The sequence below is a fragment of the Cryptomeria japonica genome, chromosome 11 (assembly GCF_030272615.1).
Source record: "Cryptomeria japonica chromosome 11, Sugi_1.0, whole genome shotgun sequence".
Taxonomy (NCBI): domain Eukaryota; kingdom Viridiplantae; phylum Streptophyta; class Pinopsida; order Cupressales; family Cupressaceae; genus Cryptomeria; species Cryptomeria japonica.
Window position 1 is genome coordinate 720,044,628 of NC_081415.1, and position 288,358 is coordinate 720,332,985.

General features: G+C 38.0%; 1 protein-coding gene across 7 annotated transcripts; it reads right to left on the bottom strand.

Annotated features, from left to right (window-relative positions):
• Positions 1-62,243: 62,243 nt before the first annotated feature.
• On the bottom strand, positions 62,244-193,613 carry LOC131061280 (eukaryotic translation initiation factor 2 subunit beta). 7 transcript variants are annotated; one of them, XM_057994866.2, is made up of 12 exons: positions 193,465-193,613; positions 179,863-179,962; positions 177,915-177,988; positions 177,761-177,805; positions 141,175-141,283; positions 140,970-141,013; positions 140,798-140,852; positions 140,491-140,585; positions 88,864-89,009; positions 74,729-74,871; positions 63,429-63,514; positions 62,244-62,641 (listed from the first exon to the last, which is right to left on the bottom strand). In XM_057994866.2, the coding sequence occupies exons 4-12, from the start codon at positions 177,803-177,805 to the stop codon at positions 62,564-62,566; spliced, it is 801 nt and encodes a 266-aa protein (XP_057850849.2). In that variant the 5' UTR covers positions 177,915-177,988; positions 179,863-179,962; positions 193,465-193,613; the 3' UTR covers positions 62,244-62,563. The 7 variants fall into 7 exon arrangements, with proteins under 7 accessions (XP_057850849.2, XP_057850847.2, XP_057850854.2 ...); XM_057994864.2 differs by having other exon boundaries at positions 177,761-177,809; XM_057994871.2 differs by having other exon boundaries at positions 177,761-177,825.
• Positions 193,614-288,358: the final 94,745 nt, after the last annotated feature.

A 288,358-nucleotide genomic window follows, 5' to 3' on the forward strand; every position in this document is an offset into this window, starting at 1 on the left:
TTGTACATTGGCAACTTTGCCATAGTTTCATGCAATTAAATCCTGAGGTTGGAAATTTTTTCTCCATGCATATGAACAAGCCATGTATGATCTCAAGATATGATGTCTAAATAAAAGCTATATAACAACATTGGATTGATATGTAGCCTGCATCATGGAGAGGAGAGTGCATTTGCTAATCTCACCTTCTATCAATTATGTCCCATAATGGCATATACCTATCCCTATTATTTTCCATCCTACCCCTCATCACTTCCTTGGTCCTATCAATTGTGTCATATAGATATCCCATGGGGGATTTATCCCCATCAACTAGTCTCAAGACTTTTACTAAAGACTCTAACTTTATACAACTTGCTCAACTACATCCCAAAAACTAGTAGATTACATGTACCCTACCACTACTATTCCAGCTACTTGATTTGCAAATTTAGACTCCATCCACCTGTTTGAATCAAATGTTTGTTTCAAATTCATTTTTGTTGGGAAAGAATCTATAATGCAAGGAAGCGTGTTGCAAAGCTTATCAGCCCTAGTCGAACTAGCTCCTTGCCCTCTATGAAAGGGCACATCATACATAAAACACGTGTGATTATAAATAAATTTTCTAACTATGTAATCCTTCTCCAATACCTCCTTAACCCATTCAAGTTTTCCACTTTCCTCCAAGGTTATATCAAGGCAATGTGTTGCACATGGGGTAAAAAAAAATGAAGAGATATTTTTCGTCAAGAGTCTCCCAACAAAAACATAAGCAACAACATTATCTATAATTATAAATTGAACTTCATTTTACGTCCTTACAATCCATGACCACTAGGTCAAACATCTTGAACAATGTAGCTACACATTTGATTGTTTCTAACATGCATTCGAACATTTCAAAAATATTGTGCTAGTATCATGAGATAAGGAATTTGATGAGGTTTGGTTCCTTCTATATGTCCATCCATTTGACACTAGCCTACTCTAATAAATTCTCATTAACAACATCTTTAACATCTTTAAGCATATCAACCTTAAATGTCTTGTAAGATGGGGCTTGAAACTCAATATCTACAGCTACAATAGCATCCACCATACCTTGAAAATACATATGAAAACTTGACAACATGGAATGGAAAGCTAGAGTAGTACCAAAAATTTACCATCACCTTCTTTTCCTATTGATGGACATTCTTCCTCCATCATGTACTCTCCAAAGTGGTATGTGATCCCAGTGTAATACAAGGTGCAAAGAAATAATTAATGTTTCATCCACCTGTGTTTGGGCCATGTGTTGTTAAAGAAGGTGTTTCATCCCCGATTCCCTAAAATACTCATGTGCACCATCTTCCTCATCTAATTAATTACTTCTAGCATCTATAGACTTAGGGCCTATTTCAACCCTAGTTCTTCCCTTTTTTCCTGACCCTCAAAAATTAAGTCAAGAGCTTGTTTTACCTAAAATGTGACATTTTGTAAGTCTAGCTTTGCAAATGGTGATTTTGTTTCCTACTTTTTTTCCAAATGCCATGTGAAGAGATAAATTCCACCACTAGTTTCACCCTGACAATAGTTGCATTTAATCTTCATGCTAGTTGCAATTAGTGTGCAATGTGTTCATATAGAGTCTTTTTGACATGGCATTATGATCATATCTATAAAAGTATTTAATTCAGTCTTTTATGGATAGATTTTTTAGAGCTACCTCATTTAATTGTTTTTACAATATAAAATTTGGCATCAAAGGAAACATGGAAGTTTGAAGGCATGAATACCTTTTTGGGATCATATCTTAATGTTTTGAAGTTTATATTGTACAAAAAACCAAACACGAGCAAATATTTAGTTAAATTTTTCAGAGGACAATCAACAAATAGTTATTTATGTCTGCGATCAAATATCAACTAAGTCAAGCAGTGTCTGAGATCAAAATTTAGCTAAGTATGTGAGGTAACAAATTCTAGGTGTGATTCTAATGTAACACCAAATTTGAAACAAAGTGCTCTCTAAATAGTTTATTGTTCTTAGTAATATATACATTACATCCCTTAAAATTGTCAAAAGACAACAAAATTTTATTTTAATAGGACACAATCTGTTTTATTTTAATTCATAGAACTATTCAAGTAATTATAATTGGATTGCAAGGAATGATAATAATTTTTTAGCCTATTAAAGATAACTATAAAATTATAACAACATAAAAATTATTTCAAAATATCTACCTTAATTTGTACTAACAATTAATGTCAACGCTTATATTAAATAAACATTTGAAAACATGTCATTACCAAAATAGTGACATGTCATTGCTATACATGGATACGCAAGGACATCAAGCCATGCATGTATACAATCACAAACTTAAATGCTATTGTCAATGAGAAGGTTATTTATGTTCAGCCCAACCATTTTTATCAAGCTCGACCCTAGAAATGGATCTATGTGGAAGAATATTTATCTTGAGATCTTAGGGAATAAACTTATATTAAGATTGTCAACCTTGTCCATGCTTAGTAAATACTCTATCTAAACTTGTCAAACACTTATTTCTAGTGCTAGACATTGAAGCATAAAATGAATGATTTCATGTTGGCAAATCCCAAAGTTAATACCCCCTCACATTCCTGCCTTTCATGTACTACTGAGGCTTCTAAACTAGAGGATAAATGGACTACATTTAGCCGCAAGGGAAATAATACCTCTTCTAACAACATGCAAAGTGAACCCCAAGAGACTGCTAGATAGATCTAATACCGGGAGTAAACTGAGAGGGGGTGGGGTGTGAGTCAATTTAATATTAGTAATCAAAACTATTGCAAATTAAAACCTTTAAACTGGAGCACAAAGAAACCAACACAATGAAAGATAAAACATGAAAGCACAGTACACACAACACCAATATTTTGACGTGGAAAACCCGGTAAAGGGAAAAACCACGATGGGGAACCCTACCCACAATTGGATAATACTTCTGCAACAATATGTGAAATAATTACAATGGGGATTGCACTTGTAATCAAGCCAACAACCTAGAGCTCACTACTCATCACAAAAGAGAAGTCTCACTGACTTACAAAAGCATCGAACTACAATCCAGAAAGAATGAACTGTGAAAGTAGCATCTCCTAATGCTTGAGATAGTTTCGGTTAAGCACAAATGTTTGCCCTACAACACCAAAACCTTTCGCTGAATGATATAACAATGTTTGCACATAAATCTTCCTCTGATAATGCAAACATAACTATCGATCCCAAAAACCATATCCAATTACATGAATAAGTCACCTATAAATATAGATCATCAACCTTATCGATAAGGTCGGCTAAACCCTAAACTCATAAACCCATAATTACAAAAATTATATCACACAATATCACCTGACCAATATTATGATTTACATTACATAGCATGGACCTAAAACAAATTCCCAAACAAATATATCTGTCGGAAATCATGCTAAGACCAATCACCAACTGGTAGAAACCCTTAGTGCAATAACACAAAAAGTCTAACCGTATCCAAATAGGACCACCATAACAACACGTCAGCCAATGCAAAGCCACCAAAAAATTAGGACACGATCAAGAAGCACCTTCAACATGCTTGAAACTGTTTACATAAGCCAAACCAAAATCATCTAACCAAATCATAAAATATCGCTAACCGGTACCAGGAAATACCAACTGAGAACATAAGCGATAGCTACCAGAACACCAAATCATGAACCAATAGAATATGGAAAGCATATAACCATCCTTAATAAGTATCCAAAAACCGAAACCAAGGATCTGATCATACCAGATCAGAATCACAACCAAAACCAAGATAAACACCAAGTCTAACTAGGATAGTAGAACCATATCCAACCGAGATACAATGTTGACATCAATGACAACACTTAACCAAATCCAAGATATTGCCAACAATCTCCCCCTTTGGCATTGATGGCAACACTGAATGTGAAAAATATCCAAGTGCCAAGGAATGCCAATAGTCTCCCAAAGAAGATTGATTTGAAGTATATCTCCCCCGAAGATAAACATGAATACCATTTCCTCAAAGATTAGTTGTTTTTCACATGAGCACCATCTCCCCCTTTGACATCAATGACAAAGGACAGATACCAAACCAAAAGGAAAACTGAACCAAACAACTGACTAATCCCCCTGAGCATCAACATCATCTCATCAACCCAGATCAGAAAGTATGTCTGATAGGCTCACCGGATTGATGCATACCTGCATCTCTAAGTCTCTTCCGGAGAGGTGGTAACCCCCAACTGATCTCTGAGATATCCAAAAGTATCTTTAGGCAATGGTTTTGTTAGAATATTTGCAATATGTTCCTTAGTAGGCACATAAACCAATCTGACTTCCTTTTCTTCAACCTTTTCTTTCAAGAAATTATACCTTATAGAAATATGTTTTGATTTGGAATGCAATACCATATTTTTTGACATATCAATAGCAACAGTATTGTAGACACCCAAAATTGTCATGATTAATTAAATAAATATTTTATTTATTTAATTATCTAAGCCTAATTCTTCTATTAATTAAATAAATTTTTATTTATTTAATTAATTCATTTATCCTCTTCTAGCCTTATTTCTCATTTAAATAAATACATTTATTTATTTAAATTACCCTTTCCTAAATTAAATAAATATTTTATTTATTTAATTGTCCTATTTCTTCTATTAATTAAATAAATCTTTATTTATTTAATTAATTCATTATCTTTTTCTACACATGACACATGTCATTCATCTCTTAATTCCTACACTTTCATTATTTTGGTATTTCTTATACCTACCCTCTAATCCTAGCCGACCTCTCTTTTTACACCTCTCAATCTTAACCCTCCATTTCATATTGTGTCTTCTATTTCAGAAGATGCTTTCTTCATTGTCAAACCCTAATGACCTAATCACTCATGCTAATGATCACTTGGCTACACTACGATCCTACTTGCAACCACATTCCGTTCTTTGTTGAGCTCTTGTGCATGCAAAAATCTGAGAGCAAATATATATCAAGCAAGATCAATGGAGATAGGAAGAATGGAGATCAAAACCCTATTGGATATGTGATTGGTATAATCTTTGTGATTTTGAATTATTTGCATTGTCTTAGGCAATCTTCATATGTTATGGTGGATCTTTGTTCATTGTTAGGCTAGGGTTTTGTGGTTGGATTCATTTAGCCTTTCAATATTGTTATTATTGTTATCCATTTTCACCATAAACATTTTGGCACGCCCGGTGGGACTCTTATCCCTTTGCATTTAACATTTTTGTTGCAGATTTTGCATTTTTGAAGTCGCAGATCGGACATTTTCCGACGGCATTTTAGGTATTTCCGCATCTGCGAGCATTCGGATCGCGTCTTTGAGTTTCAGAAGCGTCTGCGTTGTTGGGAATCACGCCTGTGTTTTTGCCAAATTTTTATTTTTGCAGGTTTCCGGAACCACGTCTGTGTATCTGAAACGCGTCTGTGTTGCATCTGATCGCGTCTGCGTCCTGGAAGAGCGTCTGTGTATTTTGGACGCGTTTGTGCATCACCGAACCGCGTCTGTGTCATACAGACGCGTCTGTGTCTGGTATAGCAGCGTCCGTGTTTACTGTTTTGAAAATTTTCAATTTTTCTTTGGTTCCATTTTCGGATTTCGCGCTTAGGGTTTCAGATCTGGTTTATTTTTGCACTAATCCTTGCAGATCTAGCTAATCAAGTTGTGCAGCTTGCTTTGGGGAGCAAAAACGTTTTTGTTGAAGGCCCCTTTTCACAAAGTCTTTTGGGTTTTTCTAAAATTTACCTAACTTGTGTGCTTGCAGGAAGGGGTGATCATTTGAAACAACCCAAACTACTAACAACTCTTTGTTGCAGGTCCTTGGCAAGAGTTTTTGATTTTTATTGTGTGTCTTGTTTTCATAGATTAGCAAACACTTCCATTGGTGCACTAAAATTGAATCATTGTCTTTTGTGTCTTGAGCAATAGGCTCTTTTTGTTTAATCTTTAGAGGGCCTGTCTTCCCGTGTGGTCATTAGGACTACTAGTGAGAAGAGAACGACCCAAGTGGTAGCAAAAGAAAAGCCATCTTCTTCCAAGCCACTATAATCAAATGTATTCATGGTGAAAACTATGAATAACGTGTGCTGATTAGTTCATACCGACACTATGTCTCCCCATAAACCCGTTTGATCAAATTTATTTGATCATTTGTAGGGCGTAACCCCTACCGGCTGGGAGCCTTCTGTATTTACAGAGCTGAAAGTGCCGCATGTATGGCCACACGAGCGGATGCCCTTACTAGCACCATTTTGTTTTAGAGGCCCAAATCCTTCTAGTTGTTGGGGCAGGAGGTCGGACCTCTGGTAGCAGCCCACACACATACGGTTCTTAGTAGAGATACAAAGTTCGCCATGGGGAGTTTTCATGGGGACTGATGCTTGGCTGACCCGAGAAGTGAGTGCCGAGGGTGGAGCCAGTGAGGTCAAGCATCTAAGTATCCGCTCTGAATAGCGTAGCCTCGGGGGTAAAACCCCATGTGGGATCAACAACTATTGTCTTGGCCAGCCATAAGAATTGTGCTTGACTTATGTTAAACATTCAAACAATCAAGACCAAACAACAAAACATTGTGTCTTTTGTGTCTTCAAGTGTATGCAAAACAATTTTACACCAAACAACACACTTTTCTTGGAGTCATTTTTGGAGTCTAAACACTAGCAAACATTGAGTCCTCATCAACATTGTGTCCTCTTGTCTCACAACAAAACAACTTCACAGATTGGCAAAATTGCACGAAGTTTACAGAAATGCGTCTGTGTCTGTTTTAACCGCGTCTGTGTCATCTAAGCGCGTTTGTGAAGGGAAGAATAGCGTTTGTGTTTTTAGAAGCGTCTGTGTCGAACAGAGACACGTCTGTGTCTGGGAATCGCGTCTGTGCAGTATACAGTTGCGTCTGTGTCCAGAATTGCAAAAAACTTTACAGTCCAGCAAACATAAACAAGAAAATCTCAGAATCGCGTCTGTGTTTAACAGAGTAGCGTTTGTGTCAGGAAACCGCGTCTGTGAAGGATACAGTCGCGTATGTGTTCAAAATTGCAAATTTTAGAGTCCAACAAACAAAAGAAATCAGTTTCGGAATACTTGAGCTTCCTAGGTTGTTTCTTCAGGTTTCATCTAGCATTCAACCTGTCTTTGGGTCTCATACAGTCCATCATTGCTTCACATCTCATTTTACATTCATACTTGTCTAAACTTGAGTCAAAAGGTCACTTGCTTGTCCTCATCATACTTTGTCAACACACTACATACAACTACATTTTGCTAAGTGGTCCCTCATCAAGGTTTCTTACCTTTGGGTCTCATTTGGTCTTACTTAGGGTCAAGGTCAGCTTACCTCATCAAGAGAAACTGTCCTCTCTTTGGAAGTCACACCTACTCTACTACTTACATACTTGGTCTTACACTTTGGACATTGCAAGTACACCTCAAGATTCATTTACACTCCATACAACTCTTGGTCTTCCATACTCTTTCCATTTTTCAACTAGTCTTACACATCTTGGTCAATACCTAGTTCATGGTTGAAACCCGCCTTCAAAAATCTAGGAGAATAGCTAAAGAAGCTCAAGAATCCACAAACATGAGTTCTTATGAGTATGACAATGATTTATTTTTCAATCCTGAGCACACTACATTACCAGACATGGAGGTTTATAGAAACAATCCAAATGTGGAAAACACAGACACTACAAACAACAATGCTACACACAATGACAATGTGGACAACTTTTCAATACAATCAGCAGACATAGAAGAATCCATAATGAATCCTCATTTCAATAGATTGGTTGAAGAGATAATGAGGAGAGATTGACAATACTTCTTACACATGATGGCACAAAGTGGAGCTAAAATACCTCATGACTTTGACATGTCTCAACTTATGGAAAGTCGACCCTCACAACAAACTCAATCCAACATGGATCAAAGGAGACCAAATAGTGGAGGAAATAGAGCACCGAATATGATGCCAGAGTCACCATCAGTTTTACTTCAAAAACCAGAAATCCCACATACACAAGCTCAAACATATGATACTTACCTTCGAAGACCATCATGGAAGCCTTATGTGGATAGATATGCTCAATCACATGCTCAAGGTATGGATCAATCAAAACAAGTAGATACTCAAAGACATCGTCAAAATTTTGACACAAGGAGACCTCATGTCAAAATTGGAGGCAACACAATGGAAAATGAAATGCCTATTGAATATGGTATATATGCACAAAATAGATACGGGGTCCCTCAACATGAAGTCATGCCAAGTGCTCCATATATGCCGCAGCAATATAGACCTCCATATGGACATGTCTACGATCAGTATCATCCATACATGCAACAAGCTCCTCCTCAAATGGGTGTTTCAAATACGGGGTATGCTACAAGAAATCAATCTCCTCCCAAAAATAATTTGGAACAACAAATAAGAGATCTACAAAAGAAAATGGAGGACATGAGCACATCAAAACCAACATACACTATGAGAGATATATGTCCTTATCCCTTTGATAAGAGCATTCCAATGCCTTCGTTTCCTGCACATTTTGTGACGCCAAAATTTGACAAGTATAGAGGGAAAGGAGACCCCAAGGCACACATAAGACAATTTTTCACAGCCTGCATAGAGGTAGCAGCAGAAGAAACATACTTGATGAGGTTGTTCCCACAGAGCTTAGGAGATCAAGCTATGGAATGGTTTTCTCAACTACCTCCTGGTATTAAGTCATGGGGTGACTTAGCAGAGGCATTCATTCAGCATTTCTCTTACAATATAGAAACAGATGTCTCAGTTACTACCTTGTGCAATACGAAACAAAAGGAAGGAGAATCTTTCGCAACATTTTTACAAAGATGGAGAAATATAGCTAGCAGATGTTCTTGCGAAATCCCACAGAAACAAATGGTGGAAATGTTCACTCAAAACGTTAACAAGGACATTGGATATGATCTCAGGAAAGCTTGTTTATCTACATTCAAGGATGTTATTGAAAAGGGACTAGCAACAGAAAAGGTCTTAATTGAACAAGGAGTCATCAAGATATTCAAAGAAAACAAAGATGACTTTAAAGGAAAAGACAAGCCAAGATTTTGGAATAAGAACAAGAATACAGTTAATGATGGTGTTGTTGATGCCAATACGGTGCGAGCCAAATTCATCTTTTCAGGATCAAGTTCTACAAACAATCAAGTGAATACTCAAACAACTTCCAGACCACGAAGGAAGTACACTCCATTGGGAGAACCACTTGAATCAGTATTCAAAAAGCTTGTGGCAAACAAAGTAATCACAGTTCCATATTTTCCTCCATATGAACCAAAGGTCAAACCAAATTGGTGGAATGATGATGAGTATTGTGAGTTTCATAAGAGCAAGGGTCACAAGACAGGTAATTGCCATCGACTGAAGAACATTGTGCAAGACCTCATTGATAGAGGTGACATTGAGATTGAGGGACATTCATCTAATCAAGAACATGAGATGTTTAAGGAACCATTCCCAAAGCATGACAAGGGAAAAGGTAAAGTCACAGATGATCAGGCCAACTATACTAGAGCACCTTACAGCTATGACTCAACCATCAATCACATCTCAATGGATAATCATATCTCTACTATTACCATCAAGAACAAAAATCCTGAGAATCCTTCTCAGAGACCCAAGCTTGTTCTAAGAGGTGTTGGATTTTCTTCCGAACCTACCTCTGAATGTCATGTAACAACTCGTAGAGGTAAAATTACTTTTCCAGGTGCCTCCACTAAAAACGCCTCTTCTTCATCTACTAAACCTGAGTATGACCTTGTAGAACAGTTAGGGAAGACACCCGCGCTCATCTCCATCTTTGAGCTCTTACGCATATCCCCTGCTCATAAGGCTATTCTTGACAAAATTTTGAGAGACACTGCCGTCCCTACTGATCTGAACGTGGACCAGTTTCAAGCCATGGTGGGATACCTTTCCATTCCACATTCCCCTACGTTCACAGAAGTCGATGATGCCTCCGTAAGTCAGCCACATAATGCACCATTACATATTGAAGCCTTCATACACAAACATCGAATAAAGCGAGTCCTGATAGATGGAGGAGCTGGTCTAAACATTTGTACCTTGAGCACCATTAAACAATTGGGATATTCTGACAAGGCTGTGAATTCTGCAAATCAAATCACCATCAAGGCCTATGATGATGAGGAGCGCTCGTCCAAGGGCACGGTCACCTTACCTCTAAGAATTGGACCAGTTACAAAGGATGTGGTTTGTCAGGTCCTGGATTTAGATCTCACTTATAATATATTGCTAGGACGTCCTTGGATTCATGAAATGAGGGCAGTCCCATCGACATATCACCAATGCATTAAGTTTCCTCATAATGGAGTCGAGGTAACAGTTAACGGTGATCCTAATCCGTTCATATATTGCAATAACTTGAGATCACACACTGAGACCATCATTCCCAGTAATCGTGAAGCTGTTCCTTCTTCGGCATACATTGACCCTGAGTCATTAAAACCTTCGACATCAAAACAAGGTGAACTCAAAGGCAAATTTCAAGAGAAAGGCATGGGAGAATACACTTTAAATCAGACCATGTATTTACGACAAGTCATGAGCTCTCCAAAAGAATTTGGAAGGCCACATCCTAACAAGCAAACATTCATCATGACGCTCAAATGGGATCCTACTACCTTTCAAAGATGGGGCGAACTGGAAGAGGAAGATTTATACAAAATGCTCTATAAAGACATTGAAGATGACACACATGATCAGATTAATATACCCTGTGAGAACTATGGCAAAGGCTTCAAAATTCTACAAAAATTCGGGTATGATGGAAAAAGCCCTCTTGGGTTACGCAAAGAAGGCGTCATGGAACCCCTACAACCTGAATTGACCATAAGAAGAGAACGCTCAAAGGGACTTGGTTTTCTGACTTCCAAAATACACACTAAAAGGACAGAAGAGGCATCGCAAAGCAAAGTTGCCAAAATTCAACAAGAAGATTGCTATTCCACAGACTCCAACGAATGGGAATGGGGTTCAGACAAATCCTCCAGTGACTATGAGCTCACCGAGACATTCAGAGAGCCAGATGAACCCACAGAAGAAGAGGAGTTTTATAACAAATTCAAAGTTGGTCAAGAAACAACCCATGAGGAGCCTACACAGTCCTCGCCTCGAAGTTCTAGGTTGAAATCACATAGGATGAGAACACCTGTTCCGGAATGCGCTACTAGTAATGATAATTTGGATTCGCTTGCGATCGAAACTGACGAGGAGAGTGCCATCGATGACCTCGACGATTGCCTCGATATACCTGAATATAACCATATCTTCACTCTTAGCCCTGCAAACTCTGAAAACATTAAAGGCCTTCCCCTTGTTCATCTCCAACTCATTGACTGGGATTATGAAGGACCAACACAATTTGACACATTTCAAAATGACGAAGCTATTATTGACTATCTTGGCATACGCGATGATCTTCCCCCTGGGGACCACAAAGCAGGATACACCATAGAACTCAACAACATGGCATATTTTGGTGAGGGTGTCGGACCTTCCAGTTGCAAAAATGTGAAAATAAGAACAAATCAAGGGTCTTATGGCGAAAACCACACTGTGGCGCTATCTGACCCCAAAAAAGTAAAAAGAAAGGACGTATCTAAGGGCAAAAACCTCTCTGAGGCACCCGAAGATGGAAGGCTCGACATTCTCCCAGCATCATATGAGGAAAAATCATCCATGTTGGTAGAGGAGACTATCAAAACAAACATTGGTACAGAAGAAGTTCCACACAACATATTCCTGGCTCAATCATTAACAGAGTCCGAAAGATCAAAATTCATAAGTTTCTTCAAAGAACGACAAGTCAACTTTGCATGGTCATACGCTGATATGCCTGGACTAGATCCGGATTTGGTAATGCATCATCTGACAGTCGAACCGGGGGCAAAGCCAGTGAAACATAAATTAAAGAAAATGCATCCACAAGTAGCATTACTAGTCAAAGCAGAGCTGGAGAAATTACTCGATGTCGGATTCATACGCCCAATTGATTATCCCGAATGGATCTCCAATTTGGTACCTGTCAGTAAACCAGATCGCAGCATCAGAATATGTACAGATTTCAGAGACATCAACAAAGCTTGTCCGAAAGATGACTTCCCATTACCAAATATCGACTTGATTGTTGATCTCACAGCAGGTCATGAAATGCTATCCTTAATGGATGGATTCTCTGGCTATAATCAGATAAGAATTGCACCTGAGGATCAACATAAAACATCATTCACTTGTCCGTGGGGAACTTTCTGTTGGAATGTCATGCCCTTTGGGCTGAAAAATGCAGGTGCTACATATCAAAGAGCAATGACCACTATCTTTCATGATCTCATGCACATAACCATGGAAGATTATGTTGACGATCTCTTGGTCAAATCAATAGACAGAAATACACATTTGGACATACTTTCAGTTGCCTTTGATCGGTTGGAAAAGTACAAGGTAAGATTAAACCCCAAGAAATGTGTCTTTGGAGTAACCTCTGGGAAGCTCCTAGGATTCATCGTGTCCAAAAGAGGAATTGAAGCGGATCCAGCAAAAGTCAAGGCTATCTTGGACATGCCGCCACCCAGAAATATCAGTCAACTTCGATCCTTACAAGGGAGACTCCAGTCTATACGAAGATTCATAGCACAACTTGCAGATAAGTGTAATCCTTTCCAACACCTGCTACATAAAAACATCAAATTCAAATGGGATGACAACTGTCAACAGGCTTTCCAGGTACTCAAAGATTATCTTCTAAATCCGCCAGTTCTGATGCCACCAGTTCCAGATCAACCACTATTATTATACATATCAGCTACTCCAACAACACTGGGGGCACTCCTAGCACAACAAATAGCTGACATCAAGGAAAAAGCAGTATACTATATCAGTCGCACCTTGGTGGGATACGAGCTAAACTACACACCAATCGAGCGTGCATGTCTCGCTGTGGTCTTTGCTTCACAGAAATTACGACATTATATGCTCACTCATAAGACTAAGTTGATTGCAAGAATTGATCCATTAAAATACCTTCTCAACAAAGCTACACTTACTGGGCGGCTGGCCAAGTGGGTAATGATCCTGAGTGAATTCGACATTGAGTATGTGGACAGAAAAGCAATAAAAGGACAAGCCATCGCAGATCAATTAGCAGATGCTCCCATGATAGATGATGCTCCTCTAAATTCAGAATTTCCAGATGAATCCATTCTAACAATATCACATGCAAAGCCATGGCAATTATACTTTGACGGCTCGTATACACAGCATGGGGCCGGAGCTGGTATTCTCTTTATAACTCCTCAAGGCGACTCTATACCAAAATCATACCGCTTATCATTTCCTTGCACCAACAATATAGCAGAATATGAGGCATTAACAACAGGATTACGAATTGCAGTTCAATGGAAGATCCAGGAACTTCGTGTTTTTGGAGACTCCCAACTTGTTATCCGTCAAGCAACTGATGATTACCAAACAAAAGATGAAAAATTACTACCTTATAAGCAAATGGTGGATGATCTGAAACAGCACTTTACAAAGATAGATTTTGAGCAGATACCAAGAGAGCAGAATCGTGCTGCAGATGCCATGGCTACAATTGCTTCGCTAATTGATCTACCTCAAAATGAGACCTGCTATGAGTTCCTGGTAGACAACCTGTTGGTTCCGTCATATGAGATCACTCCTACCGAGATGATATGCGTTGTTGGTCCTGAATCCCAGTTATATGGCTCCATCTTCACATACCTTCGCGACAATACCCTACCTCCTGATCTATCAAACAACCAACGCCGCACTTTCATTCGCCAATCCTCTCGATATGTCATTTTAGCTGATATCTTATACCGGCGAGGTCTAGATGGCACTCTTCTTAGATGTCTAGAAAGCGACGAAGCTCAGATTGCGTTACATGAAGTGCATGAAGGGATATGTGGTCCACATGCTAGTGGTCCTACCTTGGCCAAGAAACTCATCAGGACTGGATATTATTGGCCCAATATGGAAAAAGACTCATATCAGTTTGTCAAGAAATGTAAGCAATGTCAAATTCATGGAGACCTCATACATGCACCAGCACAAGAACTACAACCACTGGCGTCTCCTTGGCCCTTTTGTCAGTGGGGACTCGATCTCATAGGCAAGATTCACCCTCCTTCTTCTAATGGTCATAAATTCATTATCACAGCCACAGAGTATTTTACAAAATGGATTGAAGCCGTGCCTCTCACACAAGTCACTGGAAAACAAATTGCTACCTTCATCCTGAACTACATCATTTGCCGATATGGTATTCCTAAGTCCATTATCACTGATAACGGGCGTCCCTTCAAAAATCAGGATGTTCGTGAACTCTGTGACCGCTTCCATATCTCCCATTGTTTCTCCACACCATATTACCCCCAAGGTAATGGCCAAGATGAGGCGTCTAATAAAACAATTCTTAAAATCCTCAAAAAAACAGTCGACGACGCTGGCCGTAACTGGCATATCCAACTCAATCCTGCACTTTGGGCCTACCGCACAAGTGTCCACACACCTACAGGAGCTACACCCTACTCACTTGTCTACGGCGTTGAAGCCATCTTGCCTATTGAGGTTGAGTTACCCTCTTTACGGGTCTCTTTGCAAAACATAATCACTGATGAAGACTACAGGGTCTCTCGCTTACAAGAACTAGAACTGCTGGATGAACGGAGACAAATTGCTTTTAATCATCTCAAGGCTTACCAACAACGAATGAGTCGCAGCTACAATCACAAAGTCAAGCCTCGCACATTTGAGGTAGGTGACTTGGTTCTCAGAGAAAATCCCAAAAATCAGCAAGATAGAGAGAAGAAGGGCAAGTTTGAACCAAATTGGCTGGGTCCTTACATCGTTACATCAGTCTATGGATCTGGGGCATATCAGCTCTCTACTACAGAAGGTGAACCTTTGGAGGATCCTATCAACAGCATGCACCTTCGCAGGTTTTACACATAGCTCTTCAGAGTATCCTAATTCGAAAACACAAAAAAATCAAAAAAATTCAAAAATACAAAAAATAAAAATAAAAAAAATTATAAAACAAAAAAATTGTTACTTGGTGAAAACCTGGCAAACAGGCACCTTGTGACACAAAAAACATTGAAAAATTGAAAAAAGTAAAGAGAAATAATTTCGTCCAACGGTGAAAACCACTTCGGTGGCGCCCTAGGCAAGTACCATGGTGAAAACTAGGTCACCAGCGCCATGCGTAGAGACATTGCTCCTCCCTCCTTCAGGATTCTCTTTCATCCTTTCACTTTGCACACACTCACAACCTATTTATCCATAATAAACTTACCCAGTCCCATCATGGCTTGTTATTGATCTACCCAAGATTGGTTAGCCATTCATAATAAACCTCCCTTTTCACATCCCTTTCCATTCATAATAAATCAGATCCTATCTGTGGCTAAGGCAAAATTCCTACGTCTAGTGATGGGTGTGGAACTAAGAACATCACATGTTTCGAGGAGTACAGTTTCTTCCAGCTTCCTTTGGTCTATTCGTGCACAATCCGCAATAAAGCAACATTTGCATCACAGATCCGCAATAAAATTTCATCTTCTCCGCAATAAAGTATCAGTTTCATGGATTCAGTCAGTTTCAGATGAGACACAGTGGCAACAATGGGCCTCAACAAATCAAATCTTTCAACAGACTCAGACAACATATGGTTCAGTGCTATCTATCCTTTTTGTGAAAGTGAACATTGTGACCACAATCAAACATGACTTATACAAGTGACAAGAGACACTAAACTTGAGGACTATAGTGGATGTTGGTGTCGAGTCTTGGCTTTCTTTTGATTTTATCTTTTTGGTGACATGTCTTTTAGCTTTTCCGGGATGTCTCTGACTAGAGATTCTATCTCCAGGATGTCTTTGACTAGAAAGGCGAGGATGGGGTATCGTCACCTATTTTGTTTGCTGTCTGTGGATTGTCTTTTAGTAATGCTATGACTTGTCCAAGGATATGAGGACACTGTGAGTTTAGTATGAACTGGGGCATTCCTTGTTTGTGACTGTCTTATCTCCATGCAAACAGGTACAATGACTTTCTGGGTCGAACATATGCCTCGATTGTCATAACCTATCTTGCCATAATAACGCTCAATGATGATAACGCACAAGAAGCTCTTTCACGTTCATATCTTCTGTCTTCCATCCCCCTTTCTTGATTGACTTCCATTGTCCTTCTCGAGTCCGCGTAGCCCGCTATCACATGACTGAGTATAATGACACACCAAAAAACACTTGCATTTCATATAGTTACACCTGCTTCACCACATATAAGCATTTCATACATACATATACATATCACAACTACATCACATCCTGCATACAACACATATTAGCACATCTTACATTTCCATCATGTAAATAATCATTTGCATTATCATATTCAGTTGCATTACATACATTCACATTTGCATCATGCATCCCATATAAAACATAAAAGAACAAAAATATTGCATTGCATCATATAAGCATCCATATCATAAAACAAACATCACATAAGAACATCTCGTCACATAAGGTACACATGCATATAGCTGCCGCAAAATGAATCATCTCTCATACATAATCAAATGTGTCATGATACAATGATGTCAAAAGAATCATATGGCTACAAAATCACCCGCAGGTGTCTACAATACAAAAATGGTACATATACTGATACAAAGGGGAGCCCTCTATGGCTATGATGAACTCCCTCCCTCGGAGCCGCCTGGCCTCGACGGACGCTGAGCTATAGAAGGACCCGCTCCAGGATCACCCTGCCTGTCTGGTGGTGGTGGAGGACCCATGACCCCACCACTAGATGCCTGCCTCCTCCAACTCCCTCCCGTAGCCATCGCTGTCCGCGATGGTCTATGGAAGCTCCTCGCCCGCTGATCCGCTGGCACTGCACCATAGTAGAGGTCCCTCCAATAACCAATCTCCTCTCCGGCTCGCAAGACATATGCGTAGCCTGCCCCTACGTCCTCTGCCGCCTGCCTCCCTGCCCTCAGAGCTGTCTCAGCCTCAATATATCGCTGGATAGCCTGGTCCCTCTCCCGCTCAGTGTCCCTGAGCCTGATCCTGAGGCGATCCCTCTCCCTCTCCAACTCCTGGATCTCGTCTGCCTGGCCCTGGCAGATCTCCCTCAGCTCTAGCAGCTCATCCTCCTCAGGATCCCCACCCTTAGCCTCTTCCTGTGGCTCTCCCTCTGCGGGTGCCTGCCCCTGTATCTGCCCCTGTACCTATCTCGGTGCCTGAACAGGTACCTGTCTCTGTGCATGCCTAGGTACCTGCATCTGTCTCTGTCCCTGTGCCTGTACTGGCACCTGTCCCTGTCTAGGTCCCTGTGCTCTAGGACCCTGTGCTGCTGGTACCTGCAGGGGCACTCCACCGCGACCCCTCACCACCACCTGGGCTGGTCCCTCCTGTCCTCCCTCCCTCCGAGGTGCTACCCTCCTCTCCCCCACTACTCCTCTCCGCCTCCGTCGGCCCCTACCTCCATCTCCTCCACCATCATCATCATCCCCTCCAACCTCTCCCTCCAGCAGCTCTCCCGGATCTGTCAACCGTGGAAACGGATGCTCTGCCCAATATGCGGAGTACTCTGCATCCATGCCTGCATCCTCAACCTCTGGCCACATATCCCAGGGTAGGGGTATCATCTCTGTCAGCTGTGTGACGACCTGATCATACGATAACAATGGCCCGAACTATGCCTGATCCCTGACTGTGCGGGCATACATACCCGAGCCTCGTGGCATCCTCTGGATCCTGCCAAACTGCCTGCCAACCCTGTCTACCAGCTGTCTCTCCAAAATGTAGGGCGTCCACCCAATCAGATATCTGCTCTTGAATGTATATGGCAGCTCCACTGCGTCATCCTCCCACTCCTCGCACCCCAGGTACGGCCTCCAGATGACCATATCAATGTCATCTATCACACGCCTCCAGTGCTCTAGCTTGCCAATCCGAGGCTGTGAGGTGATCATATCATATAGATGTACAAAGCTCCGTCCATGCCCTCTACCCCTGAAGTGTATAGGTCGTGTGATCGGTAGATGCTTATATGCCCACACCTGTAGCAGTGTCACTCCGCAACCCAGTCCCACTGATCCATGGTAAACGAACTAGTGTAGCTCATAATACAGATGTGCCAGGACGCATGGACCCCATGCATATCTGGTGTGCTCGGTCACCAATGTCTCCAGTGCTCCTCCCCAGCCCATTGCCAACCCCCGTGTCGCTCTGTCTGGACACAAGAACCCACTGATGGCTCCTCCGATCACAGCTGGCAAAGCTAGTCCTGTCGCGGTCATGGTATCCCATGCCACGTGCCCTGCTCTCATCTCCAGCCCGGGATCCTGAAATACCCGTCTCAGCGCCTCTCTGTCTCCATCGCGATCGTATGGAATCAGCTCTCCATCGATCGGTATATGTAGAATCCTGTAAACATCCTCGAGGGTCACTGTCATCTCCCCCATTGGTAAATGGAATGTGCACGTCTCAGAGTGCCATCTCTCAGCCAATGCAGTCAGCAAACCCATGTTTGCCCGAAACTCAGGCACATACAGTACATGTCTGAGGCCCATCTCCTCAATCGCAGCTCTGTCCTAAAATGACAACTCTGGTCGCAGTCTCTGTGTAGACGGGAATCTCTCCTGTGACTCTAACATCGGCAGATACTCCTGCAGTCAAACAATCAATCATGTCAGTTATCGTGGCATTCACTGTTTATCACAAAATGCTACTTGCTATCTAAATGCATATGGTTATCTATCCTAGTGACACTCACTGTTCATCACAAAGTGTTGCTATCTATCCTAGTAGTGCTCCCTGTTCATCACAAAGTACTACGTGTGTGACATTCCCTGTTCATCACAAAGTGTTACTCACATTTAGCACTCCCTGTTCATCACAAAGTGTTGCTCATCCTTTTGGTACTCCCTGTTCATCACAAAGTACTCTATCTTGGTACTCCCTGTTCATCACAAAGTGCCTTGATCTATCCTAGTCTTCCTAGAGGACCTATTTGAGTGTATCCTCTCAGTAGCTTATCCAATCGACATCGTATGTTCCTCACAGAACTGCCGATTTGACCTAGAAGACTGAAACCATACATTTTAAGACATAAACGCGCTTCTTGACTGCACAAACGCGCTTCTGCAACACAAACGCGCTTTCTGGACATAAACGTGCTTACATCATGCACAAACGCGACTTCGGAACCTAAACGCCCCTGCAGGACACAAACGCGTCTGAAATGCACAGACGCGCCCGCATCAAGCACAAACGCGGTCCCAGACATAAACGCACCTGGAACCGACACAGACGCGCCTGTTGGACACAGACGCGGTTCTACATTTTTGCATTTTTTAAAAGTCCTATTCCTAGCGCATTTATTGCTACCTACTGAGCATTAATGACAAAAATTGAAATGCGTGAAAGTACGAGGAGGTTTGGTGGTACTTACCGGCTCTCCTGCCTCTACTGGCCTCTGAAATCGGCGAACACGATCGTATCTGTGTACGAAGGCCATCGCTGCTGACTGCTGCTGCTCTTTTCTCACTCTGCACTGCGATCTCGTAAGGGTGTAGATGACAATGAGGATGTCTTTTGCCCATGGTCTATCTTATAGCCTACCCTAGCCCTCGCCTTCATTTCCCGAGTCAGTATTCTTCATCCCGTGACTCTGTCACTTTATCCGATCAATCCATTCTAGCCTTTCTTTCTTATCGAGAGATTGTCTGCAATCTTTTCAGACTTTTTCATCCAATCTCTCGAGGGGGCATATTATTCCCATACTGGGGCAACTCTGTATCAGTTCATCTTATCTTCTTTGAAACAACGCGACAAGCCGCATTGTCTCAAAGAGGGGCAAAATGTAGACACCCAAAATTGTCATGATTAATTAAATAAATATTTTATTTATTTAATTATCTAAGCCTAATTCTTCTATTAATTAAATAAATTTTTATTTATTTAATTAATTCATTTATCCTCTTCTAGCCTTATTTCTCATTTAAATAAATACATTTATTTATTTAAATTACCCTTTCCTAAATTAAATAAATATTTTATTTATTTAATTGTCCTATTTCTTCTATTAATTAAATAAATCTTTATTTATTTAATTAATTCATTATCTTTTTCTGCACATGACACATGTCATTCATCTCTTAATTCCTACACTTTCATTATTTTGGTATTTCTTATACCTACCCTCTAATCCTAGCCGACCTCTCTTTTTACACCTCTCAATCTTAACCCTCCATTTCATATTGTGTCTTCTATTTAAGAAGATGCTTTCTTCATTGTCAAACCCTAATGACCTAATCACTCATGCTAATGATCACTTGGCTACACTACGATCCTACTTGCAACCACATTCCGTTCTTTGTTGAGCTCTTGTGCATGCAAAAATCTGAGAGCAAATATATATCAAGCAAGATCAATGGAGATAGGAAGAATGGAGATCAAAACCCTATTGGATATGTGATTGGTATAATCTTTGTGATTTTGAATTATTTGCATTATCTTAGGTAATCTTCATATGTTATGGTGGATCTTTGTTCATTGTTAGGCTAGGGTTTTGTGGTTGGATTCATTTAGCCTTTCAATATTGTTATTATTGTTATCCATTTTCACCATAAACAAGTATTATCATACTGAATAACAATAGGCTCATCATAACTTACCCTTATATTTTTCAACATCTGTTTCATCAATAATATCTGAGTACAGTTAGTTGCAGCAGCTACATATTTCGCTTCAGTAGTAGATAATGAAGTACATGATTGTTTCTTGCTAAGCCATGAAACCAACTTCTTTCCAAGAAAGAATGCACTGCCTATAGTGCTTTTCTAGTCATCCACATCTCCTTCCCAATCAGAGTCTGTATATGTACATAGTCTGAAATCATCATCTTTTGGATACCATAACCCATAGTTTGTTGTACCTGCTAGATATTTGAATATCCTCTTGACAACAATATCATGAGTTTCTCTAGGATCTGACTGAAATATAGAAGCGATACAAATAACATTCATTATATCAGGTCTAGTCTGAGTTAAGTACATCAATCCATCAATCATTGATTTGTATCTTCTTGGATTAATTATAGGAGATTCATCATCTTTAGACAATTTGCAACCGGTTATCATAGGAGTACTGACAGGTTTAGAATTTTCAAGTCCAAATTTCTTAAGCAATTCCTTTACATACTTAGTTTGACAAATTAAAATACCTTTATCAGTCTGAGTGATCTACAAAAATAAGAAAAATTTCATCTCACCAATTATAGACATTTCAAATTCATTCTTCATATCATCAGCAAATTTCATGCATAAAATTTCTTCTCCACCAAAAATGATATCATCCACAAAGACTTCAATGATCAGTATGTCATCATGTTCAATCTTATAATATAGATTACTATTAGCATTACCTTTACTAAAACCAAGCTTTGAAAGATGTTTATCTAATCTAGCATACCATGCTCTAGGGGCTTGTTTCAAACCATATAAAGCTTTCTTCAATCTGCAAACCATGTCCTTGTCCTCTAATAAAGAAAATCCATCAGGTTGCTCAATGTAGACTTCTTCTTCAAGATCTCCATTCAAACATGCACATTTGACATCCATTTGATATACCTTGTAGTTCTTGTGTGCAACATAGACAAGAAATAGTCTTACCGCTTCAATTCTTGCAACCAGAGCATAAGTCTCATCATAATCAACTCCTTCTTCCTATGAATAACCTTTGCAAACCAATCTAGCTTTATTTCTCACAACCTGAACTTCCTCATTTAATTTATTTCTGAAAACCCATTTAATTCCAATAATATTCTTCTCTTTAGGTCTAGGAACTAATTCCCATGTCTTATTATTTTCTATCTAATCCAATTCCTCTTCCATTGCTTTCATCCAATTTTCATCTTTACTTGATTCAATAAAAGATGCTGGTTCAATTTGAGAAATTAAACATACCTCTTCAGTAGCTAACCTTCTTCTAGTCATCACACCTTTTCTTTTATCTCCAATGATATGATCTTCAGAATGATTTAGTTTCACATACCTGGGAGTCTTTGATTTTTCTTGATTTACCGACTCTTTCTGTTGTTCAACAATCACTATTAAATTTTCTGATGTTGTCGGAGTCACTGGTTCAATGCTTTGGATAGGTTCTTGCACTACCGGTTCTGGTCTGACCAATTCATCTTCTGACCCATAGTCATATGATCTGATCTGATTATTTTCTTTCTCATCCACCTTAACATTTATGCTCTCCATTATCATATTTAATATTTTGTTATAACATCTATATGCTTTGCTCTTAGTAGTTCATAACCCCAAAATATTCCTTCATCACTTCTAGGATCAAATTTTCCTAATGCATCATCTCTTCTAATATAGCATTTACTTCCCAGAATTCTAAAATATGTGATTGTAGGAGTATGACCAAACCACAATTCATAAGGAGTCTTACTGATATCACCTTTTATGTGTACTCTGTTGAAAGTGTATACAACGACATTGACAACTTCTCTCCAATAGATATTAGGCATTTTAGCTTCAGTCATCATTGTCCTTGCAACATCCAATATGGTTCTATTATTTCTTTCCACTAATCCATTCTGTTGTGGGGTTCCAGGTGCAGAAAGTTGCCTTCTGATTCCATGCTTCTCACAAAAGTCGTTGAACTCATCGTATGTAAACTCACTGCCTTGATCTGATCTTAAGCATTTTATCTTCAATCCTGTTTCTATCTCAACCATAGCTTTGAAAATTTTGAATTTCTCAAGAGCATCAGATTTTTCTATAAAAAATGCAACCCACATCATCCTAGAATAATCATCAATAAGTAACATAAAATATCTATCACTTTGAAAACTTTTAGTCCTTGTCGGTCCACATAGATCAGTATGAATAAGATCAATAATTTCATTAGATTTATCATGTATGCTTCTGAAAGAAGTTCTAACTTGCTTACCCATTTGACATTCTCTACATATTGTATTATGAGGTTTAACAATCCTGGGCAAATCTCTGACAACTTCTGTTGAACTGATCTTGACTATGCAATCAAAATTTATATGACACATCCTCTTATGCCATAACCAGCTTTCATCAACCTGAGCAATCAAGCAAGCCTTCTCTCCCTCTATCTTCAATCCCTCTCCCTGCACCTCCACCACCTCCTTCACCATCTCCACCTCCCTCTCATACCTCCTCTCCCTCCTCATCTCTCAGTATGGCTCCCCCTCACCTCTATGGCTGCTCATCCTCGTCATCATCAAAAGCAAGCAACAACTTTGTCAGATCAGATATAGGTGTCACTGCATGTGCCATGAAGTAGGATAAAAAGTCCTCTATCATCCCAACATGAACAACCCCAACCCCATAATCCAAGATCTATCCTGCCAGCGACATATACTCCTCAACTGCTGCTATGCTATCTAGAGTAGGTCCCCACTCCAGCACATCCTATCGTTGATGAGCATATAAACAAACTCCCTGTAGCATCCCCTGTTGTCTACCATACTATTGTTGAACATGATTGTGCAAGAATCGCTCAATAATAAAGGGCGTCCACCCAATCAGATACCTCGACATATATACATAGGGCATCTCTAGCCCGTCCTTTGCTCACACCTCACAATCCATATACACTCTCCAAATGACTGTATTGATATCATCTAGTGCCCTCCACCAATGCTCTATTTTTCCCAGCTTACGCTGGACAACTACACCTGTATACCCATAAACATAAGCCCGACCAACTAGCCTATCCTTGTCTGTAAGTGGTCTCGACATGGGAATATGCTCCTAGGCCCACACCTGTATTAAATTCGCCCCAACTGATAAACTAGTATATCCCAGATATACCACCTGGTGAAGCTCTCTGTATAGATGGGCCAACATACATGACCCCCATGCAAACCTGCATCCCTATGTCACCATGTCCTCCAGCACCAATCCCCATCCAACGGCTAGTCCCTTCAACCTACTGTCGAGACACAAAAACCCACGAATAAAACCTGCTAATATTGATGGCAGCGGAGCGTAGCCTAAATCCAAAACTCCTGCTACGGGATCTCATAACCACTAATCTCATCATCTTGGAAGATGCGGCAAAGAGCCTCTGTCCCACCCTCCTCAGTCTGCTCATAAGGAAACAAAGCCCCAACCATAGGAATCTGCATAATCCGATAGCAGTCCTCTAGTGTGATTGTCATCTCACCAGTCGCCAACTGAAAGGTGTTCGTATCACTATGCCACCTCTTTGCCAACGCTATCAATAAACCTCGGTTAATGATATATCAAGGCATGTCTAATAAGGAGGACAACCCACATCTCTCAATAATATCTCTGTCAGCCTATGACAAATGTGGAATCAGTGTCCATGGCCTCAGAAATCGTTCTCGAGACTGGAGCACGCTAAGGTTTGCCTACAAATCAACAAGTATCCATCATTAGTTCCCAAATCCATCCAATATATCAAATCAAAGCAAATCAACTTGAAATAGCAAAGCATCTCAAGAACACATCAAAATTCATATCGAAAATCAATCAGGACCCATATCGAAATCAGAATCAGGACCCATATCGAAATCAAAAATCAAGGACTTGTATCGAAAGCAAATTCAAAGAACCATTTCGAAATCAAAATCCAGACTCATCAAAAATCGCAAATCCATATCAGAAATCAAGGACTCATATTGAAAGAAAAATTAGGACTCATATTGAAAATCAAAATCCATATCGAAAATCCAAACTCATATCGAAATTAGAAATCAAGATCCATATCAATTACCCATATCGAAAATCAGACTCGTATCGAAAGCAACATCAATAACTCATATCGCAAATCAATCAAGGACTCATATCGAAAATCAAATTCAAGGACCCATACGAAAATGAAAATAAATTAAGACTCAAATTGACTCAGTAATCCATATTGAAAGCAATTCATATCAAACATCAATCATGACCCATATCAAAACTCAGATTCAAATTGTAATACAACAACATATCAAAATAAAAAATCATCACAAAGCAGGACTCACATTGGATCATGGAACCATATCAGAGCAATCAATAGACACATATCAACATCTACATAATCTATCTAATCTGTTCGACTCATGACACATTCTTCACAAACACGTTTTTACCAACTTTGAACCCTACGCGCTAAACCCGGGCTCCTGAGCGCTAAGCTGCCAACTATGCACTAGTCTATTCCATCAATGCGCTAGAACACAAACCCTACATGCTAAACTTATCCCATGCGCTAACTGGAACTCCATTTATTCTACCCTCTTTACCCAACACGCTAGATTATCCTATGCGCTACTCAACCTACCCATTGCACTTCTATGCAGACCCCATGCGCTAAAGCGTCCTATGTGCTAACCTACCCCCGACTGGGCTACAATGTGGTCCTCAGACGCTAAAACTCCTAGGATTTTTCTACGTGATAATACTCCTATCGTATGCGCTAGACAACTTACCCGACACGCTAAACCGGCATAATCCGACCCAAAATTTGAAAAACGTGACCAAATAAATAAAATCAATCAAAAACAAAGATGGATTTTGGCCACTTACTAGTGGGCCATAAGCGATGGGTCTCTGGTGTCACTTGACGCGCTCAAATCAGTGCGAGTATGAAATCGACATTGTCGTCAGAGCTCCAAATGTCACAATCACAAAGAAACAAGTGCGCAAATGATTTTTCAAAGTCACTTTTTACCTTTTAATAGGGTAAAATCACAAAGGTTAATAAGTGGGGCATGTATTTTCCTCCCACTTTTCCATTTTTAACCTTATCAACATCATTTTTGGGAGGTGAATCAATCATGTGCATTCAACACAATCAATATTCTCATATTGCAATTAATTCAAAAACACTCATTACCTTGACAATTTTTCACTAAATCCTTGATTCATCTCCCAAGGGGGCATCATCAATAACGTTCATCATATCAACATTTCGACACACAACATCATATCGATCAAACTTTGACAACATATCCGACAAAATTTTCATTGAATCAACATGTGCACACACATCACTTCAAAGAGGGGCAAAATGTAGACGTATAAATCTGACCACTTTCCTAAATGAATATTTAATATTTATTTTAACCCCATTCCTCTTATTAATTAAATTCTATTTAATTAATTTCTTCATTTTCATCTATTTGATTAAATGAATTACTCAATTTATTTAATTAAATTCACCTAAGCCTTTTCTAGCCTTTAATTAAATAAATCACATTATTTAATTAATTCCCCTTTCTCCCATTTTAATTAAATTTACATTTAATTAAATTAAATTGATTCATGCAAATAAATAAATCTAATTTATTTATTAAATCCCCCCACTTGTATTTATGCAAGTTGCATATATTTTTTTGAAATAAAGTAATTTTCTTTTAATTAAAATCCTCCTCCATCCACTTGCATTTTCCTACATCTCCCACTTGTCTCCTAAAACCCTTCTATATTCTTCTAATCACTTCCAATTTAGCCTAATTCATCTCCTAATTATTGTCACATTCCCAAGCAAAGAGAAGTCACTTCTCAAAACCTCCAAAGTCTTTAAAATGCATTAAAGGCTTTATGCCTTCAACAAGTTAACCCTCAAAGTCTTCCTAACCATTAATGGTTAACTCAACCTTCTTGCATGGTTAGAGAATTTCACTCTAACTTAATCTTCATCTAACCCAAGGGTCTCATCAAGCATTCATGGCTTTAACCTTGGTTATCCTATTAACCCTTGCACAAGAGTTTACCCCTTGGGTAAAAGTTTTATCCATTGGATAACCCTAACCTAACCTTAACCCTTACCTCCCAGGGTAACCTTCATGTCTTCTCAAGCATTTAATGCTTCTTACATCTCCTCTCAAGCAACCTCTTGTTGACAATTGTCACCATTTCATTGGTGATAATTGTAAACATGGATTGATTAACTTTCCATCCTGGCCCTTGTTAAGATTATTCAATCTCGACCATCCATTGCCCTATTTTCCCTATAAATAGAGCTCTCATTCCTCATTTTCATAATCTCCAAGTTTTCATGCATCTACATTATAGCCTAAATTACTAAACATTTAGTCTCTCTTTGTTAAATCATTATAATAGTATTTAGAAGCATTTTAATATATCATAGAATATTCATGCTAGGACAGTATATCATTTGCTAGGATAATTTTCTAATCTTTTATCATATCATCATCTTTATGCTGGCTTCAATATCATACATATTAGAATGCATTCATACATATAAATCAAACATCACTCGTTCTTGGAGCTATCATTTCTAAGTCACTTTGCTCAGTGATCTGAGAGAAAAACTTTGACTTTAGGGATCCTGTGAGATAGAGAACAATGGGACACCCCTTGGGAAGTTGAATTGATTGAATCAGTTCATATACTTGCACCAAGAGTCTCATTGGTGTGTGGGTATTCTGGATTAGAGTTTTTTGTTTTCGTCACCACATCTTCTCGCATACACATACATTGGTTGATTGGCAATGTTCTTTCTTCCTCTCCTCTTATTTGGGTAAAAGAATCATAGTGCTTAGGAGTATACTGATAATGATTAGAAGCATTGGATATTCATTGATAAAGTTAAGTACTGCATATATTAAGTTGGATAAAATGAAATTGTTTGAAGATTGAGATTTGTGCATTGTATCCATGATTTATTTTAAGGAAAGAATTGATTAGATAGAATATATTTTGCATAAATAATTTAGGGAGTTATTATAAAATCACAAGTTAAAAGACAATGTTATAATATGTGTATAGAACAAAGTATAAAATTGGTGCATTGCATATATAGAAAATTTGAGATCATACCATTATATCTTTACTTGGTTTGGAAAGATAAAAGCCTTAGTCTTGAATAGGAGTTGTGTGGTTTGTTGAAAAGTTCTATTTGATCAAATGGATGGATTGAGACTAGATTCTATCTCCTTATCCTATTCAATTTTTAAGAAAGCATTTATTTCATGAATTTTAGTAAGATGAATTGGTAGTGCATTGAGTGAAGTTGTATTGCGTTCTAGATGGCTATGCTTCTTGTTTTCTATGAATGCTTAGTCTACAAATGATTATAAGTAAGTGATGGTAGGAGACAAGATTGAATAAGTAATATATGTTTGTGGTTGAATTTGTGTGTAACATTAAATGGAAATTAAGTGGTGGCAAGTAAGGCTAGGATATCAAGTTTCATGCTTAATCTAGGAAATTGATTGGCTAATGGTATTCAGGAAAATGATCATAGGTGGTTGAAGTGGAAATCTGATATTAAATCTTGCTACAAGTAATGAGATTTATATCAATAAATACATGAATGACCAAATGTTTAAATAACATCATGCAGAGCATTCTAATTATCTTTTACTATTCATTGAGCGTTGATCTAGAAATGGTGTGTGCATGTTAAAGTATTTCATCAAGTGAATAAATGAAGTTCTAATATTTGTTTCTATTATAACTTGGTAAAGGTGATCATTTTATAGATTGAATATCTTGAACATTACTCATGAATGAGAGTATTCCTTGGGTATGTATGAGACACCCTATTTCCTTCTTGTATATTTTATCCTTCATGAAAGATAGTTACCTAGATATTGTAATGGATTATATAGCAAAAGAAAAGATAAAATAAAATTTGGGTATATGAATAAATTTATGATTTTAAATATCTGTCATGCACTCTCTAACACATTCGGAGCATTGTACCCTTGGATGTTGTGTCGCGGTTACTCCCTCTTGGTGTCACTGATATAGGTCATCTCGTGATGTGGATTTGGATGAGTTTGTCCTTTTGTTTGAGTGATTTTGTGATTTTGTGAAGTATCATTGGGGTTAATTATATTTTGGACCTCTTTCTTTGGACTACCACTAATTTCTTCTTTCATTTATTTTGTTCGTGTAGTGGCACTTGTCACACTTTATTTTCTTAATGGATTTCGCCGGCAAATTTTCTTCCTTTTTTGTGATTTAATGGTTGGTTGAAAAATTTCCTTTCGACTTCCTCTTTGTTGTCCATGTTGGTTATTTTGTATGTTGAATTGTGGGCCCTCATTTTTGTGTTGATTGTAGTCTCTATCATGTTCACTTTGAACCTATGGTAGTATGTGTAAGGGAGGACACTATGGAGAAGTGCACTAGCCTTAGTGAACAAATGAATAATGATGATATTAGTAGAATAATAAAATATGTTTGTAGGATGACATGTATTGGAATCTTCTAGAGTTCATTGAATGTTTAATAGAAGTGTAGTGGAATTTGAAGTATTTGTAATATGTGAAGTTGATAAATGCAAAGAAACCGTTGCTTTCATATTTTCATTGAATGTTTATGTATATATCATGCAAACTGAAAGAATTAGAGTGCTTTGTAATAACTGATTGAATGATAGATTTGTAGATGCTTGAATTAGAGTAGTGTAGCGGAAGTGTGGTAGGGACTTTATTCAACTTTCCTCATATAGGAATATTTCATGTGGCTTCTTAAGAATGTTCCTATGTGTGAAGTAATGTGTAAAATGTATACTTATCTTCTTAATTGTGTTCAATTAGACGTTAAAGGAAGTGTTGCCATGCTTGAATTGTGCGAGTTACTGTGATTTTTACTTATAGATATTAGCTCGGATACAAGAAATACAATTTAGTCTTTCAAAATGTGATTAAATAAAGTCCTCTTGAAGATATTTCAATGATTTATCATGCTCGTTGTAGCTAGTAAGAGTTTTCCAACTTGTTTTTATCTCTTATCTAACATATTTTCTTGGATAATTAAAGCGTAGAAAGGAAACTTTTTGTAATCATTATCTTACTTAAGTTAGAAGTTGTTTGGTTTAAGAAGTTTTGTGTTGATGAGTTTATGTTTTCAACTTAACCCTTGGCAACTTCCAAGAGTAAGTCGAGCCTAAGGGGGGGAGGATGTAGTGCCCCTCCTAGGCTTGCATTTCGATTTGCATCCCGATAGACTTATTTAGACGTATGATGACTGCTTGGATGGTTATTTATTACTCTTCTACTATATTAGATGGTATCATTGATACTAGGACTTTATGTGGATTCATATTATCTGTTATGACTCTTTATGATTGCAGACTTTTATGATTGATGATGCGAGACTTATTATATGACATGATATTTGATGGATCTTATGGATGTTGATATACAATATCACCTTGATGGATTGGCTTTATTGCATGATTGGATTATTTATTTTTAATTAAGTAATTAATCTATTTAATTTAGTTTATTGAGATTTAAATGAGCTTTATTTATTGTTTAATTATTTAGTTTGTTTTATTTATTGTTGAAGATGACTTGCATTTACTTATTCTTTTTAATTTAATTATTTATTTTCAAGATCTATTTATTTTATTTTATTTATTTATTGGTTTTGATATTAATAATGATAATTAATTATAAATCATAACATAAGAAATTATTTAATTAAAATATGGAATATTATTTGCAAATAATATTATTTTTACATACCCTCTAATTTCGAGGAAATATTTGTATTTCTCAATTAATTGTCACATTTGTACTAAAGTAATTGAATTTGATTTATTTATGCCTGCCTTATTTTGATTGGTTGGCGTGATTGAGTAGGTAAGAAATATATATTTATATTATGCCTTCTTCAAACTTTGTAAAGGTAAGTAAGATATATGTTTTTTTTGGAATTTTTCTATTGGTCAGTTGAACTATAGTTTATGAGTTTAATTTTTTGTATTTATTGGACTTCCTGGACTGTTGTCGGGTTAATCATCCGATAGATTCTGGATATTTGATGGATCTTATGGATGTTGATATACAATATCACCTTGATGGATTGGCTTTATTGCATGATTGGATTATTTATTTTTAATCAAGTAATTAATCTATTTAATTTAGTTTATTGAGATTTAATTGAGCTTTATTTATTGTTTAATTATTTAATTTGTTTGATCTATTGTTGAAGATGACTTTCATTTACTTATTGTTTTTAATTTAATTATTTATTTGAGATCTATTTATTTTATTTTATTTATTTATTGGTTTTGAATAAAAGGGTAAAAACTTTATTGAAAAATAGAATCAAGAATTACAAAGAGGCCCAGAGCCCCAAGGCCCCAGAAGAGAACCACCCAACCAACCCCAGATTAACCTACTTCATAACCATCCATGTCCTCAGTAAATATCTTCTGCAGATCCTGATAGTAATCCCCAGAAAGATGCTCCCAACCTTCAACTTTCGAGTCCCTACCCTGTTCTAAGGCCCACTTGGCCAAACAATCAGCTGCTCTATTCCATTCCCGAGGTATGTGGACAAAAGACACTTGCTCCATTAAAGAGCTAATTTGGAGAATCTGTTGAACCACCCCTGCCAATTGCCACTGAATCCCACTCACCCTCTACTCAGTCAATAAGTTAACCACAATTTGTGAGTTTGATTCACAAATCGCCTTCCTTCGTCCCAACTCCCAAGCACGCTCAAGGGCATAGAGAATCACCAGTCCCTCCATAAAGTTGTTAGACTGCCACCCTTTATGCACTGAAAAGAGGAAAACAACCTCCCCCCTGCTATTCCTGCCAACACCGCCGACTCCAGCAGGGCCTGGGTTACCCCTAGACGAGCCATCAGTGTTAATCTTTATAAATTCATCCTAAGGGGGTATCCACCTTCCCCCCCTTTGCACCTTCTTCATGGCCCGTCTACCTCCCCTGACACAAGCTGAGGCTAGAGACAACTCCTGCAAACTAAGCCTACTCACAATGTCAGCCTCCTCTCTACCCAAAGGAAAATTCACCTCACATTTCGCTTCCACAGTCTCCCTGATCATTGCAATGATCCTATTCCAAACTTGTTGAACAAACAATCTGACCTCACGAAAAATCCTCCCGTTCCTCTCGAACCAGATCTGCCACAGAATGAAGATGGGTCCAATATACCAGACAATCTGAAGGAAGGAGGACAAAATAGGAGGTCTACCCAAACTTCTCCAGAACTCCACCAAAGAATCCGCGTGGATACAAGGATGCTTCCAAACCACCCACCAATAATGCCAAATAAGCAGAGAGAAGGGGCATCTGAAGAATGGGTGTTAGGAATCTTCCTCCCCATTGCCACACAAAACATAGATAGAGGGCCCCAGAACTCCACGCTTGCGGATATTGTCCTAGGTAAGACATCTATTCAAAGCCAAAGTCCAAACAAAGCAATTACACTTTGGCCAATACACATTACTCCATACCTGCTTCCACCAATTTACCTCTCTTCCCTCAAATCTTCGGTATAACAATTCCCAGTATCCACTAGCCACCGTGGAGACTCCCTTAGGATTTGGAGACCAAGCCAGCCCATCCCTACCCTTAAGGGAGCTACAATGTCTACTCGCCAAAATTCCCTGCAGCTCCGCACATTCTTCCTCCGTCCCAACAACCGACCACTCGTCAGGAGTCTTCCACCTCTCCAAATCTAGCCGCCCACACCTATAAACAGCCTTGAAGTCACTCACCCTTGACCATCCAGCCTCCAAAAACCTCTGGCCCAAGTTCCCAAGGTTGGGGAACTGATCAAGAATGGGAGGATATCCATCCCAAGAGTCATTCTAGAAGAGTACCTCTTCCCCCCTCCTACAAATCCAGAAGAGACCTGCCTTAATGAGAGAAGCCCCTTTCTTGAGAGTATACCAGATCGAAGAGCCCTTTCCCTCAAGAGGATATCTAGGGATTTCCTCCATCGGAACCCTCTGCATATATTTGTTGGCTAGAATTCTAGCCCAGTTCCGATCTTGCTCCACACACCACCTCCAATATAACTTAGCCGCCAGCACCTCCCCAAAAAGAACAGACTGTCTTAAGCCAAGCCCCCCCGATTGCTTCGGGCTACAAACCAAGTCCCAATTGAAAAGGCTCCATTTTGAAGAGGAGAGATTGCCTAGCTATAGAATCCAAACCCTTCAAAACCACTTAGGAGCCACTTGAAGCATACATCGATAGATCGGAAGCGCCTGAACCACCGACTAAATCAACTGAGCCCTCCTAGCAAAGGATAACCATCTATGAGTCCAGTGTTCAACCTTTGAGCGGAATTTATCCAAGATACCCTGCCAAGAATCCTTAGGAGGGTTACCAGGGGATATAGGAATACCCAAATAGTTCAAGGGTAGGGAGCCAACTTGGAATCTCAGGATAAGAGCAATCATCCTTTGAATAACTTCAGGAGTGTTGAAGAAGATGATAGAAGATTTGTCCTCATTGATCAGTCAGCCCGAAGTCGCAAGATAAACATCAAGGACCATACACCGATTATTAGCTTCTTTGATTCGAGCGAGCCCCATAAGAGCCGTATCATCCACAAACTGCAAATGGGACTGTGGCTGCAAGTCATTACCCCATCTCCAACCCTGAATAATACCCTGACCCACATTATGTTTAATCAGCCTCCCCAGACCCTCAGCCATGAGAATGAATAAATAAGGGTAGAGGGGGTCTCCCTGACGAAGACCCCTAGATGCACCAAATAGCTCAATATGATCTCCATTGATAAGCACCGAGAAAGAAGTAGTTGTAACACAACTCATAACCCACTGGATCCACTCGTCCGCGAAACCAAACGCCTTTAGGATCTTCTGAAGGAAGGACCATCGAACTATGTCGCACACCTTAGCCATATCCAGCTTGATAAACATAGCTTTTTCCTTGGAATTTTCCATAGAGTGAATGGTCTCCGTCGCAATGGCCACCCCATCCAAGATTTGACGCCCTTCCACAAACCCACTCTGTTCCTCAGAGATAACCTTTCCCAAGCACTTCTTCAATCTATCCGCTATTAGCTTAGAGATGATTTTATAAATCACATTGCATAGAGAGATGGGGCAGAACTGGCCTAACCAGTCAGCCTCCTCACACTTGGGGATAAGAGAAATAAAGGTCACATTCAACGCCCTAAGCATCTATTTGTTCCTCTGTGATTCCTGCACCACCTCTAGCAAATCCAGCTTGATAATATCCCAGAATTCTTGAAAGAATTCAACTAGGAACCCATCCGGTCCTAGAGCTTTTCCTTTTCTCATCTAAAAGACAATCCTCTCAAGTTCTTCCAACAAAATAGGACACAAAAGCTGCTCATTCATCTCCCCCGAGACAAGAGAAGGAATGCAAGCAGGAACCCGATTCTCCTCCCCCATTTCCCCCTGGGGATCTTCCCTGAAGAGGGACCGAAAAAACTGAGATGCCTCCCTAGATATCTCTAGCAAGGATAAGCACTACTTTCCTCTATCATTAACCAGAGTAGGGATGGAGTTTCCATGCCTTCTAGCTTTCACTGAGTTGAAGAAGAAAGCCGTTTTCTTGTCCCCCTCTTTTAGCCAGTCAATACGAGCTCTTTGCTTTTAGTAAATTTCTTCCCTAAGCTCCCATTCCTCAACCACCTTGACTGCCCTGTCTTCCTCCTTGAGCAATTACTTCGACAAACCTTGCTCTCTGATTATGCTGGTGATCCCATTCAGCACCATGTGAGCAACTTTTTTGGCATGAAAGATGTTCCCGAAGCCCTGTCGGTTCCACTGTTTGAGCTAAAACTTAACAAATTGCAGCTGCTTGGCAAAGGAGTACATGGCAGTGCCAAAGGCCGGCCTCCCTTTCCTCCACCACTTTGCTATAAGAGCTTGCAAAGAAGGATCTCGAAGCCACATAAGTTGGAATTTGAATGAAGGTGAGCGAGCAACCCGAGTCAAAGAAGAAACCAGCTTGATGGGCTAGTGATCCGACCCTCTCCAGTCAAGAATCTCCGAGCTGGTGGACCACCCCTCACCAATCCAAAAACTAGAAACTAGGAAACGATCCAATCTCTCTGCAATCCAATCCTCTCCCACCCTCCTATTGTTCCAGGTGAAAAAACCATTACCAGGCTTAATGTCAACAAGTTGCAGCATAGAAATATTATCCTAAAAGAGGAAGGAAGAAGGCTCCAACCTCATCACCCCCCCTTCTTCTCACTCAGCTCAAGGATGGCATTGAAATCTCCTACCATAATCCAAGGATGAAAAGGGGTCAGCCTTCGCATATCGGAAATATGAGTCCATAAGTTTTGCTTACCTAGAAGATCAGTGGGGGCATAAATGTTAGTGAGAAAACAAAATGAGTTCCCCAGTCTCAAGACTGGAGAACACCTCGGATAATGACGATCGGGAGGCAACCCACCAGATAGGGCAAAACCTTAAGGAGTTTCAAAGACAGGCCACCCCTCCAGAGGATCCTGCTACCCCAACACACTGACATTCTCCTCGATTCCACATCTTCAGCACCAGGCCCATCATACTGTCAACTGTAAGTTTAGTTTCTTGCAAGAAAATGACATCAAGCGAATGATTCCTAATCAAGTCCCAAACAAATTTTTGTCTAGGGCCACTGTTCAAGTCCCTCACATTCCAAGAGATCACAATCATTTCAGAGGATTGGAAAAGTGAGAATCCAAAGTTTTTACCGACCCTGACTCAACCAAATTCTCCCCCATCAATTTAATCTTGTCCAAATCCTTCTTTCTGCCTACCTTTGAGCTCCTCTCTGATACAATTTTCTTAATGTATTTCTGATGTAAACCCAGATGAGCAACAAACTTATTGCTTTTGACCCCAGCCGGTTCCAACTTCAACGCTATCGGAGAGCCCTCCCCTTCAGCCACAATCACCTTAGACCCAGGAGTGAGTCCCAAATGAACCCCTACTTGCTGATCCATCTCCATCTGCTAGCTTCCAACCCCTAGCAGGGCCTGGGTAGGGACCTCCGCTACTCTTTCTAGGGCCCCTCCTGACACTCCTTGATCCAAAGGGGTTAGCCCTGGATTAACTTCCTAATGGCCAAGGTCATCCAAAACATCAAATCTGTTGAAGGTGTCCTCCTCCCGTCTCTCCTACAAATGCCTCTTTTGTCCTCGGTTCCTGTTCTTTGTCCTAGCTAGGACAAAACCATCAGTACCCCTAGCCTCGATAGACATAGGAGCTTTCCCTTTTTCAGCCCTATCTTGGCTCAGTTCCGACTGCTGAGGTTGGCACATCACCGGTTTATATCTATGGCACTTGCGCTGTAAATGACCATACTCATGACACACCTGGCAGCAAAAAGGTAAAGTTTCATAATCTAATTGCTGAACCCAAGAGTAAGATCCTGCACACATATCTATAGCATCTGGCAAGGGTTTACTAAGATCAATTTCAACACAGATACGCGCAAAGGTCATTACCTTTCTCCCCAGGGTTTGCATAGAGGATCCCACTGGCTTCCCAAGCAGAGCGGCAAGCATCTGGAGCACATCTTCTCGACAACATTCCACCGGGAAACATGGTAAACGAACCCACACAGGCACCTTATTTGGGAGCTCCTCTGAAGGGTTAAACCCCGCATGCCAAGGTTTGATAAACAACCCCACCTGGTTGTAAAAATATGGCCTGCCTTCGAAGACCCTATTGCGATCCTCCATACAGTTGAATGTAACCATGAAATAGTTGTTTTCCAGAAGCATGATCTCCATTTCCCCCTCTGGGTCCCAAGTCCTTTGCACCCAATTTTCCAAGAACTGCAAAGAAACCCTCATTCCCAAAAAATTGCAATATAGCAAGTGTTTTGAAAAATATTCAACGCCCTCCGCTATCATCTCAGGAGGAATTATCAACTTTGGTCTCTCGCTGCATCTCTCCAAGCAGCCATTAATCTTTAAAATGTGCGACCTCCCCGCACTACCAGATCCCCCGTCTGAGGAATAAAGGGTATTATTGAATGTCTTCATGCCCTGTGGTGGGGGTTTTGATCCCACCGCAGCCCAAAAATCCAAGGCTGGCTGGTCCTTCGAAACATCCCCGCCAATACTCATTGTAAGACACACAAGGACAAAGTCCTTAAACCCCAAAGGGGCCCTAAAGAGAAACCCCCCCCCCCCCCCAAAAAAAAAACCCCACCCCTCCCCAACACTCTCAGGATGGAGGTCCCCTCGTGGTCCCCAACCCCACGGGAAGCTCGCTATTTGTTTGGAACGATGACCGAGCCGCTCAGCCTACACCCAAATGCAAACCGCCGCGCTCCTCCCCTCCGCCCTTCGCTGTTCCCCGCTCCACCCAGACTCCCCCGCCTTGCACACCCTTCGCCTCTCACCTTGGACACCCTGCGGAAGCCCCCGATCACAAGCTAGGGCTTCAGAACCCTAGCTCGACCCTCTGCAAAAATCCGCCCGCGCAACATCCTCTATCCAATTTTTGGACCATTGATTTCTTGCTAATTGTTCATTTATTTATTGGTTTTGATATTAATAATGATAATTAATTATAAATCATAGTGTGGGAAATTATTTAATTAAAATATGGAATATTATTTGCAAATAATATTATTTTTACCTACCGTCTAATTTTGAGGAAATATTTGTATTTCTCAATTAATTGTCATATTTGTACTAAAGTAATTGAATTTGATTTATTTATGCCTGTCTTATTTTGATTGGTCAGCATGATTGAATAGGTAAGAAATATATATTTATATTATGCCTTCTTTGAACTTTGTAAAGGTAAGTAAGATATATGTTTTTTTGGGAATTTTTCTATTGGTCAGTTGAACTATAGTTTATGAGTTTAATTTTTTGTATATATTGGCCTTCCTCGACTATTGTCGGGTTAATCATCTAACAGATTCTGGAAGTATTTTTTGGGGAATTCGATTGAAGATTTGGCTTGAGGATTTTGGATTGTTTGAAGATTATTCTACTTCAAATTTCTACACCATTTTGGATTGCGATTACAGGTTGGTGGATTTTTCTCTTTGAAGTTTTGTTTTTCGAAAAGATTGTCTTCCCCGTGACTGTGCAAATTGGATTCCTAGATGATGCTTGGGGATTGAAATGAGTAATTTTAATTGTGTTGGTATATTTTTAATTGGTTTTGATAATGAATTTGGGAAAAGGGAAATGCATATCACTATTTGCAAGTTTTGGAATGATAATCTGTCAGATATGCTTTCTTGTTCATCCCTATGAATGTTTGTTTTATTTTTCCTCTGAATAGAGATGATGATATTTATGTTTTGGAGTTTTATGGCTTCCTTTGTTGAGCCCTTTGTATCTCCTTTGTCTCAGAATTCCTATTGTGAGTTTTGGGCTTCCTGTATTTCAGGAGCCTTTTTCCAACTCTCTGTGTTATTTGGATATGACCCATTGCGAAGAGTTTACTCTCATTATTGTCTGGCCCTTTGTCTTGCAATTTTTGTTGCATATCTAATCGTGGTGTTTCCAACATTATTATTAGTCTCTGTGATTTTCTAGCCTTGTCACAAGTTTTGTCGTCTACCGTCATCTGGTACCGTACTAGTATCGTACTACCTTACCATCTGGTACCGCACTAGTCTACCATAGTAATGTCATACTAGTTTACCGTACTAATGTCGTACTAGACTACCGTAGTAGTACTGTACTATCTTACCATATGGTACTATACTTTTCTGCCATCGTACCACCTAGTATGTCCAAAATGTTTGTCATCAGACAAGACAATTTTTAGCTTGTTTGAGTGTATTCTTGGTCCGTGTGAGAACTCCAGAGGCTTGTGCATTATGTATTGGCATTTTCTGATGTGATTATGATGTATTTTGATCTCTTATGGTGTTTCATGTTCTTGGGTAAGAGGGTTCATGCCTTATCGTTGAGGTGTTCCTATGCGATTTGACACTCCAGCGAGAGGAAGAATGTCTCGTTGTTGAGGGATTGGTTATGTGACTCCAGTGGGATGTGTTATACCTCATTTTTGATGATATGATGCTATTTGTATCTCTTTTATTGTTTTTCATCCATGATTGGCTTATGTTGATGTTGCATTTGTGAAGGTCTCCTTCTTTGAGTTGACCCTTGAGTCCTTGTTGTTCAGTTTGTATTCAGTTGTTGTTGTGGCTAATGTACCTTCTTGAGATTTCATGATGGTGTTATTTGTTCATTTTATTTGTATCTTTACCCTATGTCCTTGGTTCATGGATGGGGGAGTGGTCTCTTGCATGTGTTGGTTCTAGGTTATGAGTAGTAGACCTCTAGGAGGGGGGTCCAAACCTAGGATACCACATGAAGATTTGATGGTATAATTGCAAGTGATAACATAATAATAATTGATTAGAGGGTTGGGTATTAGGAATACATCTAATGAAGATAAAGAATATGATTTTGTATGCGCCAATTGGACGGACACAGGGAGATATTTTTGGGATCCTAGATTGGGAATACCATTCGAGCGATATACCCGATCTCCCTTGAGTTACTCCAAGGTGGACATGGATGCCGCGAGAGGTTAGCATGTGATGAAAATCTACCCCACATTTATCCATTGTCCATATGCCTTGTTTTATTGGTTTTCCTCTGGAGGATGATTGCATTGATTTAGCTACTTGTTGTACTTTGGTATTGTATCCTTGTGTTTTAATCTCATGGAGTCATGTTGTATCCTTTGGTTGACAGGTGTCAGCTTAGGTCTCGAGTGTGAGTTGTAACCTTTGTCATCTCCTAGAACGAGGGGTGGTTCCTTGATTGGTTCCACATGGTTAGGTGGTTGATTTCCTTCTTCCATTTGGATACTCTCCTTGATGTTGCGTGTGTGGATTGAATTCTTCATGAGATTGTACTTTGGAATTGATTTTCTATGTTCATAAAAAGAAGACATTGTATCATAATAAAATGTATATGTAAAAGAAATGATGTATTCTTACATATTGTACCATTATGTATTTGAGAAGGAAGTTGTAATAGGACTTGATGTTGGAATTAGGTATATATCTATGGTTATTTCATGATGTAGTAGATGCTTGTATGAGTTCAAAATTAATCATGTAAATGGATCAGTTTATTTGTATTTGAGTTGTATTACATTCATGTGACGAATAGTATTATATTATGCTACATAATGAATGATAGTAAAATGGAATGGGTAGCATTGATCTATACTTGAGTAACTAGGTGATCATTGACACTAAAGGATTAAATGATTTGTATAATGTTCTAATAAAGTATTATATGTGTTGGTACTTTGCATAGTAGATATTGATGATTTGACTATGTAAGAGATTATGTCTATTTGTATTAGGTATCTTTATGTAACTATAGATAAAATTGTAACAGAATTTAATGAAGAGAGTAGGTGAAACGTTCTTTGAATATTCCTTGATGTGTCAATTGTTCGTAATGTAATATGAATATATGAGTTCTATGTGGAAGTGGAATGAAATAGCTTTACACATTTGTGTTGCATTTGCATTGAAAGTTGGTATCATGCTATGTTGTCCTATGGAGTGAATGATAGAAAGGATAGTGGTGGTTGCTTGAATCCTAGGTGAATTGGTTAAGTAAATCTATGATGCATTATGATAAAGGAAATAAGATTATGTACTTATGTTACTTGTAATATTAAGCCTTTAGGATGTGATGTAGCAATAGAGACTATGTGCTTGTTCTATGTACTCCTATGTATTAGGTCTTGATGAAAAAGAAACAATGATCTTGTAATAAGATAAGGTATTGTTATTCGATTCATATCGAAGAAATGTTCATGATGATAGGATTGAGATACTATATTTAAATGATCAGATTATGTTCATAATATTAAATACTATTCTTAAAATTGTTTAGTAGTATGGTATCCTATTTGAAGGATAATTGGTGCTTATTATTATAAACTTGCATATGAATATGGATAGTATTCTTGATGAGATGTATAATGGTTGCAATTAAGGAAATAAACAAGTCCGGTATGAAGAAGAAGGATAAATGCATTTAGGTTCATGATGCATTAAGTGATTGTTGAATCAAGATGCTACGTAGACACATTTGATTAGTGTTTTAAAAATAACTTAAGGAAATGCAATGTGATGGGTTATGCATATGTATTAATGTTAATCTAGTTTCATGGAAAGTAATTGGTTATATGTATGGTATCTTATGATCTTTTAGATAAGTTTTATGTTTAGATGTTGTGAAGTAGTGACGTTAATATACCCTAGGGAATAATTGTATTGAAAGAATGTATTTTGTTATGTGCTTATGCTAGAAGATTTAATTTTGCTTGCGTAGAATGGATTTATGATGTTTCTATTCGATGTTCATGTGTTCTTGCAATTGATAATGTTGTTTCGATATATGTTAATGATGGAATAATGTAATGGATGTTTTAAAAAAAATGTTAGTAGTTTTTTTTAGGTTATTTCTCTAGGGTATTTTGGTGGGCATTACACTTTTGAGATAATAAATAGATAACAATCCAAAAACTCTCATAAATATCAAAACAAGATGGTCAGGAGTTTTATTATTGACATGCTTGAAACATTGAAAGATATGGAAAATTCCATCACCAGTATTGTTGGAATTACATTGTTTTCATTTGGTTCTTTAGTGGTGTTTCTAGTTGCCAGACTTACAATAGTAATATGGTGGAAGCCTCTGCAAATAGCTGAGCATTTTCAGTCTCAAGGCATTACATGGCTTCCTTGCAAGCTACTACTTGGAAATTCTCTTGAATTCACCATTTTTATGCATGAGGCCACAACCAATCCTATATAACTCTCCCATGACATTGTGTGAAGAGTTCAACCTTGGTACCCTTACTGGTCCAAAATATATGGTAATTTTTATTCAATATGGTAAGTTTATTATGTAACCTAATGATATTAATATATATTAATACATTCTTTGTCATCTAACTATCAGGTTCAACTTTCCTATTTTGGTTGGGGCCAATACCAACACTAGTAATTAGTAGCTCTGAAATGGCAAAGGAAATTTTAGGTGATAAGGAAGGGAATTATGGAAAACCAAAATGGAATCCTATCAATGAAGAGATATTTGGAGAAGGTCTGGTGGTGCTCAATGGTGATAAATGGGCGCATCAGTGGCAGATTATCAATCCACGTTTTCATACTCATAAGCTCAAGGTTAGAATGGATTCATATTAGTGTGTGGAAGATAGACTTGGTTTGAACTTTTTCTCTTGTCAATTGGATATTGTTGTCTAAGTGGATAAGTTATTTTATATTTGATTATTTGATGAGAAAATTTTGAAAAAGATATAAAATATATATTGAGCTAAGACTCATATAGACCGGGACTCAAACATAGGACCTGTTACTTATTGTTGGAGGGCTCCACCTTTCATATATTATTAGAGTATTCTACCAAGCCTTTTGTAGCCAGTTATCCAGGTAGACTTATTTATTTTTAATGTTATATTTATGTATTACTCACTATCATCTGTAACATTTATGTATAATTTTTTTCTAAATGATGAAAATCTTTTGTTCTAAATGACTAATCAGAAAATATTGGATTAGGATATGGCTTCTTGTATGCTGGAGAGCACTACCATTTATTAAAATATTTTAATGGTATATTAATGTATTACTCACTGTGATTTGAAACATTTATGTATAACATTTTTCTAAATGTTGGAAATATTATATTCTTAACAAGTAATCAAAAAATATTAGACTAGCATATGGATTCTTGCATGATGGAGAGCACTGCCCATATGTTGAGCAAGAGACAACAAGTAGTTACTTAACATATGCCATTGTTATCTTGGCCATGTATCCCGACTGGCAAGAAAAAGCACGCTCAGAAATACGAGAAATAAGTGGAAATTCTCATCCACAATTTGAGACAGTAAACAAACTTAAAACTGTAAGAAATGGCGAAGCTATTTATAACATAAACTAAGATACTTTACTCTTGGTATATTTCTAATTGAATTTCGTATGTTGTAGATTACCATTAGGAATGATTCTGAATGAGGTTATCCGGCTCTACCCACCAGCTGTTGGGTTTCTTATAGAAGTCCATAAGGATACAACACTAGGAGGAATTGCACTCCCTGAAGGAATGCAGGTCTTCATTCCTACACTTTCACTGAATCACGATGTATCTCTGTGGGGAAAGGATGCAAATGAATTTAATTTAGTGAGGGAATAAGTAAGGCTGCTAAGGATGACTCTATAGTATTTATCCCTTTTGGATGTGGGTTGCAGTCTTGTGTGGGAAAAAATTAAGCTATGCTTGAGACCAAGCTGGCCCTTGCCATGATTTTGCAACGTTTCTCCTTTGTTCTTTCTCCGGCTTCCGGCTTATGGCTATGCCCCAACATCACTTGTGACAATCTTTCCTCAGCATGGAGCTTGAAACATTCTTCATGACTTGCATTTCGATGAAAACACAGCTTTAAAACTACTTTTTTTGTAAAATTATATTGCCAGCTGGAAAATGTAGTGCTAATAACCTAGCTATAATGTAAACAGTAAGGTATATCGTATAAAATGGCTTTTGGTCATAAATGGGCTAGAATATCAACTCCACCATGCTTTTAAAATAAAATATCGTCTAGGGATATACTTTCTAAGTGTTCAATTTTTTTCTTTTTAATTTTACATTTTATTATCATGAGAGTTTAAGTTGCTTAATTTGATTTTCATAATAGCTTTTAAATATAGTTTAAAAATTGTGCATTTATACGTATAAAGTGTTTGAACAGATTTATGATTTGGAATTTAGTTGAAACATTAAATATTAATTGACCGAGCTTGCGAATGGAGAGAGAAATTTTAGTTTTAAAGCAGAAAAAATAGAGAATGGAACGTTAAATATTAATGAGAGCGAGAGCAAAGGCGATTCGATTATAGAGAGTGTATTCAACTCAATGGGAGAGAAAGAATATCAAAATCAATTGTCGATGCCGGATCTCCCAAATGATATCGGCCTCCAATACCTGTATCCTGATGAAGTCATGTCAGCCTCCAATGTCGGTAACCAAAGAATTCCTTCCAACCGGTGAAGATACCTGTCGGTGTCGATGCCGGTGAAGTGTCTGTCGATACACTACTAAAACCAAAATATGAAGTCGGAACATGTTGCCATGAATGACAACATATTAAAACCAACCAATTGAGTGTCAATTGCCAATAATCTCCCCCTTTGGCATTGATGGCAACACTCATGTGAAAAATGATCATGGTTTCCATCTGTCGGTTTCATCCTGAGCCTGCTCCCCTTGAGCTAAAAATCCATCTATGATAAAAAAAATCCATACCTCCATATATCCTTATGCCAAGAATATATTTTTCACCTATACCTCTCCCTTTGACATCAATGCCAAAAATACCAAAAACCACGACGAAAAATGAAAGATTGTACAAGGAATATGTCCCAAAATACCTTACCAGAGTTGACTATACTTGAAATTTTTTGGATAGGCCTTCTCCAAAAGCTCTAGATAGGTATCCCAACCTAATTTGAAAGTGCCGGAAATAGATACAAGTCAATTTAGCATATGGGAAAATGACTCTTTCTCATTAAGCTTTGCCGATGTGGGCTTACCAACCATATCAATACATTCTTTCTTATGTACACTTAATGAATCCAACCGAGGACTCACCCACCCTCTAAGACTTCTATCTCTCCTTATGATTTTAATTTATCTCTCTCAAGAGTAGAAACTTCAGCTTCCAAAACCAAAATCTAACCATCAATAGATGTAGTCAATGAATGTGAACCATCAAAAGAATTGACTATACCTACAATCTTCTCCCGAATATCCTTGATCCCTTTATCTATCTCTGCTGAAAGTAAACCTATGTTACAACATACTCTATAAATATTAGTACACTGCCTCAATGCATTATCAATCAATTTCAACTTATCATTAATCTCCTTCTTCTCTAAATCAATCATCTGATCAAATGTTGCTCTCTTTGTCTATGTAAACCTCTCCAGTGCCTATCGGTTTGATATCTATTGTAAAGACTGAAAGTCCTTTGAAATGTGCTATGTGATTATTTTAAGCTTGTCGGATGGGCTTGCTTCTTTGTCAGATTTGCACTCTGGGACGAGTCTATGCAAAACTGAGATAGGCTGGTCAATAACTCCTTTATCCATAAATGCTTCCTTCATCATTTTTTGTGCAGCCATCATCACGAGATCAGTAGAACTCATATCAGTTATGCTTTTCTTTTCAACCTGCGAGGTGTCAATTGACAACAATGATGGGCTCACTATCGATTCCCTGTCGGATTCCTCTTTCTTCTCCTCTGATGGTTTAAATTTATAGCTTCCTCACTTGCATCGGTGGCTTCACCACTTGGTGCAGTCTCAGTGACTGTCAATTCCTCCATAAGAAATGTGTCCTCAACATGTAGATTCTGATCTGGAGGACTATTATCCTCAACATTAGTAACCTATACACTTGCAACCTTTACACTCTCTGATTCTGTCGGTATCATAACATTTTCATGTACATTTGTTTCTATCGGGGGCTCAATATCCAATATCTTAATATTTTTTTAAAATTGAGGGTGAAGTACCCACAATACCTTTACCTTTCCCTTCAACCGGGATGTTTGTAGTATTTGTCTTAGGTTCTGGTGAAGTATAAAAACCAAGGTTTGTAGCCAAAAACTGAACCCATGCCTTGTGTGTCTTAATGACTATTTCATTGACCCTACCTAACATAAGACTGATTATTCTATGCTTGTTGTGAAAGATTTTCCTATCAGCAACTTCAAGAGTCCTGTCCAACTCCTCTCGAGTAATAGATGCACAAGTATTTAACAACTCTTGAATCTTTATATGCTTGTCCTCTTCCATTGTTGATAATCTTCTAGCATCTAAAATTTCATATAACTGTGTCGTTATTTGATTTTCAATTTCTAACAAGGATTTCTTATAAATATCCAAATACAGTAAAACTGCTTCCTCAACTTCTCTCTGTTCATTAGCATCCAAATGCTCATAATAAAATTGTACATTCTTCAACATACCATCTTTAGTTATTTCATCAACCAATTCTACACAAGTCTTGGGTGGAATAATAACTACATTACTAGATACAAGTGCAAGACCGGTGTCATCCTTCTTCTTTCTTCTTCCAGTACCAGATGGGGCAGAAGGTGTTTCTTTAGGAGCTCTCTTTTATGTCTGTACCCTGATTGTAACCTTCCTAATCGGTTGCTTCTTTGCTTCCACCTTAGTCTCTTCACTTTTCTTCCTCAATACCCTTTTGAATGCCAAAGGCGTGTCATCATCAGATCCAAATTTTGATGGAATAGACTCAATAAATATTTCTGGTTCTTTTATCTTTCTTCCTTTTTCTAGAACAACATCAATTAATGCTTTGACGTCCTAAGATACCTGATCCACAAACTTGCTTGCCTTGCCCTGTTGCTTCTCCCTCTTCTTTTGGTTTAACTCAGTTTCAGCCTCTTGTTTCTTTTGCTTAGTAGTACCAAAGGTTTTTACAGTTTCATCAATTAGCAACTGTGCATAAGCATCAAGAATTTGTGCATCAACTTCATAACACATTTCTTCAATCCAAATATTTCGGGGCCTGACTGCCTCCATCAAAGTTTCATCTTTCTTAACCATGAAGCATATCTCGATTGATTACTTATCAACAATGTACTTTGGAACCCTCTCCCTTGAATTCATAGCCTTTTGGAATGCTTTAAAGTAACCCAAAACTTTGTCATCTCATTGACTACCCAATGTAGCAATAGATTGTTCTAGTTGCCTTCCTACTGGGATATCAAATGCCCATTGTCTATTCCCAAAATTGGGAGTTTGTTTAATGAAAACAACATCAAACAGACAATAAGATTACCATGTCGGAATTTTCTCTTCTTCTCTCTTTTGATCTTCCCTATGCTAATTAACAGTTCATCTAACATCCATCCACAGAGATCTAACCTCTCATTTTCTCTCATCATCTTAAGTGTTGCATAAATGCAGGAGCTAGAAACAGAATTCAAACAGTTTGATTGAGTTGCCTTGTAACCAATGACCATGCTTTTGAATCTGATATCTCTGTCAGTGATAGTGTTAATCCTCATTGATCATTGGTTTGATGTTATGTCGGTGATCTTATTGACTTGATCATTAGAAACCTTCTTCTCGGGACGTTGGCCAGCCCGTAGTAAACCAGTGATTGCCCCGATGGCCTCCTTCGAGATCTTATACGGTCTGTCCAACCAGATAAATTCTCCATGCACTCTACTCAAAAACATATCTAATAATCTCATCTTCAAATTCTGGAATATCCAGAATGTCAGTAAACCCTAGATCCTCAATATGCTGGTACTCAGGCTTAATCTTTCTAGAATCTCCCATTAACTCGCTCATGTGCATGCTCTTAATATCACTCATTCCCCAATCCTCAATATGACAGTGAATGTAAGCTCTGACATCTTCAACATATACAACTCCTTCCAGGACACGGGAAAATGTGCCAACCAAATCATCCAAAGTGGCTATATGCAGATATCGCTTGAACATCGGCCTAGGACGGTTCTTGACCTCAACAAAAGTAGGATTTGCAATAAATGTAGGTACAGATGATGATCCCGCTTCCATGATGAAAGATAAATTCCTGAAAGATAGTTGTCGGGGAAAAACCCTAAAGAACTCTTCCAATGGTTGGTGAAATCGCTCAAAAAGATATTGATCACACTGAATCGTCGTAGACTCACTATGAATCACTTTGAATGCAAAGTGATCAGAAATGAAGTGAATTCAACCTTTTAACCTCCAAGAAACCCTAATATGTCTTTGATATGAATGACTCTCGGTGAAAGATAGTGTATCTCGATCAAACATCTCCATGATGTATAAGCATCTGCAATGTCTGGAACATCTTCCAGAACCTCTTCACGATGCATAAGCAGTGTCTTCATGAATTTTTCCTACCCCTAAGGCACTACCTCAGTTACCAGATTAGCTTCCTGTTGATGCAACAACAACCTCCTCTATCGGTTGAGTAACCAGAGCATTTCCGTCTATTGATTGATCTTTTGACTTCCTGACCCATCTCTAGGTATGATCTTGCCAAATTTCATTCACCTTCTCTTTTATTTTATCATTTGATCCATCATAGTTAACCAGTGGATTTTTGCTTCTACAGAACTTAGCAATATGTCCAACCTCATTACATGCATAACATGTAACATTGTTCTTCTGAATTGTTTTGCTAAAACCGATATAATTGCTTGACCTGCACTGACTAGCCATATGTCCAAATTTTCCACATGCATAACATTTAACATTCATTCTACAATCTTTTTTCTTATGACCATACTTATTGCATTTAGAACATTGACCGAGAGCAGAATTGTAGTTATGATTTTCTCTATTTCTACATTGCCTAGCCATGTGACTAAATTTATTACAAACAAAGCATATACCATTAAAGTTGTGTTGAACTAATCTTGATTTTTTCTTTATACTCACTTTCAATAGTCAAATCATCTCTCAAAATTATCACTTGTCTCTCAAGTTCTTGTTCATTACTCTAGGATTGTACTAAATCAGTTCTTAACATATCATTTTTATGAACCAACCTACCACATTCTTCAAATTTGTTTTTCAGAGATACAGTAAGATTTTCTTCCTTTTTCTTTTGGTCCTCAATCTCTTTAGACATCCTCATAGTTAAATCTTGCATTTCATTCCTCATGACCATGTTCTCCTGACTCAACTTCTGGCATCTCTCATTAAGGGCATCTTTTTCTTCATTATCCTTATTCAACAAAAGTTCCTTCCTCCTAGCTTGAACAAATGACAGCCTCTCCTGTAGGACAAGAATGAATTCCTGAGCAAAATTCAATTCATCTTGTAACTTCAAGATCTTCATCCTTTCAACATCATAATCTTCAAGTGCTACCTCAAGTTTCTTCTCCAAACTCATATCCACGGATTTTGGATTCATGATCTCCCTCAAGTTTGTAAACTTCCTCCGAGGCACAAGGCTCTAATACTAATTGCTGGAATCCAAGAACACTGAGAGGGGGGGTGAATCAGTGTTCTACCAGAATAATCACTTTTAACCTTATTTAAACATGCATTCACCAACCGATATACCAGTACATATAGAATTGAAAGAAGTAAAGCAACCAATAAGCCAATCACACAAATTAATACCATAACATAGAGAATTATATGTGGAAAACCTCAAAGAGAAAAAACCATGGTGGGATTTGTGACCCACAATATCAATCCACTGGCCATATGAAGAGATATTACAAAATATAGGGGCCTGCACTTGCAGGAAGGCTTACAACCTAGAGCACACTGCTCAATCACAAAAGGAGTCTCACTGACTACATACAAATCCAAACTACAATCTGGAGAAATGATTGAACTGCAATGATAGCATCTTCTATGCCTGAATACAGTTCCGATTAAGCTCTGTCTGTTCCGGTCTGAAACCCTAAACCCTTACCGAAATACCCTCTTACATAAATATCCTCACATACATGATCTCTCTCATATATTTCGCAACTCCATTACATTCTATAACCTTACATATTCCTATATCACAAAATGATCTAATCAACTGACCTATATACCCTTTACAAACTATCATGCCTTATGTCGACTTACAAAGATAATTACAATATGAATATACATATCGGCTAAATAACATAAATACATGAATATCAAAATCAATTATCGGTGCTGGATCTCACAAATGATGTCGGCCTCCAATACCTATACCCTGATGAAGACATGTCGGCCTACAATGTCGATAACCAAAGAATTCCTTCCAACTGGTGAAGATACCTGTCGGTGTTGATGCCAATGCCAGTGAAGTGTTTGTCGGTACACTACTGAAACCAAAATATGAAGCCAGAACATGTTTCCATCAAGGACAACATATTGAAACCAACCAATTGAGTGTCAATTGCCAACAAGAATTACTCTTAGGTGATGAGTGGGGGTATTTATACTTTACACCCTCTTTTGTAGGCAAATATAAAGTCCCCCCAAGAGAACCTAAGACTAAAAAGGAGAATGACATGGACGAAATTAAAAAAAACCCACTTTGTCTAAACAACTCAATAATAACTTTGTGTTTGCTTCAAAATCTAAAACTTACTCTACTTCAACTAATTATGACATTCAGACATATGAGGCCCCACCTTCCCTTATAGAAATGGCTTCTCTTTATGGTCCTGGTTTTCACATCTTGGCTAAGAGTGGATATAATGGCAATGGTTTGGTGCATATGAACAAGGGATAAAAGTTACTCTTGAGAATCATGTCAGTGAAACATCTTTTGGACTTGGATACAATCCCTTCAAACCCACCAAGGCCTCTAAGAGACCATCCCTTAATGTTAATGTCATCTTCTCATCTAATTCATTTTCATTAATACACCCTAAATACATTGATTCTAATTCTCATGCACCTTCCTTGGATATCTTTTCTATTGATGATTCCTTAGCTAAGTTTTTAGAATTTTATGGCAATCTTCCTCGCTATCATCATAATCATGGATTTCCCTATTGTTTAAATGTTGAAGCATACATTGGACAAGACACTGAACTAGATAATGATGACGAAAAGATAATACATGAGTTTCCTCAACCAATGGATGTTCCCCAACAAGCTAATCTTCTTGTGAGCAATACCATTGATATTAAAATGGATCCTTATAATGAAAAAAAGATCATAAAGATCAAGAAGTGTTTAGATGATGAGGAACAAAAAGAATATTTTAACTTATTACATGAATTCCCCGAGATCTTTTCTTGGATCTATTCTGATATGCCTAGCATTGATCCTAAAATTGCAACTCATAATATTGTATTGATTCCCAACACTAAACTCGTGAAGCAAAAGATTAGAAAAATGAATCCCAAAATAGCTTTGTTTGTTAAAGCTGAAATTGAGAAATTTCTAGAAGCTTCCTTTATTCACTCTATTGATTATTCCCATTGGATTTCAAACATATTTTTCATTGCTAAACCTAATAAAATATTAGAATGTGCACTAATTTTTGAGATCTCAATAAAGCTTCTTTTAAATATGATTTTTTGCTTCCAAACATTGATATGATAGTAGATTCTATTGTTGGTCATGCTTTGTTATCCTTTATGGATGGTTTCTCTGGATACAATCAAATATTTATTAATCCTCAAGACCAATTCAAAACAACTTTTACCACTCCTTAAGGTACGTTTTGTTGGGTTATTAGGTAGTTTGGGTTGAAAAATATTGGTGTTGCCTACTAATGTGCTAAGACTCTCATCTTTCATGATTACATGCATAAAATCTTAGAAGATTATGTTGATGGCATCTTAGCTAAGTCTATCTCTCATCAAGACCATTTTAAGATCCTTCAACAAATCTTCAAAAGAATTCATAAATACAACATATGCTTGAACCCTCGAAAATGTGTTTTCTGTGTAGATAGTGGAAAATTATTAGGGTTTATAGTATCACATCATGGTATTGAGATGGAAATGAAGAAAATAGATGCCATAGTTAGTATGCCACCTCCTCGAAATATCTCTCAATTGTGAAGCTTAAAAGGAAAGATTCAAGCCATTCATTGGTTTGCTTCACAACTTGCAGATCAGACTTTCCCTTTTACTCAATTGCTTAAGAAAGACACCACCTTTCAATGGAATGTCGATTGTCAACAAGCATTTGAGGACCTAAAAATTTATTTGTCTAATCCTCTTATCTTGCAACCTGCTATTTCTAACCAACATTTCCTTCTTTACACTGTCACTTCTTCTCATGCTCTCACAACTTTATTAGCACAACATAATAGTCTTACTTTACTTGATTATGAGGTCTGATATACTGCGATAGAAGGACAATGTCTTGATCTTGTTTTTGCAACTTAGAAGTTGACACATTATATTTTAAATTATAAGTCTCATGTTATCATCATGTTTGATCCTTTAAAATATCTCTTTTCTAAAACTGATCTTTCAGGACGCTTAGCAAAATGGGTTATGATGTTAATTGAATTTGACCTCAAATTTGTCTCTCAAAAAGCAATTAAAGGACAAGCTTTAATCAACCATTTGGTTGATGTTCCTTCTCCTCCTACCTCACCTAATCAAGATTCATTTCCTGATGACTTTGTCCTTCCTATTGATATTGATAGGACTTGGGAATTGTACTTTGATGGATCTAAGAGTTGAACTGGTTCAGGAGGTGGGTAAGTGCAAGAAGTTGAGTCCACTTAGTGTGGAAGTTTTACACTTATAAAAAAAATGGCAAATCATGCAGAGCACATGGGAAACAAATCGAGATCTTGTTGGGAAAAAGGTGTCTCATTGCATTTATATGAGGTTACTATATATGAGGTTACTATTTATACTAAGTTTTCATTTTAGCACGAAATGGTGTGAAATTCTCCCTGAAGCTTCTGGTTGGATAGATAAGCATGCCGGTAAATTTTCGTTGCAAGATCATAGCTAGTTTTGAAGATATTAAAGTTTCTATTTTTGGAGGGTGTGATGAAAGGATTAAATTTAATTTTGAGGACTTTAGAGGCTCTAAAACACCCTAAAAATTAGGCATAAAGGGTGTAGCGGTTTACAAGGTAATAGAGCACTTCGCGAGCTTTTTGACACTTCAAACGGTTCATCAATCGGACACACGATTCACTTGCTACGGCCTCCGAAAGTTTGGACTCCTAAAATAAGAAATATAAAATGCATCAGACACATAAATGAGCTATCAATTGTACTTTATTGGGTGGTTTTAGCCCATGGTTTTGTAATATTGTTTGACGGTTTCTTGTATTGTATCTCCTATATATGAGGTGTGTGAGATAAAGGTTGTGTGTAAGAGTCTTATGGAAATTGAGTTACCTTTGAGTCTCTGATTAGTGTTACTCATATAAAGAGATTTCTCTGCAAGTATATTGTAATTTGTTATTGATTGCTGAATAATATATTGAGCTAATTTTGGAGTGTGGGGTTTTTCTCCCAAAAGGGTTTCCCCCACATAAATCACTGTGTTGTTGTGTTGTGGTATGCATGGTATTATGTTTTTTATGTTAATTTTTTGTAACTATTGTAACAATCTGTAAAAATTTTGCATTACCCTCCTCTCAAGATTAGTGTAGGTAGTTGTTCCGCTACTTAACTTCCTTACAAGTGGTTTCAGAGCCTGATCACCTTTTGTTTTAGTTGTGGGTTATTGGGCTTTTTTAACTAATTCATATTTGAGTGGAGCTTGTGCAGAAGATACTTTTTGATCTTGTTGCAAAAAATTTCAGATGGCAAGTTCGTCAAGGAGAATATAGATGGAGAAATTTAATGGAAGTAATTTTGAGATGTGGAAGCTAAAGATGGAAGATCTACTAATAGATCGAGATTTGTGGAATGTTGTTGATGCGAATTTCTCAAGACCTATAGATCCTATTGCGACTGCTCAGCATGATGTTATGAGCCGAAAAGCTAAGGGTCTAATCAGATTGTGCCTGGCAGACTCTGTTCTGATAAATGTCCATGAAGAGAACACTACAAATAAGTTATGGACTACGCTTGGTGAGATGTATCAAGCCAAATCTTTATTAAATTAGATTTTCTTGAGGAAGAAATTGTATTCCTTGAAGATGGAAGAGGGTGGACGAATTGCAAACCATTTGGAAGCATTTAATATGTTGGTGGCTCAATTGGTATTTGTTGGTGTTAAGATGGACGAAGAGGAGAAATGTCAGATCTTGTTTTGGTCTTTGTCTGAATCGTGGGATTATCTTGTTATGGCTATGGGTGGTACTTCTATTGTTTTGAAATCTGAAGATGTGGTGAGTGCCCTAATAAGTGAAGAGATGTGGAGGAAGGTATCCATCAACTCGAAGGAATCCCTAACTATTACTGGAAGACCTAAGGAAAAAGGCAAGATGGATGAGAAGCATAATAAGTCCAAATCTAGAGGGAGATCGAAATCTCCTGGAAAGTCCAAAGTCCTTTGCTGGAATTGCAGTAATTCAGGTCACATCCATAAGGACTACAAAGAAGAAAAGAAGAAGAAAAAGAAAAAGTTTGATTCTGATTTTGAATCCAAGAAGGAAGATGATGATACATTCATTGCAACTTTGTCTACTCATGCAGGTAATGATGCATGGTTAATTGACTTAGGTGCATCTTTTCATATGACTTCCAATAAAGATTGGTTTTCTGAATATGAAGAATTTAATGGAGGTAAGGTGTACTTTGATGGTGATTCACATTTAGACATTGTTGGTTGAGGTAAAGTTAGAATCGGGTTAATTGATGGTAGAATAAAAAGGATTAGCAGCGTGTTGAATATCCCTGGTTTAAAATAAAATTTATTATCTATGAGCAAACAAATAGATGCAAGTGTGCAGGTATTCTTTTCTGATGTAGGATGTAAGATGATTAAAGGTGCTATGGTGATTTCTAGAGGTGTCAAGTTTGGAACTTTGTATAAGCTAGAGGCATGCACTATTGAGTCTAATAGCACTTCTATAAAAAGTAAATCTGTGGATACTCTGTTGGAAGATTTGATGGTTTCACCTTCAGCAAATGGACATGGCTTTTGGGTACCTAAGGGTGCCCTTTCTTCTGAAGAAAATTTACCTACAAAGATGACTATGTTATGGCACCAGTGGCTTGGCCACATAGGAGAAAAGGGTCTAAGGACCTTGAAAAATAAAAAACCTTGTTGAAGGTTTGAATGATTGTAATCTTGACTTTGATTTCTGTGAGCATTGCATTCATGGAAAACAAAACCGTGCTCAATTTTACTCAAGTTCTCATAAATCTTGTGGTGTTTTGGATCTTATTCATTCTAATGTGTTTGGTTATGTAGATGTTCCTTCGATTGAAAAATCCAAATATTATGTTTCATTTATTGATGACTTTAGTAGAAGGACATGGGTATAAAGAGTAAATCTGAAGTTTTCAGTCATTTTAAAGAATTTAAAGCAATGGTTGAGTTGCAGACTGGAAAGAAAATTAAATGCTTGAGGACTGATAATGGCAGTGAATTTTTCTCTAATGATTTTGATAGATTCTGTAAAGACTGTGGCATTAACAGACAGAAGATGACTTTGTATTCTCCACGCCAAAATGGAGTTGCAGAAAGAATGAACAAGACACTGATGGAGAAGGCTAGGAGTATGTTGAGTGGAGCTGGTCTAGAACAAAAATTTTGGGCTCAAGCTATTGGCAATGCTTGCTACCTTATTAACAGGTCTCTTACATCAGCTCTTGTTGATAAAACGCATATGGAAGTATGGTCAGGTCACAAGCCTTCATTGAGACATCTTAGAGTTTTTGGTTGCAAGGTATATGCACATATGCCAAACGAGAAGCGAACAAAGTTGGAGAACAAGGCTATGAAATGTATCTTCATCAATTACAGTTATGGTGTGAAAGGATACAAGATTTGGAACCTTGTTGCACAAAAGGTAATTCTTAGTAGAACTGTTATTTTTAGAGAAATTAAGTCTCCTTTTGTTACATTGCAGCTAGAATAAACTAAACAAGAAGATGTGGTTCAATTCCCTTCTATGCCTAAAAGAGTTGAATCAAGGCCACTTGATAGGCAATAAGTTGAGGAGAGCTCATCTAGCCCTGAATCTTCAGAAGAGGAGGAAGAAACTCCAACTCATCTTTTTCAAAGGTCTACTAGACATAGACAACCACCTAAAATGTATTCACCTGATGATTGGAGATGTATTTTTGCTTTGAATACTAATGTAGATGAACCTAGATCTATAGAAGAGGCATTAGGTGTGAATGATGCAAAATCCTGGAAGATTGCTATGGAAGAAGAAATGGCAACTTTGAAAAAGAATGATACATGGGATCTTGTACCATTGCCTAAAGGACAGAAGCCTGTTGGTTGCAAATGGGTGTTCAAGAAAAAGATTGGTTTAGATGGAATCATTGAGAAGTATAAAGCAAGGTTGGTTGCGAAAGGTTATTCTCAGGTTCAGGGTGTTGATTATAGTGAGATATTTTCTCTTGTTGCAAAAATGACATCCATTATATTTTTGCTTTCTATTGTTGTTTCTTATGATTTAGAGGTTGAGCAAATGGATGTGAAAACTGCTTTCCTTAATGGTGATTTGGAGGAGGATATTTATATGACACAGCTAGAGCACTATGTGGTGAAAGGTAAAAGTAATTTGGTCTGTAAATTAAATAAATCTTTGTATGGCCTCAAACAAAGTCTTAGGATGTGGTACAAAAAAATTGATACATATGTGTTGAGTTTGAGATCTGAGCGTTCTAAATCAGATCATTGTGCTTATTATAAATCTGATTGTGATTATTTCTTGTACATTGCATTATATGTTGATGATATGTTATTCATTGGTAAAGGGAAAGGTATGATTTTAGAACTAAAGTCTCAAGTTGTTGCTAGCTAAATTTGAAATGAAAGATCTTGGTGCAACGAAACACATTCTTGGGATAGAAATTAGAAGAGATAGAGTGAACAGAAAGCTATGGCTAGGCCAGAGTAAATATGTGAATTCAATATTTCAAATTTTCAACATGCAAGATTGTAGACCATTATGTGTTCCCTTCACAGTTGGAACGAAATTATCTATTTCAGATTGTCCTACATCTCCATTAGAGATGGAAGACATGAGCAGAGTGCCTTACCAGAGTGCAGTTGGAAGTTTGATGTATGTTATGGTCTATACTAGACCAGACATTGCCTAAGCAGTGGGAGTTCTTTCTAGATATATATCTAATCTTGGTAGAGTTCATTGAGATGCAGTCAAAAGAGTCTTCAAATATTTGAAGAGTGCCTCAGAGTATTCTTTGTGTTATCATGGTAATTTGGTTGGAGATATTTTCCTTGATATTTATGGTTTTGTGGATTCAGACTGGGCAGTTGATATTGATAGTAGAAGATCCACCAATGCTTACGTGTTTACTTTATTTGGCGGTGCATTTAGTTTGATGAGTATGCGACAGGATGTGGTTGCTTTGTCCACTACAGAAGAAGAGTATATGGAAGCTACTGATGCTTGTAAAGAAGTCATTTGGCTTAAGAGACCGTGTTCAGATATTGGAATAAAATAAAGTGTAGTGACAGTTTATTGTGACAGTTAGAGTGCGATCTGCCTAGCAAAGAACCTGACATTTCATGCCTGAACCAAGCACATTGATGTTCAGTATCATTTTTGTTAGAGATATGGTCGAAAATGGCAAGGTGGAGCCAGTTAAGGTGGAGACTTTGATGAATGTTGTAGATTCTTTAACTAAGGTTGTGAGCACAAAGAAGTTCAGATGGTGTTCGGAGTTTATGGGCCTCATGGTCCCTAGCAATCAAGTTATTGTGTTGATATTCCCTTTTCTCTTGCAAGGTGTTTGACAAGTGGGAGAATGTTGGGAAAATGGTGTTTCAACCTTGCATTTATGAGGTTACTATTTATAGTAAGTTTTTATTTAAGAACGAAATGGTGTGAAGTTCTCCCTGAAGCTTCTAGTTGGCTAGATAAGCATGTCGATAAATATTCGTCACAAGATCATAGCTAGTTTTAAAGATATTAAAGTTTATGTTTTTGGAGGGTGCGATGAAAGGTTTAAATTTAATTTTGAGGAATTTAGAGGTTCTAAAATGCCTTGAAAAGTGGGTGTGAACGGTGTAATGGTTTATGAGGTGATAGAGCACTTCACGATCTTTTCGGTGCTTCAAACAATTCATCAATCGGACACACGGTTCACAAGTTATGGCCTCTGGAAGTTTGGACTCCTCAAATAGGAAATATAAAATGCATCGGACACAAATGAGTTGTAAAAGGGAGGAACACATGTTGATGTGTGTTTTAACACATCATAGGGCATATAGATGGAGATAAGGTCGGCTCTACTTTATTGGGTGGTTTTAGCCCATGGTTTTGTAATACCGTTTGGTGGTTTCTTGTATTGTATCTCCTATATATGAGGTGCGTGAGATAGAGGTTGTGTGTAAGAGTCTTGTGGCGATTGAGTTACCTATGAGTCTTTGATTAGTGGTAACCCTGTGAAAAGATTGCTCTGCAAGTATATTGTAATTTATTATTGATTGTTGAATAATCTATTGAGTTGTTTTTGGAGTGTGGGATTTTTCTCCCGAAAGGGTTTTCCCCACGTAAATCAATGTGTTGTGTTATGGTATGCATGGTATTATGTTGTTTCTGAAACTGTTGTAACGATTTGTAAAAATTTTGCATTACCCTCCTCTCAAGATTAGTGTAGGAAGTTGTTCCGCTACTTAACTTCCTTATAGATCCCGAGCCTAAAAACATATTGGGATCCCATAGGCTACAATGTCTCGAACCTAGAATTTAGAAACGGGATCCCATTTTAAAATGAATCAAGATCCCATTTAAAACAAAATGGGATATAAAAATCAAGATCCAGCTCATTTTTCTTACAAGGGATCCCGATTCGAAGACTTCCAACTACCTGCCAAGCCCTCAAGTAGATCTCTTTCTCCTTTTTTTTTTTTTTCCCCTATTCTACCTTTTTATGTATTTTTTTCAATTTATTAAAGAAAAAATATTGTTTCATTTAATTTTTTTTTCAATTTATAAATGAAAAATTATTGTTTCGTTTAAGTGTTTTTTTCAATTTATAAATGCAAAATTATTGTCTCATTTAGGTTTTAATATTTAAGCAATTTTTTTTATAAAATTCTTTGTTCTTGCATAAACAAAAACGAAAAATGAAAATAAAAAATGAAAACGAAACAAAAACAAAAACGAAATAAAAAACAAAAATCAAAATCAAAACGTGTACAAAAACAAAAAAACGAAAATGAAAAAGAAATTCAAACCCAAACCTAAGGTATGCAAATTATCACATGACCCCTTAAGATCCATTAATTATCACATGACCCCTTATACTTTCAATGTACATTTACCTATCATTTAGGATCTCATTAGGACCTCTAGTCAAAATAGGACCCCTTAAAATATTAATTATCACACATGATTGTCCCTTAAAACATTCATTATCACACATGAGCCCTTAAGATGTGTTAATTATCACATGACTCCTTATACAAGTTTCAATGTACACATGTACAAGTGACATTCAAGATCTTAGAAAGATCTCTCTAAGCTAAAATGGGGCCCCTAAAAGACATCCTCAATCACATGACCCCATGTACATATATACTTTCAATGTTTACTTTCAAATCAACATTTAGAAAATTAGGACCTTTTGTTGAAATAAGATCCTTAATCAAATCACACACATGTGAACCCTTGAGACATTCATTATCACATTCAACCCCTTAAGACATTCATTCAAATCATGTATTATGACCCAAGTTACATGTACTTTCAATGTACATATGTACCTAATGTATTCAAGATCTCATTAGGACCTCTACCTTCAATCATTTGTAGGACCCCTTAAGACATTAATTATCACATGTGACCCCATGTTAAAAACATTCATTATCACACATGACCCAAGCTTAAAACATAATTAATTAGATCACACTCGACCCCTTAAGACATTCATTATCTCTTTGTTCATTTCTTCATTCTAACATTCTCAAATAGTGTCATTTTCACAGGTTTTGTAGGCTTCACCATTATTTACATGAGGAGGCTCTTGATTTTAATTTTTCAAGGTCAAAATCACTTGGTAATCGAGATCCTATTAGTAGTGACTCTAAAGATTTTCTCTTGATAAGCTTCAATGAAACTTTTGATAGACTCTATTTTTTTTAAATCAGTTGTGGCAACTTCATATTCATTATAGGGATGAAGACTATTGTTATCATCATCATCATGGTCTTGAAGTGGTATACAAGGGTGCTTAGAATTATTCAGTTTCTTGGCCTTTGCTTGGATGTGTGTGATAACTAGGGATATGCAAAAATTTGGACTATTGTTTGAATGTTCAAAAATGATTTGATTGACAAAATATACCAAGGCAAAAGTTTGGACTCAACTATAAACAATTTGTGACCTATTATGGACTTGAATGTGTGTAAGACGTATCACTATGTTTTGATGTTACCTAGATGTGAGATGACCATGGATAAGCCAAACTCAAGTTAAACTTAGGTTAATTCAACCCGGAGTTTAAGTTTGGTTAAGACATGTATTAAGTGATCTAAGGATAAGTGCATGTTGGGTGATCAATGGGGTTTTTTAAACATCATTATAAATGCCTCCATCTTTTCCAAGTCAAATTAGTGTTATACAATCTAGAGGAGTTCAAAAGCTTGCAAAAATAGAACCCCAAGTCAAATTAGTGTCATACAATCTAGAGGAGTGCAACTGGAAGGTTTTAACATGTAATTTTTTTGCCCCCTTGGAGACCATAGAACTTGTTACCATTATTTAAAATGTGAATGTTGTACCTTAAATAGTATTTTGTCTATCTATCGTATATTTGTAGTTAATTGTATGTATGGATGTACATAAGTAAAAATAAAATATTATTATTTTTAGATTATTTTCAAATACTTTCCTATGTAACATGATTTCTCATTTACATATCAATATATTATATAAGCAATGTTTAGATAAATGTATTTATTTAAGATATGATTAATGTTAAATACATATATATTACTTTATGGCAACAAGGGGTAGAGTGTAATGGTGTGCTAACAAAAGCTTGGTAGAATATTAAATGTATGCTAGCAAAAACTTAATTATTATCTTAAATTTGATATACAATCACACATTAATAAGCAGCACATAAAATATCCCTTTCCCTTTTAGTCAATAAAATAGTTTCAAAGTAAAATAAAATAATTTTTACGTATGTAAAATAGCTTCAAATATATGCTTTTTATAAGGTTTATGTATTTAATATATCTATATCGGTTTACATTATTTTGAAAATATTCTTTTTATATATAGGGGTAGAGTATAATGATACACTAACAAAAACTTACCTTTTATCTTAAATTTAACATCGATTTACACAATACAACACATAAAAAATTTCTCTCCATATATTTAATCAATAAAATAACTTTGAAAAATAGTTTCAAACAAACACATTTTTTCAAATTAAAGTATTTAAAATATCCACAATTTTCATTATTTTGAAAATGTTCTTTTTACTTACTTTTATTTTAATTTATTTGAAACATGTTAATTTTTTTTGAGGAGGGATTCATGTTCTCAAATGGTCCAGATAACACAGATCCCTTCCACATGAAAGGAGTCCACAACGTACAACCCAGAAAGCAAACCATTCATTAAAATAACAATGGAGGATCAAAAACTGAATATTTATCATATTAGTGATTATTAGAAGTTGGAGAAAGGAGGCACTCAAACTGTGATATAAAGAAGGTTAGTAGCTCAACAGTATGCAAATGGGGGTTCCTCAATTTAAATCAATTTAAATCCTAATCAGGATTATGTACAATAGCATAGCATTTGAGACAAATTTAAGAGCCCTCAACACCAAGCATGGTTCTAGTAGTAGTTGGAGAAAAAAGTGAAAAAAACCCTTTAAAAGTAACTCTAATACCAATGGGGCCAGTAGCTCAGAGAGGATGTTGGTAATTCAGTGATAAGATTATTCCAACATACACAGAAGAGTCTTACATTCAAATTTTAGTATCAAAGCTACGCAAATTAAATTTAATATGAAATAAATCAAAAAGTTGTAAATCAATTGGTTAAACACAATTAATGAAGGTGATGATATGTTCTTTGATTATACTATCCACCAAGGTTCAAAAAATGATGACGTAGGAATCATGAACCAAGCGATTTTGGTTCAAAAATTCTCAGACACCATTAAGCAACTAATTGTTTTTATACAACTTTTAGTGATTTTAGTATAAAAGGATAGCCGTTTTTATACAATTAATGAAGGTAATGATATGTTCTTTGATTAGCTATCCATCAAGGTTCAAAAAGTGATGAGGTAGGAATCATGAAGATGAGGTAGGAATCATGACCCAAGTGACTTTGATGAAAGAAATACCCTTTAAAACCTTGACTCTCAACAGAATAAGTATCAGCATATACATGTACTCCCATATCAGCATAGACATGTACTCCCATATATACTATCTGATAAAATTCTATGTACTCCCATATATAATATCTGATAAAATTCTATGTACTCCCATATATACTATCTTGTGGATGATAAAAAAAAAAAATTTAAAAAGGTAATAAACCTCATTTATATCTTTTCACACTGCACTTGTATGATAACACTACTAGAGAAAAAAAAAAAATCTCAGACACCATTAAACAACTAATTTTTTTTATACAACTTTTGGTGATTTTAGTATAAAAGGATTAGCCGTTTTAAGTTTGCAAGTACTAAAAAATTTAACTGTTAATAATATTATCAATGTTAAGCAGTTATACAGGATACACAATTTGGATTTCCAAATATCTAAATTCGCATGGCATTCTTGGTAGCATTACAGTTTTTACTTTTATTTAGTAATTTAACCAAAATGGCCAAGCTTCAGTGACAAGTTCGGTTCATTAGTTGTATAAAAACTGTGATGAACTGAAAAAATGCAGTAGTTTTTAAATAAATTGTTTCACGTCCTTATATTCCCAATTCAAGTATTCTGTAACATTTTGACGAGGAGGAACATAAACAAGGTTCCATTGCGTGTCATTTGAATCTTATGTCCCTGCTTTACGACGTGCAACACGAGCAACAAAACCAGCCTTGATGGGTGCCACAGAACGTGAGCATCCACACTGCAGAGACATAATAAACACAAGAAATCAACAATCAGCATGCCTCCTTTGTCCTGTTCGATATTTTATAAAGTTTGAAGCAATACTGATAAGAAAATCCACTCACAAAAGGCTCTGTAACTACAATACCAGAACTATAGCTACTGGATAACAAGTCACAAATATACTTCAACTGAAATTAGATTGCATTAAAGTGAATAAGATGCATAACCAAATAATCAGAATAAACTCTTTCCCTTTGCATATATCCAAGTAGCATTGGAATGGTGAAAAAGAAGTGTCATGCAATTATTTTGCTATCCGTGAAGTGCAACCTACTCCCCATCCCTCTCGCCCTCTCTTACCCGACAAGATTGTTTACAATGATCAACAGGGAAATAGTAGTGTGATACAAGAAGCATCTTTCGAAGTTGTTTTACAGAACAGCATTCAACTATGAACATGAAGACATAATATAAAGAACATATTCTGAACATTTTAGCTTGCTAAAAACTAAATCAACCCAGCACAACATTCAATTACTAATGTGAAAAGACGTGAGAGGATGGAATACCAACCCCTTCGTGATTCATAACAGCAGAAAGCAGACTCCATTCAAGAAAATTGACACCATGCAAGATATAATTTTCAGAGGCAAAAAAGGACACCATGCAGGATTGACTTTTCACAAAAATATGTAGCCTTGTAACATAAATCACTCAAAAATATAGATCAAAAGCCACATATAATATTCCTCACATCTTGGTGTCTTGAAACTAATTGCCCACAAAAAATGGTATTAAGTTACCTGCTCACAGCGAAGGAAGAAAAGCCGATTTTCCTTTGAAAGGATGGTATCAGGACTCTTACAACCATTGCATATCACATATTCATCTGCATGGAAAAAGATTCAAATAACAATCAGTGCCAGAAATGGAACCCAAACAAATCCCATCAATCTTACCTAATACCGTCCTTCCACTCGCCCTCAAACAAATACAAAATCGTTTGTACATATTTTCTCTAAAATGCTTTGCTCCAATATAGACTTGCTTGTCTTTCAGTAATTATGAGTAGTTTTTCTTAGCATCTGTCCACATTCAGTATCTTTCTTCAGATTAGTGACAGAGATACTAGAATTTACATAACAGCTTCTTATAGATATCAAAGTATAAGAGAAGCAGAAAAGTTGGGATCCAATAGCTAGAACACCCCTCAGAAGTAATATATAAAAAACCCTAATGATTTTTCCACACACAATCCTCCCAAATTATTTTACAACTCATTATGTCAATTATAGGATCAGTCAATAACTGAATTAGAGATGAGACCTTTACCCCTGGATATCTCCAAATATTCTAGTTCATTTTAAGGCTTCGATATACAGCCAGAGATCTCAGATTGAAAAGGCTGATGTATTGATAAATTGATGTAGCATCCATACTTGGCAAAAGAGTATAATGTATCAAGATTTGCTCTCTTTCCCAAGATCCTAACACTTGATACTTCATTCTATTGATGCCCCCAATGAATTCAAAGAAGTTAGTAAGAAACATTATTCTTCCAAGCTGTTTCATCAGGAAGTTTATTATTAATTTAATTTAGGCTTGTTGAAAGGAATTAAGATGTATCATTATAAAAAGAAATGTTGTCTATTGCAATTTGACAGCATGCATTTCTTTTTAGCCAGTAAAATATTATTTAGAAAGATGGTGAACCCACATGATGTCCCATAACTGATCCAACCAAAAAATATAGCTTACAGGGTTCAATAATTTGGGCTCTGAAACTTCTTACACAGTACTTAAAATTTCACACTTAACCATAACAATCTGCTAGTTTTCTCACCATGCAAGTTCAAACCATCTCAGCTCCATCATGTGATCTCTAAAATTTATTGTTTCTTTCTGGATCAAAATATGAATTGTAATTGTAACTTAATTTAATTGATGTTTTAACCTCATTCAATAGCATTGTAAGCCTGTAATCATTATCAGACAGTTAGGGGGGAAACTTAAGATGCTTCACTAGCAAAATCATACGCTTATAGATATAGATGCATCAGCCCTGAAGCAATTACTAAAGTCGTTAAAAATACATCTTTCTTTTCTTGATTATCTCTCTTTAATGTTTTGTGAAAATGGTAATTCATTAACTCTCTTAATTAACTCATTGATAACTTTGTTTTGTCCTCTAGATGGAATGATCACAGTAAAAGACAAGGATCCATTGCATCTTTTAAATTCTTAAATAGTCTTCTGGTATTTGTTGGCCATTTCCAATCATTGCCCTTCACTACGTTCAAAAAGTTCTGCAAACTTCTTTGTCCACACAACAACTTCGTTGACATCATTTGATTTTATGCTTCATAAATCTCCAGCATGTATATTCTCAATAAACAAAGCATATTGAGGAATAAAATTGTACAATATATTTCATCAGACATTAAAAATTCTTCACCATAAATCCAATAAAATATTCTGAAAGTAGTTTAATATCCTTCTCAAATTTTGAATGGCGCCAAATATCTCATCTCACTTATTTGCATATATATAATGTAAAAAATAATATTCATAAGCCACCTCTAAAACAAAATTGCAAAATCGAACTTCAGGTTACCTAAAATCAATTAAATGAAAATCATAACCAATAATCCTACAGTCACTCAAGTACCAAATTGCTAAAAACACCATACTTAAACATTGTTGATCAATATCTTTCACGTGTACTAATTGTTGTTTCAATGTAATAACCAACTCGTCCTCATCATTAACATAATCAATCAACAGGACTTTGCTCATTTCTTCAATATGTGATTACTGATTAAACATTATAATCCATCAAGTTCAGGATATGGTATTTCCTTTTCTAACAGTAAACTAGTTATATTCAGAACTACCATGTCTTTTAGGCACTAACCCACATTGCCCTTAGATGCTCAAAACATTTTAAAAAATGAAGGACTATACTTCCTATTATTACATTACCTCTGGCTATTTCATTATCACATTTATTGCTGGCTTACTCGTTATTCAAAGATTCAAACTACCAGATTTCAATTGGAATCTTATACATCCACTTCACCAAGCAGATTAAATAGATCATTCTACAAATCTAATCTCCGTGGCAAAAAAATTATGTTAAAATTATAAAAACACTTGAGGGCATTGTTGAACTGGTTTTGCCATTGATGTCAAGGTGGTGTGTGTTGATTCAGTCTAGATCTCGCCATGTATGCAGAGGTTGCAGATTCCATTTTCAGTTTAGAATATGCCGAGTGGCCCATAAAGCTGGTAACATGTTTTGTTCTTGTCCGATTTCAATGGATGTCCAGGTGGCTTTTAATTAAGTTTCAGTTCAGATCGACTTTTCTTACTGATTCGCCTTCTTTGGTGTTTGTGCAATGTGTCGTTAGTTTTGCTGTTTGTAGTCAGAAGTGTCTGAGGCGTTTATATTTGCTTCTTGCCCAGTCACTGTTTTGGACTCACTTGTATCGCATGTTGCTTGGCTGGATGTTTAATTAGCCTGAGCATTATTTTATTATATCATGGCCATCTGTGTATCGAGCTGGTAATTCTGGGAGATGTTTCGATGATTACATGCATTCCTTTTAGTTGGCCGTCGCCATGTGTCATTCTCTACTGAGTCTTTTTTGTGACAGTGTATTCTTCTGTGTAGCGCAGAATGAACTGTATGATCTTTGCAGATACCTTGGGCTTTTTTTTTGAGAGCAGTCAGTAGTAACTGCTTGTGGATGATTTCTGGGGTTACCATTCTTGCTCAGTAGAAACCGCATCCTCTCTGACCCTGCAGAAGATAGTTATTTGATTGGACGGCAGAATTTTTGCATTCCATTTTTGAGAGCTACGACTGTCGAGTTGTGACAGAGTTCGAATGCAGTGCATTGGGTGTATGGGGAGAATACAAAGGGTTGTTAGAATTTTTTTTTGAAGAAGCTCAACCAGAAAATTGGAGGAGAACGTGGCTTTAATTTTTTTTAGTGTGTGGTATATGTTCAACTGTTGTGTATCCTGTTTTTTTTTTTAAAATGGGTATGGTTCGGTGTCTGAGGAAGTAAGAGCTGTTCCTACATGGTGTACTGGTCGAATTTTTATAAGTATATGGAATGGGGGAGTCACATCTACTGTGACAGTTCGTAGATTATATTCTTTAGCTGGACAGTGCACTGTAGGATGTTTTGATAAATTCTGAACTTCACGGCTAAGTGTAGATGTCTTTATCTTCAGAATGAAGTCGATCTGAAAGAATTCAACATCTGGTTCTTCGTTCATTAGCTGGACCTTGTTGAAGTTGTTCTTCTATATGTTCAAGTGTAGTTAAGATCAATCCTTCTAAATTGTAAGCTTATCTGTGTACAAGAGTCTTCATGAAAAGAAATGTATTCAGCTGGAGCTGTGGTTCAGTAACAGGATGCAGAGTTATTTGAAGAGTTTACTCATCTCTGAGTAAAACATAGAGCTTATTGTATTTTCAAATCTCTGATTTTCTCTTTGTGTGAAATTAAGTAGGTGCTCATTGAGGTTGCAGCCTCTAATGTTCTGAGTAGGTGCTCACTTGAGAGTTGGAGCTCTCTGCTGTAACTGGGTTGAAGCCCATTTGGATTAGTGAATTCCGTGGTTTTTTACCCTGTTTGGTTTTCCACGTGATAAGAAATTCTGTGTCTTTGTCTCTTTTGTTACATGCTCTTTATCTTTGGTTTAGAGTTTTTTAATCGTGCTAAAACACTGATTCAATCCCCTCCCCTCCCCCCTCTCAGTGTTTTCTATTTGCTTTTCAGGCATCATATTACATAAGTTGACATCAATGCATATGTGACGACTGAATTATAACAACCACTGGATGACAGGACAAGCAGCACCTAACAAGAGACTGGAAACACAAGCCTGGAGGACAGCCAAGCACACAGTATATAAGCTTAATGCAAAGGATAATCTGAACCAAACCTCATTATTTTCCAAGCAGATATTATATAACAAAAAAAATTGCACATGTTTCAGACACCTGTACTGAAACATCAATTCCCTCATAAAATAATGTGTCTCTAGATATCTCTCTACATGGTATAGAGCCACACAAATGCATTGAATGTGCCAGAAATATTAAAATAATATCTTTATTCAGTTAATTAATGGTCAATATTGTAATATATTGTAAATATTAGTAGTTTCTAATTTTGCATTCGCTATCAGTTGTTTCTTATTAGAAACATTGATCTCATGTAATCTATTTAATGATCGTTTGACCATTTGTTTAATACATTGAATTTTTACCAATTACTCTGTAATATGGTATCAGAGCAGGTTAAGAATTTTTACGATTTTTGCTCCCAAAAATCGATTCTGTTTAAAAATTCTTTTTTCATGTCAGTAATTATTTTGGGCGGATTTTTCAACCTATAATTAGTGAAATTTGTTCGCGTGATTGTTTTGAAGGGTTTTTCATGTCATTTTTTTTACGCATTCTTGCAGCAAACCCCGCGTCCATTATTGGAAATCCCAAATCACGCCTGCCTATGTTCGAGGGTTTTTAACATGATTTTTCGCGTTCTATTTCCGTCGCTTGTGTTCAACTCGTGCGATGATTTTCATTTGTGATGCGTGTTTCGGGCGGATTTGCTGTGCCCTCCTGCGACCTTCGTCTTTCTGCAAATCGCGATTTCTGGTGACGCAATTTCTAGGGACTTCGTCGCACAAAAAGGGTTTCGTTTTTTGGCGGATTTCTGGAGATTTTTTCCCACATTCTTCTGCGTCCTGCAGCTCACGATAGTTCCTTCTGTTCATGGCAGTTGTTTTCGGAACCCTCTGTTTTTCGGGTGACTTTCCTACACGCGACTTATTCCTTTGATTTCCGTGGCGATTTGTTCTATTCTCTGCGATTTGTGGCACGACATTCCACGCCTGTGTGTGATCTGCTCAAGGGTTTCTACAAATTACTGTGCAACTGCAGGCCGCCTAGGGTTTATTTTCGAACCCTTGGTAATTTTCTAGGCGGCTTGTCATCTATATTTTCTGGGTCATCACAAATCCGTACATTGAGATCCGTGCCTGGAAATTTTCAATTCTGCCTTGAATTCAGTGCAAGTTTTTGGCCTCAGTTTTGTTCTTTACACATCGTGATCACGCGAATTCACGCATTGGACAACTCTTGCCTCGATATTCGTGTCATCAAACAGTCAACCAACTTTGACCTCAATTTTCGGTGATGGCATCTCTGACGAATATTCTGCTTGAGGGGAGTCAGAAATTCAAAGGCAGAAATTATAATAGTTGGAAGCAACGGATGTGATCACTATTTTTGAGTATCATGTTATTGATCAGTTGGTTCTTGGAATAGCCACCCATCCCATGGCAGTCAGTCCTGATCAGACAAAGTTTGATGAACAAAATCGTGAAGCTATCATGCTCATCAAGCTCTCAGTGACCGACAATCAACTTCCTCAAATACCTTTACCTACCGGAAAAACAGCTATCGAGATATGGGAGCATCTCAAGATGCTGCATGAGACGTCTGATAAGAGCCGAGCCTTCTTTTTGAAAAATGTGCTCTTCTCTATAGTCATGGATGAGCACAAATCCCTTCAGGAGCATCTCAATCGGATCAAGGAAATCCATGACCAGTTAGATGCCATTGGGCGGAAAATGGAGGAAGAGGACATAGTGGTAATCACCTTAAAGAGTTTGCCAAAGTCCTATGAGCATTTTGTCAAAACACTCAACATCACCTCAACCAGTGTTGATCTGAAGTTCACTGATCTTTGCACAAAACTTCTACAACAGGATCGGTGGAAGCACCAATTCCGCAACAGTACCAGCTCATCCTCTACAGAACAAACATTCAAAGCCAAATCCTTTCATAAGGATAAAGGCAAATTTCAGTCTTCTCAATCTTCTCAGCAGAAACCCTCTGCTCCGTCATCAGAAGACTCGAAGAAGAAAAGCGTTCAGTGCAATTACTGCCATAAGTTCGGTCATATGAAACTTGAGTGTCGTAAACGCTTGGCTGCATAGACCAGGCAAAGTGGTTCACAACCTAAAGCAAATGTAGCGGAGCACACTGAGCAGAGCGAGTCTGCCTTTTATGCCTTCATGGCTAAAAGACCTGCAGACCATGTCAAGTCTTCTGCCTGGTATATTGATTCAGGTGCCTCTCGCCACTTCACTCATCGTCGGGATTGGTTCACTAATTTTCAGCCTTACTCAGATTCAATTATTTTTGGAGGGGAAGAGTACACAGTTGTCGGAAAGGGCAATGTGTAGATTAAATCTGGAGGGAGGAAATTGATTTTCCTCGATGTGTACTATGTTCCAGGAATGGAACTCAACCTTCTCTCAGTTAGTCAAATTTTGAGACATTCTCCTCAGCTTGACGTGACCTTCAATTTACATCATTGCAGTATCATTGATCGGGAGACTCAGTCTACAGTTGTCGTAGGTCTTGAGGATCATGCTCTATTCAGACTCGTTGACTCTGGTGATTCTCAGGAGCTTGCCATGGCAACCAAGCGCTCCTCTATTAGTACACTCTGGCATCAGCGTTATGGGCATTTGAATGTGCACTATCTTTCTTAGCTTGTTCGGGAAGATCTTGTCATTGGACTACCAGAGATCCAAACCCAGAACCTCGGAGTTTGCGGAGCATGTCAGGCTGGGAAGCAACATCGGACTCCGTTTTCGGATGGCAACTCTTGGAGAGCTTTTAAGGTACTACAGCTGGTCCATGTTGCTATCTGTGGACCTATGGCTACTCCATCTGTTACTAGGTCCAAGTATTTTCTACTTTTTGTTGATGATTTTAGTAGAAAAATGTGGGTGTATTTTCTTCATCGGAAATTAGGTGTTTGTTTGGTTTCAAAAGTTCAAAACATTAGTAGAAAAAGAGTCTGGTCAACATATTATTACTCTTCGGTCTAATAAAGGGGGAGAATTTTGTTCTTTTTCCTTCTCCCATTTCTGTGAATATGGCATCAAGCGCCAACTCACTACACCTTACACCCCTCAACAAAATGGTGTCATTGAGTGGAGAAACCGCACGATTACCGAAATGGCCCGATCTATGCTCGAACACAAGAGTTTTCCAAAAAAATTTGGGATGAAGCAGTTAACACTGTCGTCTATCTTCTGAATTGATCTCCTACAGTGGCTATGAAGAAGAAGACTCCAGAAGAGGCCTGGTCAAGCCGCAAGCCTAGAATCAGTCACCTGAAGGTTTTTGGCTCCACTACTTTCGTCTAGATCCCTGATGCGAAACGCACCAAATTGGATGCCAAGAGCTAGAAACTCATGCTCACCGGCTACAGTGATAATCACAAAGCCTACTGACTGATTGACATCAAGACAGATCGTCTCATCTTCAGTCGTAATGTGGTTTTTGATGAGGGACGAGGGCCATTTCAGCTCTCTCCTCCAATTGTGGATTTAGAGGATCGGCCTTTCAAGGCTCAAGACTCGGGTGTCCGTCTTCCATTGGGTCCACCTGATGGGAAGGCTCCAGCTGTTCCAGTTCCTGCACCTACACCAATTCCTTCTCCTATAGGATCACCTAGACACACAGCTGCACCACCTTATTTTCCTCAAGATTCATCCGATCTTCTTTTTGATGAACCTGATCCTGTTGCACCTCCTGCATCTGATGTTGGCACTTCTACCCTTCGGCCTAAATGGTGGGCTAAGACACTTGCTGATCTTCATGATGATGAGCTCATTGAGGGTAGAACTGCCCAGAAGTCGGAAGAAGAGCAAGCAACCTAATTATGTTACTTTTTCTCTCATGGCCAACATTCACAATGTGTATGAACCACAAACATACATAGAGGCGAACGGGATACCTCAATGGGAACAAGCTATGGCAACTAAGCACCAGAGCTTGCTGAAAAATAACACTTGGGTTCTATCAGATCTTCCTCCAGGGAAGAAACCCATTGGATGCAAATGGGTCTATAAGGTCAAATACAAGGCTGATGATACTTTGGATAAGTACAAGGCTTGTCTCATTGCCAAAGGCTTCTCTCAGCGTGAAGGAATTAATTACGAGACCTTTGCTCTGATAGCAAAGATGAGCACCATTAGATTAGTCCTAGCCATGGCAGCTCAGTGTGGTTGGAAGGTCCATCAAATGGACGTCAAGACTGCCTTCTTGAATGGTGAGTTACAGGAAGAGGTCTACATGACGCACCCTCCTAGATTCAAGGTTGCCGGAAAAGAACACCAGGTACTCAAATTGGTGAAAGCACTCTGGCCTGAAACAAGCTCCTCGGGCATGGTACATGAAAATTGATAAGTACCTCACAAATCAAGGTTTCCAAAGGATTCCTTCCGACTCAAATCTATATGTCAAGACTACTTGTAGTGATATCATCATTCTGGTTATATATATTGATGATCTAATTATCACTGGCAGTTCGGCATCTTTGTTTCAGGGAATCAAGTAGAATTTACGCCAGTCTTTTGACATGACCAACCTTGGGCTTTTGCACTACTGCCTAGGTGTTGAGGTTTGGCACCAGTCTCATGGCATCTTCATCTCTGAGTCCAAATATGCCAGGGCTTCACTAGACAAGTTCCGAATGCAGGGCTACAAACCTACATCCACACCTATGGAGAAAGGCCTGAAGTTGTCGACCAAATCCAATTCTCCAGTTGAGAATGAATCCGATTTCAGGCAACTAGTGGGCAGTTTAATATATCTCACCTCCACTAGACCTGATCTAAGCTATGCAGTGAGTTACATTTCCCGCTTCATGACAGCTCCTACATCAGATCATTGCGTTGCAACGAGGTGGATCTTGCGCTATGTCAAGGGCACTTTAGACTTTGGTATCCTTTATGGACGGACCAAAGATCCCAGACTCATCAATTTCATAGATTCGGATTGGGCAGGCTCTATTGACTTGATGACGGAAAATCCACATTTGGGTATGTCTTCAATTTGGGCACAGGTGCTATCACTTTGACCGGTAAGAAGCAGCAAGTCGTAGCTCTTTCCTTGACTGAAGCTGAATATCAAGGAACAGTCAAAGCAGCTTGTGAAGCAATTTGGCTTCGAAGGATGCTTTCAGACATCTAGTTGTCTCAAGCAAGTCCTACACCCCTCTTCTATGATAATCAAGGGGTGTTGAAACTCGCCAAAAATCTAGTCTTCCATGAGCGAACCAAGCATGTTGAGCTTCATTGTCACTTCATCCGCAAGCTGGTTGAAGATGGATCTGTGGATTTGTAGTATGTCCCAAATGAGGACCGGACTGCAGATATCCTCACCAAGCCCCTACATCCGGATAAGTTTGTTAAGTTCAAGGGGCAACTTGGTGTAGTAGACAGATTGACCATTAAGGGAAGGTATTAGAATAATATATTTATTCAGTTAATTAATGGTCAATATTGTAATATATTGTAAATATCAGTAGTTTCTAACTTTGCATTCATTATCAGTTGTTACTTGTTAGAAACACCGATCTCATGTAATCTATTTAATGATCATTTGATCATTTGTTTAATACATTGAATTTTTACCAATTACTCTGTAATAAGAAAGAGTACAAGAATATGAGACCAGCAGAAAACTGGTAAGGTCATAGTACATTATTTATAATAACCTATGTTGCCGGTTCCGGTTCAGGCTTGGGTTCGGGTTCAAAATTTGGGTTTGCAGGTTCAGCCAAATTTTTTTGGGGGGTTTTGGGTTCATTAATACAAAACCATATAAAAGTAAAAAATATATACATGTATGCAACAGTAGTTAAGTTCAAAATACACAACTATGCTGATAGTCAAATAACATAGCAAAATACACCACCATATTAATAGTCAAATCTTGATTGTCATGATGTATATACCAAACTGAAGGGTGCTGATGTGTGAACATGGTAGCCTAGTTGCTACCTCTTGGGGATGTTATTCACTTCATCTTGTGGAGCCTTGACTTGGAGGTGGAGCATTGATGGGGTTTGCATGGGGAAACTCAAGAAAAAACCATGTTTTGATGGGCTGTAAAGTTCCAAGCATGTTGTTTCAGCAGCAAATCACAAGCAGACCCATAGGTGGCTGTTTAGTGCAGCAAAGTGAATGTTTTCAATCCTTCAATGAGTCTCCGTATGAGTTGGAGGTAATATTCAAGATGCTGGTACAGGTTGATGCTTTCTAGAGTGTTGTTGATGAATTTGGAAATTAGCTGGGTGAGCTTACTTGCTTTCCTACCTGATACAAAGTGTTCCCTATCCTTTATTGGTCTATAGCTGTCCATTCCTGCATTTGGAGGGGTCTATTCAATGCTGGGTGTGTTCAAAAACTTTTTGCAGACTTGTAACTCACTATTTGCTTCATATTGGAGACTTTGGGAGGTGTACCTTTAAGCATGAATGCCCTGAGGGGGTACCATACAATTCAGAGCATCAACTGAATTTAACATATCAGACCTTTTTGGCAATAAAATCACTTTAAGAAAGAAAACAAAATTGACTTCAGTGCCAAATTCCTCCCAGGTTTCTTGAAATTCTCCAAAATTCTGCCTGGGTTTGTAGGGCCAAATCCACGGGCTGTGGGCAGGACCCTGTCTAAACCCAGAGGGAACCGGACCAGGACCCGGACCCGGGGGAACCAGACCAAGACTCAGGAGGCCCCCCTGCAGAACCCGATAACTTAGGATTAATGACTAAAATTAGGAATTGCTCACTCCTTGAGATTGAATCTATGCAATTATGGTAGTACTCGGCATACCAAGTCCAGCAATTTGCTTAATCCAGTTCACTCAAAAAAAATACCCAGAGTCCAAATATAAATATATATGTTGAAATAAATGTGAAACTTTGATTGTTTTGAATTAAACAATTTGTGGAAATAAATATCAGAGGCTGAGGAATGGTATAAGCAATAATCTCTTATAATCATGAATTTCTCATTTAAAGGAACAAGTAGGTAAACCATAAAAGGCGTTTCCTTTTATTTAAATTTTAGAGAGCCAAAAACTTATGAAGAACTAAGTTTTCAAAGAAAGTGGCCAGCACAATTTATCAATATCTAAAAAAATTGAAGTTCCTCATTTACTTCAGCAGATGGAACGTTTCTTTTTCCTTTATTACAGGAGGGAAACACTTACTGATATATCGTCGCAGAATTCCCTCAAAATTCTTTGGAGCAAATCTTCCCTTGATAACTAGACGCTGCTGTCCATCAAGAGAACCACTTGTCCCCATTTCTGCAAGCAAGAAATTCATAACATGCTCTGGCTGTCTATGCATCCTGTGAAAAAACAAAACAAAAAAGAGAATGAACAGGAAATTGAGTATAGCAACAATGCAATCAAACCAGATAAATATACAAAACACTAGTAACACCATAGAAATAAAACTTCACAGTTTATTCCCAGACCAAGGTATGCATGTACAATATGGTCTCCAAAGAGTACAATGTTAATAACTAGGGAGAATAAACAAAAGAGATCCCTTTCCAATCATAACACACACAGATGTTAACTAAGAGGCTGTGTTGATCGGACAAACATTTGAGAAGTGAAAACAACTTGTACCACCACAACAGTCCCTACCATTGTTAATCTCTTTAATTTAAAAATCCATACAAACACATATTCAGTCTGAAATACAGCATACCAAATTACTTTTCTACTTGAGTATGCCAAGAGAAGACACACAGAACTCTATGTTTATTGACAATATTAAAATCAATCGTCAAAATGAGCACATCAATATTACAAATTATTGTGGATAAAGCATTAGATTAATCAGTGAAATAGGACTTCCAAGTTCTTCAAACACATCAACATTATTAAATTATATCTTTTTTAACATTGCATGCACCTTTAGGTGATAAATAGGTCTCAAAAAATAAGATTGCTAGTTAAGGCCTTAGTGGGATGATATCATTAAAGAATTAAATCTTCCAAGATTTTGAGACACTATGGATACAGGTGTAGTGCATACTCAAATTAGCATGAACTTATGATCTAAAGCCAAATATTAAATGAAATAAACTTGGAATAGATAGCTACGTTCCACGGAGTTTCGGGACAGAGACAATAGGGGATGGTGGGACGTGTTTCTGGTATGGGGGTGCTTTTGGGCCAATTTTTAGGGGACAACAGGGAACTGCTGTCAAAAAATAGGGAAATTTTTTAAAATATACAGAGATTTCAAATATTCATATAATAGCATTGATAAAGCATTCATCATGGACATTATAGAACTTTTGTGAACATAACTAATTGAATAGGAATCATTGGTATTACTATTTTATTATTTTTGCATTATGAAAATGCCATTTCTTGCCAGCTATGACTTAACTTGTATTCAACAATATAATGAACATTGAATATAGCATGCCAAATTTGTCTATGGTAGTCCTCATATACTAAACAAGTTGTCCATTGTATTAAACAAGATAATCCTTGATTGTGGCTTTGACTGTGAAGATGCATAGATTTGCAATAGGGGATATGTATTTTGCAGATTTTGTGATCATAATTCATCATTGGTCTAAAACTTGGTTAGACTTATAGTTTGATAAGGGTTTGGGGGCAACACCCCCAATGTGGTCAAAGGGCAGCGCCCCTCGCGATATCTTAGGCAACACCCCTAGAGCGCTCCCTACAATACATGGCAAGGTCAAGGGGTAGAGCCCTCACCACCAAGCCCAAATTAACACCTTTGAAACCACATAGACTGTCATGTCCCCTCCTAGATCGTTATATATATACGGAGAGAAAGAGAGAGACCCTAAATGAAGAAATTATTATTATTAATTAATATAATAATTACCAATGAATGATTATTTAAAATTCACTAATTAAATATTATTTATGATTTAAACATTATATATTATCAACATAATTTATATATTCAATAATAAATAATAATACAATTAAAATACAAAAGAGGATATAAAAAAAAATATAAAAATCAAATAATACCAATAAAATCAGATTGGAACTGATCTTAAGTTACAAGGAGTAACATTCTTGTTTGGGTGGTATGGATGAGGATGTGCTTATTACGTATGCTTAATATATGAAGCTTGACAATGTTAATATGCAGAATTTAATAGTAATATTAATACATGAATATTAATATAAAATATTAATAGTAATATTTATAGACAGCAATACGTATGACAGTCATATATAATATCATATATAGTGGCAGACCAAATCTGTGTCTAGGCAATGGTAATGTTAATAATTTATATAATAGGTAATATTATTTGATTCATATATATATATATGTGTGTGTGTGTGTGTGTGTGTGTGTGTGTTTTCGCTTATCAATGAATATAACCTAAATGTAGCAATTAAATTATTAATTAATAAATGTTTATTTATTAATTTAATATATTTAATTCGAATATGAAATAAATGTAACAATTATTATTAATTAATTAATCAATGTTTATTTAATATTATTATCAATTAATTAATATTCATTTATTTATTAATATCTGAAACTATGATTAATTGATTAATATTTATTAATGAAATAAATTAATATTAATATAAAACAGTAATTGGCCCCGATCCTCTAAGGTCCCGACTCTAAAGAAAGATACATAATATAATTATCAGGATTGCTTATTATTCAAAAAAAAGGCAACGGTTTCCAAGAACAATTTAGACTAATGTTTAATAGATCTAAGTGATGAATTGTCTAAACAAGAACACACTTAGTAATGATCAGTCCTTCCTAATCAAGAGGTGCGATTCAAATTAGTTTGTAAAGGAAAAGACATGTCTCTCAAATAAAGAAACTATTAGAAAGGGTATGAACCTTATTGGGAAAAGATATATGTAGAAATGGAATTTGAAGACGAAAGAGGGAATAGAGGGCATAAGCTGTAAAATATGAATATCTGAAATCACCGACACTTACAGATGGGATACCTTGTTTCTCATTCCTTTGTGGACTCACTCACCGGAGTAAGTAGACGTGACATCTATATGTATATTTACCAGTAAAACATATCAGCATGCCGCCTATCAGACTTGCTATAAGACACGGAGGATAGGAAGGAGATAGAAACGATAACTGCGTAGAAAGAGGCAAGAACAAAGAGGAAGATCAGCGCATGGTATAAGGGAGGACCCATGGAGTTACAGCTACATAAAAAGAGGAAAGAGTAAAAGAAGAAAACAGCAGAGGGCCACAGGTACGTATATGTGTGTGGATGTGTGTACCACACACACACATATAAATATACGTTTAGTTTTTAATAGTTATATCATTATTATTATAATGTATAGTTACAGAATTATTATAATGTGTTTTTAATAGTTATGACATAGTTATTATAATATGTATGTACAGAATTATGTCATCATTATTACAAGGTTGTATGTTATAGAATTTTAGCATAACGTTGTATGTCACAAGATTATAATTTAAGTAATAATGATAATATGAATTATAATGACATTGATAATATGAATTGTTATGAAATGTTGTATATCAATGAATGGCAATAATATGATTATATGATGGAGGCTATTGGGAAGAAATTCCCGTAGCCTAATTCAAGGATTATGATAATCCCCGGTAGGCAGTATATACTGAATATCTATATGCATATATGTTATGGCTTGGTTGACAAAGTTCATCCAAGAAGAGACGGATCTAGCCGGTCCTCTCTGGTAGACTTGGATGATGAGATGCATCATCCAAGGCAACGAATGGATCGTATATGATGGTCCTCCTTGGTATGGCTTGGGTGTAAGAAATTACATCCAAGACAGGAATCGAATTAGCCTTCGATTTCCTGGATGGCTTGGGTGTGAGAAATTACATCCAAGATAGGAATCGAATTAACATTCGATTTCCTGGATGGCTTGGGTGTAAGAAATTACATCCAAGATAGGAATCGAATTAACCTTCGATTTTCTGGTATGGCTTGGAACCAAGATGGGTTCCAAGACGGCGAGCTTCACAACCGCCTAAGGACATGTCCCAGTGCTGCACTCGTATCCTTTTTAAGAATTGAGATTAGTGTTAATTAAGTAATTGAACTTTAATTGCAAATTAGAGTAGTTATGTATATATTTTGTTGTGTTCTAACAATCTGTTTTGCAGGACAGTGATCTCTAACTAGTAGGGACATTACATCAACCTTCATGGTGAACACAATTTTGATATTTTTTTGTAAATCCTATTGGGCATGTCATAAACCAAACAAGCATTGAAAGGTTGTGAGTTTTTCTTATTTAAATTACATAAATTAAAAATTGTCCCTGTGTATGTTAAAGGACAGCTAGTTGTCTGCAGAATAGATGGAAGACGTTTGGACACCCCATGTCCATCTGTAGGACTTCCCCAAAACGTTTCTAATTTTTGGCTGAAAAGGAGGATGGGGAGGGGACATTTCCTGGCCATCCCCAAGTCCCCAAAATGTTTCTAGTACAAGGACAGGAGCACCAAGACAGGGGTCGCATCCCCTTGGAGCATAGATGGATAGGTCATAAGGACGTGTGGTTCAATGGTATAAGCACATTTCAATCAATTATATATGAGACGAGTGATGTGTCATCTGAATCAATAGATAGATGACACAGTAATATAAGGATGATGCAATGAAGAATTATCTATAGTGGATGAGTGAGACTAATCATCTATCACTTTTGGATAAATTAGTCAAACTAGTCATCAATCATATTATCTGACCTCTATCCTCTATCCTCTATCACATAATGAACATGGGCAGAACACACAGAATGAAGAAATGACGACTTCAGGCAACCATCATGATACAAAATCTATTATATCAGTTGTTCAATTCATTATGTTCTATTATAATCACATATAAAATATCCATATTCATCAATGAAGTAACTAATCCGATTCACCACCCAGGCTTGAGTAGCTAGGAAGCGAATCTACCTGAACAAATACAATCCCCCCCCTACCTTTGTTATGTCATGATGTTTACAAAATTCCCAACTGCCTGGAAATTTTACCAGTGTAGATGAGGCCACCTTATTTCCAACTCCAGTTATGGGTCAATACTTATTTTCGGGAAATAATAATACTCTGGGAAGGTTTCTTGCTTTAAACTCAAAAATTGATGGTTTGGTCAACTCCACTTTTTCTTGGATTTAAGGTGAAATTGAACACTTTGAAAGGCCTATCATATGAAGTATGACTTCCAGTGGAGAATTTTATTTGGAAACAAATTACTGACTATGAAATCCAGCTTTTAGATGTAGATGATGTTTAAAGGTACAGTCATGCAACAGTGGAATGCCCCACAGATAAACCAAAAAGCCTAAAAAGAGGCTACTTGGTTGAAGGGTACCTTCTTATCACACTTAATTGTTAAACAAGCCCCACTCAATTATCCAAATAATGTGGAACATCTCCCTACATCTGAGCCCCTCCAATAATCTTGTATTGCCGATCCTCAACAGGTTCCTATATTGCCACGGGTTTTAGAAATACACCTCCTCCTTTGCCTCCAAGATCTACTCATGTAGTTTGTGCTTCCCCAGGAGCGGGTAACCTACTTGTGTTTACTCCTAGTATGATGTAAAATTCTCTACTAGGATGGACTGTAACAGATGTAATTGCCCAATTTTCATAGGAAGTGCAACGTAATCTTACTGGTTGTCTATGTCTGTAACAAATGTAATTGCCCAGTTTACACAGGAAGTGTAACGTAATCTTACTGGTTGTCTATGAGTTTAATATTAACACACATGTAATTCCACTGCAGAATTCCTCACTGAATTGTATACAAAAAGATATATTTGTAACTTAACCAGCACCTTTTACAATAGGTGAGATGCCTGTTTAACATAGCATTAATTAATCATCATACAACAGGGTATTTCATGATGCACCTAAATATGTAATGGTTGTTTGTCGAAGACTGCACGTTTGTTCGATGAAGATTGCACCTCTGTCTGCCGCTAATACCCCAAGACACACCTCTGTCTGCCGCTAATACCCCAAGACACATGATGTATGCGCTTCTGCGTTACACGCGGTAGTTCCTCGGTCTATAGTTGCCCCATCATTCATTCTGAAGTGTTCACTTTCCCGCACAATGATTCTAATCAACGCGTTCCCTTTGACAGTGTGGAATACCTTTCGCGTGCAGATGGAAATACCGTCGAAGCTCCCGCTATCGGGTTACCCGAGCCCGTGTAGACGCCATAGTGTATTCGGTTCGGAATTGCAGAAGACGCAGAAGACCCAGCGACGTGTTGCCTCCCATGTCCCAAAGGCGTTAATGTATGTCGTGGTTTGAATAATGCATCGTCACGCACTTCAGGTATAAGCCAGAATGCCCTGTGAATGCACTCAGAAATTAACCAAAGAATATTTCTCCTAGTTCGTAAACCAATAGGCCAACCCACAAACTGACGAAAGGTTACCAAATCACCAGGATGTGTGTTAACACGCAGCCTCAGATTTATGCTTTCTTGAATTGTTTTTGTCAACACTCTCATATCCTCTTCGGGTGTCGCCCATCCTTTTATTGTCAACAATTAGTTGAGAATCCCGTAATAGTTAGAATTAATTACGGTTGTAAGCAAATACATGTAAATATTAATTATTTATATAAATGAATGGGGGAATTTATATAAAATAATTAATATATTTTATACTTTCATTATTCATTTATTAGGGGACATGACAGTCTCCCCTGCCTCGTGTTGCTTGCCCTCAAGCAACTCCAAAACTCTTTCATTTTCCCAGGTGGCATCATCCTGAGGCAATTTTTTCCATTTGATGAGATATTCTCTGATAATTCTGTTCCGCAGTTTCCTGTCCCGTGTTTCCAAAATTACTTCTAGTATCATTTCGAGCTTCCCTTCATCATTCAAAGGAGGTAAATCTTTGGACACTGACACTTTCTGTCCCAGAGCCTTCTTGAGACAAGACACATGAAATACATTGTGTATCTTACTATCCATTGGTAAATCAAGTTCATAGGCAACTACACCAACCTTCCGGACTACCTGATAGGGACCATATAACCGAGGTTTTAATTTTTCAAACCCACTACATTTGAGAGAAGACTACCGATAAGGTTGCAACCTGAGAAATACCAAATCTCCCACTTCAAAATGGCGTTCAACTCGCTTTTTATCTGCATAGATTTTCTGTTGATTCTGAGCACATTGCAAGTTCTCCTTAAGAGCTGACAAAATGTCTTGGCTTTCTTGAAGCCAATCACGAGTTTTAGGTACATTGCTCTGTTCAAAAGCAAGGTCAAGAAAAGAGAGGACATCATAGCCATATAATGCTTTGAAAGGAGACATACCAATTGACATATGAAAGGTAGTATTATAACAATATTCACCCAAATATAACCAACGAACCCAAACCTTTTGATGACCGGCTACATAGTTACGAAGATAAACTTCAATCCATTTATTCACTATTTCCGTCTACCCATCGGTTTGCGGATGATAGCTGGTGCTATGATTCAACTCTGTTCCTATCAATTTGAAAAGCTCCCCCAAAAATATGCTCAAAAATCTGCTATCTCTATCATTGATAATATTCTTCGGTAAACCATGTAATCGGAAAACCTCTCTGAAGAATAACTCTGCAATCTGAACTGCTGTAAATTTTGTAGTGATAGAAAAGAAGTGTGCAAATTTAGTTAATCTATCAACCACAACAAATATACAATCTTTACCTTGGGATTTCGATAAACCTGTGATGAAATCCATGGATATACTTTCCCATTTCTGATTTGGTATAGGTAGTGGCTGTAATAAACCGGCAAGATACGTTTGTTCTGCTTTATTTTGCTGACAGGTGGTGCATTCCTTGACATAACGTAGGACATCATTTTTTAAGCCTTTCCAAGTGAACCTTTCTCTTACCTGACGATACGTTTTGAAGTATCCAGGATGCCTTGATAGAGGAATATCATGCATAGATTGGAGAATTTTTTCTTTTAACTTCGATCCTGGAGTTAAATAAATCCTGTCCTTGTAATAAATAACATCATTAACAATTTTATATTTATCATCTTGTATATTACCATCTAGCAAATTACATGCAAAAGAATCCTTTGAATACTCGACCAGCAATAAAGATTTCCAATCAGCTGTTACGACAGATAACGCATTGATTTCAGGCCTTCTAGATAAAGCATCGGCAACAACGTTATTTTTACCTTTTACATATTCAATCTCAAAGTCATAAGCTTGAATTTTACTGATCCACTTATGTTGCCTGTCATTTAAATCTTTTTGTCCCAAGAAATATCTCAGATTGTTATGGTCAGTTTTCACCACAAATCTGCTACCAACCAAATACTGTCTAAATTTTGTCAATGCATGCATGATTGCCAGCATTTCTTTATCATAGATAGAATATAATTTCTCAAGTTTATTAAGTTTCCGGCTTTCATAAACTATAGATGTTTGTTTTGCATTAAAACTGCCCCTATTCCATCACTAGAAATCACATTCCAACACAAAAGGCTGATTAAAATTTGGAAGAGCAAGTACTGGACAAGAACTCATTACCTCTTTAAGTTTCTCAAATACATGTTGAGCTTCCTCAGTCCATCTGAATGGCCCCTTTTTGGTAAGATCTGTCAAGGGTGCCCCAAGCTGTGAAAAACCTTTGACAAACCTCTTGTAATAACTGCATAAACCAAAGAATCCCCTTAATTCTGTAAGGTTTCGTGGTGGTGGCCAATAAAAAATGGCTCTTATCTTTTCTTGATGAACCTGTACCCCTGTTGCACTAATCATATGACCTAAATACAAAATTTCAATCATTCTGAATTCACATTTAGACGCCTTTGCATACAAGGATTGTGATTCCATAATACCAAGGACTATATCAATATGTTTCAAATGCTCTTCCCAAGTTTTGCTATAAATCAATATATCATCAAAGAATACTAGCAAAAATTTCCTTAACTGTTTGTTAAAAATATGATTCATACAGGACTGAAATGTCGTCGGGGCATTTGTTAGACCAAACGGCATAACCAAGAATTCATAATGACCATAATGACAACGGAAAGCAGTTTAATGAATGTCTTGTTCTTTTAACTTAATTTGATGATACCCTGATCTCAAATCAATTTTAGAAAAATAAATAGCACCATGCAATTCATCTAACAATTCATCAATTCGAGGAATTGGATACCTGTTTTTGATTGTTTTCTTGTTAAGAGCTCTGTAATCAATACACGTTCGAAGAGTTCCATCCTTCTTTTTGACCAACACTACAGAAGAAGCAAAAGGACTAGAACTAGGTCTGATATGTCCCATATCCAATAACTCCCTAATTGCCCTTTCTATTTCATCCTTGAATGTTTTAGGGTGTCTATAAGGAGTAGTAATCACTGGTTTAGCACCTTCTTCTAATTCATTAGTATGTTCAAAACCTCTATCAAGTGGGACTCTTGGGGGAATATCATTAAAAACCAAATGATGTGAATCTAATACTGTTAACAAATCAGCTTGATAAGATTTAGATTCAAAACCTGATACCTTGTTGGAGATTAAACATTGTGCCGACCATGCCACATCTCCATGTCTGAAAAATAGCTTCCATTCTTTTCGCACTGACGATCCTGGGACCACTGTTAGACATACCACAAAGGACTACCTTCTTATCATCAATTTTAAAAGAGAATTCCATTCTTTTAAAGCTCTGTGTATATTCATCTAATGTTTCCATCCACTATATGCCCAAGACAACATTAGTATCAGCCAGATCAATCACATAGAAATCATCAGTAACAATGTAATTGCCAAGAATAATATTCAATTTAGGAACTTTATGAGTGCTAGACAAATTAGTTCCACCTACTACTCTAACATCAAATCCCTCATGTTTTTCAGTCTGCAAACCACGTTTTTCCACAAGTGCTGCATCTATAAAATTATGAGTAGAACCACTATCAAGCATACCAATTACACGCTGTCCATTCAAAACTCCTCTAACTCTGAAAATATTATAATGTGGAGTTCCTGTCATGGATGCTATTACTCCTTCTCCTTGTTTAGTACCTGTTTTTAACTCTGTGTTCTGTGATGCTCATTCTATATTGGGGTCAACATTCTCTTCATCCTCATTGTCAAACATAACCTCAATATAATGAATTTTTCCCCTCCCTAAACATCTATGACCAGGCTGCCATGCTTCCCTACAATTGAAACACAGTTTTTTCCTTTGGAGCTCTTCCCTCTCCTCCTTATCTAACCTGATTTTAGGGAAATTATCTTTGTTGAAGGGTTGTTTGTCTTTTTCTGGTTTAGGAGGTGGTCCTTTATTTAAAAATTTTCCTTTTGAAGATGGTTCTAATTCTCTTGCTCTTTTGACAGTTGTTTGTAAGGTAAGGGGGTTTAAGGATTTAACCCAAACTTTAAGGGAATTAGACAATCCATCTATAAATATTACAATCTTATGTCTTTCTGAAATTTCAGTAACTAAGACTGCCAATTTTTCAAATTCAGAAATATATTGTTCAACAATTCCAGTTTGCTTAAGCTGAGTCAAATCTTTAAGATGTAATTCAAGATCCTTAGAATCATATCTATCAATGAGTTTCTTAGTGAACTCAACATAAGTACCAATCAAATTATGACCCAAAGTTATTTGTCCATGATGCCACCATTCATGTGCTACACCGTCAAGATGTAACGCAGCATATTTAATTGCCTCTTCTTCCAACATAGGATTTAATTGGAAGTATGTATCTAATTTTTGCACCCAAGCCCGAGCAGTTGTCTTACCTGAACCATCAAAATAAGGAATGGACATTTTCCCAATTTTTCTTTGTAATTCATTGTTATTTCCTCGCTGTCCTCTTGGCCTATGTTTCATTCTGACATCTAAATATTCTCTAAATGCCATTGAAGATTTGAATTCTTCCCCGGAACCTAACCAGTCCTGATGTATTTCTTCCTATATTTCTCTTATTGTAGGTTCATTTTTAGGTGCCTGGTTTCTAACAGTAAATGTAGGCATAAATGGTCTAGCTGTTCCTGTTCTTTCTAGCTGATTATTAACTGACTGTTCATCTCTACCCCCATTGTTTCCTCCATTATTTTGATGTTGATTATTCTATCTTCCATTATTGTGGTGCTGATTAATATTATTAGCCATAAACTGGGTCATCAAATTGGTCATTCTGTTAACATTATCCTGCATATCTTGCTGACTTCTGATCAATGCAGCCAATAGATCCCTATTGTTTTCCGGGTCTCCCATGTTGGTTTCAAAAATAAATTCCTCGTCTATTTCTGTGTGGCTGTCCTCAATTTCAAATGGAATAGATGAACTATTTTGTGCCAAAGGAGAGTTTGGAAACCTGTTTTGACAAGCCCTAGTACTTCGGAAATTATAATTTCCCGGGTGCATACTCAATTGTGCATTAAGTTTTCATAAAGTTTCAATACCCTACAGGCTGGCAGGATACAAAAAGCTCTAATACCACTGTAAAATTCCCTACTAGGATGGACTATAACAGATGTAATTGCCCAGTTTTCATAGGAAGTGCAACATAATCTTACTGGTTGTCTATGTCTGTAACAGATGTAATTGCCCAGTTTACACAGGAAGTGTAACGTAATCTTACTGGTTGTCTATGAGTTTAATATTAACACATGTAATTCCACTGCAGAATTCCTCACTGAATTGTATACAAAAAGATATATTTGTAACTTAACCAGCACCTTTTACAATATGTGAGATGCTTGTTTAACATAGCATTAATTAATCATCATACAGCAGGGTATTTCATGATGCACCTGAATATGTAATGGCTGTTTGTCGAAGACTGCACGTTTGTTCGATGAAGATTGCACCTTTGTCTACCGCTAATACCCCAAGACACATGATGTATGTGCTTGTGCGTTACACGCGATAGTTTCTCGGTCTGTAGTTGCCCCGTCATTCATTCTGAAGTGTTCACTTTCCCGCACAATGATTCTAATCAACGTGTTCCTTTTGACAGTGCGGAATACCTTCCGCGTGCAGATGGAAATACCGTTGAAGCTCCCACTATCGGGTTACTCGAGCCCACGTAGATGCCGTAGTGTATTCGGTTCGGATTGCAGAAGACGTAGAAGACCCAGCGACGTGTTGTCTCCCGTGTCCCAAAGGCGTTAATGTATGTCGTGGTTTGAATAATGCGCCGTCACGCACTTCAGGTATAAGCCAGAATGCCCTGCGAATGCACTCGGAAATTAACCAATGAATATTTCTCCTAGTTCGTAAACCAATAGGCCAGCCCGCAAACTGACGAAAGGTTACCAAATCACCGGGATGTGTGTTAACACACAGCCTCAGATTTATGCTTTCCTGAATTGTTTTTATCAACACTCTTATATCCTCTTCGGGTGTCGCCCATCCTTTTATTGTCAACAATTAGTTGAGAATCCCGTAATAATTAGAATTAATTACGGTTGTAAGCAAATACATGTAAATATTAATTATTTATATAAATGAATGGGGGAATTTATATAAAATAATTAATATATTTTATACTTTCATTATTCATTTATTAGGGGACATGACATATGACAGCCTCAAAGATAGGTTTGACATCATCTAGTGAAAGATCTGGAGGCTTGATACCACTACTCAGCTTCTCCTTCCTTCCCTTTACAAGTTTGACATGGCAACATGGACTTCAAAGTTGCCCTTCAGCATCATCTCAAGCCGAAGAATGGAAGCATTGGTGCAAACATATCAGACTCTCTTTTTCAGCATGATCAACTATTCTAGTTCTCTGCATTATGAGGGCAAGGAAGATGCAGTGGGATAGACTCTGGTTAAGAATAGAAAAACTGTGCCCTTTCCTGGCCCCAACTTGGCAGTAAGACCAGGGCAAAGAGGTTGGGCGCTGGGCTGGGTGGCAGGGATACCCCTGGCACAACAAAAAACCAGAAAAGCTGCTGCAAAGGAAAAAAATTTGGGACATGCTCCTTCGCTATCATAGGGAAAAAGGTTTAGACTGATTTTTGCCATTTTACATTTTTGGTTGGAGTCCTTGACCTAGTTTTCCCCTGTTGATGTTGTTTTAGTCGGTTACTTTGTTTTTGTTATTCTCTTTTTAGTCATATTTCTTGGGCCTTATAACAGATCTCCAGAATTGCATAAAAAAAAACTCACATTAGCTGGCGTGGTTAAAACAGCATCAAAGGAATCTAGCCATACCACAAAGGTGATTTAAACCTGAATGTAAATAAATGATCTAATTTAGACAACTATTTCAGAATTCTTTGATGCAATCACTTCCAATTCTACTACAGAGTGAATCATGATAACCTAAATATTTTTTAATTTAAGTGTGATTGTGAAGTGATAGAAAAGGGTAAAAAACAGTGGTACAAGTGTTTCAATGATGACATAAACTGCTGCTTTGGAGGCAAATTAGAATGGATATAAAGCTTAATGGGAAAAAAAAATTCTTATATACTTTTAATAAAAAGGAAAGTAGTACAACATACAAATCTGATTCTAAAGAACAGATTCCACTACATATTTCTTAATTCCATATTTTCAACAGTATTCTCCATGTAGTTTAAATTTCCAAGTACATTTCTCTGTACCCTAAATGCTTTAATTGCAGAAAAAACTTCCAGTCAACATGCTCTTAATGAAAATAATATTCCTTATATACCTTAATATAAAGATATAAAGAACAGTAATACAACAAACAACTCTCATTCTCAATTCCATATTTTAACAGTATTCCCAGTGTATTATAAATTTCCAAGTATATTTGTCTGTATCCTCAATGCTTTAAATGCAGAATAAACTATAATTCAAATATTTCTCTATTTCTGCTCTAGAAATGCAAATATGCCTAAGGCAAAATGAGTCATTGGATCTGAAATATTGTTAGCTTTATTGCTGCAATCCTCTGATAAGCATTACGGAAACTCCATATTTCATTTAAAGAGCATTCATTAAAAGTCCTCACTGTTTTATCTTAAAATAATTGTCATATATGAACCAAGGGTATGACAAATCTTTCACTACCTGAAAAACACAAATCATCTGTTTATTTATCTAGATTTGTATTGACAGGTGAGAACTGATGAACTAATCTACGAAAGGGAACATCCAGCCTATCCCCAAAAGAATGTCAAACAATCCTGACTACATAAAGAAGTGTAAAGCAAGAGTTTAAACCATAACTATTAACAATTTAAAGATCCTTACAACAATAACTTTGTGTGCAATTGAACAAAACATTAAGCTCTAGATAAATCAAATTGCATAGGCACAAGACACCCCTTACGTTTTGCACAGATCCATGAAATTCACAAACACAGTCTTTTTTGTACCCTCACGGAGAACCTGAGGTGGCCTCATGACAGTTCTACGCCTATCTCCAGCAAGTTCTGGATTGTTCTCTCGCAAGATATTGAATACTCTTCCAAGAAGCTGTATCAGCAAGACAACAATCAGTAAATTAATATATTAAGAACTGCTTGAGCAAATCATAGAGAATCCCACCATGTCAACAGAAATAACTCTAATTGTTATAATGATAAGTACCGACAGAAAAAATAGAGAATGGACTCATGCAGACATTTAAAGGACATGTAAATGAAAATTTCTTTAGCCATATATGCCTGGATGGATAGAAAGTGGAAACTATAGATACATAGGTTGCAAAAATTAATATGCCACCCCAAAGAATGTATTAGAGCACAATGTAGAAACAGTAGATGACATCATTCTCAATAGAAATTTTTCATCAAAAATGAACTTATGTAAATTGTCATTTATCTTTTAAATTTTAAATGTGCAAGTGCAATATGCTAATATTATGTCCCAGAGGAACTAACTGACACGGCAACAGAAATAGTAGATGGCACCACTCTTGGTGCAAAGTTTTCCTCAAAAAGAAATTATGTAAATTTTAATATGTCTTTCAATGTGCCTGGACGTATAATTAAAAGTGTACTCTAGAAGATGTCTGAAGACCATAACTGAGCAACAAAGACAGATTGTTATACAAAATTTGCCTCCAAAAGAAACTATGTAAATGTCCGTGTAAACATGTTATGCAGAGTTTTACATCATAAGAAACTATGTAACTTCCAGTATATCTTTAAATATCCAGGGTAGCTAACGGATACAACAACAGAAATGGTAGATGAAAACTACTAGGTAAATTCCAATATATCTTTGAAGGTGCTTGGACATTATTACCCTCTAGAAAATGTCTGAAGGCTCAAACTGAGTAATAGAAATGGATTCTTCTACAAAGTTTTTCTTCAAAAGAAACTATGTAAATTCCAGTATATCTTTAAATATGCTTGCATATATAGTAAGACAATACTCCAGAAAATCTCTGGAGGCCATAGTAAATAATTAAGGCACATTGTTACCAATATGAAGACTTGAATTTCAATCCCACTCTAGGAAGCATATTAAAGCAATATTGTAGTATCGCTATAATAGTCATCTTAATCATTTAGTTAGTATTTAGAAACTTCCATTTGTCTTTTGTCTTTAGTTAGTTTTAGGAAGTTTCTTTTCTATCTTTCATGTTTCTATTCTCAATTGTTTTCATTATGGAAAGATCGTCTTGTAACTTTTTATATAAGGAGTATTCCTCTCCTTAATTAATTACAACATTGAATATCAATTATCATTTCATGGTATCATAGCTTAGGTTCTTTTTTGGCAAAAAAAATTAGTAAAACATTCGTGGGTTTTCTGATTTTTTTCCAAAAAAAAATCATGGAGGGTTTTCTGATTTTTTTTCCACCAAAAATCATAGAAGGATTTTGCTTGATTTTTTCAAACAAAATCAACAAGTTTTAATTCTACTTGCTAATCGTGATGGCTGCGAATAAAGTTTTTGAACAAACTGGGGAGTTTTGTACGATTTTCTCCTCAAAAATCGTGGATGGGTTTTCTGATTTTTCTCCACAAAAAATCATGAAAGGTTTTGCATGATTTTCTCTTCAAAAATCCATTTTTTGCACAACTTTTTCACATAAATTGTGGGTTCTTTTTCTATTGGAGGGTTTTCTAAATTTTTTCCAAAAAAAAAATCATGAGGGGTTTTTTGCACGATTTTTTTATACAAAAATCATGGGTTTTGAGAAGCTGATCTCAGTGTCTCTGGAAAAGTGAGGGATGGTTTTGTTACCCAACATCATGTTGGAAGGATTGTGGTAAAAGGATTATAGTAAACTTGGTCATATCCAAAATTTTTGCAGAACCAGGGAGGGTCAAGCTCATGTCACAGAGCATTCTAAGGAGAACAGGGCAGCATTCTATGCATTCGTGACCAAATAACCTACAGATTATGTTGAGTCTTCTATAGAGTAGTTAATAGGATGACTATTAGGGGAGAGTATTAAAGTAATGTTGTAATATTGCTATAATGGTCATCTTAGTCATTTAGTTAGTATTTAGAAAATTCCATTTATGTCTTTCGTCTTTAGTTAGTTTTAGGAAGTTTCCTTTATGTCTTTCATGTTTCTATTCTCAATCATTTCTGTTATGGAAAGATCGTCTTGTAATTTTCTATATAAGGAGTAATCCTCTCCTTAATTAATAACAACATAGAATATCAATTATCACTTCAAGGCACTAGGGTGATCTTGGTAAACATGTGCAAGCATATTAAAAGTGCATACAGTAGTAGCACACCCAAGAAATGTGGCCCCGTTTCTATCCAATGATTGAAGGATCATATACCCCTCATTAACCAACCTACAAAAATATTAAAACTAGAGAACAAATGGCCAAAATATTGATTAGAAGACCTCTATATACATGAAAAGCTAGTACCTATGCTTAACTAGTAAAGATTAGTATAATGAATTGACTATAAAAGCTACAAGTTCAAAATAGGTCTTGACTCTTACACGTGACACCTAATAAAATCTCTTTAAAAATACTAAAAAATATCAAACACACACATACAAAGCACAATTTCTTTACTCACTTTCTATAAATGTATTTGCTCCATGCTAGAGACAAAGCTAACCAAATCCACTGATTTTCATCCTCAAACAGATGAGAAACACAAGTGGTAAATCGAACGAATGGGGAAATGGAAATGGGATGAATGTTTGTCTTTCATAAAATACAGCTACAACAAAGCTTTACACATCTCTATAGGTCATAACATAAGTAGCTAGTTTCCATGCTGTCACTGTACTAAATTGGTCTGAGATCAAGAACAGGAACCAATTTGTGGATGGGAAGATAAGGTGCAGCCATACCACCACAGGTACCATATGGGTACATCTCCACAAGGTACCCAAGGCGGCAAGGTCACGCTTATGGATCTCGCAAGCCAAAAACCCCATTGAAAAAAAGATGTCCAATCCACCATCTTTTAACAATACAATATGCATTTTCAACCCTAAAACATGAGTGAAAATCTAAAAGCACCCCAAAGCACTTGTAAATGATTTATTTCACAAACGCAAGCCCACACAAACATCCAATAGCATTGAAAGCTGTCATGCTAATTTTTAGCTTGCACAAAGGACCTATCAATGATAGGTAAGCGTTTGTAAGAATTCTCAAGCTTTTTTTTTTATTTTAAGTTACAAAAAAAAACATCCAATAGCATTGAAAGCTGTCATGCTAATTTTAGCTTGCACAAAGGACCTATCAATGATAGGTAAGCGTTTGTAAGAATTCTCAAGCTTTTTTTTTATTTTAAGGTATGCTTCAGACAAAAGAGGAGGCATTATCCAGTTAGGCAGATCTCAACAAGATTTCAATGATTGGATAGACAGGAATGGATTATTAGAAATTGACTCAAGGGATTCCTTCACATGGACAAATAGGAGAAAAGGTTTTAGCAATATCTCAGAGAAAATTGATAGATTCTTTTGGCAGGGCGATCTCAGATCCTTTCCTTTTGTCTTTGATTGTTCAGTTCTAGCCTGCTCAGGATCAGACCACTTTCCCATTATGCTATCGCTCCAAGGCACCCTTGATGCCTCTAAACCTCCCTTTAGATTTGAGAATATGTGGATGAAAGACCCAAATTTTCTAACTTTGGTAGAAGACTGGTGGAAGGAAGAACCATTTGAAGGTTCAAAGCTCTATTGCTTCATTTCAAAGTTAAAAACTAGTAAAACAAAAGTTGTTGCAATAGAATGCTCAACATTTTAAAAACATTTTTTCATCCAAAAAATCCTTAGAAGAGCAACTGGCAGTTTTAAATGATAAGATTATCTCTGAGGGAATGGATCAAGAATATTTTGAACAAGAAAAGAACCTGCTCATGGAATATGAGGATATCCTTTTCAAAGAAGAAATTTTCTGGAAGCAGAAGTCCAGAGAGAATTGGCTCAGAATGGGAGACAAAAATACGAAGTTCTTCCATAATGTGACAAAGATTTGCAGGAGTAGGAACTAGATTTCTAAATTGGAGTCGAATCATAATCAAACTATAGAGGATCCTGAAGAGATTAAGAGAGAGATTATTGCATATTACTCTAATCTTCTAAGCAATGTTGAAGGCTCCCACCTGACAGAGCAGGAAAAGTTCTTGGCTTTGATCTTAAAGATCATAACAGATGAACAAAATCAGAAATTAAATGAGAAATTCTCTCTAGAAGAAGTGTCTCAAGCTCTCAACCAGCTTCCCTCTGGTAAGGCTCCTGGTCCGAATGGCTTTCCTTCTGACTTTTTCAAGAAATGTTGGCATATATTGGGTCAAGAACTTACTAAAGCCTTAGAATGTGCAAGAAGATCAGGCAACTTGCTCAGAGAAATCAACAATACGTTTATTGCTCTCATTCCAAAAAAGGAGAAAGCATCTAACTTAGGGGATTTCAGACCTATTTCTCTATGCACTACAGTTTACAAAATCCTTTCAAAAGTCATGACAAACAAAATGAAGCCCCTTATGGACTACATTATATCAGATGAGCAGACTGGATTTGTTCCTGGCCGTTCAATTCTTGATGAGGTCATTGTGGCTCAAGAAGCCATCCACACTCTTCAAAGTACGAATAGACCAGGTATGATAATTAAGTTAGATATCTCAAAAGCTTATGATAATGTAGATTGGCGGTTCCTTTGCAAAATTATACAAGCTTTTAGTTTTGACAAACAATGGATCAACTAGGTCTATGAACGCATTTCTACACCCAAATTTTCTATCTTGATAAATGGAAAGCCAGCAGGTTTCTTCTCTTCTTCAAGGGGCATCCGGCAAGGAGATCCTATATCTCCATTTCTCTACATTATAATGGCGGAAGCTTTAGGGAGGGCAATTAAATCGAGACAATCGAACAACCTTCTAGAGGGAGTCAAAGTAACCACAAATTTTGTTGTCACACACCAGCAATTTGCTGATGATAATCTTTTGTTGGGTGCAGCAAAAGTCAAGGAAGCAACCCAATTAAAATTGCTTCTAGAATCCATTAGAAAGGCCCCAGGACAAATAAGTAACAAAGAAAAATCAAAAGTTTTCTTTTTTTCCACTCCTAGCCTCATACAGGCTAAGATCCTAAGAATTCTCAATTGCAGAGCAGGAACACTTCCATGTATACATCTGGGCATTCCAGTTGATAGAGGACTAAGAAACAATAAACTTTGGGACCCTCTAAAGCTAAAGATGGATCAGAGCACAAACTCCTGGAAGGGGAAGTGCCTTTCATGGGCAGATAGACTAGTTATGCTTCAAGCAATGATTTCGGCCCTACCTATTTACCTATTATCCTTTTTGCTACGTTACCCCAAGTTTCCAAGACGGGGGGACAGGGGGACGAGTTTCCGGGACGGCAAATTTTTTTGCCAAATTTGGGGACGGGGGGGGGACGGCAATATAAAATATAGGGAAAATTTAAAATATATAGGAAAATTCTAAATGTTCATATGAAAACATGGATAAAGCATGCATCTATACATTATATTCATATGAAAACATGGATATAGCATGTGTATGATACTATGAAAACATTTTAGAATGCAAACATCGAACATACAACATTATCAATAGACTCAATACTCAATATGCACTCATAATTCAGAATTTCAATTCATTCACATTGTCAATATGCATATCATAATAGATATTAAAGAAATAACATACAAAATGCCCAAAGGCCACACTGCTGCCATATTGTTTCATTGTCAATTGCGATATGGAAAAGAAAATAGTACTAAGTAAAAACTAAAAAGCAAAGTATAATATTTATTATTTAATTTATTTTCTATTTATAAATTTTAAAATTTATAATTTGAATTAATTTAAAATTATAAATATTTGATATGAATTAATAAATTTAATGTTGCCTTTTAATTTTTGATAGAGGCCCCATGTTAGAAAAATAATAAAATATAGATAGTCGTATTTTGATTTCATAACTATTCAAATTCAATAATAAAAAAATTGATAGTCGTTTTTTAAATTTTTTCAATATAGAGGGCCCATGTGTTAGAAAAATTTAAAAAAAATTGAAAATACGACTTTTTTTTTTTTAATATTTTTCCCTAGCCCTAGATGTGGGGGACGTCTAGCCGTCCTCGGGACATACAGACGTCCCCCACAGCTAGGGAAGTCGTCCCCCCATTTCGGGGACGTCCCCTCAAAATTCTGACAATTTGGGGACGAAGGGGGGGGTGTCCCCTGGCCATCCCCAAGTTCCCGAAACGTCCCCGGGACTGGGATAGGGGTTTTCAGGTAGGGGACGCATCCCCAGGTTTCGTAGCCTTTTTGTCTTTAACAACTAGTGCAAATTCCTTCATCATTAAGAAGATGAGAATTTTTTTCTGGCAAAACACTGAAGAAAAGCATAAAATTGCCTTAATTGCATGGGATAAAATTATCAAACCTAAATCAATGGGGGGTTTAGGAATCAAAGATCTTAAATTGCAAAACGAAGCCCTTGGGGCCAAACTAGCTTGGAATTTTATAAAAAATCCTAAAGTAACATGGGTTAGGATGTTGAAAACAAAATATCTTCCAGATCAGGACCCCCAAAACCTCCTTAGAGCAAACATTCATTTGAAGGGATCTAGAACTTGGAACTTCATTCTCTCTTGTAAAAATCTAATTTCAGATTCCCAGTCCTGGGATATTCATGATAGAACCTCTACCGTTTTTTGGGATGATTCATGGGGAGGATATCCTATCATTGCAAACTCTCTCAACATCCCAACAGTAGAGCGCTGGCTTAAGCAACATTGGGGATCCCAAGTCAGTGACTATATAGCGTTGGAAAGGACCTCTAATGTGCAAGGATGGAGTTGGAAGTCTATGGATGGATTGCCTATTCCAGATGCTGAAGTAGAACAACTTTTAGATCTGATAAAAGTAAGAAACATCAACCCTAGAAGAGGGAAAGATACTCTAATCTGGGCCTCCTCCAAAACAAGTCAATATAATACTAAAGATGGATATAGAGTATTAGTCAACTCCTCAAATCAAGATGAATAGGACATTCCAATTAGGCTCTTTTGGAGTAGTAAGATTATTCCAAAAGTAGGGATTTTTGCATGGCTAGCCTTCCAAAACAGAATTCTAACGACAGAAAAGTTAAAAAAAATGGGCTATGAAGGACCTTCTAGATGCATCATGTGTAAAGCCCATGCAGAGACAGACGACCACCTTCTTTTGAATTGCTCCTTTGCCTCAAAATGCTAGCGATGGCTTTGTGCAAAATTGGGGTGGATTTCAGCTCTGCCAAATGACATAATTTCCCTTTTCCAATGTCGGCCTCTTTCTCTAAAGGAAGGCACTTTGAGTCCGATTATGGAAATTTCCCCATCTTGCCTTGTCTGGGAAATTTGGAAAGAAAGGAATCGAAGGCTCTTTGATAATAAAGCTAGGAGGTTTGAATCAGTCCTAAACTCAATTGAAACGTCAATTGTTGAGACAGTAAACTGCTAATTAGCCTTCTCAACAGATTCGTCTAAAATTTTCTCTTCTTGGGATGAAAGTATAAGGAAAATTTGGCAAGGAATCAAGATTCCTTCTTCCTTTGGGCAAAAATCTAAGACGAGAAAGGAAGCTATTTGGACCCCTCCTAAGCATGGATGGTTAAAATTAAATTTTGATGGAGCTTCCAAAGGTAACCCAGGCCCTTCAGGAATAGGATATGTGATTAGAGACCACTTAGGGTCAATCATTGGGAAAATGGCCAAGCCAATGCCACCGGACACCAATAATATAGCAAAATTTAAAGCTTTACTGTTAGGATTATTGGATTGCATCAATCATGGGTTAAGAAACATTATAGTGGAGGGAGATTCAGAAATAGCAATCAATGCAATCAAATTGCAGAAAAACCCAAACTGGCGGCTTCAGGTAATTCTAGATAGCATATCAAAAAACCTAGCGAAGCTAGAGCAATATGAGGCTAAGCATATCTTCAAAGAAGGGAACACAGAGGCAGATGCTCTCTCAAAACCTGCAGCAGAAAGCATTTCTATTCACTGGTGGAATCAAGGAGGTAACCAACAAGGCTAACCTTTATAGTTTTTAATTATGCAGCAATGATATCTTCTGGTTTGATGCGAGCATGGTAGGGTTTCTCAAAGCAATCAAAAAGGTCCAGTAGAGCCTTTCCTTTCCATAATTTCAAACTTAATCCATGGCGCTAAAGTTTGGAGAACGGCTATTTTTTTGAATTCAAACTTTTCCGCCATCTTCAAGAGATGAATGGACACGACAGCGGTGACGCCAATTATTTTGGTCTTGTTAAAATAGAATTGTCTTAATCGCCTCCCGAAAAGCCATCCTACGGTAGCCGTCATTCCTAGCACGAGGCATGCGTTGTCCACAAGAAAGACATCATCTCAGCAATAGCGAGATTTGACATGATTAGGGACAAATATCCTTTGCAGGCGAATTTAATGCAAGGCATTTCTCATAAATGCGCGTTAAAAAAAGTGTCGCCTAGCCTTTGCTACGCTTTCTATGCAAGCTATTAACTATTCTTTCTCTGCATGTGCTCTCAAAAAAGATTAAACTGCTTCAAACCCTCGACAACCACCAAGGCGACAAAGAATCTGGTAGCCATGTCTAGTGAGGAGACGTTTGGGTTCATAATGAGCGTTTATCCAAGGCCATTTTCATGCTTTAGTGCAGACACTCACATCTCCCTTTTGGCTTCCACCCGACAAGTTTCATTCAAAAAAATTACAGATTTAAGATTGAAGCAACTACTGCTTTATCCGGAACCAACAGTCATCCTGACTGTAAAGTTCATCCTGGGAAGTGGGCATATAAGCAGGGAGGAATACCCCCGTGACAATACTAGTATTTCATCTAGATTTGTTGCCTCCCTTTTGGACTTGAAGTTAGATAAGCAAGCTATTTGGACCCTCACCAAGAGGCTTTTCCCAAACGAAATCCTGTTGGAATTGCAAGAGATCCTTAACAAGGCGCGTCATGATTCGGGAGCTCCTCGGCCGAGTGAAAGAATTTTGTTCAATGTTCCTAGGGAACTTATCAAATACTATCCTTTTCTGCTCGACCTTAAAGGCAAGGACCTCGACAAGCACAGATCATTCGCAGGTATGGGGCTTAGATTTCTCAAATGACACTTCCTTGGAGAGAATTCGGAAGATTTGGGCAAGGAGGAAGAGCTCCTTGAATTTGCTAGGTTGAATGGAGTCTTGCCCCCAAAAGCAAAAGAAGAGGAACCCCATGCAGAGAACAAGGCAAGAGAGATGGTGGCGGAGGTTTGGGTCGCAGTTCTGGCCGGGGCCGAGGACGACCTCCGAGCAAAGGCCATGGAAGAGGCAGAGCTCCAATTACCCCTATTGAACCAGAAGATCTTTAAACAGATAGGTTCCTTATGCTGGGTGGTTTCCTTTGAAGATGTTGCTAAGCCTTTACTTGGCTGTTGGGTTTTTAAGTTTTTAAAAAAAAAAATTAGATAATCTCTATTAAAGTTAAACTCGCAAATACTATGATAAGCTTTTGATTATCGTTGCTATAAACTCTGAAGGTTTTTTGAATTGATGAAGAAACTGTATAGGGTTTAATGCTTTTCAAGATAAACTTGTTTTCATACTCAGCTCAGAATATGTGGGCATTGAAGCTAGATTCCCTCACTGTATATTCAGGGATTGGTTTCAAATATCTAGCTTAGGCTCTCGGGTTTTTTGGAATTCTAGATCTTCATGCTGTAATCTTTTTCAACAATGAATATATAAATCTAGCTCTGCCTTTATTGATCAAAAAACAAATTACAAAAAATAACTTTGAGTTTTTCAAAACATTTTGGATTTTTTTGTAATTATTTTTAACTTTAATTACATTTATACATATTATAAGGTTGTATTTTTTAAACTAAAAATACATACTCTAGGATAATATTGTTGATTTTTATCTTCTTCAGAAATCTATTTAAGCATCTCCTCTCTAGAAATCTATTATGATGATTGAACAACTTCTGGAAGGTGGCACTTTTCTTTGGAGTTGTAGTCAATGTGGGATACAATATAAAGGCTCGTATAATCATGTCAAACCTAACTTATATGCTATGACGGATGACCAACCATAGAATTAGAGTTTGTTAGATGCCAAACAAAAAGACATCGTCAAAGGAACAAATCATGGCATACATTAAAGAACAAGACGCTAATGCAACAAGTGAGACAAAAATTAAAACCTTATTCTTTAGCAACAAGGTCTCCTTCAATTGTTACCCTGCATCCTTTCTTGTAGACACCATCTATCAAAGAAGAATATCCCACTCTTTCTTCCCACGAAAGGCTCGTTGGATAAGGCATTTTAGAATGAAACATTAGACAATGCAGATGAATACATTGCATATTGCACTTATGCCAATGGTTTTCCTTTCAATCAAACAAGATCAACTTAGCAATTAGTCAAACATCCTCCGTTTACTCATGTCCTAGGCATGAGAAGGTGCAAAACACACTGTTGACAAAAGAAAAAAAAATTTTGTTAGATTCAAACATTGAAGCAAGTGGCCTCAAAAGAAAGGTCAAGGGAATGATGAGGATACTTTGAAGAATCTGAAAAATACCACGTCAATATTGTGGTCAATTTGTTCATATGAAGAAGCACTACATGTTGAACGGAAATCCAACAAGAGAGGGCCTCCACAAAAGGCTCATGTCGCAGAGCATTTTGAGCATGAGTCAGGCTTTTATGCTTTCATGGCCAAATGACCAGCAGATCAATCGATGTCTTCTACATGGTACATTGATGTTGGAGCATCTCAACATTTCACTCACAGAAAAGATTGGTTCACAAAACATACAGCTTACTCAGATTCAGTGACCTTAAATGTTGGTGAGTACACAATTGTTGGTGTTGCCGGGAATAATCATTATGTTATGTTGTCGTGTTGTCGTCGGTATTAATGAGTTACGGCAGTCAATTAGTCGTCCCGAAGGGCAGTTGGACGCGACGGTTGGTTGCACCCCTTCGGGTATTATATCTTGCATACCTTTCCTTCTTAGTATCATCATGATAGTCGTATCTGGGTGTGATGCTATAAGCAATTGATGTACATGGACTGTTGAATTAATACAGAGACTGATTCTTTAATATATTTCCATTATGTTCTGTGCATTTGCTTTCTGCATTTAATCGTTTACCCGTATGTGGCAAACATTTGGCGTTGTTGCCTAGACATACTCGGGAAAGGAAGGAGCTGATGGCGTACAGACACGATCTGCCTAACGTCGGTGAGATTAACCCAGAGCCCGACGACGCACAAACGGAACTCTACGATGAAGAGGACACTACAACGAGGGAATTCTCAATCCTGCTTCAGGCGGCCATCGAGACCTACGTCCGAAGAGAAGCCACGTAGGCTAATGTCCCAACAAGTGTCGTGTGGACCGCACTGTGAATCGGTTGATGAACCACCTCCCCCGGTTGCTTGCACAGGCATCACTGGCACAGCAAACCCACCTGGAGGAAATTGCCCGTGAGGAGCGACGCCAACAGGTCCTCCGACAGTACGAAGAAAACAATCATCGTTGGGACGCAGAGCGTGATGGCAAGAGGCGAAGGGGAAATTGAACCCTGTAATAATCCCAGCACAATGTTGACATAAATTGTGGCCGAAAGGGAAAATAATATAAGTTTTTTTTGTGTACATGGTGTGTGCTTGCTATGTACGGAAGTGATTTATGCCCAATATACTAAATAAGGACAAAAATAAAAAGATACAAAGTGACGAATGGGAAGTGGCACAAAGGGCGTTGAATCTCAGACAGCAGATAGAACGAAGGCGTAGACTAAGGCAACTTGCCGAGGGACGACCGGCCAAGGGGTTGCTCGAAGAGAACCTAGGAGGTGTCACGGAGGTTGCGGAGGTAGAGATAGACAGAGAGAATTATACTCTCTACACTGTCCTAGGGTTGCCCAAAGGGAACCTAGAAGGAGTCACGGAGGGTGCCGAAGGAGAACTCTACAGTTCGCCAGAATACCACCGTAGGGTAAGAAGTCATGAAGAGTTGGTGGAACAAACAAGGCGAAGTCTAAACCTGATCGACGCTACCAGTGACCTACTAAAGAACTTGTCCATTTTGGAGGACAACCGGAGGGAGACGACCGAAGGTGACGGTACGGCCGAAGGTGCCAGGGGAGCACAAGGGTACCATACGGGAGGCAATTTGTTCGGTTTGGGGTCAACAACCTTCTCTGGAGGACCCACGACTGGAGGGTCAGGTGCAGGAGGCGGAGATGGAGGATCACCAGGTACAAGCACACAAGGCACCGGAGGAGCGAGACCCAGCGGTGGGATGGCAAGCAGAAGCTGTCGAAGTTCAACGGCGACGGGAAGGAAGATCCCATCCGCCATTGTCACACTTGCGAAACTATATGGTTAGCGAACGGTGTTATCGACCAAGACGAATGGGTAACACAATTTCGAGCAACCGTAAGGGGAGTGGCCATCGACTGGTACTCTGATATGGATAAGGCCAAAGTCGGCACATGGCCCAACCTGAAGAAGGAGTTCGAGATAGAGTTCCGCCTCCTCAGAGACGACAATAAAAGAGTAGCCGAAATCTATGGCACAAAGTAGAACAAGAACGAGACGGTCCGAGCCTATAGTCGGCGGCTCAAGGAATTGTTGGGGAAATGGACAGTCAACCAGCGGATGGATTGAAAAAGAGATGGTTTGTGGAGGGACTGAAACACTCCCTCCGGGAGAAGATGAAAATTGTTCCACCAACCTCATACGAAGATGCATATAATAGAGTGATGGATCTCGAGAGCGAGACCAAGACATCCAAGAAGAAAAAGAAGGATAGCTCGTCCGAGGGTGATGACACTTTTGAGGGAAGCAGCAGCGATGGCGAGTCCGGCAAAAAGGTGCAAGCCCTACAGAAGGACATGCTGAGGATGATGAAAGAGCTGAAGGTTATGAAGGGAGGTCCGAGCACCGACGAAGGGGAGCTTTGGTGCACGGAATGTAAGACGGATGGCCACACAAAAGGCTCCTGCCCAAAGAGGCCTATTGTGATATATGCCAGTTGATGGGGCATCCCACCAGGGAATTCCCCTACAACATGAAAACACGAAACCAACTAGTATTGCTTACGCAGGAACAACCAACTAAATTGGGTGGTACAGGTAGCTCCCAGGCGAACAAAAATGCAACATCGGGAGGCTACCGAGATAACCAATGGGGAAGACGAAACAACAATAACAATACAAGGAGCCGGATCCAATACGACTCCAAAGGCCGACCGATGATACAATGCAGAGTGTGCAGCAAGTGGGGGCACTTCGCCCAAGACTGCCCGAAGGGAGAGGCCACACAATATTTGTGCAAATAGTGCGGACCAAGAGACCACGAAGATGCCACCTGCCCGAAGTCCGACGTCAACTTGCTCAATATCGAGAAAACCAAAGAAGAGGAAGTATTGGCCGTAACCCGTGCCCAAGCCAAACAAGCAACGTGCCCAGACCCGGAGACGGAGAAGCGAAGGGTACGGGAAGCACGGGAAGAAATTGAGAAAGAGATACGAGAGAGGACGAAGGCGAAGGGTACGGTGGGTACTTCCAGCCAACCGGAGGTAGAGGAGGCTATACTAAATCAAATTTTAAAACTGGAGGTGCCTGTGAAGGTACACGATCTCCTCCAGACGATGCCTCAATTACGAACAGTGCTGCTGAATAATCTCTCCCAACCACGCACCAATACCAAACCACCGCACCGATGTTCCTAGGGGGTCTGCAATAGACCCCATGTTGCTGGCAGTTAACACTGGAAGGAACCCGGCCATTGTGGAGATGGGTATCCTTGGCACCATTCTAACCGATACCATCATCAATGGTGGATCGGGAGTGAATGTTCTTCCAGAAGAAACCTGGCGGAAGCTGGGGAAGTCGACGCTGTGGCCACCTACATTCAATCTGCTAGGAGCAGATCAACATGGAATCAAACCCATCGGGACACTGATGGGCCAACAAGTTACCATCAGGGGGCAACCCTTCATACTGGACTTCGTGGTAATCCCACTAAAGAAAAAAGGGTATGATGCGATCTTAGGGAGAGGGTGGCTGGTGGCAGCCAAGGCCACCCACAACTGGAAGAAGAACACTCTGTCTATGGAGAATGGAGGAAGGAACTTTATCATAGACCTTGGGACGCAGTTGGTTAGTGAGGAACTGGCAACATCTTTGGAATCAGAGGGTGAAGGAGAAGGCGACCTGAGGAACGAAGGACAGGGCTGCAAGGAGCCTAACGACGAAGGGATTCTCAAACTAGGAGAGTGCTTCGAGGATGAGACGGGGTCATTGAACGGGCTCTTCCACCGGCAGATGGAGGATCACGAAATGTTCCAAAGCTACAGGCTCGAAGTAGAGGAACCAGAGCAAGTAACAGAGGTGTACCTGCCGAAATACAGAGAATATTGGAAGGGAGACGCCCCAAACCTCGGTGAGGTAGATAATCCTAAGATCATTCGTGTCGGCAACGATTGGAACCCTGTGTGGAAGGCCGCAACCTTCAAAATCTTTATTCTTCTTCTTCTTCTTCTTATGTATGGGAAGGAGACCGTGGTCCCTATAGAATTTATGGTTCCAGGTCTTCAGATGGCCATTGAAAATAGACTTGCCATCAACGGGTCCAAATTGAAACCCTACCACAAGAAGCGCGCAGGGGACCCGAGAGGCCGGAAGGACACCCTAGAGTCTGGAGGGGGACCCGAGAGGATGGAAGGGGGCCCGAGAGGCCGGGCAGGCGACTCGAGAGGCACAGGACCAAAGCGGGAGACTCTCGGGCGAGGCAAACCGAGAAGGATGAAGGGCGATCCCAGAGGCACGAGACTCGAGCCGAAGATTCTCTGGACAATTAGATTAGGAAAAAAAATAATTGAAAAAAAAATAAATGAATAAATATATATTTTTTGCAAGTGGTGGTGGGACCACTGTACGGTGGAACCACCCGGGAGACCACCGTGCGGTGGGACACCGTACGGTGCACCACCGTCGACGAAGGTCACCGGCCTTTGAGGGCAGAACTCAGCGGGTATTCATCCACCGTACGACACCAAGCTTCGGGTGGCCCCAGTTGTACGGCTCAGCCACCGTATGCATTCACTCCATCGTACGACAGATAACCTCTGTAAGGGCTCGGGACATTACAGTCCATAGGCCTGAAGGAGCACGACGGCGGCTGTTTAAAAGAGGGTGAAAGGAAAAATACCACGGCACGGCAGGGATAAACGGTGGTGATGGCACGTGAAAAAAAAAAAAAAAAAAAAACCACGACCAGATTGAAAAATCATTCGATGGAGTCTCGAGCCGGGATGTTGAAAAAATTCGAGTGGAGAAGAAGGTTTTTGGCATCTTAAAATATCACAAAAATGATGTGCGCCATGGACTTCCATGTAGTTCTGAAGGTGGTAAATTGGTGCTGCCCCCTGTTGTGACGTTTTCACACATCGCCCCATTGCAAATGGGGACCCATGTTTTTTTGCTTTTTAGGGTTTGTTCTTTAGGTTTTTTAGGGTTTTGTTAGCTAGCCTTTGCATTTTGAACGTTGCCCAGGGGATCACATGGATAGCAAGTCCGGCTTGAGTGAGGTCCTGATCCTGAAATTTGGCTAAGTCTGGAATGCCCTGATCCTGAAATTTGGCTAAGTCTGGAATGTCCTGATCCTGAATTTGACTAAGTCTGGAAACTGAAAAAAACCTCCAAAAACTAGATTTTGCAATATAACTCCTGGAGGTCTGAAACCACTCTCAAACATCCTGAAAGTATATATGGAATATAACTTAAAGTATAAGAAAGAAGAAACATAGAAGGAAATGTCACTTATACTCCATAAAATTTATCCTGATAGAGAGTTCGAAAAGTCAAATTTCGCTCGTGTCCTTCTCCAAGGGTCCAGAGCGAAAAGCGCTCCTGTCCCTCTCCAAGGGACCAAGGCGAATCGCTCGTGTCCCTCACCAAGGGTCCAAAGCGAAAATGCTTAGTTGAGCCATTCCTGACCTTGTTTGGACGAATCGAGACATCAAAGGCATGGTGAAGGACGAAATGAGCATGATAGAACATCCAGACTTGATCAAAAACAATGAAATGATGAAGTTTTTGCCTAGAGGGTCAAATTCGCTCCTGTCCCTCACTGAAGGACCAGAGCGAAATTCTTCATAAGGTACGATCTGGGCAAAGATCAAGCAAGTTTTATGTTTGAAGGCAAGAAAGGAGATGAATTGAACCCATTGAAGACAAATTGAAGATTATCAAACATCAACAAGGGACTTAAAAATCTAAGTTCGCTCCTGTCCCTCAGGCAGGGACCAGAGCGATTTTTACTTTAGATGATTTTCTTGCCAAGTTACAATCAATCCCAGGGCATGGATGAATGAAAGGAGGTACAACGGATCCGTTGAAGATAATTTGCGAAGGTGATAAAGTGAGATGAAGCCCACAAGAGCAAAATCGCTCCTGTCCCTCTCCAAGGGACCAGGGCGATATGATGATTATATTGCCTCTTCTTCAAATTCAAATCACTCCAAGGCGAAGAACAAGGTGCCAAGGACATTTCGAAGCATCTCCATCAAGCACAAAGTTACAAGGATCGCCACATTGAGGGATTTGCTCTAAAATACCCTAGTTCGCTCTTGTCCCTCAGGAAGGGACCAGAGCGAAATTTGCATAAAGGCATAAATTTTGAAAATTTGTCAAGTATCAAGCGACTAAGAAGGATCAAGGGACTTTATTTTGCACGATGAAAGTAATTGCAAGTTGGCCGAAACAAGGACAAGCTCAAAATGTTGAAGTTCGCTCCTGTCCCTCTCCAAGGGACCAGAGCGATATTGATTATATTGGCCAAATCTCTCAAAAATCACGTTAAGTCAAGACTTCACAAGGTCATACAAGGTTCAAGGCGTCTTTTGAAAGTGATATATCAAAGTTTGGAACGTCCAAATGCTATCAATTAAGCCAAGGAACTCATATCGCTCCTGTCCCTCAGGAAGGGACCAGAGCGATTTGCATAAAATCTTTCATGTTCCATCAAAATCATGACAAGGCAAGGATAGGCAACGTCAATGATGCTATTAGGAAGATGATGAACGTAGAGTTAAGATCAAGAACGAAGTAATTTGAGCCAAGACACATGGATCGCTCCTGTCCCTCTCCAAGGGACAAGGGCGATGATCCTTTCAATGTCTAAACGCCTTGTAGAATTCAAGTGGAACGAAAGGGGAACGAAAGAATAGCATTGTTTGTCCATCACAACAAAGATTAAAGTTCGAAGTCACAAAGATTAAGGAGAAATTATGAAGATCGCTCCTGTCCCTCTCCAAGGGACCAGGGCGATATTACATCCAAAGGCGCTCATTCACACATGCAAGTCAATCTAGCTCGAAGGACTCAACGAACATGGCAAATCCAACGTAGAGATGAAGACCTGGGACGTAAAATTGCAAGAATCAAGACAAAAGGGATGAATCGCTCCTGTCCCTCAGTCAGGGACCAGGGCGATGAGGTTTGAATCTTCCCATTTTTTCAATTTTGGCGCTAAGCAAACATTTTGAATTTATTTAAATGCTAAGAAAATCGATATTTTTTGAAAATTCAATTAAATGGCATTTAAATATTGCACTTAATATTAATTAATTGTTTTTGCCTTCTAAAAAATCGAAATTGTTAAATTAAAAAACGTTGGCAAATAATAATTAATTATTTTAATTAAAATTGAATGGAGCGCTTGGTATTTTAAAGGTCGGCTTTGTTATTTGTTTTAAAATCGTTCAAATTGCCTTATTAATTACCAAGTCGGCCTTAATGAATTGATGGTGTAAGCGCTTATATAAGGAGGGTGAAAGACTTCATTTTCACATCATCATTTATCATCTCTCATATGCGACTTGGAGAAGGCAAAAGAGGAGCGAATTTCATACAAAGGAAGTGCGAAATTATCATTCAAGGGGAGGAGCGAATTTCAAAGGGAAGGTACAAGCATTATCAAAGGAGTTCGAGCTTCCACTTGAGCGAACTTGCCAAGGACATTGAAGAACACATCAAAGATATCCCCAAGGGCGGCGAATTAACAAAGAGGACGTTCCTTATCATTGAAGATCACGTCAAGGACATATCAAAGGTGGCGAAATTGCTATTTTGAAAAAAGAGATCACGTTGAAGAGAGATCTAACGTCAATTTTGCCTAGGCGATTTTCTTCATTTTGCATTTTAGAGTTAGCTCTCTACTGAGGTATGGCGATTTGGTTTTATTGTTTTGAATTTTAGATCGTCATAGCTTAAATTTTGAATTTTGAAATTTTGAATTCATAGCTCAATAGTCGTTTTTAGGAAATGATTAATAAAGGACTTATCATTAAGTTTCCTAAAATTTGCTCTCTAATTTATGTTATGTATTGCAAAATCATGTTACTAATTTTGAAATGTTGTGTAGGCATCAAATGGAGATCTCTTCAAGGAAAATCAAGCCGGATCAAGGACGGTCTTCGCCAGGACGGTCTTAGCCAGGACAGGGGCGACCTCTTTCAATCCAACGTTCCAAGGCGAGGTACATCAATCATCCTGCACATCAAGGACACATGGAGTTAGAACAAGGGCTCGTTGAAGAAGTAAATAGTTCCAGATGAATTAATTAAAGATAGCCTCTCAACGACATCAAATTGAATATCTAGCAAGCTACAAGTGTCAGATGAGGTGGCATCCCAGTCATCACTCCTCCAGTCAGTGTGGTCCACCTCAGCATGTCCAGATTCAATGTACTTAACTCATGGAAGGTGGCACAAACTCCGATGTACCTACCCCGGCTATCCATTGGTCGATTTTTCTAGAAGGGACATGTGTCCAAGCAATACAATTATTTCATTGGTCAAGCATTAAATGTTATGTAATGGTTGTAACAAACCCTAATTAGGGTTTTCATTGTTGAATCTTGGCCATTGATCTTGAATTGATCTAAGCCATCAAATTGTATTGTGGGCACTATATAAGCCCAGGCATTTCATTTGTAAAGGCTAATTAGCAATAGCTAGAGAGTTAGGAGATAGTTGGAATAGTTAGAAGATAGAAATAGAATAAGCAATTAGAGTAGAATAGGAGGACAAGGCAAGAAATTGTTGCCATTGATTGTAAACAAACTCCATTTTCATTAAAGTAATGGTGAAGTGTGTCGTTTCTTGCAATTTGCATGGTTTCTTGTTGAGTCTTCAATCCTAGATGGTAGATGATTAAATGAATGGAGGAAATGTGATTGATTGATGGTGGAATTCGTATATCCATACTACTAGCAATTTGTTGATTGCAGACTTGCCTTGTGTAGTCAACTGGAATCATTCAGCCTAAGCTCAATTTCAATTTGTCGCTTCTTCATTGATATGCATCAACTTGATGGTGTCTATGCCTGTGGTGATGATTTGAACATCATAAAGCTTCCCTTAGAAGATCGCACTAGCCTTGTGTAGATGTTCCATTGATGTCAAAACAAGACCTAGTTGGAGTTTCATCAAAAATCAAATCATTGCTCCTACATTCTTAGTATTAGGAATAGATCCTCTCTTCACCCCCCTTCCTTTTTCCCTTTTTTTTTAATCTAAGTTAGTGAGAGCTTGTGTCCCAGCAAAGCAGATCGGAAGTTCAATCACCAAATGTAAGTCCCCTTGTGATTCCAGCAAATCACATCATACCACGGCGAGCTTATCCACATGTAGAGACCCTACCAAAAGGAACCTTGGAGTCATCCTAACTGATCCTTTATGCGAATCTTCAGCAGTTAGAGACTTTTTCTCAAGAGAGGATAAGATACCCTTAGGTATTTTATTCTGTGTTAGGCTGTGTACAAAATACACGTCAACACCCCCGAACCCCGCGCTGCCCCAAACCCCGCTGGGGGCACTGCCCCAGAGCCCCAATTTATTTTTGAGCTACAATACACTTTTGAGTTGGGCGAAGGGCATCAAAGAAGTCACGGTATGTGTTGTTCCGTATTGTGAGAAAGAGGCCTGAAGCTAAGCATTGGCAGGGAAGCCATAAGCCGTAGAGGGAGACGGATTTGGAGGTTGCGAACAAATAGAGTTTGAAGGCATTGCAAGAACGCAAAGTCGTACGGCACCAAGGAGTTATTTAGTTCAGTTATCAGCCTTTGGGGAGTGTGATGGAGGATTTGAGGCATCTCCTAGCCTTTGTGCCAGAGGGTTGTGGCCACTTCCAGGCATGAATGGTACGCTTTGAGGAACTCGGAGTATGTCTCGACTGGACATGAGGTTGCCTTGGTGGATGCACAGAAGGCTCGGGAGGAACTAACCACCAGGTTGGAGGCAGTAGTAGCGTGAGACTTAGCTCAGCGTACCTAGGAGTTGGATGTTGAGAGGGCAACGCGGGTGGCTATCGAGGATAAATTGGCTAGGGAGACAGTATCATTTGAGTAGCAGTTGGTGGAGGCTGAGACTGAAAAGCGTGTTTTGCAGACAAGTTTGGTTTAGGCACCGGAGGACTATAATGTCAAGGAAAAAAAGAACTCCTTGCAGAAGCAATAATGGTGAAATCCGCACTTGAGCATCGAGTGGTAGCAGAAAAGGGTTTTCAGGGGAGGACGCAGCAGGTGTATGAGTTCCAAGCTCGACTGGCGTCAGCAGTTCCTACAGTTCTATACCTTGATTCTGTTTAATGTATGAACATCATCTCTATTTTGTATTAAGTGGTCCGGAGACGACTTCTTTTCTTGGGGGGGATGATGTTGTTGGGAATAATCATTATGTTATGTTGTCGTGTTGTCGTCGGTAATAATGAGTTACAGCAGTCAGTTAGTCGTCCCGAAGGGCAGTTGGACGCGACGGTTGGTCGCACACCTTCGGGTATTATATCTTGCATACCTTTCCTTCTTAGTATCATCATGGTAGTCGTATCTGGGTGTGATGTTATAAGCACTTAATGTACATGGACTGTTGAATTAATACAGAGACTGGTTCTTTAATATATTTCCATTATGTTCTGTGAATTTACTTTCTGCATTTAATCGTTTACCCGTATGTGGCAAACAGTTGGCAAAGGACAAGTGCAAAACACTTCTAGAAGGAAAATCTCATTTTTCTCAAAGTGTACTGCATGTAAGGAATGCAACTCAATTTGCTTTCTCTGAATCAGATTATGTGCCACTATCCCAATTTGGATGTCATATTTAACAAACACAAATGCTATATAGTTGACAAGGAATCCAAGAAAACCATTGTTGTTGGTATCAAAGCTCATAGTTTGTATGGCTTGTTGATATTGAACAAATTCAGTAGTATGCATTGGCAGCAAGAGTGCATCAAATATTAATACAATATAGCATCAACGTTATGAACACCTCAACCTAACCTACCTCTGCCAATTGGCACAAGAAAATTTTGTAGAAGATGTACCAGGCATAAAAACTTTAGATAAAAGGTGTTTGCAGAGCTTGCCAAGCAGGGAAGTAGTACAAAACTCCCTTTTTCAGATGGGCAAGCTTGGAGAACCTTGAGAGTCCTACAACTGGTTCGTGCAAACATTTGTATATGACATCAGTCACTAATGCCAAGTACTTTCTTTTGTTTCTTGATAATTTTGGTAGGAAAATGTGGGTGTTTTTCTTGAAATCAAAATCAGATGTGTTTATAGAGTTTCAAAAGTTCAATTCAGTAGTAAAAAAAAAGTCAAGACGTGAAATCATAACTCCTAGATCTGATAATAGAGATGAATTCTGTTCAAACGAATTCACTAGATTTTGTAATAAACACTATCGAATATCAATAAACAACACCCCATACTCCACAACAAAATGGAGTAATTAAGAGAGGGAAACATACTATTATGAAGATGGCTCAGTGTAGGTTGGAGAACAAGTGTTTCCAAGAAGTTTTGGGTTAAGGTAGTTTACACTTCAGTTCATCTTCTCAACAAGTCTCTGCCACAAGCAATGAAGGAGAATACCCCAAAGGAAGCTTGGTCTTGGAGGAAACTGAAGGGAAGTCATCTTAAGGTTTTTGATTCTACTACATATGTCTCAGTTTCAAATGTAAAGAGAACCAAGTAGGACCAAAGAGTCAGAAGTTGATGCTTACAAGATATAGTGACAATCATAAAGCCTACAGCTACTTGATGTTGACACTGACCACTTAACTTTCAACAGAGATATTGTGTTCGATGAAGAAGTTGGGCCCTTTCAACTCTCTTCAAAGGTCAAGCATACTGAAGATCAACCTTTCAAAAGTAAAGATTTAGGTGTCTAGCTTCCGTTAGCTCCACTTGAAGGGGGAGACTCTGATGATCTTGTTGTGACCATTTCACACATCGCCCCATCACAAATGGGGACCCCCTCTTTTGCTTTCAATCTTAGGGTTTTGTTCGGACAATTTGCTAGGAGCAATCTTTTGAGTGAGTGAGTTTGAAGTTGATAGTGCATCCAGCAGTTTGAGAGTCAGCGATTCACATCTTTTGTTTGTTTTGATGGTAATCAAATGCAAATTTAACTAAGACATGGCAAGTGCCTAGATCCGATTTCCTTTGATTGCCTAGAAGAGCAACTTAAGACATTTACATCATTGCCTTTGATTGCCTAGGACTCCAACTTAGGACCTTTTCTCCTTTGATGGTCAAGATCAACAAACTAAGGGATTTTATTTTCAATCAAGCTTCAAACGTGTCAGATTTCATTTCCTTTGGGGGTCTAAAATATGCAACTCAAACCATCTTCGACGACTTCCTTTGGCAATGGAAATCAGCGATATAAGGATTTGATCCCTTCCTTTGGCAATGGAAATCAGTGACATAAGGATTTGATCCCTTCCTTTGGCAATAGAAATCAGCGACATAAGGATTTCATTCCTTCCTTTGGCAATGACAATCAATGACTTAAGCTTTGAAAGACTTCCCTAGGCAATGATAATGTGTGACTTAAGCTTTGAAAGACTTCCCTTGGCAATGATAAGGTGAGGCCTAGGGACTGTTACCTCCAATGACACCCAAATAATGTGATTTAATGAATGTGATTTTGCAAGGGGTATGTATTTAATATGAGCACCACCTTGATTGGACCCCACCATGATAAAGGATAGATGTTTTATTTAAAATTTTGAATTGTGGATTCAAGTCAGCTTTGAGTTTCAATTTGCAAAACATTTAATGATGATCAAAAGTCGACCTTGTGATGAGGTTCAATCTCCCTTGCAGTGACTATAAAGGTATGTTGATCATTAAATTTGATCACCAATATGAATCGATTTGAGAGAGATCCCAATTAGCAGCGAATTTGTCATCAAAGGCAGCGATTCCACTTCCAATCAGATATTACTAAGATTGTTATTGCAAACCACAGCAAATCCATTTATTGTTAAGGGCGATTTTGAGTAGGGCAGAGCGAAGTCTTTAGAACATAGCGAATTCATTGATCACAAATAACAAATTGACTTCCCACATCAGCGAATTAGAGGAAGATCACCAAGTCTACATCAGCAACTTGACAAAATCCAAGGATTGACATCAAGGGCGCACTGATCTAAAAGGCCATTTTGTCAAAAGAGCAATCAAATCGAAGTAACCAGTGTTTTAGAGGCAATTTGCAGGTCTGAAATAGGTTTATTTGATCATTTTTATAGAAAATCAGACTTTGTTGAAGTTCTGGTCCAGCTTCTTCCTTATTATTTTTATGTGGTTTTGATCATGGGATGCCTTGTCCATTACATTCTAATCATCTAAGCACATTTCAAGGCGTGATTCATTAGCATTGATGGTCATGATCAAGTAGAACCAAGTTTTGCAAAGCTAGGGTTTTAAACTAGGCACCTAGTGTTTTAAGCAATATTGAAGATTTTAATGAATTATCAGCTCTAGGGCAGGGATTCTTAACCTAGGTGATTAATTTCTACTTGCAAGCATTAATATCATATCATAAAGCTAACTTGGACAACTCTCACAAGTAAAACATGGTAGGAGTACAACAGGCCCTCATCAAGGACTCAAAGGGAGAGACGACGGAGTCCAAGATTACATCATTTTTGGGCAATGTAGGAGATATCAACATCGGCCAACTCAACATGAAGAAGTTCCTGTTATTGTTTTTCAAATTCCAGTTCAATGATCAAGGTATATATATAATGTTGTTGTATTTCAATGTAAATGTTTATCACAATATAATTGTTCTAGTGATTAATTATATTTTGTGTATTGCAGGTGGAGAGAGAGCATTAATAATTTCAATGTCTTCTCCATTTATCATTGATCGGTATATATAAAAAATAGGGACGATCAAGTGACACCTTGATCGGACATGTCTATTAGACATGGCCGATCAAGATGCCACTTGATCGTGCCTTTCCATTTGCAATACGTAACCAATCTAATGCCGATATTAATCGGTGTTGATGCGTAACAATGAGGTCCGATAACTAATTGGTGGCATTAACAATCAAGCCCGATAACTAATCGGTGGCATTAACAATGAAGCCCGATTGCTAATCGGGATATCAAGGTTACTGTTTATTGTTAGATTGCAATGTTTATATATTAATACAGATCGTGAAATACGATCCTAGCATAGTCGTAAATTTAACATCAGTTTGCATGATTATAATCGGTAAAACCGATAACGCACCATATATATAAGGAGAGCAATTATAATAGTAATATCAGATGATAGAACAAAGGAATAATAAGTGAAGTCTATTATAGTCTATCGATGAGATAGATGATTGAATGAGAGACTTCATTTATCTCTCATTCAATCATTTATCTTACCGAAGCTATCATCTATCAACACTCCCTCTTAGCTCGGGAAGATGAATGACAAACAACATATCTAGCATCACATTTCTCATGCTGATCAATATTCCTTATGTAGTTTTATAATCTCACTCTCCAAAGGATCATATCACCTAAAACACGTGACATGAAGTATCACCTAAACACGTGATACAAGAAGTCATATCACCTAAACACGTGACATGAAGTATCACCTAAACACGTGATACAAGAAGTTCACCACATTAACTTGTGAAGACAAGATATCACCTAAGCACGTGATATCAGTATTGCAAAGCAAGCAATACTAAGGATAAATGCATAAGAATAATTAAATCCTCACTTTATCCAAATTGTGGTATGTGCACTGACATTTTCAAATGTCTTTACCACAATATAATCATGGCACATCCATGACATACCAGGAATCACACACGATATCTGGTTTGATCATTATAAGATCGTCACCTTATAATGTCTTCATACAAGTGTTCATTATCTGAGAGATCGTCACCTCTTAGAAATGTACACAGGGGGTGGAGCCCATAAAAGTCATAGCACGACAAAGAAGTTTACACATTAAACATCTTATTAATATATAAGTACAGATTACAAAGCAAATTACCTTTCAATCATACCAAGACCTTTTTTGAAGTGCTCAACCTTCACTCTGGAAAGTGGTTTGGTAAGAATATATGTTGTCTAATCTCCTGTACAAATGTATTCCAACAAGATCACATTCCTGTCTACCATATCTCGCACATAATGGTAAGGAATCTCAATATGCTTGGATCTGTCATGAAACACCGGATTCACTGAAAGTTTTATGCAACTCTGATTGTCACAATGAATAACTATAGGTTTCATTGGTTCACCGAATAATCCCACAAGCAACTTCCTAAGCCATACTGCCTCTCGAGCAGCCATGGAAGCTGCAATGCATTCGGCCTCAGTGGAACTTTGTGCTACTAATGACTGCTTTCTGCTGATCCAGGATATCATGGCTGAACCTAAACTGAAACAACATCCTGAGGTGCTTTTCCTATCAGTTACACTTCCTGGCCAATCTGAATCTGTGAATCTGTGTAAATTCAGATCAACTCTCTCATACTTGAGACCAAGCTTTAGAGTACCTTGTAGGTATCTCATGATATGTTTTACCACTACCAGGTGTATCTCCTTTGGATCACACATAAACTGACTCAAAGCATTAACTGCATAACAGATATCTGGTCTCATATTTACCAAATACATCAGGGACCCAATCATTTGTCTGTATAGAGTAGGACTTGTGGGTTGTGATTCTGTTGGTGCTTCCTTAAGTTTATGAACGTTTGTTTCCATCGGAGAAGTCATAGGTTTGCAGTTCAACATTCCAAATCTCTTCAAAATGTCCAAGGCATACTTACCCTGGTTTAGTATAATGCCATCAAAATTCTGCCATACTTCCAATCCTAGGAAGTAATGAAGGAGTCCCAAGTCCTTCATGTCAAATTCTTTAGCAAGGTCTTTCTTGCACTGATCTATGAGGTGATCTTCTCCTGTGATTAGCAAATCATCAGCATATAGAATCAATATCAACATATCACCTTTGTCTTGCTTATAGTAGAGATTTGGATCTGCATCACTCTTTGAGAAGCCTAGCCCTGTGAGATAAGTGTCAATTCTTTCATACCAAACCCTGGGAGCCTATTTAAGCCCATAAAGAGCTTTCTTGAGTCTACACACATGAGACTCTGCATCATGAATCTCAAACCCTTCAAGTTGCTCTAGATATACTACTTTTGCAATCTTTCCATTAAGGAATGTTGTCTTTACATCCATCTGATGTACTTTCCATCCCTTTGCTGTTGTAAAGACTAAGACTGCTCTTACTGAGGTGTATCTGGCTACAGGTGCAAAGGTTTTTTCATAATCAATTCCTTCCTTTTGTGAGAACCCTCTGGCTACAAATCTGGCCTTGTGTTTCTCAATGCTGCCATCTGCAGCATGTTTGATCTTGAAAAGCCATTTGGAGGAAACCACAAATTTTCCAGCTGGCCTAGGAACAATCTCCCAAACATCATTTTTCATAATGGACTAATATTCCTCAGACATGGCATTCTTCCATACTTGATGTTTAAGTGCATCTGATACATTGGTAGGTTCAACTTTTGAAAGATCATTCATGAGGGCAACATAGTTGGTGAATTTATTAGGCCTTTTGCTTTCTTTGAAGGTTCCTGAAGGGGCAACATACTTCTGAGTCCTATTTTTCCTCTCAACTATCCCATTTTGTTGAGGATTATAAGGTATAGTAAACTCCCTCTTAATCCCAACATTTTTACAAAAATCCTTAAACAGATCTGAGGTGTATTCCCCCCCCCATTGTAAGTTCTTAAGGTTTTAACTTTATTTCCTGAGGAGTTTTTTGTTAGTGATTTAAATTCTTTGAACCTATTAAGGATCTCTTCTGATTCTTTACATTTCAGAAAGTAGATCCAAGTCTTTCTAGAGTAGTCATCCACAAATATTACATAATACAAAAATCCTCCTAAAGAGGGTACAGACATAGGTCCACATACATCAGAGTGGACTAATTCTAAAACATTACTTGTTTTCTTGGTACTATTTTGAAAAGAACCCTTGGTATTTTTACCTAGGGCACATCCCTTGCATTCCCCTGAATGATACTGCTTTAACTTGGGTAAACTTGTGACAAGGTTTTCCATAGATGATAAAGCTCTGAAATTCAATTGCCCTAGTCTTCTATGCCAAACTTCATTAATATTTGCAACTTCATGGATTAGGGCTAGGTTGGGCTCTATGCACAGCTCATACAGGTAGCCTTGTCTTTGACCAATGGTTTTGGCTTTCTTAATGGACGAATTCTTTGGCCAAGCCAACACTTTGTTGTCCATGAAGGTCACCCTATACCCATTATCCTCTAGTGCTGAGATGGAGACTAGGTTCCTCTTGATGCCTGGGACATATAGTACTCCTGTAAGTTGTAATGATAAGCCTGACTTCAGTCTGATGGTGCAAGTTCCAATTCCTCTGACTGGATGTGCAGAGTCATCTCCGATTGTCACTTCCTCATCAGTCTCCTCTATCATGGAGTCTAACACTTCTCTAAACCCTGTAATATGTCTAGATGAGCCAATGTCGATCAACCATGAGTTAGCTTTGTTTGATGCTTGGTTTGAAAGTGCTAAGTAGAGTACATATTTCTCGGAGTCATCTTCTCCCTTTGATTTTCCAGCTTTGGCAAATGTAGCTTGTTGTTTAGCTCTTTCAGGACATTTAGCAACATAGTGCCCGAATTTGTCACACCTATAACATTGAATATGGGAGAGATCCTTCTTGGAGGTATTCTTGCCTTGATGACCTTTCCTCTTCTTAAATTGTTCTTCTTGCTTTTCTTATTGGAGTTCGTATTTAGGACTTGGAGATCTTCATCTATATTCTTTTGTTTGATCCCTTTCTTATTTAACCTTGACTCTTCTTGAAGACAATCTACTCTTAGCCTCTCAAATTTTGGATAATTAGCCCTTGCACTGATACCTTGGACGAACGTTTCCCATGTACTAGGCAACCCATCTAGGGCAATGAGTTTAACTCTTTGCTTTGGATCTCATATCCAAGTGTTCCTAGTTCATCCCTTAGGGCTGATATCCGCATGAAGTAGGCATTGACTGACTCCCCTTTGATCATACTTATATGATTTATTTCTCTTTTTAAGGCCAAGGTTCTACTTGCATTGGATATCTCAAATGCATTTTCAAGTGCTTTGAACATATGGTAGGCCGTCTCATGTTTCTTTATGATAGGCATGATATTATTCCTCACCCCATCAACTATGATTTTTATGGCCTTTTCATTGCCTTTGATCCATGTCGTTATGTCAGGTTCGTTCTCAGGTTCTTTAGATTCAACTTTTAAAAATGATTCTACTTTATTCTCTCTTAGAATCATCTTAATTTTGAACTTCCATGCTGAGAAATTGTCACCTCCTTCGAGCCTATCCTCAAATCTGATAGTGCTGGCCATTTGGAGAAATGCGATGTTAGATATATTCTTGACTTGAATTTTTCACAAATTTGAAAGCCGCAAGTTCGATCTACCGGCGTTCTGATACCATGTTAATGTTTTTCAAATTCCAATTCAATGATCAAGGTATATATATAATGTTGTTGTATTTCAACGTAAATGTTTATCACAATATAATTGTTCTGGTGATTAATTATATTATGTGTATTGCAAGTGGAGATAGAGCATTAATGATTTCGATGTCTTCTCCATTTATCATTGATCGGTATATATAAAAAATAAGGACGATCAAGTGACACCTTGATTGGACATGTCTATTAGACATGGCCGATCAAGATGCCACTTGATCGTGCCTTTTCATTTGCAATACGTAACCAATCTAATGCCGATATTAATCGGTGTTAATGCGTAACAATGAGGTCCGATAACTAATCAGTGGCATTAACAATCAAGCCCGATAACTAATCAGTGGCATTAACAATGAAGCCCGATAACTAATCGGGATATCAAGGTTACTATTTATTGTTCGATTGCAATGTTTATATATTAACACTAATCGTGAAATACAATCCTAGCATGATCGTAAATTTAACATCAGTTTGCATGATTATAATCGGTAAAATCGATAATGCACCATATATATAAGGAGAGCAATTATAATAGTAATATCAGATGATAGAACAAAGGAATAATAATTGAAGTCTATTAAAGTCTGTCGATGAGATAGATGATTGAATGAGAAACTTCATTTATCTCTCATTCAATCATTTATCTTACAGAAGCTAGCATGTATCAACAGTTCCAAGGATCCCTGTATACTACCAAGCCTTCCAGATACTCCAAGATGATGATCGAGAGCGGCATAGTGAAAGAAGAAGTGCAATTAGTGAAGCCTACCTCTCCGAAGAGGCTATTAGTGAAGCCTTCCATATACCTAAATTCAACAACATGATCTACAAGAGCAAGGAAGCGACACAGGTTGTCTATGATGATGATCCTGACAAATGCCTTGGCATAATCAACAAATATTGGCTATTAAAGAGCAGGCCTAGCTTATCCAAGATACTCGACAAGCTCCACAGGATTGACTTCAAGGAGCAATTTGATGACTTGATCACCCTACTCAACCGAATTGTAGGGGCTCCTCAAGCTTCTCAATTCAAGTATTGGATGATCTAACTGGAAAGGAAAGAATCAAATGGGCAAGGATTATTAGCAATAATATTGATATACAACCCAAGAGACTTGTGCAAACGTAAACATTCTACATGAGTTCATACATTATATATTCACTTGCCAAAGCTCATGAATATGCAAGATTAATCTATAGAGGTCCAGTTGGTACAAGAGCTGGAAATTGAGAGCATGTGAATTATACACACAACCGCATTACGCTAGCAAGACACGTTACAGAAGAGTGAAAGATGCCTTCACTATGCACATAACAAGGACTTTGCAAGGTGGCATTCATCAAAGAATATCCCCACAGGCGAAAGAGCTAATAGAAAAGTTCGGCGCTTGGTTTATCTAGTTTCCCAAGTTCACCTATAAGAGTACAGCAATGCTCTTGTCCACCTTACATGCTATCGAGATATCCTACCAACAAGCTAGTGTTGCTTGAGCTAGTGAGGCAATTGATGGCATACAACAAAGTATAGAAGAACAAACACAAGTCAAGAATTCCATTTCCCATTTCAGTTGGACGGTCATTGGAAGTGTGCCCATCCTTGCAAGCAGCAGAGAAGGTGGATGAGGAATTGAAGTCTCTCCTTCTAATTCCTTACTTTTCCAGAGATAGCTTTGATCCCTACTGCAGTATCAAGAGATCTAGTGGAAGAAGACATAAGCATAAGTAACAATTAGAAAATCATTTCATGAATGCTAAAGATGAACTAGACATAAGGACAAGAATGTGTTTGAGGCTACCTATTGACATCGTCAGAGCATGCAAGGTCTTCAACGTTCCTGATCAAGCACAAGACAGTGGAAGACGTCGCTTACCAATATATGAGCAAGAGAAAGAGAAAGAAGTGAAGGTCAATTGGATTGAGGTGGAGAACACTGACTTGAAAGACTTAATGAAGCCAGTTTTATCATACATGAGGCGATGGGTAGATGCTCAAACCCATGTATTGAAGAGTCAAGGCACTTAGCTGACATTTGAATTGATGGGAGAGGTACAATCTTAAGATGATGAGACAGCAAGCGAAAGCCAGAGTGGAAGTGCCACCAAGTTAGCTCATTCCAAAGGATCCAAGAGGAAAGAAATTGGCAAAGAAGAGCCTCCAAAGAAGAAGCATAAGTTAACTTCAGGACACCGCCCTTCTACCAATACCTCTTCCATGCATGAGATGGAAATGAATCAAACAGTTGCCCAAGAAAATCACCCACCTAGGGAGAGCATTGATCGTGGAATGAATTGAGTCCATGGAATCTACAATTTAGAACAGCAGGTGTGAAAGGAAGAACAAAGGGAAGCAACCATTGGGTCAAGACAAGGAAATCTCACTTAAGCCAGTCAATGACAAGGCAAGCAGTGATGCATACATGAGCATTGAAGATGAAGATCAAGAAGTTACATCTCCACCCCAAGAAGATCAGCAATTGAATGAAGTGCAAGTTGGAGAAGAGAGATCAGCTATCACTGCATGCTAAGCGAGAGATTGGCAAAGGAAGTGATAATGGAAGAAAAAGAAGATCCCAATGAGTTAGACAGCCTACTAGATAGAACTCGAGAGACTAAGAAGAAGAAAGCAGTAAAGATGTCAAAGATGACAAGAGATGGTGAAGGATCTTGAATAATACAAATTGCCACTCCAAGAGAAGATAAGCCCGAAGATGAGATCACAACAAAAGAGTGTGACTTGGAGACTATTGATTTATGTCCTCCCACTACTGATCAAGCATTAGAAGATATGAATGGCACAGTAAAGACAATTCACGACATGCTAAAGATGGAAGTAGAGAAGAATAAGAAGTTGGAGAAAGAAAACACTATATTGAGAGGTCATCTCCAACAACTCAAGCAACTGCTGAGGTAGCATGATCCTTTAGCTACGCCACCACCATTGCCTCCTCTAGACACAGTTGATGACTTTGAAAAGATGAAAGCTTCCGCGCAACTAATGGATACTTGGATTAATAAGACTTTCGAAAGGGCGAATACGTTCGTAGAAGGACTAGTGAAGATATTTGACAGATCTATGAGCATTCTTGAAATAACTCAAGCACTCATGACAGCATATGATACTTTTGTTTACACTAGAGACTTTACCATACCTATAATGAATGTAGATAAGATGATCCTGAAGCAAACTTTGGTGAACGAAGGAGTATGGAAAGATGGAGAATCACCGATTTCCAACAGCGGTGTAATTTGCTTCACATGAGGAAGGTCATATTCGAAGATATCAGTGGAGGATGCACTCAAGTTGATCAAGCAATTAACCTGATACATGACAAGATCTTGGAAGTAGCCGAGATTATTCTTAAGGAGAGGAATGAAGGAATTGTTATTGATGCCAATCAGTTAGCTGAGAGAGTGAAGATCATCTTCTTTGGAACAGATGGATCACCTTTCGAGAGGCAATTGGATGATATCCACTCATTCACCGTACTTGCCAATAAAACGAGAGATTTTGGACCAAGATGGGAGACCACTTTTGCCTCAAGCTTAGATGAAGTCGGTTACTTGGAAGAACAATTGAAGAACCTACCAACAATTCTAATAATTGACATTGAATCAATGATGTCCACATTCGTCGAATTTGCAAAAAGAGAAAAGGATAAGGGAAACAATATTCTACAAGATAGTTTGTTATGATCCTATGTGGCATCATTTTTCCTATTGGAGGATTTTTCTTCATATTTTGTGCCAAATGGATGTCATATTCCCATTGGCTGATATTAAATAATTTGCAATAAGTTAGGTATTTTGTTGTAACAAACCCTTATTAGGGTTTGGATGGCAAATCTGGGCCCTCGATTCCAATTTAATCTTAGCCATTTATTGTAATTGAGAGCTCTATATAAGCTCAACTCATTTCATTTGTAAGGGATCGATTAGAAGAGTTTTGAAGAATTGTTGCTCGATGCTACAGAAATTAATAAAATCATTGAAGTGTTGGTGACTTACTGAGTTTTGGAGCATTTAATTATTTCTTCATTCCTTTTATGAAAGAAGTTAATATTTGAAAAGACAAAATTAGAGTAGAATTTGCTTAAGTGTTTTAGATGAATGAAACATACATGTGCATGATTGAAAGTGAATCTCGTTGTTCATACTACTAGTACTCCATCAATGGTGAAGAGTCTTGCATAGTCGACTGAACTTATCTTAGCCAAAGCTTAACTTCAATTGCTATTCCATCATTGATATGCTTCATCTTGAAGGTATCCATGTTTGTGATAGTGATTTGAAAATCACCAAGCTATCCCTAGAAGATTGCACTAATGTTGTGGAGATGTTTATAACATGTCAAAGCAAAGCTTAGTTGAGCTCATTTGAAATTGTCCATTGTCTTGCATTCCTAGTTCTAGCGTAGCATTCCTAAACTTTGCTCCTATTTTCATTTTTTTTTATCAAAGATCATTAGTAGTAGGAAAGAGTGATATTGCAACATCATTAGAAGAACGTCATTTCATAGAACTTGAATTGAATTGAAGTCAAACGAACAACTACATAAGTCCCCTCGCATGTACAACAAGAAATATCATACCATTGAAGCTATCCAACACATCAAGATCTGACATCAAGAACCTTGGAGTCATCTCAAGTGATCCTTTTTGCTAATCTTCAACATTTGAGAAGTCTTTGTTCAAGAGAGGATAGAGTATTCAATACTTTATTCTGTGTTTGATTGTGCATAAAAACACCATCAATAGATGTTGAACATGAGGAATCTCATTCAGAGCATGTGGAATCTCCCAGGCAGGTACAAGATCCAAAAGATTTTCTTGACAACCTAGATCAATCTCCAAATGACACAGAAACATGCAGCCCAAGTCATGATGGCAACACTGATTTGGATGAAGATGCACCTAAAAAGTGACCAAAGTGGGGAAACACGTCATTAGTGATGTCTAGGATGATGTAATAATCGAGGGTATATCATCCAAAGGCAAGAGCAAGAACACAGTTAACTTCGCTCTTATGGCCAAACCTCTGGGAGCTTATGAGCCCCAAGAATTTGCAGAGGCAAAATGAAAAATATAAATGGGAATAGGTCATGGAAACCAAACATCAGAGTCTTATGAAAAAAATAAGGCTTAGGTTCTTTCAAATCTTCCACCAAGGAAGAAACCTATTGGTTACAAATGGGTGTACAAAGTCAAGTACAAAATTGATGGTACACTTGACAAGTACAAAGAACGATTGGTTGCAAAAGGGTTCTCAAGAAAGAGAAGGTATTGACTATGAGGAGACCTTTGCTCTTATAGCCAAGTTGAGCACCATCCATTTAGTTCTAGCCATCGCAATCAGTTTGGCTAGAAAGTCCATCAAATGAACGTACAAAGTGCCTTACTCAATGGTGATTTGGAGAAGTGTACATGACTTAGCCTCAAGGTTTTCAGGTTGACAAAAAGGAGCATCAAGTGTGAAAACTAACAAAAGCTCTACATGGTCTAAAGCAAACATCTAGAGCATGTTATATTAAAATTGGCACGTATTTGGATCAAACTATGGATTTCAAAGAGATCCTTCAGATCCAAATTTATACATCAAAAGCATTGGCAATTAGATCATTCTACAGTTCTACTAGACTACTAGTCATTTATGTAGATGATATCATCATTACAAGTAGTGAGGCGCATTTGGATGGACAAAAAGTTTGACAAATAGATGGAAGTATATTTATTTCTCAATCTAAATTTGCCAAGAGTTTGCTTGACAAGTTCACAATAACAAGTTGCAAAATCTCATCTACATCTATGGAGAAAGGGCTGAAGCTTTCAGCCAAAACAAACTAAAAGGTAATAAATGAGTCAACGTTTAGGCAACTAGTGGGAACCCCTTATTTATCTTACAGCCACTAAACCTGATTTTAGCTATGTTGTGAATTACATTTCTAGATATGTGACAACACCAAAGGCAGAATATTGGGTTGCAATGAAACGAGTGTTGAGATGTGAAAAGGACACTCGATTTGGTATTCTATACAACAAAAGAAAAGATCCTAAGCTGGTTGGGTTCACAAATTCAGATTGGTCAGGTTCTCTTGATGACAGAAAATCCACTTCTGGATGTGTTTTCGCTCTTAGCATGGGTGCAGTCACATGGACGAGCAAGAAGCAGCAGGCAGTAGCACTTTCCTCAACAAAAGTAGAGCATTGAGAAACAGGTAGAGCAGCATGTAAACAGTATCACTCAGAAGGATGCCTTAGACATGAAAATGTCTCAAACAAGACCTTCACCGTTGTTTTGTGACAATCAAGGACTGCTAAAGCTTGTCAAGAATCTAGTCTTCCACAAGCGTACCAAACATGTGGAGCTTCATTGTAAGTCATCACACAACTTGTAGAAGATGGATCAGTGATGTTGCCGTATTGTCCATTTGAGGCTCTCAGATTATAGACATTGTTACCAAGTCGTTAAGTCTTTTCGAGATAAACTTGATGTAGTTAGAAGATTGACTTAAGGGATGTTATTATAGTAATATTGTAATATTTCATTAGGATAGACTTTAGAAATATTATTTTAGTTAATTTCTTATCATGTTGCTTTATTAGTTGTCAATCTTATCCTTTACAGATAGATCCTTTGTAATTCTTATATAAGGAGACTTTCGCTCTTTAGTTTATATCAAATATCTTGGTAATCATTCTCTATGTTCAACTTTTCGTAATAGAGTTGTCAGACATAATAATTGACCAATCACTAGGCAGAATGGGGCCTAAGAGCATAGCAGAGCATGTAGTTTTGAATGTGACTGCCAGCTAAGCATACAGGGAATTCTGTCTACTCTTCTATAAGAGCACAAAGAGTCCAAGAGATGGTAAGTGCAAGGTCTATCCCAGTTCATAAATACCTTGGGCTTACCAACACAGGGTCAGACATTTGAACCAGTATCCTTGTTATGTGTTGCTTTGTTAGACTTGTGAATCAGCGATGTTAACATGGCACATAGCCGCAGATCCATAGGAACACATTATATAGGGCATCCTATAGTTGGGGATTGTACAGATGTGAAACAAATATGTGCGACATTTTAGAATACTGCTGGTGGGAATAGGTAGCCATACAAAAGTGGTGCAGTGACATACAACAGGCTTGAGAATGCCATGCCCCTGAGCTCTCAACCCTTATATCTAATAAATCCTTGAAAGACCAATTGGTGCTTGGGACTTGACCGACCCCAAATAAGTTAGAACATTACGATATTCAATAAAGGCATCGATGCACAACGGCAATGCTTATTAACTAGGATAATGTGATGTCCCCATCCAAATCCTAATTCTAGAACCAAACAAGGCCCCATCAAGTATTGTTGATATTGAGAAAGCTCCTTCTGTTATTTTTATATGTGATTATAAGTCTGCAAGACTTAAGCAACGGGTCAGCCTTACACAGCAATTGACTGGAGACAATAGCAAGACAACTCTATTGACAATGTATATATTGAAATATAAATTAAAGATATAAATTTATTTGGTTGCGTTAGACTTGTTTGAGCCTTCTATGTTAGAGAGGCTGAATGAAAAAAGAGTACAGTGATTAAGCAACAGTTTGAAGATACATAATGATTGAGAGTATTGGAGAAACACGGGTCAAATTTCCTTTCATATAATATGCAATAGTCATAAACAACAGGGAATAAATCATTGTTCGATGGTACATAACAGCAGTTATGATCGGCAGATTAAATATAAATTGCTAGCAAAAAGATGACGGGTTAATGATAAATGATTCTCTAAAGAATCAATAATTAATGGTAAATGAATTGTTAGTTACCAATATTTAAGGATCGATTCATAATAATAAGGGATGTGATTAAAAGTCTCGTTTGTTTTTAAAAGACGCAACTTTCTTATAAGAGTTGCTTCCATTCCTGAATGGTCACATAAGGAAGACATACATAAGGAGGTTGGAGATCATCCATTAAGATCATCATAGCCAGACAATAGAGGAGTCACCACTGACCAGATCAGATCAGAACTGTTATTAAGTTACAGGCAGTACCATCGTTGTTCTTTGGGTACAGACAATTGAATCTGGGAAGAACACTGCAAGAGCAAAGAGGCAAGCTGCATCCCATCGATCGTTTGATAAAATATTTAGACAACAGTTCGAAGGCCAGGTCTGCACATATTCATTACGGATGTAAAGGTTATCAAAGGAAAATAAAACATGTTAGGAGACGTGGCCATGACAGGTAATATAATGAGCAATGATTCAGAACAGCGACTATGTAGCTGGGAACGATAATGATGTTGATGCCTCAGTAAAGTGCTAAAGGGATTAATAATCAATAAACAAGGAAAGGGAGCCAACCAACATCCAATGATTAAGGACAACAATCACTATACACATAGCAGCAATTTCCATAAAGAATTAACATCATTGCAGGAATAAAGAGATAGATTAATAATCAATTTGAAATAAAATGAAGATAAATGTTAAAAGGGCTCCGATTAAGAATAAAGGCATGGTTTGTATAAGTAACCAATGTCCTTGAATAACAGAAAGGTGCAATTATTTAAGGATAAAGATGTGTCTCTTCCCAAAGGGGTGTAACTATTCAATGCCCAAGCTATTAAATATGGATCGATACTCATTGCCAAGATATCATCAGATTTGATCATTCTTATTTGACTAAAGCAGAATTGAAGGAAGCCAGATGAAGGGGGTATATCCACTCTCAGGCAAGGTCATAGACACATGAGACTAAGGTACTAAATAAGCAGAGACAGCGTCCACTCTTCTCTCATGAACATAAGGATTGTGATCAGACACTGAGAACAGATTGAAGCATAACCTTTCATCCTTCCATCGTGTGACATAGGGGAAACAATTCAGGCACTGTGATCTTGAGATTTAAGGGTGTTCAAGACAATCTACAAATCTTAGTATAACTATATGACCAAGATTGAGGAAAGCATAAAAGGGGGCATTACATGGCTTGAGCGGTGTTAAGAAACTGAGAACAGAGTTACAATATAGGAGCACATATCACAAGTATATAAATTAGAGGAAGCTATGAAGATAAGTTCTATCTTTCGACTATTCCTAAAATTTTAAGTTAAATATCATAATGAAATGTCTTCAGTTTGGGTAAATTTTATATTGTAGTCTCACCTTAAGCTGGTATTGTTGTCTCAGGATTAAATTAAGGAAAATCCCCAAAAGGGGGACATTACAGATAAACTAAAACCCATGATCTGCAATTATTAATTATTAGTAAGCAGCGATTACTACAATGCTAAGTCAGTGATCCCTACCACGGTGCAGTGTGTATACAGCAACAGACTTTACTTAATACCATCAATAGGCAAAAAATAGGGTTATGATTAGCAGCGCTAAAATAATGAGCCACCGATTGTAATGAAGAGGTATGGATTAATCAGAGGTGATTAAAAATAAAGGAGCTGGTGTTATTAACAAAGGGTGTGACTCCTAAATAATGCATCCCTCTTAAAAGGGATGTCTCCCTTCATAAGGAACATAAAGCTATAAAAGGGGAAAAAGAAATAAAATAAGAGGGAAGATCAATAAGTAAGTATATATACAGAAAACTGTCTTATTTATAAGACTTAACAGTTTTCTGTGGCATAAGAAGTATGTATCGGACTGGAAATAAGATATATATCAGTCCCTCTAAGAATCATCAAACATCAGCAATTATCACCATAAACAAGAATTACATTCATAGAATAGGAGAGCAGCATTCAAAGGTGGAAGATAACTACCAGACCAAGCACACAGTTATAGCAGACTTTGATTATCTCGGACTGTAATACAAGCACTTCATAATCCTAATAATTACTCTGTGATATAAATATTGTATATATTATTTGCCAATCAATATCTTTATATATATATATATATATGGATAGATATTAAAGTGCTTATGTCTGGAATCAATCTGCTTGGAACCCCCATCTTGTATGGAAGGCAGGTGGTGTAAGAGGGGAGTTATAAGATGGCTATCTAAGTAGGCCACCCTAGGGATGTCCATGATTGGTCACATTGACATTCATTTCCACCATCACATTTCTATTTTCAAGAACCCTTAAGAAATGTGGGAGAAGCTTCAAGTACTTTCTGGGAATAAAGTTTTGCCTTCCAATAAGATTGATGGTGTCAGGTTCATCAGAGGAATTTGATAAATGAAATCCCTTAATCAAAGGTTTTTGGAGTAAATTGTTGAATTGAAAAAGAATAAGGTTAAGAATGCAAACGAAAGCCATGATGTTGATACTTCTACTTCTATTAGTGAAAATTCTAATGTTGTTGATAATTCTAAAGAGTTTGATATTGATGATGATACTCATGATGTTGTCAGAAGTGTTTCTAATATTGATGTTACTTCTCATGTTATTGATGATGCAGCCAACGAGGGTAATCATATTATTGATAATAACTCTAGGTAATGCCTTTCCTATCTCTACTACTATTGGAGTATTTGAGAAACACACTTGAGGCATTAGTTCCAAGTTGCTTCAACAAATGGGTTATACAAGTTGTGGACTTGTCAATGTTGATTTGATGATCAGAGATGTAAGTAATCAGATATGTTAATTGGGTGCTCACCTGCATATTGTCTATTCATTTTTGTATGTGTTCATTAATTCAATTATATATATGTTGGTGGTGTCCCTTCACTAAGGGTCACCACTTTTGGCCCAATAATTATATTGTTATTATATAACATAATTATATTATTATATTATTGTATCATAATAATATAATATAATTTTCAATAATAAAACATAATTATATTATATAATCTCAATAATAATAATAATAATAATAATATTAATATAATTATTATGTCATAATAATTATATTATCCCAATATAATAATTAAAATGCCTATCAATATAATTATTATATCACAATAATTATCACAACCTTTAGTTTGTCTATGTCAGCCTGTAGGAATCTGATCAACACTTCATCTTCCTCAGAATGGAAGTGATAACCCATGCTGCCAATCTTCAACACTCCCTCTCAGCTAGGGAGGATACTTCCAGCTGCACAAAACATATCACCTCAAAGTGATGTTGACCACAATGGCTACATCCATATGTGGAAAGGAAAGATATCACCTTACTGTGATATCAACCATCATGACTCATCCATAGACATCACCTCACGTGATATCAACCATTATGGCTTATCCACGGATATCACCTCATGTGACATCCACCATAGATATTTCCTCATGTAATATCCACCATTATGGCTTATCCATAGATATCACTTCACATGATATCCACCATTATGGTATATCTAAAGATATTACTACATAGCATGTCCACGGATTTCACGTCACATGAAATCCACCATGAATATCTCTTTATGTTATATCCACCATTATGGCTTATCCATGGATATCACGTCTCATGATATCCACCATTATGGCATATCCATAGATATTACTACTAGAGATATAAACCATTATGACATATCCATAGATATCACGTCCCATGATATCCATCATAATGGTATGATCAATCAATATCGTAAGATCGTCACCTTACGATAATGATAAAATGTACAAGTGTTCACTATTGAGAGATCGTCACCTCACAATAATGTTCACAGGAGCTCATCAAGCACTGAACCAAAATTGTCATGGAGTCACACACATGACATCCACCATGAACCATATCAGAGAGTGTAGATAAGAGCTTTCTCCTTAAGTCTCTCTCAAAGAGAAATGCAATCACAAGAGTTTACACTTTATAACATCTTTTGAAAAGAAGAATACATTAGTGAATAGCATACCTTTCCATCATAGCATACCTTTCCACCATGTCTCTAGAGAGCCTTTCACATAGTATCTTAAGTGAATAGCATACCTTTCCACCATATCTCTAACATAGTGATACTTGATTTCCACATGCTTTGACCTATTATGAAATACAAGGTTGGAGTCTACATCACACTTGGTGAGTCCCAAGCTCACCAAGTATCCATCTATTCAGGAATATCATGACCTAGGAGTCAGCATAAAGACCTTCCAGCCTACATACATGGGACTCCATCTCATGAATCATAATCCTCTGACTGATCACTAGATAAACCATCTCGACATGGTCCACTCCCTCTGAACCAATATGACCAAGATCCTTGGATGTCAACCGAAGCACATCCTCTTAGCTACTCCCTCTAAAGTTGAAATGTCAAGCTCCCTCTTAATGTTGATTCTTCCTCTTCGAAGAAACGTCTTCAGTCATCAACTCAATCTCATGGCAACCATTATCAAGGTCTTCCTTCCTTGAATGCAATCTCTTGTGCTCTTTTTTTTTTTTGATCCGTCCTGAAATATCAACTAGTTCATAGAACTAACTTATCCGAAGGGAAATATTAATGCTAGAAGCATACAAAGTTCACTATCCCAATGTTAAGGCATGAATTAACAACTGCATAATGATTTAAGAACATTATTTAGCCATGAAAAACTTATCTCTTAATTTGTTAGTCTTCCACCAATGTTCTTCCCTAATCTTGCTCTGCATTGGAATTTCTTTCCATACCGAGCTTTATCTATACTGGGTTCCTTCTTGTCTTCAAAGAACTAGACTTCTTTAAAATGCACAAAAAGCAAATTCTTCACTGTTGTCAGTATACAAATGGTCTTCAAAATGGTGAGGAAGTATGACATTAGAATAATGGAACTGCAGCTAGGTTTTATAGAGCTTAAGATAATTCTTCACGTGCCAAATAACAGATTCCAATGGCGTCCCTCCTGAGAAAATCAACGCCCCAAACAGGAGCAAACAAACACCCAAACACACTTTTTCTTCCCACAATCCTTCTTCTAAGGTTGGCAGCTACCAATACGTCCTCCTTCAGTAATAAACCTCATGCTAAATATACACGTGTCTGGCAACCTCACGATATAACAGAGGAAAGAACACGCAAACTTACGCACTCTTCACTATTGGCTAAGATTTAGAAGATAGCAAATACAACATAACCTCAATCACTTAAATTTAAGGCTTAGCTTTCAATACATTCAACTTCAACACTTAATATAATTTCACAAAGTTGACACCATAGCAGATATTAATATTCTATGTTTCTGAAATATTTAACAAGCTGGTGGCTCAAATCATTATCTCTATATTTATTAATACATTTGACCTGATGTCTTTAAATAACAGGGTCCCCAAATGAATATGGAAGCGGCTTCCTTTTCTTCTCTAAACACCCCCGATAAATGTAGCGATGCCAGTAAATGTGAACTGTTCTCCAAATACGAACAGCATATAAAGTCTTCTAAAAATCTTTTGATGATCATCGGCCATATTAATCATTGCATGAAGTCGGCAGTATTTATTTTAATATCTATTTCTGACTTTTGACTTAATTGATTGCACCTTGTTCTCAAACCCGTCCAAGGTAGTGACTCTGTCTCTTGCCACTTCTATCACTGTTCCATTGTCCTTAGTAATATGTAATCGCTGTCTTTTGAAGGATACAAAAAATCTTTGTAAGGTTTGAATCGCTGCATTGTATGTTATAACGCAGATTGTTGGGCAGTTAAATTATAAGTATTATACACGATTTATATTTGTTGACTTAGTCAATATAAATCGTAACCTTTCTCCCTTTATTTTTAATGTTACCAAGTCGATGATAGAATTATCGACTCCCTCCAAATTGATAGATTTTACCAGTCAATAAATACAACTTAGATATACTCGATTTTAACTTGGACATGGGTAATTATCTTGGACGAGTTTTGACTTTCCATTATATACGTGGCATAGTCACCATATTACTGTGTATATATTTCGGTATGTTCTTCACGTGCAGGTAGAATGACAAGAATGGTCACCATAGCTTCTTCTGTTAGATATTTCTCCACATACACATAGTTTGCTGTATATGTATGTTACACCAAATAAATGTATACATATCACTGCATCTTTTATGTTGGACTGTATCTTTATTGGATTGATATGAATTGCTTTCTACCGTTACTGTGAAGGAAACTTACAAATCTGATCAAATTTCGGAACCCACTCTGATACCATGTTGATTTGATGATCAGCTAGGACTCGAACCTAGGACCTTCCATACGCTGCTGGAGTGCTCTACCACTGAGCTACTGGCCCCTCTTGGACCAGTCCATCATTGGTCCGGGTGTGGATGATACATTTGGCTCTCATGTTGATAATTTTCTATTACATTTAATGGACAGGTGTACTTGCCAACATGCTTCATTCCATGGAGCCAACATTTACCATGTGGATCCATCTGTGCTCCCTTTTAACGGAAGGATGTTAGGAGGTCTTGTCCCTTGTAAGGCCAAGGACCCATTACAAGGGTGTTTGTGGCTAGTTCAGTGGCATTTTAATGTTTGGTTTCAATTTTTGTGAGCTTATTCATAACAGATTTGGTTTTACTATTACGACTGGACTCTGTATTTTAGATATCGGTGCCATATTCTTGGTGCTATACTTTGAAAATGGGCCTATATGTCTATATTGTTAGGTTTGAGAGCTTATGCACATAGCTAGGGACATTTTATGATTGACTATTGGACCAAACATACAAGGATTCAGAATGTTTGTAAGCATCTGACAATTGTCTACTGATCAGAACAGAATCATAGCAAGGCTGTTGACTTCAACATGGCTAGGAGCATTTGGTGATTAACTATTGTTGGACTCATGGTTGGCTTCAGAATGACTGGGAGCTTTTGGTGATAATTCATTCATTGGACTGTAGTTATTTTCAACATGCTTGGGAAGGTTTGATGATTTACCATGGGTCAAACCATGGTTAGTCTCAACTTCAAGAAAGCTAGGAAATTTTGGCTATCTACCATCAATAGGATCGTAGTTCTTCAGTATCTTTTGCCATCACTCATTTGGAGATCTACTTGAACATATCATTAGAGGAGTGTAATGCTGCAAACTGGTTCTTCAAGTAGTTCAAGCATTTCCTAGCATGGAGCATCTGACCAACATGTTAGGGTCGTCTTTGGCTTCTGCATTTCAACCCTTCATTCTCTTAAAAGCTTGCTTTGACAAGCAATTTGAGGGTTGTGACTTTGAAGACCCATTGTTGGAGTTGTTTGACTTTGGTTCATTCTTGACTTCAACACTTTGACTCATCACTCTAAGAGAGACTGCCTTGCGTGGGTAGTTCATAAATTGTGACACTGACAAGCACTTGTTGGAGTGGTTCAAGCATTTCCTGCTCTGGAACACCTAATCAACATCCATTCAGATCATGGTTGGATAGAGCACTTAAACTCGTCATTCTCTTGGAGACTTGCTCGGATGGGAAGTACACTTGCTTGAATGGGAAGTTTGAAGATTGTCAGGTTGTTTCTCCATTATTAGAGTGGTGCAAGGATGTGTAGTATCTAATCAACATGTGTTCAGAATTATGTTTGACTCGAGAATTTTTTGTTTCGTCATAATTTGAATTAAGATGTCATTAAGGGAGAATATGCTGGCATTACACCACTTTCCTATCAGAAAAAATTTTAATATAGCACCTCCTTTTGGGATTAGTATTAACTAATGTGAATGCTATTTTCCTCAATCCCCCTCTAATGAGTGATTTAGGGAGGATTTGCCTATCATCCATTTTTCATAAATTTCACATTCTGTTATTTTCCACCCCAATGTTTTTTCACTTTGTGTATGATTATCTGCATGTTTATGGGTGTTTCACTTTGTTCATCAAGAAATGTTGCATTTACACACTTATAAATCCAAGCGAAATGTATCAGAAAAATGAGATGAATATAATCATTCACACCCATACAAGTGAATAACCCTAAGTCTATTAGAATATTTAATTCTATGTTAATCACCTATTTTTATTTCTTTGGTTAATGGTCATTTACTTTTTTTTTATGTAATTAGCTTTTAAGCTTAATTTAGTTTTCACGCTTAATTTAGCGTTTAGCTCTTTAGTCTTTTACTTTAACATTATGTTCTAATTATAGAACATCGTCTTGTAACCTCTATATATACGTGTGTATATCGTTCAATGTAATTATCATTCAATTTATTTTTCATGGTATAAGATCATGGAAATTAAAAATTTTGAAAGTTTTTGTTATTAAAAATTTTCGAAGTTTTTATTGAAGAGATTTTTTTTAAAACTGTTTTTTTTTTTTTTTAAAAAAAGAGCAAGTTTTTTTCTCTTCTTGGGTGGATTTTTTTTTTTTTTTGTAGGTTGAAAATTTTCCTAGGGTTTCTGCAATTTTCGACTAGGGTTTTGATCCTTCAGTTCAAGTCGAAATTATATTCTGGTTGCATATTCTTGGTGGGTTTTTCGAGACCTCAACTGGGTCGTCGTCATATTTTTCTGGGTGCATCGTTTTCCATGCCTCAATTTATGAGCTGTCAAATTTGCATTTTGTTTTCAGATTCTTGGTGGGTTTTTCGAGAGTTTTTCTGGATTGGTCTCAGGTTTTTCTGGGTGCCTTGTTTTTTGTGCCTCGAATTTGGTGCTAGCGAATTTACCTTGGAATTTAAAAACAGTCCGCAATTTCTGCTAATTTTGTGGACACCGAGAATTTTGGGGTCTTCTAGGCACTGTTTATGCTATACATCCAACCTAGGGTTTCTGCCCCGATTTTTTCTTGCGTTCGTCTATATTTTTCTATTTTTTTTACAAAAAAAAATCAAAGGTATTTTTTTATTTTTTGCAAATTATTATTTTTTCCGATTATTTTTAGGAAAAAATTCAGATTTTAAGTTTGCAGAAAATTTTAATTTTTGGGTTTCTCCCAAACCTCGGAATTCGTGCCAAAACTCTCCTCCAGGGTTTCAGTTTTTTCAGCAACTGCTTCTATTCTGGTTTTTTTTTTTAAATCAAATTCTTTTGTCTATTGCTTTCACTCAGTTGACCTCGATCAACCTCGATTTCCGTGATGGCATCATTAACCAACCTCATGTTGGAACACAGTCAGAAGTTCAACGGCCACAACTACAACACCTGGAAACAGCATATGCTTACCATCTTTGAGTATCGTTGCCTTGATTAGCTTGTTTTGGGCAAGGAATCTCATCCTACAACAGCAGGTGATGATCAAGACAAACATGATGTGAAGCATCGAGAGGCTGTCATGCTTATCAAACTCTCCGTCACAAATGATCAACTCCCACAGGTCCCGTCAGGTAAAACAACAAAAGAGATCTGGGATCTTTTGAAGGATCTTCATGAAACGTTTGACAAGAGCCAAGCTTTCTTTCTGAAGAATACGTTGTTTTCTTTCGTGATGGATGAGAAGTCATCTATCCAGGCACATCTTACGAAGATCAAGGACATCCGTAATCAATTGGAAGTTATAGGCCGAAACATGGTGGAAGAGGATATGATAGTGATCATGCTGAAAAGCCTTCCCAGATCCTACGAGCATTTTATTGATAAGCTCAATATCTCCTCTACTAGTGTTGATTTGAAGTTTCCTGATCTCTGCAACAAGCTGCTACAATAGGATCGACGGAAGCAGTAGTTTGAAAGCAATGCTAGTTCATCCATTGAACAGGCTTTCACAGCATCAGCTTTGCATAAGTACAAGGGTAAAGCTCCGTCCTTCCAGCAGAAAGGTCAAGGTCAACCTCAATAGTCTTCCAAAAAGAAGAGCTTACAGTGTTCCTACTGTCATATATATGGCCATTTGGTGAAAGATTGTCGGAAATTGATAGCATCCCAGCAATCCAAACAGGGAGGGTCCAAGCAGAAAGCCAATTCTGCCACACATCGTGATCAGAAGGAATTTGCCTTCTATGCGTTCATGGCCAAAACCTCCTCTGATGATGTTCAATCATCAGCCTGGTACATTGACTCTGGAAACTCTCGGTATTTCACACATCGTCGAGATTGGTTTACAGAGTACATGCCTTTCACTAATTCAGTGATCTTTGGTGGAGGTGAAGAGTATACTGTTGTCAGCAAGGGCAACGTACAAATTTCATTTGGTGGGAGGGATTTAATATTCCTCAATGTATACTTTGTACCTGGTATGAAGCTCAATCTATTGTCAGTCAATTAGATTATACAGCATTCACCACAGCTGGATGTCGTCTTCAGGTTGCACAAGTGCAACATTGTTGACAGGGAGACTCGCACTACAGTTGCAGTTGGTATTGAGGATCATGGTCTTTATAGACTTGTTGATTCTACTGGTTCTCAGGAGCTCGCCATGGCAGCTAGGAGTACTTCCATCAACACTCTTTTGGCATCAGCGATATGGGCATCTCAATTTACACTATCTCTCTCAGTTGGTTCGAGAGGATCTAGTCGTAGGATTACCTGAGATTCAAACTCAGAATCATGGAGTTTGTGGAGCGTGTCAAGTTGGAAAGCAGCATAGGACTCCATTTTCAGATGGAGACGCTTGGAGAGCATCCAAGGTCTTGCAGCTCGTTCATGCAGACATCTGTGGTCCCATGAACACTCCATCAGTCACTAGATGCAGGTATTTTCTATTATTTGTTGATGATTTCAGTAGACGCATGTCGGTTTATTTTCTTAAGCAGAAATCAAAGGTGTTCACCATGTTTCAAACGTTTAAGGCCTTAGTGGAAAAAGAGTCTAGTTGTCAGATAGTCACTCTTCAGTCCGACAATGGAGGGGAACTTTGTTCTACAGAGTTCACCAATTTTCGTGCATCACATGGCATTAAGAATCAACTTACCACACCTTACACCCCACATCAGAACAGTGTTGTTGAGCGCAGGAACCGTACAATCACTGAGATGGCTCGGTCTATGTTGGAGCATAGAAATGTTCCAAAACACTTTTGGGCGGAAGCGGTCTTCACTGCAGTCTACCTTTTGAACCAGTCTCCCACAAAGGTCATCAAGAAGATGACTCCAGAGGAAGCTTGGTCTGGCTAGAAGCCCAAAATCAGTCATTTGAAAGTTTTTGGCTCTACAGCTTATGTTTGGATTTCAGATGCCAAGCGCACCAAACTGGATCCAAAGAGTCAGAAATTGATGTTCACCGGCTACAGTGACAACCACAAGGCATATCAGCTGATTGATATAGACACTAATCACCTCATATTCAGTCAAGATGTAGTATTTGATGAAGAAAGAGGGCCTTTTCAGCCTTCCTCTCCTAATTTGAGCACTGAGGATCACCCTCCAAAGGCTGCAAGTATGGGTGTTCGTCTACCCTTAGCTCCACCTGATGGGAGGGATTCAGTTGACTCTAAAGTTGTGGGGTCTCGCAGGCATGACATTGCACCCCCTAACGTTCCTCAAGATCTTCTAGATCCACATCCAGAGGAGCTTGCTCCAGATATTCCAGGTAATCTTCATCCTACAACAGATGTTGGTACTTCTACTCTCCGGCCTAAGTGGTGGGCCAAAACCATTGGTGATCTTCATGATGATGAGCTCATTGAGGTTAGATCAATTAGAGGTAAGAGCAAGCAACATGGTTAATTTTTCTCTTATGGCCAACATTGTCATGTCCCCTAATAAATGATTGCCGAAAGCATAAAAATATATTAATTATTTTATATAAATCTCCCCATTCATCTATATAAATAATTAATATTTACAAGAATGTCTTTTAATTACATGTATTTGTTTAACACCGTAATTAATTCTAACTATTACGGGACTCTCAACCAATTGATGATAGTAAAAGGATGGGCAAAACCCAAGATGGAGATAGGAGTTTGAATAAAACAATTCGTGGAAGAGTTTATTGGAAGTTTGTGTGTATTAAATACACATCCCAAAATTTCTTAGCCTTTCGCCAGTCTCTTAGACTGGCCTATTGGTCATACGCTATTGGAGGAGAAACTACAAGTTATTTCAGAATGAAGTCCCAATAAAACCTGGAGCCTGTTTGGAGAATGTTTAATTACAAATTCAAATCGCATCATCGTGGAATGCTTAAAGGATAAAATCGCAGTGGGTGGTGTTCAAGGTTTGTCCACACAAAGCAACGGGAACACGTGAACTCTTCACATCGTCAGTCCCCCAACAACCCCGAGCACAAGGCTAACCGGAGCATAGCGGGAAAGCATCAGCAAATATCTCTTTCAACGTCCTCCCAGGAACTCGATATCGAGTGAACAGTTGAATACGAACCTTTTCCGTTTATACCAGACCAAGACCCGATATCGGGTGTTCATCCGTCTTACCCCTGCAGTCACGTTGGCAGCGTTACCAAGGGTGTAGGGAAGGTGACGTGTTTCAGTGTAGCGGAAGGATTATTTCCGTGGAATCGCAGGAAGTGAATACCGGTGTAGCAGAAGTGTCATCACCGTGGAATAGCATATCGGGAGTATTGAGATCGTGGTAGGGACTGTTGTAGGCGGCACACGGCTAAGAAGGCCCGTCTTCTCATGTGCACAGCGAACCCTTCTTCGATGATCAACAGCAAGTGCATAGCATCAACCATTACAGAGCAGATAACAGATGCTCTACGTATATATATATATATATATATATATATATATATTTGAATAAGTGCACTACGTATATATATATTTGAATAATGAATGCCTAAGTTCTGTCAATTACTGAAATAACAGCAGGTAGGAAGAGAATTGAATTTATGTGAATGAGAAATATCACTGCCTGTATGTTATTCCTTGTTTCGTCATGTCTCACTGGCTATATTGGGAAAGATTTTGCTAATGAACTGGACAGAAATTTAATAAATAATTAAGGAATTTTACAAACATTCACAGTATTTATGAGCCTCAAACATATACAGTGGCTAAAGGTGTACCTGAATGGGAAAAGGCTATGGCAGCTGAGCAACATAGTCTTCTGAAAAACAACACTTGGGTATTGTCCGATCTTCCTCCAGGAAAGAAGCCCATTGGCTGCAAATGGGTGTTTAAAGTCAAGTATAAAGTTGATGGAAGCCTTGATAAGTACAAGGCTCGGTTGGTGGCAAAAGGGTTTTCACAGAAGGAGGGCATCGACTATGAGGAGACATTTGCTCCCACAGCCAAGATGAGTACCATTAGGCTTGTCCTCACTCTCTCAGCTCAATTTGGATGGAAAGTTAATCAAATGGACGTCAAGAGTGTCTTTCTCAATGGTGGTTTGCAAGAATAAGTCTACATGACGCAGCCTCCAAGTTTCAAGGTTGCCGGTAAGGAACACCAAGTATGTAGACTAGTCAAAGCACTCTATGGCCTCAAACAAGCTCCTCATGCATGGTACATCAAAATTGATAAGTACTTGATTGATCAAGGCTTTCAGAGGAGTCCTTCAGATCCCAATTTGTATGTCAAACATACTAGTGATGATATTCTATTTCTAGTAGTCTATGTTGATGATCGCATCATTACTAGCAATGCAGCACATCTAATCATGTAGGTCAAACAGAATTGTGTCAGCATTTTGATATGACAGATTTGGGACTTCTCCATTATTGTCTCGGTGTAGAGGTTTGGCAGACTGATAGCCACATATTCATTTCTCAGTCAAAGTATGCCAAGAGCCTATTGGATAAGTTTTGAATGCAAGATTGTAAACTTGCATCTACACCTATGGAGATAGGGCTCAAATTATCAGCCAAATAAGATTCACCTGTAGTGGATAAGTCTTCATTCAGGCAACTAGTGGGCAGCCTCATCTATCTCACCGCCACTAGACCTGACATCAGTTATGTTGTAAGCTATATTTCTCGCTTCATGTCAGCCCCAAAAGTTGAACATTGGGTTGCAACGAAGCATGTGCTTAGATATGTGAAGAGCACTCCTGATTTTGCATTTTGTACAGCAGAAACAAAGATCCTAGGCTGGTTGGTTTCACAGACTCAGATTGGGCAAGTTGTGTTGATGACAGAAAGTCAACTTCTGGGTATGTTTTCAGCTTGGGTATAGGAGCAGTCACATGGACCAGCAAGAAGCAACAGGCAATAGCTCTTTCCTCAACCGAAGCAGAGTATTGGGGAACTGTTAAGGCAGCATGTGAGGCAATTTGGCTACGTAGGATGCTTGCAGACATGCAAATGTCTCAACCAAGACCTACTCCCTTGTTTTGTGATGGTCAAGGGGTTCTAAAATTAGCCAAAAATTTAGTCTTCCATGAGCGAACAAAGCATGTGGAGCTTCATTGTCATTTCATCCGCCGGCATGTTGAAGATGGATCAATGATATTGCAGTACATTCCTACAGAAGATCAGACTGCAGATATCCTCACCAAGTCCTTGAGCCCGGCAAAGTTTCTCAAATTTAGAGGGCAGCTTGGTGTGATAGATAGCATGACCATTAAGGGAGGGTATTAGAATATTTAATTCTATGTTAGTCACCTATTTTTAGTTCCTTGGTTAATGGTCATTTACTTTTTTTATGTAATTAGCTTTTAAGCTTAATTTAGCTTTCACGCTTAATTTAGCTTTCACGCTTAATTTAGCGTTTAGCTCTTTAGTCTTTTACTTTAACGTTATGTTCTAATTATATAACATCGTCTTGTAACCTCTATATATACATGTGTATATCGTTCAATGTAATTATCCGATTATTTAATCATTCATTCAATTTATTTTTCAAAGTCAAGCAAAATAGTGAACTAATAAATTTTCCAAAGCACCTCTTCATATTTGTAATCACGATCACTTCCCTCCCACGGATATCGAATTTGAAGAGAAGTTTCTTCTCCTCCTACATCCTCATCCTCATGGTTACCTGTGAATACATAAGAAGCAAAAAGATGGTAGTCAAAAAGAATAGAACTCAAAAGTCAGATGTCCTGATTTCAGATTCTAACAAAGAAACCAAATGGAAAAACTAAAATGATCAACCAATTAGAGTTTCATCGAAAGTCCAAGTTAGTAGTCATTCCTTTACAAAGAGGCAACTACCAATTAAAACATCTAGTTAATCTTAGCACTTCTCACCATTAGCATCCTCTATGGGCTCTACATTCTCCTCTTCTTGAAAACTGCCTTCCACCTGGAGAAACATCGATACACATAATACAAGTTTCAGATGTGATGCAGAAAAGTTCCATGCATCACTTAAAATCATAACAAATCCAAAATACCACAGAGAAGAGAATATATTACATACAGGTTTCTTTTTCTTTTTCTTCAGTCCAGTCAATGTATCAGAAACTGTAGATGCATATGAAAACTTGAACTGTTAATGTTCCTTACACACATTATGTATTATGTTGCAGATTACATTCTTTTCAGATTGAAACGTAGGATGGATTTCATACAAAGACTACAATGCCATACACTAATTTTCTTTAATAGTTGTATATTCATCCTACCTGAAAGGCTTTCCATTTTCTCTGTCGCCTTCTCTGCTCCTTCATCTGTTGCATCTTGTATCACAACCTTCTTCTTCTTTTTCTTCTTGGTAGGATCAAATGGAGCAAGCTGCAAAGCATAACATACCATTAAATATATAAGCAAAATGGAGAAACAGCAATCCCAACTTGGTTTAAATAAAATAATATTGTATCACAAAATCATGAGGTAGGTGGCAAGTAAATTGCAATAATAGTATGGAATCTGGATTATCAAAAGAGATTAGATCATATTTAAATATTTGAAAGATGGTCATGAAGCCATAATACCAAAGGAAGATTTATTAAAGAATGAAAAGCTTGGAAAAAAAGATGTGAATGCAATTGTTAGCAAAGCTTTTAGATAATGGTCAGGCTTCCAGCAAGAAACATAGACTTCTGCATATAGAGTCAATAAAGCTGTAAAATTATATTAGATGGCTATACCTACTAGATAAGGGCATACAAGGCTTTAAATATGCTCAACTACTTTCAAAAAGAATAGCCCATCCTCAACTTTCTGACAAAAGACTGGGTACCTGTTGTGACCTATTTCACATATCGCCGCCCCATTGCAAATGGGGACCCCCAGTTGTTTCCTTTTTAGGGTTTTGTCTTAGCATTGCAATTTCATAAGTCCATTTCTTTGAGACTCTAGATTTAGAGTTTTTGAGAGGTCATCCACGTCAAATAGGGAAATCATGCTCATAACAGTATCTGGACATCATCAAAGTACTCAGAAGGCCCGAAGGACAAAAAACGCAATTGCTTAGGGTCAATTCTGACACCTTCCTATTTTTGTGGGATTCTGTTTTTTTGCTTTTTTTTATTTTTGGCACTTTGGGACCAATTCAGGAAGCAACTTTTTCACCTGCTTTTTGCTTTTTGCTTTTTGCTTTTTTCAACTTTTTTGAAAGTTAACCTAGGATTGGGTTGCTCAAGTCATGGCAGTAGGGTTCATATATTCGAAATCAAAAATTTGTCTCTCCAATTACAAAAAGCAAGTGAAAATCTCCAAATAGGGTGTTGGTCCAGATTTTCCAAACAAACATGAATTATTGAGCAAGAAAATTCATCCAAGGTTCATGGCAAAGATAGAGAAGACCATGTCTCAGGCAGGTTCAAAGTTTGCATCAATGGAGTTGGTTGTGTCCAAGAAAATGTCCAACCTATGAACAACTCTGCCTAGGGTCAAAGCAAAAATGGCACAAGAATGGCAAAGTCCGCATTGAAGGAATGAAAGAAATGTCTTGCCAAAGCCAAGGTCCGCCATAAACAATGTCCAGCCAGCTAGCACCCAAGGTAAAGTGTAGAGTTGGCTTGCCAAGCATGAAGTCCGCCCTCCCAAGCAAGGATTGTCCAAAGGCTCATGAAGTTCGCCTAGGTAAGGAAAACATTGTCCAAGCGATTGTCAAGTCCGCCAAGGCTAAGATGGCAAGATGGCTTGCCAAGCTTAAAGTCCGCCCAAGGTAGAATATCAAAATGGCTTGACAAACATGAAGTCCGCCCTCCTAAGCAAGGAATGTCCAGTGACTCTTGAACTCTGCCCTAGCATGAAAGAAAATGGCACAAAACTAAGTCAAGTCCACCTAGGAGGGATGACGAACATGGCCAAACAAGTGCCAAGTCCGCCTTGGTCAAAAGTGGCTAATGATGTGCAAAGTCCGCCAAGGAAATAATAAAGGGGAGACGGCCAACCAAGTGCCAAGTCCACCCAACATTTGGCTTGCAGGGTTGAAGTCCGCCTAGGCATGAAAGGCAATGTTCAAACACTCACAAAGATCGCCATGGTTTGAAGAAAATATCCAACAAGGTGCCAAGTCCGCCACAAAGTGGCATGACATTGCCAAAGTCCGCCTAAACACTTGGAAAAGCGTCCAAACAATGATGAACTCCGCCATAGTTTGGCTAGCTAAGCATGAAGTCCGCCAAAGAAAGCAAGGGGAAATGGCATAAACTAAGTGAAGTCTACCATGCCATATGTGGAAAATGGCCTAACAATCATGAATTCCGCCCAACTTGAGACATAATTTGGCCTAAGCATGTGATCAAGTTCGCCAAAAGGAGAGAGAAAATAATACAAGGTAGTGGATCTGCCTAAGAGAAATGTGAAAATGGCACAATAAATGGGTAAAATTGCCAAGGTTAGAAGTTGGCAAAGTTGAAAATCAAGAAAAGCTTATCCAACACTTAGAGAAATTTTTTTTTAAAAACTCATGAAAAATAATTCCAACACTTGGGAAATTTTGAACTCAAGAAGAATCTAGAAGATTCCACTCCAACTCATTCAAAGAGAAGATTAAATTTCCATTTTGGCAAAAATAAAAGAGTCCAAGTTCGACAAATCTAAGAAAAAGACATGAAGTTGCCAAAAGAATAGAACTTCTCCAGCCTTATATCAATTTGACTTGTCATTTTCAATTCATTCTTTCTCAACTTTGAAGATTGAAGTTCGATGGTGAAAGGTTTTTCTCTCTCAAGGTTAAAGAAGATAGATTTTTGAGGGAGGATTTTTGAAAGAAAAAGTAAATTTTCTGAGTAGAGGAGAAATTTACCAAGAATTTCCAGAAGTGAAGGAAAATTTTCACCAAAATCAGTCAAAAGTAAATTCCAGAAGTTCAAAAATCCATGTTTCGATTGATTTCTTTCGTCCTTTTTCTGTCTTAATCATTTATTTCACGAAATCTGCAAAGTGTTGGGCCAAATTCTTCCATTTTCAGTCTGATTTTTCACAGAAATTTAGCTTTTTGACAGGCTGAAAGTGAAATTCTAAACCAAACTATCCAAAATCAGAGTTCAAAACCTTGAATTTTATTGAAAATAATATTAAATTTTCATGTTTATTGCATGTTGATGTCCAATCAAGGAGGACTTTCAAGAAAAGTCCAGATGAAGTTCGCTAGCAAAGGGTTGCAACCTGAGTCAAAGATCAATTCCAAGTGGAAAAATGTTAGAGACACCAACCTCGGGCACGTGGACTTCAAATATTTCAAAAGGAGAATGTACGGGCACGATGGACACTTACCCACACCTATTGCTCGCCGAATGATGAGAAATGGCCTTGTCCAGGCAGCTGGATTTCCGCCGGCTATGGAATGTGCTAAGTTGATGGTTGAGTGTGCTATACATTACAATGTTCAAGAAAGGCAAATCATTGTGCCAAATGGGAGAGTATTGGCTCATCTCGAAGAGTTGGCCATTCAAGAAGCATTCGGAATTCCAAGTTACAACCAAACTTCATATAAAACTAAAGAAGAAACCAAAAAACTTTATGAGGACCAGCTTGAGCTCTACGCAACAAATGTCAATAAATTGTAGTTGGAAAAGCCAAGGCCCACCCTCAAGAAAGTGCCAAAGAGATTGCTTCGCACTAACTTCAAAGAGGACTATGGTGATATCATTTTACTGCTGAACAGAGTAATGGGCAGCCCTCAGGCTACGCCATTTGAAACCTAGATGTACTATTTTATTGATGAGATCACCTCAGGTGTCAAAATGTTTAATTGGTCCCAGATAATCAGCGACAACCTCAATGAACAGCTGAAAATTTTGGAAAGGACGAAGTTCTTTTACATGAGCTCCTACATTGTTTACCTATTGGCAAGTAACTACAAATATACAGGACTAATTTGCAAGGGCATAGTAGGCAATGGCAATAATGAGTTTAAGTCCTACAACTGTTATCCACAGCTGCAGCTTAGCGAGAAGGCCCGCTTCAAAAGGGTAAATGATGCATATTTTATGTACATTACCAAAACATTGCAGGGGGGAACTCATCAGAATCTCACTCAGGAGGCTAAGATCTTAATAAGCAAGTATGAATCCCGGTTTATCCAATATCCAATATTCACATACATAAGAGTCCAAGGATTCACTGGATGTCCTTATCGGCTTCCGATTTATCCGACTAATAGAATGATCTTGCTCGAAGTCCTTAGACAACTGGAATCATGTCAAGGCTTCCAAAGAACAAAGCAAAAGACGGCCATTTCCTTTCCATTTTTCATTGGAAATATGTTGGGGTCTTGTCCAACGACACAAGTAGCTAAGAGTGCCAGGTTGGAGATGCATTGGTATCAATTCACATTTTACCGGTCCAGGGCTAATTTCAATCCTGACAACCATATTGGATCAGTGAATGCAGAGAGGTATAGGCATAGGGTTGATATGGAGGATTTTGGGGCAAATGCTGAGGACAAGTTTGACATCAAAAAAAGACTGTGGTCTAGATTGCCAGTAAGCTTGATCAGAACAACCGAGCTTTTCTGTGTGCCTGATCAATTAGAAGATGATGGAGAGTACATTCAGCCACACTTTGATGAGAATTGGCCTCTTCCTCCTGTGAAATGGTCAGAATCAGAGCTCGCGGATTTAACCACCTTAATGTGGCTAGTTGTCAAGTATTCACGATGGTGGGTTGATCAACAAATCCAAGTGCTAAGGCGAAGAAATTTGACCCTCACCTATAACTCGATGGGTGAAATGGAATCATATTCTTCAAATGCAGGAGCATCCCAAAGTGTCAAGTCAATTGAAATCGCTAATTCCAGAAAAAAGGAGGGAGTTGAGGGCTCTTCAAGGTCAAAGGGGAAGAAAGTTGTAAATGAGGAACTTGCTCAGAAGAAGCAGAGATCAGAGCCATCCCATTTTGCCACATCCAGGAATGTGAACGATGTATTAACTATTGAGGATGAGTCACTGGATAAAATAAAGATTCCTTCTCCAATCCATGAGGAAAATATGGAGTCAATCCAGGAAGATGAAGAAACCCCATCTCCTACAGGCACAGAGATACTTGAATCAGAAAATGAAATGGATAGTCTAGGCAAGGAATTTCAAGAGGAAATGATTTCTACTCTTCGAGGAGGTCAGGATATTCCATGTGAAGAAGGTAATCAGGAAGAAGAAGGCATTAAACAGCCTATGATTCTTGATTGATTGAAAGAAAGGTTGAAAATAAAAGTACCTATGGAAGTCCAAGAATAAGATGACATGGCCGATTTCTTGGCTAGATTAGGGAAGGTTGCTGCAAAGAAGCCAGCCAAGAGGTTTTCCACAATTCAGAGATGAAACGGGCTGCTATACAGTTCAGATTACAGTGCCAAAAGTGGACAAGGCGAAGGAGGATATTACTCCTCAAGAGTATGAAATCACCACTATCAACTTGGGACCGACTACAAAAGGTCAAGAGGTTGAGGATTTAGACAATTCGCTCTCTTCTATGAAGGCAAGATTGGAACAAGAGGTAGGAAAGAAAAAGAGAATACAAGAAAGAAATTGAAGGCTTGAAAGAATATATTCAACACTTGACCAAGCCTCTTAATCAAGGCGATACAGTGGCTCCTCCACTTTTGAACTCTACACAAGAAGCAATCAAAGATTTTGAAGAAGAAAAGGCAACAACCAGAGAGGCCAAGGAGTGGATGGCGAGCAAAAGTGAAGAAGCAGCCACATTTGTGGAAAGATTAATGTTGGCAACTTGGCATACAGACAGACTTCCTTTTTGCTCTCCAGAATTGCGAACATGGCAGAAGCTTGGGACGACCTTCATAATGTCCAGACAAAATTATCCTGTGCCTTAGGCTGTTGAAAGGAATTCCTAAGAAGGAATTGATTGATGGAAAAATAATCACAATAGGAGCTGCATATGATTTCAACACTTGGTACTGGGCATTGGTTGTACGAAGTGAAGTCCTAGAAAAAGTGAAAGCCGATAGTATTAAGGCAAAGGAGCAGATCAGAGAAATTCAAAACAGGATTTTCCTTGTGACTGCTGATCTACTTAAGAAGGAGACCATCCGAGAAAATGATATGCAGCTGGAAAGTTTAAAGCTCAAAACGCAGGAGATTTTCTTCACCCTCATTGGACTAGTCCTGAAGCAAAATTTGACTAAGGCATCGAATTTCTTGTCCATCTGGGATGCCTTCCAAAGACAGGAGTTGAAATGGGAGATTGCATTTGCCACGTGTGTAGATGACTCGGACGAATTGGAATTCAAGGTCAATATGCTGCCACATGTCACGATGGAGGAGGTCAGCCCGATCGTGTCCAGGTTCATTGAACATACTACCACTCGAGAGACCTTCCTAGGAGATGGCTCCTCGCACCACTTTTCCTTCATGCTTTTGTTCTTGATGTTATTTTGGGAAACCCTAATTAGGGTTGTTATGTTTCAATCTTAGTCGTTGATCTCAGATTGATCTGGGCCTTTCATTTGTTTTCTGGAACTCTATATAAACTCCTATTCTCTCCTTTTGTTGTGTGGAGAGATTTATGAAATTGTTGCTAAGAGCTACTTTGGTAATATAAGTTCACTTGCAGTTTGCTTTGAAACCTTATTATTATCACGTGGTTGCATGGTTGCATATTTTCTTCAACATAGAATAGATTTGCTCAGAGTAAATTTGTTTTTTCAAAAGTTGTTAAATGAATGAAGGATTTGATGGTATAGATTGATGAAACGATTGCTCATACTTTCTTTGAACGAATGATTTTTGTTCAATGTGTAAAGTTAGCCTGAGCTTGTATTGTGGATGCTTTAACTCTTACTTTGGATAAATATTGTTCGTTGGATGGTATTATTCATGGTATAGAAATCTTTAGCATAACCCTAGAAGATTGAACTTACTATGTGTAGTTGTCCTTAGTGTGGCAAGGTAGAGTATTGTTATTGGTTTCACCTAATCTTTACCGTCTCTTAAGTTCTTAGGAGTAGCATAAAACTTTTAAACCCTTATCCTTTTTATCTTTTTTTTTTAAATCCAAAAAAAGAAAGAGAGCATTTACTGTCAAATTCGTCTAAGTCCTAACTTGTGAATGATATTAGTTGAGGGTAAGTCCCCCTTGTATTTCAGCATACACAACTAAGGAAGCTATCCAACATAAAGTCGCCCGTTCGCACATCTAAACCTTGGAGTCGTTGTGTGGTCTTTCTTTGCAATCTTGGCACACATAGTGATTTTGTTCAAGAGAGGGTAGAGTCTCCTTGACATTTTATTCTAATGTTTGGTGAATGATAAAACGTACACCAACAGTACCCTCCAACAGATTAAAGAATAAGAAACACTATAAGGAGTCCAAAGGAATATGAGTTGGGTTTGCCGATATTATATCTAGAAACAATTTTGCCATACCCTAAAACCCATCCCACATTCACCACCCCCCATCCCTAAAACTCAATAAAATGCTGATGGTATCAGAGCAGTTCATCCAAATAGTACATGTCCTATTGAATGAGAGAAAATATCCTAAAGTTTGGTGTCTGCCCAAGAGACCACTCACCTTGTTCTTTCGAGCAAGTTCAAATGTCAAACAATGTACAGTTACATAATGTAGTTTGCAACATGATCAATAATGTGATTAAGGATGCACTTTATGAGCAAAAAAATGTGTTCAATCAACTTACTGTACTCGGGGGATGGTATATCAATTCAATCCCCTACATCAAGTGAATTGTTTGGAGGCTGGATTTCCACTAGTTTCAGGTGAATTTAGATGTCCTTCTAAATGGATAATATTAATGACAATGCAGTAGATAACTAGCTTGATCAATTAAAATTATATTTCTCCACAAAAATAAATTTCTTATGTAAACTACTTTAACCATCAAGTAAATAGTAAGTTTCCTCCAGTCTTTATGGTAAAAAAAAGAGAAAAAGAGCCTTAAGTGACTTGGCAGCAGTGTATAGATGCTTTCAGTAATGAAAACATTGAAAAGTATCATAAATATGTCCATGACAACCAAAATATCCAATGGTAACCAATGGACCAAGAACATGACCAATCAGTCCAATATTATACTGATATCTCTCATAAATTACCCATGAAGTTGAGATCATAAATCTCTCAAGTACTGCAGATGCTTAAGATGCAGAAGAGTCAAAGATGTAGACAAAGAAGAAAACACCTTTTGCGCCAAAACAAATTGCACAAAAAAGCATAATACAAAGTCCCTCATATGACAATTGACACACTAAAAATGTAATACCGACACAGACAAGCTTTAACATTACAGCTCTTTACAAAAATCATCAATGTGGAGCTGCTAACTGCATTTACCTCCAGACATGCTACATCATTGGCACGCAAAGCTAACAAAGAAACAAAATATATTTTCCTATTCTAAATCTGGATGCAAGGGCTGCCTTTGAACTTTCTAATATATGACTATAAAGACTAGGATAGTTAAGCTCTTGCAATAGAAAAAGGCATACATATCATCCACTAATGTCATATATATCACATGTCCTACACCATTTCAAAAGATGAGACAAGTTGTGATGTGCCACCATAAGATGTTCATAATGTTATCCTTGACCATGCATACATGATAGTCACAAAGTGCAAATATATCCAATCCTCAAAATTATCATTTAATGCTCAAAAATTGATATGAGTTCCCAGAAGTGATCCAGCTCTCAGAGCAAAGCACAGCAACTCATGGAAGCTTATTCCATAGAGCTAAACATTCTCTGCATTTAAAATTCCTCTTCTACATCAAAACAACCTTAGGCCATAAAATCAAATGTGATTCAAGGAATATGGCATGCCCAAAATCAGACTGTCACCATATGTATTTTCCAAACCTAGACAACTTGCTCGCCGAGGAAAAAAGTCCATCAAGGCTCACCTGTAAGACAAGCTCCTCTGCTTTGCTTCCTAGATTAAACACAGTGACGACTATGGCTTTCTGATGAGCAGCAAATGATATGGACTTGCCAAACCTAGACAACTTGCTCACAAAGGGAAACGGTCCATCAAGGCTCACCTGTAAGACAAGTTCCTCTGCTTTGCTTCCTAGATTAAACACTAAGAGGCAAATGATCAAGTGGCATCTCCAAAACTATCATTGGTGATATTCTCAAACTGATTCAAGAGCATCCTTGGGGTCAAGTAATCTTGCATCACCCAAAAAGAGTTTTCTTTCTTATGTGTTTGTGTTTATGTTTATGTACATGTGTGTGTGTGTGTGTGTGTGTGTTAGGGAGCCCAAAGAATCTACTACAGTAACACAGAGACCAATATTTGAGACATTGGTGGAATCTGGACGCACAAGCTGAAGCAAACTCTTGATCTTCTGAAGAAAAAACATGAACCTTCAAGAAACCACACAGAGGAGTGGGTGTCACCTAGGTGACACATGTTGTCATGTAAGCTTGCTGAAGCCATGTAGTATCCAGACCATATCTTGAAGCATGGATATCCAATGAAACCATTTCGAGGCCAACAAGTGGATAACCTTCTTCTCAGTTATATCAGACCATGTAGATTGCAAACGCATTCCAAACACAGCCAGGGCATCAGCAAACACACAATGGAAGATGAAGCATAATGGGATCTTGGAGCTTTAGTTACAAACAAGAAGAGACAAGCTAGCCTTCAATTTCTGCATTTGTGTAACATTAAAAATCTGTGTCAGCATTAAAGGGGATGAAAGCCTTTTGTAAAGGTTGTTGAAGTCATGGTTCGAGTTTGTGTTGAATCGTTCCAACTTCCAAGTATGTCAATGGGTTGTACATATCAATTCAGGATGAGATGTTTCTTGCAAGTGCATTTTGTTGAGGAAGCCAACAAACTCACACTCAAGGCAAATGAGTGCCTAACAAACAAGGCATAACAGGCAAGGGTAGGTACAGAAAAAGAAAACAGGGCACAAGAAGACAAACATATATACTCAAAAGGAAAAGAAGAGCATAAAAACGAGTTTTGTATAGAGCTCCAAGGAACTTCCATTCACGATGGAAGAGGAGACTGCAAAGGTGGTGACCTCAAAGGGACTTGCTTCAAAAGTGGACAAGCAAGTCATTGAGATTTGAATGTCCAAAAGTTGACAGACGACAAAGGTCATTCAAAGAAAAATGTACACATAAGTTGGAGAAGAGACTAAAGCAAAAAGAACGAGTCAATAGCATGAAGAAACTATGATGATGTGCAAGAGTTGCTTAAGTTGACCAAAGAAAAAAATATACCACGATTAAGCAAATATTTCTTCCAAACCATGCATGTCAAGTGGCACATGTTGCAAGATGATAATTTATGGAGGTGGCACAAACAACTTGATGTCAATAGAAATGGATATAAATTTGGTGTTAAAATCTATCGGACACCCCATGCAATACAAAGTCTCTTGGTTGCATAATGAACAACAACTCATTGTGATAGAACAATACAAACCTTGGAGAATCCCTTCCAAAGTGTTGCATAAGCCAACTAAAGATGAAAATAAACCATGATTACAAAAAAGCATATTCCACACCATGTGCATGTCAAGTAATGCATGTTGTAAATCGATAATTAATGGAAACCTCACAAATAACTTAGTTTCAGTAGAGATGGCTCAAAAATTGGAATTAAAACCTATCAAACACCTCGACCATAAACAATCTCTTGGCTGCATAAGGAATGACAACTCTAACAATGCAAGGTTGCATTGTAATGTCCCCTCATTCGTTGTACTTTAAATTATCTTAAAATTTCCCAAAATTGAAATAGGTAATTAGAGAACACATATGAAGTAACTTATAAATTGAAACCTATGCTAATAGATTATATTGAACGATATCAATATTTTGATGTATTAATTAATATTATATTTGTTAGATAAAGTCCAGTTTATTATATTCCTTAGGTGAAATCAGATTTAAATAAAATCAGATTGTTAGTTACCTATCAATTTCCTTAGTACACTAGGGTAGGCTAGTTGGATAGGGTGTCCAAGAAATCCTCCCTCCTAGGCCCAAGGGAAGATACTATATTCCCCTTGGCTCCATGTGGCAGGTGTTAGGCATCCATCATGGAGTGGCGTACCCAGCAAGGTGTTCTATCGCCGTTCCCCCTCATCACAACCACCCTCTCTCCTAAGCCCAAGAGCAGATGCTTCACCCCTCTTGGCTCCATGTGGCAGGTGTTAAGCATCCACTATGGAGTGACATACTTAAGAGAGAGCCCCTCCTTTTCAATGAATCATTTGTGATTCTCCGGTGAAGTTATATTTATTCAATTTATCTCATTATTCTAATCAATTATATCTGACATAGTTATCATGTTACAATATATTACATTAGTGCCTTGTATTGGATTACCATTAATATTTTCTGAGCATTACCTTGTATCAGAATTATCTATTGACAGTGTTCAATTAATTAATTTATTACTTCCCATATTATTATATGAATTGACAGCATTTCAATAAATTATACAACCTGAATTTGATTGTATTATGTGTGCCTTGCATTGTTTAAGTTTTTATATGTTATGTTTCACCATACTGTGCTTTTAATGCTGCTTGAATAAAAATATATATAATTTGTCTATCAATTTACATTATATTAATTGTCATTAATCTGTGTTAAGAACATCCATTTTAATTCATATTTATTGATGCACAGTTTGGATTTTTTAATATATAAAATACTGGCTGACCTGTTTAATATTAAGTCAGAGAGTCAAAGTATTCTTACCTGTCACTGCTCTGATTACTCTTTTCTTTATTTGCTGGCAGACCTGATTCTCCTTATCTTTCCGCAGATTTTATTTTCTGTTTTCCTGTATCTCCAAATTGGCACGGGGGGTATTTATCCTACCCATCATGGTGAAAAGCCACAATTCTTCCTACTTGGTAGCACCTATTTTGAAGGGTCACTACCCTCTCATCCCATGGGACCCTCCATAAACTAATTTGGAGTCTACGTAATTAACTGATACCAAACCTTCATTTCATGTGAATGGTTATCAGGCCTTGGGGAAATTGGTCATACATTTTAATACAATGGCATCATTTTAATATAATGTATAATATATATTGTTAACATTATTCAATATAAAAATGTAAATTGATAATATAATATCATTTTAATATCAATGTAATATAATATGATTTTAACATATTATTTTATATGACAAAATTTATATTAAATATTTCTACTATAAATAAGGGGGGACATGACAGCCCTCCCTTCCCCAGATTGCTTGCCCTCAAGCAATTTCAAATTAGGGTGATCACAATGGTAGTGTTCAAGATGACTCCACTCTGATATTACCACATGTTGTGGGTTTGAATTAAGGCATATATGCTTTTACCTTTTATTTGAATGTGAGTTATAACCAATAGTGGGAAACTGGCATGATTTAATTTAAGAGAAGCTCACTCTCTTCTAGAGGAAAGGATCGAGGCCATCCAATTGTGTTTACAAAAACTGGTTAGGTTGGCAATATGATGATTTGAAACATAACTTTAATTGTGAGATGATCATGCTGACTAAGCATTATAGAATGGGGACCTTAGAAACTCGTTAACCAAATCTTGTTGTTTTGCATGGTAGTTGTAGCCTAACACCATTGCTCGAGAGATGATAAAATGCTATAACATTTGTAAAGGGGTTTGATATCATGGCAGATGCTTATGTTCAGTCATGCTCGGTACAAATTTTGAACATAACAATTTGTGATAAGCGGTTTGTGAAATGATAAATACTGTTTTTGAGTATCACTTCTGATTGCAGGAGTTATTCTAAGGAAACCACAAATGATGATTTTATTCCATCATTACATACTGTTCATGAGAGGAATAAGGATGTCTAAATTAATTGCTTTATAAGTTGTTGGATGAATATGTTTAAGTCCCTAGTTAAAACAATTAGTGGGATAGATTTCCCGAAATGTAGAGGTTGTATTAATTAGAGAATATGCAAGATGTTTGATCTAGATGACATCATGAAAAGTTAATAATAATAACTTGGCTTAATCTTAACATCCATAATTAGAGTATGTATGAATATTGGAAAATGTTTAGTCGATGAGAAATTTCAGTGGATAGTGTGAATGTCACTCGCATCATACAACAGTATTTATCATTTCACAAACTGCTTATCACAAATTGTTATGTTCAAAATTTGTACCAAGCATGACTGAACATCATCATCTGCCACGATATCAAACCCCTTTCGTTGGTATAAATAATTATTCATCATGGATATTATTACACCTTACTTAAGTTTACTTAGGTACATGCATTTCATAGTAGTTTGGGTATGAGACACTTGGGTGTTTGTGCCACATTGGGATAGTGTGTATAGGAGAATTTCCACCTTTTATGGTGTTGATCTTATCTTGTTGTTATATTCCACCTCATGTGGAATATTATATTGTTTCTCCTACCTACCTACCCTTGTTTCTTATTGAGCCACATGTAATGTTTGTGTGCTCACATATCCCTAGCCTTGCCTATATAAGCAGGCTCATCTACATTGTTTGTACGGGCATTCATTGAACAACTTTTGATGATCCAGTTGATCAGTATTTTGCATATTGATAGAATACAGTTTATTCCTATCATCTATTTTGTTCTCTCTTATTTGTGCTTTCCATTGCCTCTAGATCTTGGCAAAATCTCACATGGTATCAAAGCCATTAGAGTGTTATTGGTTTGCCAATTGAGAGAAATTTAATGCTATTTGGGGTTGTGTATTTTGAAGTTTTCTATTGCAGATTATTATGGAAGTTTGATGGGTCAAATCTGAGGTTACCATTGGATTGAGGAGGTCCAAGAAAGTCACTTTTGCCTTTTGTTTCATCCAAATCGGACTTCGGAAGCCAAATTTAGAGGCATTTGAAATTTGAAGCTGCGACGGAAATTTTCCAGAAATTATAATTTTGCAGGCAATTTTCAAATAGTGATATCTCACTCATCTGGACTCCTTTTTTCGAGCAATTTTTTTTGTTTATAATTTCGTGATCTATACAGTGGTGCAAAAATTTTCTAATTTTCGGATGCAAGTTTTTCTGAAATCGTGAAATCCCAATTTTGACAACTTTGGAGGCTTCATTTGGGCTCATATGGACTCCTTTTCAGGTGCTGTTTTTTTTGAAAGTGCATAATTTTTTTTCTACTTTCATAATCTACCATTTATTTGCAATAATTTTGAGTAGAAATTGTACTTTCAGTATTTGGTCATTTTTTGGCCTATTTGGTACTTGTATTTTGCTTGAATCTCAGTTTAGATCACTAGCAGTATTTGTTGAAGTCTCTTATATCTCATTTTGAGAAGTTGTAATCATTGAAATTAGAAGTCCACTTTGTCATTATTTGCAAGTAACAACATGACCTTTTTATGGGGGGTCAGTTATTCATTTATATCTCTTGGTGAAATTTCATTCGGAGGCATCTTCATCTGCAGTATTCTACAGGGCTTCTTTGTTGGTGGCATCATTTTCATGTTTCCACATTTGAATATTTTATCATGATGTATGCTCTTGTTTGAGCAATGTTGTACTCGCACTATCATAAAGTGTCACACCTCTTTGTATCTTGTTATTGTTGACTATTTGATGTAATCCTCTTGTACACGTAGATTAGGAATATCCTTGTGAGACTTGGTGCATGGCTCCAGTTGAGACTTAGATTGTACACATTTGTGCATGACTCCCATGAGACTTAGATTGTACCAGTATTTCTGCCATTTACGAGTATCCAGATGATGCTTAAAGCAGGTTGTCTCCATGCCTGATCTTCATTTTGTTGCAGCGAGTGATTCATCGCCATCGACTTGGTACTTGGTTTTGTCACACTTTGACATTATTGGTGCAGCATTGGCTCTCTTTCTTCCTTATGGGGAGGTATTTTGGTCAACATCATTGGGCCATCTTTGCAGGAGATTCGACATTGAGGGGGGGCTTCATGGTCTCTTCTTCTCTCTTATGGGGGGGACATATTTTGTTCTTCTCATTCATCATTGAGAGCATTGTGTGCTTTCTTCATCTCTCTTTTGGGGGCGAGTTTTTTTCCCATTGGGTTTTTCTCTCTTTCTCTGTTTATGAGAGATTGCATTGCATTGGTTTGCATGCATTTGCATTTGTACATGGGTACCTAACATGGCCTAGTAGCCGAGACCCATCTTGCATTGTAGACTTTAGTGCATTCCCCTAAGTTGCACTTAAGGGGGGGTGTTGGCGTAAATAATTATTCTTCATGGATATTATTACACCTTACTTAAGTTTACTTAGGTACATGCATTTCATAGTACTTTGGGTATGAGACACTTGGGTGTTTGTGCCACATTGGGATAGTGTGTGTAAGAGAATTTCCACCTTTTATGGTGTTGATCTTATCTTGTTGTTATATTCCACCTCATGTGGAATATTATATTGTTTCTCCTACCTACCTACCCTTGTTTCTTATTGAGCCACATGTCATGTTTGTGTGCTCACATATCCCTAGCCTTGCCTATATAAGCAGACTCATCTACATTGTTTGTACAGGCATTCATTGAACAACTTTTTGATCCCGATGATCAGTATTTTGCATATTGATAGAATATAGTTTATTCCTATCATCTATTTTGTTCTCTCTTATTTGTGCTTTCCATTGCCTCTAGATCTTGGCAAAATCTCACACCTTTACAAATGTTATAGCATTTTATCATCTCTTGAGCAATGGTGTTAGGCTGCAACTACTATACAAAACAATAAGATTCGGTGAACAAATTTCTAAGGTCCCCATTCTATAAGGCTTAGTCAGCATGATCATCTCACAATTAAGGTCATGTTTCAAATCATCATATTGCCATTAAGTCAGTCTGGTATCACTCCTTCTTGCCATACAGTATGTATGCATATAGATTGTCATGGTTCGATATTGACGCATTGGTAAACTTAGGTAGTAGATTGGTATTAAATATATCACGAATAAATTGAACATAGCTAATATTATCTTTGTCTGACTCTATTCTCAACAAGTTTCCTTCCCTCTTATGACGATTTATAGGCAAAATTTCTATACTCGTCAAGTTCTTATATTATCACCTCACGGTTTGAGCAATTGTACTCTTACACACTCTTCCTTCCTATATTACTCTTAAAAATTCTTCCGTCCTATAGGTTTTCATAGTATCGTCATGTTTCAATAATCCCTATGTTGTCCTTCCCATGTTATTAGGAGTATGAAGCTCATGTTTGCAAAAAGAAGGGCCTGGGTGATTTAAAATAATCACCCCATTTATAAGTACTCATAAAGCATACTCATGTAATGACTAAGCATATTCAAGAAGGCACACACACCCATGAAGTAATCACGTTGAAATATGTAAGATACGAAACATTCATTCAAAACAAAAAGAATTCATGCTGAAAATACATGAAGCAATTGTATAAGATACAATGCACATCCATGGATGAACACATGGGAGGCATGAAGCAATTACATGAATACATGCAAGGCATGAAACATGAAGCATAAAAAGTATGTAAGACATGAAGCATCTGCATAGGGTACGAAGTAATACGCATAAATGCCCACAAGGCATGAAAGCATATAAATCTTGAAAACATAAGCATAGGTAAGGTATGAAGTAATTCCCATAAATACACATAAGGTAAAAAGTGTAGAAGGCATGAAGCAATACGCATAGAGGTGGAAGCATACATGAGAAAGGTATACAGAAAACACTTTATGCATGAATCCAATACATCAAGTATGAAGCATACAGATGAATGCATAAGGCATGAGTCATACACACGAATACGCATAAGGTGTAAAGTACAAAGTATACAAATGAAAGCACATAAGGCGAGAAGCATCCATGCAAAACATAGAGTATACACATAAGGCACGAATACATGTAAAGCATGAAGTGTACGCATGAAGTGTACACATGAATTCACTTTAAGGCATGAAGCATACACGTAGGATAAAGTATACAGAAATACCATAAGACATGAAATGTACACATAAGGCATGAAGGAGCTATGTAAAGCACAAACCATGCATATGAATACATGCAAGACATGAATCATACATTTAAACCATGAAGTAATACATAAATACACATAAGGTACAAGCATATATGAGAAAGGTACTCATGGAGTGGACATGCTCAAGACACATCGATCATGAAGCATACAAGAGAGAGGCATTTTGTTAGGGGTAAATAACTTATGTTAGTAAGAATAATAATTACAATTGTGTTTATGTTGTGTTTATGGTTATGTTGCATTGCCGAGAGGTTCCCGTCGAGTAGTTGGGAGTTGGTGACGGTTGGCAACTATATATTGTTTGGATGGAACCTCAGCAAGGGAGATTATGTATGGATATATTTTGGATAAACCAATAAAAATATAACTCTTCTGGTCTAAGTTGTTATCATTATCACTTATGCTGTGACATATGAATGTACTAGTACATGAATAATTGGTACGTGTGGAAAACACTGCGTTATTTGAGTTTTACCAACCTACATTAAGGACTAAACATTTTGGCGTCGTTGCCTGAACGAACCTAGAGATAACTATGGCGGCAGGCGGAAGGAATTAATGGGTCGGCCATTCAACCAGCAATTAATTGTCGTGGACAGCGACACGCACGAAGAGAGTACCGCGGAAGAGGCACGAGAGGATCAGTTGACGGCAGACTTGGTAGAGTTGTGGGACGTGTCAGTCACGCAATACGTGCAGAGAGAGGCTCGGGAGAGAGCCGTCTCGAAAGGCACGGTACGTGGTGAACTCACCGTCACCACTCCCATCTTTGACCTGCTCGGAAGTATTCCAAGGTTACTCGCCATAAATCTGATTACACTTCAAGACCGAAGGGAGGAAACTGCACGAGAATTTCGTCAGCAACAAGTACTCCGAAGGTACGAGGAGCGGAGCTGTAGGGAGGAAGAGGAGAGGGAGGCTAGTCAACGCCGTACCTCTGGCACTTGATGCCCCTACAGCCAAACAAAGATAAACGTACCACTGCCACTGAAGGAGTAGACGAGGGAACTGTACAAAGATCTCTCTGCATAAAAGAACAGGCCGAAAGGAGACAGCGGCTAAGGGAGGTTGCTGACTCGAAGAGTCTGGAGAAACACAGCAGAAGTCGGAGTGTGAGTCGGAGTCATAGTCAGGAAAGGCAAAGGTCGTGAACGTGGAAGGAGTTGGCCGAGGTTTCCAGGAACCTACCACTTCCAAACTTAGCGGAGGAAGATCTCGCCGACCAAGCCCCACACTCGACATCAAGTGAAGAGGACTCCGGAGCCGAGTCGCAGAGCAACCCGTCAGAATATCCTGAACAAGGAGAGGAGGCGGTACGGGACCTGCACGAAGAGATCGCCACTATTTTTGAAGCAACATTATCTGGCATCAGGAATTTGTCCTTGTCAGAGGGCATCAAAATAGAAGGGTCAGATCCAGAAACCCCGGGAAGGAGGGACTATAGGAGAGAGGATGACCAAAGCCCTGCGGACAGGGGGCCAACGATCAAGAGCGTACGATACTTCCCAGATACATAGTACCTTTCCGACATATAGTCACTTCCAAGCACTACATAAAACCCACTAGGCAAGAACAATGGCCCACACCCTGGAGAAACAAAAGCTTCCAAAATTCATGGGCGACGGGTCGGAGGATCCTGTACGGCATTGTAAGACATGCGTGACCATTTGGGAGGCAAATGGCCAGGACGACCGGGATTACTGGTTGAAGGCATTTCCAGCCAGAGGAATAGCCATTGACTGGTATACGGACCTAGATGCCTGTTGTGACCATTTCACACATCGCCCCATTGAAAATGGGGACCCCCTCTTTTTGCTCGTTTTTCCCTCGTTTTTCGCCTTCGTTTTTAGGATTTTGTTAGTCAGTTAGTTGTCTGGATTTAGGGTCAACCCTTAGGGTTTTAATTTCTGTCTTTTCAGGCCAAAATCCAGTCGTTTTTGAGAGCTTTTGAGCTTCCTTTTCTAGGATGCAAATTTTGAATGCAATGAATTCGCCAGAATGGTCTAATGTTCAATTGGAATGTTGATGCAGAGCTTAAATTTGTCTAAGTATTGAGAGTGAAGTGTGAATTTTTGTCCGATTGAATATTTTGACTAAATTTTGACTTTTTTGATTTTTGATCCTGGGCATTGGAAATGATTTGTTTTTGCCTTGTGAAGTGTTAAAATGTGAAAAATCATGTTATTTTGGCCTGTAGGAGCAAAATCGCTCCTGTCCCTCAGTGAAGGACGGGAGCTCATTTTCAAATATCTCACTATTCCTGCAGAGTCAAGACGAATTTCAAATTGTAAGTGATGGTGAAAGGCGAGATCTTTCCATTGAATATAAATTGAAGATTTTTATGAGCACAGAAATGCCTCCAGGGGGAAGATCGCTCCTGTCCCTCAGTGAAGGACCGGAGCTACAAATCAAATTTTGCCTTGTCCTTGCGAGATTTCGACGATTTGATGATTTGAAGAGGTCCAAAGGGAGATGCTTTACCAGATGAATATAATTTGAAGTGCAAACACGAAGGAGAATGGTCCATAATGCAAAGTTCGCTCCTGTCCCTCTCCAAGGGACCAGGGCGAAGTACCTTATAGCTCCCATCCCTCTCCCAGGGACCAGAGCGATGTCCTTCATTGGGCAAAATCCAGGCAAAAATCAAGACAAGTTTACGTTCAAAGGCAAGGAAGAGCGTGAGATGAACTCATTGAATACAAATTGAAAATTTTAAAACGTCCACAAGGGTCCCAAAAGGCCTAGTTCGCTCCTGTCCCTCAGGAAGGGACCAGAGCGATATCTACATAATGACATAAATTTCAAAAGACAAACAAGTTTCGAGCAACCAAGAGGGTCGAAAGGACATCATTTCACGTAATGAAGATGGTTGCAAATTGGTAAAAACAGGAACAAGCACAAAATGATGAACTTCGCTCCTGTCCCTCAGGAAGGGACCAGAGCGATATTAGGTATATTGGCCACTTCATGCAAGATTTACGTAAGGTCAAGGTTTTGCAAGGTCTCAGAGGGTCCATGGTATGATAGGAAGGTGATGCATGAAGATTTCAAACGTAAAATAATCACCAAGTTGAACATAGAGACTATATCGCTCCTGTCCCTCTCCAAGGGACCAGGGCGATTTGCCTTGGACTCTCCATTTTGTTTCAAATGCGTGCTAAGTCAAGACTTCATAAGGTCATACAAGGTTCGAGACATCGTTTGAAGAGGACATGCAAGAATTTTGAACGTCCAAACGTTGCTAATCATGCTAAAGAGCTCATATCGCTCCTGTCCTTTGGACAAGGACCAAAGCGATCCCATCAAAAACACTCATATTCCTTCAAAGTTGAGGCAAGGCGAGGATGGGCAAGGTGAAGGACGGCGTTTGGAAGACATCACAACGAAGATTGAAGTTTAAAGTTGCTAAGATTATGGAGAAAGACATGGATCGCTCCTGTCCCTCTCCAAGGGACAAGGGCGATGATCCCTCTAAATGTCCAAACCCCACATGCAAACAAATGGAACGAGCATAGAAGGAACGAACAAAGATGTTATTCGCTCTACAATGAAGGATCGAAGATCAAAAATGCGAGGTCTACGTGAAAACATGGAGATCGCTCCTGTCCTTTGGACAAGGACCAGGGCGATGAGCACCCAAAGGCACTTATGCGCACATGCAAGGCAATCAAATTCGAAGGACCCATCAAAATGATCGATATTGAACGTGGAAAGGAAGGAGATGAACGTTGAAAACATGACAAAATCATGGATCGCTCCTGTCCCTCTCCAAGGGACCAGGGCGATGAGGTACGTCCCTTTCGTTTTCATAATTTTGGCGCCAAATAAACATTTCAAATTTTCCTTAAATGCTGAGTTCGATAAAATTGAAAATCCTATTTAAATTAGCATTTAATATGGCGTTGATCATTTATTAATTATTTTGCCTTTATTAAAAAATCGAAATTTATAAATTAAAACGAAAGGCATTTAATTAATCATTAATTAATTAATAAAAAATCGAATTGGAGCGCTCATATATGGAGGTCGGCCTTGCTATTTAATTAAAAAATCATTTTAAAAAATTGTTTTATCTCCAAGTCGGCCTAAGGGCATGGAGAGGTGCAAGCGCTTATATATGGAGGGTGAAATTGTCATTTTCACATCATCATTTTACCTTTCTACATGCGAATTGAGGAAGACAAAGGTAGTGCGAAGTGTGTTTGAGGAAGTGCGAATATCATCCAAAGGTAGCGCTGATACTTCCAAGGTGGTGCGATGTTTGAAGATCTATATTGAGCGAATTTGCCAAGATTTCAAGGTCACGCGAAGGGCGATATTTGAAGATCACGTCAAAGACGAAGGTGGCGAAATTGATTTCTTGAGGAGATCACGTTGAAGCCATCAAATTTTGATTTTTGCCTAGGCGAATTCCTTTATTTTGGCATTCTAGAGTTAGCTCTCAAGTGAGGTATGGCGATATGGATTTATTGTTTCGAATTTTGATCGTCATAATCTTAAATTTTGAATTCTGAATTTTGAATTTTGAATTGTAATAGCTCAATTGTTTTTTAGGAAATAATAACTCAAGGATTTATTATGAAGTTTCCTAAAAATTAATCTAATCTATGTTATATATTGCAAAATCATGTTTCTAATTTTGAAATGTTGTGTAGGCATCAAATGGAGATCTCTTCAAGGAAAATCAAGCCGGATCAAGGACGGTCTTCGCCAGGACAAGGACGACCTTCTTTGGACTAACGTCATCAAGGGCAACCTCTTCCAATCCAACGTTCCAAGGCGAGGTACATCATCATCCTGCACATCAAGGACACAGGGAGTTAGAACAATGGCTCGTTGAAGAAGCAAATAATTCCAGATGAATTAATTAAAGCAAGCTTCTCAACAACTTCAAGTTGAATATTTACCAAAGTTACAAGTGTCAGATGAGGTGGCATCCTAGTCATCACGTCTCCAATCAGTGAGGTCCATCTCAGCATGTCCAGATTCAATGTACTTAACTCATGGAAGGTGGCACAAACTCCGATGTACCTACCCTGGCTATCCATTGGTCGATTTTTCTAGAAGGGACATGTGTCCAAGCAATACAATTTTATCATTGGTCAAACATTAAATGTTATGTAATGGTTGTAACAAACCCTAATTAGGGTTTTTCATTGTAAAATCTTGGCCATTGATCTTGAATTGATCTAAGCCATCAAATTGTATTGTGGGCATTATATAAGCCCAGGCATTTCATTTGTAAAGGCTAATTTAGCAATTGTTAGAGATAGTATGTAAATAGTTAGGATAGTCAGAGAATAGTTGGAAGCAATTAGAGTAGAATAGGAGGACAAGGCAAGAAATTGTTGCCATTGATTGTAAACAAACTCCATTTTCATTGAAGTAATGGTGAAGTGTGTCGTTTCTTGCAATTTGCATGGTTTCTTGTTGAGTCTTCAATCTTAGATGGTAGATGATTAGATGAATGGATGAAATGTGATTGATTGATGGTGGAGTTCGTATATCCATACTACTAGCAGTTTGTCGATTGCAGACTCGCCTTGTGTAGTCAACTGGAATCATTTAGCTTAAGCTCAATTTCAATTTGTCGCTTCTTCATTGATATGCATCAACTTGGATGGTGTCTATGCCTGCGGTGATGATTTGAACATCATAAAGCTTCCCTTAGAAGATCGCACTAGTCTTGTGTAGATGTTCCATTGATGTCAAAACAAGATCTAGTTAGAGTTTCATCAAAAAATCAAGTCATTGCTCCTACATTCTTAGTATTAGGATTAGATCCTCTCTTCGCCCTTATCCTTTTTTCATTTTTTTTTTCAAATCCAAGTTAGTCAGAGCCTGTGTCCAGCAAAGCAGATCGGAAGTTCAATCATCAGATGTAAGTCCCCTTGTGATCCCAGCAAATCACATCATACCACGGCGAGCTTATCCACATGTAGAGACCCTACTAAAAGGAACCTTGGAGTCATCCTAACTGATCCTTTATGCGAATCTTCAGCAGTTAGAGACTTTTTCTCAAGAGAGGATAAGATACCCTTAGGTATTTTATTCTGTGTTAGGCTGTGTACAAAATACATGTCAACAATGCCCAGTATAAAATGTCCTGGAACAATTTGAAGAAGGCTTTCGAAGAGGAGTTCAAACTCCTACAGGACGACAATGAAATTGTGGCGGAGATTTACAATACCAAGCAGGGAAAAAGTGAAAGCGTGCGGGCATATAGTAGAAGGTTGAGGGAACTGCTCAATAAAATGGAGAACCAGCCGGTTGATGGTCTCAAGAAGAGATGGTTCGTTGAAGGATTGGGCCCATCCCTCAGACAGAAGATGAAGGCGGTCCCCCCGCCCTCGTATGATGAGGCATACAATCGTGTGATGGATATTGAAAGCGAAAATAAGACATCCCGAGGGAAGCGTCAGGTGAGCAATGGTTATAGTACGGATGAAGACAGTGATGGGGAGTCCAAAACCGTGCAAGCACTCCGAAGGGATATGATGAGAATGATGAAAGAACTAAAGGGTGACAAAGAAGGTGGCAGGGAAGGAAAGGAGCTATGGTGCACCGACTGCAAGACGAAAGGACACACTAAGGGGAGTTGTCCCCACAAAGTCTTCTGTGACATTTAAGGAATGCCCATACAACTTGAAAACACGGAGCACACAAGTGCTCTACGCCCAACCCAACCAAGTCACACCGCCAGCAACACCTCTGAAGCCGACAACAAACTCTGACGCCTCTCCTAGAGGCTATAGGAACAATCGGCGGGGTAACAACAGGTCCAATAATAACACGCCAAGGAGTAGAATTCAATACGACGCGAAGGGACGACCCATGATTCAATGCAGAAAGTGCAACGAATGGGGTCACTTTGCGCGAGAATGTCAAAATGGGGGTGACGCTGGAAGTTTGTTGTGCAAATGGTGCAGTCCAGGGAATCATGAGGACATAGACTGTCCAGGGCAAAAAGGGGTGAATATGCTGGAGGTGGAAGGACCGAGGGAAGGCATATTGGCAATCACAAGATTGCAAAACAAAAAAGCCATGTATCCTGACCCTTGCATGGAGAAGGAAAGACTACAGGAAGCCAAGGCGAATATCGAGCGGGCAATGGCAGAAGAGTGGAGGGCCTCGCACTCGGCTGCCAGTACACCACTCCGGTCAGGACCGGAGAAAACTATCATTAAGCAGATGTTACAGACCACAATACCCGTACGGGTATTCGACCTTCTACAGACCATGCCACAGTTGAGGATGGCCCTGACGAATGCAGCCGGTGACACCACCATCGGCCAGGAACACCGGACGATGACAGAACCACATAGTACGACTCCGGTGAAGGAACATGGTACAGACATGGACCCTATGCTACTCACAGTAAGCATTGGACGAAAACCTGCCGTGGTGGAGATAGACATAATGGGACAAAAGCTCACAAACACCATTGTGGATGGTGGGTCCAGAGTCAACGTACTACCGAAGGAAACATGGGGAAGCCTCGGCAAGCCTACTCTCTGGCCACCAACATTCCATCTCGTCGATGCAGATCAACACGGTATCAAACCTCTCGGTACTCTTATGGCACAAAAGGTAGTGATCGGGACACAACAATTCATTCTGGATTTCGTAGTCATTCCACTGGGAAGAAAAGCGTACGACACCCTCCTAGGAAGGGGGTGGCTGATCATGGCTAGAGCCAATCATAACTGGAAGAAGAATACACTCTCAATCGAAAGTGAAGGCCATAAGTATGTGATTGACTTGAGGAATCAGTCCGTCAGTGAAGAGCTTTCGTCGTCTGACTCTGACTCGGAGGACTCAAACAAATGGTTGTGGGGTTCCGAAGGAGACAGAGGAGGGAGAGAACCCAACGAGGAAGGAGTCCTGGAATTGGACGGATGCTCTGAAGATGGAACTAGTTCATTGGCCGAACTCTTCCATTGGCAGATGGAGGACTACGAGGTCTTCCACCTGGAGTGCCACATGCTGCAAATATGCAAGATTGGGGAATCAAGCGGCGGTACAGAAGAGCAATCATTTTCCTCGGAGTACAATAGGTACCAGGAAGGGATAGCACGGGTGGATGTCACACCAACACACCGGTTTGAACGAGATAAACCTGCTGCAAAGAGGAAGTTAAGGGGGCACCTTAGTAAATTGAAAAGAAGAAATCGAAGCAGACTTGGCAGCAAGACGAAATCGAGAAGAAGAAGACAAGGATCTGCACGGCTAGGCACAAAGGAGAGATTAAATTCGTACAACGTACGGACTGACCGTACAGACAAGTGCGGGGAGGCATGGAAGGAACCAGTGGTTGATCCGTACGGCAGACGGATCGCCCGAACCGAGGCAAGTGAAGACCAAGCATCGAATCCGTACAATGTACAGATTGTGCGTACAAACGCAACAAAAGTCGAGGCGAGCAAGGTACAACAAAACATCTCGTACAGTGTACGATGTACAACGACAACAGAACAATGCACCATACGGTGTACTGCGATCACACCTAACCCGTACGGTTTGTGTCGATCGCAGCGAACCAATCCGTACGACGTGCGAAATTTACAGCACAGCGTACAACAATCATAGCAGAATAGTTCGTACGAGGTACATTGCAGACCGTACAACGAGTTGAGAAGTCTATACAGCAGTGTACAGGTGCCAACGCAGAGGAGGAGACGACTGTATTGACAGGGAGAAGACTGTATAGACAGGAAGAAGATTGTACGGTACCGTACGGAGGCCGACACAGGGAAGTCCGTACATGCAGGGAACAGACACATATAAAAATTGAAAGCATTTGTTGGAAAATTTGTGCCATCCGTACAGAGTTATCTGCAAAGTTTGTGAAAGTTGAAGAGCTTGTACGGTCAGGAGAGGGAAGTGTACGGACCAATCCATACGTTGGAGAGGCAGCAGCTAGTATAATGGTCCGTACCAATTGACGAGTCACACTTGCAGACCATTATAATCACGACCAAGGATGGGAGAAAGACAGGGAAACAAGGCAAAACAGTTGCAGTGCAACCATGACAGCTACAGATCCAGCCAGCAACAGGAAGAAGGCCAAAAGTGCAGAAGGATCCAGAAGGAATCACGGCGGAGAATGTAGCCTTTGAGAGAGTGACTAGCAGTGAATGTTGCACCTGGTGGGAGGAAACTTTCCCCGACCATGTGATAAAGGATTCTCTCAGAAAAGCTCAGGTGAACCATGCCATCCAGATGCCCACATTTAACATCAAGGATTTTGAGCCAGTGTTGCGGACTATGGTATCCGAATACAACCCGCAGGAAAGGGCTTCCATTATTCAGTTCTAGGGATGCACGGTACGAGTTTCATTCAAACCAGAGGACTTCAGGAGGGTATTTGGCATACCGGAGAAGGGGGCATCTACAGTGAAACCAACCAAGAAGCTCACCAAGGAAAAAAAGAAATGGTTGATGGATTTGGTATGCAGGGATGACCTCACAGAGGAACAATGGAAGAGTACGAGGGTAAAGTTCACGCCTCCAAAATTCTCCTCAGTACACTTGGTACCGCAGGAAGCACTTATGGTGGCCAGCCTCGTGGGGGACGTATGACCAGTAGGGGTGATGTTCCGAAAAATCAACGAAGGGGAACCACCAGCACAGCAGCAGGTATCATTACCACAAATCAGCTTGGTTGTACTTGCAGCAGAAGCCACGGAGGGTACCAGTACGGTAGACCAGACAGTGGCAGGAAAGGTCGTACCAGGAAAAGACATAACGGCGGAACAAGGAATTGGTACGGTAGACTCAGGTTCTGGTACAGCAGACATTGGTACGATACTGGCACAACATCAGCAAGTACCTGTATGGTACCAACATGTGCTGGTACGGTACGAGCATGTATGAGTACAGTGTCAACAGGTACTGGTACAGTTCCAGTAGGTAGTGGTACGGCTCTAGCAGGTACTAGTACAGTCCCAGCATGAACTAGTACAGTGCCAGCAAGTACTGGTACGGTGTCAGCATGTACATGTACTATTCCAGCAGGTACTAGTACGTGTACCAATAGGAACTGTTACTGTACCAATAGGAACTGGTACGGTACCAATATGTGTTGGTACGGTACCAACAGGAATAGGTACTGGTACACCAAGTGCCAGTACGGTACCAGCAGAGAAAGATGAGGCAGGGAATGTGAGGTGCCAGTACGGTACCTCACAGATGGAGCAAAAAGATAAGAAACTATTGGAAGCTGCCTGCATGGTAAAGAAGGCACGGGAACAACAGCTACTAGCAGAAAAGAACCTAAGACTTCACACCGGACAGCAACCTTCTTCTCCAGCCACTACAGTGATGCCTCCTCCCTCTTCTTCTCGGTCCTAGTTTATGTTTTATATTTCAGCTATTATTGTCTTACTCGTCTGGAAGATGACTACGTTTTTTGGGGGGGGGAGGCTAATGTTAGGCGTAAATAGCTTATGTTAGTAAGAATAATAATTATAATTGTGTTTATGTTGTGTTTATGGTTATGTTGCGTTGCCGAGAGGTTCCTGTCGGGTAGTTGGGAGTTGGTGACGGTTGGCAACTATATATTGTTTGGATGGAACCTCGGCAAGGGAGATTATGTATGGATATATTTTGGATAAATCAATAAAAATATAACTCTTCTGGTCTAAGTTGTTATCATTATTACTTATGCTGTGACATATGAATGTACTGGTACATGAATAATTGGTACGTGTGGAAAACACTGTGTTATTTGTGAGTTTTACCAACCTACATTAAGGACTAAACACATTCATAGAAAACACATATGCCAGACACATGACAGACATGGTGCAAGCACAAGGTATAGATGAGGGAAGTGTACATATAAAACACCCATGGAGTAGGCATGCTCAAAACATATTAGACATGAAGCAGTTAAAGGCACACTCACAAGAATGCAATGCTGGCCAGATCAATTCAATTTTTAGTTTATTTAAGAGGGTTGAATAATTAGTTCTAACTGAGTAGTTGTTAAAGCAGGTTTGTCCAACAGGCTGGCATAATCATGCTCTAATACCACTGTAATGTCCCCTAATTAGTTATACTTTAAATTATCTTAAAATTTCCCAAATCTGAAATAGGTAATTAGATAACAGATATGAAGTAATACTTATAAACTGAAACCTATGCTAATGGATTATATTGAACGATATCAATATTTTGATGTATAAATTAATATTATATTTGTTAGATAAAGTCCAGTTTATTATATTCCTTAGGTGAAATCAGATTTAAATAAAATCAGATTGTAAGTTAGTTACCAATAAATTTCCTTAGTACACTAGGGTAGGCTAGTTGGATAGGGTGTCCAAGAAATCCTCCCTCCTAGGCCCAAGGGCAGATTGTTTAGTCCTAAATTTATGGTTGGTGAAGAACCAACCATAGCTTCCTTTTTAAGAGAGATGACTATTGGGGAAACCCAGTCACTTGTTTCCACTTTGAATATGATTCCTGCTTCTAACATTTTATTGATCTCCTCATTTACTTTGGTTGCGTAGTTTTTGTTCATCCTGTACGGCCTCCTTCGTACCAGTTGGGCTCCTGGTACGAGGGTTATGCGATGTACGCATAGCTCCGGCAGTACCCCCTTCAAGTCCTTGTAAGTCCAGGCAAAGATGTCTTTATATTCCAGGAATATCTTGAAGGTTGCTGCCTTCCGCACGGGGTTCCAGTCATCCCCTACAAGTATCACCTGTGGTTCTTCCTCATTGTCGAGATTAACCTTCTCCACACCTCGTTCCTCGTACTTGATGGGTTTATCCCGTTCAAACTGGTGGGTTGGCGTGTAGTCCATCTGTGCCATCCCCTCTTGGTATCTACCGTAATCAGGGGGAAAGGATTGTTCTTCCATCCCGCCGCTTGATTCTCCTATCTCACATATTTGAAGCATGTGACACTCTGGGTGGAAGTCCTCATAGTCCTCCATTTGCCAATGAAAAAGTCCTGCCAGTGAACTAGTTCCATCCTCGGAACATTCGTCCAGTTCCAACACTCCTTCCTGGTCGGGCTCTTTCCCTCCTCTGTCTCCTTCAGAACCCCACTCCCATCTATTTGAATCTTTGGAGTCGGAGTCGGAGTCGGATGATGCGAGCTCTTCACTAATGGACTGGTTCCTTAGATTGATTACATACTTATGACCGTCACTCTCAATTGAGAGCGTATTCTTTTTTCAGTTATGATTAGCTCTGGCCATGATCAGCCACCCCCTTCCCAGAAGGGCATCATACGCTTTTCTTTCCAATGGGATGACTACAAAATCCAGAAGGAATTGCTGCGTCCCGATTACCACCTTTTGTGCCATGAGGGTACCGAGGGGTTTGATACCGTGTTGATCTGCACCGACCAAGTGGAAGGTTGGTGGCCAAAGTGTAGACTTGTCGAGGCTTCGCCAAGTTTCCTCCGGTAGTACGTTGACTCTGGACCCACCATCAACAATGGTGTTTGTGAGATTTTGTCCCATTATATCCATCTCCACTACTGTTGGTTTCCATCCAATGCCTATCGCGAGTAGCATAGGGTTCATGGCATCCGAACTAGGTCCCTTCACCGAGTCCGTACTACATGGTTTCGTCATCGTTTGGTGTTCCTGACCGAGGGCAATGTCCCCGATTATAATTCGTCAGAGCCATCCTCAACTGTGGCATGGTCTACAGAAGGTCGGACACCCATACGGGTATTGTGGTTTGTAACATCTGCTTAATGATAGTTTTGACCACATCCTGACTGGAGTGGTGTACCGGCAGCAAGGTGCGAGGCCCTAAGCTCTTCTGCCATCGCCCGCTCGATATCCGCCCTCGCTTCCTGAAGCCTTTCCTTTTCTGTGCGAGGGTCAAGATACATGGCTTTCTTGTTTTGCAATCTTGTGATTGCCAATACGTCTTCTCCTGATCCTTCCGCGTCCAACATATTCACCCCTTTTTGCTTTGGGCAATCTATGTCCTCGTGATTTCCTGGACCGCACCATCTGCACAGCAAACTTCCTGCATCACCCCCGTTTTGGCATTCCCGGTCAAAGTGAGCCCATTCGTTGCACTTCCTGCATTGAATCAAGGGTTACCCCTTCGCGTCGTATTGAATTCTACTCCTTGGTGTGTTATTATTGGATCTATTGTTACCCAACCGATTGTTTCTGTACCCTCCAGGGGAGGCATTAGAGTTTGTTGTTGGCTTCGGAGGTGTCGCCGACGATGTGGCTTGGTCGGGTTGGGCGTAGAGCACTTGTGTGCTCCGTGCTTTCAAGTTGTACGGGCATTCCTTAGTGGAATGTCCCATTACTTGGCAGATGTCACAGAAAACTTTGCGGGGACAACTTCCTTTAGTGTGTCCTTCAGTCTTGCAGTCAGTGCACCATAGTTCTTTTCCTTCCCTGCCACTTTCCTTGTCACCTTTTAATTCCTTCATCATCCTCATCATATCCTTCCGGAGTGCTTGCACGATTTTGGACCCCCCATCGTTGTCTTCGTCCGTGTTGTCACCGTCGCTTCCCCCAGGATGTCTTGTTTTCACTTTCAATATCCATCGCGCGGTTGTATGCTTCATCGTACGATGGCGGAGGGACCACTTTCATCATCCTTCTCAGGGACGGTACCAATCCCTCTACAAACCACCGCTTCTTGAGGCCATCCACCGGCTAGTTCTCCATTTTGTTGAGTAGTTCCCTAAACCTTTTGTTATATGCATGCACACTTTCATTTTTTCCTTGTTTGGTGTTGTAAATCTCTGCCACAATTTCGTTGTCATCCCGTAGGAGCTTGAATTCTTCCTCGAAGGCCTTCTTCAGATTGTTCCAGGACGTTTTATGCTAGGCATCGAGGTCCGTATACCAGTCAATAGCTATTCCTCGCAGAGTGGCCGGGAATGCCTTCAACCAGTAGTCCCGGTCGTCATGGCCATTTGCTTCCCAAATGGTGACGCATGTCTTGCAATGCCGTACGGGGTCCTCTGACCCGTCGCCCATGAATTTTGGGGGGTTTTGCTTCTCCGGGGTGTGTGCCATCGTTCTTTTTTGTATGGTTTTATGCAGTGCCTAGAAATGGCTATATGTCGGGAAGGTATTGTGTCCGGGAGGTACCGTACGCTCTTGGTCTGGTTGGGCCCCTGTTAGCCTGCCTTTGGTCACCTTCGCTTCTATAGTCCCTCCTTCCTGTGGTTTCTGCATCTGACCCTCCTATTTTGATGTCCTCTGACAAGGACAAATTTTTAATGCCAGATAACGTTGCTTCAAAAATAGTGGCGATTTCCTCGTGCAGGTCCCATACCGCCTCCTCTCCTTGTTCAAACTATTCTTACGAGGTGCTTTGCGACTCGGCTCCGAAGTCCTCTTCAATTGACGTCGTGTGGGGCCTGGTCGGCGAGATCTTCCTCTGCTACGTCTGGAAGTGGCAGGTTCCTGGCGACCTCGGCCAACTCCTTCCACGTACACGATTTTTGCCTCTCCCGACTACGACTCCGACTCACACTCCGATTTCTGTTGTGTTTCTTCGGACTCTTCGAGTCGGCAACCTCCCTTAGTCGCCATCTCCTTTCGGCCTGTTCTTTTATGCGAAGAGATCTTCGTACAGTTCCCTTGTTTACTCCTTCAATGGTAGTGGTACATCTGTCTTTGTTTGGCCGTAGGGGCATCAAGTGCGAGAGGTACAGCGCCGACTAGCCTCCCTCTCCTCTTCCTCCCTACGACTCCACTCCTCGTACCGTCGGAAGACTTGTTGCTGCCGAAGTTCCTTTGTCGTCTCCTCCCTTCGGTCTTGGAGTGCAATCAGATTTCTGGCGAGTAACCTTGGAATACTTCCAAGCAGGTCAAAGACGGGGGTGGTGACGATGAGTTCACCACGTACCGTGCCTTCCGAGACGGCTCTCTCTTGAGCCTCTCACTGCACGTACTGCGTGACCGACACGTCCCACAACTCCACCAAGTCTGCCATCAACTGATCCTCTCAGTCTTCTTCCGCGGTACTCTCTTTGTGCGTGTCGTTGTCCACGACAATTAATTGTTGGTTAAATGGTCGGCCCATTAATTGCTTTCGCCTGCCGCCATAGTTATCTCCAGGTTCGTTCAGGCAACGGCACCAAAATGTTTAGTCCTAAATGTATGGTTGGTGAAGAACCAGATAACACAGTATTTCCCACACGTACCAAATATTCATGTAACAGAACAATCTCACATCACAGCATAAATGACAATGATACTAATTAGACCAGAAGAATTATATCTTTATTCCAGTGTCCAGAAATGTCCATACATAATTCCCCCTGCCGAGGTTCCAACCAAACAATGTAAAGACCCGACGGTTGGTCAAGTTGCCAACCGTCACCAACTCCCAACTACCCGGGAACCTCTCGGCGACAACATAAACATAAACATAACATAACACACTTACCAATATTATTCTTACTAACATACGTTATCTACCCCTAACACAGATACCATATCCCCCTTGGCTCCATGTGGCAGGTTTTAGGCATCCATCATGGAGTGGCGTACCCAGCGAGGTGTTCTATTGCCGTTCCCCCTCATCACAACCACCCTCTCTCCTAAGCCCAAGAGCAGATGCTTCACCCCTCTTAGCTCCATGTGGCAGGTGTTAGACATCCCCTATGGAGTGACGTACTTAAGAGAGAGCCCCTCCTTTTCAATGAATCATTTGTGATTCTCCAGTGAAGTTATATTTATTCAATTTATCTCATTATTCTAATCAATTATATCTGACATAGTTATCATGTTACAATATATTACATTAGTGCCTTGTATTGGATTACCATTAATATTTTTTGAGCATTACCTTGTATCAGAATTATCTATTGACAGTGTTAAATTAATTAATTTATTACTTCCCATATTATTATATGAACTGACAGCATTTCAATAAATTATACAACCTGAATTTGATTGTATTATGTGTGCCTTGCATTGTTTAAGTTTGTATATGTTATGTTTCACCATATTGTACTTTTAATGCTGCTTGAATAAAAATATATATAATTTGTCTATCAATTTACATTATATTAATTGTCATTAACCTGTGTTAAGAACATCCATTTTAATTCATATTTATCTAAGTTGCCGGTTCGGGTTTGAAGGACCAGTACGCCGGTATGGCAAAATTTTGAAAAGGGGTTTGGGTTCGTTAGTACAAAAACGCACGCACACACACACACACACATATATATATAAAAGCATGAATTAAGATTAGCATGTCATATAGCATCATATAAACAACAAAACCAACATAAACTTGTAATCATAGCATCATGATCATACCATAACAACATCATTTACATCAAGTTTAATATCAAAATGACAAAATATTCAAGTATCATTGTTTCAACTTTCAAAAATTTAAAATTTAATCATCAAATGGATTCTCTAATTCATCATCCTCATTCTCCTCCTCATCATTGACATTGACATTAGATGAACCAATGCCAATGCCACTTACACTTGCACTTGCACTATAAGTTTGCTCGCTATCCGAGTCATCAAATGCAACAAGCTGAGAAGTGAAAGCATCCAAATCAGTATGCTCTGGCTCTATATCCCACATCTTCGTTTCCCCTTGCTTGTAGTCATGTTGCTTGTGTGAAATGAGCCAAGTTAATGTTTTAAAACTCACTTTTAAAGTTATATTTTAATTTTTTTATGTGGTGGATTTTTTAAAAAATTAAATTTTGAAAAAAAAACACCATTTTTGGGCCATCAGACCCTTGGGTTCAACCTGGGTCCTCTTGGGTTCGACCTGGTCCGAACTAGGCCTGTGAATCACAGACCCTGTCTGGACCACAGGCAGACCGGACCAATACCAGGGGTCTAGGGGGCTGAACCCGGTAACCAAGATATTTATTGATGCATAGTTTGGATTTTTTCATATATAAAATACTGGCTGGCCTGTTTAATATTAAGTTAGAGAGTCAAAGTATTCTTACCTGTCACTGCTCTGATTACTCTTTTCTTTCTTTGCTGGCAGACCCGATTCTGCTTATCTTTCCGCAGATTTTATTTTCTGTTTTCCTGTATCTCCAAATTGGCACGGGGGGTATTTATCCTACCCCATCGTGGTGAAAAGCCACGATTCTTCCTACTTGGTAGCACCTTTTTTGAAGGGTCACTACCCTCTCATCCCATGGGACCCTCCATAAACTAATTTGGAGTCTACGTAATTAACTGATACCAAACCTCCATTTCATATGAATGGTTATCAGGCCTTGGGGAAATCGGTCATACATTTTAATACAATGGCATCATTTTAATATAATGTATTGTTAACATTATTCAATATAAAAATGTAAATTGATAATATAATATTAATGTAATATAATATGATTTTAATATGATTTTAACATAATATTTTATATGGCGAAAAAATTATATTAATTATTTCTACTATAAATGGGGGGGGACATGACATGCATTTCACAATGGAGGTGTGGTGCATTGTTATCCCACTGGATGCATGCAATGAGTTGTAGGCCAAGTCATGGCAATATGATAGAAGTTCAATCCGTAATGCGAAAAAAGAACCCATTCATCGGCATGTTGGATGATAAGAAGTTTGAATTGTCATCGATGCAATTAGATGAAGGTACATCAAGCAAATAGATGTTGAGCAGCCAGAGTTTCTCAAGGAGGTGAGGGAAAAAAAATTAACTCTAGAGGTATCCCCACGACCCAGCCCAGCGCCCAACCCACCTTACCTTGGACTTACTTATTGCCAAGTTGGGGTCAGGAAGGAGCGAGCTGATGCGAGACTAGTCCTCTAGGGATGTACGCAGCTGCCCGCAAGTCACGTGCATCGGGCGAACCCGAACCTCGGAGTCGAAACTGAGACCAATGGGGAGCAAACCCACGGCCCAAGTCAACTCCGCTACTCGTGCGGGCTGAGGTAAGGAAAATATTGGAGTAGGTGAGGAAAATATTGGAGTACTATGTAGTACGGTTCAAGCCCACACAAGAGGAGGTGTCATACAACTCAAAGCAGCCAAATGTTCCAGCACTACTCAAGGAGTATGTAGACATCATCAACAGTGAAATGTTGACAAGATAGCCACCAATATGGAGTACTTCACATTGCATTGATCTACTTCTAAGAACCAATTTGCCAAATAATGCACCACATAAGATGGGTCTAAACATGACTGCAAAACTCAAAAGGGAAGAAGAAGAAAAAGAAGAAGAGTTCATGGAAGGACATTTAATAAGGTGTATGAAACTTTTCTCAATGCCATGGTTCTACTTCTAAGAACCAATTTGCCAAATAACGCACCACATAAGATGGGTCTAAACATGACTGCAAAACTCAACAGGGAAGAAGAAGAAAAAGAAGAAGAGTTCATGGAAGGACATTTAATAAGGTGTATGAAACTTTTCTCAATGCCTACAATACTTGCAACAAATAAGGGAGGTAAAAGAGAATGCATACAAACTCTAGAACAAACAGCATGTCATTATTCATTACCATGATTGAATTACTTGTTAGATTGTTTGAGATAAGCACTAAACTTCTCAGAGGTTGACCTCAAAAGCAATTATCATTAGGATCAAAATCAAAAGAGATGGGTGCACGACTACATTTTGGGCAAAGGATGGCTTGTCTAAGTGGTTAGTGATACCATTTGGGCTGAAGAATACCCCAAGCTCTTTCATGATGCTAATGAATGAGGCCCTAAAGCCATTTTTTTTGATAGAATATCTAGATGACATTTTGTACTCAACAAAATGAGGTAGGAACATTTCACACACCTACAATAGGTTTTCAAGGAGTTGAAGAAATTGAACATTAACCTCAGGAAGTGCAACTTCGTCAAGAAGGAAATTACATTCTAAGATTTGTGATATCTCAGGACAAGTTGAGGATAGACCTAGAAAAAGTGAAGACATGCCATGAGAGTCAAAAGAATCCATGGGTTGGCAAGCTTCTATACAAAGTTCATTAGAAACTCTTGAAGATGGTGATTTGTTCTTCCAAACCTGTGAGGTTCCCTATCTCTTTATGTTGGAATCACCGCTGCCGTTACACCAAAAGCTCGAGCTGTCAATGAACAGGAGAGCGGCCAGAGACAAGGATCCACAGGAGGCGGGAGGAAGCCATGTCACAAACCTGCAGGAGGTGCTGAGCACCAAGTCAACAATCCCCCCCTAGCACCAACTGAGGGTTCCGCACTGACAGAATGAAAGGGACCTCCTGGGATTCGAACCCGTAACCCAGCGGTCTGATACCATTTGTTGGAATCACCACTGCCGTTACACCAAAAGCTCAAGCTGTCAGTGAACGGGAGAGTGGCCAGAGACAAGGATCCACAGGAGGCAGGAGGAAGCCATGTCACGAACCCGCAGGAGGTGCTGACCACCAAGTCAACACTTTATTCATGAGATTGACTTTTACACCATTTTCTAAAGAAGGGTGTCCTTTATTTTTAGAATTATTCATAGCTTGGTTTGTCAACCGTATTTGTCAGAATAAAGAACTTGAAGAGAAAAAGCTAGAATTTCTTTGCTGTATATTTATTATGCATTCTACAGAGATACATTTGTGTAGCCTATCCATGCCCGTGCTATTTAATATCGTTCCCAGATGGTATACCCCTACGATTATGGAACTACTTTTATGGCTTAGTGCCTTGGCATTCCCATAACAATCAAACTTGTGTAAACATATCATCTACTTTTACAGCTTAGTGCCTTGACATTCCTTTTTCAAATTTTTATAACAAGATATTATGATGGAATTTCCTACAATTCCAGCGTAAAATCACATCATGTACAAAGATGTTCAAAATAGCTAGCTAGCAAGATAAATAAAAATGACTCACCTCAGAGACTTCTTCTTTCATTTCAGGAGCTTCATTGTCTGCCATCTTCCTTCAATACAACACAACTGATCAAGAATTAGAAGAAACATTCCATGGGCAATAAAATTTGTCAAAAATATTTTGAAACCCTAGCTTACTTATATTCTCGTTTTACCTGCCTTTAAGCTGGAAGCTGGAGGACACAAGTTGTAGCTCAAAATCAATTTCCCTTTGTTCCACCGGAGTCCACTGCAAAATCGTTTAAAAGCATTGATTAACAAGAGCTGTGATACAGCTAGAGTCCCTGCCGCTTGCTAAAATTTGTTGTTATTGTTTATCATCAGTATAATGTCAGGTTATGGTGAAAGGTCATAAGAAAATGCTGAAATTATGGTGAAAGGTCATAGGAAAATGTTGAAACAAGGAGAGAGTATATAGCATAGCTGTGTCAAATAACTCAATGAAAAAACTCAAAAATGAACTCTAAATATTTGTAGAACACTTCAAGACATGCAGTCAACAGGAAGCTTCTTTCGTATTACAGAGAATATGCAAGACAGTAAACAGAAGGCACAGATACAAAATCCATGATATGTTTTATTTTTCATAATATAAACAAATACTGTTTGATTTTTCATATTATGTTTCAAGAGAGAACACTTTTTCCTCTCTTGTATTTGTATGCAAAAGTGCATTTAGCACAACAGTTTCTTGGAACATCTATGATTGTACTAGGATCAGTTTGCATCTTAATTAAGAGGACAGTTAGTTCAGGAACAATATGCTCCATAAGTATCTGAACAAGGATTTTAAGCTCTTCAATAGCTGTACTGTGGAGCTATTGATAGTTTTGAGACGTGCAAAATTAACCAAAAAAATTGACTATAAGCTTCTCAAAATGTTTCTCAGGTATTCTTGATTTTTATTCAAAGGCAAATTTATTAATAATCCACAAAATATGAAAAAAAAATTAGTCTAATATTAGCATCTGCCAGATATTTGTCTCTGGATAATTACACAGTCTAAGACCCTTGATTGAAGTTTTGCAATAATTGGTCTTTGTTGTAAGCCAAGCCAGCATGCAAAACCCATACTTGGGCAGGGGCATGGCTGATTGTAGTCAATTTCAGATTTCCATGCACATAAGCAATTGAGAAAGCTATTTTTCTAAGCCATCCTGCTATATAGAAAATCAAATGGTTAGAGGAAGTCTCTATTTGTTGAAGATACTAGTTTCTCAAAAAAATACTCCCTATTGCAGAAAGACTATAGGGCATTGGCTTAATTTTATACACTATTATTCAACAATATTTGTAGCTCAAAATAAAGCATACAAGATATATTTAATATAGAGTGTTTTTTGTTGAGGTCAATCCATAAATTGATGACCAAATGGAAAGATAGTCGCAAACCTGGGTTGTAAGTATTGATCATACATTTTTTCTAAGCTATTAATGGCCTTTCATATTTCAATCAGTCTTTTTGTTTTGGACAATGTGTGAAATGCATGATGCAGATCCATTATTGGATGCTTGTAACAAATTTGCAGCTTCACAGATTTATACAACTCAATAAGTGGTGTCATTAACTATAAATTTGGGATTGTTCCTACTACTAAACATGTTTTTCTTCTCTATCCTGCTTTATTTGTTTTTTGCATTGTTAATACATGAGAAGAGATGCAACATATCAGTCATCTATATCAACGTCATCTATGTGGTCCTCCTCTGCTAGTATACTTAAAGTGCAAAAAAAAAGTCAAATAAATCACTTGAGTTAAGCTAAACTTTAATTTAACAAAACTATCAAGCAGAAGAACAGAGCATCAATTAGATACGTAAAAATTCCTTCTCTGCTACTATACTTAAAGTGCATAAAACAAAAAGTCAAATAAATCTACAATCATGCATGATATCTGCACTTGCTGCCATCATAACCCAAGTAAGGAGAAGGAAACCCAAAACAAGCAATTTCCTATGAGCTAAACTATTATGTAATTTAACAAAACTATCAAGGAGAAGAACAGAGCATCACTTTGATAAGTAAAAATTTGATGGAATATCCCCAACTCTAAAGAACAAAGGAAAAAAGGTGAAAAAATGAGGTGGCATGGAAAAGCTTACATAGAATGCAGTTTCAACTCCTGCAGTATAGCCAGGCTGCAGTTTAATGATTGCACTAAAATAACTTGACTTATATGCCTTTATAGCCTTGACTTGCTTCCTGCATTCATTCAAAAATTAATTTTTTTAGCAATATCAATTAACTATTGCAAAATGTGAAAGGATTAAACACAAGCATAAGGATCTTAAAACAATCAAATGATGACCTGACTGCCTGTCAAACCAGATAGTTGTTTGAGATTGGTCACCTAACTGAATTTCAAGGTACTATAATGTGAAGGATATGTTTCTGCTAATACCTCCTTGCATATTAGAGGAAATACAAATAGATATGCAACTGCAAATATAAGCCTAGTGATGAGCATCGTGATGAAATGGATTAAATCATATGCCCAACTGATAGCCAGGGCTCATAGAGACTAGAATACAGAGATTATTGCCTTAGACTAACATTATGTGTTCCAGTCGCTTTGACCTTGGTCATTTGTAGGAAATAATGTGATCTCATACTTTTATTCCTTATAAAACTCAGCCAGAAGTACTAGCTTTTTAACATCAGCATTATAATGTGCAATTCAGTACCAACTGTAATGTCCCCACTTTGAAATAGAATTTAATGATAAATAATAATAATAAAAAAATTAAAATATTAAAGAATATAATTAAATATAATTAAAATTTAATTAAGTTAATGAATGGTCAAAAGACATAAAATAAAAAGTTGTGACTCCCTCAAACATGAGATATAAAAGGGAGAAGAGAACCTCATTTGAGAGGGGATAATTTGGGAATTAGAAGAGCAAATCTGATTTAAATAAGAAGTGCAGATCTGATTGTGAAAGGTTGTGTGTCCCATTCAAAGGGCAGAAATAATAAAGAGTTGCACTCTTTCAAAGGGTGCTAATGGTGAAAGGGTGTGTCTCCTGCCAAAGGGCATACATGATGAAGAGATGTGACCTCTTCCTCACATTGAGAGATATAAAGGAAAGGAATCAAAGCCTCTAGTGACATCACCATCGCTCAGATCAGATCAGAACTGTTATTTGTTTTCCCCTGAGGGGTGTGTGTATTCAACAGTGCATAACAGTACCGAAATGTAGGAAATATGACAGTATACAGCAATGCAAGTAAACAGAAGAACTCAGATGTATCTATTCATTAATGCCAAATGCCAGTACATTCAGAACATAACTTTCTTCGACAATATCTACACACTGGAATAGGAAACCAAGTACATATATATAGGTGTCGGTGTAGGTTGTTTGGTGCCAACTGTCGACAACCGTCACGTAACCACCAACCCTTAACACACGTAACGTTCTAATTACAATATGACATAATTACCCGACAACATCATCCCCCCAAAAAAGGAGGTCGTCTCCTGACAACATACAACAAAATGGGAAATGACACTAAGACCAAACATGAAAATCAAAGCTGAGGGGGTACAGAGGGCGTCCCTAATGAAGAAGGGGTTGGTGGTGCTGTTGCTGCTAACTGCTCCCTTAGTTGGTGAACCTGTTGTGTCCTATGCTGGAGATCTCGCTCAGCTACCAACTGCCTCTCCCTGGATCCTTTCACCATAAAAACTGCCTCCATCAACTCCTTCTATTTACCATCCAACGCCTCCAAAGTAGATGCGAGACGGGTCTCAAGGGCTGCCCGTTCTGCTACCTCGTGTGCACGCCCCGCTGTCTCCTGGGCCAAGTCTGCCCTGGCACGAGCCAACTCCTCCTCTAGGCTGGTCGCTCGGGCTCTCTGTTGTGCCAGCTCCATCTCCTGAATAGAAACTGCCAATCTCCGTGCATTGGCCTCGACCTCTGTTGCCATCCTCCGCGCACTGGCTCCCATCCCTGCCAAAAATACCTCTATGCTTTGCGGCTGGCTCTCCGTAGTGGCCTGCTCCTGTTGCTGCATCTCCGCCATCTCTTCCTCAAACCCAACGGTGTCCTGCAAGAAATCCATCGCCAACTCCTGCTGTTCGGCCTCCTGATGAGAACTACCCTCATCGAGGTCCACAATCTCCCAAAAAGGACGTGGTTGGGGTGAGGCAGGGCGGAGTCCCAGTGGTGTCATGGGAGGCATCTCATAGCGACCCAGCCATGCATCCATGGTGGCATCATCATCTCCAGTCATCGTACCCTCTGCTACAGAGACCTCCGTATGTACAAGTTCCTTCCGTACAGTAGACCCAATGCAAGGAGGTTCGCTAGGAACCAATGACACTGCTGGAACGTCCTCTACTAGAATTGTTGTGGCGACCCTGGAAGGTGTAGGCATTGAAGGTCAGGGTCTCAACTGCCCAAATCCTGGGATGGGTACGGCTGGTATGGCTCCCACCGTCACCCCCGAAGTCTGGAGAGGTGTCAGTCCTCCATCCTGAGTCAATACTATTGGTGCATACACCAGTCGGCCTACTCCAGCAGGTCGCACTCCACCCGCCGGTAATCCACGGATCCCTCTCCTCATGTGCCCAAAAGGCACTGCATGGCCACTACTCTCCTCTGTACTCGAGGCTTTCTCTAGTTCCTTCCTGCTGGCAAGGCGAAATGTGTCATGACTCTGGCTGCTCCGAGAAGAAGTGTCCTCGGAGTCGTCCCCTTCCTCTACACTACTATCCACCTCTTCTGCATCCTCGTCAATTGTCTCCGTTTCCTATTCCGTGTCCACCTATGGGGGTCTCCGTCGCTTCCTGCTAGAATGGGCTTCCCCGCTACATGCCATGGTATCCAGGTGGGTCCAATAAAAAATGAATGACTGTGAAGGGTCCCTTGTCTCCCGAGGTTTCCATACGTGCTTCTCCAGCGCCACCTGTGTGTGTACGGCGTCGAGGAACAATCCTATGGCGTGAAATGGCATGTAAAAAGCCTTGTGTCGGAGGATCAAGAATTCGTGAATTCTGTCGAACAAAACTGTTGCCCAGTTGTACACCGTCTCGTTCCTCAAACCATTCATCAGTGCAATCATGGGGACCACCGTGTCAGATGCCCCGATGGCTCCTGTAAGTCTGCTTTTCATAACATCCAGCAGACACTGCCAATCTCTTGGAACGATGTAGGACTTCTTCAACCCTCTGCCCTTGGGTGCCTTGATCGCAACCCATTCTCGGTCTGAGAGATCACTTCAACAAATTAACCACAGCAGTTGTTCTTTCCTTTCTGGAGACATCTTCGTAGCATTCTTATCTATTTTCTTTCCCTTGTCTAGGATGCCAAATACCCTAGCAAAATCGTCAGGAGCAAAGGAGACGGTCACGGTACTCTACTGGTACAAGAAAGTTGATGCCCTGGTCGCGCTGTCATATGTAGCCACCATCATTCGTAGACATGATTCTAAATGCCTAATGGCGAAGATGGGCATTTGAATAGCCCAATGCATTGGTGCCTTCCTGAGAGATTCTTTAATTACATAATTATCTGGGGTTTCCAGCCACCAGGTCCTGCATACATTTCCACTCAATCCTTCGAATGTAATAGTGTCAAGTGTGATTTTCTCCGGCATTGCCTTCTTCTTGGCTTTTCCTGTATCCGCTAACCCTGCAATTTTCACTCCCGACTGCAACACTCGCTTCCCCTTGTCCTTGGCTGCCATGCTTCCCTCTGCCATTTTCCTTGATTGTAACGGTTGATCTAACTGCTGCAACCGTTTTCTCCAGTCTAGCTTTCCTAATTTTTGTTTTCCTAATTCCATTTGAATGATTTAACTGTTGGCGCAAACACTTAATAAACTTTTGAAATTTCTTTATGCTCTACCTTGTACGACAGCTTCTCCTTCTTATGTTATCCCTTGTACAGCCTCCCACTTACTGTGTACGAACTCTCCTGGCAATGTACGGATAAAATCCCTTGGCGAATGCTTGTACTCCCTTTTCCAGCTACCGTACAGTATTCATGTTGCACACGTACGGATTTCTTGTTACGGTTGTACGGTCTTCCTCGCCTCCTCCTGGTCGTACACTATCCTTTCTTAGCATCCATACGAATCAATTCACAGGCATCCTCGTACGTACGGCATAACCTTCAGACATTATTGGTTGTACGGAATACATGCCCCGACATGTCATCACCATACGATTTGCAGGGATTTATGCTTTTGTACGGATTTCGTCCTTCTGCATCTGTCATACGGAAGTCTCCCTCTCCCTCTGTGATCATACTAATTCCCATGCCGTGCAGCCCTCAGTCTTTCCTCGGCTGTATGATGTCCTTAAGATGTATGGACTTTGTGACTAGCGATTTTGCGATCATGTCCATACGGTTTTTGCTCTTCTGTCACCCTTGTACGGATTATCACCCTCAACGTACGGCCAATGTACAGTTTCTGCAAAATAAATTTCGTATGGCCTATTTAATGCTCCTCCGTCGTACGGTTTATGGCTTTTTCACCCTACGGTACGTTAATACTTTTTTTTTTTAATAATTTTTTCAAATTTTTTTTTTTTTTTCCCAACTAAAAAAAATCAAGTAATTACCTTTTCAATTTGTCCGGCTGGGCCCCGCCTCTGGGCGAACTGGATCATTCCATTGCTGCCTATGGTGGTAAATCTTCAACTTCGACCAGTTTACAGTCTCCTTTATTGGCTGGTCGCCCAATGTTGACAACTTAATTGCTCCATTTGCAGCTACTTCGCGGATTTTAAATGGCCCCAGCCATCGGACTTTAAATTTCCCAAGCTTAATCTCATTCCGCCCATTATACTTCAACACCCACTGACTTGGACGAAATTTCATGCGTCGGATGTGCTTGTCATGCCAAAATTTTCATCTTTGTTGGGTTGCTTTAGTGGCCCATTGAATCATCATTCAGCGTTCATCCAACTTCCCTAACGCGTACAGTCGTTCCTGCAGGCTTTCCATATCTCCTAGGCGATTCTCGATCGCGATCCTTAAACTCGGAACCATGAATTCTGCTGGCACAATAGCCTCCTGGCCGTACATTAGTTGAAAGGGTGTCTGGCATGTGGTGACTTTGCAGGTGGTCCTGTGTGCCCATAGTATCGACGGCAACTTCTCCTCCCAATCTTCCTATTCAACTCCACAGGACTTATAGATCACCAACACCAGTATTTTGTTAGTCCCCTTCGCCTGCCCGTTGGCCCTCGGGTAGTACGGGCTTGACAAGGAATGAAAAATCTTGAATTCCGTCATGAGCAGCTTGACGACATGATTCACAAAGTGCCCACTGCAATCACTCATCAGTTAGATTGGGATGTCGTACCTTGTAATAATCTGTTCATAAATGAACTTGGTTGTACTCAAAGCTGAGTTGTCTGGTAGTGCCCGCGCCTCAGCCCACTTCGTAAGGTATTATGTTGCCACCACAATGTAACATCTCCGTGTTCTGCTGACCTTCAGAGGTCCAATGAAAACCAAACCCTAGCGTTCAAACAACTCCTAGGCATGGGATGGATTGAGGGGCATAAAGTCCCACTTTAATGGTTTCCCTGCCCTCTGGCATGTATCACAGCCCACCACCCATTCCCGTGCATCATTATACAGGGTGGGCCACCATAGTTCGGCCAGTAATACCTTGCGCGCGGTGGTGTCTAGACCCATGTGACCTCCTATGGGCCCTTCGTGTGCTTCCCGGAGCACTCCCAGAATCTCTTCTTCCATCACACACCTTCTGAGGACTTGGTCAAGTCCCATTTTATACAGCATCCCATTAATTAGCTGAAATGTCCTACTTCTCAAGACCAAATTCCTTCTCACTCGGTAACATTCCGGCTAGGAACCGAGAGGTAGACAAGTATTCCCCAATGATCGCATACCGCGGCAGTAGTGCTGCAATTTGGAACAGATGTGCGTCAAGAAAATCATCATTGACTCCTTCCGATGACTCTCCCGACCTAATCCAGGACAACTGATCAGCGATCACATGGCTCTTGCCTGGCCGTACAATTATTGTGAAAGTGAACTCCTAAAGGAGCAGTAGCCACCTGTTTATCCTTCCTTGGATAATGGGTTTATTTACCAGGTACATCAACGCCTGGTGATCCACGTAGAAAGTGAAAGGCGTTGCCAGCAAGTAGTGCCAAAATTTTTGTACGGCGTAGATCATTCTAAGGGCTTCCCTCTCGGTGGTACTGTAATTCTTCTCGGCTTTTGACATCAACCGACTGGCAAAATAGATTGGATGATCCAAATGATCCAACCCATGTCCTCCTTTCTATGCTAGCATAGCCCCAATAGCATAGTTCGAGGCATCCACGTGTATGTGGAATTCTCGGTTCCAGTTTGGATAGGCCAAAATGGGTGTTGCCACCAGTCTCCTCTTGAGTTCCTCGAATGCTTCCCCTTGTGTCGGTCCCCATATGTACGGTTCGCCCTTTCTTGTCAGTTTGTCTAGTGGGAATGAAAGTTGGGCAAAGTTCTTGATGAACTTCTGATAGTATCCTATATGTCCCAAAAAGGACTTGACTCCCGTCACATCAATGGGCGACTCCATCTCCACAATTACCCGTACCTTATCCGGGTTAGTTTTCAATCCATCTTTACAAACGATATGGCCCAACAACTTTCCTTGTGGTACCATAGATCTGCATTTCCGTGAATTCAAGGCCAGCCTGGCCCTTCAGCATCTCTCCATGCACTCTCTTAGTGCCACCAAGTGAGTGTCTTCGCTACTAAAAATCGACCAGTCATCCAAAAAGGCTTTAAAATTTCCCACAGACATCTTATCAAAGATGTGAAGGACTATCCTCTGGAATGTTGTCGGAGCATTGCCCGAACAGCATCCGGTTGTACGCAAAGACTCCGTCCTCCACCACAAAGGTGGTCTTCAACTTATCCTCCTCAGCTATCGAAATCTGATTGTATCCGGAAAAGCCATCCAGAAATGAGTACATTTCATTGCCAGCCACCTCCTCCAGGATGATGTCTGTGAAAGGTATAGGGAACGGATCCTTGATGGTGACTGCGTTGAGGCACCGAAAATCCACGCAGATGCAAATCTGGTTGGCCTTCCTTCAGTGAGATCACAATCGGCGAGACCCGCTCACATGTCTCCACCCTAAATATGATGTCGGCCTCGAGCATCCATTCAATCTCTTCGTTCACCTTGGCCGCATAGTTCTTATTCATACAGTACGGCAGAGGCCGTACCGACTGGGCTCCCGGGACCAATGGTATCCGATGGATGCACAATTCTGGCGGGACCCCTTTCAGATCCTTGTAGGACCAAGCGAACACGTCCTTGTATTCCATGAAGATTTTGAATGTTGCGGCCTTTGGCACGGGGCTCCAATTGTCTCCTACCCAGATATTTCGAGGGGTGGCAGTGTCTCCTAAGTTCGTCTCCTTCACGGTGGGGTCTTCGTACCTCATTGGTCTATCCTTTGAAAATTCGTATGCTGAAACATCATTTACTTTGTCGTCTCCCTCCTTATACTCCCTGTATTATGGCGGGAACTCCTCCTTCTTGCCTGGCTCTTCTTCAATTTGCAACATGTGACAAGCAGGGTGAAACACTTCGTAATCTTCCATTTGCCAGTGGAAGAGTCCATTCAATGAGTAGATGTCATCTTCCGAGCAGCCATCGAGTTCAAGTACTCCTTCATTGTTTGGTTCCATCTCGTCTTTGCCTTCATAGGAATCCCACTCCCATCTGTTTGAGTCCTCTGAATCAGAGTTGGATGATGCAAGCTCCTTGCCGACAACCTGGGTCCTCAGGTCAATGATGTACTTCCACCCCCCTTTCTCCATGGAAAGGGTGTTCTTCTTCCAATTGTGGTTCACTTTTGCTGTAACCAACCACCCTCTCCCTAAGATGGCGTCATAGCCCTTCTTCTTAAGTGGGATTACCACAAAATCCAGTAGGAAGGGTTTTGTGCCAATGGTCACTGGCTGGGCCATCAGGGTGCCGAGTGGCTTAATGTCATGTTGGTCTGCTCCCACCAAATTGAATGTGGGTGGTCATGGTGTTCGCTTCCCGAGCTTCTTCCATGTATCCTCTAGCAGCACATTCACCCCAGAACCTCTATCCACAATGGTGTCCTCGAGGATAGCCCCAAGGATTCCCATTTCCACTACCGCAAGATGCCGACCACTATTTAAGGCCAACAACATTGGATCAGCCGAGGGGCTAACCAGAACTTCCGTCTGGGCCACACCTGAAGGTGCGTGTGCGGTGCTTTGTACGGAACTGAAAATGGCAGTCCTCAGCTGTGGCATTGTGTCTAGAAGGTCCTTCACCCTTATCAGCACCTCCATCTGCAAGACTTGCCCAATTATGTTCTTTTCGGCTTCAGTACGGGATGATGTACTCACCACCTCTGCATCCTCTGCATTGTTCTATCATTTTGCCATCATCTCCCGCTCAATGTTGGCCTTTGCCTCTTATAATCTCTCCTTCTCCGTACGAGGGTCAAGATAAGTGGCCTTTTTGTTCTGAGCACGAGTGATTGCCAGTACTTCTTTATCGCCAATCTTCTCAAGATTGAGAAGATTAACCCCTGGCTTGGGGCAATTTGTCTCATCATGGTCTCCCGGACCACACCGTCTGCACAAGTTCTGTGGTGTCTCCTCTTTCTGGCAATCCTACACAAAGTGTCCCCACTGGTTGCATGCCCGACACTGAATCATCGGTTGTCCTTTGGCACCATACTGCATTCGACTCCGGTTATTGCTATTATTATTGTTGCCTCTTCCTCCCCTTCGGTTACCTCTGTAACTGCCAGATGATGTCGTGGTGTTGGTTGCGATGTGCCTACTGTCACAGAGGGTGATGGGTGCTCCTGGGTGAAGAGCACATGATTTCCTCATGTCTTCATGTTGTGGGGACATTCTTTGGTGGAGTGTCCCAACACTTGGCAAATGTCGCAAAAGGCCTTTTTAGGACATGAGCCTTTTGTGTGACCTTCCTCCTTACATTCCGCGCACCACACTTCCTCATTTTTGTTGGTGCTTCCCTTCATGCTTTTGAATTCCTTCATGATGCAATGCATATCCTTCTGAAGGGCTTGCACCTTTTTACTCGACCTCTCGTTACTGCTACTTTTGTCGGAGGAGTCCTCCTCTCCAAAGGATTTGTCTTTCTTCTTCCTGGATGTCTTCCCTTCACTTTCCAGGTCCATTGCTCAGTTATAGGCATCTTCGTAGTATGTGGGGGGTACAATTTTCATTTTCCTTTTGAGTGACGACTTTAAACCCTCCACAAACCACCTTTTCTTCAATCCATCGTTGAGCTGGTTGTCCATTTTTCCTAGCAATTCCTTCGGACATCAGCTATACGCTCAAATGGTCTCACTTTTCCCTTGCTTGGTACTCAAGATTTCTGCCACGATTTCATTATCATCTCTAAGAAGTCAAAACTCTGTTTCAAAGGCCTTGTGTAGTTCATCCCAAGTTGTCAGCTTAGTTTTATCAACATCCGAGTACCAATCGATGGCTACTCCTCGTTGGGTGGCGGGGAATTGCACCACCCATTCCACCCCGTCAGCCACGCCATTGGCCGACCATATTGTTTCACATGTACGGCAATGCAGTACTGGGTCTTCTTTCCCGTCTCCGTTGAACTTGGACAATTTTTGCCGATTCGCCATCACATTCCTTGGCGGCGGCCCAGTCTACCTTCTGGAACTCGAACTTGATCCTCTAGGAACTCCTCCTTGAGACACTGGTCCTCCCGAAGATACTCCGCCGAAATTTAGTCAGTTAGGTCCCACCAAGTTGCTCTGAGTACCAGGGTGTGATGAGCCTGCACCGAACAGATTGCTTCTACTACCATGACCTTGTGTCCTCCCGACACCTTCGGTCGCACCGGTATCCTCCGCCTCTCTGTTCTCGGTCTCTATCTCCTCTTCCCTCCTAGTCTCGGCACCTTTGTATGGCGTGTATGGCTCTACCGTACTCTCGTCACCAATCTCTTCCAATGTCAGGGAAAGGTCCCCCAACTGCTTCCTAGTGGTTTCTATTAGTACGGAAACTTGGCCCTCAGCACCCAAGCCATCATTGCCAGTTGTGCTTTCTTCTGCAAGTTTCTTCAATCGTCGCCAACGTTCTACTTGTTGTTCTAACCTCAGCGTCCTCGTTGCTGCCTCGTGCGCGTCTTCTTCCTCCCTCGGCACACGATTTCTACCCTTATTTAGCATCGTGGGCATCAATTCTTTCTTTCCATGGGGTTGAAGGTTCGTCAACGGCTTTCATCACGTTCCTCCTCTCGTCGACTCCTTTCTTCAAATTGCTGCAAAATTTGTTGTCGACGGGTCTCGCAGTAGGTTTCTTCCCAACGAGTTTGGAGAGCGAAGAAAGCCTGTGCCAACAAGCTAGGAAAGTTGTTCATCAACCGATTTACGGCCAGACTTATGCCAAGGGCACTCCACACTGCGCTCTCAAGGACGTCCTCGGTCATGGCCTCCCTCCGTACGTAAGTTTCAATGGATGCCTGTAGAATGCAGGTGAAATCCCTTGTTAGTGCTCTCTCTCCTTCGAACAACTTTGTCGGATCTTCCTCGGGATTGCTGCTGGTCCCCTTGCTCACTGGTTGCCCCATTATCATCGTGCCATGTAGTATGTTCCCGACATTCCAAGTTCTATTTGGCAGCGGCGCCAGATGCTTTCCCCCGAGGGATGTGTGTGTTCAACAATGCAAAACAATACCGAAATGTAGGAAATATGACAATATACAGCAATGCAAGTAAACAGAAGAACTCAGATGTATGTATTCATTAATGCCAAATGCCAATACATTCAGAACATAACTTTCTTCGACAATATCTACACACTGGAATAGGAAACCAAGTACATATATATAGGTGTCGGTGTAGGTTGTCCGGTGCCAATTGTTGACAACCGTCACGTAACCACCAACCCTTAACACACGTAACGTTCTAATTACAATATGACATAATTACCTGACAGCATTATAGGCAGTAACATCCTTGTTCTTGGTGGTATGCATGGGGATGTGCTTAATTTGTATGCTTAATATATGATGCCTAATAATGTTCTTATACAGAATTTAATAGTAATATTAATATAGACTGCAATATGTATGACAGTATAATAATGCTTTTCTATCACTTACTGTTCATATGATGATTAAGTAAATTATATGATGGAATCTGTAATACCTTTCAATCTCACCATCCAATTATGGAGGGAGAATACAAGGAAGCAAGAGCACTAGGCTCCACCAAGTACGCCAACCCCAAGTGTGGCCCAAGAGGCCAAGTTGACAAGGTCCTTGGTGCTCTTGGGCTTCTTGGAGAGGGATAAACTCGAGGTGCCTTGTGTGATTCTCCGTGAGCTCCATAATGGGGATAGGTGTAGGGAGAGAAAGGGTTGTTGAATCCCCAGTTAAACTTTGGTTGACAATAGTGTCCCTCTATTGTATTTACTATGCACTAAAATTGTGATTCTAGGTCAGAATATAAGAGGGTCCCATTAGGGGACATCACACCGACATGGTAAACATGATCCAGAAAACAAAGCAATATTTTGAAACATTGAAAGCTCTTGTAGTAAGTATTTAAATAATACCTTAAATTTTGGGAATGGTGTGGAATATTATTGTTGCTATGACCATAAAAGGAAAGGGATAAGAGCTTATCAATTTCAACCTTTTTGTTTTCCTTTTGTGAGTTCCTAACCAGCTCTGTTTTCAAAAAGATTCTGAGCTAAAGAAATTGTTTGGTTGACCAATTTTCTCTACAGGGTATTGCTAGGTTAGCAGCAATGGTAGGCAAATTGTGGCTGGTGGAAAATCAGAGGCAACGAGCTACGAAAGGTATCAATAACCGATCATGATTGTTGTGTGTACTGGGGTGGGTGAAACATCTATTGGTGTGAGCATTTGTCATCATAAATTCGAAAAACTCTTTCTTTTTTTTTTTTTTGCATATTCTGCAATCATGTATCAACCCATAATTGACACTTTTTTGGTTTTCTTGAACAAAAAAAAAATAATTCACCTACTTTTATACGTTTCAGAACAATTTCCTATCCCATTGAAATCTTATACCAAAATTTAGAGCAGAATGGTTGCAGTATCAGTAACCGATCATGATTGTTGTATGTACTGGGGTGAATGATGAAACATCTATTGGTGTGATCATTTGTCGTCATAAATTAAAAAAAAAATCTTTCTTTTTTTGCATTTTCTGCAATCATGTATCAACCCATAATTGACACTTTTTTGGTTTTCTTGAACAAAAAGAACTTTTAAACAAATAACTCACCTACTTTTATACGTTTCAGAACAATTTCCTATCCCCTTTAAATCTTATCCCAAAATTTAGCACAGAATGGTTGCAGAAGAAACCAATCTCAATCGAAAAAGATGAATTTGTTTTAAAAAAACTCTCCGTTTATAACCAGAACTAGACAGCATCAAGGTACAGATTGCAATATAATGTACCAGTGATGTAATAGATGAAGCACTGAACCATTGGCACAGAAAAATAAGAAATAATGGCAACCAAAACAAGATAGAATAACAAATTCCTCGCTTGATCCTCTTTGACAAAGCAGTCGAGACAGAAAAAAAATAGAACGGTATACTCTACAAATCCAATCCGTGTGCCCAATGCTTCACCTTGCATTTCTTCCTGCTAATAGTGACACTGGTGTTTTCATCCAATCTGTCGACCTAGAAGATGATAAAAGTGTTCCTACTAGGCTTGGCTAGCCATTTGTTCAAACCCATAATCCTTATACAATATGGAAGAGTACTTGAAAGGAACCCAGTTGGCCTTTTTCTTTAGAAACTAGGTTATGGGCACATGATCCATGGTGAGGTTAGGAAGGATTTCTGGGAAAGAAAGCAGAAACAACTCCGAAAAGCCCTCCTCAGATTAAGAATCTGTCTAGCTAGGCTTATCTAAAAGAAGAGCCAACATTCTTGCTAGTTCGTAGTGTTTTCAACAAAATATAAACACCAATTGAGTGGCTCACAAAAAACTGTTTAAATAATCTATTTTGTGAATAGAATTTTAATCTATACCAGATCACAGGTTAAATTGTTTGAGGGGATTTCCAAGAAAGAATTTAATTGCAAATGGCAGACCCAATTAGGGCTTTAATTGATTTTTGTGAGGGTTTATTTTGTTGCAGCTACGCTGGTAGGTATGCATGCCAAACATAATGCTTGTGTTAGAATAGGGGTTTTGAAACAGTTTCGATGCAGTAACATTAAAAGTTTCTTTACAGAACAATGAAGATATAATGAGTAATATAGAAACACATTGGAGTGGCTAGATTACCAAGCAATAGTGTTGCAGTCACATTACTATGGCGTGGTTTACCCACACAAATTCCAGATATTCCCATAACGAAGGGCTCCACTTTGCCTTAGTCGTTCTCCCAATTGCTTTCTTCATATCTATCTTGGAGACATTATTATTTGGTTTTACTTAACTAATCGTTCAATGTGTTTTTCAACAGACTCAATACAGAATCGATACAACCAACCATGCCCATATCCATCCTAAATCATTCAATGTGTTTTTCAACAGAATCAATACAACCAACCATGCCCATATTTGTGATGCAGATCTAATATATACGATATGAATAAAATGGAAAGTTACCCATATCGAAACTGGATATGTAATGATGAATGGAGTAGAAAAGAAAAAAAAGATTGCCAGAAATATCAACCAACCTTTCCGTATTCTCAACCTCAAAATAAACTGTCTCCGTTGTATTTAAGGATGATTAAAAACAGAGAAACAACTTAAAATGGCGTAAGGTAAAAGTAGATAGTTTATAGTGTATTTATAGTTAGAAAACTTTATGGAACTGCACTCGCAACCTTAGGGGATGCAAGGGTAGCCGATAGGTAGTTAGAGAATTCATTTTTTTAAATTTAATATTTAAAAATGTAATGTATTTTGTAGTATTGTCATTGTAATATTAGCATTTTATTAATTTTATAGTATAATGTATGAGTAGTGGACATAGCTAACTTTGCGCACAGAACTTTCAAACTGTACATCGGATTTCAAAATTCAGACAGTCCACTATGTCAGCTACCGTAGTGGACTGTCTGAATTTTCACAAGACTGATTTTGATTAATTTGGGAGGCATTTCACTATCCTTTAAGACTTGATTTGGACCAAATAAGGGCAGCCCTAAGTTCAAATTGTGCAAATCTCTTTCATCTTTCCAATCAAACCTGAAGCAAGTTAATTTCTAGCCAGAGAGTGGAGGCTAATGGCATCAATTCAATTCAGACCTGATTAAATATCTGCATGAATTATTTGACAAAATGAGTGATGCCAATGTGATCTCCTAGACTGCTATGATTTTAGGCTATTTGTAAAATACTATTGTTGATAAGGTTTGAAAGTAAATATACTAAAAAATAAAAAAATAAAAAACATGTGTCCCAAACCCAAAATTTCTACTTGTTTGTAGAATTCAACGGTAGAGGAAAAACCCCCAAATTTATCCCCCTTTCAATAAATTATTTTCAAAAATGTCAAGGAGATTTCAGTATAACAAATCTAGATGGGACGAATTTCAAATAATATAAATCTTGTGAAATTTTGCCAAAGGGCACAATGAAAAGTATAAAAATAGAGACAAAAGAATGACAAGAACAAACTGTATTCTCATCAATATGAAAATGATCAACTGGATTCTTCAATACAATGAATATAGGCCTGCTTATATAGGCAAGGCCATATGGATGTACAAGCACACAATCATGACATGTGGCTCAATGAGAAACAAGGGTAGGTAAGAAATACTAGGGGTAGGTAGGAGAAATAATATAATATTCCACAAGAGGTGGATGACCCACTGAATGTGGAGTGTAACAACAAAACAAGACCACAAAAGATGGAATTTCTCCTACAAGCTCCATCCCTATGTGCACACTTCCCTAAGTGTCTCAAATCCAAACTACAAAGAAATGCATTATCCTAAGTTAACTTAAGTAAAGTGTAATAATATCCATAATGAATATTTATTTACACCAACACCCCCTCTTAAGTGCAACTTAGGGGAATGAAGACTCAAGTCAATAATGTAAGATGGGTCCCGGCTACTAGGCCATGATAGGTACCCATGTACAATATGCAAATGCAAGAAAAACTATGCAATGCAATCTCTCACAAACGGAGAAAGAGAGAAAACCCAGTGGGAAAAATCTCCCCCCCAAAAGAGAGATGAATGTACAAAAAACTCTCAAAGAAGAAGGACAAAACCTCAAAGAGGAAAAAGTCCCCCCCATAAGAGAGGAAGGAGAAGTCAGCTGACCGCCCCTAATGACACATCCCGCACCCCCAAGAGAGCTCGCAACTACTGGAACTTACTCTCAGTGAAAGGTTTGGTGAATATGTCAGCAACCTACTTCGATGTAGGACAATATTGCAAATCAATGACCTGCTCCTGAATCAGCTCTCGGATATAGTGCATATGAATCTCGATGTGTTTGGTTCGCTGGTGCTGGACCGGGTTCTTCGAGATTGCAAAAGCACTCGGATTATCACAATGTAGAACTGTCGGTCGTGGAGTGGTGAATCCAAACTCTGTGAGAATCTGCTGAATCCAAATGGTCTCAGTCGCTGCGTTAACAACACCTCGATACTCAGCCTCAGTCGAAGAGAGAGCAATAGCATGTTGCTTCTTGCTCTGCCAACAAATGGGGCCTGAACCAAGGTGAAAACTGTAACCAGAAGTAGACTTACGATCATCAAGATCGCCAACCCAATCGGAGTCTATGTAACCAACCAAGCGAAGTCCTGTGCCTGCTGCATAGTGAATCCCATAGTGATGTGTACCCTGGATGTAATGAAGGATGCGTTTGGCGGCTTTCCAATGAAGCTCAGGTGGTTCCTGCATGAAGCGGGAAACCATGCCAACTGCAAATGAAATATCAGGGCGTGTATGGGTCAAGTAGATGAGACTACCCACAAGCTGACGATACAAAGTGGCATCAACTAGTGGAGAAGAACACTGAGCCTCAAGCTTGATTCCTAAAAGAAAGGGAGTCGGGGCAGGCTTACAATCAGCCATATGAAAGTGTGCAAGTAGATCAAGAGCATACTTGGGCTGTGATAGTGTAATCCCAGAAGGTGACTGTGAAATCTCGATCCCGAGAAAGTGGTGCAAAAGACCCAAGTCAGTCATAGCAAATCTGTCATGCAAAGCAGATTTGACCCTGCTAATGATGGATGTGGTACTCCCTGTAATGATCAAGTCATCAACATAGAGCACAAGTATCAAGTGAGAGTCATCCTGGCGCAAAATGTAGACATTCGGATCAGAATGACACCTGGTGAACCCTGCAGAGAGAAGAAAGGAATCCATCTTGGCATACCAAGCCCTGGGGGCCTGCTTAAGGCCATAGAGAGATTTCCTTAGTCTACAAACCAAGGAAGTATCCTGGATGAAACCCTGTGGCTGCTCCATATAAATCTCCTCATCAAGATCACCATGAAGAAAAGCACTCTTCACATCCATCTGATGTACAGCCCAACCATGAGCTGCAGCAATAGCAAGTGTCAAGCGAATGGAGTTCATCTTGGCTATGGGCGCAAAGGTCTCAGTATAGTCAACACCAGCAACCTGAGAGAAACCTTTCGCAACAAGCCGAGCCTTATACTTATCTACACTACCATCCGCTGCAAACTTGGTCCAATAGATCCACTTACATCGAACCATCTTTCTCCCCTTAGGGAGATGGACTAAATCCCATGTGTTGTTCCTCATCAAGGAACTATACTCTTCCTCCATAGCTTGGTCCCACTCAGGAACCCCTGATGCTTCCCGAAATGTTTGTGGATCAAAAGCGGTAGCAATGAATGCATGTGGAAGATTCTGATGTTGTGATCGAGTTCTCCGTGTATCTGAAGGATCCCCAACAAGAGAACCCGCGGACTCAAGTGTCTGTCGAGCCCAACGAGGTCTAGGTGGAGGTGGAGAACGAGGCTACTCAATTGCAAGTGGACCCTACGGAGGTGTAATCCTGCAAGTTGGAGTTGAAGGAGTCTCGTCATCTGAATCACTAGCATCACTATCCACAATGGAGGAAGGTGGAGGAGGTAGATTGGCTGAGCTAGGAGAGCTTTCCTCGAAGTGAACACTCCTCTCAATGAACACCTCACGTGTCTCAGGATCCATCAATCTATATGCCTTAACACCCTCAAGATATCCAACAAATATGCAAGGCCGACTTTAAGGTTCCAATGCCTTGCGTTTTTGTGGAGGTATGTGAGCCCATGTTGGACACCCAAAGACTCTGAAATGTCTCACAATCAGTTTCCTACCAGCCCAAGCTTCAAAAGGAGTAATACCTTGCAAAGCTTTGTGAGAAACCCGATTCTGGATGTGTGTGGCACAACTGATAGCCTCGACCCAAAAAGCGGGATCAAGAGAACATGCATGAATCATATAGCTAGCCATTTCTTTGAGAGTTATATTCTTGCATTCTGCAACTCCATTCTGTTGTAGAGTGTATGCGACAGAATGCTGAAGATCAATCCCCTCAAATGTACAAAAATCCTCAAGTCTTTTGTTCACATATTCTCTTCCATTATCTGTGTGAAGAATCTTCACCACTTTCTCGGATTGCATCTCCACACGAGTCTTGAAGTCCTGAAACCTATCAAATACTTCACTCTTACGAATGAGAAAGTAGACCCAAGTGAAGCGGGAGTAGTCATCAATGAAGGTGAGGACATAATGGGCCTTACTAAATGAAGCTGTTGGAAATGGACTTGCTACATCGTTGTGAACAAGTTGAAGAACTTCCAAAGCTCTCCAAGCTTTTCCCTTATCAAACTTTTCCTTGGGATGCTTGCCCATGGAACAACCTGAACATACACCCTTTGAAAAACTGATTCGAGCTAGACCTGTGACCATGTCTTTAGTGCTGAGCTGCTGAAGATAGCGATAGTTGAGGTGACCAAACTGCTCATGCCATAGCTTACTTTCAGAATTTGAATGAGTAAGCAAGGCTCTAGAAGGTGAACTTGGCACAAAGTGGGAGAATGAATAAAGCCTTGAGTTGTCATTGACTTGTCCCACTACTACCAAGGCATCATCATCAAGTTCCTTTACCACAACTGAATCTGGTGTAAACTCAACCTTTTCCCATTCCCATAGTGAGTGATTTGGTAGATAGAGAGAAGGTTGGTAGACAAGTTAGGAACATAGAGAACATTCTCAAATGTTCCATCATCCATGTCAACTAAACCTTTCCCTTCAACCTCTACTTGTGTATCATCACCTATGTAAAGGTGAGGTACCTTAGATGGCTCCAATGAAGAAAATTGCTCCTTTGTAGAACCCATGTGATATGAGGCACTTGAGTTAAGTATCCACTGCTGTGAAGAACTTGTTGTAGCCACAAATGCTTGCCCTTTTCCCTTAGACTATGAAGAAGAGGAAGGAGATGAATCCTTCTTTGTGTAGGCAGATGGTAAGTTGATGTTGTTTTTCTTAAGAAGATTAGTTAACTCATCAACTTGCTTTGTGTGGCATCGATGCTCATCATGACCATACTTCTTGCAATATGCACAAGTTGGCTTATCCTTCTTAGGTGGTGTCCCTTTCTTAGAAGAGGATGAAAAATCGCCTTGTGATGGAGAGGATGATTGTCCTTTTTCCTGTTGTGGCTGTGACTTAGATTGTTTCTTCTTCTTGTTGGAATCTTTGCCTTGACTTCCTTGATTCCCTTGATTAGCCACCAAAGCCTTGGACTTTGAAGACTTGAGAAACCCCATGTTCAACAACTTAGATTGTTCCAATATCAACATTTATGTGAAAGGATCAAATGAAGGCATAACATAGGAACTCCCCACTGTCAAACGATGAGTTTGGAAGCTAGACACAAATGTTGCATATTCTGGTGCAAGCTTGTCCAACAAGTTGAATATCATTGAGCATCCTTTTTGTCAATTCAACAATCCTTAAGCTTTGCTCTTAGCTCTTTTGCTTTGGTGACATAATCTTGGATTGTATCAAAACTCTTGGGATCCAAGTTGGTGAGCTCATTGTCAATCTTATAACCTCTGATTTCATCAACTTGACCATACAATTTCTGAAACATATCCCAAGCATCCTTGATTGTAGTAACTTTTCAATATGAAAGATGAGGTCATCTGATACATACTTGCGCAAAGTTCCAAGAGCCATGCAATTCTCAGTGAGCCATTTTAATTGAGCATTAAGATCAGGTGGTGCTACTATTGTTCCATCTATGTAATGTGTGAGACCTTTTTTCCATTAATTTGCTCCATACTTTAATTTTCCATGATGCATAATTATGTGGAGTTAAAGGTGGAAATTTATGAGGACTCATTGCAACAAAAATGAAAGAGCACAAGGAAAGAGAGGCACAATCACACAAGACACCCCCCCAAATTCACTCAATCAAAGATCCCCCCCAAAAGTGATGATTTGGCACTTTATACTTAGTGCATGTACAATGGGCCACTTGCAAAAAATGGTAAAGTGGACTTTTGATTTCAATTTTACAACTGCCTCAATAAGACCAAAAGAGACTCAAACTAATAATGCAAGAGATCTAAACTAAGATCCAAGCAATTTACAAGTACCAAATAGGCCAAATAAGACCAATATCTTAAAGTACAACTTCTACTCAAAATCTCTGAAATATGATCATAGATTATGAAAGTAGATGAAAAAACATGCACTTTCAAAAAAAATGACACCGGAAAAGGAGGTCGTAGGAGCTCAAACGAGGCCTTTGAAGTTGCAGAATTGAGGATTGGATAGGTATAGCTGAGAGAATCCAAAAATTCTAAAACACATATGCACCAAAACCAGAAAATAACCACACCACTACGAAGAGCACAAAAAATTAGCCCAAATAAAAAAAAATTGCACCCAAAAAGGAGCAAAATTGAGCAAGTTATGGGCCTCCAAAGTTGATCCAAAAATCCAAACTACTCAACGGAGAGGGGTCTAAAACTTTCCAAAGAAAATGCTGACTAGGCACTGACTGGGCGCTGACTGGGCAAAAGGTACGGATCCCAAAAATAATTTTCAAAATTTTTTTATTTTATTTTTATTTTTTCAAACTGGAAAATAATTTTCAGAAAAAAAATAATTTTTTTTTTTGAAAAAAATTCGAAAATTCCGTACCGTACCGCCCGAATTGGGCACACCCAAAAATCGATTTTCGCCAAAATATGTCGAATTTATACTCGATTTTTATGGAAACGGCCTCCCAAACGCAATGGTGAGGTCAAAAAAGCTCTAAGATGCCTCCAAAAAATGCAGTCCCTCAAATCCAAAAATAGAAGCCTTCCACAATGTCTCTAAAAACCAATCAATGAAGCCCCAATGGCTCTGATACCATGTGAGATTTTGCCAAGATCAAGGGCACAATGAAAAGTATAAAAATAGAAACAAAAGAATGACAAGAACAAACTGTATTCTCATCAATATGAAAATGATCAATTGGATTCTTCAATATAATGAATGTAAGCCTGCTTATATAGGCAAGGCCATATGGATGTACGAGCACACAATCATGACATGTGGCTCAATGAGAAACAAGGGTAGGTAAGAAATACTAGGGGTAGGTAGGAGAAATAATATAATATTCCACAAGAGGTGGATGACCCATCGAATGTGGAGTGTAACAACAAAACAAGACCACAAAAGGTGGAATTTTTCCTACAAGCTCTATCCCTATGTGCACACTTCCCTAAGTGTCTCAAATCCAAACTAGGAAGAAATGCATTATCCTAAGTTAACTTAAGTAAAGTGTAATAATATCCATAATGAATATTTATTTACACCAACAGATCTTTACATTCCTGCACCCAAAAAATAAACTACAGAGATCTGAACCCTAAAATAAACTCTCATACAACCGAAACAATTTGAACCCAAAGACCGTATAACCTATATTGCAAGATTCTTTCAAAGGATTACCTGAAGTTATGGAGAAGGACGAAGTTTTTACTGGAATTTGAAAGTTGTTCATACTTGTTAGTGCGTGAGCTATTTATAGAAAATGTAACGCATGCTAGAATTCATTCTTTAGATAAACAAAGCTATCAATTAGAAGCACTAGGGAAATCACGAATCCCTATCTAATCAACAAATCTAACAAACTAGACAATGAAAATATACAATATCAAGAAATAGGAATTAAGAATGAAATCAATTAAAGCTCCCTATCCCAAGATTGTATATTGTTTCCATTGTTTTTCTCCTCTTCGTGGTATGATGGCTCTCAGATATTGCGCTAGTAACCTGCAAGTGACACAAAGATTCAAAGTTCGTGATTGTTGAAAATGGAGATTAGATGCTCAATTTATAAAAAATTGGAGAAGATTGATTGAAAGGTGGAACAGAATGATCAAGAGGTGTGAACTTAGGTGAGCTCAAATGCAAGTTGATAGTTGAACTGCTGATTGTAGGAGTGAAACTCAATAGATTGAATAGATTAAAGGAGTCAACTGATTGATGAAAGAGTTAACTAAAGGAAGAAAAAGAATGATTGGAGGAAATAAAGAGGATGACACAAAGAGCTAAATTTAGAAAAAGCTAACTGAAAGACGGAAATAGAAGTTGGAGAGATAAATAATTTAATTAATTAATTGATTGAATTAATTAATTTAGCATGTGCTTGCATTTTGATTTAGATTTTCAATTTAATCTTTGCGTGAGATATTATTCAAATAATTGAATTTATTAATTCAATTTAGCATTTGAATATATTTAGAACTTGACTTTGATTTTCAATTTGATTTTTGAAATCATGCACATGTAATTGAATTTGGAAGAAATTAGAAGAAATAAGAAATTAAATGAAATTAGAATTTGGGGGATTTGGAAATGGAAGAATTAATTAGTTAATTAAATAATTTAAAGAAACTATTTAATTATTTAGAAATGGAATTTAATTAAATAATAAAGATTATTTAATTTAAAGGAATTAAATCACAATTAATTAAATAATAAATATTTAATTAATGGTTGAATGATTAGATGATTAGAGATAGAAATTGAATAATTAGTAATTTATTTAAATAATGAAGATTATTTAAATTGGGGAATTAATCAAAATTAATTAAATAATAAATATTTAATTAATATTTAGAAAATTAAAATGATTAAATGATGATAGAAATAGAAATAAAATAATTAGTAAGATTATGAGAAAATATGAAATTAGAAGAAATAGATTAATTAAATTAATTAAATAATAAAGAATTATTTAATCAATTAGAGGAATAATTAGTACATGATCAATGAGACATTTTTAGGTGTCTACATTTGCCCCTCTTTGAGACAAAGTCGAAACGATGTTGTTTCAAAGAAAACAAAAAATTCTGCCCCAGTACTGCCTTGGTATTGTTGTGTAGTGTAAATATGCCCCCTCGGAAAAGGTGGTCGAAAAATTCAAAAATTGAAACCATGTTTTCGATACCAGTGTAAAGAACAAGTGTATGAAATTTTGTGTCATTTCCAGATCGTTTGAGTAGGCTACAAGTTGTTTGAAGCTGGTGGGGACCATGGGCGTCAAGGTGTCTTAAAACCCTAATTTTGAGCTATAAATAGATAATTCTAGGTTTTTATTTGCTCATTTGTGATTTGGTAATTCCTCGATTTCTTTGCAATTTTTGTGCCTGTTTCTGAGTTTTCGGTCATCATGTCTGGTTATAGAGCACGATTGCACTTGTCGGACTGAGTACGTTCAGTACGTTCATTTCAGAGACCTCCTGGGACTGGCGGCATGGTACTTTTCATTGTTTTTCCCTGATTTTTTATGCCTTTTTTCCAAAAAAATTCCATGATCACTTTTTGCTCTGCATTACGCAATCGCTTGTCGACTTTTACGCATTAGTGCTTAGTGTACCGCATTCGCTATAAATGTTACGCATGCATCGTAAGTGTCACGTATTAGTTGTATCATGTCACATTCATGTATATCATTATGCATAAGTGTTATTTGTCACGCATGCACTCAATGTGTCACGCATTAGCTTCAATCGTCACGCAAGAGCCATATTTGTACCGCATAAGTCATAACTGTTACGCATTCATTGTAAATGTAAGTTTTTCTCATGCATTTGAAAATATTTTAAGTTTATCTAGATCCGACATCTAATATTATGATCATTTTCTCGTTGTAGGAGAACATTGGAGTGTTATATTGTTGCCAGAGCAGACCCAGTGGTCTTGATCTTCGAGCTGACTTACCGAATGATGAGATCGAGCATATCCGTCAGCTTGGTCTATACCATGTTTTGCATTTGCCAGAGATTACGGCCAACGGGGCCATGATTACAGCTTTGATAGAGCGGTGGCACTCTGAGACTTGTTCGTTTCATCTTCCGACTGGTGAGGCATCCATTACCTTAGAGGATGTATGGCGTATATTACATATTCCCATTCATGGTGAGAGAGTTGTATATGATCATGAGGATGGCATTGCCAGACTATGTGCACTTTTTGAGTGTGAGATTCAAGATTTGTAGATCAGTGGTCGTTATGAGATCCCTTGGGCCCAATTAGATTACAATGACCTGACCATTGTATTATGCGGTATTGTCGGTGGTTTACTGATACCTGACAGATGAGGTCATGGGTTTCCTGTTGGATGGGGCAGAGTGCTTCATGATATGATTGTGCATCGTCGATTGTATGCTTGGGGTCCATGTCTACTTGCCATGTTGTATTATCAGATGCATTGTATTGTGTATCTGGGATATCGTTCTATCAGTTATGGTGTTACTTTGCTTTAGACATGGGCATGGGAACACATTTCTATATCTAGGCCTGTCATTCATGTAGACTTGCAGTCGGGTGAGCCTTATGATTTTAGGTATACAACAGGTATCAGACATAGGGGTTCGGGGAACACCTTGTACTAGAGACATCAGTTTGATATATTGCAGCATTTTATTTGGAGACCTTACTTAGATTGCCCCGGTTGGCCTGATGATGTAGTAGCACTTGTCTTTCTGCCGACAGCAAAGATATCTCATTGGGAGGACCTTTGAGACTCAGCGGATCATAGAGATGTATCTTCCTGGGAGGGTTCTTAGACAGTTCGGTGAGGTACAGGTGACACATGTGGTTACTGCATATTTTGCTCGTGTTTCGTGAGAGGTATCTGATTGGGGTGTGTGTATTCAACCACATGTTGCCTCTATTGAGTTTGATTCATTGCAGCCATTACTCTGGGGTTGGGGTAGGGGTGGAGCGGATCTGGGGACAACAACGGAGTATGATACGTGGTTTGCTAGGCATGGGCCAGTGCCTTTGACCGATCGTGTTGTTCCTATTACAGCACAACAAATTCGCCATCTGAGACAATAGTTGAGGATAGACGCAGGGGAGAGAGATGGTGGACATGGTGGGGATGGGGGAGGAGGTGGTGGAGATGGGGGAGGTGGAGGAGATGGTGGAGACGGGGGAGGAGGTGGTGGAGATGAGGACGTAGACATTGGTGGAGACACTGAGTCTATTAGTAGTGAGGACAGCGATGATTCTTCAGAGTCATTGAGCATCGATGGTGGGCATGATGATGAGGATATGCCAGAGTTGGAGGATGTGCCTGCCGCAAAGGGTGGGATAGGAGAGTTTGGTGATGAGGATGAGCTGCAGACTCTTAGAGCGCTGGTGCAGAGCTTGGAGGATGAGGTCGCTAGACGAGATATCGAGCGAGGGACCTGTCGTGCAGATTATGGTGCCCTAGAGGCGGAGCGAGTGCATCTTCAGCGGGAGAGAGATGAGGCAGTGCGACGATGTCAGATCACTATGGATGCCTTCGACCAGCTTTTTAGAGAAGGTACAAATGCACGTGACCAGGGAGAGAGATATTTCACTGCTGCGTAGGAGGCTATTTATTATAGATAGGCATATGAGAGAGCCATCCCTAAGGGTCAGAGAGAGCCTAGCTTCAGTGCATTCATGGGGAGGAGATCAAGTAGATCTACTTCATGACGGACTAGCAGTGGTGGTGTTATGGGACCACCTTGACATCCTAGGGCAGGATCTAGTGGACAAGATCCACCTACTGATAGAGGCAGTGTTGGTTGATCATGTTATTTGAGCCTTCGGGCTTATTTATTGTATTCACACACATTATCATTTTTGATTTATATATATAGCATGCGGGTTTTGGTAATGATCTATGTATTGTTTTGCTTTCTATGTATGCTTATGAGTTCTATGATGCATATCTATTTGAAATCTATATGATTCTAAATGCAATGGTAATACATGTGTGTAGTAATGATGATCTAAATGAATGCAAATGAACCTATAATGAATGCATTTTCGTATGATAATGGTCGAATCAATTTTAACTTAGATACTCCTTGAAGAAATGTTAGTCAGATGGTAGAGAGAAAAATTGATGATAGAAAGAATGTTAGAAAGAATGCGATTTAGACGGGAGATGAGAAACCAACAAACTATCAATAAGCAAATGAGATGAAGATGATAATGAAATTGAATGAATCACAAACCTGTGTCACATATTTTATTGCGTCAATATATATATTCATCACTAAGCCTTATTATTTGAGCAATGAAACTTTAGAACATTAGGGTATAAGGAACCAAGATGCAAAGATATCTCATTGTAGAAACAAACACGTAGCAGACAAGGAGTGAACCCTCCATTCTGGGAATTGTGTTAGGGGTCGAGGTATGTGTGGTGATTTCACCTTGATGTGAAGGCTCTTATCACAGACACCCACTAGAGCAATTTCCCTATAATTTCATCTATTCACACCACAAACAGCAAACAAAGAAAAAGATAATGCTCATCATAGCTCCTCTAGTCACTTGTGGACATCCTTGAGTAGCATAGAAACAATATCTGTCGCCAAATGATAAAAAGATAAAGACTAACCCGGACAAAATTCAGCAACTATACTGATCTTGTGCCTTTGTTCTCAGTTGTTTGATGTGATGGTTGATAATGTCTGATCTTAGAAAGTTGCAGACCCCGTTTAAGACTGACTTGTCTGATTTCGAGTGTATCCTCTTCTGTTTAAGACAAGATAATGATCACGTTGATATGGATATGATGCGATTGATAAGACAGTTTGATCAGTTGATTGCAGATGTTTGACTAGATAGTCGTATCCTTTGTTAACTTTGTGCGAAGTGTTTGTTGGATATCTGCTAGGGTATTTGTTTCTCGCAAGACATCTTATTGCAAGTGTTTTGATTGATTGATTTTCGATTTTTAGTTCTTTTCCAAGAGCTTTTTCGATGTTTTTGGATTATGTAGATTGATATTTGAATGTTTTTGTTTGATTTTCTTAGGATCGTATTTGACTGTTTTTGGATGATTTTTTCAGGACTTTATATGGATGTTTTTGGTATTTCATGATTTTCAATGTTTTTGGGTTTTGAGTTTTCCAATGTTTTTAGATTTTGAGTATTTCAATTGTTTTTGAATTTTGAGTTTTTCAATGTTTTTGGGGATTTTGAGTTTTTTCATGTTTTTTTATTTTTTAGTTTTTTCATGTTTTTGGATATTTTCAGGACTTTATACGATTTTTTAGGATTTTTTCAGGACTTTATCTGATTTTTAGGATTTTTTCAGTTATGCCCCTAGTGTGCAGACCTGTATGACATGATGATCTGTGGAATGCATATGGAGGCAAATGAATTTTTGACATGACCTATGTGAATGCAAAGTGCAGGATGAAGATGCATTTCCTATTCGAACAAGGTTGACTGTGTTTGTTTTTGCATTTGAATACACCAATTGAAATGGAGGTGCAAAACATTTCATAGATAAGCGGTCAATCGATCTCTAAGGCCCTTCAGAACATTCATCTCAACACACTTAGTGACTAGGATTTACAAATGGAGATGCGGAAAAATTTCCCATTGGTTCTTGAAACTTTGATCTTTGTTTGCCCATGTGTGTGCAGATGTGTTAATTCCCTCTCTTATGTTCACTAAATATCCTTAGCATCCTATATGACTAGCTACATGTTTTTTCTAACTTCAAAAGCATCCCAAATAGAGCCTTGCTGCCAGCAAGCCTTGAGAGCTCCGACGAGGTTATAGACTATAATTTCTCAAATATTGCTCCATTGACGGTAGGCATTCATAGCCCTGATGGAGTTACTTGAATGTTCCCATAGTCAAGCTTTTTATCGCATTTGTATACATGATATTTCAGTTGTATATCATTTATTCTTTTTGCCTTTAGATGGATATTTGGCATAGCGCTTTTTATTTTTATTTTCTTGCCTTGACTTGTAAGTAATGAAACCTACTTGGGTGTGACAATTACAACGACGCTGAAGTAGAATTTTAGATTTTTCACTAGTCATATGATCAACTAGGTGTCTAGAATGAATTAGAGATTTATTGTGTTTGAGGTATAGCAATTGATAGATTGTAGGTTAACAAGTCTCAAATAGTGAAACCACTACCCAACCATAAGTAAAGCGTTGTCACATGGTAATGTTGAGAATGAATGACTTTAGAACCCCCAAAACTTCATGTCTGAATATCTAAGAAAGGCGATGATCCTTGTTTTCTTTAGATGCCAACGAATGATAAACTCGAATAGTTGCCTTGTTTTATTTGTTGCTTCTATATAAGAATGCAGAACTTTAAGAATGCAATGCGTCTAAAAAGGAAACTACATGTTATGCAGTGTTTTAAATGATATGATATGCAATGCGGAAAGCAAAACCTAAACTATATAGCCCTTAGGTATAATATCGCTTAAGGTGCATGCTATTCATAGGGTCAGAGATTGGATCTCCCTCCATGGTAGCCAAATGATAGGCACCATTTCCTATGACCCTTGTTATAATGAAAGGACCTAGCCAATTAGGTTCAAATTTCCCTGGCCTTTCTCGTTCTACTAAGTTCCTTTGATTCTCTTTAAGTACTAGATCTCCCACTTGAAAGGTTCATGGGCAGACCCTTTTATTGTAACTTTGTCTCAGTCTGTTTTGATATCCTTGTAAATGATTGAATGTTGTTTGTCATTTTTCATCAAGGGTCTCTAGTTCTTGTAACCTTGCTACCCTGTAGTCTTCTTCTGATACAATGTTCTGTAAGGATACTCTTAGAGACGGTATTTCTACTTCAATGGGGAGTATCGCTTCTATACCATAGACCAAGGAATATGGTGTTGCTCCTGTGGGTGTGCGTACTCCTATTATGTAGGCCTAAAGAGCGAGATTCAACTGGAGATGCCAGTCCCGTCCTGTGTCAGTAACTACTTTCTTAAGAATTTTCAATATTGTTTTATTTGTAGCCTCTGCTTGCCCATTACTTTGTGGATAATATGGCATGGCAAATCTCTGTTGTATGTGGAATTTGTCACACAACTCTTTCACTTCCTGGTTTTTAAAGGGACGCCTGTTATCTGTAACAAAGCACATTGGAATTCCGTATCTACATATAATGTAGTTGAGCATGAATTTTGCTATCTGCTTTCCAGTGGTGTATGTTAAAGGAATTGCCTCAACCCATTTTGTAAAGTATTCAGTGGCTGTCAAGATAAACTTGTGCTCGTTGGACGAAGTAGGGTTGATTTTACCTACTAGATCTAATCCCCATTTTGAAAATGGCCATGGTGATGTGATGGGTTGAAGATCTTGTGTTGGTGCATGAATAAGGTCTCCATGCATTTGGCATTGTTTACACTTTTGTACATACTTGTAAGCATCTGTTTCCATGGTTGGCTAGTAATATCCTGTTCTCAGCAGTTTCTTTGATAATGGCGGACCGCTTTGGTGAGCCCCACAGATTCCATCATGGACTTCTTTTAAAGCAAGGTGTGCTTCATTCTCATCTAGACATCGAAGAAGAGTACCATCAAAACCCTTTCTATACAGAGTATCAGCTATAATGGCATATCTAGATGCCTGACGAATAAAGGTCTTCTTTTGATTTCTGGACAGATCTGGTGACATGTACTGGGTATGCAAATAAGTATATATTTCATTGTACCAAGGTGATTTTGGACCCACAATTGCACATACATAGTCTGATAAGGGAGTCTCATATGTAGGTAGCATTAACTGTTCTATGATAAACTCAAACTGAGTTTCATTAGCAGGCATATTCAGAAGAGATCCTATGGTCGCCATTGCATCTGCTGCCTTGTTTTGTATTTTGGGGATTTGTTCGAAGGTAATTTTGCTAAAATGCTCCTTGTAATCTTCGACCAACTTTTTATAAGGCACGAGTTTGTCATCCTTCATATTCTAATCATCATTGACCTGGTTTAAAATTAACTGCGAATCACCATAGACCTGTAACTCTTGTATTTTTCATTGCATCGCTGTACGAAGCCCTATGAGGAGAGCTTCATATTCTGCCATATTGTTGGTGCATGGGAAATTGATCCTAAATGACTTGGGTACAACATCCCCTTGAGGAGTAATGAAGAGAATACCTGCTGCAGATCCGTGATTTGTATATGACCCATCAAAGTATAACTTCCACATTATTGAGGCAGTTAGTGTAAACACGGATTCGTCTGGAAAGTCTATCAGCAATGGGTGATTGTCTTGTATAGGAGCCTCTGCTAATTGATCTGCTATGATTTGTCCTTTGATAGCTTTTCTGTCTATGTATTCTATATCAAACTGGCTCAAGATCATAACCCACTTAGCCAATCACCCAGTCAATGTCGCTCTGCTCAATAGGTATTTGAGTCGGTCAAACTGTGCAATGAGTTGTACCTTATGACTCAACATGTAGTGTCTGAGCTTTTGGGATGCAAAGATTACTGCTAAGCATGCTCTCTCTATGGAGGTATAATTAGCTCATAGCCGATCAGAGTCCTACTTATATAATAAATGGCTCTTTCTTTTCCATTTTTGTCATGTTGTGCCAATAGAGCTCCTAGAGTTGAGTTCGTTGCTGATATGTATAACAATAGAGGTTGTCATGGAATAGGAGATATTAGCACTGGTGTGTTCATAAGATAATCTTTTAGAGCTTGGAAAGCTTCCTAGCATTGTTTTGTCCATTTAAAAGTAACTCCTTTCCTGAGTAAATGCTGGAATGGGTGACACTTATCTGCTAACTGTGCTATGAATCTCCTTATGGATTGCAATCTTCCTTGTAACCCTCTAAGTTGTTTAAGTGTTGATGGAGGTTGCATATCAATGATTGCCTTGACCTTGGCAGGGTCTATTTCAATTCCTCTATTTGATACTATAAACCCTAATAGTTTACCTGTTGTTACGCCAAACACACATTTCTTTGGATTTAATCTGACATTATACTGTTCCAACCGATCAAATATCTGTGTAAGAACTGCAAGGTGAATTTCTCTGGTTTGTGATTTAGCCAATATGTCATCCACATAATCTTCCATTATGTTATGGATCATGTCATGAAATAATGTTGTCATGCCTCTTTGGTATGTTGCCCCGACATTTTTAAGACCAAATGGCATCACATTCCAGCAGTACATTCCCCATAGGCATGTAAAGGATGTTTTATGTTGATCTTCTGGTGCAATTTTAATCTGGTTGTATCCTGAAAAACCATCCATTAAGGATAGCATCTCATTTCCAGCTGTGAGGTCAACTATCATGTCGATATTAGGTAGCGGGAAGTCATCCTTAGGGCAAGCTTTATTTAGATCTCGAAAATCCATACAGATTATGATGCCTCCCGTGGGCTTAGTCACAGGTACCAGGTTGGATATCCATTTCGCATAGTCAATAGGTCTGATAAAACCTACATCCAACAACTTTTGTAATTCTATTTTAACCAACAATGCAATACTTGGATGCATCTTTCTTATTTTTTGCTTGTAAGGTCTAACTCCTGGTATCAGTGGTAAGTGATGCAAAACTAATTCAGAATCTAAGCCCGACATGTCTGAATAGGACCAAGAAAAGTTGATACGCCATTATAGCTTGAAAAAATGAATGAATCTATCTTTTTCTTCTTTGCTCAGTAATTTTTCCAGATGGATGTTATGTACAACTTCCCCTTCTGCTATATTTACTTCTTCTGTTTCCTCTGTAAGTAATGTTGAACTTTCTCTTTCCATAGGAAGATTTCCCAAGTCATTAGGGGTAGTTTGATCCTTATCTTTTGTTTGAGAAGTACTTTCTTCTCCAAAGTATGTCGTTCTATTTAGGTCTATAGCAAACCCCGCTTTATGATCACCTTGCGAAAATCCCTTTCTAACTCCTAAAAATTCTGAAATCGCTTCATCATTTTCAAACCAATCCAGCGTTGGTTTTCCTTCTTGCCCCCAATCAATCAAGTGTGAATGTACTAGAGGTAAATCATTACTCCCTTCTTTAGTAGACTTGGATAACACGAAGACTTGATTGTTTGACTAGCTTTGTGTATCTTCATCTTGTATAAGCCTTATTTGATTCCATAATATTACACTTTCTAGTGGGCTAGAATCATGGAGTGATAAGAGTTCGTAGTCATGAGAATCTGTCTCACTGTCAATATATGTTTCATCATATGGGCTATCATCACTTATTTCTTCTTGTTCCTGTCCCTGATTCCTTTGTAGATTGACTGGTCTTCTTTGTGCATTAGTGACCCTTCTTAAGCCATGTATAAGCCTTTGCAATCTTTCTTCATCTGTTTCATCTGGTTGAGCCTGAGTTGCTTCTCATGGTAAAAGTAGTGACAATAACCATGGGTGGGAATCAGGTGGTGGGGGCAATCCTGCATTTGTTGCCACATTAGCCTGTACTGTTGTGTCGATAACTGCATCATTTTGTAACTTCGTGGTGGGTTCTTGCAAGAGTTGTCTCATGTCTTCCCCATCTGATTCTGTGCTTGGTGATGTAGGTACCTGATTGCTTGTTTGAGTTGAAGATGGAAGAGCCTGTGTGGACCAATTCCTTTATGATATGTAATCTGATGGTTTACTTGGTTGATTTAGTATATCAAGGGTACGATGTTTGGCTTGTGTGATATGTTGTACATGCTTGTATCCCAATCCTTGATTTCCTGGATTATCATTAGGAACAACAGGTTCCAGTCTTCCTTGCTTCTGTAACCCTAGGCCTGTGGTACCATCATATCCATGTCTTTGGAGTATTTTGAATCCATTGCCATACTAATCTCTGTGTATTCTGGGTGTTGTCATATGATCTTCTTCTCTATATATCCAATGCTTAACATCTTTGTTCAAGGATTCTTCCTCTAAGTCTCCCCATCTAATGAAAGAGCACGAGTCTGAGTATCTAACAATTTATTTTCCTTTGTCTTTCTTTTGTACTGTAGTGTGAGGTTTCCCAAAGGACTTAGGAGAAAGAGATAACTATTTTCCATTTAAAGTATTTGCAATAGAGTACTCTCCACAACCCATATCCTTTATTTGTAAGGAGGATGTCGCAGGCATATCTTGTTGTATTTATGTGATTTTCAATGATTCCAACTGTGTAGTGAGAGGTGCAGCCTGATTGATAGGTACCTGATTATTGACATTGTCTTTTAGATAATTACAATGTTGAAACAGATTTGGATCGCCCTTTATGGTGATTTCAATACCATTGTATGGGAATTCAACACACTGATGAAATGTAGATGGTATTGCTTGCATAGTGTGGATCCATGGGTGGCCCAATAACATGTTATATCCCAGTTCTCTGTCCAAGACTTGAAAAGCTACCTCTGTCATTATTGGTCCTACTTGTATAGGTAATGTTACAATGCCTTTAGATGGACGTTCTTCATCATCGTAAGCCTTGATGTTTATCCTTTTGGAAGAATCAATGTGAAGTTCAGAATATCCCAGTGCTTTGACCAACTTTAAGGTACAAATGTTCAGACCAGCTCCCCCATCTATAAGTACTCTTCTGATTCTTTTCTTATGAATGTAAGCTTCTAGATGTAGTGGGTCATTATGACGCAATTTATCACTAGGAATATCTTGTTCTATAAATGCAATATGTGTACCTTGTGTTAGATTTCCCACCATAGACTGGAAGGTACGTTCATCTATATCTTTGTCCACTACTGAATCTTGAAGTGCTTTGTCCAGTATAGCTCTATGATTGGGTGAGATATGCATTAGTTTGAATAAGGATATCTGTGCTGGAGTTTTCTTAAGTTGCTCAACTACATTGTAAGTCCCTATTGTTGGTGGTTGATTTTGTGGTATCCCTTGCAAGGTTACCTTTGACCTGCGAGTAACCACCGCACAGTCTCTGTCTCTGGGAGTAATTGTGATTGTAGCAATTGTATCATTTGTATCATAGGTTGTCTTATCTATATTTATATTAAATCCTTCTTCATAGTCCCAATGTGTATGTTTGACATTCATAATATGTTCAATGAGTTCATCCTCAAACCAATCTGAGTGAGATGGTTGATCCTGCCCCCAGTCTCGGAGACAAAGATTTGTATCATCATCTTACTTTGGTCCTTTAGATATCATGCAAATTTGGTTGTTATCTTTATGAGTGTCTTGATATTGGTCCTCTTGATCAGGTGTTTCTTGTGAATCATCGTTTGTTATCTCTCCTGAGCTAATGGCATGAATAGTGTAGTCGTATTAGACTTTCGTGTAATTAGCCATGTTGTCTTGGGTACCTGATGTGGTAGCTTTTCCCTTGTCATGCTTCATAAACGGATCTTTAAAAATTGTATGATTTGTGTTTGTTGAGGTCTTATCCGTATCAATTGTGATATCCCCTTGGTCTATCATATCTTGGACCAAGTTTTTCAACTTGTAGCAACTTGTCGTTTTGTGACCTTTAGTCCCATGATAATCACATAAATCATCGTCATTCCACCATGTGGGTTTGAAAGGACCTGGTTCATATACTCTTACTTCAGGTAGAGTGATCATGTTTGTTTGTATTAACTTTTTGAGCACTGACTCAATAGGTTCTCCTAAAGGTGTGTAATTTCTTCTTGGAGCGTTTACCCTGGGGTATCTTGTGTTTGTATTTTGTGTAGCATTTACATTGGTCGAGGTTGTGTTATTCCCGATATGTGGATTTGTTGATTGACTCGTTCCAAGTGATAAAATGGGTTGAGTTCTGTTTATTGTTCTGGCATCTACAATACCATCATTGGTCACATTTTTGTTTTTTGACCAAAACTTAGATTTGTCATTGTTGTTGGTATTGCCATACTTAATAAGACCTCGTTCTACCAAGCCCTTCTCACATTTGAGAGCCTTTCTGTGATTTGTTTGAATGTGGTAAGACACTGCATTTGTATGGGATATTTCATCTTAGGAATCATATTTTCTATAAACATATCCACTTGCTTTGTTTTTGGGATAAATGTCTTGCCTCTCCTGTAGAGAGCCCTCCATTGTTGTATGAAGGATGCAAATGTTTCATTCTCGTATTGCTTAGCAGCACATAAATCCATTAAAGTAACCAGGGTGTCAATATTGTGCGAGAAGTTTGCAATAAATTGTTTCGCTAATTCTCCCCATGACATGATGGTTGGTGGTAGATGTGAAAACCACTCTAAAGCCAGACCTCCCAGACTTCTGGGGAATAGTCTCATTAGGTAAGTATCTTCTGAGGCAACTTCTATACATGTCGTAAAAAATTCTCTGATATGATCTCTAGGATCACCCTTCCCTCGATATCTATCAAATTTGGGTGTTTCAAAATGTTGTGGGAAGGGTGGCATGTATAATGTGTGATCAAATGGATAAGGACGTCCTGCATTGTGTAGCTCTTTTTATCGTTACCAGTTTGCATGGTCGTCATCTGTTATTGCAAACTATGTACTTGCTGTGTCAGAATATTTGTTGATGTCAAAGGTATACCTTGTGTGTGTATGTCCCACAAAAGGATTCGTAGTTGCATAACTAGGAGGTTGTTGAAATGTACCAAGATTATAACCTTGTGTGTTGTGTGTTCCCGTAGGTACTAAAAAATAGGCGACATGTGAACCCATGTTTGGTTGACTTGTACTTGTTGTATTGGTAATACCTAGATTTGGATTTTGATAACCATATGTGGATCCCATAGAATAGGAAACTAGAGGTTGGTTTACACTTGTTGCTTGCATTTGAATAGGTGCTGAGATACTTGACGTTATCGATATGCACTTTGATGGTATACTAGCATTGATCACTAAAGATGACACACTTGTTTGAAAGTTTGCACTTGTGTTGACATTTGTTGGAAGAGGTACGTTTTGAGGAAGACTAGAGGTCATTGCTTGTATTTGCGTTAAGGGTAGTGTTTGATTGTTATCTTGACCTAAAATTTTTCTTGGTGGTAAAATCTTTGTGACATCAAAATAATCAAGTAATTTTGCCCCATTTTGTATTAACAACGAAAGATACTTGTCCCTATCACTATGTATAAGTGCGTCTGGGATCATGAGGACATGCGGGTCTTGCTGTGCAGACTCAATTTCTTCCTTTGTCAGATGTTGTTGTAAATCATTTATGGTGGACATTGTATGTGTACCTGAGTGTTGACCTGTTGACATGTCCATGTTCCAAGTAGGGTTTATAGACTGTGTGTTGTTCGGATCCATTATTCCTTTTGCTTTCTGGGACCTTGTGACAGGCATCTAAAATTTCCTATATGATGATGGTTCTATGCTAGACGATGACCTAACACTAGACAGTAGACGTAAATATGAGGTATGCAATACTATACTAGACTCTCTATTGAGAATTTTGATGTGAGACCTTTTTAGCCTTTCTAGCTTTCTCTAATGCAAGTCTTTCCATTTGTTGACGAAGTTGTTCGACCTCAATCTCTCTATCAATCTTACGGGCAATCCTAGACTCAATATCTATCTCATATATAACTCCCATATACTGGGGTGCGCTTCTTCTTAAATCCCAAGCTAAGTTAGCTAGACCATCAATGATTTCTCGTTGACCGCCATTTGGAACTAGATTAGGTTGCTTGAAGGGGAGCAAGCCATCACCTGGGAGACCCATGAAGGCACATGCTATGGACCTATAACTGATAATGGACTTAGACGTATATGAGGTCTAGGTGAAGACGTATATGATAAATGGTGGACTATGCAACTAATATGGATGATAATGCAAAAGACTTAGGATGATAATGAGGACGTACGATATGACTATGCAAAGGACTATGGACGATAATGAGGACATAAGTTAGGACTATGCAAAGGACTATGGACGATAATGAGGATGTAAGTTAGGACTATGCGAAGGACTATGGACGATAATGAGGACGTAAGTGGGACTATGCCTAAGGTCACAAGTATGTAAGGACATTTTGAGAATCAGTTTCAAAATGGACTTTGTTTTTGGTAACCTCGCGTGTAGGACAATGTTTTGCAGTTTTCCAAATCTGAGAACAATGGTTGGTAGGTATGTATAGCTGACTGACTCAAATTTCATACAATCTCAGAAAATTCAGAGATACGTGGGATAGGGCCTGAAATAGCCCAAATGATTGACTCAATACAGGTCTATCACAAAGATACATAAAAAAGCACGAAATACAATCTTAGGCTAGATAGTGGACACCATTCAGTGAGGCCCCTGCAACAAAATACAAAAACAAGATGGACAGATAGAGAGTCTAGCAGCACTGGCTCCATTGCACGGCACACACTTCTCGGGCATGCCAGTCTCTCTTACCCCGAAGATCCGAAGATCTTATCACCGAGGGATTTCTGTCTCATAATGTAAGGTACATGAGGGGTATCTATGGGGTACGATCTGCACTTCCAGAACCACTGAATGTAGGATTTTTGGCAACTAAATTGGTTCTTAGTATTAGGTTTCGAGGGGTCCCGATCCAACTACGAATTCTCAGAGCAAGCCACTTAAGGCTTTAGTTGAGCTTATCGATGCAGGGAAGGCCCCCACATATGTCGAATTCACTCAACACTCTAGCCGCCTGACCAGTATATTTATATAGCGGCTCGAAAAACCCGCTCGAGAGTATGCTGGGAGAGATGATATCCCCAACGCATCCCAATTCGAAGTACCTCTGTGGGGTGATGAAATCCCCAGTCAAAGATACCCCTCACTACGTAGAATAAAAGAAAATTTGGATGTCGTTGTCACCTCCATTCTTTCTCCCTTAGGCCTGATGGCGGGTAGAAAATTAGTTAGTGCAACAGTAGGTCCACCCCAGACACAATGAAAAGTTCTTTTCCCTTAAGAAAATGAAAAATGATTTAATCTAATGCAGCCTGATTCACATTCTTTTTATAGCCCAAATTTAGGTGTCAGATCCGCATGTGCATGTCAATTTTAAACACCAAATCCAAGAATGAAGGCATACATGTCAATTTTAACCATATGTTTTATTTTTAAGCACCAAAAACCAAGTGTGACATACATGCATGTCAATTTTAGCCCATGTTCATTTTAAGCACCAACAATGAAGTGTGAGATTATCCATGCATGTCAATTTTAACTGTTGTTGATTTTAAGCACTAAAAATTGAAGTGTGAGATTACCCATGCATGTCCTTTTTAACTGTTGTTGATTTTAAGCACTAAAAATTGAAGTGTGAGAATTCAATTTTTGTTTTGTATGATGAGTGTGCTTTTAAAAAATAAATCAAATCTTTTTTTTTCTTTTTAAAAATAAATCAATTTAAAAAAAAATAAATCATATTCAATTTTCCCTTTATAATCTGCTTTTTGTTTTTCTTACCAATAATTCTAATTATAATAGTATACTAATGTTACTTTTTTATTATTTGATTAAAATAAATTGATATCTATAATAATTTTATATATTATTAAGTAGTATATCTATATTTTTGAAAATTTATGTAATCTATGCAAATATCAATTTTCAAAATGTTTAACATTCATAAATATAAACAAGTATCACTGGTGGGGAGTACTTGTTGTGTTAATCTTGTAGTGCAGATAATAAATTTAATAAGATAGCTATACAATCAAATTTATTTTAATAATAGTTTGAAATTACACAAGTTAATATACTATAGTTATTATTATTTCAATTAACATTATCGTTATTTGGACTAACATTGGCTTTAAATTTGATTAGCACAAGTATGCTTAGTATAGTTGTAGTGGATTTTGTGATTATTATAAATAGATGTTAAATGTGTATGAGCAAAAGATGAGTTAGTAAAAAGCCTTATTAAAGTAGTAATTTAAGAAAGTAATTATTATTATACAATATGAAATAAAATATTATTATAAAACAATAAATGCCAAAAAAAATTAAAAATATTATTGTTATAAATTTAATATTTTTAATATAAGTATTATCTAAAAAGTAAACAAATAGACACTACATTTTTAAAAGATGAAAAAGGTGGAATAGAATTCTAGTATATTATAAAATATAATATTAAACTATGAGAATATTCATAAAAATCATAATAAGTTATTAAAAAATGGTGTCATCTATTGCTTAAAAAAAAAGTGCCACGTAGTGGCGAGTACTTGTTGTCATAGTATTGTAATAAATATATTTGTTTTAATTATTAATTATTATAATTTTAAATTGTAATAAAAACATTTGTTTTAATTTTGAATCATTATAATTTTGAATCATTGTTTTGATTAAGTAAAAACAAGTTTTTGAAAGGAACCCGAACCTTTTACACAACAGGAAATAGATAAAGCATTAAAGCAGAATAAAATTGTGCCTGATCACCCTAACAAAAAACAGTTCCCATCAAAACCAAAAAGGGAACTCAAAACACATAGAGCCGCATAAAGACAGCAAAAGGATAGCAAAAGGACAGCACAAAGATAAAGACAGAGACCGAGACAACTAAATATTTTTCATAATATCTTCTGCATGAACCACCATCTACTTCATGTTGTCCGTGGAGGTCTTCAAATCATCCATCTCTCGTCCCTTGATATCACCCTAATTCCCGGTGTTGGCCCTAGTTCTCTTATCATGACCATTTTTCTCCATTTGGTCCTTGTTGCCCTCTTTGTCTTTAATGTTATCAAATCTATTAATCAGAATATTCATATTGTCCACAAAGGCCTTAAGAATCTGGAAATATTGTTCAACAATCCTCTTCACAGTTATTCCATCTTGTCAACTCTATTGACCAGGTTATTCATGGTAGTTTCCAGCCTGTTCGCCTCTCTATTCCCTTCCATTTCCTTAACCTTATTTGTTGTATCAAGAATTTTACTAACCATGACTTCAATAGCTTCAACATTGTTGATCGCAATCACTAATTCTTTAACATTTTCAGAAAGAGGCTTCTCGCCTATCATTGCATTTTTTATAACATTCATATCATTCTTCAGGTTGCTGATATCTTTCACAATTTTATTGATAGTATCACAAAATCCCTTAATACTATCATTATCCCCATGACAATCACTAGGATTTCCCCTTTGATTCTCTTGGCTCTCATTCTGCAGTCCTTGAGTACTCATATCCTCACCACGACCCACATCCGAAATCTCATCCTCCTCCTTACCCTTCACATTATCATTTTTTCCTCCTTTTCATCCTCATTAGAAGCTATCAAAATCTATTTTTTAGCCTTGTTAGCTCCTCTGCTGGTATTCTTGTTCCTCTGGGTTTGTTTTCCCATTTCCTTTCCTTTCTTGCTTTTGATGAATTTTTCCTCAAATGACTCTTCCTCGGAGTCCGAGAGATCAAAATCAACCACAATCCTCTTTCTTTTCCCCTCGTTCCTCCCCTTTTTGCTAAGATCCTCCGATTCATCTTCAGTTTCCGAATCAAAGTTGAAACCACTATACTCACTTTCTGTGTCATCATCCCTAGTATTTTTACCTCTAATTGGTTTCTATATGGATTTCCCTTTCAGCAATTTGTAAACTAAAATCATAAGACCCTGATGAAGAACGTGGTCCCCCTGAGGGTCTTTCTGCATTTCTTTAATAGTGTGATCCAAGGAACAAGCTAAATAATAGGGCAGGCTTACCTTTTCACCATAGCGAAAGTGGTTGAGCAGCACGAAATGGTGCTTATAAGCCCTCGTAAATCTTCCATCTAGTGTAATGTAGGTTATGGTAGCAAACAACATGAACCTCCATGGCCTATAGATACGCTTGGGGGAGTGGTAGGAGTTATCCACCTTCACCATTTTCTTCTTTTCGCTATCCATGATAGGAAATCTATCTGCTGCCTTATCAGAGATAGTACGATCTCTATAGAACTTAATACCATCTTTCACCATCCCTGTAGCTTTTGCAATGATGTCTTCATCCACCATCATCATCTAGGTGCCCACCAGAACTTTGCCATTCTTTCAATTCTTTATAAAATGCTTGGTAACTATTGGGTCTTTACCACAAAGCCTGTCCATGAAAACACTTAAGCCCCCCTCTTGTAGAATCTCCCAAACCTCTTTGTTCTTCTTCCAATCTGAACATGAGGTTGGTTCAAACCTCTTTTTGTTCACTCCCATTTTTCCTTCAAAAGCACTGGAATTCCTAATCTCTGCTCTGATATTTCTTCTCTGGTTTCTATTATTGCTCTGAAAAACAACCCAGAATCTGTGCCCTATTAATATGATAAGACTATTAAATAAATGCTCATCACCACCGTTGTGAACCTTCATCAAAAAAGGGGGAAAAGCATTAGGAATTATGATTGATGATGCCACGTTGCCTCATTTGGATACGATCCAGTTCGAACCAGGATTTCACTTCACACACAAGTTTACTCTCCCCATTAATGGTAATGATTTTCTCAGATCAGTTGGCCAGGTTGGCTGCCCAATCAGCACACGAGTTAGCTTCCCTATAAACATGTGTGAAAACACATATCGAAGTTTCACTTATTTTCTTCGCTACTTTAATAGCATTGTTTATAGACCAAGAGGGCGGGAACACCTTATTCAAACAGTTTGTGATGTTCAAAGAGTCACCTTCACACCATACTCTGGTACAATTGGCCTCCTTTGCTAGCACCATCCCATGATAAGCCGCCATGGCCTCAACAACATGATTAGTTTGAATACCAATAGGGATACATTTAATGGTTTTGCATTTTCCCCATTCATCCCTTAAAACCACACCACACCCTGCATTGCCAGGGTTACCCTTTGAAGCGCCATCAAAGTTGATTTTCATCTAGCCATGAGGAGGGATTCCCCATTTCACACCTTCTCTAGGATTAGCCTGAAAGATGTCTCTTCCCTTTAATCTCCAATTCTTGAAAATAATATGGTCATCCTAATCTTTGGGGCTGGCTATTCCACCCATGATGTTGATATTCTCCACTACATTTTGTTTGATTTTTTCAAAAATTATTTGAGCCTTAGATGCCTTCTCTCTGAACACTCTTTCATTTCTCTCTTTCCATATTCCCCAGCAAATATGAGGTAAAGCCAATATCCATAACAAAATTATAGACTTATTCCTTGAGGGGTGATGCCAAGAATTAAAAACCTCTTGGACAGATTCCGGAAAGACCCAACTGATATTGAAGTAATCCAGACATCTAGCAGAGATATTAGCAGAGAAGGGATAGTGGAAGAACAAGTGGTTAATGGTTTCCTCATTCTGCATGCAAAGGAGACAAACACTAGGCATATAGAATCCTCTAATTTTGAGGTTATTAATAGTCAAAATTTTATTTTGAAGGACAGTCTAGAAAAAATATTAATTTTGGGAATTAGGCCTTTCACCCAAGCCTTAGCCCAGCAAGGACTCTCCAAATTACAAAACTGTTGATTATAGAGAAAGGCAACATAAAATTTACCATTTGTTATGAGTTTCCAGATTAGTTGATCATCATCATCCACCACCACCATGGAATTCATAATTTTGTTTAGATTACCGAGGGAGGGATCAACTAGGGACAATTCCTTCCACTGTCCATCATTCTAGTAGTCACCCACCTTAGTGCCATATTTTTCCTTACACTGATTCTAAAATTTGCCCCAATTAGGACTATCACTTAATGGGGAGTCAAGAAACCAAGAATCTTTCCAGAATTTAATGAAATCACACCTTTGGCAATTAGATCTCTAGTTCTTGTAACATTTTTCCAGATATTAGAGCCAATTGGGATATCTTCAGCATTGAGGAAACTTTGAAGGGTAGGAAATTATCTTTTATACTTGTTGTCCCATATCAATTTGCATTCTCCCTGAGTGTTATAACCTCTCCATATCTGCTTAGCCATAAGAAACTCATTCATGTCTCTGATTCTTCTATGGTCGAGACCTCCCTTTCTTATAGGTTTACAAACCTTATTCCACGCAAACAGATTCATTTTATTCTTCTCCTCAACCCCTATCCACATAAAAGTTCTTTGAATTTTTTCAATAGCCTCCACAAACTTGGCTGGAATTCTAAAAAGGTTGATGGCATAAAGTGGAATACTCTTAAGAGTAGATTTCAAAAGCTGGACCTTACCAGCTTGGCTGAGCAGAGAGCCTTTCCATCCAGCTAACTTCCTATGAAATTTATCCACAAGAGTACCCCAGAAAGTATCATGAGGGACTTGACATAAAGGGAGCCCAAGATAGGAAGCAGGAAGATTCCCCAATTGACATCCTAAAATGTTACTAATTTTTATGTCTTCTTTCTGGAGTGTTGATGAAATAGACAAAACTTTTAGACCAATTTATCAATATACCGGTAGTTGTCCCATAACTATCCAATGCTTTCTTTAATCTCCTATAATCTTTCACTAAAGCATTCCCCATAATAATAGAGTCATCCACAAATTGTTGATGGGAGCAAACTTGGTCTGCCGAAGAAGGTTTCAACCCACAAAACTCTCCCTTCTCAACAACATTACCAATAAATCTTCCCAAACATTTCACCATGATAATGAAAAGAACCGAGGATAGAGGATCCCCCTGTTTGAGACCCCTTGAGGATTTGAAAAAGGGGGAAGGAGAACCATTGATTAAAACAGGAAAAGAAGAAAAGATACCAATTGCAAAATAAGATTGATACTTCTAGAGTAGAACCCAAAAGTTGAGAGAACATCCATCATAAATCTGCAGTCCACTCTATCATATGCTTTAGATAAGTCAAACTTCAAAAGAAAGCCTTTATTTTTAGCACTAGAGAGAGTGAATATTTTCATGGACCGATATGATTGAATCCAAAATTTGTCTCCCAGGGACAAAGCCACTTTTCTGGGGAGAAATGATAGATGGGAGCAGGGTCAAGATTCTAGAGGTCAAAACCTTATCGATAATCTTGTACATAGAGTTGCATATGATTATAGGTCTAAAAAGATCCATGGAATCAACACCCATCTTTTTGGGAATGAGGGAAATGAAAGTGCCATTCAGTTCTTTCAAAATTCTTCTTGCACAAAAGAATTCTTTCATGACACTGGAAACATCACCTCAAACAATATGCCAATACATTTGAAAAAAGAACATGGGGAAACCATCCGGGCCCGAGGCCTTGTTACCTTCAAAGGACTTGACAACTTTCAAAATCTCATCATTGAATGGAATAACAGTGAGATATGAATTCTGATCTGCATCCAAGATAGAGGGGATACAGTCAGTAAGGTCCTTTTGAGCCTGCAAGTCCAAGTTCTATTCCTTAGTCAAGAGGTTGGAGAAAAACTCCAGGGTTGTCTTCCTCATAGACTCTTCATCTTCAACAGTTCTACCATTGACTTTAAGTTGAGATATCCTATTGATGGCCTTGTGTTTCAAAGTGGAAATATGAAAGTATTTGGTATTTCTACCTCCTTCCTTCAACCAAATATTTCTTGACCTCTGTTTCCAGAAAGTTTCTTCTTTTGCTATTATGTCATGATATTTCATGAGAATTTCATCTTCAACCTCTCTAGAGACCTTGGTATAGCCATTATTATGAATCTCATCCTAGACATCTTTCAGATCTAAGAGAATGGTAGATTTGGAAGTAAATATGTTCCCAAAAGACTCCTTATTCCATCTTTTAACATTATCTTTCACAAATTTCAACTTTTTGACCACCTTATACATAGCATTTCCTTCAATTCTTACCTGCCACCATTCCTTGATTTTGCTTTCCATATCCAGGTGTTTTGTCCACATTCTCTCAAATATATAAGGGAAGTGTCTTCTTCCCTTCTTGGCATCAGCCGTAAAGGATATAGGATAATGATCTGACCCTGCCCTAATATGAGCTGATAAAGAACAGAAATGAGAATTAAACCAATCCAGAGAGATTAAAGCTCTATCAAGCCTGACCTGAATTAAGTCTTCACCACTCCTTATATTGGTCCAGGTATATTTAACCCCTTGTAAATCCAAATCATGGAGAGTTTTATTATTGATTAACTCCATCAAATCCAATCTGTTGTCCAGATTGGTTTGGCTCCCTCCCTTTTTCTCATTTTCCCTCAAAGGGGTATTGAAATCCCCCATAATATCCCAACTATCTTCAACAAACTTACTTCTAAACAAGGATAAGCTTTTCCAAAAATCACTTCTACCAGTCTTGGTGTTTGGGGCATGCACATTAGTCAAGACAAATGAAATACCCTCTTTCAAATGCTTAAATCTAATGCAGGCCAAATTGTTGTCTTGAATCAACACTTCTCCTTTTACATTATTTTTATTCTAGAAAGTAGCAATACCTCGTGATGCCCCTTCTGAACTACCACCACTAACTCCTCCATTACTAAACATTTTCAAACATTCAACCTTATCCTTAGGCATTTTGGTTTCCTGAGTCAAAAAAATATCTGGGTTTTTGTCTCTAATCATACTTTTTATTAAATCATGTTTGTGAGGATTATTCAATCCTTGAATGTTCCAGGAGATAATCTTCATGGCTTTTTAGAAATACTTGCCTCAAAGATGATTCTCTGAGTTCCATCTGCTAGATTCTTGCTTGTTTCCATGGTCCTCTTCTTAGCATTTGAATATCTTCCAAGTGATGTGTGTTGAGCTCCCACATCCCCTATCCTGCTTCTAGTATTGATGGTGGTTGTATTATTGTTGTTGCTATTATTATTCTTTTTTGTTCTTGTTATTTCTTTTATCCTCCATTACTTCTTCTTCGTCTTGCTTTGTCCCACTCTTTCCCAAAGCCTTTTTTATATCTTCTTCATCTCCCCATCTTGGTTCATTTTCCTCTGAGAAAGTCAATTTGACTTGAGTCGGGGAGGCTAATGATATCTCCAAGAGTCCTTGCTCAAATATGTTGTCAGGTTGTGCATCTTGGATCCAACTTGCTCCATTTTCTGACTTGGATAACTTTCCTACTGAGTTAAAATTGTCTCCCTCTTCCTTGTTATATTTGAATTGATTATCTCCCTTATCCATCTGACTACTATCTCGATTCTTACTCTGAGCTAAATTTTGTTCTGTTATATCCTTTTGATTGTTTTGACTGCTGACTTGTGACTTTCTTTCTCTATCGTTAGAATCCTTTCCACTGTTCTCTTACTCCTTTTCCTAGTGGGAGATCTTATCATGCTCTCCTTTCTTCGTTTCATTTCCCGATTCCCTGACTAATACCTCCTCCATCCTTCCTACCTGGGACTGTTTCTCCTGATCAAAACAATCAAAAGCAGAAACTTTCAAATAATTATCCACCTTTTTCCAAACTTTAGTTTGGGTTTGAGTTTTGGCCACATTGCTTGGGCATTTTTTAGCCCAGTGCCCTACTCTCTTATAGTGAAAGCAAGCAAAGGGGATTGATTCATAAACAATATTCTGCATCCATTTGCCTTGTTTTGATTCTATCTCTATTTCCTCTGGCATATCTGTCTCAGGCCCAACCCCTACACAGCTTCTAGCATAAATAAGTCTTCTTCTGGATGTCATGACCGGGTCAATGATGAGAATCTCCCCAAAAGCATTGGCTATCCCAGCAAACAAATCTTCCTCCCAATATTCCATAGGAAACCCAGGTAGCTTTATCCAGACCAGAATTTGGACCACAAACTTATCATCCATACCCGCATTAGGGGTACCATTTTTGGATATACATTAAATATTTACCTATCGCCCAGGTACCATTGCAAAGGATTTGTCTGCAATCCTCCTCACATGAAAAAGAAAAGGAAAGACATCCTTTATTCATAGCGACCACATCAACCTGACCTTTCAAATTTCATTTTCTCTTGACAAATCCCCGAACAACCTCAATGTTACGTCTCGCCCCAAAGAATTTGCCTATCAGAGTAGTTTCCATCCGAGCAATATTTTGATCTATAATTTGATTCGGAATGGAAATGGCAAACTTTCCCTGAGAAACATTCGATTTATTTTTAACCAGAGTCAAGGACGACTTACCTTTGGGTTTGATACCAAATAGTGAGGACCATTTACCAATGTGTCCAATCGATCTGGGGCCCCCATCTAGGTCCCCCGAATTCAAAGAGGTCTCAAGATCCTTCCCATTAGATTATGTTCCCTTCACAAGGCCCCCTGAATCGCTTGTCACCTACTGTCCTGATATCGATTCAAGTTTTCCGCCCCCCAAGTTTGAATTTTGAACTTGACCATTCACCTTGTCTGCTACAATCTGCTCCACACGTGATCTGGGACCCCCACCTGGGTCCCTCGAATCCAAATGGGCATTAGGTTCCTTACCATCTGAACTCTCCCCCTCCAAAGGACTCCCTGAATCTCCTGCTACATGTTGTCCTACTGCTGAACTAGTTCTCCCACCCAAAAAATTTGAATTTTGGGCCTGACCATTCCCCTTCTCCTCTCTGCTCCCCTCCATAACTATTCTAGTTTTTCATATTCAAAACTCGGCTAGAACTATATTGATTATATTTTGAATCATTGTTAATTTAAAATTATATTAAAATAATTATATTTATGTAATATTAACTACAACTCTTATTTTAATAAAATAATATAAACTAGCAATTGCACTTTGGTGTGCAATGGGTGTGCTGAAGAGGTGTGGAAGGTCAATTGGGGAAATTTTGGTCTATTTTTTTAGATATATTTGTATAGTTCATGAGGTCAATTTGTGGTCATGATGTTGTTTGTGCAACAAAAGACTTAATTGAGAGGTGATGGCTTAAAATCAAAGATGCATCCACTTGCAAGGACTCAATCATAACTGAAATGAAACCTTTGAATTGAGAAGATAATCAAGTTTTATTAGGAACAGACTCATGTTATGTTTGCAATAGGGTGAGTGTGCGAGAAAGGTTGAGATAGGGCTAGAAAGAGGTATATATAGAGGGGTAAGAGTGAAAGAGAGATGGGTAAAGAGATAGATATAGAGATAGATATATAGATAGATGTATAGATAGAGAAGAATATGGAGATATAAATGGAGTCAAAGATAGAGATGGAGAATGGGGAGAGGAAAATGGAGAGATGGAGAGAGATATGAAAGAGACAGAGAGACAGGGGAGAGGAATATTTAGATACGGAAGAGAAAATAAATAGTTGGAGAAGGACGAAGATACGAAAAGATAGAGATAGAGATAGGAAGTGATGTATAAATTGAGGGAGAGATATAGTGGTAGAGGGAGATAGAGATAGAGGGATAGATGAAAGAAGCGATAGGGAGAGATAGATATAGAAAGGAAATGAGATAACAATATAGAGGTCCAAAAAGAGGGAGAATGAGAGAGATGGATGGATAGAAAGCATCATGTCTAGAGATTAGGGAGAGAGAAGAAGATAGAGGTAGAGACGAAGATAGAGAAAAAGAGGAGGGAAAAAAAGATGGAGCAAAGGGAGAGAATGAGATAAAGATAGAAATAGAGGAGGTATAGAGGGAGAGACAAAGAGGAAGAGATAGAGAGATATATGGAAGAAGGGGGAGAGATGATATATATATGGTGAGATAGAGCTAGAGAGTTAGAGATATAGAGAGAGGGGAAGAGGGAGAGAGATAAATAAATGGACAAATAGAGATGGAGAGAGGGTGAGAGAAATAGTGGAGATAGATATATATTGGAAGAGAAAGATCTAGAGATATATAGGAAGAAAAAGGGAGAGTGATGTAGAGATAAAGAGATATTTAGGGGGATAGGGAGGGAATGAGGGAGGGAGAGATGGGGAGAAATAGAGAGCAGGGTAAGATAAAGAGAGGAATTGGCCCAAAGAGAGAGAGTGGGGGGGTATTGATATAGATAGAGGAAAATATAGATAGATATAGAGGGACAAGGAGATAAATAGAGATATATGTATAAAAAGAGATAGATAGACTAGTTAGAAAGAGATGGAGATGAAATATAGCAAAAGACATATTGTGCAAGAGATATGGAGTGAATGAGAGGGAGGGAGAGAGAGAGAGCTAACAAAGACAAGTAATAGAGAGAAAGCTTTAGACTTTAGAGAGAGGAAGAGAGATAAATATGGGGAAAGATAGATAGATAGATAGAGAGAGAGACATGGAATATGCGTATATACAATAGAGAGCAGAAGTAGAGAGATATAAAAAGAGGGAGTGATGGGGAGATAGGGAGAGATTATATATATATATATATATATATATATATATAGAGAGAGAGAGAGAGAGAGAGAGAGAGAGAGAGAGAGAGAGAGAGAGAGAGAGCGAGAGAGAGAGAGAGAGAGAGAGAGAGAGAGAGAGAGAGAGTAAATATAATTCATAAAATATTAAGGAGGTAAGAAAGAGGGAGAGATGGAAGGAGAGAAAAAGGGGGAGATTGATAAATAGAGATCAAAAGAGTGTGAGAATTAGAGAAGGGGAGATAGAGATAGAAAGATAAAGATATAGGAAGTGATATATGGAGAGGTAGAGAGGGATATAGAGAGAGTGAGAAAGATGAAGGAAAATGAGTGAATAAGATATAGAGATAGTGAGATAGAATAGAGATAGGGGGAGAAATAGGGTGGAGTGTGTGTTTGTGTGAGTGAGAGAGATATAGATATAAAGATAAGGAGGAAGAAAGAGGGAATGTGTGTGAGAGTAAAAGAGATACAGAGATAGATATAAAGAGGGAGAAAGATATACAAATAGACAGAGAGGGTGGAGAGGGAGAGAGATGATATAGAAGTCGAGAGATATAAAAAAGAGGGAACGAGAGGGGGAGAGAGAGGGAGAGATATATAGAGTGGGAAGGATAGAAGGGGAAAAGAGAGAGATATATAGGGAGAGGTAAGGAGATATAGATAAGGGAGAGAGATGGAGATGGAGATAATAATCAAATGACATGATAACATTAGTATAACTCCCTAAGGACACATTTTATCCTTAAATTATTGGCATGAAATGAGTAATAAAAAATTAGTTGCTCATTTTTTCTCTCTCGCTCTAAACATTTAATTTAGGTGTTAAGTTGAAATTTATTTTATTATATAAATTAGAATAAAATTCAAATATTATTCTTTTATAGTAATAAAATTTTAATCAAACAAAATATATAAATTCTAATATCTTTTAATTATTATTTGTAATTCCATACAAAAATATAAATAATTAAAATACAATTTTAACTTGATAAAATAATTAATCCTTAAAAGAAGTGGAAGAATTAGAATAAATAATAAAAAATAGAACATTTAATAAAAGAAGATAATATTAAAAGATATTCTTATCAAAAGAAAATAGTAATACACGAAATATTTTAATTTGAAATATAATTATTTTATCATAATTAAAATTTTAACAAGACAAATAATTATAGATTAAATTAATTATAAGGATTTTTAATTATTATAGAAAGACATAAATAATTAAAATAATTTTAAACTTAAGGAGAAAAAAGAAAAAGAAAAGAAGAAGAAAAATTAGAATTAAATAAAGTTGATTCTTTCTTTTTCAATAATTTTTCTTTATTTTTTTAGACACTTACAAAAAGAGAATATTCTAATAAAAAAAATATATTAAGAGATATTTTGACTAAAAGTAGATAATAATAAAATATAGATTTTTTTATGCATATTCTTTTTCTAATAAATAATATTAAAATGCATATTTTTATGCCGAAGGCATTTCTATATTAATTGAACCACTTATTGAAATCAATGGTTCAAAATTGAGGAGAAGAATGCAAGACTATCTCCTCAATTTTGAACCATTGATTTCAATAAGTAGGTGGTTCACTTCATATAAAGAATGACTCTGGCATAATGATTATAATATAATACACATTTTATAATGAAAAATATATTTTTCTTAAAAGTATAATCCTAATTTAATTTAAAAATATATATAATTATAATTTAATAATAAAATTAATCTCAAATTTCAAGGGTTCATCCTTCGAGCATGGTGGTTAGGCGAGATGAGGAGCTGTGGGCCTGACCAGAGCAGGGTTGGATCAAGATCAACTTTGATGGCGCATCAAGAGGTAGCCCAGGCATCTCATGTGCGGGATGTGTTGCTCGTGATGAGGAGGGGAAGATCATCTTCAAATGTGCACAAAGATTGCAAGATGGGACCGATAATGAAGCGGAGGTACACGCTTCTTTGTTAGCAGTAGAATTGGCCAATAATATGAATCTTTCAAGAGTATGTTAGAGGGAGACTCTAAAGTGGTGGTGGATGCAATTATGAAAGGAGTATCCCCGAGATGGAGATTAAATAAATATATATCTATTATCTTCTCAAAACTAAATATTTTCTAGAATTTTCAAATTTCTCACATTAGAAGGGGGGAGGGGGAATGCGGTGGCAGATGCATTATCCAATGTGGCATGTGCATTGGATAAATGTGCTATGAGGTGGTGGGGAGGAGATGATGCCATAGTCCAATGGCATGCTTAATCAACCTATATGGGTTGGTACTTGTTAGTTAATGTGAAGTGTGTGAGGATAATTTGTTCTTTGTCTAAGCACTTAGGCAGGCTTGGATGATATTGGCAATTAATGCTGATGTTTTTTGTAGTGGCAGTGGAGCTTGAGGTGAACACATTAATAGAGGTAATGAGAAAGAGTGTTGTATTTGTTGTGTTTGTTGGAAGTATTTGGTCTGTGAGCGTTTCCATCAGAAGAGAAAGGTTGGTAGTCAAGCGGTGCAATGGAGGCCAATTTTATGCTGAAAACAACCAAACAATTGATTGCATTTTTGGGGTTGGTTTCGGTGAGAAGACTGAAGAACATGTTTCTTTCGACAGACCCCTTGTTGCTGAGGAGTGTGTAGTTGGTTCTGGGGGAAGAATTGGAGGTGATTGGACACCGATATCGTACAAGCGCATATATATACTCTCTTATCATGGCATGGGGGCTTGAGCTAGACTCCTCATGTGTGGAAGTTCAAAGAGTGATGTAGGTAATTGTACTAGCTGAATACCTCAACAATTTGGAATCATTAATGGAGTAGGCTATACCGGGTTGAGGGTTCGAGGTCTCTGAAGGAATTTTGGAATTCCACTAGAACTAAGGAGTAGGTACATTCCTTTTCTCAGATGGCGGGAAGCGATGAAGGCCAGGTTCAAAGAGACGACGAGGAGAGGATGGGAGGCCTTAAAAATGTTTGTTCAGATTATGAAATTGGAGGAGGTGATTAGGCAGGCTTGTGAGGAACTAGGGGACGAGGATGTGAGTGACCGAAGACTACGCCCAAGGATTGGACGCATGATGGCGAGCAAGAATGTTAACCTGCCAATCCTTCCGAGTAGTTCTATGTAATCTGTTTATGGTTGTTTATCTTTGTTGGGAAGATGATTCTCGTTTCGAGTTATCAGACTATGTCTTTTGTTTTAGACTCTGCATCGATTACATGTTTTTTGGGTTTCGATACATAGAATTTTTGGGTCGGTCTGAAGTTTAGAACTTGGGTGGGGGGTTTTGTCCATGATAGTGGTATGGAGGGGGTGATGGTATGGTGGTTTTGGACAATAGTTTTTTCTTTTTTTAAGACGTATTTTCCTTTCTATATTAATAAAATCCAATATTATCGATAAAAAATAATAATCTCAAATTTAACTATTAATTTGTAATGTAATATTATATTATTTTATATATATATGTAATATTAATTATAATTGATTTTAATAAAATAATTATTAGAAATAATCTCAAATCTAACTATTAATTTGTAATGTTACACAACATTTTTTGAACAACTTAATGAAAAATATTTAAATTTATGATTAAAAGTTATTAAATTATTTTGTATATATTAAATGATTAAGAAATTTATGATTTTCAAAAAGTATTAAAAAATAGAATGATTTCAAAAAAATATATAAAATATAATTATAAGAATACATATAATAATTATGTTTTATTTTTTTTAATATAAATATTTGTATTTAATTTAATTTAAACAAATATTTCTTGTGTAATGCTGGTTTCTAATTATGAATAAATTTTTTAAAATTACACTAAATAAAGTCCTTATAATTGGTGGTTTTATTATATATATTTTCAAGTAAAAAAGAATTATTAAAATTTGTGTCTATTTAAAAAAATAAAATTATTTACAATATTATAAATAATAAAAAACCAAAAAAATAAAATCATAGTCTAACCTCTCATAATCTCTTGCATTCGAACATAATTAATATCTGTTTATACAAGGGTTTTGAAGATGGAGTGGCAGAGGAGACTAGGGCTTCGACCCAGGGAGTTGTAGGGTTTTCGATCACAAGGGGGGCCTTCCCATGACCGAAGATTTGTAGACCAGGGTATGTGGAAAAGCTACAAGCAGTCGCGACCTGGTAAACGTCCATGACAAAATCCAAGTAAGGTTTGGGAGGATCAGAACAAGTTTTTAACCCCCAAAAGTAGTGGGGGGGGAGGCGAAAGCCAGGGAGCCCAAATTTTTTAGAAGTGAGATTTTGAAAAGCCATGGGCATCGCAATAAACAATATGGACCTAAAACTATCTGACAACATTGTCAAGAAAAAGAGTGGCAACCCAAAAGAAATCTGTAGAGGCCGATGAATGTCTCAGAGAATAGAGAGGGCGTGAGGCCGAAGAAAGTTTCGTTGATGCTAGACAATAAAAGTTGGACTGACTCAGTGGATTTTTTTCGGGAGTGGGGATTCTTTATGAAATACTTTGGTGATTGGTCGTTCGTGGGTAAGATGAAAGGTTGGTGTGCCGAAAATTGGAAATGCAAATTCGAACTTAAAACCCTACCAAATGGCTTCGTCTTGGTAACTACTAATGATGGTAAGGATAAGCAGGTTATTTTGAATAGTGGGCCCTTCTTTATGGGTGGTAGGGGAATGTATGTTAGGGATTGGGAACCTAACTTCAATCCCTTGTGGACGTTGATTGAAGAGGTGCCCATTTAGCTACGTTTATATAACCTTCCCAGAGAATACTGGAATGAGGAATCCTTTCAAGCTTTAGGTAGCAAACTTGGGTTCTACATCAAAGCAGACGATGCTATCGAATCAAAAGACTTCAATGCATTGCTTGGAAACCCCACAATGCACTCCCAGAACAAATTGAGATCATAACTAATGCATGGCAGTGGCTACAAAAGATTGAGGTTGAAGAATCAAATGAAAGATGCAATCACTGCAAAAAAGATGGACACACGGAGGAGACTTGTTTGATTGGCCCAAAAGGAAAAGATGTGGAGACAACAATCGAAGATGAGGTAAAATACATTGGATGGGAAGGGAATAAAAGATGACACAACTCAGCCTCTGCAAAAACCTTTCTTTCAAGGGGAGGACTCGATGGCCAACGACAATAGGCCCCATGAGGTGGAATAAATAGTAACGGATTCTTCTCTCATAAACAAACATATGGAGGTTGCACGTTGGGTAGAAGAAGCCATAGTAAGAGTGGAGAAAGCAATTGAGATCCTGGATGAAGCAAAGTCCAGAGCTGCACCTCCCGTGGAAATGGGGTTAAAATCGGAGTTAGTCAAGAACACTGAGGACGCTCGGGACTCCATACCTGAAAAGGATGAAACCAATGAAAACTGAGAATTTGATGGCGATGATGATGAGGATGAATGGGGATGGATGGATGAGGAAGACATTCTCTAAATAAGGACAGTAGAGCAAATAGAGCCTGTGTGCAATAAGGTGCGTATAGGGGAAAAGAAATCCAGAGGTAGAAAGTCAAATCAAGTTAGGATTGCGTTGGCTGGGAGTGCTAAGGGACAAAGTAAACTGACAGTAAGGAAGGGAGTCACCCTTCTTGAAGGACAATAAAAATCATAACTTGGAATGTCAGGGGTTGTAATATCCCTGACAAACTCCGATTGATCAAACGAGGTTTGGATCAATTAAGGTCGGATGTAGTGTTTTTACAAGAGACTAAGCTGGATAAGAGGAAGCTAGTTTTATCATGAGATCTTGGAAGCAGTGGGTGGGGGTCTTTGTGGACTAAGAGGGAGCCTCGGGAGGTTTGGGTATTCTCTAGAACCCGAACAATCACAAGGTAGAGGTAATCGTTGGTTCCCGTATGTGGCAGGTGTGTAAGATTCATTCCTTTCCTTTGAATGTTGATTTCATTTTGATTAATGTCTATTGCCCGTCAAAACCAATTCATCAAGGAGACTTTTGGAAACCCCTCTCTTCCCTCATTCAAAAACTGGAAGAAGGAGTTATCATTATTGGGGGTGACTTTAATGCCATTTTGGATTTAAATGATAAAATGGGGGGCAAGAGAGGACCTTCTGCGTCCCAAGTAAATTTTCAAAATTTTGTGATGGGAAATGGTCTTAGGGAAGTCAAATCCAAGGAAGGCCAGTTCACATGGTCAAATCGAAGGATTTTAGGGAGCCATGTAGCAGAAAAGCTTGATCAGTTCTTCTTGGGAGGGCCCTGGGCAGAAACCCCTTTACTTTTTGTCTCAAATGTCCAATTGATGGTTTCTTCAGACCATTTACCAGTGGAACTCATTATAGCATTTGATGGCCCTCCCATCAGCTGCCCATTCAAATTTGAAAAGATGTGGTTGAGGGAAGGGAGCTTGAGAGATTTAATCAAGGAATGGTGGTTTGGGGCCCCTGAGGTCATAGGTACTAAGGCTTTTGTTTTTGTCAAGAAACTACAATTTGTTAAGTCTAATATCAAAGAGTGGAACTGAATTAAGTTTGGAAATATTTTTGCCAATAAAAGAGATCCAGAGGAAAGGTTGGCCACACTGCAAGAGGTAATAATACAAAATGGAATGTCCTCCGAGACCTTTTTACAGGAGTGAGATCTCAAAAAACAATACAATGAAGTTTTGGCCCGAAAAGATATCTAGTAGCGGCAAAAATTGAGGGAGTGCTGGCTTAAGGAAGAGGATAGGAATATAAATTTTTTCCATAACTCGGTCAAGGCAAGAAGGTTCTGGAACAAAATCACAACCATTTATAACAGTGAAAATGTCTTGCTAGACAAATTGGAGGATATCAATAGAGAGGCAGTTGATTTCTTTTTGGCATTACTATCCAAGGAGAGTAATGTCAATTTAGAGCACCAACAAAATGAGCTCAATGTTATTCCGGAGCTGATAACAGAAGCACAAAATCAGGTACTTATGAAACCCATCCAGGTTGAGGAGGTTTGGAAGGCAGTTTTTAGCATGTCGGGTGACAAAGCTCCGGGCCCAGATGGTTTCTCGGCTTTTTTCTATCAAACTTTCTGGGATATAGTAGGAAATGATGTTTGGGCAGTAGTGGAGGAGTCGCGGAGTAAGGCGAGTGTAGAAAAGGAACTAAATTGCACATTACTAGCCCTTATCCCCAAGGCGGATCATCCTACTTCTTTTAATGAATTTAGGCCAATTTCATTGTGTAATTCCATTTATAAAGTGGTAGCAAAAGTGATTTCAAATCAGTTGAAACCAATTCCGAACCACATCATTTCAGAAGAACATAGTGGCTTTGTCCCAGGTAGATCGATTGTTGAAGGAATAATAATTACTCACGAAGCTATCCATACAATACAACAAACAAAGGTGGATCAAATGTTGATCAAACTAGACATTAGGAAAGCATATGACATGGTGGATCAGGAATTTCTACTCTAGGTTCTGCACATATTTGGTTTTTCAAAAGAGTGGATTAGTTGGATTCGAGCCTGTATAGGGGGAGTGTGGACTTCTGTTCTAGTTAATGGCAGCCCGCAAGGTTTCTTTCAAACTACCCATGGGATCAGACAAGGTAATCCGTTATCACCCTTCCTTTTCATTATTTTGGCCGAAGTGCTAGGAAGAATAATTAGCTTTCAGAAGCAACGCGGATCCTAAAAAGGAATTAAAATTGCGGAGGGAATGGAGCCTGTAACACATTAGCAATTTGCAGATGATACCCTTCTTTGTGGATAGTCTTCACTTCAAGAGGCTAGAGTAATAAGAAGGACAATATATACCTTTTGCAGAGCTACTGGACAACAGGTCAACTGGGCAAAATCTGAAGTTGTTTTTTTTCAATAACGGGGGTAGTAGACAACAAGAAATAGCCAACATCTTAGGAGTCAAAATGGGCACTTTACCTGGAAAATTCTTGGGTACCCCCTTATTTGGCGGGCCAAACCGTACTGCTTTATGGAACAACCTTATTGATAATTATGCTAACCATCTTGAAGGTTGGAAAAGTAAATGGCTCACTCTAGCTGGGTGTATTTTGCTCCTTAAATTGGTTCTCTCTGCTCTTCCAATATATTCCATGATGGCCTTAAAGATTCCAGAGAAAGTGATTCGCTGCATAAACAGAGGAATGAAAAAAATTCTATGGAATGGAAAAGAGACAACTGACAAAATCCCCTTGGTTGCGTGGGATAAAGTTTGCCAATCCAAATAGGCAGGGGGTGTAGGATTGCGAAAATGGACTTTGTTAAATGAGGCAATGGGGGAAAAATTGATATGGAAAATTTATTCTCACCTGAATTAGAGGTGGACACAAATCCTAAAACACAAGTATCTTGATTAGATGAGCAAAGAACCTATATTTACCATCAATGCCCTACTTAAAGGCTCTGTTATCTAGAACTTTATCGCTTCCTTTAGATATGTTATTACTGAGCACGTCACTTGGGAATTAGGCAATGGGACATCAGCCAAGTTCTAGATGGATTCCTGGGATGGGAGTCTAGCTCTCTTGGATAGACAAGGTCTTGAGGATATCAAACAAGTCAACAAAGCTCAGTGGGGAGAGAAGGTAGGGGATTTTCTTATGAAAAGCAGGGTTCATGGGGTAGACCTATGTGAGTGGAAGGAGGTGGATAACCTTCCTTTGACAACACATCATAAAGACTTGTTGAAGAATATCATGCAGGAGTACACGCCAACCTTATCTAATAAGGAAGATACTCTTAGATGGTGTGGATCAAAATCGGGGCAGTACTCGGTCAAGATTGGTTATAGTATTTTAGAAAAATTGGAAGGTAGAAAGGACTGGCCAATTAAACTTTTATGGAGTTCCCCTATCCTTCCAAAAGCAGGAGCCTTCTCCTGGCTGGTTTTGAAAAGATGCATCTTGATAGGGGATAGATTGTGTAGATTGGGCTTCCTGGGCCCTTTCAGATGCATAATGTGCAAGAAGGTAGAAGAATCTTTGGATTACCTGCTTCTACAATGTGAGGAAGCACTGAAGGTATGGAGATTCCTACTAGGTAAGCTGGGTTGGGCCGTCTCGTTACCTAATTCAATTTTTGACCTCTTCTCAAGCTGGAATCTACCCAGCCGCAAGACTATTTTCTCTAGCCTCTGGTTAGTAGCCCCCTCCCTTGTTGTATGGGAGACCTAGAAGGAGAGAAATAGGAGAATCTTCCAAGAAAAAGAAGAATCAGTGGGGAGCTTGTGTTCAAGGGTAGAAAGAGAAATAGCTGAAGCTGTATCTGTGGTGGCTAGGAACCATAACCTGGCAAAACACCCTTTCACTAATGAAGATAGAGACATTTAAGTGAATTAGCCTCTTGTGGATTACCAACTTGTTAATGGGTCTTTGGGGGCTAATCCTTCATCAGATAAAGGGGAGGTCATATGGGAGCCACTTAGCAAAGAATGGATAAAAATAAATTTCGATGGTGCTTCTAGAGGAAATCCAAGAATCTCAGGTGTTGGGGTAGTGGCGAGGAATGATAAAGGATCTATCCTTTTCAAAGGAGCATGACGTCTGCAGGATGGTACAAATAACGAAGCGGAGGCTCAGGTGGCACTTCTGGCAACTGAGTTGGCCTTAAATATGAAAGTCCAATTGTTGCATTTGGAAGGAGACTCTCAGGTGGTCATTAATGCAATTACTAAAGGCAACACTCCATCCTAAAAATTATCTCGTTGGGTGTCTATCATCCGAGAGAAACTCAAATATTTTGAGGAATTTCGTGTCTCCCACATCAGGCGAGGTGCAAATGTAGTGGCAGATCTACTCTCCAATATTGGTTGTGACATGAATAGTTATATGGCCAAGTGGTGGAATGGAGACATAAGATTATGGAAGTGGTCTTAAATGCAGTCCTAGAAATATGTAGTCAACAACATGCATGCAAGGAAGCCCGTTATGGCAAGTACATCCGTGAACTGGTGTTTTCTATTAAAAGTGGTAGTTGTCAATGGTAGACAGTACGTTTTAGAGAAGGTGGCGGAGTGCAGCAAATGTGCTGTGAAATCTCATGGCCTTTATGCCACCACGCCTGCATTTATTACCCATCTCAAATGACAGGGGAGGAATTTAATTCCTTTGGTTTGCGAGCTGGTGGCTACGTTTGTATTTAGTGTAATTTTTAATGGCTTTTATGTCATTTGTATTGTAGAAGCTGGAGTGAATACTTTGTGTAGGTTTCATGGAAGTAAATTTCACTCTGCGAACCAAGAAGAAGTTGGTGTCATTCCTGGGCATAGTATCGGAGAAGAGGATGTAGGGGCTCTTTAGGTACAAGGAGGAGAAATTGTGGATTGTGGTGCACCTTATGCTTGGAGAAGAGGTGTTGCACATCCATTTCCACTACTGGACAAACATGGAGGCGTATTCTTTGATTTTGGCATGGGCATGCGAGTTTGAGCCGGAGGTGGAGAAAATCAGACTCACTCTGGCAAAATTGATTGACGGGGAGTATCTAATCAACCTCGACTCCATTCTGGAGTGGGTAGTGCCCTGGACAGGTATTCACATTAAGGAGGGTGATGACCAGGAGGAGCTGTTGTCATTTGTTCGTGGACCAGAGGATGACATAAAGGACCAAGGTCGCGAACGAGCTCACATTGGTTGGGAAGCCATGAAGCTCTATGTAAAAATAATTAGGATGGATGAAGTCTTGAAGACTTTAAAGGTGGTGGTGTGGATGGAGGTTGGGAGGGAGTTGCGAGATAGGTTCGAGGAAGAGTGGGTTGTTCAATTGCTGGCGAGTTTGGAAGGAGACCCTGACTTTGGATGCTTGGAATGCATTCCAAAGATGAAAAGCAAAGCGACAAGGGGTAAAGCTCCGACTGATAAGGTGGACGGGGAGAAGGTGAACTAGAGCGAGAGCGAGTGAGTGGCCATTTGGCCATTGGTTTTTCCATGCTCTTTTGATATACTGTTATTAGCTATTTTTAGTCATATGTCTGTAATATTTGGTGCGGGAGATGCACAAGACTAGTTCCTCTTTTGGTTTTGCATTTGAATGGTTGTAGAATAGGTTATGACTATGGATATTTTGGGCCGTTATTTACAACATTTAAATGGCCTATGGATGCTGGTGGCTGTATATCTTTTATTTCTGAATTAATATACTACAAAAATTACTGATAAAAAAAAAAAAATAAATAAAATAGACATTTCAGTTTTTAAAATAGAAAGAAATCCCGAATAAAAACCTAAAAAAAATTATTATTCCTAAAAATTTGTTCCTATAACACCAAATTTTTTAAACCAATCATAATGAAGATAAATAATTTTTTACAATATCTTAAATTTAAAAATATAAATCTCAACTGTAGAAAATCTAAGTTTCTTTTTAAAGCAAAAATAATAATCACTTTTGATTGGTTCAAACTAATTGATAAAAGCTTCAGTATAGTATTGCCTACACAAGTACTACTAATATTATATATTTATTATATTATAATTTTAATCTTAAATGTATTTATAATTATAAGTTTAATTAATTCATTATATTCTAATAAATATAATTTAATTGATTTAAAATCTAATTTTAATTTTAATTGAATTTATATAATTATAAATTATTAATATCTAGAAGACAACTTTGAATTAAAAAATAAAATAAAAACAATTTAAATAATGTTATATATTTTAAATTTATAAAAGAACAAAAAATAACATTATTAATAATTTTAATTAATTGTCCAAGGGGTTGAGCTTAACTAGTTAAAACACTGGGTTCTCACTGTGGAGATCCAAGTTCAATTCCCAATATGGACATCTGAAGTGGAATTCTAAATTGTGACTCTTGGTCTTCCATAAGATGGGGAAGGTCTTGGGGTCAATCTAATCAAACGTAATAATAATAATAATAATAATAATAATAATTCAAAGATATGTAATGGAGATGGGCCCCCCTACTGTGTCCCCACTGGTTCATAGCTCCAGTCAAAAGCTATTCAGGCTTCGACCAATTACCGATCAAAACATAAAATAAAAAAATAAACTTGTTAATAGATTAATTAATTTATTTATTAATAATTTTTAATTTAATATTTTAATTGAATTTATATAATTATAAATTATTAATATCTATAAGACAACTTTGAATTAAAAAATAAAATAAAAACAATTTAAATAATGTAGTATATTTTAAATTTATAAAAGACTTTATATAACATTATTAATAATTTTAATTAATTAATTTATTAATAGATTTATTTATTTATTAACAAATTTTTAATTTAATTATTAAATAATATTAAAATATTTATTTATCTATTTATTAAATTATTAATAAACTAATTTATTTATTCATTAATTGATTTTTTTTAATAAAGGGGTAAAAACTTTACTGAAAATCAGACACAAGAATTACAAAGAGAACCAAAGCCTCGAGGCCCAAAAAATGAACCACAAAACCAGCCCCAGATCAGCCAGCTTCATAACTGTCCATGTCCTCAGCAAAAAACTTTTGCAAGTCCTGACAATAACCCAAGGAGAGATGCTCCCAACCTTCAACTTTCCAATCACTACCATGTTCTGAGGCCCACTTAGCCAAACAATCAACTGCTCTATTCCATTCAGGAGGAATGTGGATGAAAGACACCTTCTCTATTAAAGAATTAATTTGAAGAATCTATTGAACAATCCCTGCCAATTGCCACTGAATCCCACTCACCTTCTGCTCAGTCAACAAGTTAACAACAATTTGTGAATCTGATTCACAAATAACCTTCCTTCGTCCCAACTCCCAAGCACGCTCAAGGGCATAGAGAATCGCAAATCCCTCCATAAAATTATTAGACTGCCACCCTTTATGCACCAAAAAGAGGAAAACCACCTCCCCCATACTATTCCTACCAACACCACCAACTCCAGCAGGGCCTGGGTTACCCCTAGAGGATCCATCGATGTTAATCTTGATAAACTCTTCCTAAGGGGGTATCCACCTTCCCACCCTTTGAACCTTCTTCATAGCACGTCTACCTCTCTTGACACAAGCCGAGGTGGGAGACAACTCCTGCAAACCAAACCTACTCACAATATCTGCCTCGTCTCTACCTAGAAGAAAATTCACCTCACATTTAGCTTCCACCATCTCCCGAATCATAACAATGATTTTATTCCACACTTGTTGAACTAACAATCTGACCTCACAAAAGATCCTCTTGTTCCTCTTGAGCCAGATCTACCACAGAATGAAAATGGGCCCAATATACTAGACAGTCTGGAGGAAGGAAAACAAGATAGGAGGTCTGCCCAAACTACTCCAAAACTCCACCAGAGAATCCATGTGAACACAAGGATGCTTCCACACCCCCACCAGTAATGCCAAATAAGCAAAGAGAAGGGGCATCTGAAGAACAGGTGTGAGGAATCTTCCTCCCCATTACCACACAAAACACAAATAGAAGGCCCCAAGAATCCCCACTTGCGGATATTGTCCCAAGTTAGGCATTTATTCAAAGCCAAAGTCCAAGCAAAGCAGTTACACTTCGGCCAAGAAAAATTATTCCACACCTATTTCCACTAGTGCACCTCTCTTCCCTCTAGTCTTTGGTTCAACAGTTCCCAATATCCACTAGCCACAATAAAGATGCCCTTAGGATTTGGAGACCAAGAAAGTCCATCCCTACCCTTGAGGGAACTACAGTGTTTACTAGCCAGAATGCCATGCAACTCAACACACTATTCCTCCATCCCAACAACCGACCATTCATTAGGAGCCTTCCACCGCTCTGAATCCAGCTGCCCACACCTATACACAACCTTGAAGTCACTCACACTTGACCACCCTGCCTCCAAAAACCTTTGGCACAGATTCCCAAGGTTAGGAAACTGATCAAGGATGGGGGGGTATCCATCCCAAGAGTCATTCCAGAAAAGGACCTCTTCGCCCCTCCTGCAAATCCAAAATAGTCTTGCCTTAATGAGAGAATCCCCCCTCTTGAGAGTATACCAGATCATTGAGCCTTTTCCCTCAAGCAAATATCTAGGGATTTCCTCCATCGAGATCCTCTGCATATATTTGTTGGCCAAAATCCTAGCCCAACCTCGATCCTACTCAACACACCACCTCTAGTACAATTTAGCCTTTAGAGCTTCCCCAAATAAAATAGACTGCCTTAAACCAAGCCCCCCCCAACTGTTTCAGGCTACACACTAAGTCCCAATTGACAAGACTCCATTTGGAAGAGGAAAGATTGCCTGCCCATAAAAATTGCCTAGCTAGAGAGTCCAAACCCTTCAAGAACCACTTAGGAGCCACTTGTTGCATACATCGATAAATCAGAAGAGCTTGAACCACCAATTGAATTAGTTGAACCCTCCTAGAAAAGGATAACCATCTGTGAGTCCAGTGTTCAACCTTCGTGCGAAAGTTATCAAAGATACCCTGCCATGACTCCCTAGGAGGGTTACCAGGAGAAATAGGAATACCCCAATAAGTCAAGGGCAGAAAGCCAACTTGGAATCTCAAGATAAGAGCAATCCTCGTTTGAATAGTTCCAGGAGTGTTGAAAAAGAGGATAGAAGATTTATCCTCATTGATCAACTGTCCCGAGGCCGCAAGATAAACATCCAAAACCTTACGTAGATTAGTAGCTTCTCTGATCCGAGCAAGTCCCATAAGGGCCGTGTCATCAACAAACTATAAATGAGATTGCGGCTGCAAGTCATTACCCTAACTCCAACCCTAAATAATATCCAAACCCACATTATGCTTAAATAAGGGGAGAGGGGATCCCCCTAGCAAAGACCCCTAGAAGCACCAAACAACTCAGTATGATCTCCATTAATTAGCATAGAGAAAGAGGTAGATGTAACACAACTCATAACCCATTGGATCCATTCATCGGCAAAGCCAAAAGCCCTGAGGATTTTCTAGAGGAAGGACCACCGATCTCTATCGTAAGCCTTAGCCATATCCAGCTTGATAAACATAGCTTTTTCCTTAGAGGTTGCCATAGAATGAATGGTCTTTGTAGCAATGACCACACCATCCAAAATTTGGCGCCCTTCCACAAACCCACTATGCTCCTCAGAGATAACATCCCCCAAACACTTCTTCAACCTATTTGCTATCAACTTAGAGATGATCTTATAAATCACACTGCAGAGAGAGATAGGGTGGAACTGGCCTGACCGGTTGGCCCCATCACACTTGGGGATTAGAGCAATGAAAGTCGCATTTAAATCCCAAAGCATCTTCTTATTCCTCTGGGACTCCTGGACTACTTCCACTAAGTCCAATTTGATAATATTCCAGAACTCTTGAAAGAATTCAACCGGGAACCCATCCAGTCTAGGAGATTTTCCTTTCCTCATGTGAAAAATAATCCTCTCAAGTTCTTCCAGCAAAATAGGACCCAAAAGCTGCTCATTCATCTCCCCAGTGGCAAGAGAAGGAATGTAAGCAAGAACTTGCTTCTCCTCCACCGATTCCCCCTGAGAGTCCTCATTGAAGAGGGACCGAAAATACTGTAATGACTCCCCAGAGATCTCCTATAAAGATAAACACTGTTCACCTCTATCATTGACCAAAACAGGGATGGAAATTCCATGTCTTCTTGCTTTCACTGAGTTGAAAAAGAAAGCAGTGTTCTTATCCCCCGTCTGAAGCCAATCAATATGAGCTCTTTGTTTCTAGTATATTTCTTCCCTAAGTTCTCATTCCTCTACAAACTTGACAACCCTGTCTTCCTCCCTAAGCAAGGCCTCAGACAAACCATGCTCCTTGATTTCACTAGTGATGCCATTCAACTCAATTTGAGCAGCTTTCTTAGCATGAAAAATGTTCCCGAAACCCTGACGGTTCCACTGTTTAAGCTAAAACTTAACAAATTACAGTTGCTTGGCAAAACTATACATAGCAGTGCCAAAGGCCTACCTCCCTTTCCTCCACCACTCTGCTACAAGAACCTGCAAAGCAGGATCCCGAAGCCACATAAGTTGGAATTTGAATGAAGGAGAGCGAGCAACCCGAGCTGAAGAAGAAACCATCTTGATGGGCCAGTGGTCTGACCCTCTCCAGTCAAGAATCTTAGAACTTGTAGACCACCCCCCACCAATCCAAAAACTAGAAACCAGAAAAGGATCCAACCTCTTAGCAATCTAATACTCCCCCACCCTCCTATTGTTCCAAGTGAACAAACCATTACCAGGCTTAATGTCAACAAGGTGCAATGGTGATATACTATCCTGAAAAAGGAAAGAAGAAGGTTCCAATCGCATAACACCCCCCTTCTTCTCACTCAACTCGAGGATGGCATTGAAATCTCCCGCCATAATCCATGGATGAAAAGGGATCAGCCTTCGCATACAAGAAATATGAGACCATAATTTCTGCTTACCCTAAAGATCAGTAGGGGCATATATGTTAGAAAACAAGATGAATTCTCCAGTCTCAAGGATAGAGACAATCCTGGATAATGAAGATCTGGAGGCAACCCACCAGACATGGCGAAACCTTAAAGGGTTCCAAAGATAGGCCACCTCTCTAGAGGAACCTGCTACCCCAATATACTGACACTCACCTCACCCCCAAAGCTTCGACACCAGACCCATCATACTCTCCACCGAAAGTTTAGTTTCTTGCAAGAATAGGACATCAGGTGAATGGTTCCTAATCAATTCCCGGACAACTTTTTGTCTAGGGCCACTGTTCAAGCCCCTCACATTCCATGAAAGCACAATCATTTTGGAGGATTGGAAAAGTGAGAATCCAGAGTCTTTACTAACCCTGAATCAACCAAATTCTCCCCCATCAATTTGACCTTATCCATATCCTTCTTTCTACCAACCTTTGAGTTCTTCTCCGACGCACTTTTCTTAATATCTTTCTGATGTAGACCCGGGTGAACAGAGGACTTATTACTTTTACCCCCAGCTGGTTCCAATTGCAGAGCTGATAGAGAACCCTCCCCCAAATTCACCTCCAACCGAGAAGTGAATCCCAACTGGACCCCTACTGGTTGATCCATCTCCATTTGCTGGCTTCCAACCACTTGCAGAGCCTAGGAAAAGTCCTCAATCACTCTTTCTGGAGCCCCCCCTAATGCACCTTGGTCCAAAGGGGTCAACCTCAGGTTCACCTCCTGCTAGCTAAGGTCATCCAAGGCCTCGAATCTGTTAAAGGTATCCTCCTCCTGTCTCTCCTGTAAGGACCTCTTTTGTCCTTGATTCCCGTTCTTTGTCTTAACTGAGACAAAACCATCAGCACCCACAACCTCGACTGACATAGAAACTTTTCCTTTATCAACCCCATCTAGGCTGTGGGCCGACAACTGAGGTTGGCGCACCACCAGTTTATATCTAGGGCACTTGCGCTGTAAATGACCATACTCATGACACAGACGACACCGAAATGGTAAAGTCTCACAATCTACCTGCTGAACCTAAGAATAATCTATAACATCTGGTAAAGGTTTACTAAGATCAATTTCAACACAGATACACGCAAAGGTCATTACCTTTCTTCCCAGGGTTTGTGTTGAAGATCCCACTGGATTCCCAAGTAGTACAACAAGCATCTGAAGCACATCCTCCTGGCAACATTCCACTGGAAAGCGTGGTAAATGAACCCACACTAGAACCCTATTTGGCAGCTCCTCCGAAGGGTTAAACCCCACATGCCAAGGTTTGATGAACAACCCCACCTGGTTGTAAAAATATAGGCCTCCTTCAAAAACCCTATTGCGATCCTCCATGCAGTTGAAAGTAACCATGAAGTTGTTTGCCAGCAGCATAATCTCCATTTCCCCTTCCAGTGCCCAAGTCCTCTGCACCCAATTTTCCAAAAACTGCAAAGAAACCCTCATTCCCCAAAACTTGCAATATAGCGAGTGTTTTGAAAAGTACTCAATGTCTTCAGCTATCATCCCTGGAGGAATAACCAGCCTCGACTTCTCACTACATCTCTCCCGACAACCATTAATCTTCATAATGTGAGAGCTACCAACACTACTAGACCCCTAATCTGAGGAAAAAGATTATTGTTAAAAGTCTTCATGCTCTAGGTTGGGGATTTTGAGACCACCGCAACACGAAAATCCATGGCTGGAGGTACCTTTGAGGCTTCACCACCAGTACTCGACATTAGATCTCAAAAAAGATAAGGACCCCACACCCCAAAGGGGCCCGCAAGATTGCACGGCACAAAAGATCCCACCCCTCCCAAGCACCACTGGGCTGATGATCCAACCGAAGCCCCCAAGCCCACTGGAAACTCTCGGCCTGCAGAAAAAAAAGAAGCCAGCCACGCAACCTACACCCCTCCCACAGACCACCTCTCTACTCCCCACACCCTCGGCCTCTCCCCGCCCTGCACGCGCAACCGCTCACGAGCTAGGGCATCGGTGCCCTAGATCGAGGCACGCACGACGCCATCACACCCGGCTTCTTATTAATTGATTTATTAATAATTTAATTTTTTAATTTATTTATTAGTAAATTAATTAATTAATTAACTAATTTATTAATAAATTTATTTATTTATTTATTAATAATTTTTTTTTTTAGTAATTACAAATCGTATTTAAATAATAAATATTAAATATAATATATAATAAATATATATTATATAAAATAATCAATAAATCAATTTAAATTAATTATTAAAAAAATTAATATATAAATACAATTATAAATACATAATAATTATAAGAAAATTTGAGCTTTGCTAAACAAAAGATTCAAAAATTTACACAAAAATAATACATGCTGTTATTTTTTACTTCTCAATCAAGTACATTTTGTATATATAGGATTTGCAGATCTTGTATTATAGGAACCATCCTAAAATGACTCTCTAATATTATTGAGTTGTTTCAACAACTCAAACAAACAAACAAACGAACAATGTGACTAATAATAATATTAAGTTGTTTCTCAACGACTTAATATTATGAACACTTATTCATGACACTAATTTAAATAATCACATAAACTCTAATTTCTAACACCTACATTAACACTAATTTCTAACACCCCCCCTTAGTGTGAACATGAGGTGAGAGTACACAACAATACTTGATGACCACACATAGTAGCTCATGAAACACTATAAGATAAGAGTAGGGACAAACACATCTAGTCATGAGAAGCAGTAGTGGAACTAGCCTCACTATGCTTAGTACTTTCAATTTTGGATAGGGACAAACACATCTACCTAAAAACAAGGTCATGAACAAGGACATACACTTTTTCTCACAATAATTATGATTGGGGACAAACACATCCAATCATAATCACCAACTCTTGTCACTGGGGACAAACACATCTAGTCATCTTGTGAATGGGGACAAACAAATCCATTCATAAACAACCAATAATAGTGATTGGGGACAAACACATCCAACCACTTACATCATCTTGTGAATGGGGACAAACACATCCAACCACTTACATCATCTTGTGAATGGGGAAAAACACATCCGTCCATAATTTACAAAGCTTGAGAACCAAGTCTTTGTTGTTGCGTATGCAACCACCATTTGAGATCATTGCCACTCTAATCACAAATGATATGAGACGGTTCTCGCTACCACCTGGAAACCAATCTTGGCTTTAGTCATTTTGGCACAAGTTGTTTTGTCACTAATGCAGTTTTATGACCCCATCGATAGTGACTGATGAGAGGTCACTAAATTTCCTTCAGCCTCCAGTCCCTCCACCCTCCAGTGTGTTGGTTACTTAGAAAATTTGGATTTTGAGGCTCATTCCATCAGTTGTGAGGAAAGAATACATCATTTTCACCCTTGATGTAAAGTTCTTGCAAGGAGTGTCAGGTACCACCGATCATGCACTCTGGACCATCCCAGGGAGGTACAACTATTTTGAAAATGCAAGTTTTGATCTAGAAGCCGCACCAACACCACTTGTGCATCATGTCAAAGATTCTCAGTGAAAGCTCTGCCGATAAAACCTTAAACCCTTACCGGTAACACCAGATCTTCTACAGGTAATGAAAATCTGTTTTCCGGTAACCAACCATAAAAACTAGTGTTGACATCAATGACAAAACATCAATGCAACACATAATCAATTCCTCCATATTTCCAATAGGGAATACTTTCAAGCCTGTGGGTTTCCTATATTGAAAGTAGACCTCCATATTATAGGCTGGATTCATCATATAATTATTAAATTTTGAAAGAATTGATGAAATTAAAAACTCATTAAGATGGACCTAGATTCTAAAAAATAAAACACCTTTGACTTTTATGACGCAAAATATCTAGCTATACAAAACCAACTTACTAAGGTACCCAACAAAAGCAACTAAAGACACTTAGAATTTTTTATGGACACACTTTTAATGACATGACAATTAATGATTTATAAAATGGACCTTATTTTAAAGATAATATTACAACTTGACTCAACTAATACCTAAAGACACTAAAATGATAATAACTAGTGACAACCTATCATAACTTATAATAATAATAATAACAACTCAATAAATGATTTCTCCAAATGAAAAATGGACTACAAGATTCCTCCTATTTCTAAAATAATTTGAAAGAGAAAAAATTCAAATAATTTGAACCTGTAACTTATTGCTTCAAACAAAATATTGTGGCCATCATGCTCATTCTTCCTTGCATTTCAATTTTTGAAGAATTAAGAGGTGTAGAGATTTTGTCCTTTGCTCATAACATCATAGCCAAGCACTCTAGGCATACGTAGGATTCCCATGAAAAACCTTTGGACCTGATGCTAACTTTGAGTTTCTGCTACAAATATGCAACAATGCATATTATTTGCAATGGTAATTGTGATGTCTTCACATATCCACAAGAAGCACATTGAACAAAGGTTATAGAGCCACCACACAAATGAATTGTTGGTTGAGCAAGATCCCACTAGTTTTGGCAAATACACAGGCCAAATGAACTGTCAAATCTCCAAAATGGTAGTACATAGACAAAATAAAGGAGATGCCTGTATAGTATTGCCTACACAAGTACTACTAATATTATATATTTATTATATTATAATTTTAATCTTAAATGTATTTATAATTATATTCTAATAAATATAATTTAAATGATTTAAAATCTAATTTTAATTTTAATTGAATTTATATAATTATAATTTTTTTTTAATCGATAACATTATGAAATATATTGCTTAGACTAGAAAAGTATTACATCCAAAGAGACAATCTGCGACACTAAGGGGTCACGCCCCTACTACAAAAAGGAACCTGATAAAGCACCATCCCACCCTGACCAACAACCACAAAAAGGATCACATACATACACAAAATCCACACACTAGGCCCCAAACAACCCAAAGATCCTCGCTATGAAACCACCCCAATGCCTCTTCTCTTGAAAAATTGGGGATACCCCTGCTGGGTCTAGCCTCTAGCGTCACGTTCCCTCGACCTGGCACCGTTCTTGGTCTATTTTCGCACATAGACCCACGCTCCACCACCTTCGCCGGTTTCTTTGGAAGCTGGAGATGAACCAAAGGCCTCCCATCCTTTCCTAGAGGGGCCTCAGACCGAATGGGAGTCATCTTTCCGTGGATCTTCGCACGCTCCGTCGACCCCAATTGATGAACAAAATTCACAATCTCATCCCAGCCTTTCCTTGCATCCTCCACCTGCAATGCAACTAGTCGAGAAGCCAACCAGATGACAAAAGGCTGTAGCTCCCCAACGTCCACTCCAATCCTCCTGCATGGGCCTTCTGCTGACTTCAAACCCTCGCCAATGACAGCTCAGGCCACCACTTCCTACAAACCTCCTGCCCATTTGGGTCTTAACACCAGGGAAGTAATCCGTTGCACTTCCTCCACTGACCTCCCCACCTGCAAGGCCAAGGCAGTAAATAGTGACAAAATGTCAAGGTTTGTTCTTGACCGCCAATCCTGAGTCAGGAATTCCTCTCCAAAGAACAGCCTCACTGCCAGGCTCCAGAAATCATCTCCACCCACTCTGAAAATGTTCATTAACCTAATCCTTGAGATCAGCCCACGAAACGCAAGCAATTGCCCATCCAACTCCAAAGAGAAATTTGCTTCCATCCTTTCTCGCTGTTGCACAAAAAGAAACCCTGAGCACTTTGTCAACCACCAAGCAGCCACCACGAAATGCTAGGAAAAGAAACACAAGGGCCTTTAAAAGCCACCGCCATCACAAGTCATGAATACTCCACACGCTTCGCAGAAAACTAAGCATCATCACCAGTCACTCACACCACCCGCCTCCATCATCATCCATCACCGCAAGGCCACTTGCAGTAACATCATGGAACACACACCACAAGGAACATTAATTCCCATCGGATCATGGCTACATATGGTCGCATCAAATCAAGCTCGGGTTCACTTTTCTAAAATAAGCTTTCTACCCAAAATTAGAATCAAGAGGACTACAATTTCTAAAGTCCTCGAACAAACTAAACATATTTTCCAAGGAGCCATTCTCTCCCACATTGGAAAGTTTGTTAGCTTCCAAGTTTGCTTCCCAGAGGACATGAGTCACCTTAAAATCTTCAAAACCGTTCAGCAGAAGTTGCATTCTTCGCACCTGCTTGTCTAAAAACCACGCTTCCATTCGACCTCGAGCTATCCCATTCACCACAACTTGAGAGTCATCTTCCAAATGAAGTTTCTTGACCCCCAATTTCCTAGCCATTAGGATTGCTTTTAACGCTACTTGACACTCAGCAACGTTGTTCGTTCCATCCACCAATCTCTTAGCACCAATGGCCAGCGTGTTGCCTCGATCATCGCGGGCAATCACCCCAACACCCGAAGCCCCTGGGTTGCCCCTCGATGCACCATCAAAATTAATCTTAATCCACCCCTTTTCAGGCAGAGTCCACTCAGGGATAGATAGGCCCTGACTTTGAAGATTAGCCCTCAACAGCCCATTAGCAGGCCATATAATTATAAATTATTAATATCTAGAAGACAACTTTGAATTAAAAAATAAAATAAAAACAACTTAAATAATGTTATATATTTTAAATTTATAAAAGACCAAAATATAACATTATTAATAATTATAATTTATTTATTTATTAATAATTTAATTTATTAATTGATTTATTAATTAATTAATTGATTTATTAATAAATTTATTTATTTATTTATTTATTAATTAACTTATTAATAAATTTATTTATTTATTAATAATTTTTAATTGAATATTTTAATTGATTTTATATAATTATAAATTATTAATATCTAAAAGACAACTTTGAATTAAAAAATAAAATAAAAACAATTTAAATAATGTAGTATATTTTAAATTTATAAAAGACCAAAATATAACATTATTAATAATTTAATTTATTAATAGATTTATTTATTTATTTATTCACAATTTTTTAATTTAATTATTAAATAATATTAATATATTTATTTATTTATTAAATTATTAATAAACTAATGTATTTATTAATTTATTTAGTAATTGATTTATTAATAATTTAATTTTTAATTAATTAATTAATTAATAATTTAATTAATTAATAATTTGTTTTTTTGTTAGTGATTACAAATCGTATTTAGATAATAATTTAATTTTTTTTTGATCGGTAATTTTGTAGTATATTAATTCAGAAATAAAGGTTTACAACCAACATCATGCAACAACCAAGTTAAGAGATGTAAACATCAGCCCAAAATATTCACAGTCATAACCTACTCTAAAACTATTCAAAGCAAAACAAAGAGGGAAATCAGTCCTGTGCATCTATGCACCAAATATTACAGACATGACTAAAACATCTAATAAAACCACTAAAATGGAAAAGCATGGAAAATCGATGGCCCCATGGCCACTCACTCACTCTCGCTCTAGTTCTCCTTCTCCCCGTCTACTGTTTCAGCCATAGCTTTGCCCTTTGCAACTTCGCTTTTCATCTTCGGAATGCATTCTAAGCATCCAAAATCTGGGTCTCCTTCCAGTCTTGCTAGCAATTGAACCACCCGCCCTTCCTCAAACCTATCTCACAGATCTCTCCCAATCTCCATCCTCGCCACCACCTCTAGAACCTTCAGGATTTCATCCGTCCTAATGAGTTTTACATAGAGCTTCATGGCTTCCCACCCAATTTGAGCTCGTTCATGATATTGTTCCTTTATGTCATTTTCCGATCCTCGAACAAATGACAACAACTCCTCCTTGTCATCTCCTTCCCTAATGTGAATGCCTGTCCGAGGCACTACCCACTCTTGAATGGAGTCAAGGTTAATTAGGTACTCACCATCAATTAGTTTTGTCAGAGTGAGTCGTATTTTCTCCACCTCTGGCTCAAACTCGCATGCCCATGCCAAAATCAAGGAGTACACCTCCATGTTCGCCCGATAGCGAAAATGGATGTGCGACACCTCCTCTCCTAGCATAAGGCGTGCCGCACTCCACAGTTTCTCCTCTTTGTACTTGAAGAGTCCCTGCATCCTCTTCTCCAAAACTATCCCCAGGAATGGCACCAACTTCTTATTGGTTCGCAGTGTGAAGTTTGCTTCCATTGGACCTGCACAAATTATATACTCCACCATCTATAAAATGACATAAAACCAGTTATCAATCACACTAAATACAAACTTATCCACCAACTCACAAATCAAAGGAATTGAATTCCTTCGCCATCGTTTGAGAGAGGTAATTTAAATGCAGGCGTGATGGCATAAGGGAAAAAACATTTTATAGCAGATTTGCTGCACTCCGCCATCATCTCCAAAAAGTACTGTTTGCAATAGGCAACTGCCACTTTTATTGTAAACACCGACCAAAAAGATGTACTTGTCATTTCGGGCTTTCCTTGCGTGCATGTTGTTGGCTACATGTTTCTAGGACTGCATTTAAGACCACTTCCACAATCTGCCATCTCCCTTCCACCACTTAGCCATTTGACTATTCATGTCGCAGCCAATGTTGGAGAGTAGATCAACCACTGCATTTGTACCTCGCCTGACGTGGGAGACCCGAAATTCCTCAAAAGATTTGAGTTTCTCTCCGATGATCCCCACCCAACGAGATAATTTCCAGGATGGAGTATCGCCTTTAGTAATTGCATTGATGATCACTTGGGAGTCTCCTTCTAGATGCAACCGTTGGACTTTCATGTTTAAAGCCAACTCAGTTGCTAGCAGTGCCGCTTGGGCCTCTGCTTCGTTATTCGTACCATCCTACAGATGACATGCTCCTTTGAAGAGGATAGACCCTTTGTCATTCCTCGCCACTACCCCCACACCTGAAATTCCCGGGCTTCCTCTAGAAGCCCCATCAAAATTTATTTTTATCCATTCCTTACTAGGTGGCTCCCAAAAGACCTCCCCTTTATCTGAAGTGGGATTAGCCCCCAAGGACCCATTAACGGGTTTAAATAATAAATATTAAATATAATATATAATAAATATATATTATATAAAATAATCAATAAATCAATTTAAATTAATTATTAAAAAAATTAATATATAAATACAATTATAAATACATAATAATTATAAGAAAATTTGAGCTCTACTAAACAAAAGATTCAAAAAATTTACACAAAAATAATACATGCTGTTATTTTTTACTTCTCAATCAGAAACATTTTGTATATATAAGATTTGCAGATCCTATATTATAAGAACCATCCTAAAATGACTCTCTAATATTATTGAGTTGTTTCAATAACTCAAACAAACAAACAAACAAACAATGTGACTAATAATAATATTAAGTTGTTTCTCAACGACTTAATATTATGAACACTTATTCATGAGACTAATTTAAATACTCACATAAACTCTAATTTCTAACACCTACATGAACACTAATTCCCAACACCCCCCCTTAGTGTGAACATGAGGCGAGAGTACATCACAATACTTGATGACCACACATAGTAGCTCACGAAACACTATAAGATAAGAGTAGGGACAAACACATCTAGTCATGAGAAGCAATAGTGGAACTAGCCTCACCATGCTTAGTACTTTCATCCAAGGATAGGGACAAACACATCTACCCATAGATCCAAGGATAGGGAGTAACACATCTATCCAAGGTCTTACATCAATTTTGGATAGGGACAAGCACGTCTACCTAAAAACAAGGTCATGAACAAGGACATACACTTTTGCTCACAATAATTATGATTGGGGACAAACACATCCAATCATAATCACCAAATCTTGTGACTAGGGACAAACACATCCAGTCATCTTGTGAATGGGGACAAACACATCCAACCACTTACATCATCTTGTGAATGGGAACAAACACATTGTGAATGGGGACAAACACATCCATCCATAATTTACAAAGCTTGAGAACGAAGTCTTTGTTGTTGCGTATGCAACCACCATTTGAGACCATTGCCACTCTAATCACAAATGATATGAGACGATTGTCGCTGCCACCTGGAAACCAATCTTGGTTTTAAACATTTTGGCACAAGTTATTTTTTCACTAATCCATTTTTATGACCCCATCAGTAGTGATTGACGAGAGGTCACTAAATTTCCTTCAGCCTCTAGTCCCTCCATCCTCCAATGTGTTGGTTACTTAGCAAATTTGGCTTTTGAGGCTCATTCCATCAGTTGTGAGGAAAGAATACATCATTTTCACCCTTGATGTAAAGTTCTTGCAAGGAGTATCAGGTACCACCGATCATGCACTCTGGACCATCCCAGGGAGGTACAACAAGTTTGAAAATTCAATTTTCGATCTAGAAGCCGCACCAACACCACTTGTGCATCATGTCAAAGATTCTCAGTGAAAGCTCCGCCGATAAAACCTTAAACAGATCTTCTACTGGTAACGAAAATCTGTTTGCCAGTAACCAACCATAAAAACTAGTGTTGACATCAATGACAAAACATCAATGCAACACATAATCAATTCCTCCATATTGCCAACAGGGAATACTTTCAGGCATGTGGGTTTCCCATATTGAAAGTAGACCTCCATATTATAGGCTAAATTCATCATATAATTTTTAAATTTTGAAGGAATTGACGAAATTAAAAACTCATTAAGATGGACCTAGATTCTAAAAAATAAAACACCTTTGACTTTTATGATGCAAAATATCTAGCTATACAAAACCAACTTACTAAGGTACCCAACAAAAGCAACTGAAGACACTTATAATTTTTGATGGACACACTTTTAATGACATGACAATTAATGATTTATAAAATGGACCTTATTTTAAAGATAATATTACAACTTGACTCAACTAATATCTAAAGACACTAAAATGATAATAACTAGTGACAACCTATCATAACTTATAATAATAATAATAACAACTCAATAAATGATTTCCCCAAATAAAAAATGGACTACAAGATTCCTCCTATTTCTAAAATAATTTGAAAGAGAAAAAATTCAAATAAATTTGAACCTGTAACTTATTGCTTCAAACAAAATATTGTGGCCATCATGCTCATTCTTCCTTGCATTTCAATTTTTGAAGAATTAAGAGGTGTAGAGATTTTGTCCTTTGCCCATAACATCATAGCCAAGAACTCTAGGCATATGTAGGATTCCCATGAAAAACCTTTGGACCTGATGCTATCTTTGAGTTTCTGCTACAAATATGCAACAATGCATATTATTTGCAATGGTAATTGTGATGTCTTCACATGGCGGGTCTCCCCACTCTACCTTCCCTGGGTTCCTTGAGCTTAATGGTCTCCAGGGAGATAAAGGTAGTTTCCCTTGGTCCAGCTGCCTAACCCATCTCTAGTTGAACGAGTCCACAAGAAGCACATTGAACAAAGGTTATAGAGCCACCACACAAATAAATTATTGGTTGAGAAAGATCCCACTAGTTTCGGCAAATACACAGGCCAAATGAATCGTCGGATCTCCAAAATGGTAGTACATAGGGAAAATAAAGGAGATGCTTGTCGATCGACCAACAAACTCGTCTAATCTGCTGCAATATTCATTCCATACATCGAGCCATGTCACCCTCAATGTTACTCTCATCAAGCATGGCAATCATGTCAATATTTGTATTGAATACATACCGAGTATCATACGTCCAATATTTGTTCAATCAACAAGAAAGGTAATCAAACCGGACAATAATGAGGGAACCAGATCAAATGAAGAGACAAGGCTACAAATTGTGCATTCGCAGAGAAGGGAAGAATTATTCCTCTTTGTAAATCGGTAGAAAAAATGAGGCAGTTCCTTGAGCACTAATATGTTGCCTGTAAATACACCGCAAAGCATAGAATTCTCTATATTCAAATGCCTCTTCAAAATTGTGCAAAGCATCGTTCATCTTCATATTCAAATGCCTCTTCAAAATATGTTGCCTGTAAATACACCGCAAAGCATAGAATTCTCTATATGTTGTGATACATACCACCTCTCTACTCCCCACACCCTCGGCCTCTCCCCGCCCTGCGCGGTGCTCCACTACCCACCCCCGATGCCCTGCACGCACAACCACTCACGAGCTAGGGCATCGGTGCCCTAGTTCGACCCTCTACAACCTCTCGCACGCACGACGCCATCACCCCCGACTTCTTATTAATTAATTTATTAATAATTTAATTTTTTAATTTATTTATTAGTAAATTAATTAATTTATTAATAATTTAATTAATTAATAATTTTTTTTAGTAATTATAAATCGTATTTAAATAATCAATAAATCAATTTAAATTAATTATTAAAAAAATTAATATATAAATACAATTATAAATACATAATAATTATAAGAAAATTTGAGCTGAGCTAAACAAAAATTCAAAAAATTTACACAAAAATAATATGTGCTACTATTTTTTACTTCTCAATCAAATACATTTCACATATATAAGATTTGCAGATCTTATATTATAGGAACCATCCTAAAATGACTCTCTAATATTATTGAGTTGTTTCGACAACTCAAACAAACAACCAAACAATGTGACTAATAATAATATTAAGTTGTTTCTTAACAACTTAATATTATGAACACTTATTCATGAAACTAATTTAAATACTCACATAAACTCTAATTTCTAACACCTACGTGAACACTAATTCCCAACAATAATATTAAATAAATGATAATTTCTTCTACTTAAAAATAATTGTCATATTTTAAATTTTGATTTTTCAATCTATAAATAGAAAATCAACAAATATTTGATGCAGATTTTAAAGTTTTGTTACAATTTTCAACAACATAAATGCTTAATATTTTATTTTTTATTTTTATTTTTTTAATGTTGGATGTGTCAAAAATAAGTTTATGCAAAAAAAACAAATCTTAAATTTATATTACAATTAAAAGAAATTTTTTAAAATGATATTACAAAATATTTTAGATAATGTTATTAAAAATGAAGAAGTTGAGAAAATACAACTTCAGAGATCCCAAGAACACTTGCAAGCAAAATACCCGTCACAAGAGAAGAATGGAGGCAAAAAGCAATAATGGCTCTGAAGAAGAAGATTATCATTTAGAGAGGGAATCATTAATGAAAAAGTACAATCCTTATAAAAGGATATTAGCAACCCTAAAGGTGTGCAACCCTAAAGAAACCCTAAAGGGATAATGTGTATTTGATAATTAAAATAATTATTAAATACCTACAATATTATTAAATGCCTGAGTTTAGCTTAAGCGTAGAGAATAATAGACTAATAATTAAATAAATAATTATTAGCTAATACATGATAACTCTAACACCCCCCTTAAGATGAACTTAGGGAATAGCTAAAAAACTAAATGCATGAAGCAAAAATGTAACTACATGATGAAGGCAAATTTGGGTCCTGACAACAAAGCCTGATGAGGTACCCAATCACAACCAAATCTCTACGAAATCGAAGAAATAAAGAAAACCACATGGAAAAAAAATCTACTCCACAAAGAGATGAAAAACAAGTGAAGGACTGAAGAAGCCTCCAAACAAGAATGTTCCAAAAGATGGGAACAAAAGAGGAGCAGAAGAATCACTGAAGCATGAAGAACCTGCAAACATTGTCGAAGAATAACTGTCGATCTGAACGTCGATCTGAAGAGCCTCCACTAAAATAGAAGATGTTCAGGTAGAGAAGACTGTAATTTGCATGAGTACCCTCAAATATCACTTCTTAAATCAGATGGAAAACAAAGACAAACAACTGAACTCAAAGATACAGATGGCAAAAATGCCAAAGTATGAAGAGTTGATCAATCGAAGATGGGAGGTTGCCTCCAAAAATAGGAATGAAAGAGTGTACTCCAACGAACCACAAAGGCATTAGAGCCAACAACCAATAGGAGAACCCCCCCCCCCCCCCCCCCCAATAATGCTGACAAGGGAGAGGTGACAAGTACATTGAAACTGAATGCCAAGTAAAATTGCATGACGAAGAACTAGGAACAACGAGAGTGCAACAGAAAGTACAAACACATATAAAGGCTGGTGTTGTGGAAGGAACACTCACTTGACACACATCACGAGGCTAATGTCGTGGAAGGAATACTCATGTGACAAAGGTAGATAGCAAACAAAGGCAAACATCCAACCTCCTCATGGCACTTTATAATGGAGTGCGAGTACAATAAGGCACAAGATGTGCAAGATCCCAAGCATGCAAGGCATAGTGGCACTTTATCTCAGTGCATTTGCAAAAAAATAAATGCTTACAAAATAATGTATAAAATGCTAAAAAAAAAACACAACAGACTCGAAATACATAAATAATAGCTAAAGATGAGTCATCCCACACAAAGAAAAGGATCCTAGGAGCTGAAAACATCCAAGATATTCACCACAGTGCATAAATGCAAAACACTAAATAAAATGTACCTAGAGAAGAATTTAGAAAGAAAACCCATACCATTGGAAAGTGCACAGAACCAATTTTCCAACGATATCTCGTGTGCCAAAAACGGGGTCCGAATGCTCAAGATATGCCTCTCGGAGTGCAAAAAATAATTGATGGCTTTAACGTAAAAAAAAAGACTTCAAAATAGAAAAAAACCTCCATATCTGAAGAGAGATCGAAAAGAGATTTTTGACGCCTATTCGTTTTTGAAAATTTGACTCCATTTGCCCAAGTTATGACAAAAAAACCATCTACTTGTCAAAAAACCTTAAAAGAAAAGAAACCCCTCCTGGTGGTGCCTGAGCGGAGCGAAGCTAGCTTGGTGGAGTAGAGCTGGCCGGGCGGCCAGGCAATTGGGAGAGCGGTAGGTGCCGGTCGGGAGCAGTAGGCGGCTAGGAGGGCAGTCGAGAGGGCGATAGGCGGCGGTCGTGAGTAGCAGCCGGGAGGGCGGCGCCTGCTGGGTGGCGTTGCCGCTGCTAGTGGCTAGCGGTTTAAAGACCGTCGGGTGCTTGCAAACCCTGGCGGTAACCACTGGTGGCTCCAAGACTGTCTCGATGACTATGTCGGCCTGGGCAAGCCGTTAAACTACCCAAAAAAATTCAATTTTTTATTTTATTTTTCATCTCAAAAAATGTGCCCAAGAAGGGCAAAAATAAATAAAAAAATTGCCAAAGCCACAATTGTCTAAATTGAACAAATTTTATATCAAAGTGGGGGTTTCTAGGTGTTCTGAGCTCAACGGTGAGGTCCATTTGAGCCCAAAATGCTCAGAAACAAAAATCTCCCTAGATGCAAATAAAAAAACTCTGAAAAAGCTTGAAACCCTCCAAAAAATCTTTTGAAAAATCAAGAACAAGTAGCAACAGATGTAGGCTCTGATACCATGCAGAAGTTGAGAAAATACAACTTCAAAGATCCCAAGAACACCTGCAAGCAAAATACCTGTCACAAGAGAAGAATGGAGGCAAAAAACAATAATGGCTCTGAAGAAGAAGATTATCATTCAGAGAGGGAATCAGTAATGAAAAAGTACAATACAGTCCTTATAAAAGGATATTAGCAACCCTAAAGGTGTGCAACCCTAAAGAAATCCTAAAGGGATAATGTGTATTTAATAATTAGAACATATTATTAAATGCCTAAGTTTAGCTTAAGCGTAGGGAATAATAGACTGATAATTAAATAAATAATTATTAGCTAATACATGATAACTCTAACAAAAAATGTTCTTAGATACAATCCTAAATGCAACTTAAAATAATTTTTATTTAGCCTATTTATAATGCTTAATAAAAAAATTATTTTTAAAAATTCAATGCACAAGTCCATATATGTGGTAGTGCCTTAAATCATTTTTTAGTATATAACTTTAAATCAAAGTGACAAATTATAGAAACCACATTAATATAAAAATTAAATGACATTAAAATAAAATTATTTATTCAATTTTTATTAATAATATATTAATTACATAATAATCAATCTGTTAAAAACAATCCAATCACAATACATCTAAAACATAAAAAAATTGAACAATTTTTAATCATTCCTAATAATAGAAAATAAGTGGTTTAACATGTACTTCATAAGGTAGATGATTATTTATAAATTGTACCTTCGTATTGTAATTATAAATTTTACCAAATATTTTCATTATGGAGAAAAGTGTCATATATAATAGTTGTTTAATTGTAGCCTTGTTAGGTCATGATGTACAAACCGATTGACATTTAATTGTCATTTTGTGATCGCACACAATCCTCCAAAGGAGCATATTATTTTAAAAGGAAGTCTGGAAAGTTGAGTAAAATAGGATTGACGTGATTGATGGGAAGTAGTGCACAAATATAGAGATGGTAGTGGTGGCACAAAAAATTCGTCTGTATTTCCTAAAAATAGTAAAAATGGCTAGAAAAACTGCAGGAAAAATTATTTGTACTGTACTTTCCAAAAAATCTACGTATAAGAGCCAAATTATACTAGCCAATCATTGCTCCAAAAAATAATTTTCATAATTTATAAACTTTAAAATTTCGCATGTAGACTTTAAGAAAACAAAATGATTTTAAAAAACAAAAACATACTTGTTTGTAGTTGGTTCAAATAATTTTTTCTTAATAACTAGTTAACTCTAAAAAGTGAAAATTCATTGCAATAGTACTTAGCCTAACAACAAGTACTAATAAAGCACTATATTCATTATTAAAAACTATCAAGAATTACTTAACTATAAAAATGCTACTCTTGCCATTTTTAGAAGCATGCTCCAACTTCATGCCTAACAATAACTAGCATACCTATATTTTATAAATAAAATTCATGTACAGGATATACATGTCATAAATTGAATAGATATACATTGATGATACATTAAAGCCTTTATTTACAAGATAGATATACATGTCATAAATTGAATCTAATAAAACCTACAACTTAACAATAGAATCTAATAAAATATTGTATCCAAATGAATTATTAATCAATCTTAATCCATTAATCATTATGCTCTATGCTCTGTTTTATCACTATTCTAATTGTACTATATATTTTATTGCAATAACTAATCTTAATTCGTGATTCAATCATATCAAATACAAAACTAAATATTTTATCATTTCATTTATATTATGTTTCTATTTTTAATTTAATATTACTTAATTAAATCTAATAATTACTCTAAAAATTTATCCAAAACAACAGTAGATTTTGAAAAGTCAAATACCCTAAGCCTTAGAGTAGATAAACTTGATGATGATGACTTTAAGATTTAACGTTCTAGTTCAATTTAAAATTCAATTAGGTTTAAGGTTAGTGTTTAATTTGTGTTAAGGTTTTAAAAGTGTTAGAGTGTAATTTAGGTTTGAGTTTAGAGTTAGGCTTCAATTTGGTTTAGTATTAGGGTTCAATTTTGTTTGGTGTTAGGGCTAAGGTTTAATTTGGTTTTAGATTTATGATGGATTAGTATATTAGTTTAAAAATATGTAATGAGGACATATTAATTAGAAATGAGATCATTTGATAAGACACTAATTAGGGTTGTCATTTAATAAACAAATTATTAAAATAGTGTTAGTATAAGGCTTAATTCAAGGTTTAAGGTTAATGTTCAATTTGGTTGAGCGTTAAGGTTAGGGTTCAATCTGGTTAATGTGTAATTTGGTTTAGGGTTAAGGTTTAGGATTCAATTTGGTTCAATGTTTAACTTGGTTTTCAAGGTGATTATGTTTATATCTTCAATAGGATTCTCCATGACCTAAATATCTGGGTTTAATTTAATTTAGGATTTGGGCTTGATTTGGTATAGATTAAGTTTGAATTTGATTTTGAATAGAATTTGGCTTAGGGTTCCAATTGGTTTAGTGCTAGGGTTCAATTGGTTTAGTGTTAAGGTTAGGGTTTAATTAGGTATCAGATCAAGGTTCAAAGTGGTTTTGTGTTAGGGCTCAATTTGATTTGATTAGGGTTAGGGTTGGGGTTGGGGTTAAATTTGATTTATTCTTTAGTTAGGTTTAGGGTTATGGTTCAATTTCGTTTAGTGTTAGGTTTATGGTATATTTTGGTTCATTGTTAGGATTAAAGTTTAATTAATTTTATAAATATAGAAAAATATTTTTGACATAATTTAATATCTTTTAAGTAATTAAATTTTAGAAACATCACGAAATTGAGAATTGAAAACACTTAATTATCTTTGAGCATTGGTATGAGGATAATAGCTTTCTAATTAAAACAATTTCATTTTTTTTTTAAATAATCAATGACAAATTTAATAGGAGCATAAAAATTCTATTGAATCAATATTTTAGCATAAAGTACCAAAACAAATTGTATGTTTTTCCGCAAAAAGTTGTATTCCTTGTTGTCTAGATGCTAATATGATTGAAGATCAAAGTGATCATTGTCAATTTTACATATACAGAATCAACATTATCATTAGTTATATCTACAAAATCAAGATTATTACTAATTATATCTACAATATTAGAATTTCCATCCAAATTTATCTCACTTTCCATAATCATGCGTATAAGAAGATTCAATTAAATGTTAGAGTTTTGTCTAAGAAGGTGATCTTTTCTACAACTATACATAAACAAAGACTTGATTAAAAATTAAGATTGAATAACTCAATCAATAAAATATGTCTTTGCTTAGATTGCATTGCGAACATGCAACCTTAATGCAAAGGATAATATATAAGATAAATTAAAATCCAATGAAATTTACCGCTTTCTTTAGGAACTTCTACCTGTAAGATGTATTGTAATAGATGTGACTATATGCAACACAGAGGAATTAATGGTGTTTTATGCAATTAAATTGAAACATGTTTTGAATACCTTCTTTTATCAAATATCATCACATGCAAATGAAATTGCAATACTCTTCAAAAATGTAATTTTGAAAGACAATAAAAAAATCTAATGATAGAAATTGTCTTCTCAATATTCCTATCACTTTACAAAAGGTGAATCCAATTCATTTTCATCAAACTTGTAACCTATAATTAAAATAAAAAAGACAGTAGTAGTCTTCATATAAATACATTGGTGATGGTTAGAGCTCTATTAGGCCTCCTCTCAGATGTTATCTACCTTTGCCTCATCCCCACTCATAATGCATGAAAAGAAAAGAAAATAATACTCTTCCTATGTTGTTAAATCATGCTCAAAACTCCACTTTACCAATCAATCTACCAAATTTTTAAAACAAAACTTCATAGAATAATGACCACTCTTCCTAAGGCAATAAGCCCTCGTGTTGTGTTTTAAAATAAAAGAAACAAATTTAGCAAAGATTCAAGTTTAGCAATGATTTAAAATGCGTAGTTAAATAGAAACATATCTTTTAAAGCTGGATAAATTAGAAACTTGGAAACTACCCATTCTTTATTTGTTTTCTTTTTTTCTTTTTTTTGTTTTATGACACAAACAAGAAAGTGTGGTGCGTGGTGCTACTGTATAGTTACACCTCAATGTAAAGATGAAAATATATCATAATATAATATTATAATTTATCATATTATTATATATCATTTTATAATATTATTATAAAAAAATATTATTATTATTTTTAAAGATAGGAATAAATAGTTCTTCATTTTTAAAATATTAAAAAAAACAATAAATATTTTTTAAATATGAATTTATAAACTTAGTTTAATTAAGTCGATTTTTAGGAAGGATTTCTTTATCATGACAATTTATTATTTAATATTTTAAAAAATGTATTTTTTTGAAAGATATATTTATCCATATCGTTTTTATACTTTTTTAATATAACATAGCTAACAATAATAAAGAAAATTAGAAACATTTTTTCTCCTTCAAAAACAAAAAGGCTTTGCATTTAAAACTTAGAAAATTTGATAATAACAAAGAAAATGTTGTTTTGTATTCTTTGGAAACAATAAAAATTATATAATGTAATAATAATAAAGAAAATTATTACGTGAACAGTTACTTCGAGGTCCAGACTCACCCGATGCACTTGACTTGCGGGCAACTTGGTACATCCCCAGTGGACTAGTCTTGCCTCAACTCGCCCCTTCCTGACCCCAACTTGGCAATAAGTAAGCCCAAGGTAAGGCGGGTTGGGCGTTGGGTTGGGTCGCGAGGATACCACTGGCGCAACAAAAATAATAATAATAATGAAAATTAAAGGCTTTTTATCTTTGAAAACCAAAAACTTTGCATTTAAAAATTATAAAATCTAATAATAATAAACAAAATTATATGCTTCTTTTTTTAATTAAATTTTTTTATTGATGGTCAAATACAAGTCAAATTTAATGACTTTTGATTTTATTTACAAAGGTTTTTACATTCATTTGTTCCTTTGGTATAACAAAACTCAACTTTAATGTTCAGTCATAATAAAGCTCAATTTTAATGTTCATTCACAAAAAAATAGTATTATATTCAAACGTAAAATTATATTTATACTCCACTGATCCATATAGGAGAATACATTGAAATAAGGAAAAAAATAAGGAAAGATTTTCAAGAGCATGACACAACCTATGAGTTGAAGAATGAATTTAGGAAAGAAAATGTATTAGCATCGCTTTGTCTATCACCACTTATCTGCACACCTACAATTTGCAGACATCTACACATAGGGATCAATTGGCCCAATGCCCTCTCTTGCAATAGATAGTAACAAATTTGGAAGATATTATTGAGACATATTGAGAGAGTATTATTTGTCATCTCCTTTAGATTATCTCCAAATTCTTACATTATTTTGGCTCATGAATGCAACAAACCTAAGTTCCACAATCTCTCTCATATCAAAACAACATTCACCATCCTCAAATGCTTTCAAGAATTACAGTTGAAAGTATCATGTAGCCTACTATACATGAATGCTTCATGCCTTAATGGGTACCTTTGTTTTGAATTATATGCCATCGCCACCCATAGACCAAGAGTTAACCACAAACTCTATAGAAAATGATAAACTCACAACTATTAACAAAATTAACCAAACAAAGACTACATTAGATCCATCATAAGAGGAAGACATAAAATCCTTCACCATTCTCAAGTTCTTTGAAGAATTATAGTTGACAGTATTATGTAGCCTACTATGCATGAATGTATCATGCCTTGATGGGTTCCTTAGGTTCGAATTGCATGCCATCGCCACCCAGAGACCAAGAGTTAACCACAAACCCTATAGAAAATGATAGAATCACAACTATTAATAGAGTTAACTAGACAAAGACTATATCAAATTTTTCATAAGAGGAAAACATGCAGAGAGTACATAGTATCTAATAGCCATCTTCACACTTACAAAATTAATTTAATATACAAAATACCAACTACAACTTGGAATAAAAAACTTATACTTGCATGATACCAGGTCATGATCTTCTCAATATGTTGGAGTAAGAATTCGTTCAAAAATCAATGGAGACTTGTATGTTGAATTTGAAGCCATTATCCATATCCTTATCATGTGTTTTACATTTCATGTTTTGCAGTTCAAAAAGAGGCAGTGGAAGGCATTGTCATTTCTAATTGGATAAGAAGAAAACAACAATTTCATATAAATAATAAGGATTAGAAAAATTTATGTAAAAAAAATAGATAGATATCATTATTAAAAGAGATTTTTTTTTATTCATTATTCCATTAAAAAAAATATAGTTTTACATTTTAATTGATATTGGGTTATTATTATATTATGATAATTAATATTAAAAATAAATTATTAAAATCATGTTGGTGAATAGAAAGTTGTCATTGAATTCAAATCAAATTTGATATGAAATAACAAAATCTTTTAAATGAAAACATGCACATGGTGGAATTTAAAAATAAATAAAATCTAATGTGAAATTCAAATCCAATTTTTGCCTTATGTAATGGAAATTAGAAACAAATCAAATTCAATATGAAATTAAATGTTCTAAATATAAACGTGCCCATATTGCCTACTTTCATTATTATTAGTTTTTTTGTTTTTCTTGCATGGAATGTAAAATTAGAAACAATAGAAAAGTAATAGTAATTGTAGAAGAGCATTAATTTTAATCAAGAGGGTTTTTATTGACGGACATTCGTCAATCCATTATGTGAGTATTATACACCTCTTGACGTAATTATGATTTTCATACTATTTGATATGAGTTTGTTTTTTTGGCTAATTAATGGGCAACCGAAGTTGACATAGAAATTGGATATATTTTTTAAGTTATATGGGCTTGTCTAGGTTAATCCGGAAGCAATGGAAAATAAAGTTGATGAATGGATCAACCCAATTGAGGGATGGGTCAAGGTAAACATCGATGGAGCATCAAAGAGTAATCTTGGTTTGTAAGGGGCAAGTTGTGTAGTGTGGGATTGGATTGACAGTATTATCATAATGGGAGCCAAGAAGTTGATGGAAGGATCGAAAAATGAGGTCAAAGCACAAGTTGCATTATTGACCATCACAATAGCAAAAAAGTTATCCATTTCAAAACTACACTTGGAGGGGGACCAGCCCTGGAATTTGACGGCCACCCCTACATGTCATATGCATTTTTTATGACGGTTTAGTAATTTTAATGCCTTTCGTTTTACGTTTAAAAAAAAATGTTAAGTGCCAATTTTTTTTTAATTTGGGAATAGTTCAATATAAATTCTTTAAGCTTAGAGAATTGAAGTTCCAATAAAATTCAATTGAGGTGAAAAGAAATAATTCCATCAAAAAAATATAAAATTTAAAAAACAATGATAAATTAGTAGTGCACTAAAAATATCTTAAATTTACTTCTAAGTTTCTAAATTCAACCAAAAAATCTTGTTTATTATAAAAATAGAAACTATTTTAGATTTGTTTTTAACAATATTTAAAAAAATTAGAAATGATTATATCTTATCATTTCAATTGTTAGAAGTTTCTATATTGATATTTAGGACAATCTTATAAAAACTGTTAAAAAATAAATTGACAAAGTTTCTAAATTTATATTAAAAAAACATACTAAAAATTCATATAAAAATAATATAAAATTAGAAACAATTATAGCTTAATCCTACCATTTTAAAATATTCTAAATAAATTCATATATTTATAATAAACGTTGTAAAATAATATATATCAATATATATTACCTATTATAATTTTTTACGACTTATTATTAATTTTAAGTGTCATATATACGGTTTGTGGAAAAAATAGCTTGTCGATACATACGGTCCACTAATTTTATTAGTTGTAATATATAGTCTAAAAGTGCAAAAATGACCATATAGCCTGTCAAATTCTAGACCTGAGGGGGATTCACTAATAATCATAAATGCAATCATTAAGGGGGAGGCTTTATGATCCGGGAGGATCTAGAAGACAAGATTCATGAAAAGTTCATCCAAAAAAAAATTGGTTTGATAATTCGAACCTGCAACCACTCATTTCCTATTCTCAAGCTCTACCACCAAGCTAAGCACCTCTTTCGGCTTCAATTATGGGGTGTGTTCGTTTTGTTGGCTAAATCGGTGGAAGATTCGATAAAAGGGGATGAGATGAGTTTGAACCCATGACCTCCCATTCCCCAAAATTACTCTCAACCACTACGTCGGTACCATTTGTTACAAAATAAGCGGAAATAGGTTGTTTATGTTATTGTGCAAAGGTGGGTTGTGGTAAGAGGAGCTCGAACTCTCCTCCACATTGATGTAATTTAAACAATAATTAAAACTATACAAACCCGAAATTAAGAAGAGCCCATTTTAAGCCATTATTAAAAGATTATAAGGCTCGAATTAGGGTGTATGGAATATATGAATATTATATTATTGTTAACCTCATTATAGCAAATAAATTTGTATTTAAAGGGGAGTTTTTGGCTTGTAAGGGGGAATCAATTGCTCTTGGGAGGAAAATAGTCACATTGGTGATTAGAGAGGGATGATCTTGAGAGAATTCTTGAAGAAGAAATACAAGGTGTTGATTATTACACCAAAAATTGTAAAGGAGAGAGATTGTGAGAAATTCTTATGCAGGTTTTGAAGCTTGAGAATTGTAAGAAGGCATTTTCAGGTGCTTGGCAATCCTAATAAAGCGGTCCAACATTGAGAAGCGGACCCAGAGACGTAGTCTTAATTGGACGAACTCCGTTATCAATCTGCATTTGATCCTTCTTTTCTTCTATCTTCTAATTCTCTTTTATTCGTTTGATTTTCAATTTCTTCTTTAAGTTATTGTTTAACATTATTAAGTTGTGCAAAGGATTAAGTGAGCTTAGCTTTTGTAATTTGAATGGTTAAAAAACATAACCACGTAATTCTGTTTGTGATTGGGAAAAATCTATAATTCAAATTAAGCACAATTTTATTTGTAAGCCTTAATTACAGATCACTTTAACTTGGAAATTGAATAAATATATTAATATTATTAAAAATTATTTATTTTCATTTAGAGATTTCAAAATTTCCAACACGTTGAGAAGTGTGGGAACATGGTGGCAAACACCCTATCCAAGGTGGTAGTCTCATTTATTGAAGGTTAGATGGATAAGATGTGGGAGGAATTCATCAGATGGACATTCAAGGACAACCTATGAGGGCAGAATATGATCGAGGATGTGGTGGCAAGGAAAGGCAAGAAGCGTATAAATCTCAATCCTTAAGACTACTGGGTGTATAGTCCCCTCAAACCATAGAAGAAATAATGAAAATGGTTAAAGTTTTAAGATTTTGTATAATTTTTTACCTTGAACTAATAGTGCATATAATTTGTAATTTTTTTTGTATATTCTAAAGATATAGATGATCCAAGTAGATGTATAGGGTTTAGATTTAAACTAGTAATGTGAATTTTGTAAAGTATGTTTAAGGGATAGTAATTGCAGTGCATGCAAGGTGGTTTTTGGGGGGGGTTTGATAGATGTTGTAGGTGAATGATCCAAATACTCTATTATTATAGTTTTTATATTTTATATTTTATATTAATAATGAAAATATATATCCATTACCCATAAAAATATTATTTTTAATTTTTTAATTGGTTTTTCTTTTATGTTTAATCTTATTACTAATAATTTCAAATTTTATTTTTTAAACATTTTTAAGTTTTTTAGTTTTAACGATTTTTTTTTTCTTTTCTTTTCTTCCTCTCTTTTTTAAAGGAGTTAATTTTGCAATCCATCTAATTTTTTTCCTTTAAATTGACGATGTCATAAAGTGTAAATGAAATATCGATAAAAAAACTCACATTATTTTTTCTATCATAGACATTCTAATTTATTTTTTCTTGATTGTGTCATTTTTCTTTATATTTGAGCAAATTGGCTGGAGTATTTTGGATGTCATAATTGGCTTATGGGTTGTATATTCTTGCATGAATTTGGCTCTTGACGCCATCACATCTCAATATTCGTATCCCTAATTCCTGTAGATTTGATCTTGATCTCTAGACCTACCATTTTCTACCCTAGATCAAATCCATGAGTGCAAAGTTGATCTAGGTCACTTTTGTACTTAAGTCAAGTTTGCACTTGTAGATTTGAACCTTAAACTTATAAATTTTAAAATTGAAATTTAAATAATGTTGACTAATTTACTAACTGATATGAGTCAACCAAGTACAATGTAAGATTGATTTGTGTACTATGCCAATGCATTTAAATACATTCGTTTACATTGATATTATCTAGGAGCATGTTAGGGTTATCCAAAGAAATTGTTATAGATCATTTATTAGAGTAGTCTAGTAACATTATCATAACATCACATCATCGCATGTCCATTGTGTGCTTGCTTATTATCCTCGATCTTGTCTTGATCATCATTAAATTAGTCCAACTAGGTGTTTGATTAAGCATAACATGACCATCATGATTGAGCAGGTTCCCCAAAGGTGTTTGTAAACATTGTTAGTATGCTATTAGTCTCAAATATCAAAAGATTGAACAATAGTTGATTTTCAACAACCAATTTTCTATTAGTTCATCATTGTCAGTGAAAGTTTAATTTGGTTCACAAAGTTCAATTCTACACTTACATATTTGATCTAGCTAAATTATGAGAATGACTTGATTTATATTTCATCTTTCGTCCAACATGTCTAAGCAATCATGATTCTAAGTTATGGTTCAAAAGATTATGAAATCAATGTAGTTATCTATTGACTGTTCAAATAAGTTAAGTATTTTCATTTATGTTTATTTTAAAATTTTAAAATTTTGTTACATAATCTAGCATGGCTCTAAATTAGGTCATGTGGATTACAATACTTATTATTTTTATTAAAAATAATATTAGTAAAAATTGTTATTTCTTCACATTTTGGCGAACCTAACAATCCTACGTGGCTTAGGATGTTTACTTATCCTTCTTTTATTAAAGTTCTTAAATCTCATTTTTCTTACTCTTTTTTAATAATTTCAAATCTATTTAAGGTTTTGACCTACCCTAATTTGTGTATCATTTGCTTGTCTTTATTAGGGTTTGGGGTTGTACTACTTAATATTTTTCATTCTCCTAGACATGTTTAGTTGCACTTTGTTATTACAACTTACATCATGTAGACTCTTATATTCTTTTGTCTTTAGCCTCTATCCATGTCTCAATTATAAATTCAAATATGTTTAAATTATGCTTTATAATATTTGATCCTTCCATCCTTGCCACTTTGATGTCTTCTAGAGGTTTTGTTCCATCATGTATGTGATATTTACTACTTCATAGAGTTAGTTGGTATTTTTTATTTTCTTGCATACACTTGCTTCACTTATTCATGAGCCTTTTGTTGCTTCTACTTTTCCTATGGCTAGAAATAGTGATGTACATGAGCTTTTAGTTCTTGTTGCTTGCACTTTTCATAGAACCTTATTCTTCACCTTTCATGAGGAATTTCTTGTATAGCCCTATCTTAATTAATCATTCCTTTAGGAACCTAATTTTTGTACTTGACGAATACACATTTTATCCTTTGCTTAAATGGGACAATGATGCACCTCCTTCTATGCCTAGTGCTATGGTTGTTGATTTGGATTTAAGTATGTATGGTGATTTTATTAATGGTAAGATTTATGATTATTGTATTTGAACTATTACTAGTTAGTGATGTAGTTATACATGATCTAGCATGTTCCTATTCACCTTCACTTAAGTTTTGCACCAACCATTTCTCTCATAGTAGTATATTTTATCATGTTTCTTGTGGCCTATTGTTTATATGTTTAGTGGCGATCACAGTGATAGTTCTTTATATTTTTGTGACAAGGTTCATGACTCTATTGGCTTGATGATGATTGTAGTGAATTCATCATATGTTGTCATTGATGAAACACGTACACACACATATGTTTATATTGTCTACCGATATAACTTCAAGTTGTTTATACTACAACCGGTATGATAGAGGTTATACTAAGAGGTTTATCTCTAACCGGTACTTTGTGACAGTCGGTATATGCATAGAAGACAACCAGTGGATACACATTAATCGACATCAACATGAAGATCAAGTGGAGATTATATCGGGAGATTCAAGGATAACGGTTCATATATTTAACTCCAACCGGTATTGATTGTTCCAACCAGTATTCGTTGATTGTGTGATGAGTTATAACAAATCGTGATGAGTTATCCCACCGACAATTTTTGGCGTTTCTTTTTGTGATGAGTTATGATCACTTGACCATATACACTGCACCTAGGTAATTGTGTTATGATTTCTTGAGGCTGACATGAAATCTAAATGTCTATATATTGACATCACAATGAATTATTTCATATGAGTGAAAGTGATATGTTGTGTGCGAAAGACAAAAGAGTTAAATTGCAGAGTATGTAGAAGAGCAGTGTTGAATATGTTTAGAAGGATCTGATCAAGCAAGTATTGTGCTCCTCAGACAAATCAAACCAATCCTGTTGTTTTCTAACAATTACAACAGAATTCAAATCCCCTAACCAGGTAAGCTCTAACAAGCTTCAATGTTCAAATCCTCTAACAGGGTGATCCATTAGTTTGGATTAAGAAATCCTCCACCGAGATTACTCCTAACAGGGTACTACCTTTCACATGGTATAAGATTCTAATCAAGCTTTGGGATCTCTAACAAGATTCACTCCTAGTAGAGCACTTTGTAGACCCTAACTAGTCAGTTATCTATTACTGCAGATAGTTAACTTGTGAGTTCCATCTCACCGTGGTTTTTACCTATTTGGGTTTTCCATGTATAAATATTTGTGTTATGGTGGATGTTTTACTTATTATGGAAGTTGTTATATCATTTTGGATTACATGCATTGTGTTTAAAAGTCTTGTTAAGTTCATATATTGGTTAGTGTTTGAAGTAGTTTTATTTTTTGTGCTGCTGACTCACCCCCCCCCCCCCCCCCCCTCTTAGTGCTTTTCAAGTTCATCAATTGGTATCAGAGCCTAACTTCTTTCAAGCCTAATTGTTTAGAAGGGAGCCTTGAAACCACCATGGGGGACATGAGCTACTTTGAGATGGCTAGAGAGCTAGAAGCTAGCAGAAATGAGCTTGAAACCTTTAGGGTCAAACTGAAAGCTTCACAAGTCAAAAGGAGAGAGCTAACTGAACAACTGTTGGAAATATCTAATAACAGTTCTTCAGATGGGGCTAATATTGATGCTTTAGCCGAGGAAGTTGAGAAGTTAAATGGTGAAAATCTAAATTTGAGGAGAGAGCTAGAAGGTCTTACTATCCGCATGAGTCAGGAACTGAAAGCCAGAAGAGCTGCTGAAGATCTTATCAAGGAAAGAGATCATGAGATTGCCAAGATCAAGCGTGAAAATGCTACCTTGCATGAGCATTTGAATGCTGAAAGAGAAGAGAAGGAGAACTTACAACTAGATCTTGAATTAACATCATCTCTGAGAGAGAACCTGTCAAAGCATAATGAAGATCTCACCAAACAGCTTACCGAAGCTAATGAGAAACTGCAAAAGTTCAACAAGAGTTCTACCTTTCTTGAAGAACAAATTCAATCACAAAGGATGAAAGGTGATACCTCTAGACTTGGTTTTCACACATCTGAGAAAGGTGAATCCTCCGGTACCAAGAACAACACTCTTAAGAACAAATCTACTCCTAAGATAAAGAAGCCTATTGGTAAGAAGGTCTTTAAACCTATTTGCTTTGTTTGCCATAAACCTGGTCACACTGCAAATGTTTGTAAAGACAAATCTAACAAAAATGCAAGCTACAATACTAATGTTAGGTATGTGTCCAAGAAATTTGAAGGTCATTGCTTCACATGCAGAATGTATGGACATAGATCTACTGAGTGCAGATATGGAGCATATAATCCTATACCACATATGCATCCAAGACCGAATGGCAACTAGATGAGGAATTTTGACAATCGGGTCAACATGAACTGGCAAAGACCCTATGACAACCGGTTTAGTCCATTTGAGATGGAAAAGGTAACAAATATCATTTGTACCATCTGTAATAACTTTGGTCATGTGGCTATGAAATGCAGGACCTTGGAAATCATCTGGTATGGCCTGCTATCACTGTAACAAACCGAGGCAATTAGCAAAATTTTGTAGATCCAAAAATAGCAAACCGACCAATTCTTCTAAGGATAAGAAATGAAAGCAGAAAGTTAATGTTGAAGAAACCAGGGAGGAAATGAATCAGATATGGAAGAAGAAGAGTGATGACTCACCTGGAGAAGAAATTGTTCTTTCACCCAGTGAAGAGAACCCTTCACCGGTGAATTAAGCCTTTTAAATATGGCTAAGGGGAGCTTAACGATAAATCCACCTCTAGACCCCTTGAGATAAATGAGCGGTTTTCTCCTTGAATGGTGAAATTAGGGTTTGTAACCTTCAAATCATTTTGATAACTTTTTGTCAACATGTTATCAACCGGTTTTCTCCTTGAACGGTGAAATTAGGGTTTGTAACCCTAACAAGCAAGCATTTAATGCAGTAGGTTAAAAGGATAAAAGTGAGTTTTTACTTTGTTATTTTTACCCTAACACATTCGAGAAAGAAATTTGGAGTGCTTGCTGAGCTAAGAAAGATTGTTGGTTGATAATTGTCGAAGTTGCATTGTGAATTGTAATCAAGCTAATTTGAAGGTTGCAGAAGATCGAATTGGTGTGCACTTGGGCATTCAACCGGTAAACAAGGTAGTGTGCGTGAAATAAGGTATTTATTTGAAAATCTTGCTTCGAATCTTGTTCATCTAAAATGGCATCATCTTCAAAGTTTGTAGAAAGGTTAATGATTACATCTGAGCTAATGGAAGTTGTAGAGGCGGAACAAATTATGTCGTATAATGCATTATCACAAGTTCCTAGTGGATTTTTAGTAAAAGGAGATTTGTCAAGCTATATTGATTGTAAGATTGAGGATCTAGGATCATTGTATATTTACACTCAGCTAAAATCCCTCTGTGATGAGAATGGAAAGATTCAAACACAGTATGCTAGGGTTTTTGAGAAAGATTTACACAACGCCGCTTATTTTATAGAAGATTTTGAGGAAGAGAATATTAGAATCATTTTGAGTCGGGTTCATGGTGAGAACACGTACTTAGAGAGAACTCACACAATTACCAAGGAATCCATTCAGGCTATAACTGGTTATTGTTCAACCGGGGAAGTACCTGAGCTGAGGCGAATTTCAAAAGAGACGGTATACTCTCTAACCGGTTCAACATCTGACAAACATGTTTTTTGTGTTAACAATATTAGGGACCCAACAGTGAAACTGGTAGCTATGGTCATAGGCTACCGAGTATTTTACTCCAGTAGACTAAATAGTGTTCTATCAGCAGCAACACACACAACTTACATAATGATAGCTTAAAATGCAGATTATGATCTTTGTGAGGTTATTAGGAGATAATTGTTTCTAAATCTACAATCTATCGAGAAGGACAACTGTCTAAAGTTCAAGTATGGACAACTATTGGTTGGGTTATTCTTTTATTTTTGAAATTTGCTACTGGGAATAGGTGATATTGAATAGTCAAAGGACCTACTGGTATCCGCACAAATCAGAACAACATCAAGGCTACAAAGAATAATTTTCCCACTGCTATGAATAAGTATTTCAATGAGTTTCAGAAGAAGATGACCATGAGAATGAGATTGCGTGAAGATGTGGTAAGACATTTTGCAAAAGACATTGTTTTCACAGTTACCACTGATTTTTGTTTGATGCAAGCAATTGAGCTGAGAAAAGAAGAAATGGAAGATATGAGTTATGAGGTGAACTATGACTTACTAGTTGGTTATGCTAATAACCTATTAGCATCTCCTAAAGATAAAAAGAAGGCAAAACTGGATATTGTGGTAGTCCAGGATGCACAAGCCAAAACCAATATTGCTCCTACCACAAGTGGGAAAGGAAAGAAAAAGAAAATTGATGAAGCACCTCTGGCGATGAAGAATACAAGGGTGACTTGGAGTATCCAAACCAAAAAGGAACCGACACCTAAAGTCTATACAAAGAAGGAGAATGTATCAAAGAAGAGAAGTCAAAAACTTATTCTCGAAGAAGAATTTGAGGGTACTGATATTGAAGAAGAACCTAAGAAGATGAAAGCTATCGGTAGAGTAGCAAAGTCAGTAAAGGAAGTGCCAAAGGAAACTATGCCTATTGATATCTCAACTTTCAAGCCCGATACCCATTTTGAAAGAACAATGAAGACATTAGGGAGGAACAAATTTGACAATGTCAAAGAGCATTTTGATTCCTTCACTGAAGATGAGAAGAAGCAAATCATTCAATAGGTAATAAATCATTTGTGTCATTACAATAGATTTCCACATGATCTTGAAAAGGATATCTCAAATTATTTGTACACTATTATGTTAAATAAATAGGAGGAAACTATAAAATTGGAAAAAGAAATTATAGATGAGATATTTGTGCAATATTTTCCTAAACTGTCTGAGGATGAAATAAGTGCTTTAGTTGATCAGTACAAATTTCAATTTGCTTTAAAAGCAAGGAGATTGAAGCTACTTAGTGGAAAAAGGGAAATTATTGAGACTGAGACTCATCAAATAGCCCGTGAAATCAAATGAATGGAAGAGCTCTTACAATCCTCTAAATATGAGGAAGATATTGTTAATCGACCTGAAATAGATGAAGAAGAGATTGTACAAGCTGATGAGGTCTATCCTGTCAAGAAGAAGGATGACACCATTATTCATGATGTTCAGGATACAGTTGATCTATCTAGAGACAACACTGCACCAGATATGGAGCCTCTTGAAATCACTGATATACAGGTTACTTTATTTGAGAAATTGACAACTCAACCAAATGTGGACAATCCACCAGACAAAGATCAACCTGAGAAATGCCAATCCCCATCGGTCTTACAAGATGCTTAGAAGGAATCTCAGAAAAATATTGTCACACAAACTTCTGAAAAGGAAACAAAGAAAAATATAGAGAAAGCAATCATTAAGGTTACATCCTCTGAACCAGTAAAGCCATTAGTCACTCCGCAGACTGATGAGGATGATGATGATTCATTAGGAATTTCAGGGCCTATCAATGTTGACAACATGAGCGCATCTGAAATGATGAAGATTGCAAGTGTTATGCAATCTAGAGCGCATAAGAAGAGACTTAAAGAGCAAAGGGTTGAAGCTGAAACAATTCAGAATGCAGTAGATATTCTATCTAGTCTACTACTAGAAACTTCTACAACACATCTGACATCCCCTATTAACAAACTTGGTTAGTTGGTTGCTGACACATCTGATCAAATCAAGTCACTTGAAGAAGCAACACAAACCTATGCTGAGAAAAGTCAAAAGAAGAAGTATGGGGAGATACATGCAAAGGACATTGATACTGGCAAAATGGCTATGTCACATAATAAAGATTTGTTGAGAAAAGCTATTAAAAAAGGAGGAAAGTATCTTGCTTCTACCTCTAATGTTTTATTATTTTATTTTGATATTACAAAAAGGCGTACAAAAACTGGGCAAGAGCTAGAAAGGATATGTAATGCATATGTCCCACTTCAGGACTCTATATTTGCTTTTAGCAAATCTGTAGATGAATTGCACAACAGGTTGGATATTTATGATCATGAGAAGGAAAAAAGACTCCAGTCTCTAAAGGAACTCAAGAGTCTACTCACATCACAAGTGGACATACTACAAAGAGCCTACTCAAATGCAGAAGCTATCTTAGCAACTCCAGAAACCTGTACACTAGTGGATTCGATGGAAGAGTTCCATTCATAGCTTATGTCTACACTAGAGTACACTGAGAATGTGCTAGAGACATGGACAAATGCCATATCATAGTTGAAGAAGAACTTTAATGTTATTTTCATGAGACTAGCTTATGCATGAATCTTGATTTAGTTTTTTTTAAGTTGTTGTATATGTTGAACACTTTGATACAAATTATATATATATTGCTTTTTCAATTTGGCATTGTTGTCAAAGGGGGAGTAGAAATATGTATGTGTATTTTGGAATTTTTTTTATAATGTATGCATTAAGGGGGAGCATGTGTATATGTGTAAATTTGTTTTGTATGCACACTTAGTGGTATTACTGTAAAATTTTCTAAGTGTTGCCATCAATGCCAAAAGGGGAGATTGTTGGCTTGATGATGATTGTAATGAATTCATCATATGTTGTCATTGATGAAACACATACACACAAATATGTTTATATTGTCTATCGGTATAACTTCAAGTTGTTTATACTACAATAGGTATGCTATCGGTTATACTAAGAGGTTTATCTCTAACCGGTACTTTGTGACAACCGGTATATGCATAGAAGACAACTAGTGGATACACATTAATCAAAATCAACATGAAGATCAAGCGGAGATCATATCAGGAGATTCAAAGATAACTGTTCATATATTTAACTCCAACTGGTATTAATTGTTCCAACCAGTATTCATTGATTGTGTGATGAGTTATCCCACCGACAATTTTTTGCGGTATTTTTGTGATGAGTTATGATCACTTAACTAGATACACTGCACCTAGGTAATTGTGTTATGATTTCTTGAGGCCGACATGAAATCTAATTGTCTATGTATTGACATCACAGTGAATTGTTTCATATGAGTGAAAGTGATATGTCATGTGTGAAAGAGAAAATAGTTACGTTGCAGAGTATGCAAAAGAGAAGTGTTGAATATGTTTAGAAGGATCTAATCAAGCGAGTATTGTGCTACTTATACAGATCAAACCAATCCTGTTGTTTTCTAACAATTACAGCAGAATTCAAATCCCCTAACCGGGTAAGCTCTAACAATATTCAATGTTCAAATCCTCTAACAGGGTGATCCATTAGTTTGGATTCAGAAATCCTCCACTGAGGTTACTCCTAATAGGGTACTACCTTTTATAGGGTATAAGCTTCTAATCAAGCTTTGGGATCTCTAACAAGATTTGCTCCTATCAGAGCACTTTGTAGACCCTAACCGGTCAGTTATCTATTACTGCAAATAGTTAACTTGTGAGTTCCATCTCACAGTGGTTTTTACCTATTTGGGTTTTCCACGTATAAATATTTGTGTTATGGTGGATGTTTTACTTATTGTGGATGTTATTATATCATTTTGGATTACATGCATTGTGTTTAAAAGTCTTGTTAAGTTCATCTACCGACTAGTGTTTGAAGTAGTTTTATTTTTGGTGTCACTAATTCACCCCCCCTCTCAGTGCTTTTCAAGTCCATCAGACTGTTTATTTTATTATGTTTTAAATCTAATTTATATTCTTTTAATGTATATATAATTGAATCATTTACTGGAAAAGAAGATGCAAATTTACATCATTCATATCTTCATATTTATTCTTATATACAGAATGATAGTACTTTGATAATGGAGGTACCTTGGTTGATAAAGCTAAACAATGGTTTAATTCATGTTTTACTTATTATCCATTCTACCACGAATTATTGTGTGCTTTCATAGATTAATTTTCATCCAATTCCTAGCTGGGTCAAAGGGCAAACCTAAAATTAATTAGATTTCTAGATACTTATAAATATGGAAATAAAACTCTAGGATAGAATTTAAATGCACATTCAAAAGTTACATAATACTTTGAAAGGAATGTATAATATTGGAGAATATATGTACCATTATAAGTGTGTAATATAAATGTTGTTTAGTTCTTCTATGCTCATAGTTAGTATTGTGCAAGTATTTATACAAGTTCGAGTTGGACCTACTAAGCTCAACAAGTGCGCTAAAAAGTGTCACACACATATGGTGTTTTATTCATGTGAATGAGGTGATGATAAATATCAAACCTATGTGGGTGTAAATGCCCTATGTATCATGTGCATTTTGTTTGATATTTAAGTATGTGTAGCCATGTGTAGTGTCACGATATGTATGTGAGCAAGGTTGTATGCTAGCAAGTGAAAATTGTATATGGATACACAAGTAGAGTGAAATTGAGTGCATAAGTGGCATGACATAAATCTATCAAACTTTATAGGTTGCATTCAAATTATTTCCCTTAAAAGTAATTTTCCCCATTATGTTCATGTTGAATTGAGGAAACTACACACTAAGTTTTATACATTATACCACTTAGCTTGATCTACATACTAGCCAAACTTGACTACATGGGATAGGTGATGCCAATCAACATGAGTATGAATCATTATAGTATCAATGATATCATCCTCAACAACTAGACTGACATGAGTAAGATACAATTATATAGAAAGTTAAGATTATATAGGCTTCAAGAACTAAGGAAAAAAGGCTTGAGGCATTTCATATTAAATAGAGTGTGCATTCCAAGGGATCATAGAAGATCAAAAGTGAATGTGATTAATCTAGCCATATGAAAAATAGTGTAAGGATCATTATGTAGTGGCTTGATCTTGTAATGAGGACCCTAGATTTTTTTTCTAAAGATGTAGCTAGATTTTACCACTAACATGAGAGGTATGTAATGTCTTTATAATTTTTTTTAGTGTAAAATGATATTTTTTTAGTTATAAATAGACGTCCCAAATATATTTTAGGATGAATTATTTCTTATCCACTTCTTTTTCATCTATGTTCATCTCAATTAATGGTTTGTGATAGGAAATGCCAAGGGGTGTTGCTAGTTGGAACCTAATACATGTCTAGAAATGACTACACCTTGTAGAATTATGAAGAGATTTTTTATGGGCATGCTATATGAGTGATCAAATGTCATCCCAATTATGTTTATGCATTGTATTATGGACAAACAAAATGTGTGCCAATATGTGTTTGATCTCTTTTATTTGGTCATCTATTTGAGGACTGAAGGTTGTTGACCAATCCAACTTTATCATCAATCCCGAGCTTGGCACAAAAATAGATGACTAAGATAGCGTGAGAGCTCACCATAATTTATTTTATAACATTATTGTTAATAAATTTTAGATCAATGACTTCTTGCCATTCTGCACATTACTTGGTCATTGGGTCAGTGGACCAAAAGAGGGCCCTAACAATCATTATCCTTTTGTCGATGAAATGGATCCACCAACAAGAAGCCTTTCACTCTCCTTGGTTGTTGGACCAATAGTTATATCTACACCAATGAAGTGGTTCAAAATGTAGTGTTCGGTTCTGACAGGTGCTCCTAATGTCCCAATGGCCTTCCTTTCCTTCACTTTAATGTGTTACTTTGGTTACCTTTGGTACTCCTTTTGAGTACATTTTGAATGGTCAAGCTTTGACGTGGTTCAACATCTAATTTTGAACTTGCTAAAAAACTCAATGAAAGATATAAGCAACAAATGTTCAAAACACTTAAGGAAAGAATGCAAGGAAACTTGAGTACAAGAAGCTTTGTCAAAGTCGGACAAAGGTTTCTAACCAAGAAAAAATCTCGATGCACTTCAAAAAATGACTGTGTTGGGAGCTTTTGATCAATGGGCCCAATAAAGAGATGATATAATGGGACTTCAAGGAGCCAATTAAGTGGATGATTATTGGAGAAGCCAATCAACCTAAATTTATAACATAATCTATTCAATGCAGCTAAAGGGTTTAGGGTTTTAAGGAGCGAAAGAGATTTTGGCCCTACAATGAATAATATACCTAAAACCTTGAAAGAGAAAATTTGCCAAGGGATCAATGGCATCATAAAAATGACAACAATACCCTAAACCTTGTCCTATCATTATTTTACCCTAAACCCTATATCCTACACCATATTACCTAAACACTATATGAGGGAGGGAGAGGTGATGACATAGAGAGGGGAGAGAGAGAGAGAGAGAGAGAGAGAGAGAGAGAGAGAGAGGAACAAATTGAAAAAGAGGGATAAGGAGGGAGATAGGGAGAGGTAGACAAGGAGTGACTAAGAGACTTAGAGAGGATAAGTAGAGAGGGGAGGGTGGGAGATAGAATAAAATGAGGGAGATAAGTTCACATAGAGAGAAGGAATATTATGGAAGGAGAGAAGTGGAGAGAATGGGAAAGATATAGAGAGGGGAAAGATATAGAGGTGAGAGACTTGGAGCCTAGGGAGAGAGGGGTACATGACCTGGGGGGGAGATAGAGATAGAGTGGGGGAGAGAGGTAGATAATGAGACAAGGAGGACGAGGTGGAGAGGTAAAGGTGGAGGGAAGGAGAGACCTGATGATGGGGAGAGATAGGGTGGGAGAGAGATAGTGATAAAGAGAATGTAGAGAGAAACAATAAGAGAGGGAGAGAGAAGAAGAAAGAGGGAGGGAGGCAAAAATAGAGATGGGGGTAATTACGGAAGGCCAGATAGAGAGGGATGGATGGTGGGAGAGTGTTAGAATATAATGTTATTAGGGGTCACATCCTTATAACATTTATATATAATGTTCTAATATAAGGTTATAAAACCTTACATATTATATACTTTATAAGAATATCCCATTTGAAATAATTCTAATCTAATAATTATTAGATTATTAATTATTTTTGAATGGGGGTTATTGAAAAGATGTGACTAGAAAAGTCACCCTTCCTCCTATATTTAAGGGGGTCCTCTCTCATTTGAGAGGTGGATGAATTTGGAGATTTATGGCGAGTTGTATCACTATGCACAAGAGGTATTATTGGCCATGTGGAAGTATTGGAGGATTGTCTCCAGGTTCTATAATAGACTACATTTGTAAGTGTCTTAATAAAATGATGCTTTATAGGGTTTTTTACCCGAAATGTATATCTTGTGTAATGTGTTAATTTCTGGTGTATGATTCTTATTGCATTTATTTTATATATTATTTATAATTATTACTATCCTAAAATCCTAATTTCTAACATGGTACTAGAGCAAGTTAGGCTAATAATTATCATTTTTAAAGGTTATATGCTAATTACTACAATCCATGCCACGAATTTGAAGGTAAATATTTGAATTTTTTTCATGAGAAGGATAGACAAATAGTTAAAAAAATTCTTACTTTCCTCTATCAATTTTGGAAATGTTGGCTATGGAAAATCAAGTTGCCACATTCAAGTAAGTATGTTTCATGAAATTACTTTTGTAGTGATGTGTTTATTTCCTTTATTAATATTTCAAGGTGAAACCCTGTGAAAATGGAGGTTAGCACAAACCAATAGGATTAATTAAACAAATATGCTTTATTTATTTAATTAATTAAACAAATATGCTTTATTTATTTAATTAATAGAAGAACATAGTTAGGATGAATAATTAAATATTAATTTAATTAATAGTTGAACGATGGTTAAATAATCAAACAAATATCAAATATCTATTTAATTAAGTGGATAGAAATGGGTGTCTACATTTTCCCCTCTTTGAGATGGTGTGGTTTATCGCATCGTTTCAAAGAAAAACAAGAAAGCATGGTACGTTCCCAAGCATGCACTAGGTTGGTGGTTAGGTATGCCCCCTCGAGAGATGGGATGAAATTTCGAAAATTCGAGCAATCTTTAAATTTTTTTATTTAAAATAGGCATGGTAGAATGAAGGATGTTGGATGAGGTGAGGGAGGAGAAGGATAAGCCAGTAAGTCCCCTCACCCTAGGTCAAGAAAGAGATATTGTGCAAAAGAAATGTTGTGGCACATTTGATTGATGTACAATTGATCAATATTATTTGGACAGCCTGGTGCAAGTGGGTGAATTGCACCTATTTTAGTCAAAGTGTTACAGTTGATGTCAGTTGTTCACTTGGACAAGATAAAGTTTGAGTAATTGAGTTAAAGTGACCTATTGAGACTTAGACAATTGATGTAATTTCTTGATGAAGTCAAGGTATCTGAGTCAAATTACTCGTTGAGACTTAGACAATTGATGTAATTGTTTGGTTTGATTGTGTGTGATTGGTTGACCAATTGACACGATATTGCATTGGGTTTAAATGGCTGACATGATATTGTTCACATGATGACCTAGATAGGGAGGGTGAGGGGAGTGAGTCAATTTTAGATAGAAGGTATGGAGGACCTCGTACCCATTCCTGTGGAAGAGGATCGAATAGAGTATCCATTGTCATGACTATGTATGAATGATATGCAATGATATGGATTTATCAATGGATGAAATGCAATGGTAGAATATGTTATATGAAATGAAATGAATGAATATTATTCTTTTCATAGTTCTTTCTTTCATCATTGGGTCTGTTTGGTACTGATCTTGACTGAGGTATCAAAAACCAAGGTTGAACATTACACCTGTAAATAAATAGATTATAGATAAGGAATATTCCCCTCCATTCGGGTGCACACACTGATGGTCAAGGTATACATTGTAGTCAATAAGCCAAAATGATCCATGAATTTGTAATTTTGCATAGGATCTTGTAGCTTTATTAACTTCCCACATAGACACCATTAGTATATTGCCCCAGAACTTCATTGGAACAAATTGCAGAAAAGAAACAAAGAAAAGATATCATGAACCATCCTAGCCACTCTAATCACTTGTGGATATCCTTGAGTAACATAAGAACATGATATAAATTAGTAAAAGACAAAAGTACAACCAACAGTCGACCAACCAATGAATCTTCTTGCCAAAAGATGTGTCATCATGTCTTATTTTGAAGGAAGAATGCATCCTTGTTAAGATGTTTGCTTGATGTTTAGCCTAGGCAGTTGATAGTTCAGAGACTAATTGATAGTTTATTTTGTTTGAGAATTTGATTCGTAGGCTCGATTTGTTTTGCATCTAATGAAATTTTTGTGTGAACAAAAAGCAGTTTATTGCAATGTTTGTTATTAGTTTTTGTGATGTTTTCGGATTTTCTAGTTTTGTACAGTTTTTCCAATGTTTTTTTTTTTAGGCAAAAAGTGATGAGCACTTGATATATTAATAATAATAAGACTTAGTTCGAGAGCTCATCAGAGAAAGAACTGGGAAGAAAACTCTGAATCCCGACTCAATTACACAAAACTAAATCTATGCTATATGGGGACAAATCACCCAAACTTACAAAAGAGGGTACATCAAAATATACATGTTTATGATGTGTAGATTTTGATATCGTATATCAACATAATGAAATTATCAAAAAATAGTCATAAATTTTTTAGCCATATCGGCTGCCAACGGATTTCCTTATACATCAAAACTAGAACATATTCTAAGCAGAAGAAAACAAAGAGCCAGAATCTTTTTACTCTTCCATGGCTGCATCACCCAGGATTTGATTTTCGGGGGCGTTGAAGGCTAAAATATCTTCCTCCCATCGCATCGGCTCTGCTTCTTCTTGAAGGTGATGAATGACCTCCCAGATATTGACCTCTGAGTGTTGTCACAGTCTGGCTTCCCTCAAAGGATTTGATGCTATGTTTTCCCACTCCTTTGCCACTTCGGGCTGTGAGAAGCTATTAGTCCATCCCAAGGCCCCATCCTGCATAGGTGCATTAAGGTCTAGCACCCTATCTGAAGTCCATCCCCTTTCCTCCGGTTACGAAATTGGCAGTCTGGGATCAACATTTTCTAGTTCCAAGATCACCATGAGAGCCCCAACTTTGATCCTGACTCTGTGCATAATATACTCATCCAGTTGTCTGCCAAATTGCTGCAACCCATTCTTCACATGATGGATGTTTTGCCTTTCGAGGGCATGCTTGCTTCGATCATAAAGCACCATGTATGCATGGTTGGATTGAATAAAATGTCATGGAAACAAGCCCTCTAAGAGAGTCGACCCCTGCCATAAATTATAATTGACCAAAGCTTCATGGAACGTGGTAGGTTCAAGCACATTCTACCTTACCAACTTAAAAAACACTATTTCGAGCAGAGGAATCGATTGCAACAAATCAAGAGCGTTGGACAGAAAAGAACTAAGAAGTTGGTAGGGAAATAGAATTCTTTTGGCTTGAGGGGACAAAATCTCCTCACCAATGAAATCTTTGACTGCTCTTCTTAGTTGAGGGTTATGCAGATGAAACAGTTGATCGAGGTCCCCATCTTCAATGTGTCCATGGAATGTCACCAAGGGCTCTGTAATACGCACTGGAAATCGGTCCTTCCATGACATGTACTCCCAATGCATTTGTTTGCACCCTTTGCAAGAGCCATTCTCCATATTGTTGTATACTGAGATGCTTCAAAATTCAAAAACTTTGAAAACTTCTGCTAAAAACTGTGTATATAAAAGCAGGCAAGTTTTCGTTTATAAACAAAACCTAAAATCTCGTAATGCAATAATTAGTCGGTCTTTTAAAATCAAGTTCGCGATGTCTTGCATTAACATGTGACAGTAATGTAGCCAAGAGGATGTGTGAGAGGCCAAAATCTGCTTTACCCCGTGTGAAATGACATCAGGAAAATCTCAAAGTACTCGCACTTATATTTCATTCATACCATCTGCAAGCTACATTTAAATGCATATATGCAAGTGTCTTGTTAGTCATCCTATTCGCAAACTTCAGGTTAAATGCATACATGCGATTACTTTTTAAGATATAATTTGTAATTTAAATGTTGTACTTTCCTTTTGTACCAATTCAAACAATTCAGGGTATGAAGACAGTTTGATGGGAGATGCAACCGACTCAACTAAAATGCCATCACAACCCATATTTGCTAATTTATCAGCTACGGAATTGCCTTCCCTTAATGTGTGGGTGACAATGTAATCTGAAAATGTGTCAAGTAAATCCAAAATATGCTTCAAAACATACAATAGGTGCCAAGTCTTAGATCTTTTCAAGGTAATTGCATTGATGATAACTAATGAATCCCCTTCTAAATGTATGTTGGAGAGACCACATTTCCTTGCTAACACTAGGCCAACTAGTAAGGCATTTGCCTCCGCCAATTTATTTGTACCCGAAGGGATAAGAGATGCTTGGAAAGCACTCATTTTGCCAAAATGATCTCAAATGCAAACTCCAATTCCCGACTTCCCTAGGTTTCCACGGGAAGAGCCATCGAAGTTGATCTTAAAGAAATTAGGAGCAGGGGGTAACCATTTTATGGAAGACCTATCTCTAACATGAGCTGAAGACTAATTCAGAGGAATCCCTATTGGCATAATAATACCATTCCATGATTTTACAATAACCTTGTCCCATTGGGTGAATGACTGAATGTCCTTGGAATTAGTGAGAGAAGAATTTATAATTTCTGCAATCGAATTTTCCAAATTTACCAAAACTCGATCCAGAGAAGAGGATGCTTTTCTGAAAATTCTTTTATTCCTCTCCCACCAGATGGCCCAAATGATGAGAGCAGGAGCACATTTCCAAATGCCTGAGAAAGTTGTTGATAAAAATAGAAGAGGCCAAGAGTTAAACATATCCCAGAGTGATTTCGGGAAGGGCATCATAAATTGGAGTTTATTCATGATGAAGAACCAACATTGGGAGGCAAAAGTGCAATGTAAAAATAAGTGATCAATTGATTCTTCCTCTAAGCCACAAAGAACACAATTAAAAGCTTATGAAATGCCCAATTTTACTAGTCTATCTGCTATTAGGATTCTTTTGTTCAACGTTAACCATCCAAAACAACCTGCTTTTTGTAGAACAAATCATTCCAACATAACGAGTATGCCCGACTACTCACCTTACTGCTACAACCCTGTTGTATGGATTTGTAACCTTCTTTAATTTAATATTGCCCTGATTTAGAAGCTGCCCAAATTAACACATCTTCCCTATTAGACATGAGAAATGTCCTATTCAATAAGATAGAAACCAAGTAAGAAGATTGCTAAGTGGATATTGAAAGAAGAGTTGGGTCTTTCCAAATTATTTTACCTGAAAATATTTCTACAACGGACACATAGTCACTCAATTTTGTACCCCAATGAGCTATAGCTATATTCATAATATCTTCCATATTATCCATTTGAGCAATTGGAGGGTACCCACACCATGAGTCTGCCCAAAAGTTAGCACTGAAACCATTATTGACTTCCCATGAAACATATTAGTTACTAGATTTCTTGAATCCATCATAAAATTCCAAATAGCTGACCCTTTTGGAGGATCCAAAATTGTCAATACTCTAGATGGTTGATTGTTGTCCAAGTATTTAGCTTGCATAATCTAGCATCATTTGGAAGTAGGATTACTGTACATTTTCCAAATCAGTTTTCCTCAAAAATCCTTGTTGCGATGCTTTAGATTATGAAGACCTACTCCACCTTGGGATTTTTGACATGACATATTTTCCAGAGAGGTTAAGGGGATTTTCCTTTCATTTGTCATATTATTATTCCATAGAAAATCTCTTACAAGTTTTTGCAATTGTTGAATGACAAATGAGGGTGCTTTGAGAACAGACATGTAGTAGTTTGGTATTGCTATTAACATTGACTTTATAAGAAGAATTCTACTTGATAATGAAAGCTACCTTACTTTCCAAGCCGAAATTTGAGCCTTGATTCTACCAATAACAACAGACCAATAAGAATATTTGTTTGTCCCCATAAAGAAAGGAATGCCAAGGTAAGAAGATGGCAATTGATCCATTGGGAAGCCCAAAATCTCGGATATTTTTAGTGACAAGATTGGAGATGTGTTGAAGATGAAAATCTTAGACTTAGCAGCATTAATTTTCTGGCCCGAAGCAGAAGAATAGACTTCCAAAGTTTGCTTAATGTGCCTATCTTCTTTAAAAGAAGACTTGCCAGATA

Coding starts and splice junctions, on each gene's coding strand:
- LOC131061280 (XM_057994863.2), bottom strand. CDS start 192,437: ATGAAAACACCAGTGTCACTATTAGCAGGAAGAAATGCAAG. Junction 141,284..177,760: donor TGAAAGAAGAAGTCTCTGAG/GTGAGTCATTTT, acceptor TATGCTTTGCAG/CTTGCTCCATTTGATCCTAC. Junction 89,010..140,490: donor GTGATTACAAATATGAAGAG/GTGCTTTGGAAA, acceptor TTGCTGATACAG/CTTCTTGGAAGAGTATTCAA.